The sequence below is a fragment of the Tenrec ecaudatus genome, chromosome 1 (assembly GCF_050624435.1).
Source record: "Tenrec ecaudatus isolate mTenEca1 chromosome 1, mTenEca1.hap1, whole genome shotgun sequence".
Taxonomy (NCBI): domain Eukaryota; kingdom Metazoa; phylum Chordata; class Mammalia; order Afrosoricida; family Tenrecidae; genus Tenrec; species Tenrec ecaudatus.
The window spans coordinates 40,598,617-40,839,720 of NC_134530.1; the positions used below are offsets into that span (position 1 = coordinate 40,598,617).

Genomic DNA, 241,104 nt, shown 5'->3' on the forward strand with positions numbered 1-241,104 from the left:
AACCCCCTCCCTGGGGGATGGACCACAGAAAAGTGGGTGAAGGGAGACATCGGACAGTGGAAGACATGACAAAATAGTAATAATTTATAAATTATCAAGGGTTCGTGAGGGAGGTGGGGTGGGGAGGGAGGGGGGAAATGAGGAGCTAGCTGATACCAAGGCCTCAAATAGCAAGACAATGTTTTGAGTATGATGATGGCAACAAATGTACAAATGTGCTTGACACAATGGGTGGATGGATGGATTGTGATAAGAGTTGTACGAGCCCCCAATAAAATGATTTTTTAAAGCGAATTAACAATGGAAGTGGATGATATGTGAATATTATATCAAGAAAACTACTTAAAAAGAAGAAGAAGGAGAACTTGGACTTGCTCTGTTGTTACCATGGGTGAAGGAGGAAGTGTTTTTGCTTCGGGGGCGTCGAGTTCCCTGTAACGGTGGTGGAACAATTGCGAGAGGGATATCAGTAACGGTTGTACAGCACGCAGAGTATGATCAGAGGCACTGAATCAGACATGCAGGCGTTGTTGAATGGGAGAATGTCTTGTTGTGTCTATTTTTGCCAAAAAAAAATTACACAAATAACAACGAGTACCAGGAGGGAAGACAATGTTCTAATGGTGATGTGGTCGTGATTGTACAACCCTTCTTGAGAGTATCGGGCTCCTGACTTGTTTGCTACGTGGGTGAGGTATCAAGGCAACAATCCGAGGTCTGATTTCAGAACGCATCCTTGAGTGGCCACACCTCGCTGCCCCTCAGCCCTGAGAACGGGCCTCTTCTCAGAACGTCCATCACTGATGATGTTCAGCTAGGCGTGGCCACTCTCTCGGAGGTCAGGTGTCCTTGCAGCCAGGTCAAGGGCATGGGCCTGTGCTCCATGGGTGTATGGGTGTGTCCCTCGGGATACACGGTAGAGGTGCTGGGTGGATAGGTTCTGTGTCATGCCCTGTAGACAGCATGGTGGCTGTGCCGTGGGTGTGGGCCCTGGACACATTTCATGGGTGTGTTCCGTGGTTGGGCTCTGAGCACATGTTCCGGGGATGTGAGCCATGGATACACTGCACTGAGGTGTGTCCTACAGACATGCGTTGTTGACATGCTCCCTGAAGGTGCTGTGTGGGCACCACGTACTAGGTCATGGGCCACAAATGTGTTCTGTTAGGTGTGTGGCGAAGACAGTGGTGTGGGTGTGCTCCAAGGATGTGCTCTGTGCACGCGCTCCGTGTGCGTGGGATCTGCGGACATGCACTACAGACACCACTGTGACGTCCTCCCCGGAGGTGATCCTGGACGTAGCCATGCACGGTTCTGTGAAGGTGGTCCACAACGGGCACCATGGCCCTGCCTTAGGGAATGCCCTGTGGACATGCTCTGTGCTTGCCCTCTGGGCATGCACTGTGAACACCCCCATAGTGTGGCTCTTGGGCAGTCTCTGTGGATGTGCCTGGGACATGCATCTGGAGGTGGTTTTGGCTGGTATACAGATGAACATTTTTCACATTCCAGTTGCTCTATATTTGTTTCAGCGCATATGAGAAATGTGTGTGTGTGTGTGTGTGTGTGTGTGTGTGTAACTAGCCATCAAACCCATGCTTTCTGTAACAATGCAGTTTCCTTTGAAAAACAAGTCACTGGAGTTTAAGCCCCCTGTCGACTGAAAGGTGTCCAGTAATAGTTCAGGTGGCTCGTCAATCTTGGGAACGAAGAGGAGGGAGGCAAGGTCTGGGCAGCATTAGATGGAGAAGACGTCAATGCCCTCTGACGTCTCCCCCAGTTCACGGTTCTCCACTTCGGAGGGGCCACTGCCTTGCATTGTCTAGAAAGATCTAGAAAGATCCACCATGAAGGGAAGTCAGGGAGTGGACAGGGAGGCAGGCTAGGTCCACATGCACACTGACTCATGCAGCTCTGGACTCAGTCCGTGGGAAGTGGGGTGTGTGACCCGCATTGCCTCACACCCAGGGATCATGGGGCTTAAAGAGCTGGACGAGATACCGAAGGAGGATGGGGCTCTCTGGAGGGAACCTGTCCTGTCATCTCTGTTGTCTTCACGTGCTCCAGAAAGCATCGCTCTCTTGCTGGAATCCCGGCTCCTCCTCTGAACTAGCTCCAGATCCAGCTGGGCCAGTGGCTCCGTCTACACTCCTCGGCCAGGGGCCACTGAGACAGGCAGGCCACTCCTTATGTGTTCTCTTCTGGGCTGTTTAAATTACTATCGATACGCCCACCCTTTCCCCAAGAGCACGCCTTTATTACCAAACCTCGTTCAACTGCTGGGGACTTGGGTTGGCTCCCCTGCCTTGCCTCAGAGGGAGGGGAGGAAGGAGGGAGGCAAGTTCCCCTCCCTGGTCACCACCACCCAACCCAACGCCCTGCATCCCAAACTGGTCTGACCAGGTGACTCACAGGGCAGGGGTGAGCCCAGTGACCTTCTGGGAGGCTGAAAAGGGGGAGCTGGTGTGAGAGGACGTGTGTTAGGGAGGCTGGCACACACTCTGGACCGGGTGCCCGGATTCCAGTCCTAGTTTTGCTGCTTGCTGTGCGATCTCAGCCAAGAGGAATTACCTCTCTGTGCCTCACACCGCCCCACCCCCACCCCACCCCCACAGTCCCCAACCCCCGGCCTGTACATGGGAAGGATGGCACTAGAATCTACATGTAACCCCGTTCTGAGGTCTAAGCGAGCTGGTCTTAGGGTGGGGCCTTGTATGCTAGCAAGTGTGATTGGGTCGCTGTGATCAGAATTCTTAAGAGAGCAGCCCCGGAGGCCCAGACCCAAGGCAGAATGTCCTCTCTAACTACTGTCCCCCTGGCCACTTGCTGCAGATCTCTGGACCTCTGCCACCTGACCCCTCTGAGCAGGGCAATTAGGGGGCTTACTTCCTGGGATCCCTATGAGGCGGCAAGGCGTGGAGCCGGCGCCTGGCACAGAAAGACCCTCGGGCAAGAGGAGCTCATGCTCATGCTGGGCATGTGGCCGAGGGATCTGAGTGCCACACAGTGAGTGCAGGGGGACCCTCAGGAGTTCCTGTCTCCCACCACAGAGCTGGGGAGAGGCGACAGAGCAACAGCATGGCAGGCAGACAAGGGCCAGTGTTAGGAGCCAGCAGCACTGAACTTGAAGCACCCAGGCCAAGGGCTACTGAATGACCCTGGGTGAGTAACCCCTTCCCCTCCTGCTGCCACACACTCCCAGCTACGCCAAAGGCACAAAGCAGAGCAGGGACTCATTAGTGGGCTTTCCCAGAGGGGCCCTGGCTCCTCCCGCCCCCTCGGCCTCCCCTTCCCACACCGTCAATGCACCTTCCTTTTCAGCATAATCATCCTCATCAACCACAATTTATGTTGCCTCTTTACCACCTGCTGAGCCCTGTATGAAATGATCTCTTCTGTGGATCAAGCTGTGTCCCCCTTAAATATGCGGCCACTTGGCTAGGTCATGATTCTCAGTGTTATGTGATTACCCTTCATTTTGTCGTTATCCTACGTGTTGTAACAGTCGACCTTTGTATGATGTTAACGAGGCAGGATTAGAGGCAGTTGTGTTAATGAGGCTGGATCCAATCTACAGGATTAGACTGCACATGGGGTTAACCTGTTTCAAGATGTAAAAGAGACTGAACACGATCCATGGATCATCACCACCAAGACCACCAAGAAAGAAAAGTCAGAAGCAGAGGGGTGTGTCCTCTGGATCCAGGGTCCCTGTGCTAAGAACCTCCTAGACCGGGGAGAGATGCCAGGATACACGGAGAGCTTGGAGGAATGCGGAGCCCACAAATGCTGAAAGGAGACAGGACTTCCTTTCAGAGCCAACCGGGAAAGAAAACTTTCTCTACAGCTGGTGCTCTGAGCTTGGACTACCAGCCTCCTGGAGTGTAAGCGGATACATTTCGGTTTGTTTAAGCCACCTGCTCTTGGTATTTCTGTTAGAGGCGCACTAGGAAACTGAGACCAGCTCCATAAGCCCTCACAGACGTCTGGGGTAACAGCGAGGTGAAGCAACCTACTGAAGGTCACACAGCAAGTAAAGTAACCAGCTGAGGGCCTGGGACCTGAGTGACCTGGAGCCTGAGTTTCCTGTCTGGGCTTTAGTTTTTCTGAACGTTTTAGTTTGGATTCCTGGTAGAACCACCGGAAGTTGCAAAGTCAGTGAACCCGCACCCTTCTTCCTGCTTCTCCCAAAGGGGTGCAGCTCACGTCACTGTAGCACAGTGTCAGGACCAGGAACTGGCCCGGGGCCTCAGTGAGCATGCTGCTCTCAGCTACATTATCAGGTGTAGCTTTAGCATAACTGCCGCTGCAATTCAGGTACAGCACTTCCGACACCAGAGAGAGAGAGAGCTCCCTCCTGCTCCTCCCTTCCAAACACAGCACCTCAGCCCACCACCTACGTGCAGGGACTGACCACCTCCTCCAGCGTGCCCACGGAGACCGTTGTAGAAGTCACCCTGCACAGCGTGCCATTTTGAGATTGGCTTTTGTCATACGCAGCCGTAATGCCCTGGGAATGTAGCCTGACTGTGTGTGGTGTGTGTGTATCAAGAATCTGCCCGTTTTTACAGCCAGGTCGTATTCCGCGAAAAGAACTTTGGTTTCACAATGGCTCAGTGCTAGGACGCTAACCGAACGCTTGGCAGCTGAAATCCACCCAAAGACCTGGCAACCTGCTCTCGTGGAGATGACAGCAGAGAAGACCCCACGGAGGGCACTTCCGCTCTGTTACACGGGGCTGCTACGAGCAGGGTTCCACCTGGTGGTCGTACCCGTGACGACCAGGCATCACCATACAGGTGGACCACGGCCTGTTCACCCAGGCTCCTACTGAAGGAAGTTTTGGTTGCTCTCTCATTTGCTGTATTGTTTAGTTCTGCTCTCTAGTGTGTGGCTGTCCTGTGTCAAGGTGCTACAGGCATTTGTACACAGAACTATAACCATGTGCATGGGCGCAACAGGTAACAAGTCACACGGCATATTGTGTCGGCCCATCTGCTGCTGAAGCCTCTTTAAGATGGTAAAAGCCAACACACCACGCCGGGGGCTGAAACGCGCCTGACTCGAGCCACATGGAGTGTTTAGTAGGCTTGTGTGCACCGAGTCAGGACGACCAAGGAAGCATTGGTGCATATGAGTGATGGTCCTGATAAAGGATATTCAATATGCCACCGACGACCAGAAGGAGGAACAATATGTCTTGGAAGATGAAAAGTCAAAATGCTCCTTAGAAGCCAGGATGGAAAGATTCTGCCTTACGTAGTGTAGTGTAGGGAAACTTCTTATCCGTCTCTCCTATCCATATCTCTGTGACTCCCACCAAATGAATGAGCGGGGCTGTGCAAACAGGGCATCTCTACCATGACTACAGGGGATGGCCCAGTTTTTGCATCTCTTCCTTGGCTATAAGGATGAGGCCTCTGGGCAGGGACAGAGTGAAAGATGAAGGCCATCAGAAGCGGAGCACATTCAAGGTCTCTATCTGAAATGGTGGGGGCCGAGACCAGAGGCACCAGAGGCCGAGACAAGGAGACCATGACACAGAGCAGAGGAGCAACGTGGAGACTATGAGACAAAGAGGCTGAATACCAGCAGGCTTTCTGATTCACAGAGGCAGAAGCCAAGGGACCACGTGGCTGAGAGACTGGGGACCAGAGAGACACTTGGCCATGGGCAAGGAGAGGTGCTGCTGTGGACCAGTGACCACATCCTTACTGTTGACTGATTCTGACTTGCGGTAGCCTGCTAACTTCCCTAACAAACCCTCATGATTGTGGGGAGAATTTTTTTTTTGAATTACAAAACTACATTTAATACTTTGGGGTGAGCCCCACAGGAATAAAAAACACTGGGAAGGGGTAACCCCCTCACCCCCCAGGTGTGGCCCAGGGGGCGAGGGACTACCTGAGGGGAAGAAAGCACAACAGGGACCCGCTGCAGACTCTGGGCAACGGGAATGCCATCGGTGCTGGGACCTGTGAGCACTACAGGAGGACCGCGAGCGTGGTGGGACTGGCTCCAGGCACACAGGCGGAGGGAGGGTAAGAGGGGTGGTCACGAAGCCACAGAGCTACCTGGGTTCCTCCTTCTTCTCGTTTGCCTTTTTCTGCTTCTGCTGCATGATCTCCGAGGCCCTCTGCTTGCGGGCAGCAGCAGAAAGCCCGTCATCTCCGCGCTTTCCCTTAACCGAGTCGCTCTGCCTTTTCATATTCTTCTGGCGGGCAAGCTCGCGTTGGTTACCCGGGTCATGGCGACGCAGCGGCTCCGGCCTGCCTAGGTTGCGTCCCCTCGTTCTCTGTAGGGAGAGTATTTTATATACAAGTTTCCTATGCAGACACTCACTTTGCTTTTTCTGAGATAGATGCCTACCAGTGGGATAGCTGGGTTGTATAGTAAGTGTATGTTTAGTTTTTGGGGGTTTTGTGGTATGTTTAGTTTTTAAAAGAAAGCGCTCGACTGTTTTCCAGGGTGACTATGTCATTTTTCATTCTCTCCAGCAATTTAGGAGAGAATTTCTCCCCAGATTCATCATCATTTGGTATTGTCACTATCTTTTTTTTTTTTTAAACTTAAGCTGATCCAAGCTTAACGATGTCTTGATTCACATTTCATTAGTGACTCATGGAGCTCTGTGACATAGTCAGTTATATCTTGGGCTGCTAAATTCAAGGCCACTGGTTTGAAACCACCAGCTGCTCCACAGGAGAAAGACGAGGCTTCCTACTCATGTAAAGATTGGAACCCTTGGAAAACCAAAGGGGTCATTCCACTCTCCTAGAGGCCTGTGTGTTAGGCTGAGTTGACTAGAGGTGCAAAGCCAGCGACACCCATCTAGGTATAAGAAAGAACTTTATATAAAGAAGTAATTATATGGGAGGGTGGAGGGAAGGTGAGGGAGAAAGGGGGAACAGATTACAAGGATCTACATATAACCTCCTCCCTGGGGGACAGACATCAGAGAAGTGGGTGAAGGGAGACATCAGATGGTATAAGATATGACAAAATAATAATAATTTATAAGTTATCAAAGGTTCATGGGGGAGAGGGGAGCTTGGAGGGAGGGGAAAATGAGGAGCTGATAGCAAGGGCTCACATAGAAAGTAAATGTTTTGAGAATGATGACGGCAACATATGTACAAATGTGCTTGATACAATGGATGGATGTATGGATTGTGATGAGAGTTGTACGAGCCCCCAGTAAAATGTTTTTTTTTTTTAAAAAGAAGTAATTATATATCAAGAAAGCATCCCAGCTTAGTCCACCTCAGTCCAGGTCAGTCCCTCACTCTGATACTAGTTCATGAGTTTCTCTTCAGAAGCACGCAGCCACATCCAATGATGCAGAATGCAGGAGGTTACAGGCTGGCTGGTGCCCAGTCGTGTGGATCCAATGGCTGTGGATACATGGCAGGGCACCAGCAGTCTCAGGGTGGCCACCAGAGTCCCAGTAGACAGGAGGAAGGCAGAGTGGTACAGGGGGAAGGAGGTTCCCAGGATCCTCCTTATGCGAAGGCTACTCCGCAAGCAAGCACCATCGGGCTGTGACCTGATGGACAGATTGGGTCCCACCCTACATTTCATACATCTTCAAGTTGACATAAAGTGTCGGCATGGCAGTGAGTGGTGATGAGAATGGAGCATCGCGGTAGATTTCTTTTCTGTTTCTTTACTTTTTTTGGGGGGGGTAGATGTCTTTTCATGTGCCTCCTTGCCACCCACTCTCCTGTGAACTGTCCCCAGAGCTCTTGCTCATTAGAGGTTGCTTTCCTTTGTGTTGTCTGAGAACCCTAGCTCTCCCATATGTGTTTCCCGAAGTTTTGTCGATTCATGTTTTACATTTAAGGCCGTGACTCATTTTTGAGTTGCTTTCTGCAAACGGCATGAGGTTTGGGTCAAGTTTACTTGTTCGGGTCTGTGGCTGTCCGATAGCTTCAGCAGCGTTCGTAGAAAAGACCATCCTTCCGCCATGGACGTGGGCTTTTTTTCCCCCTTTCTTTCTTTTTTAGGGTTAGATATTAATTTTTAGAGTCTTATGAAGGGCGGGGGTGGGGGGGTGCAGATTGAGCAGGTCTCTTTCACTGCCATTGAGCCAATTCTGACTCCAAGTGAGCCGACAGGACATGGTAGAGCGGTCCTTGCATGTTTCTGAGACTGTAACTCTTGATGGGAGTAGAAAGCCCCGTCTTTTTTCAGAGGAGCGGCTGGTGGTTTTGAACCGCTGACCTTGTGGTTCAAAGCCCAATGCTTCACGACTGAAGATGCCACCGGAGAATTCCACGTCCTTCCTCGGCCCTGCGTGCAGGCGGCTGCTATGGGCCGTGGGTTGATGTGGACTCCCAGCTGCCCCTGGGGGTTCTCAGGAGGAGGGCTTACGGAGGAGGACGGCGGGGCTCTGTGGGCACAAGAGCCTGGCCTTCCAACCGCAGCCCTCTGCCGCCTCTCTGCCTTAAGTATGGGTGTTCCCCGTAAGGGCCCCTCTGGAGAGGAAGTTCTGCTAAAATGGCTTGAAAACTGTTGAATGAGCAGCTCCGGGCTTTCCTATGACTCTCAGGTCGCGTCCTGAGGGCCTGGGGGATGCCAGGAAGGGGCTGGGGGGGGGGGGGGGGAAGGAAGGTGTGGGGGTGGCTGGGGCTGGCTGGTCCTTCCGGAATATGAGGCCAGCAAGGATTAAAGGCAGAAACCAAAAGGCAGCGGTTCTCAACCTGTGAGTCGAGACCCCTTTGGGGGATCGAACGACCTTTTCACAGGGGTCGCCCGATTCATCCCAGTAGCAAAATGACAGCGATGAAGTAGCAATGAAGATGATTTTACGGTTGGGGTCCCCACCACATGAGGGTGGCGGCAGGAGGAAGGTGGATCACAAGACGAAAGAAAACATCACTGCCAGAGTCACTGGCGACTCATAGCAACCACAGGACAGCAGAGAACTAACTGCCCCGTTGGGTTCCCGCACCTGTAACTCGATGGAAGCAGGAAGCCCTGCTGTCTTCTACAGAGTCACTGGTGCTTTTGAACAGCAGATCTGGCAGTTGGCAGCCCAACGCTTAACCATTGCACCACCAGAGGCTGAAAGAGGCCCTCAAAAGGGACTCCCATGCTCCAGTCTCAGCCTGAACCAGGCCTTCTCAGGGCCCTACTTCACTCTCCTCCCAGGTGGGGCCTCTCTGCACTGGGGGCAGGGTCCTGTCCCCTGAGGGCAGTAGGCTAGGACTGAGCCCTCCCAGGCCTGGGATGTGCGCCCTGTGGGAAGCAGGTGGCTCCCCTGTGAGGAGTAATTAGAAGAGGGGGCGGAGATCAAGGAGAAGAAGGAGGGGGAGGGCAGAAAGCAGAGAAGCCCTGGGGCACTTGGGAGTGAGCCTTTAAAAAGCGAATTTAAACGCGTGCCTCCGCCCACTGGCTGGCGGTTCTTTGATGCAGAGGGAGAATTTCAGCCTCTGGGGCCCGTGGAGGCTGGGAAGTTGCCCAAGGATAAAGTGACCCCGAACCCACGCCACACAAATCCTCCTGCGAATGCACCTGGGATTCGATCCACCTCATGTTGGAAGCGTCTCTGCATTTCATCATTAATGAATCGCTTCTCCCCTCTGCCCTCCTGCCAACTGCAGGTCCCGGGGGTCACTTTTCAAAATGCCTCTTTGCAGGTGGGAAAAGGCAACTGGAAAGAATACAGGTGGACGGTCCCTGCTCACATGTGTGCGACGCTTCAGGTGTACAGAGCATGTTGGTCCTGTCAGCCAGGCTTCACCAGAGCTGGCTCAGTCATGGGTCCCAGCCGAGCAGGCCTGTTTTACAGGGACAGGAGACAGGCCCTGGGTTGCTCAGTGGTGGGCGTTCAACTACTAACCCTACAGGTTGGCAGTTCAAACCCACCCAGGAGCACCGAGGAAGAAAGGTCTGACAACCAAGGGAACCCTCTGGCATGAGTCAGAGTCTACTCTGTGACTGATGGGGCCATGGTGACCAGAGTCCAAGGGGGCTGGACGACAGCAGGTGTTTTTAAGCAAGGGGGACTGAAGCTCGGAAGGTCGAGTGGCTTGCCTTTCGACAGGGTTCTGTGTCTTTCCACCAGACTCAGAGCACAGGACCGCAGCCGTGGTGCCCAAGACGAGAACTCCAGGTCGCAGAGCAACGAGGAGGAGGACATATCCAAAGAAACCAGGTCCAATTCAACCTACCAGCTGCTTTTGTGCAGTCTGTGGGTTCAGAATGCATTGGGCTGCTAACCTCAAGGTCAGCAGTTCAAAACCAGCAACTGCTCCTCCGGCGATAGAAGAGGCTTTCTACTCCCATCAAGAGTGAGAGCCTCTGACACCTGCAAGGGCAGTTCTACTCTAGCCGACAGTGCTGTTATGGACACAGGTTATCTCTCCCGAAAGAATTTCGCTCTGCTCAGTGTAGGCCCAAGTTTCATTACTGTTTTTGGATTAGAATCTGCTCATGACACAACAGAGCATTTGTGACATTTTGCTTTCTTTCTCGTTTGGTGGAGTGCCGAGGTGATCCTCAGGTTCTTCTCCCTCAGAGTGGGAGTCGCTAGGTGGGTTAGAACCACCAACCTTCCAGGTAGCAGCCCCGCCCTTGACCCTTGTGCTCCCGGCACTCCTGTTACCTTGGCTATTTTATTGGTGAGGGAGTTGACGCTCAGGGGGGTGAGCTAAAATGTCAGAAGTCACACAGCAGTTCAGCGGGAATGGATCCTAGAGCAGGTGCCCTTTCCCGATCCAGGTTTCCCCGGGGAACCTGGAGTTCTTCAGATGCCATGCACCCCCTCCCCCCACCGGAGTGCTCCCACGCCTGGACCCTGGTTTTGCCACCTTCTCGGCATCTGGCTGCCTTCCTCCTGTCTCCTTTAGCCCAGGATGCTCCCCGTGGCACCCGGGGGAACATCATGGGGTAGTCTTTGGGGAGCCACCAAGTTCAAAGCTGCTTTGCCTGGCATGACCCTCAGTGGGGAGGCCCAAGGAGGATCCCCAAAGCGAAAACCATATAGTCCATTTGGACTCCTGGGGACTTTATGGGACAGGGAAGAACTGCCCCTGTGGATGTCAGAGACTGCAACTGTTTACAGGTATGGAAAACCTCAACTGTCTCCCACAGAGCAGCCGGAGATTCAAACTGCTGACCTTGGGGTTAGCAGCCCAGCGCTTCACCCATTACCCAACCAGGGCTTCTCCAAGGAGGCTGCCGCAGGCAGCACCCTGAGGAGAGCCAGGACTTCGCAGGGCTCCCCCAGGTGGTTTGTAAATGAAATATACCAAGGGGTGGGGTCACCAGGAGGTGGGGACACCGGGAACTTCTTCCGGCCAACACTGTACCAATCCAGAGTTGGAACCTCCGTGTCCTGGGGCCGCCCGCCACCCAGACCTGGATCCACCCCTGCGAATCCGCACTCCTGGGGCGGCCGGGCTTCTGTCCAAACCTCTTGCCGTTTCATGCGTGCGTTAGAGACGCCTCGCGAAGCCTCGGAACCACAGAGCCGCTCTGTTGGAAGGGATATTTTTTCAGGCTGGTTTCCCAGAAGTAGACTCTCTGGGGGGAAGGGCTTGCATATTTTTAAGGCTCTTCATGCAAATTGCACATCAAAAGAGGAGAAGTGCCAACCGCCCAGCTAGAAAAAAACGAGCACTATTTACTGGGTTCTCTCCCCCTGGGGGGTTCTTTGTGCCTCACCCCAAACTCCCCTACAGGACCCTCTGAAGCCCCAAGGGGAGGCGGGGGGAGGCGGGGGGGCGGGGTAAATCTGTGACTGCTACAAAATCTGAAGAGACGCTTTTATGAAGCAAATTTATTCAAATGTGAAGCAAGTGTTTTCCTGTCAGTCTACACTGTCAGTGTACCCCATCAGGAGCAGGGCTCCATTTTCCTTTCTATGTTCTAGGAGGGGTGAAGGGCAGGATTCGATGGGGTAAAGCTTCCCAGTCCTTGCTGCCCTGGAGGAGGGAGCAGAGCCCGGTCTCCATGGAAAACAGTGTCAGCTCATCCTTCTCACCAACTGCCGGTTTCCATTTTCTGAAAAGCCCGTTGCCGGTGCCGTCCTTCAGTAACCTCTATCAAAAGGACCCCTCTGGAATCCCCAACATCGCTGCCCTCAGTTTCGGAGCTGACCTGTCTGCCCATGTCCTCAGATGTCACTGCTTGGATCGGGTCTTTTCTCTGAAGGCCCCTGAACAAGATGAAGACGGGGTGTTACTGAGCAGACACGTCTGAACAGGCCCCCCCCCCCCCACACACACACCCTCGCATGAATCACCGGAGCCCTTGCCGGTGTCTGTCGGGTGGCGTTGACTGACTCCTAGCGATTCCTGTGAACACTGAAGAACGTCCCATAGAGCTTTCCTGGCTGCGTCCTCTCTTTTGGAAGCAAATCACCAGGCTTGTCTCCTTAGCTACCTCGGGGGAGGGGGTTCCCACTGACCCCCTTTCGGACTCCTAGTTGAGTCCTGAATCATTCGTGCCACCGGCACGCCTTGGTCAGTGCTCCTGTAAAGGGGGCATTGCTGTCAGTCCGTCTGTAGGTAAAGAAACTTGGGTCCAGATGAGGGGTACCCAGGAAGACCGAGAGTTTAAGGGCAGTCCCAGAGTTGATAGCTGTCTTGGAGTTGGTTGTCATGGTGACCAGACATTTCCCCCCCCCCCCCATGTGAAATTGTGGACTTGACAGTTGTGATCCACAGGGTGTTCATTAGACCAGACACAGATCACCAGGCCTTTCTTCCTAGTCTGTTTTGTCCAGAAGTGCCCCCTCAAACCTGTTCAGCTTGCCAGCAACACACACACCTCCACCGACTGCCCTAGCTGTACCCAAGGTGCATAGCTGGGCATCAAATCGGAGTCTCCGGGTAGAAGTTGAGACTTGTACCACTTCAACACCTTGGTCCCGCAGCTGACACGTAGGATATTCTGATCCATTACTTAGAAAGTCCCTTTGAATCCCTTTGCTTTCTCTACTCTGCCCTCCATCCCGCACCGCTCCCCCCCCCCCAACACCCCAGGCAACCTCTGATCTGTTTCGCCCATTCTAGAACTTCCTTTTTTTTCTTTGAATCATTTTATTGGGGGCTCATACAGCTCTTATCACAATCCACACATCCAACCATTGTGTCAAGCACATTTGTACGTTTATTGCCTTCATCATTTTCAAAACATTTTCTTTCTACTTCAGTCCTTCCTATCAGTTCATTCCCCCCTCTCATAAATCCTTGATCATTTAAAAAGTATTTTTTCGTGTGTCTTACATTGACTGATGTCTTCCTTCACCCACTTTTCTGTTGTCTGTCCCCCAGGGAGGGGGTTATATGTAGATCATTGTAATTGGTTCCCCCTATCTAGCCCACCCTCACCCTCCCCCTTCCCCTCCTGGTATGGCTACTCTCAATATTGGTCCTGAGGGATTTATCTGTCCTGGATTCTCTGTGTTTCTAGCACTATCTACCCACGCACATGCTCTGGTCTAGCCAAATTTATAAGTAGAATTGAGAGCATGATAGTGGGAGGTGGGGGATGGAGAGGAAGTATTAACGAACTAGAGGAAAGTTGTATGTTTCATTGGTGCTATACTGCACCCTGATTGGCTTGTCTCTTTCTTGTGACCCTTCTGTAAGGGGATGTCCAATTGTCTACAGATGGACTTTGGGTCTCCACTCTGCACATTCACATTGATAAGATTTTTTGTTCTGGGTCTTTGATGCCTGATAACTGATTCCCTTGACACCTCATGATCACCCAGGCGGTGTGCTTCTTCCATGTGAACTTTGTTGCTTCTTAGCTAGATGGCTGCTTGTTTGTCTTCAAACCTTTAAGACTCCAAACACTGTATCTTCTGATAGCCGGGCACCATCAGCTTTCTGCATCACATTTGCTATGCACCCATTTTGTCTTCAGCGATTGTGTCCAGAAGGTATCACAGAATGCCAGGTTATTAGAACAAAGTGTTCTTGCGTTGAGGGAGTACTTGAGTAGAGGCCTAATGTCCATCTGCTACCTCGACACTTAACATATAAATATATGTACATAGCTCTATTTCCCTATCATTATATATAAATATATTTATATATGTACATGTCTTTATTTAGACCTCTATAAATGCCCTTTGCCTCCTAGTACTTCCTCTATTTCCTTTTACTTTCCTCTTGTCCCACTATCATGTTCGGCCTACATTAGGGTTTCAGTAATTGCTCTTGGTTACATTGCCCTTGATCAAGCCCTACCAGGCATCCTACGCCCTCCTTGCTGTTGATTTTAAGTCACTTGTTGTTCCCTTGTCCCTGGGTTTGTTAACACCCACTTCCTTTGCCCCCCCACTCACCTTCCCCACTCCCCTTCCCTGGCCCCCCCTCCCCGCCAGCCATTGGTTCCATTGTTTTCTCCCTGGATTGTTTATCTCCACAGATCTTATTTAGAGTGGCACGCAGAGACAATAATAAGCACAAAAACAAGACAGAGCAAAACAAAGGAAACCAAAACAATAATTAAACAATAACGACAGCTTGCCCTCACTCAACATGGCCTCCTTCCACCTTCACCCCCATTGGTGAACCGCTCCTCTCGACTCCCATGATCCTCTTCGCTTCTTCCGCTTGCCCGGAGTAGCCATGGCGGCCATGAGCTTATTACTGCGGTCTTCGGTCACCGCGTTGGGGCTGCTGTCCGGCCGCCGTGTGGGCGCGCAGCTCGGGCCCGGCGGCTTCCTCGCCCGCGGCCTTCCGAAGACTGACGTTTCTGTTCGACACAGTGGAGGCTGTGGGAAAAGGCTGTTCATCATCAAGCCCTCCAGATTCTACGACAAGCGTTTTTTGTCTTTACTGAAATTCTACATTTTATTGACTGGGATACCAGTAGCAACTGGCATAACTCTGATCAATGTATTCATTGGTGGAGCTGAATTAGCAGAGATTCCAGAAGGCTATGTACCTGAAATTTGGGACTATTATAAGCATCCTATATCAAGATGGATTGCGCGTAATTTCTTTGACTCTCCCGAAAAGAATTATGAAAGAACGATGGCTATCCTTGAAATTGAAGCTGAAAAAATGGAATTACGGTTAAAGGAGCTGGAAGTCCAAGCCTTAATGCGGGCGAGAGGTGATGGGCCCTGGTATCAGTATCCGACTATCGATAAAGCACTTATTAATCATTCTCCAAAAGCATCTCCTGACAACTGAGCGGTTTTTCCTCCCAAATACAAAGTGTGTTCTCTTTAGTGAAAATAAATGCATCAATACATTCTGTATGCGTGCTCTCTCTGATGAAAAAAAAAAACGACAAAAAAAGAGAGAAAAAGATAAGCCTATAAATAGTTTCAGGTCTCTTTGCTGACCTTTATGAGTGTTGTCCTGTCTAGTCTGCTGGGGTGCCACGCCCTGACCCCAAAGTATTTTTGGTGTTCCCCAGGGACTTCATTGCTCTGCTCCCCTTGCTGTTCTGTTGCATGCCCTTAGTGTTTCCCCCAGTGTGGTGGGGTCAGATCGGGCTCAATTCCCACACTGCGCCTTCAGTGTTGCCCCTCATAGCAATATGGGTCAGTGAAGGACTTCTTGTCTTGTGGTGAGGCTGGCCCTATGGTCCTCTCTATGCATTGGCTGCTCTGAGCAGGGATATTGTCCTCGGGGCTTGGTGGGCCAGGATATATTCCACTCTCTCTCCTTCCCTCTTGGTTTGCTACTTTGTGCTCTGATCAGACATGCCCTTCTCCCTGAGCTGGGCTTCAGTGCTGTCCTCTGTAGTGCGTTCTTCTGGGAGGGAAGAGGGGGAGTCCACATAGCTGGGATTGCAGCCAGCCTGAAGACCTCTCTATTGGGTCCCTGCTTCATGCCTAGAACATCTTATAAATGCAATGTTACCCCATGCATTCTTGTACTCTTTGTGTTTGGCCTTTTCTGCGCAGCACGTGTTCTTGAAATTCAAGTGTGAGACCTTGCATGTCAGTGATCATCCCTTTTCGTTGCTGATTAAAAACAAACAAAATCTCACTGCCATCAAGTCCGGGCTGACTCATAGTGACTCTATAGGACAGGGTAGACTGCCCCTGTCAGTTTCTGAGACTGTGCCGCTACAGGAGTAGGACGCCCCAGCTGTCAGTTAGCCGCCCAACACATGACTACGAAGCCACCATGCTCCTGGTGTGGCCAAGCAGCCTTCCACCATGCACAGTTTCCCACGGTGACTAGATAGACTGTCATTGTTTCTCCACTATCCATCTGAGGGCCAGTTGGACTCCTCCCAGTTGAGGGTTATTATGAATATAGTCAACATGAACATTCACCTACAAATCTTCAGTTCCCATATTTCTTGCAAATGTCTAGGAATGGGATTGCCAAACCTTATGGTGAATGTATGTTCAGCTTTGTAAGACATTGCCAAGCTGCTTCTTGGAGGGCTTGGCCGTTTTACATCACCGCCAGCAAATTATGAAAGTCGTATGTGCGTTTCATCCTCACCCCCACTTGATATGATAAGTAGTTTTAATAGTTTAAATCCGAGTGGGTGTGCAGTGATTGTGATCTTAATTGGATCGTTGTGAGTTTAATTGGCATCTTTGATGACTAAAGATGCTGAGCATCTTTTCCTGTCCTTACGGTATTCTTGTCTTATTTCACATTGTGAAGTGTTCAGTTAAGTCTTTAGCCTGTGTGTGTGTGTGTGTGTGTGTGTGAGTGTGTGTGTGTGAGTGTGTGTGTGTGAGTGTGTGTGTGTGTGAGTGTGTGTGAGTGTGTGTGTGTGTGTGTGTGTGTGTGTGTTTTGGGGGGGGGGTTAGGTGGGAATTTATCTCTTTTGCTTGTTCTTTACAAATGAAGTTGGGTTCTTAGTATTGAGCCCCGAGAGTTCTTTGGCATTTTCGGAGTCTACGTCTTTTGTCAGGTGGGAGTGTTGTGAACATTTTCTCCCCTTCTTGTGTGTCATTTTGTTTTCCAAACGGTGGGCTTCAAAAAAGGGAGTAAAATTTAATTTTGATGGGGTTCTTTTTATTTTTTTCTATTTTGGCTCATGAATAACGTTTTTATAAACTGACTAAAAGAACCCTAATCATCCCCAGGGTAACGACCAATGACTTTTTCCTTTATTGTCTTTTTAAAATTGTTCCCCCCTATTCTCTTTTAGACATATTATATGACACCTTCCACACTCTGTGCAGGGACAGTGCATGATTTAACATGGCTCTTCCAGTCAAAGTCTCTAACTCCCACCACACCACCTTTCCTGGCATGGGTCTGGTACGAAGGTGGACGAAGATCCTGGTGGAAGTCACCTGTCAATAATTTCGAACAGGATTTCCTGAGCCCTCTGAGAAGTCAGGGAAGGCATCTTGTTACCAGCAAGAGCCAGGAGTGGAGCTCATCCTGTGGACCCGAGATTCCTGCGCAGTGAGCCTCCTGGATCCAGCTGACAGCTACAAGGTCAGAGGAGCAGCGGTGGAACCAGCAGCCGGAGCCTCAAACAGAGGGAGGGACTTCCCAACCCACGGAGCGTGTTAAGGCGGGGGCTTTTGTGCTGGAGCCTGGCTTGCGGAGGGGGGTACCTCTGGGCACTGAATTGGGGGAGTTGGACTTGCTGACGCACGGACTTGGGCTGTGGCTTACTGGTATGGGGTGCTTCTTCCTTCAGGAAGCTGGGTTCCTGATTGAGGCCTACAGGAGAATGGCCTGCCCCTCTGGGCATTTATTAGCAGACCTGAACATTTGTAACATGTCCCGGTAAACGCTCCGAGCCTTTCTCACCAGCGCTCCTCCTCGTTAGCATTTGTCTGTGAGTTTCTGTGTAACCATTGCAATGGAATTAGGCCCCAAAGGAGTATAAAGAGAACATTAGGGCACGCCCTATATCATCCTCACAACTGTTACGGTTGCCCCCATCGTTGGCCACAATTTCAAGCCACCTCCTCAAATCTCATCCAGGATCCCTCCTTCTTGTGGACCTCTCCTGAGCTTGACATCCTTTCCCAGGGGCTGGTTCCTCCTGATAGGAACCCTGGCCGGCAGCGGAGTGGGTTACCACTTAGGTGCTAACCGAAAGGTCGGCAGTTCGAGCCCCGCAGGTGCTCCACCAGAGAAAGACGAGGCTTTCTGCTCCCATAAAAGTGACATCCTTGGAAACCCACAGGGGCAGCTCTACTCTGTCCTTAGGGTTGCCGTGAACGGGAATTGACTGGATGGCAGTGACTTGGCTTTTTATTCTCCTAATAAATGTCCAACGTATTTGAGGGGAATTCACGTCCTCCTTGATTCTAAAGACCATCCCGGCTGTACTTTCTCCAGGACGGATCTTTTGGCAGTCCACGGGGCTTCCGGCATCTTCAGATGCTTCCATTCTTCCTGCTGCTTGTAATCACCCCACGATCCCTGCGATGGCTACAGGCTCCATCGCGATGGCCTCTCTTTGATTCCTGGTATTCGCCATTTGTGCTTGGACCCTTTTAAAAAAATTCTTATTTAATCGATTTTCTTAATCTTTCGTAATCCGTTGGCTTCTGCTCTTTTCATTACTGTTTTCTGTTGCTTAGCTTGATTTAGTTTATAGCTTTTTTCTCGCTTCTTATAACTATTCCTAATAGAATTATCCCTCCCGCCCTCTCCCATCACTCTCCTACAAGTGTTGCTTTGGCAGGATTCCACACATTTTAATGTTTTCATAATATTTTGGTTTGAGATAATTTCCAACCTCTCTGTGATGTCTTCAATCCATGGGTTATTGAAAAAAATATGTAATTTAACTTTCAAATATTCGTCCCATAAGTTTAGCTTTGTGATTTATTGGGGCTCAAACCCACTGCCATCAAGCCAATCCCGACTCATGGTGACCTGATATAAGGTTTCCGAGGCTGTAAATCCCTACAAGAGCAGCGAGCCTCATCTTTCTCCCCTACAGCGACTGGTGGGTTTGAACTGGTGACCTGGTAGTTAGCAGCCCAGTGCTTATCAGACAGCAACACTGGAGCACTGTGGAAAGCAAGCTGTGTCCCAGGCTCCCGTAACAGGGCAAGAATTGATCCACAAACGCTGTCTCCCCTAGAATCCTGGGAGTCTTTCTTCTCTGAGCTTCATTTGAGGCTTTCGAAGAGATGGTGGTGACCCCGTGATGGGCTTCTCACCTTCCACGTGGGAGCCCCCACCCTTCTGCATGCCACGCTGCTGCTCAACAGGTTTCTGAGGAGCTTCCAGATGAACATGGACTAGGAAGAAAGACACGGCGATCTCCTTCCAGAAGGCAGCCAGTGAAAACCCCGGCTCACCACAATCCGACCCCCGGGCAGGGGCCTCTACTAGCTGGGCCCACATGGTCATAATTACAGCTAGAGCAGTGGGGGCTCGCAGGTAGAATGCTCACCTTCCACGCGAGAGACTCAGGTTCGATGCCCATCTGGGAGTGCAGTGCGAGGATGCCGAACAAGTCTCTGCGGTGCTTCCAGACGGAGAGAGCCTGTTACCAACCCAAGCGACGGCAGAGCAGGGAGCATGCAGTTTGGATGAGCCAATTGATGAGCAACTCACCCCAGACGAGGCTTTAGTTAAGGGTGGTGCTTGCTGCTAAAGTGAGATTGTGCTAGTCGCTCCACGCAATGGCCAAGCTCACAGCTGCCACGTGTGGCTGTCTGTCCGTCGGGGCAGGGCCGCCACTCGGAAGCCCCCACCACTGCCACTTCTTCCCTTCCTCTGCTTTTCTCTGCAGTTGCAGCTTGTCAGGTAAAGTCCAGCCTTTACGCAAGGATTCTCCGCAGACACTCCCTCACCCCACCACCAATGTGGCTAACCCCACTGCTGACCCCCACCACCTTCTCTCAGGGCACTGCGTGTGTCTGTGTCCCAAGCAGGGTGGATGCAACCCCGGGGTGCTCTCTGTGTGCTCCCCTCCTCTCTGAGGCTGAAGGCTTGAGCTCACTATGATTCAAGACCTGAGTCGCAAGCCTTAGCTCTGTGGGCTTTGCTTGCTTTTCTGTCTTTTTTTATGGTCGCAGGGCTGCTGCTGGGTCCCAGATACACACATCATCAGGGCTTATCAGTGAGAATCACCTTTCTTGTTATGATTATGTTTCTTGGATTTTTAAAAATACAAAGAACATGGCAGAGGACCTCTGAAGCCAGGTAGCGAAAAGCAGGCAAGGTGTGTGTGTGTGGGGGGGGGGTTAGGGGGTTGGGAGAGGGGGCAGGAAGCAGATTATCCAACAGCCTGTCACTCTGTAAGAAAGAAGTACTGTCATCATTGTACTTTCTGGGAGCCATAATGTCAACTACTGGGTCTCACTGCAAAGGGCTTTACCTAGCTGACCTGGTCAAAGATTGTAACCCAAGCTATTTTACCTCAAAAACCTCCCTGACAAAATGTAGTTAGCCTAAGGTTCTTTACTTAATGCAGTTTCTGCTCAAAAGCTGACAGGTTGGCTGCAGAAGTCACCTGAAAGAGCCAGATCCTGCCAGGAGAGTCTTCACTTAGCAGCCTGACTGTTAGTGATGGAAAGCGGGGGCCTGCTATCTGGCTAGCCAACAAAGAGGTCCTGAGACTGGTCTAAGACCCAACAAACCTTATCCTTCCGTTTGCTTGCTGATGGCCAATGGTTGTTTCCTAGAGTGACCCTGAAGCCCAGGGTCATGCAAAACATCTATACATGACTTCCCAAAGTGCAAATTCCACAGCCAAAGCTGTATTTTTTCTGCGTCTTCTGATTTCAATCAGCACACCCACCGTCCTTTAAAAAAAAAAAAAGCTTCCCTTTCCTCCTCTGACGTGGAGTGGGTCAGTTGGCTGTGAAACTCCCGAGAAAAATACCTGCATTTCAGGTGACAAGGTGACAAACGTGCCAGGGCCTCACACTTGCTGGTCCTCACTGAAGCCACTTCCCAACCAAGGAATGCTGGGACTTGCTTTAACCAAACTTGTAAAGACCTGTGGGCCCACTGGGTCCTCCCCAGGGTGCTGTTTCTGTGTTTCCTTCACTCGGAGGCCCAAGCTGGTTCCTGAGGCCCCCGAGGGACCTCACAATGTTCTGACACTGCCCCCCACGCCCCTTTGTCCAGTCAGCTTGGCAATGTCTTCACTCTGGGGGTCTCTAAACCTAACCACAACCAGGTGACGTTGTGCTATGCACACAGAAGCCGGACCAAGAGAACAGGAACTGCTTTGGATCGACTGGCAGTATTGGGAGGAATGCCGAGTATACCAAGGACCGCCCCAGAAGAACCAACACATCGGTCCTGGGAGAAATACATCCTTAGCAGCAATCATGGCAAGACCTTAGCTCGCTTCCTCCGGGTACCAATCAGGCAGGGCCGGTTGCAATGAAAAGACAGCATGTTTCCATCAAGTACGGGGTCAGTGAGAGGGACTGACCCAGCAGCCAAGCACTGGGCTCCAGCACAGCTCAATGATGCATCGGGATGATGATGCAGGACGGAGCAGCGGGGCTTTCTGTTGCACGTAAGGCCGCCGTGAGTGGGAGCCAATTTGCTAACACCTAACAACAACAAATACAACAACGGCAAGCAGAACCAGCTCACCTTTTGGCCTCAAGGATCCAGGATCTAAGAGGTGGTTGGTAACCTTCCTATCACCACAGCACCGCGCCTGGTCACACAGTTTAGGTCCCATCCTCCAGAAACCTACCTGGAGCACGCAGCCCATCTGAATCCAGAAAGAAAGTGCGTGTACCCAGGTCTGCTCTCTCGAAACACCACGGTCCTTGGAGCTGCGTGTCCTCGTGCTTTTTCCTGGGGCCAGCCGAGCACGTAACACGTACCCTGTATTTTCCCCTGGGGAGGGAGGTGCCAGTGCCTCCCGCGCGCGCGAAGGAAGCGGAGGGGAGAACCTGGTTGGTGCCAGTGGGCTTTGTTGTTGGTGCCCAGGAGTGCACTGACTCAGAGACGCCCTGAGTGTCATCGGCTTCCCAGCCTGCCATCTTTACGGGAGGGGACTGCCCGGGCTTTTTCTCTGTGCAGCACTGGTGGGTGCCAACCACCGACCTTCCAGTTGGCAGCTGGGTTCTGAAGAACGCACCACCAGGATTCTTTTTGATTCAGTGCTAAAGTCAAGATGATGATGATTAATAAAAATAAAGCTAGCATATCCTAAGCACTTACTTGCTGCTGGACAAAGTTTTCACTTACAGATAGATAGAGAGGTAAAGAGATAGATGTAGATACATAGATGTCAATCGCATGTGTATCATTTTACGGGATCGTTGACAGTTGTGTTGCCATATAGTAGCTCACATATCATACCATTCAACAGCTCAGTCATCTCGGGGAGCACCGTGCAGCCATCGCCACCACCAGTCTTGGGATCACGGTATATAGTCGCTGCTGTGGCAGGCACTATTCTTGAATACCATCCTCATCCCACAGAAGATGGAGCGGAGACACTAAGGTTGTGAAGGGGTCTCTCAGAATTTCCCAGCTGGTCTGCATCACCCGCCGAGGCTCGCTCTGCCCCTGACCTTGAACGTCTGAGCGTCGGGCTGGTTTTAAAGTTCTTCCTTTGCTCCAGCCCTCCACACACGGGCACAGGTGGGTGGCCACCGAGTTGACTGTGGCCCACAGTGACTTTGTGTGTCATGGGGCAAGGGTTGCCCAGTCCTGCGCCGTCTTCATGGGCATGGGCGCACTTCATCCCACAGGGCACCCATTCCAACTGGGGCCTGGCTGTTCGCCACTCCCCCCCCCCACCCTATCCGCCCCCCCACGGGACCATTCCCCCAGTATCTGTGTGGTCCATCTGGCTTTCACTGGCCTGGTTTTGGAAGGGCACCAACAGGCGTTTCTTCTAGAAACTGCCGACACCGCCTGTACCAAGGGAGAGAACCTGTTAGGTTTTGAGTGAATTGCTGCCAGTCACAGCAACAGGTCTGCCGCCGCAGATGTGTGTGTGTGTGAGTGTGTGTATGTGCGCGCGCACATGCATGGGGAACACCAGCAATTTCTGTATGTGCCAAGTAGGGGCCTGGACTTCTAAATGATCCCATCTACTCCCACACCAGGAGCTGGAATGGGGGGGGCATCTTGGAAGCCCCATCCATCCCCACGGACTATCCAGAGGCTATCCAGAACATGTCACAAGTGTTAGGAGCTATCACTTTCCACTGGGGTGGCCCCAGGACCTCAGAGAACCCCGGGACTTTGGAGGAGGTTAGCCCCCACACCTGGCCCCTTTGGGAAGGCCTGGAGAGAGACATGTGTGTTTGGGGCTCACAGGTACTTGTAGGTTTGGCAGCAATCTCATCAGCGCTGGGGGAAAGGCAGGCCCGCATATGAGTTACCCGTTGCTCTCTCATTAGCTGCAGCTTTTTCTTTTGGAAACAGCTTTTTCTGGTTCCTTTGGGCTAGCTGTGAGGTTAACCCTTCATGCTCCTCTTTTAAAAATATCTTACTTTTGCTCTTTGGAAGATTTTTGTTATCGAAGTACCACTGATGCCCAGAGATGCGCAGATTGTAAGGCACAGTTTGATCAGTTGTGACAAATTGTGCGTCACCCCGGAGTTCCCGCCTCCCTCTCTCCCATCTTGCTGTGTGGTGTTGTGGTGAGCTGTTGTGGTCAGCTGCCCTTTGGCTGGCCAGGAACAAAATGCTGGTCACGATTGGTCGATTGCTCGCCGAAGTTTGAATTTTGCGACCCACAGTGCTTTCACGGTTGGTTTTCACAGGTAGATCACCAGGCCTTTCTTCTGATCCACCTCACTCCAGACGCTCTGCCGAACTCCTTCCCACTGTAGTAGCACGAGAGGGTGGTGGCTGGGCGTGCAGTGCCTTGGCTGGGAATCAGGCCTCCTGCATAGGAAGCGGGAATTCTCCCAGCGAATTGCCCTAGAAGCGAGGATGGTGAGACATTGTCTCACACACTTTGGACATGTTGTCAGGAAAACCCGGCCCTGCAGAAGGACACACCCTGCTCAGTAAAGTGACAAAGGGGAAGGTCCTGGACCAGAGGGATGGACACAGTGGCTGCAACAATGGGCTGAGACCTGAGAGCCACTATGACCGGGCAGTGCCGCCTTCTATTGGACTTTGGGTTGCTAAGAATTGACACCGGCTCGGCAGCACCTGAGAACACGGATAACGAATGACATCTTCCCGGAGACCACTGACTGCTGGGCGCTTAGCTGAGCGGGTGCTAATGCTCCAGGGTTCCAGGGACACGGGAGGAACATCTAGTTCCAGCCTCACAGGTCCCTTCACTGGGTGGCACGCTTCAGTTAGGGAGAACTGGTGTGAGACACGGAAAGAGCCCGCCCACTAAGCACCCGTCTGGCACGGAGGGAGGAGATGAGGGGAGGGCCAGGGTGTGTGCCAGTGTGTGAGGCCCGGGTGGTCACACGGCTCTGTCCTGAGCTGCTAAACAAAAGAATGGTCGCTCCCATCCACCCAGCGCCTCCCGGAAGAGATTCCTGGTGATGGACTTATGAAAAACCAGCCATGGAGAGTCCTTGGAGCACAGTGCTCTTCTGACCCACTCCAGTCAACAGGAGTCAGAATCAATGTGGGGAAAACTGCCATGAGGGTGTCACCCAATCCCAGGCAGGGGTGCTCCGGGCAGGAGGGAGAGGTGAGGACTCCATTGATTTATTCATGAGACCTCCAGAACGCAAACCCAAACCCTCTGCCATGGCGTGGCTCTGACTCGCAGCCCCTACTGGACAAGGGAGAACTGACCCCGTGGGCTTCGGAGACTGTAAATCTTTACGGGAGTAGAAAGCCTGGGCTTTCCTCCTCGGAGCAGCTGGTGGTTTCAAATCGCTGCCCCTGTTGTTAGTGCCCCAACGCACGACCACTATGCCACCGTGGCTCCATCCAGGGCTCCATGCTGCCCCCAAAGGAGCCCTCGTGGGCGATGAGCCACGAGAACGAGGCGCTTGTCTGCTCCTGTACAGATCACAGCCTCAGGCCTCCGTGGGCACCCCTACCCGGTCCTATAGCGCCGCTGTGGGTTGGAAGCAGTGATGGCAGTGGAATTAATTGCTCAAGGCCCAGATCCTGGAGGCAGATCCCACACTCGCCCCTCTTCCTGGACAGAGAGGGCTGCCCTCATTCGTGAGTCTGACTTTTTGGGTGGGAAGGATTTTGGGGGGAGGCCAAGGAGCCGAGGATGGATGAACATGGACGCTGAGGGAACAGCATCAGAATTTGACCCCGCTTTCCTTCAGACAGGTCCCTGGGCATCGGGCAGTGGCAGGGAGGTGGTCTGAAGGGGAGCCAACAGCCAGACTGGCTGTGGATGTGGACAAAACCCTCTGGGGGCTGTGGTGGTGATTAGCCTGAGGACAGGAAGAAGTGGGTGGTCGCCATCTGTGGAGGTGGGGGAACAGGGGGAGAGGGAGGAGGGAGGCATTGTCTGGAGCTCAGCGGGGACCTGTCCTGTGAGACCCCACTGGCCCTCCAGGTGCAGATGCAAGCAGCAGGTGGCAGTGAGGTCTGGCCTGCAGATAAAGGGGGTTCCCAGGTTCTGCTCATGTGTCACACAACAGTTTCAGCCCTGAGTGGGGAGGTTAATGGCCCCAGGTCACACAGCCGGCTGGTGGTACAGTCAGGCATAAGCCCTAGATTTCCTGGTTGCTAAGGGCAGTGCCCTTTCCCCCACAGTGTTTGGGGTTACTATGTAACCAGCAGTCACCTCACAAGGTCACCCAACATGGTGGTTCCCCTGCCTGCCATCCACCTTGGAGGGGTTTACTTGGGTGTTCTTATTCCTGGTCCAGGGCTCTTTGCACTTCAGCTCCTGTGTGTCAGCTCCTGTGTGTGCAGCCTCCTCCAGGAAGCCAGCGGGAGCATCCGGGACCTCCACCAGTGCGCTGGGCACCTGGCCAGACTCAGGGGGCAGGGCACCTGGGAAGCCTTGTGTGTTGCCACATGCAGCCTTGCAGAGGGGGGTGGGGAGGGTCTGTGGCTGTCTTCCTGGTGGTGGAAGGGCCGGGACCCTAGTGCTTCATCATACTTGTGAACTTCCCTGGGCCCCGAGCCCCCTGCCACACTCACACTGATGACACATCCGCAGCTGATGGGTAAGGGAGGTGACGTCTGGTGGCTGGCTCTGGCAGCAGGGTGAGTTAGCATGTGGGCCAGTCACCAAGGACTGTTGTTGTAGTTCATTGCCATGGTGGCGGCGGCTCTGACTCACGCGGGTCCTCAGTGTGCACCCAGGAGCTGCTCCACAGCAGTTCTCAGGCAGTGACCTTTGGGGAGCAGATGGCCAGCCCTTTCTTCCAAGGCAGCCCTGTGTGGGTGAATCCCACCACCCTGTAGGCTCAAGGTGCAGCCCAGAGCTGCTGCGTGACAGGGGTCCTCTGTGGGTGAAGCCCAGGACACCACCCTTCATTCGGGACATGTGCTCCTGTTGTCTTGGCGCAAGAAGTTTCCTCCCCGTTTGCCCCTGAAACTTCCCATCTTGTCCTGGGTCTGCAACCTGTCATGGGGCTACTGCGGGAATCCTTCGCTGTGGAGCCTCCTGCAGGGGATGGGAGGAGGTTTAGCAGGCCTCAGGTCTCTGCTCACCAGATGCCCCCAGCTCCCCCAGCTCCTCTGGTTGCTCTGAAACTTGCCAGTTGCCCCTCCCCCGCTAGGCAAAATTTGGTGCCCCACCCCCCACTGAGAGTCTGAGTTGAAGGGAAGAATCGTTTCCAGCTGTGGCAGGAGGAGGCCGGGTGGCCGACTGGGGGAAGTGGCCAGAACCAGATGTGGCTTTGATCCTGACATTGAAGCGGCTTTTCAGCCACGTGTTTCCTATCGAGAGGGGGGCCTGGGGTGGGGGTGGGGGTTGACGGGAGATTACCTAGCTCCTTCCAGGACAACGGGAGGTGATGACATGACCTTGATGTCTTGGTTGGTGAAGAAGAAAACCAAAAAACCCCAAACCCACTTCCTTCTCCTGGAATTCAACTCAGAGTGACCTACCTGGTTAGACCTGCCCTGGTGAGTTTCTGAGACCAGCGCTATTCTGGCGCAGAAAGTCCATCTTCCTCCAGTTGGTAGTGAGGGGAGCGCTAATTCTGTGCAGAGCCGGGGAAGGAGCCCGTGTGTGCGTGCGTGCGTGTGTGCGTGCGGTCTGCGTGAGGCCAGCTCGCTATGGCTGTTTGGAAGCGCAGGTGAGTCCCCTAACCTCTTGGGTAGTGAATTGGAAATGGCCCCACGGACAGGCCATGGCAGTTCAGTGGAAGGGTTCTCGCCTTTTTTTACCAAAAAACCCAAAGACCTGTAGGCTGCTGAACATGTTTCAGCAGCACTTCCACACCAAGGGAGACTCAGAAGAAAGGCCTGGAGATCAACCAGCCGACAAAATGGATCCCAAGGGTCCCCCTTGATCCTGGGGGCTGGCCAGCATTCCTTCATTACAGTGTGCCGGCTCAATAGAAGGTAAGAGGAGAGGCGCAGGGGCCCTGAGGCGTGGCTCACTGGCTTCCTGCGTCTCAGCTCCCCTGTTCTTAGAACGTTTGAGGCAAGTGTCTGGGGCAGACGACACACAGAAACACGCACAGTGGATCCTCTGTTTCATTTTAATTTTTAAGAAAAGAGGTGTAGCTATGCACGTTCCTATCTTTCATTTGCAATGCCAGCGCATCACACTGTCTGGTCCCCAAGACATCACAGTGATGGGTGGGGTGGGGAGAGTCCAGCCGGATCTGCAGAGGGCCACGCCCATGCAAAGAGTGGACGAGGCTTTGGTTCAGCTCACTTGGAGCCGTCAAGTCGACTCGCTGCACAGCCTCTGGTTTCCAGGGGGCCGAGGTTTGGAAAGGAGACTGCCAGGCCTTTCTGTGAAGGTCCCTCTGGGCGCTCCATCTCCTTTCTGTTAGCAACGTGCAGGCTGTTCATCACCACCGGACCATCCAGGAACTCCCCAAGAGGAATTAGACTTCTCAGAAGCTGCCTCCTATAGACTCAGAGAGGTGAGCCAGACCCAGGGAATAAGTGGCCATGTGGTCTTCCTCCTGTGGACGGAGCTCTGGTGGTGTAGTGGTTAAGCGCTCAGCTGCTAACCAGAAGGTGGGTGGTTTGAAACCAGCAGCCGCTCTGAGGGAGAGCGACGAGGCTCTGCTTCTGCCAGTCATCACCGCAATCGTTCCCAGAACGTTTTTGCCTGGTCCTCGTGAGTCGCTCCCCATTCCCTCCCCCACCTCCCCTGCCTGCTCCCACCCAGTTACTGTCCCCAGCGACCCACCCATCCTACGTGTCCTATACGGAAAATCATACAAAACACAAAGAGGAGCCAAACACACAGAAAACCGTGAACAATGTCTAGAGAGCAGCCCAGAGAAACCCCAATCAAAAAAAGAAACCAGACAGCACGGACAACTGAAACCAAATGATACCCTAGCTCCATCGGTGGCAGAGTTTGAGTTTGTAACCACAGTCAAGTGCATTCCAAGAACTGTCCCTCTTCCCCAGGAGCTCTAGGAGCTGCTAACCCAGCAAATAACCCTCAAAGAACTGGAACCCCAAGGTCTGTTCTGAGCAGTCACTGTGAATCACTTTCCCAAGTGGGCAATACCGCCCCCTGGGGGCAACTGGCATTTGGGGGGTGGGAGGAGGTGGGCTGCAAATGCAGATCCTGCGCTTCGTGTTGGAGTTTGGGCTGGCGTGCACAGGATTTTCATTGCCAGGGGACGCCGAGGACATTTTTTTTATGAAAAGGGGGTGATGGGACCCTGTACCATCCCTCACACCATTCAGATTCCCCCCAAAGCGAAAGGCTCCGTGCCGGCTAGTTACTGAGAAGTTTCAAAAAAGGACCGGAAGAGACTGGCTCATCTTAACTCGACCTTCGGAACCCAGTCTGCTTCCCAGCCCCCAGCCCCTAGCACGGAGCTCCTCGGAATCCGGCGTCCACCAGGTTCGCTCCACCCACCTGCCACCCAGATACCTTTTGAAATTTAAATGAAGTGAGCAGGTTTTGACCAAGAAAGGAGAGATTAGCGAATTTGGATGAAAAAGCGCCTCTGGCTGGAATGTTTACAGTTAATATTTGGTTTCATGGGTAGGAAAACTCCTGAAAAATCAAAGTCAGACGTCTGTTATTAATTTCTCTCTTCGACAGAATTCTCAGCCTGTGTTCCTTCTCTGGGGCTCCCAGAGTTCTGTGAGGGCATTAGAGAAGGGTGTGTGTGTGTGTGTGTGTGTGTGTGTGTGTGTGTGCGTGCGCGCGCGCGCGCGCGCGCACTAGAGCACCCCTGCCAACAGTCAAGGTTGGCAGTGTGAGCCCGACTCCAGGTGCCTCAGAAGCACGGCCTGATGATCTGCGCCTCAGGAGCGCAGTTCCATTGCAGAACATTCCAGGGTGCCAGGAGTCAGAATGGACATCCGTCTGCCTGATCGGCTTCTCTGAGGGCACAACTGGCGGGGATTGTTTAGGTCGTGGTGTTCGGATGCCAGGAGCAACTGCAGGACTTGGCCTGTTTCTCAGATAAGCTCCCGGGTCATCATGGGTGCTGCCAGGCCTCCTCTTTTTCTGGCTTTGTAAGGTGCAGTGCAGACTCCACTTCCTCCAGGAAGCCCTCCCGGCCTGTCCCGGCTGTGCCAGCTGCCCCTCCTCAACTCCGTCCTCACCCCTCCCAGAAACCTCCTGCTTCTCCTGGGGCATCCTTGTCTCTCTCAGCACCCACCGTGCCTATGCTCAGGGAACAGTTCTCCAGGAAACCCACAAGAGACCCGTCCCGCCGGGCTTCGGTGGGGCCAGCAGAGGGCGCGCCAGCACTGTGGTTCCATCTAGGACAGGAGACCCACCGGCCTGTCCTCCGGAAGCCTGGGGAAAGGCCAGGCTCTCCTGGGGCCACTCTGGCCAGGCCGGGCCACTCGTCCCGGAACCAGGCCTTACTAGCTGTGTGAACTTGGACTTTGTGAGCTTCAGTGTTCTCTTCCCTCCATGCCTCGTACTTCATTGAGGAGCCCTGCCGGCTTAGTGGCTGTGCGCTGGGCCGCTGACTACAAGGTCAGCAGTTTGAAACCACCGGCCGGCCGCTCCTCAGGAGACAGACTTTCTACCCTGGAGTCACAGCGTCAGTTCTACCCTGTCCTATACGATCGTGATGAGCCAGCATGGACTCGATGGCAGCGAGTGAGTTCATCATACCTGGTCAGGGTTAATAAAGTGATCGTGTCATGCGATCCACTCTGAGTCTGGTTCCGGAGCAGCACGTCCACCCCTCAGTAGCTGGGTGACCGTGGGCTAGTGGCTCTGTCTCTCTGTGCCTCGGTTTGCTCACCTGTGAAGTGGGGTCTGTTATCTGCTTCCCAGAAGCGCTGGGAGAGTTAAACGTGTTTCCATAGATCACACCCGAAGAGCAGGCCCTGGCACGCGGTGGCGCTCTCATCATGCCCCTGTGGCTGCAGTCGGCCTTGAAGATCTTGAGCAGACTCTGATTCCCGCCGAGGAGAGGCGATGGAGCGAAGGCTGCACCCCCTCAGAGCCCGGGCTCCCCTGCTAACTTTGGGACAGGGCTGGAGCTGGCGTGTCCTCAGAGGGGTGGTCTAGGCCCTTGGCCCGAGTTGGGGCCCCCCCATGGCATCTGCGTGCGTGGCTCTCTTGACTACTCAGGGCTGGTTGCATCTGTGGGCAGGAGTGAGTGGATGGTCAGGACACCCTTACATTTACCCCACAGAAACAAACCTGCCTTGCGCCCTGGGAGGGGAGGCAGCAGCAAGCCCCCGTGACCAGCCCCACCTTGCAGCCAGCTGTGGGAAGCTTGGCGTGGTCTGCAGCTCTCTCTGTGTGTCTCAGTTCTCCCTCCGTGTGCACAGAAGGGGGGCAGTGTGTCCTGTGTCCTTGAGCCCTTTCAGTGCAGGCGGGAGGAGCAAAGTCCCCACCTGCTGGAGTGAGGTGCAGGGGCAGGGCGGGGGTGGGGGGAGCTCACGATCTGGAGTCAGACACCATCTGGCTTTGGCGTCTCACTCTGTCTCCCACCAGCTGCGTGACATCGGCAAGTGACTGAACCCCTCGGAACCTGGTGCTGGGAGGCTGGGACATGTTACGTAGAAGCGGTACGAGTGACTTTTCTGTTTGTCCCCTTGCTGCTGTTACTAATGTTTCGAACCAAACACACTTCTATGTCATTTTTAAAAAACATTTTATTAGGGGTTCATACAACTCTTATCACAAGCTTCTATGTCATTTTTAAACAGTTTACTCTGACCCGGGGCAGCCCCGGATATGTTGGAGGAGAGGGCTTTCTTGACTGGAAGCAGGTTGCCAGATCTTTCTTCCGTGATGCTGTGGGGGGTAGGGGGTGGGGTGACCGAGTGCAAACCTTGTGCACCCTCCAGGGTCCTGAAAAAACCACACCATGCTGTTCTCCAGAGACAGGCCAGCACCATGAGGCTTGGCCTTGGGACCTGACTCTGAGCCTCCTGGCCTCCGGGCTGGAGCAGAAAGCGTTCCCTGGAGCTCCGACCAAGCATTCCAGAATCCCAAACTCTCTGCCATTGAGTGGACTCCGCTGCACAGGGACCCGGAGGACAGGGCAGACAGTCCTGGTGGGTGTTTCCAAAACTAACTCCCTTAAAAAATCATTTTATTGGGGAGCTCTTACAGATATTATATCACTCCATAATCCAATTAGATCAAGCATAATTGGACAGTTGCTGCCACCATCATTTAAAAGACATTTTTTTTCTTATTGAACTCTTTGATATCAGCTCCCCTTTATCCTCTTCCTTCCCACCCTGTCCCCAGGAACCCTGATTATTATAGATTATATTTTATTATTATTTTGTCATCTTTTTTTCACTTAAAACACTTTATTAAAATCAATTTCTTTAAATTGTAAAATATATTTGGGTGCATATCTGTTAATGACATTGCATAGTTAGCATGTCATTTTTTAAGATACTTTTATTGGGGGCTTTTACATCTCTTATCACAATCCATACATTCATCCATGTGTCAAGCACATTTGCACATATGCCGCCATCATCATTTTCAAAGCATTCTCTTCCCACTTGAGCCCCTGATATCAGCTCCCCATTTCTACCTCCTCTCTCCCCCACCCACCCTCCCTCATGAACTCTTGATAATTATTTTTTCCATATCTTACATCATCCTCTGTTGCCGCTCACCCACTTTTCCGTAATTTGTCCCCCTGAGAAGCAGTTCTAGATTGATCCTTGTGATCCATTTCCCCTCCCTTCTCCTCCCCTTATCCTCCTGGTATCTCTAGTCTTCCTGTTGGCCCTGAGGGAGTTATCTATCCTGGATTCCCTGTGTTGCGGGCTCTTATCTGTAGCAGTGTGCATGTTCTGGTCTAGTCTGATTTGTAAGGTAGAATTGAGGTCATGATGGGGTGAAGGAAGCACCAAAGAACTAGAGGAAAGTTGGGTGTTTCATCGGTGCTATACTGCACCCTGACTGGCTCATTTCTTCCCTGTGACCCCTCTGTGAGGGGATGTTCAATTGTCTACAGATGGACATTGGGTCTCCACTCCATGCCCCCCCCCCAATTCACCTTGGATATGGTTTTATTCTGGGTCATAGATGCCCGATACCCTATCCCATTGACACCTCATTATCACGCAGACTGGTGTGCTTCTTCCATGTCGGCTTTGTTGCTTCTGAGCTAGATGGCCGCTTGTTTATCTTCAAGCCTGTAAGACCCCAGATGTTATATCTTTTGATAGCTGGGCACCATCAGTTTTCTTCACCACATTTGCTTATGTACCCATTTTGTCTCCAGTGATCGTGTCGGGAAGGTGAGCATCACAGAATGACAGATTGTTAGAACAAAGTGTTCAAAGTGTTCTTGTGTTGAGGGAGTACTTGAGTTGAGGTCCAAGGTCCATCTGCAACCTTAATTCTTAACGTATAGATATGAGTACATAGATTTATTTCCCTCTCATTGTATATATATTATATATATTTACATATGTACATGCCTGCTTTTAGGCCTCTATAAATGTCCTTTGCCTCTATTTCCTTTTTACTTCCCTCTTGTCCCACCATCATGTTCAGCTTTCATTCGGGTTTAGTAATTCCTCACTGCTACATTGCCCTTGATTGAACTCCACCAGGCATCCTATGACCTTCCTTCCATTGATTTTAGTTCACTTGTTTCCTTGTCCCTGGGTTGGTTCCCCTCCCTTCCTTTCTCCCACCCCCCCTTCTCCCCTATCCCCTCAGGAACCATTGATTCTATTCTTTTTATTTCCGAATTATTTATCCCATCTATCTCATCTAGATAGACATGCAGATACATTAATAGTGCAAAAAACAGGCAAAGCCAAATAAAACACCAAACGAAGTAAAAACTAACAATCAACAACAGCAGAAAGCAAGAATAAAACAACAAAAAGAAAGTCCCTGACTAAAATGGAAAAGCCTATAAATAGTTCAAGGTCTGTTTGTTGGCCTTTACGAGTGTTTTCCAGTCGAGTCTGATGGGGTGCCACACTGTCTCCACAGTCTATTTTTGGTGTTCCCCGGGGGGTTCATCACTCTGCTCCCCCGGCTGCTCTGCTGCATGCCCTCAGAGCCTCGCCCCCGCATGGTGGGGCAGACCACGCACTCTTCCCGCACTGTGTCGCCAGTGCTGGCCCGCAGCGCCGTGGTTCAGTGAGGGACGCTGTGTCCCGTGGGGTCAGCGCTGTTCCTCCGCGTGTGTTGTCTGCTCTGAGCAGGAACATCGTCCTTGGGGCTTGGAGGTCCAGGATGTCCTCCCCTCCCTCTCCATCCCTTCAACTTTTCCCCGTGTGCTCTAATCAGAAGCTCCCCTCTCCCCAAGGTATAGCCCCAGGTGCTATCCTCTGAAGTGCATTCTTACGGGGGGGCGGGGGTGTCTACATAGTTGAGACTGGGGCCAGCCCCGAAGACCTCTCTATTGGTTCCCTGGTACATGCCGGTATGTTGTGTTCACGTATTGGGATTGAAGCCTGGTCTCTCTCTCCTTCTCCTGTGGAGACATAAACAATAGCCTCCCCTTGGGTGCGTTGGTGACCTGCGCTTTGTTTCCCCCTCATAGTTAGTTGGGTGCCTTATGTATCCCTGGATTGGGTTTGGCCCTGCCTTAGTTGCTGGACCTCACCCCTATGTCCTCCCCCGCCCCTTCTTTTTAAGCTTACCTCCGTGGACTCATGTTGTACGTGTCCTTTTGTGCTTGACTTACTTCACTTAATTTTGCCATCTCTTACATCATCCAGTGTATCCGTTCTCCTGCAATTCTCTTATCCATTCCCCTTGGGGGGGTGGGGGGGTGGGGGTGGGGTTGTACAGTCATCATTGCTCTCGATTCCAAGACTCACTCTTACGGGAGTAGAAAGCCTCATCTTTCTCCCAAGGAGCAACTGATGGCTTAGAACTGCTGACCTTTTGGTCAATAGCCCAACTCCCAGCCATTGCACCTCCAGGAGTGCAGGTGACATGATTTCAGACAGGGCTCCACGGTGAGAAGCAGCATCATGACCCTCATTCAAAGGTCAGGAAATCAGACACTCTGGGGAGGGGGGCAGCTTGCTCCAGATGCACACCGGCAAGACCCAGAGGCCCCAAGGATGCCTCTGGGGAAGAGGAGGGGGCCCGGGCGAACCTGGGCACGGCCATGGTACAGTCTCGCTGTCCTGACAGCTGTGTTCAGTGCAAACACCAGAGGCGTCTCCAGCACTGCCCAGCCCTCTTTTCCATCCCTCCCCTCCCCTGTCCCTCTGAGCCAAGCTGCTGCAGCTGCAGCCACCGAAAAAAACTGGTGAGGATGACCTTGAAGCATGTCATGATGGATTATGCCGATCACCCTCCTCTGGGGGCCAAACTCCCCAGGCCATGGGCGCTGGAGCCCCCACCAACGCCTGCAACGTCTTGAGTGTGGCCCAGCTGGTGGAGCTGTGAATTTAGTTCCCGAGGGCAGCTCTGAGCCTGGCGGAGGACAGATGCACGGGAATCTCACGAATGTGTGCACGGCTGGCCTAATGCATGTAAACAAATTGTGGTTCCGAATCTCTCGCTGGGTAACTTTTCCTCGGTGGGAAGATGCTTAAGAGCCTGAGCTGGAAAAGGAAGGGGTGTGACTGAGGTCTACACCGAATCCAGGCGTATTTGGATGGAGTGAGAGGCAGTATAAGGTAGACAGCGCTCCATACGCCAGAAAAGAACCACTCCCGTGGGCTTCTGAGACGACATCTTTACGGATGTGTGGGTGGCAGGGGTGGGGGTGCCAATGAGTTGGTTCCGACCCATAGTGACCCACGTTCAACAGAAGGAAGCACTGCCTAGTCCTGCGCCCTCCTCACTGTTGTCCCCACGTCTGGGCCACTGTGGCAGCCGCTGAGGCCGTCCATCTGTGTGAGGGCCTTTCTGCTTTTTGCGGCCCCTCCACTTTACCAAACAGGATGTCGCTCGCTCCGGACAACTTGTCCAAAGTATTATGTAGGATGAAGTCGCACCATCCTGGCCTCTGAGGAGCTCTCTGGTCGAACTTCTTCCAAGACAGAGACGCTTGTCCTTGCAGCCGTCAAGATGCTGCTCCAGCACCAAGATTCAAACGCATCGATTCTTCCTGATTCAGTGTCCACCTTTTACATGCATGTGGGGCGGTTGAAAACACCATGGATTGAGTCAGACGCACCTTAGTTCTCAAAGTAACACCCTTGCTTTCCCACACTCCAGCGAACTCTTGTGTACACACCCCTCCTCCCCAGGGGGATGGACAACAGAAACCACAGGGGAAGGGAGACAGCGGTCGGGGTAAGATATGAAAATAATAATTTATAATTTATCAAGGGGCTAGCTACAGGGGAGCAGGGCAGGAGGAGGAAAAAAGAGGAACTGATATCAAGGGCTCAATAGAAAGTAAATGTTTAGAAAGTAATGATGGCAACATATGTACAAATATGCTCGATACAATTGATGTATGGATTGTTATAAGAGCATAAAAGCCCCCCAAAAAGATCTTTTAATAAAAAGTTTACACAAACACTAGCAGCAGTGAAAGCAATAACATGTGCTTGTAGCAAGTGCAGATGGAAGCGTGAACTTGGAAGTATCATGGTATTCGGGGAATAGTGCTAGTTCTTACTGGAGCACATTAGAATGTTCCAAGAGTAAATTAACATAAAGCTTTAATATTTTGGTATATTGATACACATATGCCGGGCTTCCAAAATGTTTTGCTGTTAGAACTAACTGTAGGGATGTTTTAATTAAAAAGTAATAAATTTCTGCTGAAATTTAAAAAGTCAAATAAATAAATAAAATAAAGTCTTGTGCAACAGAGTTATCTAATGACAATGCATCTTTTGATCGATGGGTGCTACGTCCACAAGCATCCTTGTGGTTCCAAGCGAGACAGTCTCCTTGGCAGCTTCAACCTTCTCTCCGTGTATCATGCTGTTTACCTGTCGGTCCAGTTGGGAGGATCTGGGTCTTCGTTCCATTGAGTTGTGATCCACACTGAAGGCTGCAACCCTTGATCTTCCTAAGTGAGGCCCCCTCACTTTCTGCAAGTAAGGGAATAGAAAGCCTCATCTTTCTCCCACAGAGCCACGAGTGGATTTGAACGACTGAACTTTCACTTAGTGGCCCAGCACATGATCCACTGTGCCGCAGACTCCTTAGAGATCACCAAGATAGTCGCCAGTCTTCAGTGCTGTCAGTATATAGCACTGATCTTCCCCGGGCCAAGTCTGGCCTTGCGACTTGTTTTGTCCAAGAGAAGAATATGGCGGAGGTGAGGTGGCTGACATCCAAGCCTGGCCTCAAGAGCTCTTCTTGGACTTCAGTAACCACTGTATGGCCGGAGGCTGGACCTGAGTGCTGAGGACTGAGTTGGCACATGGAGGACCGAGTCCCAGGCCAAGCTATCGAGGACCGGCCTGTCCTCAGCTGACAGTTGTGTCACGAGCAAGCCATAGCCCGCTGAGATCCACAGTCCATCTAGTTCAGCGCAGGCCAGAAGAAGGCAGCCGAGCCCAGGGACGTGTAGACCATGAACTAGGTGGTAGTTACTGCTGTTGGAGGCCATTGAGTTGGTTCCGACCAGTAGCACACGTGTACACAATGGAACGGGACACTGGAGCAGAGCGAAACTGACATGCAGCGAGACGTTGACAGGGGGCCGCCAGAGGTTCAGCCTGGACTCAGCAGAGGACCCTGATCAAGGGATACCATTGCTGAAGTCAGATGAATCCTGGCTGAAAGCAGAGCATACCAGAAAGATGCTTCCTTGTGTTGTATTGGCTGTGAAAGGTTTTGACTGTGCGGATCTAGCCTTGAGAAGAATGGGAATTCCAGAGCCCTTCATGGTGCTCAAGAGGAACCGGTACGTGGATCAAGCGGCAGCTGTGCAAACAGAACAAAGGAACACTGCTTGGTTTAAAATCAGGAAAGGTGTGTGTCAGGGTGTGTCCTCTCACCAAACGCCAAACAAATCCACGCCTGTGACTCCTGAGACCCTCCGCAGCTCTGCTCTGGGGGCTTCTTACCTGCTCTTCTTGGGGGGGGGGCACTGCCAGGATTCTCCCCACAGTGTCACCGGGTGGTTTCACGTCACCAACCATTAGGTGAGTAGCTGAGTTGGTACCATTGGTGCGCACTGCCGGTGCGTCCATTCCAGCCCACAGGACAGACTACAGCCGCCCCACCAAGCTTCTCAGCTTCTAAATCTGTAAGGGGTGTCGACAGACTCATCTTTTCCTGAAAAGTGGCTGGTGGGATCAAGCTGCCAACCTTGTTAGCAGTGCTCCATCCACCAGGGATCCCTGAAAATTCTCTCACTCCTGCTGACCTCACCGTGCCCCTAAGGACAGAGCGGAATTGCCCCTTTGGAGTTCCCGGGCTGTAAATCTTTGTGGGAAGAGTAGCTTGTGCTTTTGTTCAAGCCACTACATACTTGAGCGACACTTGAGTGTACGGAAATAGTTGGTTAGGACGGGCACTTGTTGAATGCACATCTTCAAGTCTCTGACCCTCTCTAAGTCTCCGGCCTGGTGACAGGCTTTGGGCCAGAGGATGGACAGAAGTAAATACAATGCAGAGTAGTGGGCACTGTGCCTGGCCTGGCGAGGGTCAGGGGGAAAACAGTCCCTTAGGCTGCAGTCACAACTTCTGCTTCCTGGGGAGGCAGCAGGTGGCGCGGGCATGGTGGACTTGCCTGCTAAGCGCCAGGTCCCTGGCTCCAACTCACCCTCCACTCCTCAGGAGAGAGCGTGGCTGGCTTCCTATAAAGATCCAAAGCCCAAAGCAAACTCCCTGCTATCCAGTTGATGACCACTCATCGTGACCTTACAGGACAGGCTAGAACTTCCCCTGGGGGTTTCCAAGTCTGTCTTTCTTCCGCTGAGAGGCTGGTGGTTTTGAACTGCTAACCCTGTGCCCAACCACTACCCCGCCAGGGCTCCTCCTGTACAGGCCACAGACTTGGAGACCCTCTGGGCTGCTCTCCTCTGTCCTATACAGTCTCTGGAGTAGGTGTGAGTCCTTGTTCCTGTTGGCACGTCAGTGACTGGAAGCACCAAGGGGCTCCTTGGAGATCCTGCTGTGTGGCCTTGGCACGGTGGCCGGGATCCATGCGTTTGGTCAGGTGGAGCTGGGCTGGTGAGGGTCCCCATCTAGAGAGGTGTTTGCCTGGCCTCCCAGGGTCCTGTCCTGGCATGGGGCAGCTTAGCCCGAAAGTGATGGGCAGAGCTTCTGTGTACAGCTCCTGAGCCAGTGCCAGTCACATGACCCCACCCATCAAATGACCAGGAAGTGCTGTCCGCCTGTCCGCTGGTCCAGAAGGAGAAAGCCCGAAACACTGGTGGGCTGATTTTATGCTTCCTGAAAGCCCTCGGAGGGCCCTGGTGGGGCTGCTCACCATGGACTCAGCAGTTCAAGCCCACCAGTCTCCCTAAGGGGGAAGGGGAGGCTTTCTGCTCCGCAAAGACTCCAGACTTGGAACCCACAAGGATCAGTCTCTCTGTGCTGTCGGGCAGCCGTGAGTCCGAGCTGACCTGATGGCAGGGGGTTGGTTTTGCAGTTCGCATAGGTTGTTGGGGTGACTTGCTCCCAGCAGAGGTGCAGCATTCACAGGTGGTCAAGGTAACTCCGACTTGGTTGAGGATCAGAGACCATTGTGATCAGATTTTGGAAGGAGATCACCTGGCTTGCTTCCTTGTCTGTTTCAGCCTGAAGGCCCCAGGGGGACCTGCTCAGCATCATAGAACTACACGCGCCTTGGCTGACACCGGGGTTTGCCTGGCCGCACACAAGACTCACCCACCGGGAATCAAACCCTGGCCTCCTGCATGCTGGGGCAGAGTCCTGCCCCTGGACCCCTGCAGCCCCGCTTACAGTGTGAACAGCCCAGGAACTGCCTCTTGTTTCCTGCTTCGGCCTCAAGCTCAGAGAGAGCAGCGAAGGAAACCAGGCATAGGAGCAATGCGGTGGTGTGGCCCGGTGGGCCGGCATCTTCGAGATGAACCCTCCCCAGTCTCCAGGATGCAGCTCCTGTTTTCTGCTGGGCAGAGGACAGCATCGCTGAGAGCCGATGGGCCCTGCCTCAGGTCACTAGCTGGAAGCAGAGCTCGGCCTGCGTCCTGGGCTTGGATCTAGGGCTCCAAATTGACTCTTTACAGTAGTAGAAGCCCCCGAAGACTGACCACGGCTTCTGGTGGGGCACGCCAGTGTGAAAGCAGGGCGCTAGCCCAGCCTGTCCTTACCAATGGCCCCCCAACACTGCTCCTGGACTCCTGTGGTTAAAAGTCCATAAATGCTTCTGGGTATTTTTGATTTCGATGTGTGTGTGTGTGTGTGTGTGTGCGTGCGCGCGTGCAAGGGTGAAGGATGATTCTTTTCCATTAAGATTGTAGCCAATCAAGTAGAAAGCAAAGGTTTTGAGAGTGATGATGGCAACAAATGTACAAATGTGCTTGACACAGTGGATGAATGGATGGATTGTGATAAGAGTTGTATGAGCCCCCAATAAAATGATTTTAAAAAAAGACTATAACCAAGAAAACCCCATGGAGTGGGTCTGTAGGTAAGCCAACACTGACCATTAAACCTACCATCTCCACATGCGGACATCCTTACAGTAGTGCAGGGGAAATTGTGTGCCGGCTTGCAGTTGCCCCGCCCCTTTCCCCTCCTTGCATGTTCTTGATACACATATCCTGTGAGGGATCCCGTGTGTGCCCTTGATGTAGCGCACAGCATCTCCCAGCCCGAGTCAGGTGGCACGGAGGGGCTTCTTCACCTTTTGAATCTTTAGGGGAGCAGACTGCAACATCTTTCCCCCTGCCACCCCCCTTCCTCACGATCTCCATGATGTCACCCCACCTGACACCCCAGGGAACAAGTGCATAGGGAGGTTAAAGGCCCTACCCAAAGTCACACAGCAGAGGAGCTGGGCTGGGGCCAGCTGAGTGGGCCTTGGGAGGAGCATATTAGAGGCTGCTGAACTTGTGAACTATTGACTAATACTGACCTTTAAAGGCGTTTAAAGGTGAGGCAGCTTTTCAACCTCCCAGGACTGAGAGTGGCCTGTCTTCTGGAGCATGAGCCTTGCATTGTGTAAGGTGGCAGCCCTGCTGCTGCATGTCTGCTAGGCTTGACCCAGTGCTGCCCTGGTCCACAGGCCTTGCGGTGGACCCTCTGTGCACCAGGGCTGGGCCCCAGGGCACTCTGCCCCTCAATAGGGAAAGCGGCTGGGCCTTCTTGCTTGCCTTCAGGTGGCTGGAGGGCTAGCCAAGACACAGTGCCACCAGCCCCGACACGGAAGGGTGCACTCCAAGGAGGAAAGAGGTGCACCCCAGGGGGCACTTCTACTCTGCCCCGCAGGGTCACTGTGAGCCGAATCCCCTCAAAGACTGTGGGTTTGGTTCGGCCCCACCCAGACCCTGCTTTCCTGGGCCCTCAATTCAAGGCTGTCCAGAGTTGTGACATTCTGAACTCCCAAGAGTTCGTCTCTCCTGGACCACGTCCCGGGGCTGCTTAAGGGCTGATGGGGTCACTGGCCACGAGAACCCGGTCGTCCTCAGGATGTAAATGAGGCTTCAACGTGTTCGGCTGTTCTTCCTGAGGAAGGCCCTCCCTCGTCCTTCTTCCAAGCTGGCTTGAACTTTTCATTCAATGACTGCTCATAAACCCAACTATGTGCCCGGGCGGCTAAGTGGCACTTGACCGCCGCCGACAGGCAGGTGGTTCGAGCCCACCCGGAGGTTCCCTGCTTCTCGAAAGCTACGGGGACGCTCTGCTCTGTGCAGCTGGGGGCCACCTGAGTGACCGCCCACAGCAACAGCCAGGTCCACGTGCCAGGCAGGGTCCTGAGGGGTGCATAAGGCTTGCCCTCAGGGAACCGACAACCGTGGCCGTTGGAACACACCTAGCAGTGCCACGGAAGCTAGGCCTGGCGATCTTTCTCCATTAAGATCACAGCCAAGAAAACCCTGCAGAGCAGTTGCGCTCTTTATGGGGTTGCCGGGGCAGACAGCTCTATGGCAACAGACAACAGCCACAACACCTGGGCCCAGGCTTGGGGCTGGGGCTGCTGAGCATCAGGCAGCTTCCCCGCCCCAATGGGTTTATCACACAGCCAGCAGCTGAGAAAACACCCAGGGGTGTGTTACAACCACCACCAGCGCTTGGAAGGGAATGGATGAATTACATATCAAAACTCAGATGATACAAGGTAAGTAATCCAGCTGAGGTTCTTCTACAACAGTGGTTCTCAACCTGTGGGTCGCGACCCCGTTGGAAGTTGAACCACCCTTTCACAGGGGTCGCCTAAGACCATGGGAAAATACACATTTCCTATGGTCTTAGGAACCGAGACACGGCTCCTCTATCCGTCTCCAGGCGGGTCCCCCCACATGCAGATACGCCCACATACGAATACCCGGTGTGAAGACTGTTAACCCATGCTACACCATGCTTCAAGACCAAATTTCATTTATTTGAAATTAGAAATAAATATTGCACAACACATAATTACATGTTGTTTTTGTGATTCATCACTATGCTTTAATTATGTTCAATTTGTAACAATGGAAATACATCCTGCCTATCAGATATCTACATGATGATTCATAACAATAGCAAAATGACAGTGATGAAGTAGCAACGAGAATAATGTTCTGGTTGGGGGTCCCCACCACATGAGGAACTGTGTGAAAGGGTCGCAGCATGAGGAAGGTGGAGAACCACTGCCCTAGAATGCTGTACTAACGATGATAACCACTCCCCCACCTGCACCCACCCACGCTCTGTATCAAGGAGCCTGTTAGTTCTTTAGGACCGCCTCGCCCGCCCGGATCGCAGTGCTCTGACCCAGTTTTACAGAGGAGCATATGGAGGTCAGGGGCCATCAAGGCCTCACCCTCCACGGTCCCTGGCTGGCTGATGAGGCAGGTTCACACCTGGGATTGTTTGACCCCTCCCACTGTAATGACAGCCCTTATCCGAGGTGCTGTTTGGGAGCCCAGGCTGCAGTGCTGGGAGGTGGGGAAGCCTCTCACCTGGACTGATCTCTGAGGGAGCTGGGAGCTGGGAGCTGGGAGCTGGGAGCTGGGAGCTGGGAGCTGGGAGGGAGAAGCTCAGCTAGGGAGACTGGGGATGAAGTTGTTCCTCTGAGCTGGGAGGGAGGCTGGAGACAGTGAGACCTGGGGGTGACTAAAGTCACAAAGTCACATCCTCCCTCTCCACCCTCCCCACCCCATCCCAGTCATGGCATGTGCTGTTGTGGGAAGTGGGAAGCACAGGAGGCTGATGGCCCAGAAGGGCTCAGCCTTGGCCGTGTTTGTGAAGGTGGATGAGGTTGGGCTGAGGGACTCCACATGACCTGGCCAGGTACTCTGTCCAGGCTATGGGCTAGGAGCTCATGTGGAGGACCTCCAAGCCCAGAATTCCCTGCCCCCTGAGGTCACTGGCAGCCCTGTCCTGCCGTCCCGGGCTGTGAACGCGGATAAGTGTACAGAAGCACTGCCTGATGTGGGGCCACCAGACCGGAGTTTGGAAACGGGGCTTTCTTTTGTGATGCTAATGAGGCCATACAGCAAGGGGTCCAATTCCATCTGAGCTATAGATGGAATAAAATAGATCCGTACATACAGGGCAGACTGACGAGAGCACCTGGCCACAGGACAGGGACACCAAGGACTGTCCTCAGACCCAGAGACCCCGACTCCTCACACTCAGCCTCCAGTCCCTGTTCTCCAGCCCTCCCTCCCCCACCCCCACCCCCTTCCGGCTGTGCCAGGTTTTGCTGTGGCAGCACCTCTGACTCCCCACAGTGTGGACACCTGGCTGCACCAGATAAATCGGTGACTGACCTGTTTTAGTTCCTCACCTGCCCACCCTGACCCGATTGCTGACTGCAGCCAAATCCAGGCAGACTTGTGCGGATGTGCCCAGGCCCTGGAAGTTGAAGGACCTGCATGCACACCCCACTCTCCCTCTTCCTCACCGTGTGACCTTTGGCAAGTTCCTTCACCTCTCTGAGGCGCATCTCTGAGTGGGTTCCGAACTGCCAACCTTACACTTAACCATGCACACCAAACAGGATGCAACCCACAAACTGTCTTTCTCTGATTTTGTTCTAACCACAGGAGTGAGCACTTGACCCTTCATTGTTACCTCCTGGGGGGCGGGGCTCTACTTCATCCACTGCTGTCCCCTGAGCCCTGAGCTCAGAGCCCAGAGTCTGTGCCTTCGGGGAAAGTTGCTTTAGGAAAAAGAATCTTGAACTTGGGTCAGTAGGGAGCCTTGGATGGCGGGTCCGGTTTGCAAAATTAGCCAGAAACCGTTTGGAGCCTAGGCCGGGATTGAGTTACAAGATGATAACAAAGGGGGACATACAGAGGAGGGACAGTGGGAAGGCAGTAGATGCTATTCTACCAGTGGGCCAGGTTTAAGCAGTTTAAAAATTCATTTGTAGAGGGTCTATTATGGGTTAGGAAGGAGTGAGGGGTCTTTGGAGGGCCGATGTTGGGCAGTTTGATACCCTCCTAGCGTCCTGCCTGAAAGGGTTAAGGCAGGGGGTGTGCTGGGGAGATCCAGGCAGGTCTCCTGGAACCCAGAGACAGCTGCCTCACGAGGGCTGACACCGCACCTGGACCAGCACCTGCCTGCCTGGGCTCCCAGGTCTCTCTCTCTGCCTCGCTTCTTGTGTCAGGGCCTGGGTTTCTGGGCCTCTTTGGGCACATGCCCAAGGGTGGTTGCCAGCTTTTGGATTGCCAGTGCTCAGAGTCACCAGTTGAGCCCGAGCTCCAAAACTCTGGGGCAGGGTTCTGGACCTGCAAGTGTGCGTGCCCTTCCGGGAATGCCACATGGATGCCACGTGGCAGCCGGTGCACCCTGGAGCATGGGGAGTGGTGCCCAGGAGAGATGGGGATTGAATAACCATCTTCCCCAATTAGAATCTGAACAGGGACATTTCCACGCTGATCAGCCCCCTGGAACTTGTCTGTCAGAGGGTCGCCTGTGTTACTTCACAGGAGCGTGTTGGCGTCTTTATGACCTGATCTGCGCATGTTTCCCTGGGCCCCGGTCAGGTCATCAGAGCCTGGCTTGAGAGACATGCTGGCCAGGTAGCTGGACGCAGAGGAAAGAACACTGGCCCTGGGACTTCAGAAAGACCCTCCAGGCTTTGTACAAGCAAATGGCTGCCTAGGGGCACCTCCGGCCCAGCAGCATCTCTCTCCGCCCTCCTCCCCCTGAGAGGTCCTTCAGGCTCCCGCGAGAATAACTCATGCTTTACCCAACGTCCGTCGTTGTGTGGACGCGTGCCATTAACGGTTTGCCGTGGGTCCCCGCTCTTGATGTTATCAAGCGTGATGGAGGCTGTGGACTGCTAAGAAGCCTGGCAGTGTCCACTCAGCTTTCAGAAGTGCTGCGACTCAGAGACAGTGGTTCTCAAGCAGGGACAGGTTTGCTTCCTGGGGGCCATGTCTGGACACCTTCTGAGATGATCTCATGGGTGACGGGCACCTGGACGACACCCACAGTGCACCGGGCGGCCCCACGTCGGGGCTTCCATCAGCGAGCACCTCCCATCCTCTTTTCTGAGACCACAGTTTGGGACACCGCGGGGCCGCTCTGCTCTGTCCCCCGTGTCACTCACGAAGAGCCGGCACGGACTTCAGGGCACCCGACAAGATGGACATGGCATCTCAGGTGACAGGGCCGCGGGGTGCTCACCCAAAGGGACTGGTGGGGGAGCGGTGGAGGCTCCCGGCGGCAGCCTTTGGTTAGCCATCTCCAGCTGCTCTCGGCACGGCGCCGGGGCAAGCTTGTCACTCAGTAAGCCTCAGTTTCCCTCTCTGTGAGAAAGCTGGAACGGTGTTGCCAGGTGCTCCTGGAATGATGCTCAGGAGACGTTTCTGAGCCTGTAAGACTTGTGAGAGACGTAGCGTCATCCTCTAAGACAGGTGAGCAACGTTTCTCCATAGCGGGTCAGATGGGGGGGAGTTTGGGTCTGGGGGCCAGCCTCCATGATGACTCAGCCCTGCTCTTCTATCCAAATAAGAATAAGTAAATAAATGAATCTGGCTGTGCTCCAATAAAACTTTATTTATAAAGACAAGCAGTGGTCATTTCTACGTGACCTGGATTTGGCCCACGAGTCGTAATTTGCTGAACACTGACCTAAGCCTTTGAGGCTCAAGCCGGCGTCATAGTTAAAGCAGAGCAGGGCCCAGCCTGGCTCTGCTGTGAAACCCGAGTGAGCGTGAGCTGACCGCTGGCCGTGGGCTCTTTGAGGGGCCAGGCACGGACACGTAGCACTGGTGCAGCCCATGCTGTGAGTGCAGGACTTTTCCCTGGAGCCTTTAATCCGCTCCAGAGATGTTTGCCTAAAACCCAAGGCTGGCGCGTGGGGACAGTAGGAGTGCCAGTTTGGCCAGCTTCCCGAGTGCGTCCGTATTGCCGCCTTCCTGAAGAGGGGCCCTTGTCGGCAGGGACACTGTCTGCTGTCTGTCCCCGACAGGCCAGCGCTGGGAATACGCCCTGCACGAGAAGTCCCTCCAGAGAGGGTCGGTTAGCACTCGGGTTATGGCGGGGGAAATGGAGGCTGGGCAGAGGAGGTCACAACTGTAGGAGGCAGGGATCAGACCTGCATCTTTCCGATTTCAAACCAACGTGCATGGCCATCTTCGCTGGCTTCAGGGGCCCTGGTTCTTGGGCAGCCGGCCAGTCCCATCCCACACTCCTTCCCAGGCCTGGCGGGCAGCTGCCACCATGCAGTCCCTTGAGGGACATGACCGTCCTCAGCTCCTCCCCCCTTCCCTTCCCCTTGCCAACTTCCTGGCTGAGGGGTTGCCCAGCCAGGAGCCTGGCCCAGCCTGACTCACTGCTCTTCCTCCTGGGCTGTAGGGGCCGCCTCCTACCCGCCCGCTAACCCGCCCTCTGCCTGCCTGGCAGGTCTGGCAGGTGCGTGACTCACATACCTCGGTCCTTTGCATGCCCAGCCTGGGAAGTCAGTGCACCAGACCCCTGGGCTCCTGCCTGCCTTGCCAGCTGCCACGTCCTCCGGGAGGGGTCCTTCCCCACCTGCAGGGGCTGCCTGTCTCACTTCACCCCTGCCCCGAGGGCTGGAGGAGAACTGTCCAGAATCCAGGTCAGTCTTGGCTTTTACATATCTCTGTTCTTCACGGAGTTGGGGGAGGACCTTTTGGAGGTCTCTCAGGGGTCAGAAAGGGGAGTGACCCTTGGGCTCCGGGCCCAGGGACACCCAGCCCCTTTCCAGATGGTGGCAGGGCTTGGGGACGCCTTGTGAGCAGTGTGGCAAGGAGAACTCTGCTGGCAGCCTGGGTGGACGTGGCCCTGACCCTCACGGTCACACTGTGGGGTGGGGTCAGGGAGACGTGGGATGTGGGCTGGGGAGTTTAGAAAAATCTCCAGGACTCAAGGGCACAGAGTGGGGACTCTCCCACTCCCTTCTTGGGGCCCCAGGACAGCTCCCGACAACCTCAAGGAACACCGAGTTCAACCTTGTCATTTTACAGATGGGGAAACTGAGGATCAAAGGGAGGAAGTGACACAAGGTCACAGAGCAAGTGAGAGGCAGAGGGGGCGCTGGAAGCCAGAACTTAACTCAGGACCCCCTACCGAGTGCTCCTTCGCTCCTTCACCCCTCCCTGTCTGCTCCTGCCTCTGTCTGCCCACGCCCCCATTTTCCACCTGGTGCTCCCCAGCCCCTGTTTCTTCCTGGCTGAGTTGAGTGGGGAGTGGAGAGCGTGCCATTTCACTGGGAGTGACTTCAGGGGCTCAGGGACGGGAGCCTTTCAAAGGTCACCCAGGCAGTCCTGATCTTGCATCCCTGGCCCGGAGACTGGTTAGACCACCACTCGAATACTTCCAGCGATGGAGAGCTCACTACTGTGAGCAGCCTCTTTTGTGTATGTGGCCCAGTGTTTGCGGGGTGCTAACCTGATGGCCACTGAGCGCTGACTTGGTGTGGAACACTTGGCTGACTAAGGAAATCCTCCCCAAGCCCCAGGTGGGGGGGGGCAGTGGGATCGTGGCCAGCCTTGTTTTGTAGCCAGGGTGGGGTGGGGGGGGAGAAACAGAGAGGTTAAGTAACTTACTCAAGATTTCCCAGTGTGGAGAGCAGAGCTGAGACTTGAACAAGCAGAGTCTGCTCTAGAGTCTGCCTGGGCTCTTACTAGCCTGGCCTTGCTTCAGAGATGCACTGCTGGGTCAGGAGGCCCCTGAGGCTGTGAGGGGACATGGCTGGATGGTGTTGTGTCCTTGCTGGCTAGTCTCCCAGGGACCTGCAGCTCTGTATGCTTTCACCTGTTCCAGGTGTGTGGTCACTCTTAGCCTCAGGTGGCACCATCACCGGTGGCTAGGACAAATGACCAGTGACCCCTGGCTGTTATGGGTTCCGTAGGGAGCGTGCAAAGCTGCTGGACCATGATTTTAACCCCGAACACAGCTGTCAGGGATTTCTGTGGAACCCCCTGGGCGGGGCCAAGGGGGGCAGGAGGTAGAGATGAGGCAGGAGGGAGCAAGAGGGGCCTGGGGTCCTTCGTGCTGCGCCCTCTCTTACCTGGTTACCCAAGAGCCCTTGGTGATGAGCAAAGGCAGGGTCACCTCACTGGAAAGGCAGCACCTGGCAGAGCACGGGGTGGGGGTGGGGGGTGGGAAGGGCTTCCTTCCAACACCGGGCAGAAATGAAATGTCAGGCAGCTGCTCCTGTGCCCTCCCCGAGGGCTGAGTGCTCCTGGTGGGACATGAGCAGTCAGTCCTTGCCGATGGGTCTCTTCTGTAGTCAGTAGGACCTTGGAGCTTGTCCGGAGGGATGAGTCTGGCCGCAGCCCCCAGCATCTCGTCTCCTTTCCTTAGTGTCAGGACCACTTTTCTAGGGAATCATGTGGTGAAAGGGTCCTAAGGTCTTCTCCCTCTTGCCTTTGAATGACAGCCACCTCGGCCATGGCCAGACTGGCAGCCGTCTACTGCCCAGGAGCCCTGATGGCACAATGGTTAATCACTGCCAGCAGACCAGGCTTACCCGTGGCTCTGCGGAAGAAGGCCGGCCGCCTGCTTCTGTGGAATTGCAGCCCAGGCCCCCCTACTGGGATGGTGCTCCTCGGTCCCATGGTGGGACCCCTATGGGGGCTGTTCCACGGGATCCAGGGGGGGTCTGTCTGATTGAAAACCACCCATCAATTTCAGTTGATGAGCACTGACAGGGACATATGCCACGTGCCCTGCACGCACACCTCTTAGCCCCATTTCGCAGATGAGAGGTGAGGCCGCTCCGCCAGGGTCATGCAGCCGGTCACATTACCCAAATCACCCTCCAAACCCCAGCTTGGCCGCCTCCCATGCCAAGCTCTTACCGTCCACCCTTGGGCCAGGCTGGGCCGGGTTGTGGTGTGATGTTCCAGCCATGGTTCTGGTCTTTTTGTTTCTGCCTCAGAGTTCCTCAGGACCCCAGTAAGTTGTGGCTTTCCGGAGGCCTGGGCGGCCTCCCTGGGTGCAGGGCCTGGGCCTGGCCAGGCCCTCATCTGAGTTCATCCTGGAGGTGACCATAGTCCTCCGTGGCTGCCTCGACAAACCACAGCCAGTGTGCAGCAGGGTGGAGAGCAGCCATTTACCCCGTGGCGTCTGGGCCCCGCTGTTCCCGGGAGTCTGACATTTCATCCTCACAGGCTACGCTTTCTGGCTCAAGGTGGGGGAGTAACACTCTCAAGGTCACCGGTGGGGTCAGGGCGAGTGGTGTGGTTCTGACCAGGAGCCAGACGCTCTGCACTTGAGAACGGAAGAGACCGCTTAGGTGCTGTCCCTGCTTCAGGGAGCAGGAAATGAGGGCGCTCCCCTGGCCAGCCTGAGGTCTGCTGAGCAGGTAACCCCGACCCGCTTCCAGTCCAGCCCAACACTGGCCTCAGCTCAATCACTGCAGACAGGCCTGCAGTCCTCACTGGGTGGTAGGCAGGGAGGAAGGGAGGTAGCCACCCCCTCCCCATTTGACCCTCCTCCTCCCCCTCCTCTGAGCACTCTCTAATGAAATTTGATAAGCATCCATGTTGATAAAGGGGGTCCAATGTCATGGTTCAGTGAAATGAGTGCCGGAGGGATCCCAGGTGGGCTCTGAGGCAGGAGGCTGCCTCTGGCACCTACTCAGTTCACCAAGCCTGTGTGACCTTGACCTTGACCAAGTCCTTTGTTCTCTCTGGGCCTCTGTTTCCCCCTGCTCTGTGAAAGGAAGAGATTGGCTTGGACTGGTCCAAAGGGTGCTTCCAGCTCTGGGAGTCTCTGGCTTCCTTGAATGAGAGGCCCAGCACTGCCCTCTGGGCTCCCTGCCCACCCCCTCCTCCTTCCTCCCACAAACCCCAGGGAGCCCAGGAATGCAGGGACCTTCCAGTTTGCTTCTGGAACACCCAGACAGGCAAAGACTGGAGCCAGCTGCATGAGCCTGCTTCTCCTCTGGGAGGTAACCCAGGGCAGCGTGTAAACCTTTCTCCATTTGCTGTCAGGGGCACCTGGTTGAAGTCCTGGGTGGTGCACATGATTAAGGCACTTTGTTGCTAACTTCTAGGTCAGAGGTTTGAGACCACCTGGAAGTGCCTCAGAGGAGAGGCCTGGCCATTCACTGTGGAAAACCATCAGTGTGGCGTACAGGTCGGCCTGGCACAGGGGGTGCCCGGGAGTCAGAATGGACCGATTTGGGTAATGGAAGATACAGTCCATATCCCAGGTCTGCCCCTTCTGAGGGTGGGCGCTTGCCCCCCACCCTGGGTGCTAGTTTATGTCACTGTAAAATGGGAGCCACCCCATCTCATCAAGGTGGTTCCACGGCCACCCCAAGTCCTGCGGGGCAGTGCTGGGCTCACACCCCTGGGGCTCGGGAAGCAGGCTCCTCACCGATCCTGCCCAGAATACGGTGGACTGGCTGCCTGAAGCCTTGGATCCGAATTCACCAGGTCCAAGGCTCTGTGGGTCAGCCTGCGATCTCCTCCGTTAGCTACGGACAAACCCTCCCACGTTTCAGTGTCCACGTGGGCACGCCACAATTCTGAGTTCTTCCTAGAACCCAGGCCATGGATTGGGGATGATTCTCAGTTCCACTCCCAGGGGCAATGCCCCCACAAGGTAGGAGTCACCCGGAGCTGTGACTTGTGGTCCCCCACGGACCTCCACCTGTACCAGACTGCACCTACCCTTAGCGATGTTTAGTGCCAATTTTCATCATAGAATAACACGTGGCACATTAGAGTTGCAGATGGCTTTCAAGTATAACCTTTCTTGGATTCTGGAAGGACGGACAGCACTGCTGTTCTTGCAAAGTCTTATTGCGTGGGAGGACAACCTGATTTAGTTCTTGGGTTTTCTCCCTTCTTTTATTTTGAGGATGACTTCAATCTCAAAAATGTTATTGATGCGCATAAATATGAGTCACCACAATCTCTGAGAGAAAGAGGCGGCCACCTGCTTCCTTGAAGATTTACCGCCTCAGAAACACCGCGGGGAAGCCCTCCTCTCCGATGTGTGGGAATCCGGCGCACAGTAGTGGGCTTGACTTGGCGTCGGCAGCGAAAACACCAGGGGAGGAGACAGAACCGATGACAAAACACCTGCAGCTGCTCCAACCCCAGGGTGTGCTAGGAGCGTGTGCAGACGAGAGCGTGCAATTCCAAGCGTCGGTGTCATTGGGTAATAATGACAGCTCTGATCAGAGCCCATTAGACAGCCCCACAAGGCACACGAGCCTAGTCTGTCCTCACAGGTCAGTGGATAGCTGTCAGCTGCGCTTAGGGTTAGAGTTAAATACTCCCTGCCATCAGGTCGATTCTGACTGGTAGTGACACTCTGGGACAGGGTGGACCTGCCCCTGAGACTGTGACTTTTTATGGGAACAGAGAGCCCCCCATGGTTCTACTGGGCAGCAGCTGGGGCTTTTGAACCACTGACCTGTGGTTAGCAGCCCAAAGCATAACCTATGATGCCACCTTGGTGCTTGAGTTAACTACAGGGATATATATATATATATATATATATATAATATATATAATACATTTCTGCACAAATGTGGCGCCAAAATTTTGCATAGTCACTTTGGTGTCACCCCTCTGCCAGTGTCACCAGTGGGGTCTGCAGCCCTGCCCCCAAGTGACACCCCTGCTACAGAGTCCAGGCATACCCTGTTCTCAGGTTGCACCTTAGGCGCACAGAGCACGGAGCTCAAACACTGGGCGCGGCTGTGGCTGCCCCAGCTCAAAGGAAAATACGATTCAGCATGGAGCAGATTAAATTCCCTGGCAAAGAGGTGGTTTCTGGGAAGAGGAAAAGTGTTTGATGGGCCTCCATGCTGCTGATGCTTTTATTAAGCGATCTCAAAGTTTACCACCCACACGACACTCCCTTTTCCCTGCCCCTAAAAATCAACATCATCCACTCTGCTCTCCCTGAAATCTTTGCCAGGGAATTTTCCAATTATCAGAGGATTGAATCCAGCTTCCTTCCGGCTTCTCTGAGGGGTTGGGGTGGCAGAGAGAGAGAGAGAGAGAGAGAGAGAGAGAGGTTATTGCTCTCAAGCCTTTTGCTCTCCTTTCTCAAATGTCTTTATCCATCCATCTGCCCACCCACCCACCCACCTATCCACCCATCCACCCACCCACCCACCCACCTATCCACCCATCCACCCACCCACCCACCTATCCATCCACCTACCCACCTATCCATCCATCCATCCATCCATCCATCCACCAATCTATCCATCCATCCATCCATCCATCCATCCACCAATCTATCCATCCATCCATCCACCCACCCACCTATCCATTCACCCACACATCCACCCACCCACAATCTATCCACCCACCTAGTGGGGCTGTGATAGAGCTAACACAAGTGGATGACTTTAAAGGATGGACACTTATTTTCCTCGAGTTCAGGAGACTAGAACCCACACCTCTGCTCAGGGGAAGATTCATGTCTCTTTCAGCTCCTGGACCTCTGGCTCTTTGGGGATCCCCATACAACACCTGTCTCCTCCTGTTGGGTGTCTAATCTGGCCTTTTTATAACTTAGAAGTTATGGGGTTTAGGATACACCCTACCCTGACACAGCCTCATTAACCCAACCACGACATCCTATTCCCAAGCAGGGTTCCATAGGGCTAGGGTTCCAGCACTGTCTGAGGGGACACCTCAATCCATGACACCCTTCATGGCTCCCTTTCCTTCCTCCCTCCCCATTCTCCTCCCTTCCTTGTTTCTTCCTCCCAGCTCTCTGCAGTCTACTTACCGAGGTCCTATGCTATGCCACGCCATGTGCTCTGCAGAGCAGATTTTGTGCAAAGCAGATAGGACGATTCTGCCTCCAGGGATTTTATGGCATAGCAGGGGTAACAGACATTCAACACACACTGCGGTACCTTGTTGTCAGAGGAAGGAAGGCCAGAGTGCTCCTTGGAGGCTAAGATGGTGAGACTTTGTCTTACACTTGGGCTATATTGTCCGGAGGGGCCGGTCCCTGGAGAGGACATCCGGCTTGGTAAAGCAGAGGCGCCCGGAGAAGGAGAGGCCCTCAGTGAGTGGATGGACAGCGTGGCTGTCTCCATGGGCTCAGGCACAGGAACAATGGTGAGGATGGCACAGGCCTGGCAGGGCTTCGCTCCATCGTGCAGAGGGTCGGAGCTGACTTGCTATGGTTTTAATCGATTTCATCAATTCCCCATCTGGCGGATGGGTGTCCTGGTGGCACGCTGGGCTCCACGTGGGTTGCTAACTGCAAGGTCAGGAGTTAGATTGGACCTCGCAGCGACCCTGTGGGAGAACGAGGAGTCTCTTGATTTCTGCAGAGTCCCAGCCTCTGAAACCCCCAGGGGCAGCTCTCTCTCCCATAGGGTTGCTCTGGTCCCCATGGGCTCGATGGCAGTGGGTTTAGTGGTTAGCTTGGGATTATTGTGAAGATTGGTGAGATGATACAGGCCAGGCGTTCCGCTCACCCCGTGCACGGCATCTAGTGAAATGATCGGTAAATGCTAGTGATGGTGGTGGAGGTTAAAATCACTTAGCAATTTTTAAGAACCCCCCCACAATAAAATAAACCCCAATTTGTAAGAACTGCTCCCCCCAAATAAAATGATGTATTAGCATGTATTAGCATGGGTTGTTCTGGGAGAGCCTTGCCAGCAATCAAAGGCAACAGGGAAACAGTGACACAGGGTAAGCCCAAGTCAGCTTTTCTGGGTGGAGCCGCTCATGAGCAGGTCACCTCCACAACTGGGCCACGAGTGCTGGCTGTGACAGTTGGGCTAGGCATGTGGGGCCCAGAGCTTCTTCAGGCGGGCGGGCCTGAGCCTACAGCTGCCTTTCTGGTTTGCCCAGTTAGCAGTGGGCTGGAAATGGTCTCTGGGAAGAAACAAGCCATAAGACCAGGTGTTATAGAAAGCTCCCAGAAGCTAAGGGGGACGAGGTAGGGAAGGGCCCTGGGCACAGGAAGGCAGCTGTAGATGGGGCTCTGGTGGAGCAGCCGAATTGGCCAGGGGGTCCCTGGTGGTCCATCATGGAGCCGATGTGGGATGTGTTGAACATGTGGAATGTGCTGAACTCATTTCCCCTGTACTTCCCGCTTTGGGAACAGTACTGGGTACAATCTAGGCATGTGTGCCAGCCTCCATTGAAGTGCCTGGTTTAACTGTCATGCTGGTTCACTTGTAACCAGACACATTTGGGTTCCAATCCTGGTGCCCCACTTACTTGTTCTATGGGACTATGAGGGCAAGGTTCTTCCCCTGTCAGAGCCCCAGTTTTCTCATCTGTAGAAGACAGACCAATAGTGAGGGCTGTTGGGTGGCCAAGAGGTGGTGACAGCATCGGGCACTTAGACTGGACGCGGTAAGGACAGATTGCTATTATCAAGAGGCCTGGTAGCATAGTGGTTACACATTAATATGTGGTCCAAAAGGTCTGCTGATCAAAACCATCAGCCGTTTTGTGGGCAAAAGATGAGCTTTCTACTCCTATAAAGAGTTACAGTCTTGGAAACTTACAGGGGGCAGATCTACCCTGTCCTAAAGGGTCGCTATGAGTCAGCACCAACTTGATGGCAGCAAATTTGAGTTTTTTTGGTTTTTTAAATTATAATTATCCAGCATCTGGGGTGACACCCAATTGTGACCCAGGACTTGGGGACTGCATGGGTTGAGGGGTGGGGCATCTCTGGGACTTCATTTGGAAGTTTTGGGGTAAGCGATGGGTGTTGTCAGACAGAGCTGGACTCTGCTGCCTGCTGCAGGGATTGAGCGGGCGATCCCTATTTACCCCTCTGGGCCTCAGGCCTGGGTGTGAGAAAGCTCCCAATGATGACAATATTCCTGCCAAGAGTCCTCGGGCTCCTGCCTGAGGAGGGGCGGTCATGATCATCGTGGGCCTTCAGAAGAGGGGCAGAGGCAAGGGCTTTGTTAGGGTGAGACCCCGCGAGGCGGGTCCTCTTCTGAGCCAGGCTGTGGAGTTGTTTCTAGGAGATGAGCATTCAGCGAACCTCTTGGGCCCACGGGGGAGGACTTGGGCAAGGTTAGCCGGAGGCCATGTGGTGCAGCCTCTGGGTTCAAGTCCTAGTTCTTCTGCTTTCCCACTGAGCGGCCTTGTCGAGTCACCTCACCTCTCTGCGCTTCAGTTACCAGCATCTGTTGTGGTCGTCAGGGGTCCTCTAGTTGGTTCCAGTCGTGGCGGCCCTACGCGCCACACAAGGACACACTACTCAGCCCTGCGCCAGCCGCACGGCTGCAGTCGCGGCGTCAATTCATCTTGTCAAGGGTCTTCTCTTTCCCCTGGCCCTGGGCTTTCTACTCCCATAAAGCGTTACACTCTCAGAAACTCACACGGGCACATCCACCCTGTCCCAGGGGTCGCTACGAGTCAGTATGGACTCAATGGCGGTGTGTCTGTTTGTTAGTTTTTCACTTTGAATGCTTTATTAAGAGGAGCCCTGGTGGCCCAGTGGTTATGTATTGGGCTGCTAGCCACAAGGCCAGCAGTTCAAAACCACCAGCCGACCCTCGGTAGAAAGATGACGGTTTCTAGTCTTGGAAACCCCCAGAGGCAGTTCTACCCCCGTTGTATAGGCTCTCAGTGAATTGGCATCTACTTGACTGCAGGGAGCTTGGTTTGGGGTTGTGGCATGCTAGCAAGCATGACGTCCTTCTCCAGGGACGTGACCTCGCATGTAGCAAACTGGTTGTGATGCTGACTCACGGCCGTCCCAGGTGTGCCGCGGCAGCATGACACACAGGGTGTTCAAGGCTGGGACCCTTGGAGGAGATCGCCAGACCTGTCTTTCGAGGCACTCTGGGTTGGTTCCAGCTGTCACCTTTTTGATGGATGGGCCAGCGCTTAACCGTTCGTGCCACCACGGGACTCTGAGACCGTCGTCGGTGCTGCTGTGCTGTCAAGTCAGTTCTGACTCACGCGAGGCCCGGCACTGAGTCTCACCGCCAGCTTTCCCAGGCGGGAGTCTTCCTGCTCACCTTTGTCCTTTCTGAGTTTTAACTGCCGGCCTGCTGGTTAGCAGTGGAGTGCTTAGCCGCTGTGCCACCAGGGCTCCTGGTTCTGAGTAAGTCAAACCAAACGCACCGCCACCGAGTTGGTTCTGACTCATAACTTAGCCCTTCAGGGTTTCCAGGACTGTACATCTTTCCCGGAGCAGATAGGCTCATCGGTTCCCCACATTGTAGCTGATGGATTTGAACCTCTGACCTTGCCAACGCCCAACTCCAGGTGTTAGCACCTAGTAGGCCTTGGCAAGTACAACGACGCTAGTTTGCCGCCTCCCCGGAGGGCCCTGGAGTAGAAGCTAATGAGCTCTGGGCTAGGTCCAGAAAGCCAGAGTCTATAAACTCCTGCCCCAGCTTCTGCTGTGTTGCTAATGGGAGTGTATATGAAGGACACAGACAGAGAAGGGCCCATTGTTTGCCTGTGGGGAGTTTTATGACTCTGAGAAAGCGCCTTTCATCTGGTACCCAGGGAGCTTGTAAAGACTCCCAACCCAACCCAGCCGGGAAGCAGCACTGGGTAAAGGCTCCTGGGGCTGGGCCAGGCCCTCCTGCCACAGCTGGCCAGTGGGGACCGAGGTCCCCATTGCACTGCAGTTCTGGGCTGGCAGCTGCAGTGTCTCCCTCCCCCGAGGCCCAGGCCCGGGCCCTTCTCTGCGGAGCCCTTCTGTTGGGTCCCAGTGACAGCCTGGCCTGCTTGCTCGGCTCAAAGCTCACCATCTCCTGGGCTCCGCCTCTGTTCCTCTTCTCTGTAGCCGGGGCCACCTTTGTTTTGAGCGTCGAGAACAGGCTCCATACCCGGATCCTCCCCCTGGCACTCTGAGCCCTGGACCGGAGCAGTAATTTGATTCCAAGAAGCAAAGACCTTGTCTCCTGGTTGCTCCTGGCTTTTTGCCTGGCCGGCCGGCAGAGAAATCTAACCTCCCCTTGGTTCCGTGGGCAGCGCCAGGCCCTAACCTGCGGGTTCCTGATGGCTGCATGAGGCGGCGTCCAGTGCTGGGTTGTCAGGTGTCTTCAGGCTGGCAGTGTTCTCCAGGCTTTCCTGACCCCTTATCCCTTTGGCCCCATTTGGAGAAGAGCCCTTCTGCCTGAGTTAATTTGGTGTTGTCTTATCATGCTGTGGTGCACCACCGTGGGCAGGGATGTCACGCTGTGATATCGTGTCCTTCTCAAGCATTCGATCAGCAGAGACACGGTGGGTGGACGTCCCCACGCCGGTCAGGTTAACACCGACCACTTGGCCAGGTGGTGTCTGGTGCACTTCTCAACTATAAAGTTCTTTTTCATTCAGATGAGAACCAGGGACTATAGAGAAACCTGTTGTTCTAACCAGGGAACCGAGGAACCCCGGCAGGATGGTGATTACAAGTTGGGTTGCTAACTGCAAGGTCTGCTGATCAAAACCACTAGCCGTTCTGTGGGAGAAACATGAGGCTGTCTACTCCCATAAAGAGTTAGAATCTGGGAATCTCCAAGGAGCAGTTCTTCCCTGTCCCATAGGGTTGCTATGAATTGAAATCTGACTCTACGACAGTGAGATTTTCATTTGTTCTTGTAACCAAGGAACTATTATTTTTAAAATAAATGCTATTAGGAAAGGAGCCCTGATGGTATAGTGGGTAGAGTGCTGGGCTGCTAACCACAATGTTGCCAGTTCAAACCTACCAGCTGCACTTTGGAAGAAAGAGGAGGCTGTCTGCTCCTGTAAAGATTTACAGTCCTGGAAACCCCAAGAAGCAGTCCTACTTGGTCCTACAGGGTCTCTGTGAATCGGAACTGACTCAATGACAGGAAGTTTGAACCTCCAATGCAAGGCTCCTTAACAACCTGCGAGATGCAGGTGACACAAGCCGGCTTGCTGCAGGCGAAGACAACTGGAAACACTAACTGATGTCTGTGGGTCTAGTTGTGAGGATTTTGTTTTCTCTACTTTGAAGTGGAACCCGTACTGAAGACCACATTCTTTGATCTTGTTCTTCATCCATTAATGCGTCCTGTTTGCTTCACCTCCACCCGAGCCTCAGGGCCACCTCCACCTGTGGCTGTGATTTTGACCTCAGCAAGGTGAGCAGTTCAAAACCACTAGCTGCCCCGCTGGAGAAAGATGAGGTTTTCTGGTCCTATAAAGAGTTACAGGCCTGGAAGCCCACAGGGGAGTGGCTATGAGTCAGTATCAAATCCATGGCAGTGAGCCGGGGGCTGGAGCTGTCTTCTCATGGATGCAGAAACCTGGAAGGCTGGAGGAGGGCTCAGTGCAGCCCAGCCGCCCTCCACACGCCCGTCCTCCTGACTAGCAGCAGCTGTGTTACGGGAAGAGGCTTCCTGAGAGATGGAGTCAAATAGACTCTATCATTCTCACTTGTAGTAAAAATGTGACCGTATCTCCCTTAGATAACAGCATGTTTACGACCGATTAGATAAGCATAAGAACTGGTTGCTTCCTGTGAGCTCGGTGCTCAGACTGCCTGAGTGAAGGAGGTCTCTGGGCTTGGGCAGTAGGTCCACTTCCCCCTCTACCTACTTCCAGTTCAAGCTAGCATTGGGACTGTGGCGGTCCACGTGGTCTACACCTCCACGTAAAGAAAGCAAGCTCCTCACAACTGGACCGATAGGTTTCATCACGATAAACGGAGAAACGATTAAGCTTGTCTAGGATTTTGTTTCCCCGTGTGTCCATGATCAACTCCCACGGAAGCCGCAGGCAAGGACTCAGATGCTGCGCTGCATCGGGTCAGTGTGTTGCACAGGCCTCTTGAGGGTGTTACAGAGCAGAGGTCATCGCCTGGAGGGCTGAGGTGCACCTGACCCAAAGCTCTGGCCTTTGCAACCGCCTCATGTGCACGTGAGAGATGGGACAGACAGAAGGACGACCTGAGAAGAATTGGCGAAGAGTCTTGAATATGCCATGATTGCCCACGGAACAAACACATCTGTTTTGGAAGAAGGACAGAATGATCTGGCCTGGTCTCATCCACCTTGGCCGTGTGATCAAGAAGGACCAGCCCCGGGGTTAGAACGTCTTGCTTGCTAACGTAGGTCAGGAACAAAGAAGACCCTTGATGAGATGGCTGGACACCGTCGCTGCGACAGTGGGTTCAAGCACGACAATGGTGAGGCTGGAGCAGGGCTTAGACTGACACCGGGAGGCAGTACGTGGGGTCTCTCTGAGTAGGGACCGGCTTGATGGCGCTTAACAATCACCACAACGTGCAGCTGGATGGGAAGGAAAGGGGCCAGCTGGGAAGGTGGAGGCGCAGAGCTGGACTCAAGTCTCGGCTTATTGTGCAACCTTGGGAAAATCTGCTTTCCTCTCTGGAGCATGGAAACTGCCACCCGAACTCCTTCTCCCTACCTCATTCCCTGGTCAGCGATGGGGACAGGGACACAGATGCCCGGTTCCCAGCCAGCTGTAATGTGTTATTAATTAATATGCTTACACAATAAATCCTGCACTTGCCAGAATCCTCGGTGAGCGGGTGATTCTGGTTAATGGAAGGTTCGGGGACATGGAAATGTTCCCAGACACCCTCTTTTGTTCCTTTGTGGCTGTTGAATCCCAGTCATTCATCTGTTCACTCAACATGTGTCTCGTGCCTGTGCTATCCCCGGCTGGAACCAGGTGCTGGGGGTTCTGCTGTGACTGAGTCTGCACAGTTCACAGTCTGGGGCCAGACAAGGGGCAAGCAGCTCGGCACAAACAGCATGGTAGGCTGGCTCACAGAAGGGGGAGCACGGGACACAACGGAAGCCCGAGTGCCCAGTCCTGGGGACAGAGATGAATTCCCCGAGAAGGTGATTGCTTAGGTTTGTCCCCCAAAGACTTGTGCACCAGTGTTGGTTGCAGCCTTATTTACACTGACCCACAGTGACGCCGCCGGTGTCCATCAGCAGGTAACGGGACAAGCAGAATATGGAGACTCAGGTCAGCCCAGATTCCGTGCTGCAGAGCCAATACCCACTCGCAGCAGGCCTGTAGGCCAGGGTAGAAGTGCCCCTGTGAGTGGCCAAGACGGTAACTCCTTACAGGGGTAGAAGGTTTCATCTTTCTCTATACACATTTGCATATACGTATATGTACATATATGTGTGTGTATCCATCTATGTGTGTATGTGCATGAGTCTGTGTATGTGTGTATATATACACACATACACATATACATACAAGAGGAATGAATTTCTTTTAACTACTGCGGCACGGATGAACCTTGGAAATGTTTTGCCGAGTGAAATAAGCCAGACACAAAAGGACAAACACTATCATCCCACTTCTATGAGGCGTCTAGAATTTAAAAAAAAAAGCATAGTCAGAAGTGGATTAGTGGTGACCTGGGCCGGGGAGTGGGGAGCACCAAGGAGCTCACTGCTTACAAGGTGCCCGGGCAGATTCTGTTTTAGGCAATGACACATTTTTGGAAATGGTGAGCGGTGACGGGTCACAACCTGAAACGTACCATCGAAGTCATTGACTTTCACGCATTGCCATGGTCACTATGGCCCGGTGTTTGTTCTGTAGATTTTGGTGCGGTTGAGATGATCCGACTCCCGTCTGCGCAGGGTCCAGCTTCCCAGAAGGTTTCAAGTCTGGGACTCTTTCAGAAGCACCTGGCGAGGCCTGTCCTCTGAGGAGCCTCAGCCTCAGCCTTTCAACCAGTAGCTGGGTGCTCAATCATTTGAGTCACCAAGGACACACACACACACACACACACACACACACACACACACACACACACACACGGTTAGCCATACTGTGAAGGGCGGAGTAAAGGGTACTCCAGGCAGAGGGAACAGCATGGCCAAGGCCAGAGAGAAGAAATGAGCGCCGGGCACATTTATGCTGTGGTGCTCAGGAGGTGACACTGGGAGGCACGAGAGGTGGAGCTGTGCTGTGGACGGAGCCAGATGTCAGCGAGAGGACGGTGGGGGGAGTAGGAGACCTGGGCAGGGGCCTGCCTTGGAAGGTGAGGGCTGCAGGTGTATGTCTCTGAGTCTCCGGCTCCTGCTGGGCCCCTTTCTCGTAAAGCAGAGTTTAGGGGGGAAACTGAAATGAAAACACCGATTCGCAGCAGAGGGTGGCACAGGCCTGGGCGGGATGGTGACGCACAGAGAAACCAGCTGTGTCTGAGGGGCCATGCCTCCTTGGGACCTGCAGAGTGTGTGACCCTCAGAAACCTGGTCCAGTATTACCGAGTCTTCAGATTCAGGAAGAGAAGCCCCAAACAGGGCCTTTTGTGAGAAGTCTTATGATTCCTAAATGCTGGCAACTAATTAACAACAAGAACGAGAAAACCAGCGTGGGCAAACACCAGGCTTCTGTGGGTTAGATTTACTCTACGAACCTGCTTTTTGCAACATCGCACCAGAGGGCTTTGCTGACCATGGTTCCCTGCTGTCCACTTGGACTCCTTGGTGATCTTGAACGTGGAGTGGGCTCAGGAGAACAGGGCTGGGGGCTGGGGCACAGCCAGGTCATAGCTGTCCTCGGGCTGCCGGCTGCTCCAATCACTACTCACCCAAAGCCAACCTGAAGCAAAAGCACCCATTCTGTGGAGCTTCAAGGAGAGGTTGTCCAGGAAGTGGGGCCATGTGAGGAGGATGCCAGGTGCTTTTGGCCCTGTGCTAGTTCTGGGACTGGAGGGGCACTGTCCCAGGCTGGAGGACTAAGGGTTCAGGTCAAGGAGGGCTGGCGTGGTGCTGAGTGGCATTGCTCCTTGGTGGTCCGAGCCCCGGGGTCACTTGGGAACGTCAGAAAATGATGCTCTCCCTCCTTGGCTAGCATTCCAGAAGCGTCCCCTCTGCTCGCACGGTCACCGGTTACTTGCTCCGGGAATGGAAGCTTCACCAGGCCAGGGGCTGTCCTGGTCACACATGGCTCCCACCGGCTCCGAACAATGCCTGGCACAGAGCAAGCACTCAGCACCATTTGTGGGCCGGGTACTGTGGACCCAGTGTTGACCTAGGCCTGCGTGATGCAAGCCCTCTGGAACTTATGTTCTTGGGTGGAGATGGACAATGGACAAGCAAGCCACTTGTAATAATGGCATGATTTCAGAGGGCAGGGTCTGCTTGCTGCTGGTTCTGTAGGGCCCTGTCTCTCCTAGCCTATGGGAGCTGCGTGGGCGGGGCTGGGTTCTGCCTGCTTCCTAGTTCCATTCCTGATTCCTAAGGGTGAGAGGGCCTGAGTTGAAAATGAACACAGACAGAATACGATTTCAACTCACCCCTGAACTCTTTGGAAGTTGCAGAAGGGCATTCTTATCAGCGCAGGAGTAATTACTGATAAGGTTGAGTGCACATTTCCCTGCAAATAGAGAGGTAGAAGGAGTGTTTAATAACAACAGAGATAATCTTAATTAATGACTTGATAGCAGCAATTCATTACATCATATCTGGAGGCTCTCTCTGGAATTGAGGGAGGGAACAATGAGTGCTTGGCAGTTCTCCGGAAGAGAAGGCCGGGTGCTGCGTGATCCTTGGCAAGCTATGCCGAGCCTCAGTTTCCTCATCAAAAAAGATTGAGGAGGTTGTGCCCCGGGTGGGGTGGGGTGGGGGTTTGTGAGCCATCACTGAGCGGATCTCAAACGCCCAGCGCCCGCTGCCGCCCCGGGCATTCTTGTGACCGTGGTTATTGTCAGTTCAAGTACGCTGGTGCGGGAGCTCGCCTCTGCGGGCACATTTCGCGTCGGGAGCTCGCCTCTGCGGGCACATTTCGCGTCCCGGTTTTCCCTGGTGTGGACCCAGCCACTGCTGCCTTTCCGGGATAGCTCGTCCCTGCAGGGAACTTCCCAGGGACCTGCTAGAAGGGAGGGAGGAGGAGTCAACAGTGAGGGCCCTTTGGGGGTGGGGGGCTAGTGGGGAAGAAGTGAGGACATAAGAGGCTGTGCCTTCTATGCCAGTGGAGAAATGGGAGCCCCAGAGGGGGCGGTGTGACCTGGGGCAAGCCCCCACCCTCTCTGAGCCTCAGTGTCCCCACCAGAACGGGGAGAGGTTGGGTCTTTCCGAGGCCCCCTATCTTTGGCCCAAGCCCCCTGCCCCCGGGCGTGGGTCCTCTTTGGCCCCGGCGAGGGGCGCGGCGGCTGCGGCCCGGGCCGCAAGGGGTTAAGCGGTGACTTCAGCCCGCGACCCGGGCCCGGCGGTGGCGGCCCAGGCGGGGCGGCGCCGCGTCGCCGTGCGCGGCCGCTGGCCCAGGCCGCTCGGAGCAGCGGCGGCGGCGGCGGCGGCGGGCGCACTCCCGGCCGGGCCGCGACCTCGGGCGGGCGACGCGGCCATTGGCTCGGCGGCGGGGCGGCGGGCCGGCCCTGGGGCGCGGGCGGGGGGCGCCGGCCGGCCATGGACGCCCGCGGCGCGGCGGGGGGCGGCCAGCGGAGCCCTGGGCGCGGAGCCGGCGGCCCGGCGCCTTTGTGAGCGGCGCGGACAACAAAGCGCGGCGCCCGAGCGGCCGCAGCCGGTGAGTACGGCCCGCGCTCGCGGGGCCCAGCCGGGCGCGGGGTCCTGGGCGTCGCTCCGCCGGGCCCCGGCGAGGGAGCGGGCGTGGGGGCGCTCCGGGGCCGCCCCAAGGCTCAGGGAGCGCTTGTGCCGTTCTCCTGGGCGGGGAGTCGTTTGTCCTGCTGTCCCTGTGCCTGTGTCGCCCGTCTCCGTCGCTCTGCGTGTCACTGCTTCTGCGGGATCATTGTGCGCCTTGGAGATTCTCCGGGTGTGCATCTCCGGAGTGTGGGGGAGTCTTTCTTCCCTGTGCCCCCGTGGACAAATGCCCGTGGAGATAGATAGATAGAGAGAGAGAGAGAGAGAGAGAGAGAGAGAGAGAGAGAGAGAGAGAGAGAGAGAGAGAGAGAGAGAGAGAGAGAGAGAGAGAGACAGACAGACATAGAATTCTCAGGACCCCCTTCGTCCCTTCCAGTGTGTGTCTCTGAGTGCCAGTCCTAGATGGTGACACTGCTGTGAAGTGTGTCCTCCCTCCCCGAGCAGGGCCTCTGAGCCCCTGGGAGCCCACACAGCCTCCGTGTGTCTCCTCGTGGCCTTTGTGCACCTGTGTGTGAAACCCGGGCAGCAGAGGGGGACCTGGTAAGGGGATTTGGGATGTCCTGTCCCCCCCTGCATTTCACTTCTCTAAGGCTTTGCTGCCCACTTCCCCTACTCTGACCTTGGGATTCCTGAGACTGCTGAAGTCAGGGAATCTGCCTATTACTTCTCTGTGGGGTCAGCCTCTCCCACCCTGGACCCCTGCCCAGAGGTGTGACTGGGTCGACCCACAGAGTCGGGGGCATAGGAGGAGAGGTCGCCAGGGTCACTGGTCAAGCCTGGGCACTCCATAGATTGGGATGGAGGTGCCCAGCGTGAGCTCCAGTGGGACTCCGTGTGGAGGTAGGAGAGATGGGGCCACTTCTTCCCTCTGGGGAGTACCACACAGAGGTGGCCACCCTCAGGGAGGTGGGCGGGCGAGGGGCAGAGGGGCCGGAATCTGCCTTCTTTGGGCCCTTGTCTCAGCCCTCAGCCAGGAGGTGGTGGGGTAGGCTTCACCTCAAGATGTCTTGAGAGCACCCTGGGGACTCCAGCAGGGGATGCAAAGCCCACCAGCCCCCTGCCACCCCCCCACCCCCCCAACCTATCTGATCCTCCACAGGTGTTGGGGAGAGGGGCACCAGCGTGCAGGGCACATGGCTCTCCTCCACAGGTCCTGCTGAGTGGCTGCGAGTGCAGCTTCCATCTGTCCATCTGCCTGCTCGCCCCCCCCCCCCAGTGTCTGTGTCCTTGAGGGGCAGCCCAGCAGCAGAGAAGGAGGGCATTGCCCAGGCCTCCTGGAAAGGTGTGTGTGTGTGGGGGGCGGGAAGGGCTGCTCCTGCCACTCCTCACCTCTCGGGGCCAAGCACAGTCCCCTCATGACTTACAAGGCTTGGTGTCTGACACGCACACCCACCTTCTTGAGGCCCCACCCCCCGACTGACTCCCTCCTACCAGCCAAGCCGCCTTTGCCCTGGGTGCCCCCTTGGTGCAGAACTCTGGCCCCTCTGTCAGCACTTTCAGTCTTCACTCAGGTTCCGTTCTCTCCAGTCTTCCCGGTTCCAGAAGCCTGGCTGGTGACGCTCCGACAGCTTCTGTTAGGGCCCTTACCTGGGTGGGGGTGGACTTACCAGACATCAAAGACGGGCCAGGTGCGTCCTCATCACCAGTTTACACCCTGGGCGCCAGGAACTCAGCCTGAGTGCTGAGCAAGTAGCTGACGCCTCAAGTTCTGCTCTTTCAGGTTTTAGGGAGTCCTGGTGTCGGGATGACCTATTGGACTGCGATCCACAAGGTCAGCAGTTTGAGACCAGCTGCCACTCTTCGGGAGAAAGATGGGCCTTTCTCCTCCCATAAAGAGCCAGGGTCTCTGAAACCACAGGGCCAGTTCCACCCTGTCCTGTGGGGCTGCGTGATGAGGCGGCCTCCGCTCGACGGCTGTGGGTGGTTTTGTTGTGGTTGATGTTTTCACTTTTGGGAGCTCCTAGGCTCCTTGGAGCTCAGATCCAAGGTTAGATTGAGGAGGGGCTCGGGTGAGCGAGATGGATGGGAAACAGAACAGTCGAAATGTGCCGTCGCTTATTACCTGCCTTTCAGTTGACCCCCCAATTCATGGGACCCCATGGACAATGAAATGCTGTCGGTCCTGCGTGCCCCCAGGATGATCTCTTGTGAGTCGGACCCTTGTGATCATGGGGTGTTCCGCTTGGGAAGCAGATCTTCAGACTTCCTTCCGAGTCTGTCTCACCCTGGAAGTCCCACGGAGACACGTTCAACTTTGGAGTAGCTACCCTCGCGTCTCCACTGGCGGACGGGTGTTGGCTTCCCATGGGTGCACTGGAGGGCCTTGTGCTGGGCCAGGTGGTTCACAGGTGTGGCCTTTGAGCCATGTGTACAGAAGAGAACTGTCCTGACCTTCAGGGATCTAACTGCCAGGCCAGGTGTCAGACTCAAAGGACAGAGTGTGTCTAAGGGCTCTTTACAGGGCACCTTTCTGCCTGAGTCCCCTCCAGCACCTTCCCAGCCAGCGGTCCCTGTAGAGCTTCCCAGAGCCCCTCCTTTCAGGTTCCTGATCTGAGAGCGGTCCTGGGAGAGACCGGCTGGCCCTGGCAGAGCCTGTGTGGGAGCCTGGACAGTGGTGGGCTGGGGCCAGCTGGTACTGATATTCTAGAGTCCATTGCTAACTTTGAGCAGTTCTGTGAGCTGATCATTTAAATATAGCCTTTATTTATTTTTTAAAAAGTATACACATCTATAATTAAATTATATGAAAAACAAAAATATGCCACTTCCTAATCATTTTGCCAATGTATTACTATTACCTATGCAAAGGACAAACCAAGCTGTCTTGGAAGAAGTACAGCCAGAGTGCTCTTGAGAGGCAAGGATGGCAAGACGTTGTCTTACGTACTTTGGGCATGTTATCAGTCCCTGGAGAAAGAAGGCCGTCATGCGTGGTAAAGTGGAGGGGCAGTGATGGAGAGGAAGGGCTGACACAGTGGCTGCATTGGGCAGGACCGGTCATTATAGGTGAGACCCTACACGCTGGCATCTCGCCACAACCTCACAAGCATTTGAAGTTGTTTGTATCTCTCGTATATGTCTCCCCAAAGAACAACCTACCTGAGTCCATTCCGACTCCTGGTGTGCCCGTGCAGAGTTTCTGAGGCTGCACATCTTTACCAGAGCGATGGCCTCAGCTTTCTCCTGAGGCGCAACAGACAGGTCTGAACTGCCAATGTTGGGGTTAGTCGTCGAAGGCTTACCCAACAGTGCCGTCAGGCTCACAATGTAGTGCTACGCCACAGCTGTCCCCAACTCGGTTCGGCGATGTCACAGCATGGGGAGTTTGAAGTCAGCCACAGTAAGAGCATGCACACCACAACTATTGGCTGACAGACTAACCAGTGCCTTCCTTCCCAGAGCCTGTTAACCATTGACCTGCACAGCCTTAGCCGGGACCCAGCAGTTAGCACCAGTGCCGGGCCCTCTTGGAGCTTAGGTTCTAGTGTGCAACCGTCTGAGGGTCCCCCGAGCTGCAGCACAGGGAGCTGCAGGGCCGGCCTCCATGGAGCTCTCTCAGGAGGCACCATTGCCCCAATCCCAGGGGAGGGGACACAGGATGAGAAGGCGAGTCTGTTCTCGGGGGCTGCTCTGCTGTCCATGCGTCCCCACGCTCTGGGAAGTGCCTGAGAATGAAGCGGGCTGTCAAACAACCCAGGGCTCGTGGAGGTGTGATGCCCAGGACGGGTGGCTGGGGTATCCGGGTAACCTGACCCATCCATACGAGAGTGGAACAGCGGAGGAGAGTAGGGTCAGCCTGCAGGGTGGACAGGACGCTGTGCAGTCTCTGGCTTCGGGACACATGCCCAGGTGCACCCAGTGGAGGGCAGCAGGAAGATGGGGTTGGGGTCATGGGTGACATGCGCCAAGGCTCAGAAGCATGAGTGCTTGGGCTTTGAGTTTGGTGCAGGTGCCAGGGAAGCTTGCAGGGCACAGGGCAGAGCAGGGACGTATCGAAGCTTCCTCAGGTCAGAGGGCACCTTACTACCTGGGCACAGCCCAGGAATGCTGTCAGGCTCACCTGTCTGTCAGGCTCACCTGTCAGGAGCATCCAGGAGCCCGTGGGAAAGGGCAGCCAGTTCTCATTCCCCTCCCCCCTCACCTCTTTACGGCTTCCTTTCTCTCCCCACCCAATGTGCTGGTGCTCCAGCCCCTGCATCTGTCGCTGGTGGGTTCTCACGAGGGATGCCCATTGTATGATCGGGCCAAACAAAGCAGGCGGCAAGATGGGGTTGCCGCTCTGATCTCTTCCCTGACCGTTCCAGAAAGCCAAGGTCAAAGCTTGCTATTCAGGCTATCCAGTTTGCGTTACCCCTGCTCTGCCCCCCCACCCTCATCTAGAGAGACGAAGCAACCACAACTCACATTTATTCTCAGAGTGTATGTGCCAGGCATCATCTTTTATGCAAATATGTCATCTGCATGGCAACAATGCAGGGAGATGCTATCACGCTGTCATACATACGAGGACACGGAGTCTCAGGTTGAGTGACCTACCCAAGGCCCAGCAGCCTGTAAGTGGCAGGATTCCAACACAGGCAGCGCCCACGATCCTGAGCAACTTCTCCCTGTGATTCCCGCAGAGGCGCGGAGAAGGGTGGCTGCACGTCTGAACTCTCAGTGAGCTTTTCCTTCTTCGTGTGAAGTTAAACTCTTTTTCCTCCCAGTGTTCCCGAGGCTGCCTCCCATGGCTGGGTTCATCCACCCTGGGGCTCAAGGCCAAGGCTGGGACTAGCACCCCAGTGTTCACAGGGGCCCCCAGGCTGGAGTTAGGCGAGAGCTGACTATATGGTTCATTTATCACAGAGTTATCACAGAGTGACAGACATCCTGAGAAGCCCTCAGTTGCCCAGAGGGAGATGTCCCAGCACGCCTCCATTTTGCCTGCCCTCACCTGAGGCCGGGCCAGGTTGTTTCTCAACCTGTTCTGCTCGTCCAGACCCCAGCTCTTGGCGCCCTGGGCCTGGCTGGGCCGTGGCAACCCTGGACAGCGGTGCCCATCTGCTATTATTGGGGCAGATGCTAGAACTGGTGCCGAGCTCTCTGCCCTGGGTCACCACCCCCCACAGCCCCCTTCCCCGGCTTGTGAACCAGGTCCTCCCTCATTGCCCTTGCAGGGGCATCCCCAGGTGTCTTGGGGTGGCTCTGGCCTGTGATGGCCATCAAGATGGCGTGGCTGTGTGTGGACCACATCTTCCAGAGGCCCTTTGAAGGCCCTGTCCCCAGCCAGAGGCTGCCTGCTTGGTATGCGTCCCCGGGTGCCAGTGTAACGACAGGGCGGGCATGGGCCCTCCTCACCGCCCTCTCTTCATTGTTTTAAGTGGGCAGACAGGGAGAGAGCTTTAAAAATGTGGGCTTTTTATTCAATTTCCCTAGAAAAACAATGGTTTAAATTAAGTAGGAGGATAATGGTCTCTGGAAATTGAAGGAAAATATTCCTGAACCTAGACATTCCCCAGAACCTCGGGATGTATTTGCAATCAAGTTTATTTGATTTGAAATTATATATGTACTACACAACCATTGAGGACAACTTGGAGAATACTCAGGAGGAAGTGCAAATCATCCTTGATTCCACTGCTAAAAGATAGCCTCGCACAGTGCTCTGCATTCATTCCTTTGTTTAGTTGAGTGCCCTGGGGGGCAGAGGGGGGGGGCGGGGGACAGCCACTCCCTGCCCCCTTGCTGGGCCATCTGGCCAACTTTCCTGACTCCTCTGTACCTCTGTCTTCACATCTGTAAAGTGAGGACAGGGCCCTGGGTATTACAAAAGGTCTGCAATCGGCTGCTTACCCAAAGGCTGGCCACTCAGACCACCAGTGGCTCCCTGGCAGCACCACGGAGGAAAGGCCTGGCGATCCGTTTCTGTAACCCTCAGGATGGTTCTCTCCGCCTCCCTTGGGTCCTCATGCATTCTGATCGACTGGACTGTGTTAAAAACGACCATCAAAGCTCAGGAAAAGCATACAATGTTTATGCTAGTGGTTATCTGTGCAAACACACACACGTGCCTCAATGCATGTGGGCACACACGAGGTGCTCACTGCAGGCTCATGAAAACCAAACTTTTCGTTCCAAGGGGAGGCAACGCTACTAACGACCCTTTGCAGAAGGCCACGGATGACACTGAATCCATGTGCCCAGAATCCATGTGCAGAGTTTCCCCCTCCCCCACAGGAAGCCTCCACTGAACTCCCTCGGGTCACCGACCAGCGAGGTGAACGGGCTTGCCCTCAGAGTGTGTTGGGAAGTGGATTGTTGCAGATACCTTGTGGTTTGGTGCCCCAGGGTCAGTGTCGACCCGTAGTGACCCATGAGCCCAGAAGGAAACACCGCCTGCTCCTGCTCCTGTGGGTGAGCCCATTGTTACAGCCACTGTGTCAGTCCATCCTGGCAAGGGCCCTCCTCTTCATGGCTGCCCCTCTGCTTACCAACCAAGGCGTCCTTCTCCAGGGACCGGGCCTTCCTGGTAACTTGCCCAACGTATGTGAGACGGAGTCTCACTGTCCCGGCCTCCAAGTAGCATTCTGGCTGTACTTCTTCCAAGGCCGATCGGTTTGCCCTTCTGGCCGTCCACGGCGCCTTCAGTGTTCTTCTCCGGCACCGCAGTTCAAGTGCATCAGCTCTTCTTTGGTCTTCCTTGTTCCACGTCCTACTTTCTTTCTTTTGTTTAAATCATTTTATTGGGGCCTCTTATCACAACCCACACATCCATCCATTGTGTCAAGCACATGTGTACATTTGTTGCCGTCATCATTCTCAAAACATTTGCTTTCTGCTTGAGCCCTTGGTATCAGCTCCTCATTTTCCCCCTCCCTCCCCACTCCCCCTCCCCTCTGAACCCTCGATAATTTATAAATTATTATTATTTTGTCATATCTTATACCATCCGAGGTCTCCCTTCATCTACTTCTCTGCTGTCTGTCCCCAGGGAGGAGGTTATATGTAGATCCTGTAATCAGTTCCTCCTTTCCACTCACCTTCCCTCCACCCTCCCGGTATCGCCACTCTCAGCACTTGTCCTGAGGGGTTCATCTGTCCTGGATTCCCTGTGTTTACTTTCATACGTCTCACCTGTGAGGCAATTGACAATCCCATGGTTTGGTTCGGGCCCACCTCAGTCCTCAAAGAACATCCTTGCTTTTCAACCCTCTGAAGAGGTCTTGGGCAACAGAGTGACCCAGCACGAGGCGATGTCTGCCGCTGCTTCAATGACCCGATTGTGGATCCAAACAAGACGAGATCCTTAACATCGTCTTCGTTTTCTCTGTTTATCATGATGCTTGTTGCCTATTGGTCTAGTGATGAGGATTTTGGTTTTCTTTGTGTGTGTGTGTTGGTTTGAAATCAACTTGCATGTCACAGAAGAATCCAAGTCTGTTTCAGTTTTACTTTGCCTCCTTTTATAGCCGCTCAGACCAGTTTTTAGATCAGACTGATAGGAATCTGGAGGCTTTCTAAGGCTCCAACTCTTCTCTCTCTTAAAATTCAAAAACAACAACAAAAAAACCTCTTTCTCTCTTTCTCTCTCTCTCTCTCTTTCTTTCTTTCTTTCTTTCTTTCTTTCTTTCTTTCTTTCTTTCTTTCTTTCTTTCTTTCTTTCTTTTCTTTTCTTTCAGGGCTGTTGGGCTTCTTTCCATGGAGGTGTCATCCACACTGAAGGCTGCAATCCTTGATCTTCATCAGCAAGGGCTTCCCGTCCCCCATCCTTTTAATTAGGCAAAAAAGTTTGTGTCCACTTAAAATGTGTTTTCATTCCCAGTGTTACACATTGGGCTACACTAGGCAAGTCCAGTGGGTTGAAGCCACCAGCCTCCCAGCAGGGGAAAGACGGGCTTTCTGCTCCGACAGAGTGCACCCACAGGGACACAGGGACACTATGAACTGGCATCAACTCGATGGCAGTGAGTTTGGAGTTATGTTTTGTTTTTTTTTCTCTTGGGTTGAGGTTTTTTCTGACTTTTATTTTGTTGTTCTTGGGATTTTCTGGATATGATTTTCTTTATAGGAAGTCTGGGTCTGTGGGTCCATAGAGACAGTAACTAGATGCATCCTTTCTTGGGGTTGCGGCAGGGGAGGCTGTGGGGGAATGGGGAGGTGATAATTGTGGGCATGACAATGAAGAAAATGCTGTAAATATGATTGTGGCACAACTCTTTAAAAAAAGAGTTAAACTGTTAATTGTGCGTGGTAAGTGCATTCCAAGATAAAAAACCCCACAAACTATCTCACTGCAATGGAGCCCATTCTGACCTACTGTTAAACAAGAACAAAACCCCAGAATGAGCCCCTGGCGGGTCCTCCCACAACCGATGGGACCCCGCCCCTTCCCCAGATCAGCTGGCCTTTCCACATCGTTCCTTTGCGCAGCTTCTTGGGTGTTGTCAGGCAGTTACACAATGGCCAAAGCAGGGCTGTCTCTCAGGAGGCGAGGGGAAGTGGCCCGCTGCCGGAGCCTTCACCCTGAGCAAAGATAAACCCCGAGCTGGTTAACCATTGACCGCGATCACCAGACTCAATGGCGGTCAGTGGGGCTCAGCCTCAGCAAACACTCCTGTGCTCTCAGAGGGACCTAGCTTCTCCTGTCCCAAGTGTCCACTCTTGAAGATGGGCGGTAGGCGCTCTCTCTCTCTCTCTCTCTCTCTCTCTCTCTCTCAGGAGGTGGTTGAGGATTGGAGGAGCACTCTCCAGACAGGGCCCAGCCTCGCAGGAGCAGCGCTGTGCTGGCCATGGTCTGGGCAGGGCGCAGGGAGGAGCCCTTGTGAGGTTGTGAGATGGCAGAGGGGAGGAGCAGCAAGCAGCTGAAACCCACCCACAGGTCTGTGAAGGAGAGCCTCATGGTGGCAGCCTCTGGGCAGGGTTTGGTGATGACAGATTTGTCAGTAGGGGGAGCTGGGGAGGCCGCTGTGAGAAGGGACATTTACCCCCAGACCTGAAGGGCAGCCTCCCAGGGCAAGGGCTGAGGAGGGAGAGTGTCCCAGGCCGGGAGGGCCTGTGGCAGGAATGAGGGTGGACTGTGACAGCTACAGCAATCCTGGTGCCTGCAGCGGGCAGGGGTGCCAGGGTGCGGGGAGCTCATGTGGACGATGCTGACCCAGGCCAGCACTTGGGGTTGTTATTTTAGACCAGCGGTTTTCAACCTGTGGGTCGCCACCCCTTTGGAGGTCGAATGACCCTTTCACGGGGGCTGCCCGATTCATAACAGTAGCAAAATGACAGTTATGAGGTGGCAACGAAAATAGAGCATGGGCTCCCAATCGGATTTGGCCCAATACCAATACCCCTTTCGGGGGGAAAACAGGGCCTGGTGCCGCCCCCTGGCAAGGAAAATCTTGTTCTCTCACTTCGAATCTAAGATGAAGCATAAGCGTCTGCTCCTGCAACCCGCGCATCGTTCCTGTCCCCCCCCCCCCCACCCCCGTGTCATAGGCCCGCTTTGAGAAACACTGGCCCAGATGCAGTGTGTTTACTGTTGGCTTTTTATTTTCACACAATTAGTGTAATTTAGTAAATGAGCGGCTCACTCTCAGAGTCCAACCAATAACAAGCTCCACCGAGAATTTTACCGTTTTCCAAAGGAATTCACGAAAAATAACGTCGTACGGTGTGCCTTCTATGTGAGCACTCTCAGCTAGGTCTTGTGGGGGTGGGGGATGGATATGAAGCTGTGTAACATGAGGCCATCCCCCTAAATAACCCCCAGTCCAAGGGAGACGCCTGCCCATCAGCCAGATTTAGAAAAATAGGAAGAGCTAGCATTTATTTGGCGTCCCTGGGTGGTGCCAACAGTCCAACTTTCAACTGCTGACCCCAAAGCCCACCCCAGGCACATTGGGAGGAAGGGCTGCCCAGCGACTTCTGGGAAGGCAGGTGTTAGCCCCTGTGGGGCACACTCACCTGTCTGCCGGGCCTGGGATCTCCCGGGCTCCCCCTGCTGCAGTGTTCTCAGGGCAGCGTCCCCGGAGGGCTGCAGGCTGGAGAGCCACAGGGCGAGCCATCTTTGTGAGGACCTGCCTCTCTTTCTGACCACTGGGGGGGTCCTTGGGATTCAGGCTGTGCCGGTGGAGTTGGAAGGAAAAGGAAGCAGTTGGAGTCCCGAGACTTAGAGGTAAAAATCCAAGCAGGAGAGGGTGGGGGGTGGACGGGAGGGAAGGAGCCAGTGTGCCTTGCCGGCTCTTCATCTGAACATCTGGGTCTGTAGCAAGCAGTGTCATGAGGAGAGTTGATTGCAAAGATTAAAACCCAAATCAGAAGGACAGAGTGGTCCCAGAGCTTAAACTGTGAGCGTCTGGTTTGCAGCAGGCTGTGGATGACGACGGGAGCCCCACATCCCTTTGCAGGTCGCCACATGGATTCAGTCTCCAGTGACTCCCCGCCAACCCTGGTGGAGGGGTGTGGACAGCCTTGCTGTCCTACAGAGAGCATTGAAAATCGATCATGGCAGATGTAATTAGGTTAGAATGTAATGCCCTACCCGCTTTCTGACCGAGACCGCCGATTGAGGTTTCTCTGTGTTTTCTCGAGTCATTGATGCTATTTTTGTTTATTGCTTTGCTTTGTCTGATTCCCTGTATGTGAAGTCCGGGACAGGTGGGTCTATAGCGGCAGTCACTGGCCAGGGGCATGGCAGGGGAGGTTGGGTGAGGGTAACGGGGAGCTAACAAGTGGACAAGAATGAAGGAAATGTCCTGAAACGGATAGTGGTGATGATGGCACAGATCTTAAAATGACTGAATGGTTACATTGTATCATCTATAGAAAACTATGTTTTTAAAGAAGACTGCTGGTTCAAGTGGAGGTGGGTGGGGCCCTGGTTTCTGAGAAAGTCAAGCCTTCAGCTCTGGACAGGTGCATGTTGGGGGGATGGTGAGAAGCCCAGGGGGCTACTAGGAGTCTAGAGCCCCCGGGTGCGAACATTGGGACCACCCAGGAGAAAGTGTGGAGGTGAGGGCTAAGACTCCCTAGCCTGGAGAGGAACTGGGCTGGGCAGTCCAGGAGGTGGGCGTCAGGGCAGGGGTGTCTCAGAAGCCAGCTCCAGCTCGGGTTTGGAAGAGGCCTGGTCAACGTGGCCGCAAGCTGCGGAGAGACAGTGAAGTACAGCGGGGAGCACCCCAGGGCTTGTCAACACAGGCAGTTTGGGTGGCGCAGGGGGGAAGGGGCTGAGACCTGACATTGGAGAGGGCTGGTGGGTGTGGGTGTGGGTGGGTAGAATCAGAGACAGTGTGTGATTACCTCCCCGAAGCCGGAGACAGGGGACGGGGAATCGGCGTTGTAGGTGGGGGTTGTCACAGAACTGAGACTGCTTTGAGGGAGGACCAGCCTGGTGGGCAAGGGAGAAAATAGTACCCAGCTGGGCGATGTGGGGCAGCAGGCTGGGAGGCTGACCCTGCAGGGTTTAGTGATGAGTGATGGTAGGGTGAGAACACCCATAGCTGGTGGTCTGAGGTTTCTCCCAGCAAGCCCCTGCACCAGGGGACACTCCCACCAAGACTGCCCTGGAGAGAGGCCAGTGTGCTCAGTAAAATACAGGCCTGTCTGCTCGGCCCCAAACCACCCACAGGGCTGGCCTGTTCCCAGCACAGCGACAGCAGAGGCAGGGGCTCCCTGCCAGCCTGCCTTTCAGGTGGGAAATGGGGGCGGAAAGGTTAAAGGGCTGCCTGAGGTCCCACAGGTCGCCTTCTGGCCTCCGAGTTCTCCAGGACACCAGACTGTTGGTGTGTGGGGCTGTGGCTGGTCTGGTGGAAGGGTGGTTCCGGAGCCGTTGCCCCTGGCTCAGCGCTGGGCTGACCTCTCACAAGCCTTTCCCAGAGGCCTGGTACCAGTAGCTCACCTGTGTGTGCAGGGCACCAGCCTGACCCCTTTGAGAGGGTTAGGTGCTGGTGGGGTTATTCTAAAGAAGAGCGGCTGGGGTCACAGGGCAGCGGGCATGTAAGCATAGTATGAGGTGGGAATCTAGGCCACACTGGGGGCAGGTTTCAGGGGAGCTCCCAGGACGAAGGCAGCGTGGGAGAATGGCCCAGTGATCTACATCTCAAAGTTAGCCAGTGCGAACCTGATGGGTCACAGTTAGGAAAGTGTACAGGGAGGCTCCTGACCCCGGCAGCTGACCCCTTCTCCAGTGACCTTTCTGGCTTATGGAGGGGTCTCCTCCATCCTGGCTGAGTGGGATCCCTAGCCAGCCTCGCACCCATCGCTGGCCAGCACGCCTTGACAGCGCACCTCTGTCTGTCGGGCGTGGCTCAGGCCTGGAGGTTCCGAGATGAGCAAGATGTGGCCCTTGCCTCCTGTGGCCTCCGTGGGATGGAGGGAGCCCCCTCTGCCCCAGGAAGTGGGGGTTGCCAGAGCCAGGTGGAAAGAGCAGCTCAGAGAGAGCGCCCCAGAGGAGGCAGCGTGGTTCGATCCTGTGCAGTGCTGGGCCCAGGAGAGGGAGGCTAGGGAGGGCGCACAGTGGGACCCTCCGTGTGGGGAGACCCTGGTGTCCACACACCAGCCTGGAAGCTCTATCACCACGCTCAGACCTTTTGATCTGGGAAGTCCCCACTCAGAACGTTGTGTCCTGGATGTGGCTGGGCTGGAAGAGATGGGGGACGACAGGGACAGCTGTTTTTTCAGGCCATTACAGGCTGGTGATGTAGTAGTGGTTAAAACACTGCTGTCTCTCTTCCCTGCTCCCACCCCTGCAAAGGTCAGGGTTTGAACCCACCAGCAGCATTCTTTGGGAGAAAGATGAGGCAGTCTGCTCCCATGGAGATGACACCCTTGGGAACCCTGTGGGGCAGCTCTGCTCTGTCCTGTGGAGCCACCGTGGGCCAGAATCTAAGCAGCGGCGGCGGCAGTGGGCTCGGTTCTGGCAAGTTGGCATAGGTGCTGCCAATCCTGCTGCTTTCCTGTGTTTGCCAAGCCTGCCCTTTTCTCCTTCCCCACGACGACCTGTGACTTAGAGAGGCTAAGCTCAGCGTTCCTGGGACTGGCCCCCGAGGGACGCAGTCAGTCTCAGGGTGGACGGAGGGGTGCAGGTGGCGAGTGGTGGCCTGGAGGCAGCTTCACCCTCTGCAGCCCCCTGCTGATTTTCCGCAGGCCCCTTGGCAGCTTTTGAGAAGGGCGGGGCCTCTGTGGGGTGGGGCTGGGACTGGGGAGCTGGGAGTGGAACCAACTCAGAGCTGTTTGCTGTTCAAACAGTTTCCGGGCAGCTGCTCCTGCCCTAGTGAGCGATGGAATGGGAAACTGGGAAACAGGTCACAGAAAGCCGCTGGTGTGTGTGTGTGAGGTGGGGGCGGGGGGCTCCTTCCAGGCCCAGGCCTCATGCTCTCCAGCCATGAGACGGAGCGGTTCTCGGAGCCTGGCCTGCTCTCAGCATCCTTACTTTTCGCGGGGCAGACATTGTTTACTGAGGGTCTGGAGGAGCCCTGGCGGAGTGGTGGTTACACGTTAGGCTGCTCACCGCAAGGTCATCCGTTCCAAACCACCAGCTTTTCTGAGGGAGAAAGATGAGACTTTCTGTTCCTGTAAGGACTTCCAGTCTCGGAGACCCACAGGCCAGCCCTCCCCTGTCCTGTAGGGTCGCCGTGAAGTGGCACTGCTGAGAGGGCTGAGTGTGTCAGGGTGAGAGAGCATTACTTCATTTTGTTGGTTGTGACATACTGACTGGCTTCCTTTTACAGAGGAGGCATCTAAGGCACAGAGAGGGTAAATGATTTGCCTAAAGTCACACAGCTAGGAAGCAGGGGAGCTTGAGCCCTGGCCCAGCTGACGAGCCACCCTAGAGACCCCTCTGATCCCTGTCAAGTGTCTCAACTCAGCATGCCTCTCTGCTGAGAGCACCCTGTGGGCTCAAGCATTCTGTCCTCCCTGATTTGGGGTCCCACCTCAGCTCTCTCCTCAGTGACTGTGACGCCCTGGGACTGCAGGGGATCTAAACCCCTTGCTCAGCCCCTCATAGGCACCTAGCCGACCCACAGCGAGCATCCCAGTGTCCAGATCCCCGGTTGTCTGTCCCCTTCTCTCTGAGCCTGGGCCTCAGACGGGGTACTGTGTGGGAGCAGGAGCCCAAGCTCTGTCCCACCCCCTCTTTGAACCAGGCAGCAGAGCTTGGGCAGCGTTCCATCCTGCCCCTGATACCAACCCACGCCTCAGCTTTCTCCCCTATAAAACGAGCAGATCCCTTCCAACCTAATAACCCCGAGAGTAAGGTCGCAGGATTATAGGATGCGTCTACACAGGCCGCCTTTCCACTTCTCAAGCCTGTCTCCTGCGGGTGGTGGTGGCGTGGCTGCTGCTGTAGGTGCCACCAAGTGGGCTCCTAGCTGCAGGGACCCTGTGCCCAGCAGAATGAAGCATTGCCCGACCCTGTGCTGCCCTCCCAGTGGCTCCTGTACCTGTGCCCGATGATGCAGCCGCCGTGTCTGTCCACTTCGAGGGCCTTTCCCTCCTGCGCTGCCCTCCACTTTGCTGAGCACGGTGTCCTTCTCTGGGAACAGGCCCCTCCTGACCACACGTCCAAAGTATGGGAGACGGGGGTACCACCTCCTGGGGGTGGAGGCGTCAAACAGCTCAGGGTCTGAGGGCAAACTAGCAGCCTTGGGTGATGACTATTGATGGAGTACCACTGGGTGGGGCCCGGGGGTGCAGCAGTGTAAAGACTGGGCTGCTCCCCCAAAGATGGATGGTTTCAGCGCCGTGGCTGTGTTGGGGGGAAAGATGGGGCTTTCCATGCCCATGAAGTTGTACACACAGCCCGAGAAGACCACAGGGCGGCCCACTCCGTCCCGTGGAGGCACTGTGTGGCGAAATCCGATGGCAGTGGATATCACAGGACCACAGAGCCCCCAAACCCCAAATCCACTGCCCAACAGTCGATGTGAGCCTCGTGGCGTTCTGAAGCTGCGGATCTCACATTCTCGGCTTCTTCCCGTGGAAGGAAGGGCCGCTTACCCGCACGAGACCAGAGCCTGCGGGCTGAGGGCTGTGTGTGGATAGAGGCCCACAATGCACGTCTGTAAGGAAGGCTTTTCTGCCTCTATCGCCTCCGGGCATGCTGGTTCTTCAGGGCTCCAGCTCAGTCCCCTCCGCCCGCCCCCAGGTTCGGTGACAAAGGTCGGGGATAGAGATCCTGAGGGGATGAGTCATGGTAAGGGCAGTGAGGGGGATGGCAGTGAGGGGGATGGCAGTGAGGGGGACGGCGGGCCAGAGACAGAACAACTCGTCCTGCCTTCAGCTGGCCAGTCCAGGGGCACAGGCCTGTGCTGTTGGCCCGGCTGGTGACAGAGGAGCTCAGGGCAGGATGATGAGGTCAGGCACAGGTTTAGAGCCCCAAGGGCATTTTGGGATTTCCTAGTTCTCATATTCCTGAGGGACATCCTCGTTCCCTAAGCCACCTGCTTGACGGTGGTGCAGACCCTGGGAACAGTGGAGGACCCCGGTCCTCAGCCTCACCTCCTGCCCGGGCCCTGCTGAGGCCCACCTTCCCTCCCTCCCTCCCTCCCATCAGAAGAACAAGAGCTGCAGCAACAGTAGTAAAAGCTCGAAAGGAATGGTGCCCACTCGTTTGCCAGTTCAGAGTCTGCAGCAGGCCGTCTGCTAGCCAGCCCCAGCTCCCCACCTCCTCCGCCCTTGCTCCTCTTAGCCGGCCTCCAGTCCCCTTCTCCCATGGAACCAATGACATAGCTGCCTTGGAAACCGCAGGCCTCCTCCAGGTCTCTAAGGGGCTGACTTTTGTTCAGTCTTCCGAAAAGGGAATGTCCCCTGCCGCCGACATCACCAGTCTCTGACTGTCGACAACGCATGGCTCCCTTGTGTGTGCCACTCATCTGTGTACTCAGGGCTGAGTGTCCCCGTGCTGACGGCGGACAAGCACTGGTATCAGGGAGATGTCCCTTCACTGCCGTGATGTTCCACCCTCTCCCCCGTTTCACCCTGGAGTCAGGAGAACAGCAGGCCACCCCACCCCCCCGTCTGTGGGTGCTGCCTGCGTTCTGCGGGGCTCTCCCCGCTGGGGTGCGAGCACCTTTTCACTGTCCATGGGCAGGGCGGACCATGCTGCGAGGGAGACGAAGCTCGGGCAGTTGCCATCCCGGCTCTGTCCCCGGGCAGCAAGGCTGGATTAGCTGTCTGGGACCGGGGGGTAGGTGGCAGCAGCGATCTCTCATGAAGGCTCACCTGGAAGCAGATTTGGAGTCAAGGGGGGGATGGAGAAGGAAGAAGTGGCCTGACAGCTTGTTGAAAACACAGGTTCTTTGAGTTTACCACCTGAACCCGCCCAGGCTCATGGCAAGCCCTATCTAGGGACTCCGAGGCTGTAAGTCTGTGTGGGAGCAGGCTAGCTTCATTGCCCTCCAGGGCTGGGGCTGATGGGTTTGAACTGCTGACCTTGCTGTGGTCAGCCACCCAACACTTAAACCTGACAGTGCTGCTATCGAAGGCTCTAATCCTGTAGATTGAAACGGGGACCTTAGAATCTGCATCTAAGCCCCTCACGGTCTTCATCAATGTGTTTGATTATGGTGCTGGAGAAGAACATCGAAAGTACCGTGGACTGTTGAAAGAACAAGCCAATCGGTCTTGGAAGAAGGATGGCTAGAGAGCTCCCTGGAGACAAGGGTGGCGAGACTTCATCTTACATACTTTGCCCTTGATCTTAGCCCAGAGCCCAAGAGGCGATAGCTTACATTCTTTGGACGTGTTGTCAGGAGAGGCCAGTCCCTGGAGAAGGCCGTTGTGCTTGGTAAAGCAGAGGGACAGCAGGGAAGAGGAAGGGCCTTCAGGAGACATCAGTGGGCTCAACAGAAGACTGGCTGGGAGGATGGCGCAGGACTGGGAGTGGTTTTGTCCTGTTGTGCACAGGGTCCCTACGGGTCGGAACCGACTAGATGGCACTTGACCACAACTACCATCTTCACCCCAAGCAGGTGGTTCTGAAGAGGTCATTCAAGGAGCAGGCTTTGAAAGAGGCTGGTAACTCTTTGGGCAGAGGGGTGGGGCTGGGGCTCTGCTCAGCTGGCCCCATTGCCCTGCCTGGGCCCTGGGCCACAGTCTGGAGGCTTCTTCCCTATAAGCCAGGATTTTCCGTACCCAGCGGATCTCCAGAATGGCCAGGGAACTTTTGGACAAAATACAAATTCTTGAGCCTTACCCCTAGAGATGCCAAACCAGCGGATCTTGGCAGGACCCCAACAATCTCCATGTTTAAACCCTCCCACCCTCCCCCGGCTCTTCTGTTTGGGTGTCTGCCATTCATCCAGCAAGTTCTGATTGAAGCCCACAAAGGCCTAGCCCCTGGAGAAGGCGCCCGAGAAAGCCATTGTAAAGCCAGGCACCGCTCAGCCTTTTTGTCACCTATTCTCAATGGTGCCTTTGGAGAAGGACGTTGTGCTTGGCAGAGGGTCAGTGAACAAGAAGGAGACCCTCCAGGAGGGGGATTGACACAGTAGCTGCAAAAGTGGGCTTGGAGCGCTCTGTGTGTGTGTGTGTGTGTGTGTGTGCAGGATCGCACCCCACTGTGTGCTGCTGCGCATGGGCTACTTTCCTCATAGGCGACTGCAGGGCACCTAACAGCAACTGCTCCCTTCGGTTCCCCACAAGCGTGGGGCCCTGCTGGGAATGGAGTTGGTCCCCGCACCTGCTGGCTGCAGCATGAGTCCCTGAAGGGCCAGGCCAGGGACCAGGTATTTATTAGTCTCAGTGCCAGAAGACCGGTTCAAATCCTGCTTCTGCCTCTGCCTCTGACTAATTGGCACTACCCCAGCAGGCTCTCTGAGCTCAGGTTTCTCACCTGTGAAGTAGGGGGTCACCGCCCAAAGGTCTGCTGGGAGCACCCATCGCATCTGGCGGTGCATTCTCCGTGTGGGGCTTATTGATGCGGAATAATGCTAGAGTGCAGGCACGCAGAGCAAAGCCTTTGGGGAGTGGCGTGCACGGCCACCCCCACAGCCGCACGAGCTGCCTCTCTTGGCCCCGGCCTTCTCCCTCAGACACTCTCGTTTTTTTGAGGTCCCGTGGCATGGGAATCTCAGGAGAATGGCCCTTAGGAGCCTGACGGTAGAGATGGAGGGTCAGGCTGGTGACATTTTGTCTGTGGGGCACGGGGCTGTACCTGTGTGCCCCGAGGCTCAGGCCTTGGCATGCCTGCCCCTCCCACCTCCTGCTCTGCTTGATTTCAGTTCTCGGGGCCAGGTGGCCCAGGCAGGCCTGATTCCCTGCAAGATGTGGGTCACGGCAGGTAAATATGAACTCGACAAGCCCAGTTCATGAGGCAAACCAATGGGGTCAGCTGTCCAGGTGACACTGCCAGGTTCTGGGCCCCTGTGCACCTGATAACCAGGCGCCCTCCGGAGGCAGAATAGGCCCATGCTCTGGTGGCACAGACAGTGAGGGGGGCAGCCCAGGCTTCTCCCAGCAGACAATCCCTGCTGCACTTGACCCCAGCAGTCTCCACGCTTGTTCTTCCATCGCCCCCGCCTGGGTGCTCTGGCTTTCTTTTCCTGGGCCTGAGAGCTCCACTTTTCCAAATAGAGGACAGGCTGACTTGGGGGCCTGGCAGCAGGGTACCACCCCTGGGGCCCTGAGAACAGTGAGCCTGTGACCTGTTCGTGGTGTTCGATGCTCCTAGAGTCTGGGCTGGGTTGGGGGACAGCCTGGCTAGGGTACCAGGCACTGTGGGCACTCGGGGCCGAGTCGCAGCTCCTGTTCTCATGGGGAGCAGGCACAGGAGCAAGAATGGAGGCCGGGGGGCTTGCAGGCCTGGTTTGAATCCTGGTTCTGACTAAGTGTGTGATTTGGGGCTGGGAGTGTCCCCGTGCTCAGCCTCAGTGGGGGTGGGTGGGAGGCGAACTCTGACAGTGGGGAAGGGCAGCCTTCCTTCATAGGACTGGGGTGAGTGAGTTGGTATTTGCAAAGCTTGGAGTACATTCTGGGGGGTTCAGTAACACAATGTCCCCCACCTGGGCCCACCATCCACAGCCTTCTGAAGAGGTGGAAAGTGGCTGGTGGGCTGAAGAATGAGGTGAGCTATTTCCCAGCGATGCAGATGGCCTGGGAGCTCGAGAGCTGGAGGTCGGGCTGATGGGTGGGAGGGAAGGACATTTCAGATCTCACTCTGACCTGCCCTCCCGCTGTCCTCTTGGAGGCAGCCCGATGGGGCCCTGTGTAGTTGTCACTAACATGTGGCCCATGAGAAGCTCTGGGGTGGGGCGGGGGATTTGCCCAGAGCTGGAGCCTGATCCAGACTCAGTGCTGGCCTCCTGCGGGCCGGGGTAGGTCCCTGGGGGCATCCAGGCGGCTTGGCTGCAGCCAACTATGAGTGGAATATTCCAGGGTTCATGACTCACAGGCTGACCCTTCTGCCAGGGCATTTTTTTCCCTGTTCTGTAACTTTTCCCTAATAAGGCCCGTGTGTCTCACACCTCTCCTTTCCTGGGGCTTGCAGGGTTCCCCAGTGCTGCCTGCCCAGTGAAGCCTGCCCTGGGCTCTTAGATGGCCCTTAGAGGCAGAGCGATGGCCTCAGGGCTGGACCCACGGGGCGAGGGTTCAAGTCCTGGTCAACCCACTCCTAGCCAGTCAGATTGCCTCTGCACCACTGTTTTCTTAACCCTGGAGGAGCCCCAGTGTTGCAGTGGACAGAGCACTGGGCTGCTAACCATAAGGTTGGCGGTTCAAATCCATCAGCCGCTCTGTAGAAGAAAGATGATGCTGTCTGCTCCCGTAAACATTTAAGGGCTCAGAAACCCTCTGGAGCAGTTCCCACTCTGCCCTGCGTGGGTGCTGTGAGTCAGAATAGAGGTTGCAGCAATGGGTGGGGTCAGGTTGTTGGCAGCACTGAGGACGGACCTTAGGTGCCAGTGTCTTGAAGAGATGCCTAGGGCTTTCAGCCGCGACCTCCTCCGAAGTGGGTCGCCCGAGCCCTTCTCTGTTGTCTGTTCTTAAGCTGGAACCTCCGCTGAGAGCTGTTCACTTGGGGTGACCCTGCTGGCAGTTGAAATACCAGTGACACAGCTTCCAACATCACTGCAACACAGCCACCACAGCGCGACAGACTGACAGACAAGTCCCTGGAGAAGCGCGGCACGCTTGGTAGAGTAGGAGGGGAAGGCTGTGTACACGATGGACTGCCACAGGGGTGGCGACAAAGGGCTCAAAGGGAAGAAGCATCCTGAGGCCCGCGCAGGGCCGGGCAGTGTGTCCTGTGGTGCATGGGCGGGGCTCCTAGCTGCCTCCATGGCACCTCACAATGTCATCACCATGAGGCGCCAAAGGAGACCCGGCGGAGTGGTTGTGCACTGAGCTGCTAATCTCAAGGTTGGCGGTTCAAAACCAAAGTGCTTCACAACTAGGGGAACTCACTGTCTCATCTCGGGGTCCTCTCCCTGCCTGACTGTGACCCTCTTTCCTGGAATCTTGACTACCAGGGGGCCAGCTTGCATCGCTGTTTTAATCTCAGGCCTTCATCGCCAGCCTGCCCGTCTCAGGCCCTGCTGGTGGTGGTCTACCCTTCCCACAGCTGAGGCATGGCGCGGTCACACTGTGCCAGAGAAGTGGGCCCCATTTAACCTTGATTCTATTGTCCCCAGAGGGCACGGCCAGCAGTGATGGGGAGGGCTCTAGGCTGCTACCTAACTGTCTCTTGCAGGCCAGTGGTGCTGGCCAGCTGGGAGGAAGTGGTCAATTATTCATTCAACAGATGTTTACTGAGCTCTTACTGTGTTCCAAAGCTGTCTTGGCAGAAGTATGGTCAGAGTGCTCCTTTTTTCCCTCCAAAAGTAACATGTTTTTTTTTTTAAACTAAAAGATCATTTTATTGGGGACTCATAACTCTTTTTTTTTGTTTTAAACGTTTTATTAGGGGCTCATACAACTCTTATCACAGTCCATACATATACATACATCAATTGTATAAAGCACATCTGTACATTCTTTGCCCTAATCATTTTCTTTTCTTTTTTTTACATTTTATTAGGGGCTCATACAACTCTTATCACAATCCATACATATAAATACATCGATTGTATAAAGCACATCCATACATTCCCCGCCCCAATCATTCTCAAGGCATTTTCTCTCCACTTAAGCCCCTTGCATCAGGTCCTCTTTTTTTCCCCCTCCCTCCCCTCTCCCCCTTCCTCATGTGCCCTTTGTAATTTATATATCGTTATTTTGTCATATCTTGTTCTATCCGGAGTCTCCCTTCCCCCCCTTCTCTGCCGTCCCGCTCCCAGGGAGGAGGTCACATGTGGATCCCTGTAATCAGTTCCCCCTTTCCAACCCACTCACCCTATACTCTTCCAGCATCGCCCCTCACACCCTTGGTCCTGAAGGTATCATCCACCCTGGATTCCCTGTGCCTCCAGCCCTCATATGTACCAGTGTACAACCTCTGCCCTATCCAGCCCTGCAAGGTAGAATTCGGATGATGGTAATTGGGGGGAGGAAGCATCCAGGATCTGGGGGAAAGCTGTGCTCTTCGTCAGTACTACCTCGCACCCTGACTGACCCATCTCCTCTCCTAAACCCCTCTATGAGGGGATCTCCAGTGGCCGACACTTGGACCTTGGGTCTCCACTCTGCACTTCCCCCTTCATTCAAAGTGGTATATATACATATGTATATATATATACACACACACACACACACATATTCTTTTTTTTTTTTTTGCTTGATGCCTTATACCTGGTCCCTTGGGCACCTCGTGATCGCACTGGCTGGTGTGCTTCTTCCATGTGGGCTTTTTTGCTTCTGAGCTAGATGGCTGCTTGTTTATCTTCAAGCCTTTAAGACCCCAGACACTATCTCTTTTGAGAGCCGGGCACCATCAGCTTTCTTCGCCACATTTGCTTATGCACCCATTTGTCTTCAGCGATCCTATCATGGAGGTGTGCAGCCAATGATATGATGATTTTTTGTTCTTTGATGCCTGATAACGGATCCCTTTGGGATCACTCGCTCACACAGGCTGGTGTGTTCTTCCATGTGGGCTTTGTTGCTTCTGAGCTAGATGACCGCTTGTTTATCTTCAAGCCTTTAAGACCCCAGTCACTATCTCTTTTGGTAGCCGGGCACCATCAGCTTTCTTCACCACATTTACTTGTTCACCCACTTTGGCTTCAGCAGTTGTGTCGGGAGAGTGAGCATCATAGAGTTCCAATTTAATAAAAGAAAGTATTCATGCATTGAGGGAGTGCTTGAGTAGTGGCCCAAGGCCCTTCCGCCACCTTAATATTAAACCTATAAATGTAGACGCTTAGATCTATTTCCCCATCCTCATATATATGTTTGCATGTACACGTCTTTGTCTAGACCTCCATAAATGCCCCTTGACTCCCAGCTCCTTCCTCCCTCTCCCTTGACTTTCCTCCTGCCCCACCACCATGCTCCGTCCCCACCTGGGCTACAGCTATACCTCTTCTCTACGCAACCTTACCTTTCATCGTTCCCCATCAGACCTGCCACTCCCCCCTCACTACCATTTTGGGTCCCATGTTGTTCCCTTGTCCCTGTGTTTATTAACACCACTTCCTTACCCTCCTCCCCCCCCCCATCTGGAACTGTCTGTTCCCCCGGAACTGTCTGTCCTATTGTTTTTCCTCCAGATAGTTCATCCAGCCTGTCGTATTCAGACAGACCTGTGGAGACACTAACATGCACGAAAACAAGACAGAGGAAAACAAAGCAACAGTATACAACCAGACAATAAAACAACAAAAACAAACCACTGACAAAGAACAAAACACTTCACAAAAGAAAGGCTTGTAGTTCGTTCAAGGATCATTTGCTGGCCCTTAGGAGTGTTTTCCAGTCCAGTCTGTTGGGGCACCACGCCCTGGCCCCAAAGTCCACTTTCAGCATTCCCTGGGGACCTTGCCACTCCATTCCCTTGCTGTTCCGCTGCACTCCCCCAGTGCTTTGCCTCGGTGTGGTGGGATCAGGTCAGGTGCAATTCCCACACTGTGTCCCCGGTGAAGTCCCCTGTATCGCCCTTAGTCACTGAGGGGCATCATGTCTCATAGTAGGGCCAGCCATGTTGTTCTCTCTGTGGACTGGCTGCTCTACTCAGGAACATCATCATCCCGGCCTGGTGGGCCAGGCTGTGCTCCACTCTCTCCTCCTGCCCCTTCATCTTCTCCCGTGTGCTCTGATCAGATATGTCCATCTCCCGGAGCTGCAGAATCAATGTCGTCCTTTGGAACAAATTCTTTTTGGGGGAGGGGCAGGATTCCACTTAATTTTTGGTGCTGGGGCCAGCCTCCCAGACCTCTCCACTTGTTCCCTACTCCCCGCCGGGATATTGCATTCACACCTTGCGGCACTGGGTTGAAGTCTGGTCCCACTTTCCCTGTGGAGATATAAACAATACCCTCCCCTTGGGTGGATTAATGCCCCATGCCCCCGCTCCCCTTTTCTTCCTTGTATTCATCCTTATATTTTCCTTTCCCCACCTCCTCCACCGTTGTCTACCATGTACATCCCTGGTTTTGGTCTGGTCTCTGCCATACTACACCATCTTCACCCCTAAAATGTTTGTATAGGGGACTCATAACTCTTATAGCAATCCATATATCAGTTGTATCAAGTATATTTGCACATATGTTGCCATCATTCTTTTGTAGGTTTTTACTTTCTATTGAGCCCTTCTTTTTTGTTTAAAATCATTTTATTAGGGGCTCATACAACTCTTTTCAAAATCCGCACATACATCCTTTGTGTCCAGCACATTTGTGCATATGTTGCCATTATCATCCTCAAAACACCTGCTTTGTACTTGAGCCCTTGGTATCAGCTCTTCATTTTCCCCCTCCCTCCCTGTTCCCCCCTCCCCCTTGATGATTTAGAAATTATTATTATGTTATCATATCTTGCACCACGTCTCCCTCACCCACTTCTCCGTTGTCCGTCCCCCAGGGAGGAGGTTACATGTAGACCTTGTCATCTGTTCCCCCTTTCTCCCTCACCTTCCCTCCACTCTCCCGATACCGCCACTCTCACCACTGATCCCGAGGGATTCATCTGTCCTGGATTCCCTGTATTTCCAGTTCCTATCTGTGCCAGTGTACATCTTCCAGCCCAGACAGATATGTAAGGTAGAATGTGGATCATGATAGTGGGAGGGAGAAAGCATTCAAGAACTAGAGGAAAATTGTATATTTCATAGTTGCTACATTGCGCTCTGACTGGCTTGTCTCCTCTCCACAGCCCTTCTGCAAGGGGATGTCCAATTTCCCCCAGATGGGCCCTGGGTCCCCACTCTGCACTCCCCCTCTGCTATGGTTTGTTTTATTTTTTTGTCTTTGATGCCTGATACCTGATCCCTTCGATGCTTTGTCATCTCACAGGCTGGTGTGGTTCTTCCATGTGGGCTTTGTTGTTTCTCAGTTAGATGGCCCCTTGTTTATCTTCCAGCCTATGGGACCCCCAGATTCTATATATTTTGACAGCTGGGCACCATCAGCTTTCTTCACCGCATTTGCCTATGCACCCGTTTTGTCATCAGTGTTCGTGTCGGGGTAGGCTGGTGTGCTTCTTCCGTGTGGGCTTTGTTGTTTCTTAGCTAGATGGCTGCCTGATTGTCTTCAAGCCTTTAAGACCCCAACACGCTATATCATTTGATAGCCAGGCACCATTAGCTTTCTTCACCACTTTTGCTTATGCACCCACTTTGTCCTCAGCGATCGAGTCGGGACAGGCTGGTGTGGTTTTCCATGTGGGTTTTGTTGTCTCTCAGCTAGATGGCTGCTTGTTTATCTTCAGGTCTTTAAGACTTCAGGTGCTATATCTTTTGGTAGCTGGGCACCATCAGCTTTCTTCACCACATTTGCCTGCCCACCCATTGTCATCAGCGATTGTACCAGGCAGGTGAGCATCTCAGACTGTCGAATTATTAGAACAAAGTGTTCTTGTGTTGAGGGAGTATTTGTGCAGGGGCCCCGTCCATCTGTTTTCTTAATACTCAACCTCTAAATATATGTACAAAAATCTATTTCCCCCTCGCTGTATATATATTTACATCTTTATATGCCTGTATTTAAATCTCTATGACTATCCTTTTCCTCCTAGTTCTTTCCTCTGTTTCTTTGTACCTTCCTCTTGTCCCACTATCATGTTCTGCCTTCATTTGGGTTTTAGGGATTCCTCTCGGTTACATTGCCCTTGATCCAGCCCTGCCAGACCTCCCACACCTTCCTTGACACTGATTTTGGATCACTTGTTGTTCCCTTGTCCCTGGGCTTGTTAACACCCTCTTCCTTTCCCCCGCCTCGCTTTCCCCCCTGTCATCCCGTTGTTCCCTCTTCTGGCTTGTTTATTCAGCCTATCCCTTCCAGGTAGACATGCTATGTACCATCACAAGACTGAGTACAACGAAGCAACAGCATAAAGTGAAACAATAGCTACAACAACAACAACACACACACACGCATACACACATAAACATATGAATAGTTCAGGGTCTGTTTGTTTTCCTTCACGGGTGCTTTCCAGTCAAGTCTGATGGGGTGCCATGTCCTGGCACCGCCTCTATCCCTGGGGGCTTCACTGCTCTGCTTCCCCCGCTGCTCTGCTGCATGCCCCCAGAGGCTGGCTTCGGCGTGGTGAACTCATGGCAGGCACAATTCCCGCGTGTGTCTCTAGTGTTGTCCCCAATGGTGCTGTGGGTCAATGAGGAATGCTGTGTCCAGTGGTGGGGCCGGCCCTGTGGTCATCTCTGGGCATTGCTGTTCTGAGCAGGAACATTGTCCTCAGGGCTTGGTGATCCTGGATGTGCTTCACTCTTTTTTTCCCCCCTATGCCCCCTCGTTGGCTCCCGTGTGCTCTGACCAGACCAGTCCCTCTTCCCCTCTCCTTGAGCTGTAGCATCAGTGCTGTCCTCTGAAGTGAATTCTTCTTGGGGGGAGGGTGGTGCTGTCCACTTAGTTGGTAATGGGGCTGGCCCCTCGGTAACATGTTTTTTTAATGTGTATAGTTCCTAGAAAAATCTTTTCATGTAGTTGTTGTTATCATTAGTTGTCAGCAAGTTGATGTCGATTCATGACATGTGTTAAGAGAACTGTGCTTCCACAGAGTTTTTTTTCCCCTAAGATTGTTTATTGAATTCCTTATTTCAGTTGCAATTAGTTTTTTTTGTTTTCTTTCCGCGCCCCCGCCCCCCAGTTCTTTTTTTAAAAAAATCATTTTATTAGGGGCTCATACAACTCTTATCACAATCCATACACATCCATTGTGCACAGCGCCCTTTTGAGGCGAGTCTGGTAAGACTTTATATTACACACTTTGGGCATGTTTTGAGGACAGACCAATCCCTGCTTGGCAAAGCAGAGGGACCGCGTAAAAGAAGAAGGCACCAGCGAGATGGCTGGACACAGTGGCTGAAACAAGCACTCAGACACGGGAACAACTGTGAGGGTGGTGAGGGACCTCGCAGTGATTCCCTTCCCTTGTGCCTGGCTCGCTGGGGACTCATGGCTCAAGGCACCGGACTACAACACGAACAGCAACAAGGTGCTCCCAGCTCTCACTCAGACATGCAAATCATTACCTCACCTGCCCTGGTGGTGTAGTGGTTACACGTTGGGCTGCCAATGGCGAGGTTACCAGTTCGAAACCAGCTGCCGCTCCTTGGGAGAAAGACGAGGCTTTCTACTCCTGTAAGGAGCTGCAGTCTCACAAACCCAATCAGGCAGCCCGACCCTGTCCTCCAGGGCTGGAAGAGTTTGGTTTTGGAATCCTTACTCGGTGGGAATTCTTATACAGAAGCAGCAACCAAGGGTCAGAACTGCAGGGACAGCTTTGTGTGGGAGAAGGGCGCTCGCCCAGGACCCGAGACTGCTGCGCAGAGCAGGGGCCACCAAGTAGCCACAGCTCTGGAGGATGGGACTGGGGGTGGGCTGCAGCTCAGCATCCAGTGGGGCTTCAGTGCCAAGGGCTGAGTGATACCCAGAGGGAGTTTGGGGTTGCTTTGTGGTGCCCGGATGAATGTAGCATCTGAGTTACCTGGTCCTCACTAGACCCACTCTGAGGTCAGGGAGCATCCATTGTGGAAGACGGGAGGAGGGGTAGATGGTCCACATCATGACTCTGGGCCTGTCTCCATCCAGGACAGGCAGGACAAGGGCTCAGCCATTGCCTTGGGGCCTCCCTCCCCCTGTCTAAATCTCGGTGCCCTGCCCACAGCCCCAGGGGCATCTTCACAGATGTGGGAAGTGGATCACTGGGGACTTGGGCTGCAGGGTGCAGCCTGGGACAGCAGCCAGGCCTTAGATGGTAATTGTGGACCTGTCAGCCTCTGATGTGCTTCTTCATTGTGGGCAACTCCCCGTCTTTCCTCATCACCGCCCCCTTCTCGGGAGGTGCACAAGTTTGTGCTCCAGTGCCCGCCAAGGCTGGTTACTCAAACCCACCGGGGCCGGTGGTAGGAAGGCTGGGCAGCCTGCTTCATAAAGGTGGCAGCTCAAAGGGATTGGTTTTTAAGATGGTTCTGCGCCCCCCTTCCCCTGTCCCCAACCCGGACAGCTCCACCCCTCACAGGTGGTCCCAGCCTTCACCAACTGCCCCAAACCTGCCCCCCAGGTGGCATCAGGATTAGCTTTACCCCAGGCCTGGTGTAGTCCTCACCCGTCCCCCAGGAGGGGTGTGAGGACACTGGGGTCACATGCAGCCTCCATTTGGGGGAAGAGCAGCACATGATCACAAAGGGAGTGGTTTGAGTTTCCCATGCTGCCTGCTTTTGCTCTCCGGGGTCCAGCCAGCGCCACGGGCTGGGCCATGTGGCCCAGAGCTCTGTCCCCCAGGGGTCCTATGCCGGGGACCTCAGGGACTGTGTGGCCAGCTCACTCGGCCTTGGGTGGGTGTCCTGAGCGGTTTTCAGTTCCGAGGTTTATAAAGTTATTTCTTTCCTGCCCAGAGCTCCTTGTGGGGCAGAGTGGTGGCTGGGCCTGAAGGAGGTAAGGACCAGACTGGGCCCGTGGGCTGTGAGAGAGCCCCTCCCCCTCCCCGAGCCCCGCTGCCCCTTCCCTGGGAAGCCCAGCGTGGCGAAGGCCAGGGTGTAGGCTTCTGACGACCGGGAGCTTTGGAGGGTGCAGTGCTGGGCGCTGGGATCCCATCCCTCTCTCCCGGCCGGCCACATGCTTCTGACTCAGCAGAGGAAGAATACGGTCTCTTTCGGACTCAGTTTTTAAAAATAGTCCAATTCCTGCCCCGCGCCCTGCCTCACCCCTCGCCTTTGGATCCCTCCCTGGCCTTGGCCCCGGGCGTCTTCCCACACTGTGTTTGGGAAACCGCCTTCCGAAGCTTGGCAGCAAGCTGGGACGCCCTCCTGGGAGGAGCTGGTCTAGTCATAGCCCAGTTTCAGACTGGAGGGGCCGCCTCTGCCCCGCCTCCGAGGGTGCCGGAAAGACTGACCAAGAAGCCAACTTAGACTCAACCACAGTGAAGGATGAGTGGCTGTTTCCTTCATGCTTGTACCAGGAGCTTCTTGAGGCCAGCTAAGGGCCAGGAGCCCGCGGAGGCTACAGATAGATGGTTTAGGCCCTTGGCTGGTAACAAAGATCAGTGGTTCAAAGTTCACCCAGAGGTGCCTCAGAAGAAAGACCTGGCAGCCGGCTTCCAAACACCCAGCCATGGAAAACCTTATGGATCACAGGACCATCTGACACACCCAGGGTTGCCATGAGTCAGACCACGGAGGAGAATGCCCTTGCCTTTGTGAGGCTCGAGAAACAGGTGCCCAAACCCAACCCATCCCAGCGGGCACCGTGGAATAGGTTCTGGCTCACAGGGGTCCAGTAGGACGGAGCGGCGCTGCCCTTCTGGGTGTCTAAGGGTGCTAACTACAGAATCAGGGAGGCCCATCTTCCTCCTGCTGCATGCACTGTCACCTGAGCACATTAGCTAAGCTGCCACCAGGCACGACAGGACTGTGACGACAAGGGGCCTGGGCCGGGGTGGCGTCCGCTCCATCAAAGGGGGGCTAGGAGAGCCCCTCTCTAAGAAGGTGGCATTGAGCTGAGCCCTGCAGGAGGAGGGCTGTCGGGGGAGAGACCATTCAGGCAGAGGGAACTGCAGGTGCAAAGGCCCTGAGGTGGGCACATGCTCAGGATGGCTGTTGTGCCCAGAAGGGTGGGATGTGGCGTCTGGTGGGGCCCAGGGCGCTCAGAGATGCGGTCTGTGGCCTCCTGTCCGGGGGGGGGGGGCTGCCCTTGAGAGCTTGAAACCGAGGAGAAGCCTGGCTGCCACGTGCAGAAGGAAGCGTGTGGTGGGAGCGGGGAGCCGTCGGGAGGCTGTCTATGAGCTTTGTTGCTGTGGTTGAGGAGGGACGATGCAGCAGAAGCCTGCGTGGCCTGTCCCTGCGTGTGCAGCCAGGTCAGGGACGCCCGTGCCGGTCTCTGCTTGTGAGACCATTCCTGCCCTCCTTTCCGAGGTGTCCCTTCTACCCCCTCAGGTTCCTGCCTCACCTCTGATCCCATATAAAACCAAACCAAACGCCCTGCCATCGAGTCGATGCTGACTCAAAGAGACCCTATAGGACAGGATCAAACTTCCTCCGTGAGTTTCTGAGCCTGTAACTGTTCACGGGAGTAGAAAGTCTGTCTTTCTCCCTGACCCCATAGAGACAGATCTTAGAAAGGCAGGGTGCTCCAGGGAGGTGCTCTCTGCTGTGTGATGTAAGAAGGCTTCAGGGGCATCTTGGGCTTAAGGTTCAAACATGATCCCAGGGCAGTGGTCTCAGTGGCACATTCAGTCTCTTGGGCTCAGGAGGCAGTTTTCACTGTCCAGGTAAGGGGTGATGGCAGCTTGGACCAGGGCGATGGCCCGAGGTGGCCAATAGAGGCTGCTGGTGGCTTGGACGAGGGCATGAGTCACACCAAGGTCTGGGCCTAAGTGCTGCCAGGATGGAGTTGCGAGGGGAAGCCTGGCAGGAGGAAGGCTTTTGGAAGGGGCTGGTGGTCAGGAAGGACCCAACTGACTCAGGTGGGCAGTCCACACCCTCCCAGAGGTGGCCCAGAAGAAAGGGCTGGGCAGATCACAGGCCAGAAAACCCCAGTGGCACACTTTTGCCTGGTTGCAACTCAGGTCGGCAGAACCGACTCCCTTCGGCAGACTTGGCCTGGTGATCAGAAACTTGGACGGGGATCTGTGAAGTTCAACATGCGCAGTAGACCACCAGGTGGAGATGCTGAGCAGACGGTTCCAGGGCAGCTCAGGCACCCACGCAATTAAGCAACACAGCACGTTAGCTGCTGCCTCATGTCAATTCCGGCCGACGGGCCCTTGGGTATGCGAGCAGAACTGCTTCACAGGGCTTTCCTTCAGAGGCGGGTCGGCTCTGGCAGGTGGTGGGGCGGGCTCCGACTCCAGAGCCCCTGCACCTGCTGCTCACGTAGACCGAATGATGCTGTAGGCCAAACCTCCACTCCTTTCCCTCCCACCTGGTTTGCTGTGGGTGCTGCTGAGCCCCCACCTGCCTGCCTGTCGGAAATCCAGGCTCACGTCTACCTGTTGGCTTCCTCTCACCTACTGCCGGAGCACAGGAGCCTGGGACTCTTCTGTGTCCTGGTCGCTAGCGCTGAGCACAGGGCCTGGCTGGGGTTGCCTAGTGAGATGCTGCTGAAAGATGGAGAGGAAGGGCTTCTGAGAGCTGGTGGCCAGCTTGATTTGCTGGAAGGAGGGAGGGCGACTCTTGGCTGGGCTGGGACTCAGCCGAGACACCAGCCTGTGAGTTTCCAAACTACTTGGCCTGCTCCCACTGTGCCCGGGGCCACTCACCCCCGTGCTTCTGGGCCAGTAGCAGTGCTACTGGGGCTGATGTACCAGTGCTTCTGTCTTCTCTCCTGGGTCATCCCTTGGTAAGCTCACTGTGACCTGTGAGGATGGGGTAGGATACACCTGCTCCCTAACCCTCACTGTTACTTCCAGGCTTACCTGGTCCACTGTGTCCTCTGGGGGCAGGCACCCCACCTCCCCCGGCAGCCCTGCTTGACCGACCCTTCCCCGGAAACCCTCCCTGCAGCCTACATCCCTACATACCGATTGGGTTTAAGGACTCAGAGACACCCAGGTTCAAGTCCTGGTTCTACCTCATCCTCCCACTGAAGTTCAAGCTCCACTGTTTTGTTTCCCCACCTGCCAGGAGGGGCCCTAGGTGGAAGTGCTAGACGGTGCGGGTATGAGGGCAGCATGGACCCACTTTACAGATGGGGAAGCTGAGATGCAGAGATGGTCCAAGTGTCCTGTTACCTCTGGGTGTGTGACTGTGGGTCCCTGTCATACGGGCCACCTAGGACGTGGCCGGGGACCCTGGAGGCGAGATAGGACTGTCCAGTCCAGGCAGAAGGCAGCTCTCCTGGGCGCTTCAGCTTCGGGACTCCCTTTCTCTTCCCCCCCTGGGCTGGATGGACAGGGACAGAGGAGTTAATTTTGTCTGAGCTGTGAGGAAGAGGAGGGGCTAGGGACGTCATCTGGTGGCAGCTTCCCTCCCCCAGCATCCAGGGTCCAGCTGTTTCTTTGGGCAGGCTCCGGTTTCCCAGGCAACAGCACCCAGGCATCCCCCAGGGGTTGAGGGAGCATGGGGAGGCTGCTTCTCGCTCATTCAGCCTGACCCGAGGGCCATTAGGCGGAAGCCCAGGAAGTGAACTGGGCAGGGGCAGGAGGGGGAATGCCCATTCTGGGCCCAGGACAAAGCCTCCATTGTCTGAGCTTCGGCCATTGACCAGGGCCCAGCTCCCTCACAGCTCAGAGGAGCCTCCCTTCACAGGCCTCACCCCCTCAAAGACCCAAGACCCTGGGAAAGGAAGACCACCCCCGCCCCCTTCCAGAAGTCCGTGGGTCCTAGCCTGGTGGGTGAGGGGTGGATCTGGGCCCTGTTGTGTCGCAGGCATTCTGAGCCCTGTCCCCCAGGGGCCTCCAACCTTGGCTGAGGATGATCTAGGGGGCACTGCCCACACTCCAGGCACCCCCCACTCCCACGGCTTGGCTCCTGAGCACCTGTTCCAAGCCCAAGGGTCCAACTTACCCTCAGCGGCACCACCACAGTGACTGTGGTCCCGGGAGCCACCACTCAGGTCTGGAGGCTTCGCCCTCACCCGCTCTGGGGAGTGGATACGACAGACACCGGCCTGTGTGCCTGCCCAGGAGACACAGCCACTGTCATCCTGAGGAGGAGATGACGTCACCTGGAGCCTGTGCTCCGTGCAGGTGCCCAGCCTGCACAGTGGGACCGTCTGTCTGGAGATTTGACGAGGCGTGGGCGTGGGTAGCCAGAAGACCAGTGACGCCTGCTCCCCGGCTGCTCCATGCGCGAGATGAGCCTGTCTGCTCCCGTCCTGAGCTGGGGTCGGCATCCACTCAAGGACAGCGGGTGGTCTGGTTCTGGGTTAGGGCCGTCAGAACTTCCCTGTGTGGTACAAACAGCTCTCTCGTCTCTGTCTCTTTTCTCTCTCTCTCTTGATTCTGATTCAGGGAGACTATAGGACAGGGTAGAACCGCTCCTGTGGCTTTCCAAGACTAACTCTTTATGGGAGTAGAAAGCCGTCTTTCTCCTGTGCAAAACAGGTAGCAACTGTCCACAGGAAGGTCTGAGTGCCCCAGAGGCACTGAGGAAGAAAGGCCTGGAGAGATCTGCCTACTCTGAACCACGCAGGCCACCAGGGGTTGGAACCGACGGCATGACCGCTGGTCTATTACCTTTTCAGACCCGTCCAAGGTCACCTTCTACATCCCCATTCACAGACCAGCACGGGAGGCACAGAGAGGCTGGGCCCATGGCGAGAGAGCAGCTGGGTCAGCACCTGAGCCATTCTTCGGCTCTCCCCTCTCCCTGCGGTGCCCCTCTCCTCTCATGTCCTGCGTTCTCAGACAGACAGACCTTCAGGGAACTATTCCTTCAATGGAAACTCCAGTGGGTGCCTTCCGCCTTCAGGCCCCCCAGACGGAAATTGTGGGCATCCTGTACCTTCACCCCACCACTCCCTGCTCACCCCGTCTTCTCACTCGGAGCATGCCTTCTCTGGGCCTCCCGGTCCACGTTGCGTTGCCCACTCTTCCTCCTGCAAACGTTGCCTGCGCAGATCAGAACACACCTGGAGGGGGATGGCCTGGGTGGGGTAGGGGGGCATCCAAGCCCTCCCCTCCTCGCTCTGTGTCTGGTTCTGCAGTGAATCCATGGAGCAGGGAAGTGCCCAGGCTCAGCTGGCCTCAGCCCCAGGGCGTAAGTGGACTCCTTTAAGCTGCTCTGATCTGAGAGCCAGACACCATGCCAGTGTTCCGATGCTGAGATCAAAGGGCACGGACTAGTGGGGGAGACAGACCTTACCTCAGTGTGGTGAGGACCACAGTTGGGGGGGTGTCCCCAGCCCTCGATGTCTCCAGCATCACGGAGCCTGTGGGGCCCTGTGGGCGTGGGCCTGTTCGGGCCTGTTTTAAGAAGCACCACAACCAGGTCTGGGAACCACCTCACCAATCAGAAACTGGATCTGGGTTTTGAAGGATGAGCAGGGGTTTACTTTCTGGGTGGTGAGCAAGAAAAGGCCTTTTGTCCCCAGGGAACCGGCAGCCTGAGCCGAGGCCCCGGAAGGTCGGGCTGGCGGCCGCTGGGGAGGGCTGGGCCAAGGCCCGTGCCAGCAGGGCCCAGAGAGGCTGGGAGCAGAGCGGTCAGTGGGTGAAGCGCCCGGGGCTTCAAATCAGAGGTGGTGATGGCAGTGGGTGACGCGGCCAGTTCTTTTTGTTGGGATGGTGACAGTGGTGGTGGAGTGGGTGGGCCCGCCTAGGGCACCTCCTGTGTCTGGAAAGTGAAAGCCACAGTGGCTTCTTGGAGCCTTGGTCCCACCCCCACCTCCCCTGCCTCGTCTGGAGACCTGCCTGGTCCCGGAGAGAGGAATGTCCACTCTCACCCTGCACCAGGCCCAGCACTGCGGATGTCCAGTGCCTGCTTTTGCCGCTGTGCTGGGCCCTGGGTGATGTGCTCTGCAGGCCTCACTGATGCCCGGTCCGTCAGCACAGGATCTCTGCGAGGCAGGCCTGTCTTAGCCCCACTGTGTGGGACAGCCGGCGACTTGAACTCAGCTCTTCCTGGCAACGATGAGGCCTTCGAATCCCACAAAGAGTCACAGCTTCGGAACACACAGGGGCTGTCCTACTCAACCTTGTGGGATCGCCATGAGTCGGAATCGACTCGATACCAGTGGGCTGGGCTTTGGCCTTTTGAAAAGTGAGACTGGTGATTTCCTTATTATGCCCTGATGATGCTGTCTGGTTTGGGGCTGCTTACCCCGCCAGGTCTGCAGTTCAACCCCACCAGCCACTTCTCTGGAGAAAGACGGGTCTGGCTGCCCCGTAAAGACTTACAGCCTCCCTGTTGACCCACCTGAAATGGTTCTCGGTTTAAGCATTGCTTGCTTGCTCCATGACAAAAAGTTTATTTTTAGTTAGTTTTTTTTAAAGTTGGGATTTGATATTCTCTGGCTTTTAAATAACTTTTTTACCCATTATTTATGCTTTTATCTTTGTGTTATTATTACTTTATCCTTACTGCTTTATTTCATTCCTGTTGGTTTCTCAGTGCGGGAGCACAGAGCAGTGGAGGAACAGAGATACTAACCAATACCAGGGTTTCTGGTGGGGTGGTGGGAGATGGGGAGGGTGAGGGTGGCAGGGGAGCAAGCCAGGTATGCGGGAGGGGGCAGTGCTAGAACTGATTGTGATGACCCACTCATCTGAAAAGTGGCTTCACCATTAAAAAAGAGAAGAGAGACGAAACGTTCTAAAATTAATTGGGATAATGATTGTGCATTTCTTGATATGACTCAAATATTGACTTTTTTGATATATGGATTATATGTGCCAATACAACTGTTAAAAGGATTGACAGCCTGGGAGCCCTGAATAGATGGGGTCATCCTGGATCGGAGCCGACCCGCCTCGGGTCGGTTTAGTCCTTAGGGTTCTCCTCATATGCCTCCCTTTTGCTGCCCGTGAAATGGCTCTAACCCTCCCTGTTCCCTGCTCCTCTCCTGCCTGCCAGGGTGCCGGAGCTCCCAGACCTCCTGGGTGCTAGCGAGCCCCCAGAAAAAGCACCCTGCCAGCAGCTGTTTGATCTTTATCTTGCAAAGGGCTTTGCAGATGTTTTTAAAGGTAAAAACTTATTTCTGATGATCCCCAGTGCCGACGAAGAGGCACAGAGCTGCGCTTTCAGGGAAGAGTAATTTGCAGCAACAGTCGGAGGAAAAACGCAGCTGGTTCTTTGATCCAGGGACCCGGGCTAGGAATCTGCGCTAGGAGTTCGCTCGTGCTTTTGCTCGGAGGATGCTTGTTGCCCCACGGTTGATCACGGGATAAGACCGGAAACCCCAGGATCCGTTGATAGCGGGGCTGGCTAAGCAGACTAAGCCGCATCAGAGACGGATAGAAAACGAAACAGAACCAGGCTCTTAAAATGCGAGGACACTTGCCGGCACCACTCTGGAGATGCTGCTGCACAAAGAGCAGCGGCCGTGGGGAGGCCGTGCTTCCTTCTGCACCAAACACGGGGCAGGAACAGACCCGCCCGCAGAGACCTGTGCGGGTAGCAGGGTCCCTAAGAAACCGGTAACGGTGGGTGCTTCTGGGGAACTCAGGAGGGGCGTCGGAAGGAGACTTCTCACTGCACACCTGCTTGAGTGTTGAGAGGAACTGGACATGGTGGAGACTTAGGAGCCTAGACTGTTGACGCCCGTGACCCAGGTTCCAACCTTGGTTCTGACCCCACCGAGCTGTGTGGTCTTGGTCCAGACACTGCAGCCCCACTGGAGCCGAACTCTCGTCTCAGTTTGGATCAGCCTACGGAGAAGCGCCGAGAGAGGTGAAGTCTGAGCCGTGAATGCTCGGCATGGGAGCGGTTCGGTAGGGGAAGTCCCACCTTCCATGCAGGGGGTCCCGGTTCAGTGCCCGGCCAGTGCACTTCCTGGGCATCGAGAGCCCCGGTGGCCAAGCGGTTACCCGGTGGGCTGCCAACCACAAGACCAGTCATTCGAAACCTCCGGCTGCTCCCCGGAGAAAGACTGGGCTGTCTAGTCCCATAAAGAGGTTCCGGAAATTCATGGGCAGTTCTACCTTGTCCTGTCAGGTCCCAGGAGTCAGACCTGACGTGATGGCAGGATTTTGTTAGTTTGGTTGCACACGTCATGGGGAGTCACCACCCCTCTGTCGAGGGAAGCTGGTGCGTTTCTCTGATGCTGACCAGGTCTCTGCAGAGCTTCCTGACCAGCACAGACAAGGAGGCTGGCCTGGTAGCCTGCTTCTGACGACCAGCCTGTGAGAGACTGCGGCTCCCAGAGGCCCGATCTGTAACCGCTCACGGGGCTGGCACAGGACTGGGGCACAGGTCCTTGTGTTGTGCGTAGGGTCGGCATGAGTCAGGGGTTGGGGTGGTTGGCTGGTTCGTATGGCAGCTACCAACCGATGGCGATGGGCGCTGTTGTGATGTCTCTGTGTGTGTTTCCATCTATTGCAATCGGCTCTCATAAGCCCAGCAATGAAAGGAGAGACTTCAGGAGCAGAAAGCAAAGAGCCAGCTGGCGGCAGGGCGGATTCCACTCAGGGAAGGGTAGGCACAGAGGTTGTGATGGCCCAGGATCTGGTGGCGGGAGGGAGTGGGGAGAGCTTCGCTCATTGCTTGCTGGGGAGATGTCTGGTCAGGAAGCCCGCTGGAGTCCCAGGGCTCTTAGCTTCAGGCTCCCCTCTGGACCAGGATCAACTCTGCTCTTGGCTCTGAGCACTTGGGCGTAGGCCCCATCTCATCCCTGCCACTGTGCCCTCGGCCCTGTGCTTCCCTGCACCCATGTGCTGCATCCAGGTTCTTCCTGGGAGCACCATAAGCAGAGTGGACTTGGCAGCTGTCCAGCTCCGGGGATGGGCCAAGGAGCCACAGAGACAGCGGCCCTCAGTGGGCCAAAGGGGGCCCAGGGAGCTTGGAGGAGGGGGTGTCTGGAATGAGGGGCCTGAGTGTGACCCAGGAAAGCCAGAGAGAGGGGTATCTAGCTGGGTGCTCCAGGCCCAGAGGGGTGCTTGGCACCGGGCGAAGGGAGGCCTGTGCCCATAGCACACAGCTTTTCCGGGATCCCGGGTTAATGACTGCCAGGGCACTGGGGTTGTCCTGCTCCGGAGCTGCTGGGGACGGGCATGCAGGTGCCCACGGCCAGCGGGCATAGGCTCTCAACCGAGACCTCTCTCTGTTGCTGAAACTTTAGCCTTGAACTCTATCTAATTGCGTTTCTGGCCTTCTTTTAGCAGGAGCGCGGCTGGGACAGTGCTGGTCAGAGCTGGGCCTTGTCTGATGGCTTCCGCCAACTCTCCACCACAAGCTGCCACAGGTACTGTATCCCTGGCCTTCCTGCTGGCCTGTCTGTCTTCAGAAGCCGGGCATGCGGGCTGGTGAGGTGGGGTGAAGACCGCAGTGGTTGGAGCCAGGCTGGCTCCAGCTGTGAATTCCAGCTCTGCTGGGTGCCCGTGGCATGGTGAGTGGCCTCACCCCGCTGTGCTCTTGTCTGTACACTGGAAACAATTAGTCTCTGCCTTGCAGACTGGGCTCTGGACGAGGCCCCTGTGGGTGGGCAGAGCTAGGATGGCGGTAGAGAGACCTCTGGGGATGGGGAGGGATCCCAGGGCTGAGGGTAGGGGGTTCAGGGCCAGTCACCTCCTCCCTAGTAATACCAGGCCATCTAGCAGTGGTAAGGCTGTCAGATTTAGCAGGGGGCAGGGGGGTGGAAGAAAAAGAAAATGCCTACTTCTATTACAACCCTATTTACTGCCGATCTGAAATGCAATTTGAACTTGGTGCCCTGTGTTTGCTCTGGCAGCCCCAGCAGTGGGGCCTGCGAGGCACCATGAGTGGAAAGTTCAGGCCCCTCCCTGGCAGTGGACACCAGCCAGGGCCTCGGCTGCCTGTCCTTTGGCCTACCTTCTGGGGAGGCGGATCGCCGAGTGGTGGCATCCCACCCGGCTGCTTACACTGTGATCCTGGTGGATCAGCGTGGCTTCTCTGTGGCGGGTCTAATCATCCTCAAAGTGGGGATGATGTTAACTCCTCCCCTGTGCTGCTGATGCTGGGAGGTGTCAGCATCAGAGAGGACCCCAGTGGGTGTCCTGGGGCCGTGTTGGCTGGCCAGGCCACCTGTGCTGTGCTGCCTCTTGCTGGACCTGAATGGGGAGGCTGGAGTCCTGCAGGTGGGGTCAGCACCGTGGGCCCCACCATTTTGTGGCTTGGAACATGGGCTCCCCATCTGCTGGGCTCAGGTGGGTTGGTTCTCCCTTAAGGACTGGGTGCACCCCGTAACCTCATGAGCTGCCTGCTCCGCCTGGGCCCCCCGGGGCAGAGGATGGGGAAGGGCTCAGTGCAGCTCTGTTCTCCAGGGAGGAGCCTCTCCAGACTTGCTTCTGCTGAGGAGCAGTGTCTGATTGCCTGGGTCCCCGGATCCTGGCAGGGGAATTTGGGGGATGAGGTGTTTCCAGACCTGTAGCTGTGACTTTGGTCCCTGCTCTGTGGGCACACTTTGCCCTCCCCACCAGGAGGGCCAAACACAGGAAGTGGGAAAAACAGACAAACCGAATCAGTGCATTCCACCCCACTCGGGCTGTAAACAGAGCATGTATGTCCTGGCTCTGTCTAATGTCACTGGCGGGCTTCATCGAGTGGAACCAGTGGAACCAGGCAGGCTGCCATGTTCTGGCTCTCTGAGCGCTTCCCCATTGGCTGACCAAAAGAAAATCCACTTCCTTCCTGGGGCGGGGAGGGGGGGCGCGTGGGGTGGGGGTTTCCCTGAAGCACCATAGGGCCCCTTCATCTGGCTTTCGCCCTCAGTCCGCCTGGGCCTGTGGTCATTCTGTGCATCTGGAATACTTTCCCCATCATGAACACTCACTGGACCTCCAAGTCTCCATGCCAGGATGGCCTCCTGCGTGTCCGGCAGTGATACTCCCTCTCCTGCCAGCAGGTCCAGGTGTCCTCAGACCAAGGGCATTAAGGGCAAGGCAGACCCCCATCCATCAGGATGGGTCTGGGTCTGGTACCCTCTCCCCTAGCCGCCCTACTTGCTCGCAAAGCCGGCAGGAACTTAAGAGTCATTCATGCAGTATTTTCACACTCTTATAACCACGACTGACAATGAAGCTTGTGTGTGTGTGTATTCAAGGAGCACTCAGGCCGGGCCTACTCTGGCCCTGATCAGGAAGCTGGGGAACAGCAGTGCGTGACACACAGATACGGCCATGTGCAACTTCTATTCCAGTGGAGGAGACAGACAAGTGAGCTGTGTCACATGTCACATGACAATAGGTGCCCCAGAGAAAAATACAAGAGACAAGACCATGGGGCATTTCAGGGAGTCCCTATGTGCAGTGCAGGCCATGCAGCCCCACTGAGCTGCGAAGGAGGTGGGAGCATGAGAAGGGACCTGGGGGAAGAGCATTCTGGGCCTGAGGACTGAGGCAGGAGCACACCTGCACACTGGCGTGTGCAGCCAGCAAGGAGACCTGCGTGCCCAGAGTAGAGGGAGCCAGGGAGAGCACAGAGGATCGCACACGTGCACACACGCGCACACACGCTCTGCGAGAGGACCTCAAAAAGGTCCTGGAAACACCCCATTATCTTGTCATTGCATGTTCCCGTGAACTGTGGGATGCGCCTTTGGACATACACACCCCTTCTCACGGATCAAAGACGAGGTGATTGTCTGGAAATCAGTGTTGTCGGAAGACGATCGCATTGTTACATAACCATCAAATCACATCGCTATAGCACTGCCAAACCAATGGGAATCCTGGCCCAGCCAAGTTGATGTAGAACCTTCACCGTCCCTGCCAGTCCCCGGCGTTCACTCCCGCCAGGTCTGTCTCATCAGTGCACGGAGTAGTTGATAACAGACTGTTTGCCTGTGTCCTTAATGTGAAATGTCAGCTAATGAGTCAATACGTGAGGAGCGCCAGAAAGGACCCCCAAACTCACTGCCTTGGAGTCAGCTCTCATGCGGTGTGATTGTGTGCGTGTTTATGCGTGTGTAAAGCCCAATCAGAAGTGGAAAAAGCAAAGTACTATTAAACGTGATTTTATTAACTGTCTAATGTTAAAAAATTCTCACCCAAGGAATTAGCAAAACAATCTACAATGTGATCGGGAATCTCCTTCCTAATTGGCTCTGTGACCCACTCGGGGTTGAGAACTCTTCATTTGGAAGCCGCTGACCTAATTCAGGAAATCCTGTACTTCCTTTGATCATCTGCCCTCACAGGGCAGTGTCCAAGGGCTCCGGCCTCTTCCAGGAAGAGCGTGAAGGGTGGACTCAGGTCCAGCTCTCCCACGTGTTTACTGCCTGCCTGTGGGATCGCACCTTCCCTCCCTGTCTCTGTGGCCTCTTGTATGAAAGGGAGGGGGCATGACGTGGAGGCGTTCATAAGAAGCTACATTTTGGCTCTTTCTCCACAGGGGACCCCACCAGCAGATGTTGGCCCATGGGGGTCCCTAGAGCTCCCTCCTGGGAGGAGAGCTGGGTCCTGGCCACAGTGGACCCTGTGGTCAGCACCCATTAGGTGAAGTTGGGGACGCCCACCCCAGGGTGGGCTGAGCTGAGTTTCGGCTGCAGTCTAGCAGCCGAGGAAGCAGCCTCTTGGTTCAATAGGTTTGTTCCTGAAATGGATTCTGGGAATCCCCAGGCACAATGGAAGAGGATTGGGGTTTCCTGGCTGACGAGACTGGAATCGATGTGTCCAGCTGCCTGCCTGCTGGTCCATCTGTCCATCCCCTCCTTTCAGCTGTCTTCCCTCCCACGCACCCCTCCGTCTCCCTAACATTGATCGAGCGCCTGATAGATGCCAGGTGCTGAGCTGAGCTGGGGTGGGCTATGCAGACTCACAGACTGGGCACTGACAGTGCTGTCCTCAGGCTGTGAGGGAACAGGTACTAGCCACCCCTCAGGTGTCCCTCTCCTGATTTCATGTCCCAGGACCCTCCAAGAACACCACCGATTGTCCCCGGGGCCACCCCCTCCCGAGGGCAATGTCTGGTGGGCAGAGGCCAGGGATGCTGCTCACCATGCTACAGTGCCCGGAACCTGGTCACCCCCATCCACGGCTGCCGACTCAGAGTGACCCCATCGGACAGAGCAGAGCTGCCCCACAGGGTTTCCCAGGCTGTGTGTCTTTCCAGGGCAGACGGCCCCTTCTCTTTCTGGGCAGCTGAGCACTTCACCACTGCACCACCAGGGCTCCTTGGCAGCACCCAGGACAGCCTCATGTAGCGGAGAACTACGTGCCCAGGAAGGTCAGCTGTGCCAGGGTGGCCCGAGGCCCCTCGAGGAGGTGGCAGGCCAGCCCTGCAGACTCTGGGAGCCAGACCAGACTGCCCTGGATTCTGGAGTGGATTCCTACTTGGTTGGACACAGACCGGCAAGGCGACTGGGGCCTCGGTGGGTGACCTGGATGGATAGGGGAGGGCTGAAGCAAGGCTCTTCAGGGCAGAGAGCTTGGTCCTTCACGCATTTAAGGACAGCTCTGAGCGCCCACCTCGGGCCAGGCCAGCCCTCTCTCGGAACGGAGACGCTGGGTCAGGAGGACAGTTAGGGGAAAGAAGTCCAAAGGAAAGAGCCACCCTGGAGTCAGCAGCCCCACCCCTCGGTCTGCACCCCACAGAGCTGCGAGCAGGTGTTCACATGCAAGTTGGTGCCGGGATGTTCCTGGCAAACCTTGGCCACTGTAGCTAGAAAGGGGTGACCACCCATAGGCCCATCAACTGGTGATGGGCACATAAAAGGGGGCATCCCCTGATGCTGATGGTGTCAGCCACTCTCCTCCCAGTGCCCGACTTCCAGCACCAGACCACCGCTGCCCCTGTGTCTACAATGGAACACCAGGGAGCTTCAGGAAGTTCATGGGAAAAACAGAATTAGAAGATAATGGGTTTTTCCCCATCAGCTGTTGAAGCCCCCTCGAACCATCAGCCGTAAGAGGAACCATGCGATGCCACGGACTGGAGCAGGGTATGACTGCCAAGTGAGAGAAGCTAGGTACAACAGGCCGCTTGGGAGATGATGCTGTGTCCCTGAAAGGCCCAGTGCAGACAAGTGCACAGAGACAGCTGTGCAGTGGTTTCCAGGGTCTGCGGGGAGCGGTGGGGAAAGACTGTTGATGGGGGGGTTCCTAAAATCCCGAAAGCAACCCAGCTTCACGAGTTGGCACGGGGACTGAAGGAACCCACCCGGGGCTCAGACCTAGATGGGAAAAGTTCCTACCTTAGGCCCCAACTGCTTGAGTGGAGCCTCGATGGAACAGGAGAAGGCTGGAGCCCTGGAGTGGAGGCCCTGTGGGAAAAAGGCAGGGATAGGGCCACAGAGGAGACAGCGTGCTGGATCTGGTCCTGGGCCCTGCCCTCGCCAGCCTGTGTCCTGGCCCCGACAGCAGGCTCATGTCAAGCTCCACACTTTCTGGATGACTGAGCTTTCTGCGACCGTGCATCCCAGGTGACGTGTACCCTGTAGACCGTGCTCCGGCGTGTTCATTCACACATATGCAAGACACAAGGACATGAAGGCCTGTTAAGTGCTGTCGAGTCACCTGGCTCATAGCAACCTCCATGGGCCCTGGAGGAACCAGAACAAAACACTGAGGAGAACAAAACAGCACAGAACAAAACCCTGCCTGGGCCTAACCTTCCTCACAATTGGTGATATGTCTGAGCCCATTGTTGCAGCCACTGTGTCCGTCCACCTCCTTACGCATTTTCTTCCTCCTCAACAACCCTTCACCAAGCCTGACGCCCTTTCCCCAGGGACCGGTCTCTCCAGATGGCATGTCCAGTGTGCGTGAGACGGTTAGATTCCTCGGGTGGGAAATGCCTCGGTTCTTGGCTTCCCACGAGAAAGACATTCACGTCGAAGTCTGGTTTGTGATCCAAGTGGGGTTTTTTTTGTTTGTTTTTGATTTTCATAAAGGATAGAAGACATTTCAGGTCTTACAGTCACCGAACATGGGACTGCACCCCCACACGTGGCGACCTGAGGCCCAAGAGAGACCTAGCTCGCCCAAGAGGAAGGCCCAAGAGGCCAGTGGTCTCCAGTTTCCAGCTTTTAGGAATTTCCAATGGGAGGTGTGGTCAATGGTACTGGTTGACCCCATTGGCCGAATGAAGCCCATTTGGCCTAGATTGGGCGAATCCAGGTGTACTGCCCACCTAGGTGTACTGCCCTGGCCTGACTCGGGGCCTGTATTGGTGCATGCCCAGTGACACCCCTGGTCCCTGTCCTGTTACCTAACAAGACCACGTCTCACTATCCTTTCCTCTAAGGAACGTTCTAATTACTTTTCCTAAGACATTTCTTCGTTCTCCTAGAACTTTCCCAGTGTGTTTAATATTCTTCACCAACAGCCCATTGCTCTTCGGTCTCCCTCACTGTCCAACTTTCTTACCTGCCTATGAGGTGGCTGAAAAGGCCACGGCGTGGGTCAAGCACACCTGAGTCCCCTAACGGTCATCTTTGCTCTCTGACACAGTAAGGAAGCATTTCGTGGCAGATTTGGTTTCTGGATCGCTGCTCCCGTGGGTGCTGCCTGTAGATCCAAGGACAATGAGTCCCCAAGAGGCCAACCTCTTCTGTGCCTCACAGCATGGCCCGTGGTCCAGTTATGAAGATTTCTGTTTCCTTTACGGCAGCGGTTCTCAACCTTCCTCAAGCTGCGACCCTTTCATGCAGTTCCTCATGTGGTGGTGACCCCTCAACCATAACATTATTTTCGTTGCTACTTCATCACTGTCATTTTGCTACTGTTATGAATCATAATGTAAATATCTGATATGCAGGATGTATTTTCATTGTTACAAATTGAACATCATTAAAGCATAGTGATGCATCACCAAACAATATGTCATTCTATATTGTGAAATATTTATTTCTAATTACAAATAAATGAACTTTTGTCTTGAAGCATGGTGTAGCACGGGTAACAGTCTTCACTCCGGGTACTCGTAGGTGGGCGTATCTGCATGTGGGCGGACCCGCTTGGAGATGGATAGAGGAGCGGTGTCTCGGTTCCTAAGACCATCGGAAATGTGTGTTTTCCGATGGTCTTAGGCACCCCTGTGAAAAGGTCATTTGACCCCCCAAAGGGGTCGCGACCCACAGACTGAGAACCGCTGCTTTCCGTCAAGGTGTAATCAATACTGAAGGCTGTGGTCTTGGCTCTTCATCAGTAAGTCCTTCTTCCCTTTCAGCAAGCAAGGCAGTGGACCAGCGTGCGCACAGGCATGTGCCTTGATGCATTATGCATTCGAGCTACTCCGCGCCCCCACCACACACATACATACAAGAAAATGGAGAACAAGAAGGCATCTCCTCTGATGGAGGTGTCCTCACTCTCCTGTGGAAGCGTGCTCCGCCCTGTCACTTGCTTAGAAAGCGAAGCCAGTGGCAGAGGCTCAGGCTAGCTGGTCGGAGCAGAGTGCAGCTTAGACCCTCCCTGAGGTCCCCAGCTATTCCCTTGCTTCTAGCCCTTGCTGACCTCAGCCTGTTGCCCCTCCCGCCCCCACCCCTCCCTGGCACCTTTACAACAAGTTACTATCCAGTGGCCCCGGGATAGGAGAATCACAGCAAGCCCCTGGGCTATGGCCTCAGTAACTGGCTGCCAGGACTTTCTTTGGCGGTGCCTCCACCAACCTTTTGGCTGGCAGACAAGTGTGTTGACCATGTGCACGACCTGGGCCTCCCTGACTTTGCTCTGCCTGCGGGCTGATCCCAGGACCCACAGCCTTCCTGATGGTGCCCCTCTCTGTCCTCACGCCTCCCCAGGAGATCAACTGGTGTCCAGCACTCCAGACCCGCCCTCCCCAGTGGAAGGAGACGACCCCGGAGAGGCCTTTGAGTTTGATGACAGTGATGAAGAGGAGGACACCAGCCGGGGCTTGGCCATCCCCACCGTTGCTGCCACCAAGGAGGCAGATCCCCCACTGACCGGCTCCAGCTCCAGCTCCCACTCTGCCCCCGTCTCCGGTGAGGATTCTGGGAACCTCCCACTCCCCATTTCCGGGGCCTTTGAGCCCAGAGAGCTCAGAGTACGTGGGGGGGGGTGGCCCTCCCCTGGCCCCCAGAAGTGGGAAGGGAATAGCCATTGGGAGGAAGTTGCATTCCCAGTCTCTCCTGGGGATTGGGGGTTCCTGGCATTCCTGCAACATCTGGCCCCCTGGCAGTCCAGACAGTCGCTGGGCAGGGCTGTGTTCCTTTGCCCCTCCCCCAGCAACGGTTCCCATTGAACGCGTCCTCCCTGCGGCCCCCCCCCCATCCAGTCTGTCCTATGAGAGCCAGTGGGGAGGGAAGTCTGGGGGTGGGGTGGGGGGGAAGCCTGAGATAAGGCTGGTGTTAAATGGCAGCTTCTGGGCTTTTAGATTCTGTCATGGGAGAGACTCTGGGGACCGGATTAGCAGGAACTTCCTGCAGGCTTGGGGACAACGTGCTCCTTGAGGACCTGTGGGTGGAGCAGGCCCATAGCAGGCTGCATGGCTGGTTCTGCTTGGAGTTGGGATGTGGGTGACATGGGGGGGGGATGGGAGGTGGGACAGGTAGGGGAGCTTAATAACTGTGCTTGGTATTCTCTCCAGGGATGGGGGCAGGAGGTGGGGCCTAGCAGGGACCCAGGCCAGCCTAGTTCCAGCTCCATTCCCCAGGGAGGCTGGGTAAGGGGGCGGGAATCGGCTGAGCCCATTGGACCAGCCTCCAGCCTGACTGTCTCTGCTCTTCTCCTGCAGCCTCGGGCCCAGCGGCTGCACCGCCCCAGACACAGTAAGTGAGCCTGGTCCTGGCTTGGGGGCTCGGCCAAGAGGAAAGAGGTGGCAGGGGTGTGGGGAGGCTGGAGTGGAGGTCAAAGGCTCCGGGCGGGCAGCTCTTTGGCTGAGGAGGCAGGCATTTCCATGGGCTCCCTGGCTTGCAGGGAGAGGTCCCATCCTGCACCTCTCCTGACTGTCTCTGCTGTGCCGGGAGCCTGTGAAACAGCAGAAAGCAGATCTGGCTCCCTTGGTAGCTGAGTGACCCTGGGGGGGGGGGGGTCACATTCACTTTCCTCGGCCCCTGCACCCCCCTCGGCTCCGTGGCGGTGGATGTGTCCTGTGGTGTGTGTTCAGTACAGCCCCTGGGCCACTGGAGCGGAGGCCATTTCCATCCCTGACCTCAGGACCGTGACGGCTGCCCGTCTACACCAGGAGCCCAGCAGAGGGAGGGCAGGCTGCATGATGCTTAAGAATCTGGGCTCTGAGATCTTTGCCATGGTTCCCTCTTGCCACCCCCACCCCCAACCCCCACCCTGGTGTAAGGCAAAGGCCCCTCAGGCTTGGGGTTTTCGCCTGTGAAATGGGCCCATGGGGGCCCCTCCTTTGCAGACCTCCTGAGTAAGAAGCCAGCATCCGGGCGGGTGGCTTGTCGCTGTCCATGCGGTCTTCTGCTTGGGGCGCCTCTCTGGGTGGGTTGTGCATTCAGGAACCCAGACTCTGAACTCCTGACTCAGAGCGACCCTCCAGGACAGAGGAGAGCTGCCCGGGGGTGGGGGTGGGGGGGAGGGAGTGTCTGAGGCTGTACATCCGCAGGGTAGGGGCCAGAAACATCGAAGCTTCTGGACACTCTGCTCCCTGCTCTGTCCTGCCTGGCCCTCCTGCACACGTGGGTGTTCTGAGCGAGGTGCAAAAGTGGTGGCTTTGGGTGCCTTTCAGGCCCTGGCTGCCTTGGGGGTGGGGGTGGTGTGGGGCAGCTATGGTGTCTGCAGATCCCTTTGTCTTCCAGGGCAGAGACTCACACCTTCCCAGACTGCCCATCTCAGAGACAAAGATCTCCGCCCAGGGGACCACAGAGGGACGGGGAGGGGGGATCATGGGTTCCATCTGTGCTCCTAGCTGGCTGTGATGGGTGGGCCCTCCGAGGGTGTCTATAATTAGGGCCAGAATTAGGGACCCGCCTTCCCTCAGATAGAGACCTGAGGTAGATCAGTCACGTGTGCCCCCTGCACTTGGGCCTGGCGCCTGCCTGCCTCCACCATGTCTGCAGTGTCCCAGGGGTCGAAGCCCTCCAGGGGTGTCTGGCCCTGTGCTGGGCTGGGGCTGCAGAGAAACTTGGTCAGTGGGTGAGGGTGGGGTAGGGGGTGTGCAGGTTGTGAGGGGTCACTGGCTGGAAGGTGGGGGTCAGGCAAGGCTCTGGAGCAGGTCTTGGGCAGAATTGGTGAGCCAGAGGGAGGGGCACATAGCAGAGGAAGCCACTGGACAGAGACATGGCGGGGTGGGGTGGGGTGGGTGGGACTGGGTGGGTGCTGGGTTGTCAGCAAGCGAACTCCTCTCTGGGTCTGGCAATCTTGGTTCCCTCAGCCACCTGCTAGAGATCCCTGGCCTACACCCCAGCCCTGGTGTGAGCAGCAGGGAGCATGGTGCCCTCTCTTCCCGCCCCTGCTCTTGGAGTCTGCGCACAGATCCTCTGCCGCAGGAGGCCTGTCTCCTGAGCTCAGCCTGTTGGCTCTGCAGCCAGATCTTGGTTGAGCTGGGGCCCGGCGCCCTGCTGAGTGACCCCCTGGGAGGGCAGTGGTTTCTTTCTCTGCTCCCCTTTAACCCTCTGCCTACTACCCTGCTGCTCTGCCCCCTGTCCCACAGGTGCCCAGGCTTACCCCAGCTCTGGAGCCCCAGAGATTCAAATCCCCACCCAGACTCTCACCAGCCAGGTGCTTGGGATGGCCATGGGCCTCTCAGCCTCAGCTTCCTCATCCAGCAGATGGCAATAAGATTGTCACCTCGGGGTGTTGAGAGGAGTAAGCGGGTCCATCTGAAGAAGCCACAGCCTGTCCTTGACCCCCCCACGATGCTCATTTCTGTCCCTGCCTCCTGTCCCATGGGGCCTGGAAGAGTCTGCGCAGCCAGTGCTTGCCTTGGACCCCAGGAGTGTACCTGGATTGCTGGGGTTGGACATCTCACCAACAACCAAAGTCCACAACTGTTGAGTTGATTCCAACTCAGCGACCCTGGTGGCTTAGCAGGTCAAGCATTGAGTGCCAACTTCTAATGTCAGTGATGTGAACTCAGCAATCGTTCGAGGTAGAAAGAGGAGGCTGTCTGCTCCCGTACAGATGCACAGCCTCAGAAACCAAAGGGGCAGTTCCTCCTGCCCCATAGGGTCGCGATGAGTCACTGGCCGTAATCCTCAGGTTGTGACATCAATGGGTGGGTCATTGGTCAATCATCGTGTGCCCACTGCCCAGTCCTAAGAGTATCCTGTTGCAGTTCCTTCATCAGGGGCACAACTGCAGAGTCCTGGTGCAAACCTGCCTCGACCCCACACTGTCCAGGGCTCTCTCGCCATCCCTCTACATTCCCCACATCCCTGGTCTCCCTCCGCTTACCTAAGTCCCAGCTGCTTCCCGGTGGGGATTTTCCACTCCACTCTGGAGGCTTCGGGGAGGAATAATCTGTGCAGATCACGTTCTTCTTCCTTGTTATTCAAGAGAAAGAATAAATAAAGTTTGATTTTCTTTTTAAAGTATCCCCCAAGGTGGTCACTATACAAATACCAAACACATCTCAGCCTGGAGGGTGCTGGGTCTCCTCTTACTCCGCGGCCCTGCCTCTCCAAGTGCCCGCACCCCCATCACGCCACGGCTAGCGAGGGAGGGTGGCAGGGCCAGTCCGAATGCCCACCTGCCCCCGGGCTTTGAGTCAGGGCTGAGTCCAGGGCTGTGAGGAGCTGGGCGCCCATCTTGGCTGGGCTGCTCCGGGCCTGCCCTGAGCCATGGGGATGAGGAACACTTGCCCTGCAAGACTCTGCAAGGGGTAAGTGAGCTCCAGAGGCACTTGGCTTACTCCTGGGCCTGCCTGTGCCGCCCGCCTTGCCCACGCTGTCTGCTGCTTTTCTGAGTCTGGCGGGTTCGAGAGGGGTCAAGCTTGGCCCTTAAAGCGGGGTCCAGAGGAGCTGATAAAAGCTCAGCTGCTAACCAGAAGGTTGGCGGGGGGGGCAGGGGGCATCAGCGGCTGTGCGGGAGGCAGGGTGGCCTCAGCTCCCATGAGGCTCACCACCTTGGAGAAACTGTGAGGCCGCTCTACTCTGTCCTGTGGGTCCTTTGGAGTTGGAGTGACTATGGGTTTGTTTTTGTTTCAGCTGGCCATCGGTCATTCAGTGACCTCTTGCCTTCTAGATGGGGGTCCTGGCTTTGGTTCCAGCCAGGGCGCCTCATTCACCCGTCTGTCCTAGAGGCCCCCCGCTGCTGTGCTGCAGAGCTCCCAGGAAGAAAGGCCCGGTGTTGACCTTCTGCAAATCAGCCCCTGAAAAGCCCAGGGGTCACAATAGCCCGGGCCTGCCCCCCATGGGATTGCCCTGAGTGGGGCTGACGCAGCAGAAGCTAACAATGAGGACAACAGTCAGACTGTGTCCCTGGGAGGCAGACGCAGTTGGGGTTTATCAGCTTCTCTCACTTATCAGCCGTGTGGCTCAGGCCAGCTCCCCCGCCCTCCAAACCTGTTTTCCTGGTCTGCAGATACTCACACCTGCTAGGTAGGTGGCTCCTGGGTGATCCAGGTGGATCGGCAGTCTCGGTGACCTTGGCTGGCACTTGGGAAGCTGTATTGGTGAAGGGGTGGGTCAGTGGCTCCTCTCTGGCTTTGAGGCCTATGGGCTATTCTGTCCAGGGCCACGCTTGGTTGTGTAAACAGGAGGAGGCTTCCAGGCTGGGCCAAACAGAGCTGCCGATCAGTTGTAGGGAGATTAAGGTGGATCATCACAACCCTCCTTGGTCGCAGCCCGGATCCAGTGTAAGGGGACTTTCCCTGTGATGTGGTGTGGATCAATTCTTATTGATCAAAGGTGGGGGGGATAAGGTGAGCAGAGGTGTGGGACCTGCCTACCACCATGAAAGGAGAAGTGGGGTCCCTAAGCTGAGAACCTCTGAGACCCAGAGGAAGGCCGATGCCAAGGCACGTGGAGCTCTCCAAGGAACACTGAGCCCAAAAATGTTCGAAGACCAGGACCCTCCCTTAGAGCCCACGGAGAGGGAAAGCCTTTCCATGGAGCTGGCCCCCTGAATTTGGACTTCCATCCTCCTACCCACCACTCCTTAAGCTAGTGAGGAAGAAATAGAAGCATTCTACCAACTTCTTTCAATCTGAACTTGACCAAATGTAGTTGGAATGCGAACATGGGAAACAAAGGGAAAGGAACAATGGGTGTAAAATACAGCCTTGGTGAGCTTGAAATGCAGCTGAAGCTGCCTGACAGGATTCTGTAAGACCAGTGCTTCTTCATCGTACACCTTCCACAACGTCACGGCGACTGTGCATACGGACTGCATCAGACGGAAGATACGGGAATCAGGTGAGTCAGGATCGACTAGTTGGCAGGGAGTGTGGTTTTCGGTGGGAAGAGACGGTGGAGAAACTCAGTATCAGCAGCCAAAATCAGGCCTGCGACTGACTGCGGAGCAGACCATCAATTGCTCAACTGTACGTGAAGGTTGAAGTTGTAGAAAACTTAAACAAGTTCATGAAAGCCACATAGGACCTTAAGTCTATCTCACCTGCATTTTGAGAACATCTGAAGAACAGCTCTGACTCATGGAACACTAATGACACCTGTTGAGTGGTGGGAGGACAACGGGTGCGTCACCCATGGAGAAAGCAAAGGGTCCTTAAAGACGAGAGTCAAGGAGAATGTGAGGAGAGACTCTGACACTCGTTTGTGGAGTAGCTAAAGCAAATGGAAGAAATGATGACGTGAAAGAGCTCAACAAAATTTCAAAGGGCAGCTTGTTAAGGCAAAGTAAAGCATTGTAATGAAACGTGCTTCTGTGTTAGGCCCGGTTGACTAGAGATACGCAAGAAAGGCCTTTATATCAAAGAGTGATTGGATATCAAGACAACAGTCCAGTCCAGATCAAGTCCATAAGTCTTATTTTAGCCCGTATGTCAGGTACTAGTCTATATAAATTCCTCTTCAGACTCATGCAACACATGCAATGATGCCGAATGCAGGAAGATCACAGGCTGGTGGGTGGAAAGGTTTGTGGATCCAGTGACAGTGGAAGCATCTCAGTGCTGGCACGTGTCTCTACATAGCTCCTCAAAAGGAAAGTGAAGCAGAGAGAGAGTGTGGCCCTCCTCCAGGAGAAAGAGAGGAAATTCCCAGAATCCTCATGAGAAGTCCACACCCACAGGGAGACATCATCAGGCTGTGACCTGATTGACAGGTCTTCACTCAATATGCTCAAGTTGATATGAAATTCTGTAACTGCCACAGCTTCCATGAGCATTGATTGTGGCTCCAAAAAAGATGAACTCTTCAGTAATTTCAACCTTTTCTCCATTGATTTTGATGTTACCTCTTGAGCCCAATCGTGAGGATTTTGATCTTCTTCCATTGAGTCATAATCCACACTGAAGGCGGCAATCCTTGATCTTCATCAGCAAGTACTTCAAGTTCTCCTCACTTTCAGGAAGCAAGGTTGTGTCATCTGCATATTGCAGGTTGTTAATAAACCTTCCTCCGATCCTGGTGCCACGTTCTTCATCTGATCCAGCTTCCAGGATGATTTGCTCAGCATGTAGATTGACCAGGTGTGATGAGAGGCACACCTTTCCTGATCGCAAACCGTGCAGTATTCCCTTGTTCCGTTCTCAAAACTGCCTCTTGATCCATGTACACATTCTGCAGGAGCCAAAACAATCACGTATTCTGGAATTCCCGTTCGCCTCAGTGCTGTCCAGTCTGTTATAATCCACACCGCCGGGGGCCTTGGCACAGCCCATAAGACACAAGGAAACATCTGTCTGGTGTTCTCTGCTTTCAGCCAAGACCCATCTAATGTCAGTGATGACACCCCTTGTTCTGCCTGAGTGATATTTCCCCGGATGAGGGACGCGGCCTCCTAGGAGACGCGGGAACAATTCAGGGGACTCTAAAAGCAGATACTTACATTTGTTCTGGATTAGTGGCTTATAGCCCCCAGATTTTGATTACTAGAGGGATGTTGAGTAATTTTTTTTTCTGAAAAGGGGATGGTAGGCCAAATAATTCTGGGAATATATAGTTTAAAATCGGAACCGTGTGCATCAGAGTTGCACCACATTGTTCAGCACGCCATCGGAGAGGTGGCCTACACAGGGAAGAACGCAGCATCAGGGGCGGACGAAGGCTTATTAACAAACGGCCCATGATAAGCAGATGACACAACCGTGCTTGCCGAAAGGGAGGACTCGAAGCACTTGCCGATGAAGCTCAAGGATTTCATCCTGCAGGGTGGACTGCATCCCAGTGTACGGAAAGGAGAAATCGCAGCGTGACATGGAGAAACGGTGGAAGTTGTCGAGATTTCATCTTGCTTGAACCCACAATCGGTGCTCATGAAAGCAGCGGCCAGGAGATCATGTGACACACTGCACTGGGTGACTCTGGTATAAGACCTGCTGTAAGTGTGGAAGAGCAAGGATGTCACTTGAGGACCAAGGTGCCCCTGAGTCACATCATTTTCAGTTGCCTCACATGCGTGTGAGTGTTGGGCAATGAACCAAGGAAGCCAGAGGAGAATGGATATGTGTTTGTACTGGTGCAGAATATCAGAAGTACCGGGACTCCAGACAGACAAACAACTGCCTTGGAAGAAGTGCAGCTGGGACGCTTCTTAGAAGAGAGGTCGGCGAGACTGAAGGTGCTAATTGGTGGCACATTCCCGTTCTGCCCCAGAGGGTTTCCCGGGACGCAATCTTTACGGAAGATGTCCGATGACCTCATCTCTATTCCGCAGACAGGCTGGTGGGTTTGAACTGCCAATATTTCAGTTAGCAGCTGAGCACTGTACCCCCGTGTCATCAGGGCACCTTCCATCTGTTAGCCGAACTAGAAACCACAATGATGTTGGGGACCATGTTTACTGCATATCGGAATCCAGGCAAAATGCTCCTGCTCTCCCTCCTCACATCCCTCGGAAGGAGCTGCAGTGGTCACCACGGGAATGGGGAAAAGTCAAGGATCAGGGACGTCAGGTGGTTTTCCCACGGTCACATACCCCAGACATACCAAACTCACTGCCATCGAGTCGATGCTGACACCACCACCTTCTAGGGCAGGGTGGGACTGCCCCCATGCCCCGTGCGTTTCCATGACTGTGTACCTCTTTAGGGCAGTGGACAGGCCTGTCTTTCTCCCACCCAGGTCACAAAGAGCTAGTCAAAGTGGAACAGAGACTGCACCCTGGGCTCGTCTGGAGTGCGTGTGGGCTCTCAGTAGGTGGGTGGGGTCAACTGTTTGGATGGTCATATTTGGGTACACTGCTGTGAGTTCTCATGGTATCCATTCCGCCTCAGGCTTAGCAGTTCAAATGCACACCTGGCCCGTCCCCAGCCCTGGCTTCCGGCCACCCGTTCCCTCCTGCCCTTGCGTGTTGAGAACCAGTGTTCCAAGGCTGTGACCTCAGGGCAGCAGATGGGCAGGCCTGTGTTCCCAGCAGCCTCTGGGTGGGTTGGAACCACTGTACGTGGAACAAGGATTCTACCCACTGAGTGGTGATGGCTCTGTTCTCGGCGATGGTTGCCGTGGCGCCAGGGGAGAAGGTAGACCTCCCCAGGGCACCACTGAGGCGGGCAGCTAGGCCTGGGACCTTCCAGGCCTTGGCATTGGCCCATGTGATTGTAGGTAAGGCACCTGCCCTGGAAGTGGGGGCAGAATCAAGGAGCCCCTCCCTTCTCACCCTGCACCCCGAGGGGCCTGAGGATGGGTGGGCAGATACTGAATCTCCATGTGGATGTGGCAGTGCCACGAGGACAGGGATTTGTCTTTTGCCTGCCGGGGAGCATTTTGTCACCTGTAATCTCCAGGTGTAGCTGGCTCGGGAGAGTGCTGCAGGCAGCCCTGCTGAGTGCATGGTGGCTAGAAGGTGGCTAGTCATCAGAGAGGGGACTTCCAGTGTCGGGATGAACACCGGGGACAAAGCACCGTTGGGGACATTCAGTCCTGAACCTGGCCCTGCCTGAACAAACCCTTCCTGCCAGTCCTGAAACAAAACACAGGCCAAGCTCAGAGTTCTGACTTACTGTGACCCTGGGTGCCCCCTCGGGGCTGCTGGCCTTTGACCGTTATGGAAGCCAGCTGCCAGGCCTTTCTTCCGTGGTGACAATGGGTGGGCTCGCACCACCAGCCTCTGTGTTAGTGCCACTTTGGTTAACCAGGATGTAGTCGACCCTAACTCACTGCGACCCTGGGTGCCACAGGGCAGACCTGCTTCCTCAGGGCTTGTGGGCCTTTCTGCCGCAGTGCTGCCGGGTGGGGTCAAATCATAGCCCTCCTGGTTGGTAGTTGAGTGCAAACCTCTGGAGCTACCCAGGGACCTTCTGTGGCAAGACTGTTCTGTGTTTTCCTTTGCATTTGGTCCCCCACCCTAGCTTACAGGGCTTCTCAATTTCCATGGCAGTGTTGTACTGGTCTTTCCATCACAGACCCTTTGGGGATCCATTGTAAAAGCCATGCAGCCTCTCCTCCCCCAAATGGCCCCGTGCCTCCCTTGATTGCTTAGTGCCTCTTTAAGGAGTCTGCCCCTCGCCCCCTCCTGAGAGGGGAATGCAGAAGGCTGACTCCTGTTTGCCTGTGGAAGCACAGCACTAGCCTTGACAGTCTGTGTAGCCCTTTCATTTGCATTCACCCAATTCTGGTAGGTAGACCAGTGCCCATCCCCCAAAGATTTCCACATCCTAATCCCGAGAACCTGGGACCAGGTGACTGGCTTGCCGGCCAACGTCCCACCTGCATGGACAAGGAGGAAAGGCCTGGTGAGCGGCGTCTGAAGATCACCCTCTGCCGCCCAGTCCATTCCCACCCCTGCTGACCTCGCAGGACAGGGTGGAGCTGCCTCAGGGCCTTCCCAGGGCTGCCATCTTGATGGAAGCAGACGGCCTCCCAAGAAGCCAGTCTTTCTCTCAAGGAGCGGCTGGTGGTTTCAAGCCGACAACACACTGATTGGCAGTGGAGCACTTAACCACTGCGCCACCAGGGAGCCTTCTGGAAAAGAGCCACCCCAAACCCCACGGGTCACAGCCGTGCCTCCACCGATGGAGCTAACAACAAAAGGACTAGACAGCTCCTTATCTCTGTGCCCGCCCCTCCGGGGTGTGGGAGTCTGCCCAGGGCAGTGCTAAGGTGGCTCCGACCCCATACTGGCTGACCCGTAGCTTCACCCAGTCTTGGAGTTTATTCTGTTTAGTAGAAGTAGGGAAATCAGAATGTGCAGGTTGTCCCTCAGTGGTCGGCACTGGCAGGAAATCTGGCAGCAGGCTTAATCAGAGCCACATGGCTCGGCCTGGCATTTGTGTCTTGGGTTTGCGTACTGTGGGCATGGGTGAGAATGGGGGGCCTTGGGGAAATACTCTGCAGGAGGTCCCACTGAGTGATGAATGACTTGGGGCAAATTCGACTTTCTGAGCCTCAGCTTTCTCCATCTGTAGAGCGAACAGAAAGCTGGACTTCAGATGGTGCTTACGGAGGTAGATGCACAAACTTGCAAAACCGAACAAGCAGCGCCCACTGGGACCTGGTCAAGAGCTACCCATCACCCCGGCACTGCACCACAGCAGAGGCCAGCTCCTGTGAGCTCCCACCCTGAGCAGTGGGGTGCAGACCCTGCAGGGGCAGCTGTGTTGAGGAGCTGGCGGAGAGCCCTAGCCAGGCAGTGGGTCTCCTGTTGGGCCGCTGCCGCTGCCTGCCCCTCGGGAGAAAGAGGAGGCTGTGATGAGTGGCAGGCTGTTGAGTTTGGGTTTCGCCGGGCGGGCAGCGAGGGGCACAGCTCTTAACACTGGGCACTCTCCGGTGGCTTCCTTTAGGACAGCCCTGCCCCACTCTGGGCCTCTGGACCCAGTCCCCTCCCCAGGGTGACTCTGCTGACTCCTAGCGGCCAAGTGGGAGCAGAGACTCCCTTCTGTGATCATGCAGTGGCTCAGACCTGCCTCTCCAGGACACGGCCACCAGCTGCATGTGGCTGCTTACAGTGGAGCTCGTGGGAGTGAAGCAGTTAGAGACCAGCTCCCTCTGTGGTGCTAGCGGCACTCCATGTGCAGAGTAGCCATGCGGACCCTGCACACAGCGCTGCCTTCCATCAACACACACCACGCCCCCTGCCCCCGATGCCCTGGGAGGTGTGTGGGGCACGGGAGAGCCCAGACTCAGTGAGCTGGGCCCCTGGTCTGGCTTTGTCACTTCCTGACAGCATGACCTTGGGTGGGCTCCTCGCCTCACCCGCAAAGGTGCAAAGGGAGGATACCTGGGTCTGCATCTTGCTGTCACCCAGAAGGTGAGACAAAGGGCCGTGCCCATGTGAGGTGCTTACAGTGTACATGTGTCCTCACCCGCCTTCCCCCCTGCACTGCTCTGCACCTCACCCTTCCCTTTCTGCTAAGGGCCTGGGGGCCGGGAAGGTCCAGTCAATGCCTTGGCAGCGGGAGCTGCTGTCAGCCAATTGATGCCCTCTACCCTCCAGATTAGCAAAAGCCTGGGCTTTTTCCTTAAATACACTCTCACCTTGGAATCACTTTAGGTTTACAGAAAAATCCTACAGATAGTAGACGGAGTTGTATATACCCACCACTGGTTTCCCTGTCACTGTTCATCTCATGGCCTAGGCATCACATGTTGGACTGTGATCTGCAAGGCCAGCAGTTCAAAACCACCAGCCTCTCCGAGGGAGAAAGCTGGGGCTTTCTACTCCTGTAAAGAGCTACAGTCTCAGAAGCCCACAGGGACAGTTCTCCCTGTCTTGTAGTGTCTCTTCGAGTCTGAGTGGACCCTGTGACCATGTGCATTTGTGCTAGGACACTGGCACACTTGTCTAGCCTCAGTCTTTACTAAGACACGAACACCAGGCTTTATTCAGGACCCACGCTGTATTGAGCTGCCACATCACCTTGGTCCTCAGACCTGTGGCTGGCTCTCACCCTTTCCTGGGATTCTGTGGCCCTGAGAGGCTGGGGTGCACCAGCCAGGAATTTTGTAGACTGTCACCCAATCCTAGGATGTCTGTAGTCTCTCATGTCTGGACAGGTGCAACTGGTTTTTAGCAAGTGTGCCACAGAGGTGAAGTGCCGCTTGCCACATCCTAGCAGGAGAGACCATGGCACTCAGTGGCCTCAATGGTGTATGCACCTTGGTACCTGACCTGGGTGGTGACTTTGGGGTTTCGTGTTCCAAATTTCCCTTCTGGGAGACAGGCACCAAGTCCAGCTCACCCTCAAGCAGGAGGGAGAATTGAGTTGCACTCCCATACGTGGCCACCAGAAGCGGTGCCAGGCCTGGTTCTCCGAGAGTCAGGATCGTCAGCCCTTGGCATCCCTCTCCATCTGGAAGGAAGGAGGGACAGGAGACTGGGGGCACCCACTGGGTCTCTGCTGCCGGGAGAAGACAGGCCCCTGCCCCGGGTTCTGGGACAGCAGCGGGTCTGGCCCTGTGGTGCCTTCTAAAGAGGAGCGTGCTGAGAGGGTACTCGGGAGACTTGGCCACCTGGGGCATCCTGGCCTCCAGCCTTGCCCAGGGTGTGCCCTGCTGACTCGGTGAGGAGCTGCAGAGGCGTCATGGAATCCACTGTCCACTCTGCGGGCTCAGAGTCTGTTTCTCGCCCTGCAGGGTGCCGGCTGTGGTGAGCAATGGGGATGCTGGGGACTCGGCTTTCTCCGGGGTCCGACGCTCCAGCTGGAGGCGGAAGAGCTCCCGTCGCAGTAAGTCCCTGCCTGCCATTCCAGGTCTCACAGACTCAGGAGGCTGGTCCCAGCGTCACCCCCTCCAGAGCCGGTATCCCTCGGGAGGGCTGCTGTGGGCTTGGTGACTGTCCCAAAGGGGACACTGGAGTGCTTGAAGTGGCCCTCTGGCCTCCTGAGCCCTATCCTGGAGGAAGTGCCGTCTATTCATCTGCACCCCCAGAAGGCCCGGTGGTGGTGGTGGTGGTGCTGGGGGCGGGGGGCTCACGGAGAGGGGCATGAGGTCCTGCTGGCAGGGAGGAAGCAGGAGATGGGTTAGGATTTCAGGCACAGGGATTGGCTAGGAGGTACAAGGGAAGGAGAGGAGGAGTGTGGTGAGGAAGGGCTGGTCTGGAGGGGGAGGCCCAGCCTCTGCTGAGGGGTTGCCCAGGCAGGAGCTCATGACTCCTCCAGGGCCCTGGAGTCATGCATTAGTGCTTACATCTTAGTCCAAAGGCCACAGGACACAATGAAAGGTGGGTGATGGGGTCTGGATTGGGGCTCAAGCATCCTAGGACCAAGGGGCACATCACAGAACTGTCAGAGTCAGCGGGGGTGGGGGGTGAGGGGGGGCAGGCACAGCAAGAACAGACCCTGGTCAGGGACCACTCCTTCACCCACAAAGACGGCAGAGATTGGGCACATGGTTTTTTTGGGGGGGGGGGCTGGGGCACAGCTCCTGGAATTTTCCATTTGGGAAAGTACCTGTCACCCAAAGCCGGATCATAGCATGTGCCCTCTGCCTGCCCAGTGGGGGACTGGGGTGAGGGATGTGCTCACATGGATGCTGCCACTAGTCAGGACCCTGCTGGCTGAGTTTTGGGGGACTCTCTTTGAACCCCCACTCCCCCACCACTTACTCACTGGAGCTACTGTGCCTGCTCAGGGTTATCAGCGGCAGGTGGGGCTCACCCTGGGGTCCAGGTGGCAATGCCTGCTTTATGTTCCCTGCGGGTCTTGGGCAGACAGACAGGTCTGCGGCGGTCAGGAGGATGCTGTGGACAGAGGCAGCATGAGCCGCCCGAGATGCTGGGCGGGAGCACTGTCTGCGGCTCCGGCTCCGCCCACCGGCTCCCAGCTGCAGCTGCATCTCTCTGCTTGCAGGCGGCCGCTTCACTTTCCCCGCCCTGGAGGAAGATGTGATTTATGACGACGTCCCCTGCGAAAATCTGGATGCCCATCAGGCCGGTATGGCCCCTCTCAGTTCTCTGTGGATCCCGGGGTGGGGGATGGGGTCTTCCCCTTCCATTTCCTTCCTTGGCCCCACCCCATCCAGTGCCCCTCCTTCTGGCTGGTGTAAACTGCTGCATGGGCAGCAGGTATGGTTGGCTCCATGGCAGGGGATTGGGGCCTCCTGGCTGCGGGTCCCCTCACCAGCATCTCATCTCTCCAAGTCTTGGCTCTTGTTCCAGGGAACGGGGGGGAGTGGGGTGCGCTTGTCTCTTTCCCAGGGCCGTGGGGGGAGGTGAACGGATGGTTGAGCCAGACCGTGCAGTAGCTAGAACTCCGGGGTGGCAGTGTGGGGCAGTGAGCAGGCAGACCCTCTCTGGCTGGACATGAGTTAGGCAGCTGGGTCCGCATCAGGGAATCTGTTCAAACACTCCGTGTCCCCATGTAACAAAGAAACTGGGATTCGAACCTGGGTCCCCACCGTAAGTGGACTTGGCTGGCGTTTTGAGAAGCCTGGGTGTTCCCTCTGCCCCACCAGCCCTGTGAGGTCAGCAGGGAGGGCCATGGCACATTAGAGATGCAGCATGTGCGCGCATGCGTGTGTGTGTGTGCGCGCGCGTCCCAGCATGCAGGCAGGATTTGAACCTCTGTGGCGTCTCCTCTTGGGGCCGCCCCGTGGCACTCTGAGTGTGCCCTTTCTTCTGTGTTGAAAAACCTTTTTGACCAGCACTCCCACTGCGGGGCCACACAGGCCACGGCAAGGCCCCAGGTCCCCAGAGCCCTAGGCAGAACTCACCCGCTGGGTGTTTCCCTACTGAGGTTCCAGAGTTGGGGTGGGGGAGGAGGAGGCATGTTGGGGGGGGGCGGGAAGACAGCGGGTGTGAGAGCTGGGAGGGCTGCGTAGCTGAGAGCACAGGGAATTTGACTTAGCCTGCTGCCAGTGGGTTTTCTCATGAGTCATTTAAGTGACCGGCGGCTACTTAGTTCTGAGTCTTCACTTCACCTGGGGTCTGGGAGGACAGGGCATGTCCTTGCTACCCTCGGGCTTTACAGTGAGGCCCTGGTGAGCAGGGGTCCCAGGATTCAGGCAGCCTGAGTCCTCGTCCCTGTACCGCCAACAGACACCACTCTAGGGTGGTGGGAGGGAGGAGCGGGTCTCCCCTGGGGATAGCCCAGGCCTGCTGGCACGGAAGGGTGATGGTGCCAATTGTGGGGCTGGCCCAGGAAGGCCAGACGGCATGTATCGGGAGCACTGGCCTAGAAGCCTGCAGCCTTGCATCCACTCCCTCTCTGGACTGCCTCACATCGGCTTCTTGGGCCCCTGTTTTCTCACCTGCCTAATGGGAGCAATGAGGATTTGCTTCCTTCTGACACAGAGGCTCCAGGGAGAAGTCCTGTGGGTATGCATATGCATGGGCAGGCTGGGGGCCATCCCAGGTGCACCCCTCCATCCCCAGGCAGTAATGGACCATCAGCCCAACCTTTAAAGGCCAAGCCTGCTTCCAGCTGCCCCACTCCCCAGGGCCATTAGTCACTGCTTTCTGCTGCTTAAAAATAACCACCCATTCACTGCCTCCTCACTTGGACATGTCTCTCCAGCGAGGCCTCTGGGCTGGACCTGGGCTGTTCCTTGGCTGGCAACCTTCCTGCCCCATCCTCTCTCCCCTAAGCCCTGAGCTTGTAGGCAGTCCACTCAGAGTGCCCTCACACACTGCCCCCCCAACCCCACTCCTGGTGAGTTATTATCAGCAGCTATGAGGGGCACACCTATTCCTGGGCAGTCGATCCCTGGGGCAGACCCATCCCTGGGCAGTCCATTCCTGGGCAGCCCATCCCTGGGGAAGTCCATCCCTGGGGAGTCCATCCCTGGGGCAGTCCATCTATGGGGCAGTCCATTCCTGGGCAAACCATCCCTGGGGAAGTCCACCCCTGGGCAGTCCATCTATGGTGCAGTTCATCCCTGGGCAGACCATCCCTGGGGCAGTCCATCCCTGGGCAGTCCATTCCTGGGCAGTCCATCCCTGGGAAGACCATCCCGGGGCAGTCCATCCCTGGGCAGCCCATCCCTGGGAAGCCCATCCCTGGGCAGTCTATCCCTGGGCAGACCATCCCTGGGCAGTCCATCTATGAGGCATTCTATTCCTGGGGAAGTCCATCCCCATGCAGTCCATCCCTGGGCAGTCCATCCTTGGGGCAGTCCATCCCTGGGCAGCCCATTCCTGGGGAAGTCCATCCCTGGGCCGTCAATCCCTGGGGCAGTCCATCCCTGGGCAGACCATCCCTGGGCAGGCCGTTTATGGGGCTGCCCATCCCTGAGCAGTCTATCCCTGGGAAGTCCATCTAAGGGGCAGTCCATTCCTGGGGCAGCCCATCCCTGGGCAGACCATCGCTGGGTAGTCCATTGCTGGGCAGTCCATCCCTGGGGAAGTCCATCCCTGGGCAGTTCATCCCTGGGCAGTCCATCCCTGGGCAGTCTATCCTGGGGCAGTCCATCTATGGGGCAGTCCATCCCTGGGAAGTCCATCTAAGGGGCAGACCATCCCTGGGCAGTCCATCCCTGGGCAGTCCATGCCTGGGGTAGACCATCCCTGGGCAGACCATCCCTGGGCAGTCCATCCCTGGGGCAGTCCATCCCTGGGCAGACCATCCCTGGGCAGTCCATTCCTGGGGCTCAGCAGCAGCTCAACTCTGCATTGCAAGAAGCTGTTCTGATACCAGGGCTGGGCATGGCCCTCTGCACAGACAAGGTGTTTGCATCCGCCCTGCCTTCTGCGAGGCCTGCAGGACATCTCCAGGTCCTTGATGAGGACCCAGAAGCCCAGGGCCCTAGAGAACCTGCTGGGGCCTCCAAGCCATTCAGTGGACCCAGCGCTGGGCCTGGGTGACTGCTTTCCCACCTCAACTTGAAAGGGCCCTTACACCCCAACGGGACAAGAACCCCAAGAGGCAGTCCTTCGGCCTTTGTGGGACTTGTCTTCCAGACCAGTGGAGGGTCCCACCCAAGTCTTGATCCACAGTTTCTGTTTTCTAAGCCATTTCTTGTAGGGCTTTTGGAGAAGCAGGGAGGCCCTTGGATTCTGGGCCAGGTGCACCCCCTGCTGGACCCCGGCTCTGTGTCCCCTCTCCTGCTCCTCACACTTCCCCTCTAGTTTGCCTGGAATGCCCAGAGGGGGAGCTCAGGACCAGAGCAGGACTTGACCTAGGGCAGTGGTTCTCAACCTTCCTCATGCCGCGACCCTTTCATACAGTGCCTCATATGGTGGTGACCCGCAACCACACAATTATTTATTTTTAAAATTCACAAATTTGCGTGTCATCCTTGCACAGGGGCCATGCCAATCTTCTCTGTATCGTTCCAATTTTAGCACATGTGTTGCCGAAGCAAACACCACACAATTATTTTTGTGGCTACTTCATAACTGTCATTTTGCTACTGTTACGAATCATCATGTAAATATCTGACATGCAGGATGTATTTTCATTGTTACAAATTGAACATCATTGAAGCATAGTGATCACAAAAACAATATGTAATTCTAGATTGTGCAGTATTTATTTCTAATGACAACTAAATGAAATCGTGTCTTGAAGCATGGTGTAGGCTGGGTAACAATCTTCATGTGGGGGCACTCATAAGTGGGCAAATCTGCATGTGGGCAGACGTCACGGTTCCTACGACCATCGGAAAGATGTGTTTTCCGATGGTCTTAGGCGACCCCCAAAGGGGTTGCGTCCCACAGGTTGAGAACCACTGACCGAGGTCCTCCAGCGTCCCCTCTGAGAAGAGGAGGGAGGCCCTGCCTGCCTGGCACCGGCCTCCACTGCTCTCAGTGTTGTCTCTGCGCAGTGGACATTGCTCCGTCCCTCTGCTGCCGGGCTCCCACTGGGCCTGGGCCTGCACTCACAGTGCTGTCCCTTGGCTGGCAGGGGCCGAGAGGAAGCTGTATGAGGGCACGCCCCGGGACGGGGCGCCTCGGGAAGCGGATGACCTAGGCTGGAGCTCCAGCGAGTTTGAGAGCTACAGCGAGGACTCCGGGGAAGAGGTGAAGCCGGAGGCCGAGCCCGCCAAGCACCGGGTGTCCTTCCAGCCCAAGGTAAGCGGCTGGGGCATCTCCCTCGGAGACCATGGGGCTGGGCGAGGGCAGTGAGGGCCAGGCCACCGACGGGCATCCAGACGTCAGTCACTTCCGGTGATCTGCAGTGATCAGTAGCAGACTCCATGGACCGCACAACGTCCTTCCCGTTGGGATCGGAGCTGGCCCAGAGCTCTTCCCAACATCAGACCAGGTGTCCTGACCCGGCGATCCGAGTTGGCACAGGGAACAAGTCCGTTAGGTGTCCCTTCCCCAAAGGATGCCCTCTCAGGTGAACCCTCAGGCCCAACCCTGCCTCTGTGCCCGGGCAAGGGGAGACAGAGCCACTTCAGATGTGTCTGCTTGACGGACAGAGCTCCGTAGCCCAAAAGGTCGGAGAGTCCGGTTCCTCCTCCTCCGAGGCATCCTTGCTTGTGCCTCCCCGTTCGCTGTTCTAGAGAAGCCATCAGCAGGCAGTCTGTCCACGCTGAGATCAGCAGCTTCTGCCTGCCCTGCCTGACCAGAGGTGGCTGGGTCCCTCTTAGGCTCCTTTCAGCAGACACAGGACAGCTTTGCCCGTGGCCAGCCCTGCTGAAGACAGGGCGGCCCTGCCTGGGGCTGGGGCTGGGGTAGCGGCCGTCTCTGGTCTTATGAGGGAAGCCTCCATGGTCGATCTGGAGCTTCCTGCCCAGAGGTTGGGCAGATCCTCGCTGGCAGCAGGATGCTGACGTGCAGCGCCCATTCCTGGAGTTTTAATCAGCTTTTCTTCTGACCAGGATGGCTCCCCAAGTCCCCGGGCGGCCTCTGGGTCTGAGCCTCCCAGGTCTGGGCCTCATGGTGCACCTGCTCTGGGCCCTGTCCTGTCTTCAGACTGGGCATGGCCACACAGCAGTAGGAAGACTCAGTGCAGACCCACCAGAGCTTCTAGGTCTAGAAAGAGGTCTCTGCTGTGAACAGTTGGTGAGAAAGAGCAGTGTTCGTCTGTAGGCAGGAGCCCATGGAGAGCCGGCTGTGTCTGGAGCCTGGCTGGGATTAAGCAGAGAAGGCTCTGCTGCTTGGGCCTATATCTGAGATGGGTCCAGGCTTGGGGCCCTGAGGAGGAGGCAGGAGGAGAAGAGGCAGGTGCTCCGGGAAGAGCCCATGTCTGCTTCGTACACTCTGACCCCCAGGCCTCTCTTGACATGTGGACAGGACTCATGCCTCCAGTTCCACTCTGGACTGTGGGACCACGTGGCCTCTAGGCTCCTTCCCCAGGCCCTTGGCTCTCCTGTAGTCCCTTTCCCAGCAGAGGGTACTGGGCAGAGGCCCCGCAGCCTGCTTGTTAGCCAACACTCGGCCCACAGCGGACACTCTGGGGACTTCAGGGATGGAGCTCACCTGTGGCCTGGCCCTGGGGCAGCAGGGTCTTTGGTGGGGGCCTGTGAGCTCATGTCCCTCCGTCCTTGAGCTGGGGGTTTTGGACCCTTCCTCAGCAGACAGACAACGTGGCAGAGGTCTGGGGAGTGCTAGCATGAGGCCTCTGGCCATGGGGGCGCTAATCCCATCCGCCCCCTCAGCAAACGGACTCCTCTGGAGAGGGGGTTGCCTGACGGCCTTTTCTCTGGCATCTCCTGTACGGAAGCCTGCAGGGCTGTGCCTCCTGAGCTGCTTGGGGTGCACCTGGTCCTCTGCTTGGCATTGCAGCGGTCGCTGTGTCGGGCTCCCTCTGCTTGGCTCTGTGCTGTGTGTGCTGTGGGGCAGGAAGTCGCAAGGTCCGGGGAGATGTTGTGTCCTGTCCATGTCTGACTATGGGCCCAGCCTGCTTCCCAATGACCAGAGAACTGGCGACGTCCTGAGAGGCCAGTCCTGGCTGCAGACCCTTGTCCTAGACAGAGACCCAGGGGTCGGCAGAGAGACATCCTGACCTGGAAACACCTGGTCCAGGTGAAAGCAGTCCTCTCGTCCCGTTAGGTTAACAGGGGTCCTGCTGGTCGCCATGCGTCAGCGGTGGGGATATTCTCCAGAGGGGACAGTCTGCCTCGAATGCTTCAACTTTCTGATTGTCACCCCTTCATGGGGACAGAGCCCGTGGGCTGGCCCAGAAATGCCAGCCCCACCTCTGCCTCTCACTCCCTGCTCTCAGCCGGCCAGCTCAGCAAGCAGCTTCTGAGGCTGAGGCATTCTAGTGCCGCTGCCCCCCGAGAAGGCTGGGCTCTGGCTGTTTCACTGTGCTCATCTTGTTTACAGGTGAAACAAACCCCCACAGTTCCCAGGGGTCTGGGCACCTCTCAGGGGTATCCTGTCCCCTGGTGGTACAGTTCACAGCATGGTTTCATGCCATTTCCTTAATGCCCCAGAGGGGTGGGCACTACGGTGGCCATTAGAGTCATTCTGGTGCTGAGAGAACTCACAGGACACCCCCGGAGGGGTGACGTGATGTGCTCCTTCTACTCTTCCGTCCCCCACCCACCCTCTCATCCATTCATCCATCTCCCCACCCACCCACTTACCCATCTATCCATCCGTACATCCATGCATTCATAGACCAACATCAATATCAAGCACTTACGATCAGAAAGCTACAACACCAATGCCTTCCATGGTAGACCGCCTGCCATGTCCTGGCTTGCTGTGTACTTTTCATTACGTGCTAATTTTCTCAACAACCCTGTGGTGTAGGCACTGCCCCAGCCACTTACTGCTGAGGAGCGGCGACTCGGCAAGGTGGAGGAGCTGGTGAAGCAGGCAGCGATGGTTTGGTTTGAAGGTAGACCTGCCTGCCTCCAGAGCTCCTGCTCTGAATCGCGTTGTCTACGATTTTAGAAGGTGTACTCTTTACTAACGACACTGTTCTTTAAAGATTCTTACACTTAAATGTTTATCTGTTCATCTTCTATCCATCCATCCATCTATCCATCCATCCATCTTCCCAGAAGTCTTGCCTACCCCCCCGCCCCCCATCTGTCTATCGGCCATCCATCGACCCACTCTTCCGTCTACCCTTCACTCCAGTGGTGAACCGGAGCCAGCTTGCACTAGTTCTCTTTCCACCTCTGTTCAGTGAAACCACCTGGGTAGCTTGACGTTGACCATGGTGGGAGGATTCACATGAGGGCCCTTGAAAAGGTTTATGGAAAAATTCCATTATCGCTTCCATTCCATTGTCCTGTGAATGAACTTCTTGATGCATTCTTTGGCTTTCCATTCCATTGTCCCAGAAACTCTTGATCCATGCAGGGCTCTTCTTCAGGAGAAAGCTGTCAAATAGTCACCAGCACAGCATGGCCTCCATCCCTCCATCCTTTCTCTCCCTCACTCATCTGCCCAGCCAGTCATCCATTCACCCACCCTCCCACCCATCTGCTTCTGCCTCTACACATCCGTCTGTTCACCCACTCTGCGTGTCCAGCCATTTGTCTGCCCAGATAGCCAGTCACACATTTACCTTTCTGTACATTTTCCCACTCATCCGTTTGTCCCCTTGCCCACCCATCCCATGCCATCCATCCCATGCCATGCCATGCCATGCCATCCCATCCCATCCCATCCCATCCCATCCCATTCCCTCCCTCCCTCCCTCCCTCCTTTGTACTTCGTGAGCACTTCCTGTGTTTCAGGCTCTGTGCTGGGCCCTGGGGTTGGGGCGGTCACCCACACATAGTCCTGGTTCTCAGAGCCTGGTTCTCCTCCACTGAGGGAGGGAGGCTGGGCCTCTGCCCCCTCTCCTCTCTTCCCCAGCAGCTAGGATTCCCTGCTGCAAAGACTCAGCCCCCAGCTGCCTGGCAGGCTGGAGCTGGACGCTGCTGGAGCAGATACCGGGCAGGAACCTGGATGCTCGGCTGCTTGGGCCCTGGCCATCCCTGGCTCCACATCCCGCCTGCCCCCAGTTGTCCATTCGCCACTTTACCAAAGTCTCCTTTTTCCTCTGTTGTGTGTGTTTTGTCTCCTCCCTGTCCCGCCTGCTCCTCTCACCTGCTCTCCCTCTGCCTGGCCGCTTGGGGGCTCCAGCTTTCTCCAGACCTGACTAGGCTCAAGGAGAGATACGCGAGGACTAAGAGAGACCTCTTGGCTTTAAGAGTTGGGGGGAGAGACATGCAGGAGCTGAAGCACAAGTACGATTGTAAGGTATTGTCTGTGCGTCCCTCCCAAGTCATCGGTGGGGGCCACTCTGAGCTGCAGCTACCCCCAGGAGGCCTTTCCTACTGCTCCGGGCTGTGGTGGGCTGGCCTGAGCCCTGTCGCCTGCCCCTGAGTCCCCATGCTGCCCCTGGCACCTGGGATCCAGCCGCATTTCGCATCTGTGTGGGAACCGGCCAGTGCCTTTGCCAGCTTGTCCCACCCCGTGTTCCAGCTTCTCTCCCCGACTCCCCTACCTTCAAGGACGCCCCTAGCTGTGCATGGGCTCTCCTAGGTGGACTTTCAAACCTCAGGGCCTGCAGAGGCACCTGGGAGGCTGTGGGAGGAAGCTTCCCAGCTCCACCCCCAGAGATGTTGGCTCAGTCAGGTCCAGGAATCTGCATATGTAAGCATACCCAGGGATACTTTGGAAAACCCAACACTGGTGACAAAGGCAGCTCCTCCCCCTCCAAGCTGTCCAGCAATCCATCCTTAATGAGGAAGTCGCTGCGGTGAGAAGACAGCCCCTTTTTCTGATGGGCCAGTCTAATGATGGCTGTAACCACGGGAGCATCGGGCACCTACTGTGGCCACTGTGTCCTGGTCCCACCACTTCCTCTCTGTGTGACGCCTGGCCTGCTTGGATTCCTCGTCTGTGGCCAGGGGTGGGGTGAGGGGGCCGTTTTGGGGATTCTGAAGATGAGATGAAGCCCCGCCCATGTGTGAGCGGTGGATTTTCAGCAGACGGTGGCTGGTCTGTCCTTTATCCACCGTCCATGAACCCCCGTGCCAAACCCCAGGAGCCAGCTGTCATCCCTCCCTCTTGATGCCAGGAGGCCAGTGAGCCAAGCGGCCTGCCAGTGCTCATACAGCCCTGCGTGGCAGAGCTGAAGTTCAGACCAACCCACCCAACGCCAAGGTCAAGGGACCCGCATTCGACAGCACTGCCCAGTCAGCAGCCCCTAGCCGCCAAGTGGGAAGGAGGGAGCCTCTGCCCTACAGGTGCCTCCCAGGGCTGAGGCCTGGGGCACCTCTGGGAGAGGCTAACACTAGGTACTTCTGCCCCCAGGGCCCAGCGGGAGTCCCTGCCTGGCCCATGTGTCAACACTGTGGGCGCCACCGGGAGTGCAGGGTCCCTGTCCTGGGGATTTGCCTACACACCAGTTTGGGAGGCTCATAGGACAGCCCCATAAATGGCTTCTTTCCATTAGCGAGGCTGGGTCCTAGGACAGAGGTGCCCGTCAGAGTGTGACCCCCCAGAAGAGATGAGCTCCTGGGTGCAGTTTCTGGGGAGATGTTCCCCCTGAGCATGCATCCCCCGAAGGCTCAGCACCACTGCTGCAGAGTGTGTCAGAGATGGAGGCGGCGCTGGGTCCTGCCCTTTCTGCCTGCTGCTCCTTCCAGAGAGCAGAGAACTGGCCTTGTCCCCAAAGGGCCATCAGCCACCATCCCAGCCAGGCCCCTGAGGGTCCCCAGTAAACTGCCTTGCCCCTGCTTAAGCCAGGAGCTGAGGGGCTGCTTGGAGCCACAGTCAGAGCAGAGGGTGCCCCAGGTGAGTGCTCCCCAACCTCAGTAGAATTTGGACACAGGGTTTTCCTGGAACCACCCGCATGGCTGGTGTATTTCCCCGAGTGGAGGGGAAAGGGCCTTAGGCACTTGGCTCCTCAGTTGCATGGGCTGCATTTCAAGGGTGGTGGCCCAGCTCCAGGACATCCCTGTCCTCAGGCATCCCCTTGTAGTCCTGAATGTAGAGGGGCCAGGCATGCCTTCCGGGGGCAGCAGCTCACTCCCCAGGCTGGAGCCCCCCACCGGTGACCCAGGGTGCTTGTCCCCCTCGGGGGTGCCACGTGCTGTGCTTGGCTTGCTGCTCGCCGGGACCCACAGCCCCCCACCCCGCCCCCACTCCACGGAGGGAGCGGCACGTTGCTCTGTGGATCTCCAGGCTTCGCATCCTTTCCTGCGTGGGACGCAGTCGCAGAGCTGCGTGGGGCTCAGGGAGCGGGCTCACCTCTGAACCCGACAACCGTGGGACTGTGTGTGGGCATGTGCTGCTGTGGACCAGCCTGTCCCAGCCCCTCGACTCAGAGGTGCTTTTCCTTAGTTTGGCCCAAGGGAACAAAGACTGAGTGAGGTTCCAGGCCTCTGGGGAGCTGGCATGAGCCAAGGCCTTGAGCCCTTGTTCCTAGTGCCACCCCAGGTGCCATGTCCTGGTGCCATTCACAGTCACAACCCAGAGCCATGCTTAGTGCCATCGTCCAGTGCTCCCCCGGTGCCACACCCCTCACCCCCATGTGACCCCCGAGTGGCACATTCGGTGCCACGCTCCCAGGTGACCCCAGTGCCATGCCATCGGTGACACGCCCACGGTGACTGGCCATCCCCTCAGCCTGATGTCTGCCCCGAAGGGGAGAACTGGGTTGGGTCCTCTTTCTCGCCTGGCATCCTTGGGGGCACCTGCTTCAGGCCATTTCTCAGGGCGCCCTCTTGGCCTCCCCGGGAGGGAGTGGGCCTAGGTGGTGTCCTCTGCTGCAGCTGGGCCGGGTGGCCCCGGTGGCAGGTGCCCTGGGCCCTCCTGGAGCTCCCTGATGAGCCCTCTGCCTCCACTCAGATGACCCAGTTCATGAAGGCCGCCAAGAGCGGGACCAAGGATGGGCTGGAGAAGACCCGGATGGCCGTCCTGCGCAAGGTGTCCTTTCTGCACAGGAAGGACGTCCTCGGTGAGCCACTGCCTGGGTGGGGGCCAGGGTCAAGCCGACAGGGTGGCCACAGAGGGACGGACGGACGTGTGGACAGGCCTCCTGGCTGAGAACTCCCTGTCGTTTCCCCCTCCCCCGCCCACTGGCCAGCGTCTGGCAGCAGGCCCTCCCACCCCGCCCAGTAACCCCAGCCTTGCCTAAAGTGACCTCCCACCAGAGGCGTTATTAATAGCTGCCTGCGGCAGGGCTCAGATTGCTGGCCAAGAATGCTGCCCAGCGGCTCATGGGGGAAGAGGAAGCCACGCAGCCGAAGGCTGGGGTGGGTGCGGAGTGGTGCCCGGGGCACCATGTGGGCCGGGCTGGAGGGCCTCCACCACCCGCACCCTCACACTGTCGTCCGCTGCCCCTCCTCCTCCTCCTCCTCTGTCTCCTGCTCAGGTAAGGCCCATGCGCTGTCCCTGCTCCCGGGGCCTCTGGAGTGGAGTTGCTAGCACTTCTTCTTCCTCTTTGTCTCTGCGGCCCCCACTTCCTGCTGCCCATGGCCACCGCTGGCTGGCCCTTCTGAGCAGCTGGGAGGCGGGGGGCGGGGCAAGCCCTCTGGGCACAGACCCCTGCACTCCACCGGTCTCCCCCTGAGCCTTGCCCGGCTCTGCCTGTGCTCCCCCTCACCCTGCCCACACTCTCAGATAGCCCTGGTGTCCTCCCCCTTTGGAATGCCTCTACCCTTAACCATGACAGCATTCTTCTCCTGCTAGATCCCCTCTTTCTTCCAGGGGCTGGGGTGGGGGAAAGTATTTTTAGGTTCTATTGATGGGGATTGGGGGGGAGGAATTGTTGAGACTGAGAGCCTTGGCCTCCAGCCTTCCACTTCTCATTCCCTTCCTGGCCATCCACTCATTCGTCCACGGACCCCCTCCCGCCCCCTCACCTTCTCCTTCTGCCTTCCCTACTCTGCTGGCTTATTCTCCTTCACCCACCCATCCACTCTCTCACTCACTCACTCACTCACTCACTCACTCACTCACTCACCCACTCACTCACTCATCCACTCACTCACCCACTCATCCACTCACCCACTCACTCACCTACTCTCTCACTCACTCACCCACTCACTCACTTACTCACCTACTCTCTCACTCACTCACTCACTCACTCACTCACTCACTCACTCAGTCACCCACTCACTCACTCATCCACTCACTCACCCACTCATTCACTCACTCACCCACTCACTCACCTACTCACCCACTCACCCACTCACCCACTTACACACCCACTCACTCACCCACCCACTCACTCACTCACCCACTCACCCACTCACTCACCCACTTACCCACCCACTCACACACCCACTCACTCACCCACCCAACCACTCACTCATTCACTCATCCACTCACCCACTCACTCACTCACTCACTCACTCACTTACCTACTCTCTCACTCATTCACCCACCCACTCACACACCCACTTACTCACCCACCCACCCACTCACTCAACACCCACCCACTCACTCACTCACCCACTCACTCACCCACTCACTCACTCACCCACTCACTCACTCACCCACTCACTCACTCACTCACTTACTCACCTACTCTCTCACTCACTCACCCACTCACTCACTCACTCACTCACTCACTCACTCAGTCACCCACTCACTCACTCATCCACTCACTCACCCACTCATTCACTCACTCACCCACTCACTCACCTACTCACCCACTCACCCACTCACCCACTTACACACCCACTCACTCACCCACCCACTCACTCACTCACCCACTCACCCACTCACTCACCCACTTACCCACCCACTCACACACCCACTCACTCACCCACCCAACCACTCACTCATTCACTCATCCACTCACCCACTCACTCACTCACTCACTCACTTACCTACTCTCTCTCATTCACCCACCCACTCACACACCCACTTACTCACCCACCCACTCACTCAACACCCACCCACTCACTCACTCACCCACTCACTCACCCACTCATCCACTCACCCACTCACTCACTCACTCACTTACTCACCTACTCTCACTCACTCACCCACTCACCCACTCACTCACTCACTCACTTACTCACCTACTCTCTCACTCACTCACCCACTCACTCACTTACTCACCTACTCTCTCACTCACTCACCCACTCACTCACTCACTCACTCACCCACTCACTCACTCACTCACTCACTGACTCAGTCACCCACTCACTCACTCATCCACTCACTCACCCACTCATCCACTCACTCACTCAGTCACTCACTCACCCACTCACTCACCTACTCACCCACTCACCCACTCACCCACTTACACACCCACTCACTCACCCACCCACTCACTCACTCACCCACTCACTCACTCACTCAGCCACCCATTCACTCACTCATCCACTCATCCACTCACTCACCCACTCACCCACCCACTCACACACCCACTCACTCACCCACCCAACCACTCACTCACCCACTCATCCACTCACCCACTCACTCACTCACTCACTCACTTACTCACCTACTCTCTCACTCATTCACCCACCCACTCACACACCCACTTACTCACCCACCCACCCACTCACTCAACACCCACCCACTCACTCACTCACCCACTCACTCACCCACTCACTCACCCACTCACTCACTCACCCACTCACTCACTCACTCACTCACTCACTCACCCACTCACTCACTCATCCACTCACTCACCCACTCATCCACTCACCCACTCACTCACTCACTCACTCACTCACCCACTCACTCACTCACTCACTCACCCACTCACTCACTTACCCACTTACTCCTTCCCTCCTCCCCAGCTCACTGTTCTTGCTGCTCCACTCGTCACTCCCTTCTGTTCCCTGGTCCACTCCCTGACTGGCTCTGCTGGGCTTGTCCCTGCCTCTCCCTGCTCACAGCCTGTGTCCTCACTCTCTGTCTCCCTCCTTTCCTCTTCCCTCCCTCCCTCACTCATTCACACACTCACTCCCCCATGCTCGCACACGCTCCGTCACACATGTTCCCCATGGACAAGGCAAGGCTCGGGCTCAGCAGCGGACCCCTGGACAGACCAGGCAGCCACTTCTGGTGTCCCCATGGCCCCATGAACCGCTCAGCCCTCCTCAGGACCTGACCCCCGTAAGGGGGACGGGCATGTCCCTAGCCTGGCCTCCTCTGCCTTTGCAGGTGACTCGGAGGAGGAGGACATGGGGCTCCTGGAGGTCAGCGTTTCGGACATCAAGCCCCCAGCCCCTGAGCTGGGCCCCATGCCCGAAGGCCTGAGCCCTCAGCAGGTGTGTGGGACTAGTGGTGGCTCTGTAGCAGGGACGGTAGGGGTCCTGGCTTATTACCTGGGCTCACACTGGTCTTAGTCTTGAACTCAGGGGCTTCCTGACCAGCCACTTTCCCAATTAGACCCTGCTGGTCCCCTGCCAGAGATCTGCAGCAGGAGGAGTTGGGCAGGGCCGTGGCCAGTGGCAGGTGCTGGGGGCATCTGCTCTCCCCGCCAAGCAAACCGTTTTCAAACAAAGCACCATCTGCAGAGAGGGCCGCAGTTTGGGTAGTTGGTGGCTGGACAGCTGCGAGGTGCTTGCTGTAGGTGCCGGTGCCCAGCCCACCCTAGGCCAACCTGCCCCAGCAACAGGCCTCCCCAGGATCCAGGGCTCTTTGAGTAATACTCTTTTCCCAGAGTGACCCAGGACCCGCACCCTGGCCGAGTCACGCTCTCTCCTGCCCAAGCCGTGACTGATGGTGACAAGCCTGGAGAGCGTCCACAGCCTCTGCCCATGAGGATGGGCATGAGATGGGGTGTGGGGGGCAGCAGCCCACAGGGAGCTTGCGGATTGTTAGCTGGTGGGAATCCTGGCTTTGGTGCCTTTGACGGTGAGGGCCATGGGTTGTGCTGGCTGGGCTGCTGAGCTGAGGTGCTGGTAGCCCCCACCCCCATCTCCCACTGCTTTCTTCACTGAGCTGCCAGCCCTGTCAGCAGCTGGGACAGAGGCACAAGCTGCCAGCCCTGTCAGCAGCTGGGACAGAGGCACACTCAGCTCCCACCCCTGCCAACACACACACACACACACACACACACACACACACACACACACACGAGACCACAGCCTTTCCCCATCAGAGCTAGACAGACCCCAGGCGCCAGCTCCCATCCGGGGTCTCTGTGGGTTTCCCGGATCAGGAGGTTTTAGTTCCTTGAGGCCATTGGATCTCCACTGACTGTGAGGCTGACCCCAGGGCGCTATCAGTGCTCTCAGATGGAGGGGGAGTCCCCTTGTATCCACCACCCCCTGTTGTCGTGTCCCCAGAAGACCCATCACAAGCAAGCAGCCCCTCCCACCCCCGCCACCATCCTGGGAGCCAGATCATTGATGATGTGTGACTTTGGGCCGGCCTTGCCACTCCTGGTCTCCAGGCAGGGCAATGGGAAGCAGTGGTTAGAGCATTCCAAAGGCAGGGGGACAGGCCAGTCAGGGGACACCAGTATTGATGTTCCCAGGACAGCTGGGCCAGTGCCATGGGTCAGCCACCCCTCCTGCCCAGACCTTCCTAGCCGTGCACCAGGGCAGACAGGTTTCCCCGTCTCACACCTTACACCTGTTCTGGATTGAGACGCTGCCACCGATGCCATCGGATTCACCACAACCTTCCACTTAGCAGCCGGAACGCTTAACCTGCTGTGCCCCTTGGGGCTTCTGGACCCTTCTTGGTTTGTTAGTCTAGCTCATGAAAGAACTATCGGGAAGCTTTTAACACCCTGATTTCCAGCCAGGAAGTCAGACCCCAGGAGTAGGATCCAGCTCAGAGTTCTCCAGCTCCCCATGATGCATTTCCGTGTGGGCAGCTCAGTGGGGGCCCCTTGCTCTGCCACACCCAGGGGAGAGGGCTGTGAGGACACACCATGCATGACCATGCTGGCCAGGCTACCCCCGAGGGTGCCGGTGCCCCCCACTGGCTGAGCTTTTGGAAGCTGAGGTGTCTGGGGTGCTCACTGGAAGGTCTGTCCTTTGGAACCACCAGCCGCTCTGAGGAAGGAAGTTGAAGGTTACAGGCTGGGCACCCACAGGAGTGGATCTACCCTGTCCTATAGGGTCGCTGTCCCATGGCAGGGAGGTTGGTTTGGGTTTGATAGAGCCAAGTCTGGTGGGGTGGGGTGGGGTTAAGAAAGGGGCAGGAGCGCTTTGCCCTGACCCAGCGCAGGGGTTAGAGCCACAGCTGTGACTTCAGGTTAAGAAAGACTGCCCACCAGCATGAGGCTGGGTGGGTGCCCGCTCACTGGTGCCCTCCCTCCCCCACTCAGGCTCTGGCCAGCTCCTCAGGGGGCTGGCTGCTGGGGCTCTGCACAGCGGGGGGCTCGCTCTGATTGTCCTTGTCGGTCCGGACAGGTGGTCCGGAGACACATCCTGGGCTCCATCGTCCAGAGCGAGGGCAGCTACGTGGAGTCTCTGAAGCGGATACTCCAGGTAGGACCCGGGGCTCCCAAGGGCACTGACCAAGGAGGACTGTGGGGAGTTGCCGGCGGGGGAAGGGCTGTCGCTGGCACTACATAAGGGACATAGCAGCGTGTCCAAGCGGGGGCGCTGGGAACTCCGGAGGCGCTGGCGTTTGCGGTAGTGACCATTTCCTAAACAAATCTGGATGCAGTGAAACGAGGCCGGTCCTGCAGAACTGAGAGCACCTGGTCACCATTGTGGCTGGAGGGGCCCAGGCCGTCCTCACTGCCCTAGCGGCCCCTCTCCGTCTCCCAGCACCAGAACCTGAGTGAGGAGTTCCAGCTGCCTGATGTTTGGGGGCTGGGGGCTGTTGGAGTCAGGCCATCAGGGTCAGAGGGCACTACAGATCCCCTCCCCGTCTGCTCAGTTTGGATCCAGAGAGAGGAGCCTCGCCCTCTTTCTGACTGGAGAGCTTGGCACTAGGCCTGGAGCCGGGTGAGCATATCCCACACACCTGCTGGACCCAATGGCCTTTCCCAGTTTCCCAGTTGGTGTGGAGGAGATGCCGACTCGTGGCGGCCCTGGTTGTTCAGTGGCTGGCTGGTCAGACATAGATTGCCAGCCCTTCCTTCTGACTTGCTCTTGGGTAGACTTGCATCTGCAGCCAAAACGGTTCACTGCACCACCGGGGATGGCTCAGTCCTGGGCAGAACCCTGTCGGACCAGCCCCACCCTCGGGGACATGCCCCCATGGACGCAGGGTTCAGTTAGACCAAAGGTTCTCAATCTGGGGGGTCGCGACACCTTTGGGGGGTCGAACGACCCTTTCACAGAGGTTGCCTGATTCATAACAGTAACAATATGACAGCGATGCAGTAGCAATGAAAATGCTATGGTTGGGGGTCACCACCACATAAGGAACTGCATTAAAGGGAAGAGAGAGGTCAGTGTGCCACATTCATGGGGAACCTTCTAGCAGCAAACAGGGTAAGGGGGAGCTCTCCCGGCAGCTGGAAGGCCCCGTCTGGCCCCGCAAGTTGTGATGACCAGGAAGAGGGCAGGCGGGTGGGAGGGGCCTGGCCTGCCCCCTGAGTGCCCCGCTCCCACCCTGCAGGATTACCGCAACCCCCTGATGGAGATGGAGCCCAAGGTGCTGAGCGTCCGCAAGTGCCAGGCGGTGTTTTTCCGCGTGAAGGAGATCCTGCACTGCCACTCCATGTTCCAGATCGCCCTGTCCTCCCGCGTGGCCGAGTGGGACGCCACTGAGAAGATCGGGGACCTCTTCGTGGCCTCGGTGGGTGTCTTTGCTGTACCGAATTCGTGCACAGGCCACGGTCCTCGGCCACAGCTCGTGCCGACGGGGTCTGGGGAGCACTCTCTCTGATTTGGGAGACCTGGTTCTGGTCTCAGCCCCGGTTTTAAGAAAATACTATTGTGCCGCAGTTTGAAATCACTGGGCCCTCCTTGGGAGGAAGGCGGGGCTTTCTCCTCCCGGGACGAGTTCATCTCAGAAACCCACAGGAGCAGAGCTGCTCTGTCCTCTCGGGCCACCACGAGTCTCAGTTAGCTCGGTGGCAGGGAGTCAACATTGGGCGCACACTGTCCCTTTGCGGCGTCCCAAGGTGACAGCATTCTCTTCATTTCTCTTCGGTTTCCTCTGTTTCCACTGATCTGGTTTCCCAGCCCCTCCTGGCCCGCCCACCTTTGCTTTTGGGGCAGCATCGCCCATTGGGGAGCATGAGACTCAGACAAGATTATTTATTCTGTAAGACAACCTGTTAGTTAGGGGAAAGACGACCTTCAGAAATCGCTTCTTTGAGGGCACTTAGTCCCAGGCGTCCCTCTGGCCTCTACTGGGGCAGTAGGTCTGGCCTCTCTTTTAGGATCTTAAGTTTTGCTCTATGCTTTTCTTCTGTCCTATCCCGGGCCCTCTATTGAGCCCCTGGTGAAAACTTTTGGGCCCCATCCAGTTCTGGTTTCGGGTGAGAGGCTGTGGTTCGTGTGGGCTCGTGGCCCCCGTGGGGTAGTTTCTCCTTTGATCATTGATTTTCTTCTTTCTCTCTGGCTCCAGATAAGTAGAGGCTAATAGCTGTATCTTAGATGGCTGCCTGCTTACACGCTTTTAAGGCCCCAGATTCACCTCCCCAAGCTAGGATGTACAGCATTATCTTTGTGAAGAATTTTATGCCAATGGACAGAGCTGCGCCCCATGACCCTGGTCTCAAGCCTTTTAATCCATAAACCAATTCCGTGAGCTGTTTGGCTCTGCCAGGAGGCTGTGTGGTTGGCTATCCAGGTGGCTATATAGGCAGCACACTCAATGTCCCATGTCCAACCAAATAAGGAAGACCGTGTGAGGATCGGCCACAGATTGCTGAAGGACAAACTCATCTGTCTTGGAAGAAGTAAGGCCAGAGTGCTCCTGGGGGCAAGACTTCGTCTCACGTACTTTGAACATACTGTCAGGAGAGACCAGTTCCTGGAGGACAGCATGTTTGGTAAAGTGGAGGGGTGGCAATAAAGAGGAAGGCCCTCGAGGAGAGGGACTGGCATGGTGGCTGCACCCATGGGCTCAGGCAGAGGGACAACTGCGAGGACGGCGCAGGCCCGGGCAGGGTTTCCTTCTGTTGTGCACGGAGCCGACTCGATGGCACCTGACAACAACGACCTATGCAGCACAGACACATGTGTGCCCGCAGATACACCTGCACTTGTAGGTGCCCACAGATATACCTGCACATGTAGGTGCCCGCAGATACACCTGTACATGTAGGTGTGTACAGATACACCTGCACATGTAGGTGCCCACAGATACACCTGTACATGTAGGTGTGTACAGATACACCTGCACATGTAGGTGCCCACAGATACACCTGCACATGTAGGTGCCCGCAGATACACCTGTACATGTAGGTGCCCGCAGATACCCCTGCACGTGTAGGCGCATCTACTGGCATGTGTCTTTCTGCACACATACATGCCTCCTTATGTACCTGAGTGACCACACTTACCTGCTCTGTGGCTGTTGTTACTGTTGGCTCAGTGTTCTAGCACTTACCGATCTGTCCTCTTTCTCGTGCATGCCTCATCTTCCGTAATTGCCGGGCCGGGCTGTGCTGACATCCTCCCTATTTGGCCTTGCCTTTCCCATCCCCCAAGTGTCTACTCTCTTGAGCAGGGTGTCCCAAGGGAGCCATATGCCCTGGGAGGGGCCTGGGAACCATCCAGGGGGCTGAAAAGCAGATACCTACACGTTGTTCTCGAGATTCCGAGCCAAACGCTTTCAGTTGCCAGGATGGCGCTGAGTACGTGTGTGTGCGTGTGTGTGTGTGTGTGTGTGTGTGTGTAAAGGAGTCGGAGCCCCGAACAGCGTGGCCACTCATGCTCTAGAAAGGCACTTGCCCCTCTCTCCCTGCCGTCGGTGGTAGCCATCAAGGAGCTGTGCTTCCTGTGTGGACAGCCCATAATAGTAGGACCGTAGCCTATCTGTGTTTTACGATTTGACTTATTTCCCTGAGCCTGGCGTCTGCGTTGTGAGATGTTTTTCCCACGCAGGCCTCATTGTTCTTTGTGGTTGGGTAGTGAGTGCCCCGTGGCACGTATGTGTGGGCCTCCACTGATCAGTCCACTCGCCTGTCGCGGCACCCAGCCTGTCTCCATCGTTGGGCTTTTGCAAGAATACCTCAGCGAACAGAGATGCGCTTATGTACTTGTACAAATCCTCCTGTAAGTGAGCAGTTGTAAGTCTCTTGTAAGAATACCTTGTAAGTAGGCAGATTCTTACTTCTCCGGGATCTCTACTCGGGAGGGGGGGGGATGGCTGGATCTTGGGGTACTTCTAGTTCCAGCTTTCTGAGGACGTGCCATCCTGTTTTCCCCCTGGTGGCTGTACCCTTTTATAATCCCACCCGCAGGCCAGGAGAGGTCCAATCCCCACACAACCTGCCCCGTGTTTGCTGTTTCCTGTGAGTTATTTTTCAAAACATCATTGCTGTCTTTGCAGGGCCCGAGATGCGGCCCCGCTGCAGTTTTGATCCGCATCTCTCTGGTGGCTAATGATCGATCACAAGCCTCTTTCATGTCCTTGTTGGCCACTTGGGTGTCCTGTGTGAAGTGTCTGTCCATCTCTTCATGCCCTTTGCCCGTTTTTTGATTGGCTTGTTTATCTTTCTCTTGGTAAAGTTTTTTAAAAAATAAAAAACATTAGTATTCAATTCTTGCATTTTTAGGTTTGTTTGATAGGACGAAAATCATGCTGCTGGGATTAGCCCTGTGTCTGACCGTCCAGGAATTGCATTGTTTCCGCTTTAACAGTTGGCTTTTGGAGTTCTTTTTTTAATGGAATGGAGTGAGGTGCGGATTCTGATTAAATTTCCTGAATGTGGATGCACAGTTGTTTGTTTTAACAGTGCCATTGCCCTCCACCGACTTATTTCATTGTGACTCGGTGAAGGTTTGCAGAGCAGTCTCCAATTTGATCACCAAGCCTCTCCGCGGGTTGGCTCTGTTCCCGGCATTTTGTGCCCTCCTTCCTCTGGCTGGGCCTGGCTTCTCCGTCACCCGAGTTAACGCCTATCCACGCTAGCTGTGACTTCTCTGTGCAGCACACACCAAGAGTGTTGGCTGTTGGTTTGGCTCAAATGCCGAAGTCTGTTTCTTTTCGTGCGAAGATCTTTTCTCTACTCTTCGTCATAAGGTTTCCTATATGATTTGCCCTTTTCTCGCTTGGCTAATTCCACGCAGTGTGAAGTCCAGTTTTGGCAGTGCCATTTGTTAAAGAGATGCTTTCCTCCCTGCTGAATGGACTTTGGCCCCTTGCCCAAGATGAGCTGCCCATAGGTGGACGTCTTCACTTCCAGGTTCTCCATTCTGTCCCAGGGGCCTGCGTGCCTGCCCGCTGTGCCCGTCTGTTCTGGTGACTATGGCTGCGGAGTAGGTTCTGAGATTGGGAAGCGGGAGGCCTCCCGCTTTGCTTCTCTCCCTCCACGCTCGCTGGAAATTAGACTTCCAGCTATTGGATAAGAGAGTGCTGTTGGGATTGGAGCACACCTATCGATTGCTTTTGGTGATATTGCCAGTTCCACAATGTGTGAAGTCTTCCAATCCATGAGCACAGCACCCCTTTTAGCTTCTTGAAGTAGTGTTTCATAGTTTCCCTTGTCTGAGTCTTTACGTTGCTTCTTAGTTGTTGTTTTATCCTCGGGGCTATTGTAAGTGGTACGTGCTCTCAATTCCTTTCCAGAGCCCTCCGTGTTAGTGTAGCAGAACCCCACTGATGATGTGTGTGTTGACCTTATACCTTGCCCCTTTGTTGACTCTTCCTGTTCGTCCAGCATCTCTCTGTGGATCTTGCGATTTTTAATGTATAGGGTCATGTCACATGTGAACAAAAATAGTTTTACTTCTTCTTTTCCAATTTGGATTCCTTCTGTTTCCCTTTCTTGCCTAATTGCTCTCGCCAGGACTTCCAATAGAATGTTGGGTGAGAGTGGTGATCTAGGACATCCTGGCCTCCTTCCCATCTGTTTTCGTTGAGAAGAGTGTCAGCTGTCGGTCCGGCTCATATGCCTTGAATTAGTCTCTCCTACTCCTCTGTCGTGGAAAGTGTTTGGTGTTAGATTTTAGCGAGTGCTTTTTCTACATCGATTGAGATGACCACATGATGCACTTCCTTTGTTTATGTGATGAATTACAGTAATTGATTTTCTAATGTTGAACCATCATTGCATCCTGATACGAATCCCACTTGATTGTGCACTCTTATTTTCTTTGATTCTGTTGGCTAGAATTTTTGTGTCTATATTCATGAGGGAGAGTGGCCTGTAATTTCCAGTCTCAGTCCTGTCTTCGCCTGGCTTTGATGTTAGCTTATTCTGCCTTCATAGAATGAATTAGGGAGCATTCCTTCCTTTTCTGTGTTCTAGAATACTGTGAGTTGAAATAGTATCAATTCTTCTCTAAATGTTTCCAGGATTCTCTAGTGGTACTGTCTAAGCCTGGGCTTGGGGAAGCATGCGGTGGGGGTGGAGGGAAAGGCATTTTTCTTTCCAATGACCTTGGCCTCTTCAGTTTCTTTTTGTCGTTATTATGCATCTGTTCAAATGTCTTACATCGATTTGTGTGACTTCAGGTAAGTAATGCGTTTCTAGAAATTTGCTCCTTTATTCCAAGTTTTCAAATCTGTTGGTGTACATGTTGTTTTCATGTAATATTCTGTTTATGATTTTTCAAAAACCCCCGTTGGTTCTGCTGCAATGTAACACATCTCCTTTATTATTTTGGCTGTTTGCATCCTCTCAGTTTTTACTTTGTCAGCTTGGTCGACGGATGTCAATTTTATTGATTATTTCAAAGAACCAGCCTTCCCAGTCCTTCCTCATGATTGCCTGTCTTGCTCTCCGTTTCTGTCTGCCCTGATTGTAAGGACGTCATTCTGTCTGGCGGCTGCAGCCCTCCTTTGCTGTTCCTTTATCTGTGGGTTCGAGGTGTGGGGCTTAGCTACAGAATACGACTCTTCTTTCCTCCTCTCCGGCCACTGCTTTTGCTGTGTCCCAAAGGTTATGGTATGCCATGCTTTCATTCTTATTTAATTCGAGGAATTTCAACATTTTAACTTCTTCTCTTATTAAGTAGTGCGTACACGAGGTAGTTAGTTTACTGTGACAACCTGGCTGATAAACACACGTGGGATTAATTGAAGGGCGGAGGGATAAATGGCTCAGTGAGCCTCGCCTTTCTAGTTCTTGGGTCTCTTGCTTTGTGATGGTCGCACCAGGGTGCAGCTGCCTTAGCCAGTTCCCTGCTTCAGCTTGCAAGGCTCACTTCCTGCAAGACATCCCGGAGGAGAAGCCACGTGGACCACATGGATCGGTTAATTCTCTACCCTCAGGAACCACTCTCAGAAACTTTGGCACTGATTCCCCCAGTTTCCCCCCTCCCACCCCTCTCTAATCCTGCATGACCTAGTCCTTTAGGAGCTCTGCTCTCAGCAGAGGACTTGCCGGCCACCTTCTGTCACAACCATGCTATCTGACCTTTCAAGTTCATTCTAGTATGATTTCTGTGCATGCCTTGGGGTGCCACACCATTTGTACTCCATGACCTAAACAGGTCGAGGGGTAGGGGTCTTGGTTCCAAACAGTCATCACAAGATCTGAAGTGAGCATATCAGCCATCTCCATCAGAGTCAATGCAGGATGGGTCCCAGCCCATGAACTCCTGTGCCCAGAGTGGGATGAGTAGAATACGCACATCCAGTCATACTTCCTTCCCCCCAAAGGCACTGCACTTGTTACACCTTGTACTTGGGATAGTGCAGCGTGCAGAGACCCCTGCCAGCGCTGAGATGCTTACACATTCACTAACTCGGCTTTCCTCCTGCAGTCAGCGTCATTGCGTCTGTTTTGTGAGATGGAGGAGGATTTTGTGGATTGGTGTCGGACATATGGGTTAATGTTGGACTTGTGGGCTTGGGCAGCACTGGGTTGGGATGTTTTCTTGATGTGCACTTAACCTTTATATAAAACTCTCTCTTATACACGAGTTTCTGTGGATGTGTTTCTCTAAAGCACCCAGACTAACACAGTATGCTGTTCAGTTTCCATGCATTTACTTGTGTGGGTTTTTTGTTGTTTGCTTTTTTTCTATTGAGTTCTAGTTTTATAGCGTGGTAAGAGCATGTTTTTGGATGAACTGAGGTTTGCCCTGTGGCCTCAGGTGTGGCCCGTTCTTGCAAACGAGCCATGAGCTCTGGAGAAGAGCGTCGTCTGTCTGCGGGCGGTGAGCTCGTGTCCGGCTGCGCGGGCAGGCCGCCTGGCTGTGTTCCTTAGCTCCTCTGCATCTTTGCTGGACTTCCTTCCAGTTGGCCGCCCACCATGGAAAGGGGCAGGTTGATGTCTCCTACGATTATCGTCGCATTGTCTGCTTCTCTTTTCAGTCCTGTTAGAGGTTGTTAAGGTGTCTATTTTGGAACTCTGTCATCAGGTTGGGTGTATAAGTATTTGCTGAGGTTATGTCCACGTGGTGGATTCGTTTGTTACATTGGGTAGCTCCTGACTCTTCTAGGGGCTTGGCTTCCCCCCATTTGAGGAATAAGGGGTACACTGGACCCATGGCGTTCAAATTTCTGGGCCCCAAAGACATACGGGCCCAAGAAAGGTCAAGTGGGTGGAACCCCACCTTTACCTGTTTTCGGTCATAGGGATTCTGTGGCTGAAAAGAAGCAAAAGCAACTGGTGTGGAAGCCACACCAGTCTCTTATAACCCAAGCCAAACTCGCTTCCTTCAAGTCAGTTCTGACTCATGGCGCCCTAGTGGGTCAGAGTAGAAACCCCCTGTGGGTTTCTGAAACCGTGACTCTTTAAGGGAGTAGCACGACCCGTCTTTCTCCCACAGCCACCCACAGACCCATTGCACAGCCCTGATGGCCTGGGTGTGGCCTCTGAGGGACTCAGAGAGAGTGGTTGCTGCCACCCAGGGCAACGCCACCGGATGTAGCTCCAGGAACAGGTGCAGCCAGCCTCCTGCCTCGTTTGTTGACTGGGGGCTCTGGCTCAGCCCAGACACAGAGGAGAGGCCCCTGCTGTCCCCTGGCTTCATCCCTTCTCCCTGAGACTGCCCATTAGTCCCTGCAGCTCTCTGAGCCCTGGGGGGGATGAAGGGCCTCCGGTTGCCGTGGCAAAGCACCACACACTGAGTGCCTTCAGACCCAGAAATGTGGTGCCCCCTTGTTCTGGAGGCCAGAAATCTGAAAGCAGTATCCGTGGGCCTGGTCTCTGCGGCTCCTGGGCCTCGCCGGCACTCCTTGGCTTGTCGCCGCATCACTCCAACCTCGGCCTTCGTCATCACGTGGCCACCCGTCTGTCTTCCCTGCCTGTTTCTGTGTCTCCTATACAGTCCCCAAATCCCAGTCTATTCCTAGGTGATTGGGTCTTCAAAGACCCTGTTTGCAGAACCAAGCTCTGGCTTACTGGGCTTGGGATTTCAGCGTCTCTATAACGTTTTTTATCTTCAGCATCAGGGAGCGACACACGCTAAAACCCGTGACACCCGCCTGCCTCCCCTTTAGGGGGGATGATGCTCTTACCCACCTCGCACCCTCCCCTCCCGGTGGGGCTCGCTGAGTGGCGCTCACCTAGAACCCCCGCATTCCCGTTCAGTTCTCCAAGTCCATGGTGCTGGATGTGTACAGCGACTACGTGAACAACTTCACCGGCGCCATGTCCGTCATCAAGAAGGCCTGCCTCACCAAGCCCGCCTTCCTCGAATTCCTCAAGGTGGGGCCTGAGGAGGGTTGGGGGCGCACAGGGCAGGGGACAAGGGGAAGGCTTCTTAGGAGGGAGCGCTCTAGTCCCAGCATCAGGGGGGCCACATTGTTGCTTTGGAGAGCCGAAGGGTCAGCAAGGAGCTGGGGATCCTTGGTCTTCTGCAGAGGGACCAGGGAGGCCGAGGGGTCTTGCTGATCCCTGGGTTAGTCCAGTAGGTTGTGTTTCCCGGAGAACTGGGTGCCAGCCAAACAGAGGCAGCAGATGTGGGTCTTCTGTCCTCTGGGACCCCTTGCCTCCTGTCGAAGAGCCGCAGCCTTGGGAGGGGTGTCTGTCACCTGACATGGGCCTGGAGGGGTGAGATTGTAAACGGTGGGACAGAGGAGAGGGTAGCCCAAGGTCATGGTGGAGCAGGGCAGGTCTGGTTAGATTCAAGAGCCTGGGGGCTTCTGGGAGTTCAGTTTGGAGGCTGCTGGATCTGTAGGCCCTGGGAATCCAGGCTTTGCATTGGGGTGGTGGGTGGTGGAGGCCTCTGGGCCGCAGGGGCAGAGGTGGGTGCAGGCATGTGGGTGCGTGGTGGGAGCAGATGGGAAGCAATAGGACACTGGGAAACCCCCGGTGTCCCAGCCCCCACTCTGCTTTTCCGTTAGGTGCAGGAAATGGTTGGTTTGGCTACTTCTAGAAGTTGACCTTCTGAGTAAATTGCTGAATTTCCTAGTTAGGCCTTGAGGTCAGAGACCTTAAAACAGTGGTTCTCAACCTTCCTAATACTGTAACCCTTTAATACAGTCCTCATGTTGTGGTGACCCCCAACCATAACATTACTTTTGTTGCTACTTCATCACTGTCATTTTGCTACTGTTATGAATCGGGCGACCCCTGTGAAAGGGTCATTCGATCCCCAAAGGGTTTAAGCCCCACAGGTTGAGAACCACAGCCTTAAAAGGACTGTCCTGGCCTCCAAGGGTGGGAAGGCCCTGAGGGGGACGTGGTGGTGGGAGGGACTGCCTGGCAGCAGACTCAGGGACCTTTGTCAGCTCTAGGGGCTGGGAGCCCTTGGGGGTGATCCTTCCTGGACCCCTGACCTCTGGCCCTGCCTGTGGAGGGTTAGAGAGACATGAGACCTTGACCCCGGCAAAGAGCCCCGGTGGTGCAGAGGTGGGAGGCTCACGCCCACACGGAGGTACCTTGGGAGGCAGGCCTGGGGTCCTTCGTAAAGACCACCGCCTGGAGAAGCCAGGGCGTCAGCGGTAGAGCAGCCCCATGCCTGGCTTTTTGTGCCCCACAGAGGCGGCAGATTTGCAGCCCGGACCGCGTCACCCTCTACGGGCTGATGGTGAAGCCCATCCAGAGGTTCCCGCAGTTCATCCTCCTGCTCCAGGTGCCACCCAGCCGCCCCTCGGGGGGTGGGGGGAACCTCCACCCCTGCTTAGTGGGCTGCTGGGAGTGGGGAGGCAGGCCCCGCCTCTGCAGTGCATCACCTCCCCTGGCCGGCCCTCTGGGGGACTGTTTCACCCAACAGCCTCCTTACCCCTCCCTGCACCCAGGAGCCAGGTGAGGGACTCTGGCCCAGTGCTGGTTCTCACCTTGGCCTGTTCTGGATTTCTGGGGCCGTGAGCTGGGGTCACCTCAGGGCCCTCCTGAGGAATCCCCTCTCCCCTCAGAGCTGCCCAGCTGCTGGCAGCCTCCAATCCCAGCACCCAGTGCTCTGTTGGTTCCCCAGGGGGTAACTGCCTCGGTCTCATTTACCTTCACTGATGTGCTGCCTGGGAGTGGGACCCTCCTTGGACCGGGTCTGCCCAGGGGCCCAAGGATGGGTCTGCTGGGGTTTCTGAGCCTGGCTCTCTCTGGGCCCTGGCAGGACATGCTGAAGAACACCCCCAGGGGACACCCCGACAGGCTGTCCCTGCAGCTGGCCCTCACGGAGCTGGAGACGCTGGCGGAGAAGCTGAATGAGCAGAAGCGGCTGGCCGACCAGGTGGCCGAGATCCAGCAGCTGACCAGGAGTGTCAGCGACCGCAGCAGCCTCAACAAGGTGTGTGTCTGCGGGCCCCCCTCCCCTGCTCTGCAGCCGGCTCACCTGTCACCCAGTGGCCCGCTTCTCGACCACCACTAGGTGGCAGTGCCCTCTGGGCCCAGGGGTCCTTGCTTTCCTGTGTCCACAGGTTCCCCTCCCACCACCCTCAGAGTGGTTCTAGATGGGGCTCACCCCTCAAACCTGGGTCCTCTCCTTTGTCTCTGGTCGGGTTGTTTTAGCTAAAAAGCTGATTCCGTGGGTTAGTGTAACAGTTAGTAAGGACGACTGGAATGACAGCCTGGTACAGCGGTGGAAAAAGGGGTTAGACCCAGAGTTTGCCCCCAAATCCAGATTTGCCACTACTCTTTTGCTGTGGCCTCAGGAAAACCGCCCAACCCCACTGAGCCCCGTGGGTTGGAACAGTGTCTGACGCCCGGGCTGCGGCGAGGCACACAGGGCCCCAGAACGCTGCAGACTGACACCGTGGGTTACTTTTTCAGAAAGGGGAAGGCGAGATCCCCCCACGGCTGGGGGGTTGCCACATAGGAGCATTGCAGTCAGAAAAAAAAAGTACCCCCAACGCATGTGTGGAGCACCTGCCTTTAAAACTCGAGGTCCCCGCCTGGTGCACAAGGTGGCTGAGGCACAAGGCTCAGACAGGAACACAGGAAACAGTCCCTTCTAGAACCAGCTCACTACCCCACTGCCGCCCCGTCCCACCCTTCACCCCGGGTTTGGGTGGTCTCCACTTGGGTGGGCTCCACCTGCCTGGTGGGCAGAGGCAGCCAGGATGGCTCAGGGTGGGGTGGTCACGCCACTCTGGAGGGAACAGGAGCTGTTCTTCGGAGAAGTGACCAGGACCTTTGGAGTGTCGTAGGGATGTGTTCTGACCCCTGGGGGACATGAACAGGAGCCTCAGAGTGGTCCACAAATGGGAGACAAGGCCGGTCAGAGCCTGGGAGAGAGGGAGGGCTCCATTCTCAAAGAACAGCCCTTTCCGCAGGCCCTGCGCCTCACAGTGTGCACCACGCCCTAACCCACGTCCTCGCGGCAGTCTGCCAAGCGGGTGGGGGCACGAGGGCCTTCGGGGCTCCCTGCCCCACCACAGCTCGGGGCCGGCCCCTGGCATGGGTGTGTGTTTGGCCCACAGGGTGTGCGTAAGGCTGCACTTAACGTTTGAGTGATGCCCATAGGGCTCAGGTGCCTGGTTCTTCTCGAAGGCTGGGCAGATGGAGCTGCTCCGCTGAGCAAGGCCTCTTCACTGTACCTCTGGTCCCCTGCCCTGGGTGGACAGCGCTGGCAGGACGAGCCTCCCCCTCCAGTCACAGAGTCCCTCTCAGAGTGCCGGTGTGTGCCATGGCCTTTGCTCTGGGGAGGCTGCTGCTTCGGCCCCGCCCCTTCTCCGGCCTCGGCAGCAGGAGCCAGTGGAGTTACGACTTGTCCCCGTGGGGACCCGGGTCCTGGGCACTGCAGCTGCCATTAGCTCATGCCAGCACGTCCTGAGTGCTGACGATGGCTGTCTGGTGGTGGGCGAGGGGCTCAGCTCTCCGAGCCTCAGTTTCTCAATCCATGAAATGGGGATGTGTCGGCTACCATTTCAGCTGGTGGCTGCAGCCTCCGCCTCACCCCCTGGCCGTCTCTGCATGCCCTTGGCCACCCCCCCCCCCCGGGAGAAGCGGATATGAAAGTGGGTGTCGGCGGAAATGGAACCACTGTGATGCCTATTGCAGAACGTGCCCCCTCCGGACCCTCCTAAGGGCTGTTTGTGAAATTGTGGGCTTTTTTTCTGCTGAAACTCTGGAGGGATGGGGGTGAGTGCCAGGGGCCCAGGAACCTCTTTGTCCTCCTTGTGGGCTGTGCACAGGCGGCACTTCCTGGGGCCTGCTGTGCTCCCCATCCAGCTTCGTCTCAGGAGCTGGCTCAGCAGGCCCCCATGGGCCCGGAGCCCAGGGTCCTCTCCTGGCCCAGCCACACCCAGCCAGAGGCTGCATGGAGGGCCTCTGCGGCATTGCGCACCCTGTCCGGGATGGCCTCGGTTTTCTCTGGGGAAGTGTGAACAGCCAGCCTCCCTCCAGGGTGGTGGGGGGTGTGTGTGTGGGGGTGGCGAGCGCACAGACGCAGCCAGTGTGCCAAGCTCCAGCCTGGACATGAGGCTCTGGGCTGTGCATTGGCTTGAGATATGGGGCTCCTCCGAGGGGTGACCTGTCCTTTTCTTGGTGTGTGTGTGTGTGTGTGTGTGTGTGTGTGTCAAGGGTGGTGGTGGTGGTGGTGGTGGAATTGATGGTGAGGAAAGTGACCGTTGTCATCAGAGTCACAGGTTCAGGGCTGGTTTCTCCTGAATTCCGCCTGAAAATCACCCCTGAGGGGAAGGAAGCTGTCTCCCAGGGGCCCTGGCCTGATGGCCGAGCCCAGTGCTCCGAAGGGGTCCCCAGAGGCCAGGCTTAGAAGACAAATGCCTGCTGAGGTACATGAGGCTTGGAGGCTTCTGGCCTCCTCAGAGCTGCCTGGCTGACCAGTGGGTCTGTCTGCAGGGCAGGACAGTCCTAGCTACCCAGCGGGTCAGGGCGCAGGACCAGAACCTTCTTCCATGCCAGGGTCTCCCACTTTAGATCCCTCCCCTCATGGACAGTGCCACCCCGAGAGTTGACCTCACAGCTCCGCAAGATGCCTAGTTGGTGCCCTTCGGACCCCGATAAGCTGTGAACAAGGCACCCTGCATTTTATTCCACATACTGCATGCACCCTGGTCACACGCTACCTTGTGTGGTCTGAGACGTGGGGGAAACTCAGGCACGCAGCAGGGAAGGGATTGCTTCAGGACTTCGCAGCCGGCTCGTGGAGGAGCAGGGCCTGAGCTCAGCCTGCCAGGCCTGTGACTGGCACACCTGGGGTGGAGTGCCGCTGTCGTGGGGCTGACTCGAGATGGCGGGGGTCAGACACAGCAGAGCAGGGAACCCAGTACACCCTGTCACCCCAGGATGCATGGAGTGGCTCGCTGACCCTTGCCCTGCTTGACCAACCACCCCCCAACTGCATGGTGGGAGGATTGTGGGTCTCTGGTTAGCTAGGGAACAGCCTGGGCCACAGTGCTGGTGTTGACCTTGCTGTGCTTCCCCCTTCCTCCCTCCCCCCAGCTGTTGACCTCTGGCCAGCGGCAGCTGCTGCTGTGTGAGACACTGACGGAAACCGTGTATGGCGACCGTGGGCAGCTGATCAAGTCCAAGGAGCGCAGGGTGTTCCTGCTCAACGACATGCTGGTCTGCGCCAACATCAACTTCAAGTAAGCAGCCCGGCCAGCCCCGGTCACCTCTTTCCTGTCCAGTCCCCCCACTGGCCTCCCTGCGGCCAGCCCAGCAGAGCACCCTTTAGCAGGCCAGTCCATCCCGACTCAGAGTGATACGAGTGTCCTTCTGTAGGCTTTCAATGGAGATGGCCTGGCCTTTCTTCTGAGGCACACCTGGTGGACCCCACTTCCAGTGAGCCCAGGAAAGGGGCTCCAGCTCGGTTTCTGCCTCTGGTATCCCAGTCTCCTCTCTCGTCCCTCCTAGCCTGCTCTGTCCCTGGTCCCCAGACCCCACCTGCTCTGAGGCTTTGCACTCGGTAACTGAGCAGCCTGGGCGCTGTGCCCACTTTGAAAATACACAAGTCCTGCTATGTCCATTCCAAACTCCTGCTTTACTTCACGCCCACTCCCCCCTGGCCAGGTCTCAGCAGTCCAGCACATCTTCTGCCCACAGGAGCCAGGCTCCCCGGCTGTAGCTCCGAGGTGGAGACATGACAGGCCAGGGGCCAGGCTGTGCCTGAGTTTGAATCTGGAGGCGGGGTGAAGGTCAGGTGGGGAGGAAGGCGAGAGTTAGTGTGATTCTTTGGACCAGAGTCTGCAAACTGGTGCCTATAGGGTTGCACCTCTCCCCCCCAGTCAAAACCAAAACCAGCCAAACAGCACCTAAGAGATCCACGCCCATCGCTCTGTGCTCTGTTTCGATTTGTGGTGAGCTCAGTTTTAGAGTAGAGCAGCCCCAGAGGGCCTTCTTGGCCTTCCTTCATGGTGCCCCCCCACCCACCCCCCACCCCCGGTGGGCTTGAACCTCCCACCTGTTGGTTTGGAAATGAGAGCAAGCACGTGGCTCAGGCCAGCGGGAGTCTGTGCTTGCCTCCCACTCAGAATTCACACACAGGCTGAGAGAGTCAACTTCCTTTCACAATTGGGGGCCCCCCAACCAAGGTCGGCAGTTGGAGCCCACCAGCGGTTCTGCAGGAGGAGGGCCTGGGGATTGATCTACCCTATAAATATTACCCCCAAACCCCAAACTCACTGCCACTGAGTTGACTCTGCCACTCGTAGTGACCCCGCAGGGCAGGGTAGACCTGTCCCATGGCTTTCCGAGACTGTAACTCTTGGCCTCAGTAGAAAACCTCATCTTTCTTCCGAGGAGTCAGTGGCGGTTTTGAACTCATGACCTTGCAGTTGGCAGCCCAACACGTAACCACTCTGCCACCAGGGCTCCTTCCCACAAGGATGACAGCGTAGAAACTCCCAAGAGGGCATTCTACTTGGGGGCGCACCAAGATGGCACCTGACACCACCACCAGCAAGCCGGCCACCTTTCAGGGGCCACGGGCACCTGGGGCGGAGGAGCGAGCGAGGACCTCTTAGCAGCGCTGTTCCCACCTGGTGCAGATCACTCGCTGCCATCCTGCCTCGGCCAGGGCCAGGAAGCATCAGACATTGCCACTCACTGCCAGCTCCCGAGGACTCCAGCTGTGACCTTCTCAGTCAGCTGTGACCTTCACAGTCAAGGCTCTTGTTTCCTCCAGTGGGGGAGGATGTCTGCTCTCAATATTTGACAACATGTAAAAATATCACGCAAACAACAATGTAGCAACAATAGCTAGATCGTCTATCCTCCTACTGCTCCAGCCGGCCTCTCCTTCCTCCCAGGAGGAGCAGTAGCAAGAGGCATCTCTGCCGGGTCTGTCTCTGCTGGTCTCAGTCTTGGGGTCTGGGAACACACACTCCCTGGCCTACCACCTACCACCTCTCATCTGCTCATCCACCCCGTGTTGGTTAACACTGTACCATGTGCCAACTCCAAACAAGAGCTAGCCCTGTGTCGGCGACCAGCATGAGGGCTTTGCAGGGCAACCTGTGTCACCGATCCTGGTGAGCAGTGCCTCTGGCCGGCTGACCAACGGGTCCACGGGTTGCTATGACCAGGCACTGTGCAGGACAAGGACATGGCCAACAGCCTCTCTGCCCCCATGTCACTCAGGATCTGCTGGGGCAAACGGTGGGATGGGATGGCAGTAACCCAGCTTGGGGATGCGGTTTGGGTGACGGGACAAGGCAGGTGTCCTAACAGGCTGCTGGGAGAAGCATGGCCTACCTCGGGGAGAAGACCCTCCTATGGGCTTCTCTGTCCCCACCTGGCCATGACTCCTTCCATCCAGTGCTGGCCCCAGGGGTCTCTGTCCTCTTGAGAGCACATAGTCCCAGAAATGACCTCCCTTCCCTCTTGTCTTTCCCCTCAGGCCTGCCAACCACAGGTAGGTGGTGCGGGGGGCTCGGGGCTCAGTGGGGCATGGGGTTCGGGATTGGGGCTGAGCCTGGTGCCCCGGGGCTTCTGCCTCCACAAGAGCTCCCGCCCTGCCTGCCTGGATGTTGGCTCTGCCTTATGCTTGGGCTGCACGTGCCTGGCTGGGTTGGTGTGCTGAGGCCGTGCCGGGCTGGCTCTGTGTGGGCAAGGTGTGGGCGCTCCAGGGCCTTGTTGTCTCTGTCCCTGACAGGGGTCAGCTGGAGATCAGTAGCCTGGTGCCCCTGGGGCCCAGGTACGTGGTGAAGTGGAACACGGCGCTGCCTCAGGTGCAGGTGGTGGAGGTGGGCCAGGAGGGCAGTGGCTACGACAAGGACAACGTGCTCATCCAGCACGCCGGTGCCAAGAAAACCCCTGCCGCGAGCCAGGCTCAGAGTGAGTGCCCCGTCCCCCCGGGGGTCCCAGGCTGACCCCAGCGCAGCTTGGCAGAGGGGCTCTGGGCTTTGCCGCCCCATCGTGCAGAGGTGGGCACGTTCACCCGGCCAGCACGCTGTCTCACACGATGATCACCACTTTCCACCCTCACAGTCGCCAGTGCACACCCGTGGTCGTGCACACACAAACACACACACCCCTCTGCTCACAGGCTGAGCACGACCCTGTGCAGACACACCCACACATGCTCACACACATGCACACAAACACACCCTTCTGCCTACACACTGAGCACCCCCATCCGCACTCGTGCGCACGTGCGTGTACACACACAGAGACACACACTCACATACACCTCTGGCTACATGCTGTGCACCCTCACTTTTATGCAGACACCTGCACGCATGCACGCACTTATTTGCACACACACACACACACCTCTGCTCACACACTGAGCACTACCCTAGGCTGACACACACACATACACACACATGCACACTCACACACACCTCTGCCCACACTTGAAGTACTCCCCCCAGATACCTGTACACATGCTCACACACATGTTCACACGTCTGCTCACCCACTGAGCACCCCCCACCTTCACATGGACACTCGGCCTCACACTCAGGCCCAGGGTCTCTGAGCCAGTGTGTGCTCCAGCACCTGCCCATCGGCGGCCTCCCTGTGGGCCACCTCTCCAAACCTCAGTTCCCTCCTGCCCCTGTCCTGACTATTCCCCACACTCTGGACATGAGAACCCTGGCTACTCCAGGTGGCGCCTGGCAGCTCCTCCTGGAAGGCCTCCACACTTCTTCCTGGCCCAGGAGGCTCCTCCATGCCCCTCCTGCTGCTCCTCCCGCTGTCTCAGCTTCCTGTTTCCTCTGCTCCCTCAGCGTTGTCCCCTCGTGCTGGTCCACCGCCCGCCCAGAGCACATCAGATCTGCATGTGACCCCCACAGCCCCCAAGTCTGACTGTGGTGCCCATGACCCTGAGGGTGAAGCCCTAGCCTCATTCTGGGCCTTGCAGGCTCCCAGCCCCACAGGCCTGACCGAGAGGGGCCTGGTACCCAGGGCGCCACCAGACATCTGCTGGGCGAAGGATGGGTGCTGAGCACGGGAATAACTGAACGTGGGGTCTGACAGCACCTTCCACAGACTGGGGACACTTGGTTTCAGTTCCCCTTCCACCGGCCTGACCCCGGGGTGCCCCACGGGGCTCCCGCCCGCAGTTCTGGAAAATCTGAGGCCACGATTGCACCATCAACTCCGGTCGGGGTTGGAGGGGGGCAGGGGGAGCATGCAGCTGTGCCCACAGCCAGGAAGCACGCCTCTCTCCCAGCTCTATGGGCAGGGAGAGCTGGTCTGCAGATCCGTTCTTCACAGGAGCCTCCCTGGGAAGTGTCCCTCTTGCCCCTGGGCTCATTCCTCAGAGCCACCTTCTGCCTCTGCTCTCACGCCTGCCCCTCGAGGGCCGCTGCTCCAGGCGCCTTTCCCGCACATGCTGCCGCTGCTGTGCCGTCTGCCGTCTGTCTGTAGCGTGTTCTCCCTCCCCATACAGGGGCGGAAGCGGCTTGTGGAAGCCCCGCAGGGCTCCTGCAGTTCTCACCGGGTCGGTGTTCAGATATGTGGAATTTAGAGTTGGGTATAGTGCACTTGGTTTATACCCCACTGGAACAACCACAGAGTCGAGATAAAATGCACAAACTGAATAAAAATGGAAAAGCCACCAAACTGTAAAGTCCAGGCAGACGACATCCCTCTGCGGTGGTGACTGGTGCTCAGTGTGAGGACCCTTGGCCCTGCCAGCACCGTGGGCGCCTTCCCGAGTATGGACAGAGCCCAGCCTGTCATTCACCGGGGTGTGCACGTGCTTCCACCGCAAGCACTGCCTCTGTTCTTTGACCCCACCCTGGTGACCATGGAAGCGCCTGCTAGGTGCTGACCCTGCAGATGTTTGGCCCCTCACACCAGGCGGCCCAGAGTGCCTGCACAGCCTTCTGCTGCCGGTGACTCAGCGTGTGCACCCAGCATCTGGAAATACCAGGCTCCCTGATGGTGGGTCAGCACTTGGGTTGCCGACTAACCTCAGGGTCAGCGGTTTGAAACCACCAGCTGCTCCGAGGAAGAACGATGAAGCATTTTATTCCCAGAAAGAGTTGGAGTCCCAGAAAACCCAGGGGCAGTTCCACCACGTCCTGTAGGGTTGTCAGGAGCCAGAATGGACTCAGAATAGCCACGGCACGGGGATTCCTGAAGAGCTCAGCTTGAGAAACCCTGGTTTCTAAGAACCACTCCCCCGCCCCCGGGCCTGTCCTGATGGTCCTGCCTGTTCTCTCTTGCTGGCCCCTTCGTGCCATGCCTAAGTTTGGATGTCCCCCATCACCGTCCCACTGCCCCAGCATCTTCTGCTGCCGGGTCTTCAGCACCTGGCATAGAGCCTGGGTCCCCTCTGAACACCTTGCCCTCCAGTCTTTCGGAGGCCGCTGGGCCTTTGCATGAACCAGCTCCCCCCTTGGCAGTGCCCATCCGACTCCCGACCCCAAGGAGGCCCCTCAGCTCTCCTAGCCCTTGGGTTCTTAAGTCTTCTGGTTTCCCATGATCCTTGGAGGGCGTGCCCTGTGACTGCCTCTGTTCTCCCAGCCAGGCTGGGAGCTCCCTCAGGGCTTGGCCTGAGCAACGTTTTCTTCCAAATCTCTAGTGCCAAGTCGTCCAGGCGACAGCTCTGGTTTTGGGTCAGCCCCCTCCCCATTCTTAGCCTGAGCCGGTCTCTTATCTGCCCAGACAAGGTGTACCTGGGCCCCCCGCGCCTCTTCCAGGAGCTGCAGGACCTGCAGAAGGACTTGGCCGTGGTGGAGCAGATAACACTTCTCATCAGCACGCTGCACGGCACCTACCAGGTATGTGGTACTCTACCCGCTGCGGCGGGGCCGCCCGCACCCCTTCCTCCTCAAAGACCCCCCTGGAGGTCCGGTGTATGGCCCTGGGTCTGGGCTCGGCCTGCATGTCCTGCAACTCGAGACAGGCTGAGAGGAAGGCTGGAGCATGGGGAGTGGGCTTCCTGCCCGCGTCTGAGGAAGAGGCCCAGTCTGAGGCGCCACAGCCCCCTGCCCCTGTTCTTCTCCCCTTGGGGTGGCCACGTGGCTGCTGGGCCATAGGTGACTTCACTGCCTTCCCCCCCAGAACCTGAACATGACCGTGGCTCAGGACTGGTGCCTGGCCCTGCAGAGGCTGATGCGGGTGAAGGAGGAGGAGATCCACTCGGCTAACAAGTGCCGCCTCCGGCTCCTGCTGCCAGGGAAACCCGACAAGTGAGAGAGGGGCTGCTCCTGGACTGGGCCCCCAGGGAGGCGGGATTGCCCTGAAGGGAGCCACTGTGGGCACCTAGTAGGTACTTATGGACAGATGGCTGGATGGAAGGATGGATGGATGAACGAGTGAACGAGTGATCAGCCTGGTCCTTGCTGGTGCTGCCCAAGCCTGGCTGAGCTGGGAGGACCCCCTTCAAAGGCCGCTCTGGGCAGAGGGAGCCCAGAGCCATTGCTTGGCACAGGACTCTGGTTGTCATGCAATGGAGGTGCTCCACGGCGGGGGTGGGGGTGGGCATGTAGTCTTGGGGCCAGCCATGCGACGGCCCAAGGGGAGGCAGGCCCCGGCACCAGGTACTCAGGCTCCCACCGCCCTTCTCCCCACAGGTCAGGCCGCCCCATCAGCTTCATGGTGGTCTTCATCACCCCCAACCCCCTCAGCAAGATCTCCTGGGTGAACCGGCTGCACCTGGCCAAGATCGGGCTCCGTGAGTAAATACATTCCGGGGTGCAGAGAAGTGAGGCCTGGGGAAGGTGCGTGTGTGGGCGTCGGGGACAGGGGGCTCAGGGGGGCTGTGGGCTGCAGGGAGGTGGCATTCTGAGTTCCAAGGGCCCCGATCTGCTTCATGTGGCCTTGGGTCACCACTTCTCTGTCTGCGCCTCGGTTTCCCCATCCGGAAATGGATGAGGCGACTGGAAGTCCGTCAGTGGCTGCCAGGGGCCGGGGCGTGGAGAATGATGAGTGGCTGCTGAGGGGCCTGGGTTGGCTTTCTGCTGGAGGGGCCTAATGAGGCCTTTCTAAGAGCAGACGGTGGCGTGGCAGCCCCCACAGACCACGCGGAGACCAGGGAAGGGCCAGCCTTGAAAGGCTGGAGTCTTGGTGGATGCGTTAGATCTAAATAAACACCTCACCCTCCCATTCCCCAATGCTCAATCAAGAGTTTTGGAATTGTGACCCTCCCCACCCCCCCACCCCCAGGACAGCGCAGTCCTGGTGAGCATTTCTATTTACACCATCTTTAGTGCTTCGAGGCAAGTCTGTTGTGAACATTCAAGGCCCAGAGAGGTGCAGGACTTACCTCCAGTCACACAGCAGGAAGGTGCAGAGCTGGGGCTCAGAGGCTGGGCAGCCAGCCTCCTCCAATGTCACTAGATTCCCAACTGGACAGGTCCAGCCAGTCGTAGGATCATTGTTTGATTTTGGTTGTGTCTTTGGTACAATCTTTTTATACAATCGTATGTTTCTAAGCATCGCTTCCATATTTTTTGGAATTCAGCAGGGCCCTTCATCCCAGGCTCCCGTGAATGCAATCTGTATTGGAGTCTGTAGTAATGCTGGCATGGGATGTAGCAATGGTAAGAGCAGGCGCCCTGGCCCTGAGGAGCGCACAGTTCAGAGAGCAGGCTGTCACCGGGTCAGGAGCAGATGTGGGGAGAGCTGGTGGCGTGGTCACCGTGAAGCTTGCGGGCAGATGGAACTGCCACAAATGTGGGGGTCGGGAGTGGGTGTCAGAGAAGGCATCTGGGAGGGGACAGGGAAATGGCGATCTGAAACTGCACGGCCACCTGGGGCAAAGTCCTGCAGGTGTGGGGAACAAACAGCACGTGCCAAGGGCCTGGGGTGAGGACATGGAGACCAACGTGGCCAGAGCTTGTAGCAGGGAAGCTATGGGAGTGGGTTTTCCGGGAAGCTAGGGTGTGCTGTGTGGGATTTATTCTGGGCTCAATGGAGAGCTCCTCACTGTAGTATTTCAAGCTGACTCAAGTCTGGATCCTCTTACCCTTTCAGGAGACCCTTATGGCTGCTGTGTGTATAGGTGGTGGTGGTGTTGGATGTGGGGAGGGGGGGTAGGAGTGGAGGCTAGGCAGTGCAGGAGGAGGAGGCTGGGATCTGAGGAACGAGGCCCAGGGGCAGACCCTCTTCAACCTGATGCTGGTGTCCTTCGTCTGCTCCGATGCTTCTGGGTGCCCGTGTCCTCAGAGGATGGGGATAGCCACTCAGGGGCTGAGGCGGAGGCTGCCCAGACCTGCAGAGGACTATGGGAATTCCACCTTCAGGATGGCCAGACCCCAACCTCACAGTGCCCCTCCTCACTGTGTGGACCCAGGGCCCTGTGTGAATGTCTGCTTTCAGAACCAGAGCCACTTGGCCCAGAGGGGCTTGGGGCGGGATGCACGCTCACTGCAGGACACATTCTAAGGGAAGGGGAGTCCTTTAGAATCTTGATTGATTGCCTAGGGTCCCCTGGGGCTTGAATAATTTGTTCCTTTTATTTTTCAAGGTTTTTTAAAAAAAATCTGCAGTGTCTGGTTATGGGGTTGGGGGTGTTAATATAAGTCTGTTAGAAATACGTTAAGAACATTTATTCACAAAGGATGCTCTTCCTTTAACTGCTCCCCCCTTGTCTCGTTGTGACTACTCATTCACTTCTGTGGGTGGAGATCTTCATTCTAGGTGGGGCAGGGAGCCTAGGACTGGGCTGTGTGGAACAGCTCTGCCCTGTGGCAGGGTGGGGATCCTGGGGAGTGTGGGGACCACCGCCGTGCACGGTCCCAGAATCCCTGTTTTCCCTCCTGTTGGTGAAAGGGGTGGGCTGACACCCACAGTGCTGTCTGGGCTTGGACTTTGTGATCTCGGGACCCCCAGGGTAATGGAGCCATGCTCCTGGGCTCAGCTCTCGCCCTGCCCCGTCCCTGCTCTGTGGCCACGACTGCAGGATTCAACCTCTAGATGTTGTGGAGGCCTAGTCTGTGGTCAACTGTGGACCTGAGGGTTGGCGGTGCACTCACCCAGTCGACTGTGCCGCAGAAGAAAGCCCTGGTACGATGTGTGCATCCTGAGCACTGCTGAGGAAGGCCGGCTCGGGGGGCCGGCATCACCATGAGTTGGCAGCGACTGGGTGGTAGTGGGTTTGGCTTTAGATACCAGCTTCAATGCTTAATCTGAGAATGGGGACAAGGAGGGGCTCCTTGGTCCAGCCTGGGGTGGTGGTGGGCACAGAAGGTGCCAGGAGAGCCAGCCCCTGCTGCCTGCTTGGCTGTGAGGGAAGTTCTGGGACAGATGTGTGTGAAGCCACCCGCAAGCCCCCCCTCACAGCTGCTCAGCACAGGGACCTGCTGGCCAAAGCCCCAGAGTGTGAGTGGGCATGACGGGCCTTGGAGGCGGCTCAGGGAGGAAGGGACGAGCCCTGGGCTGTCCACCTCGGAAAGGACTGGCTGGGGACACAGCACAGCCAGAGGAGGGCTTGGCCAGGTGCTGCTGGGGGGCCCACGGGCAGTAGTCCTTGGTAATGGACTAGTGGGGTCCCCTCTTGTCACCGCCCACAGGGCACCAAGTTCACTCTGAGCAGGACGGCACCCCACGGGGTTGTCAGTGCAGGCAGCTTACCAAGACTTTCTTCCTGTGCCCCTCTGCGTGGACTCAGAACTCCAGTCTTCTGGTTGGCATATGGGCATACCAATCTCTGCCCTGCCCCAGCACGTGGGCACATCATTAACAGCAATTCCCTTTGCTGCTGCAGTGGAGAACATACTCAGCTGAACACACACCCCTTCAGCCATTCCTGCATGTCCGCCTCAGGGACCCTTCTCTCCCCACTCCTCCCCACAGACACATAACAACCCCCTTCCCCTCCCCCTCCTAGCCAGGAAACAAACTCCCAGCTGCGGAGTCGATGCTGACTCACGGCGACCCTGGAGGACGGGGTCGAACTGCCCCTGTGGGTTTCTGAGATGGTGACTCTTCATGGGAGTAGAGAGCCTCGTCTTTCTCCCTGGGAGCGGCTGGCGGTTTAGAACTACTGACCTCGGGGTTAGCCGCTCCATGTGTGACTGGGGCTTCCCACACATTCACTCACGGCCTCCCAGCCTCCCATGCGATCTTTCTAAGGAGTTGCTGCCCGTTTGGCCCCAGATGGCGAGATCTTAAAGGCAGACGTTCTTGTCTACTTCAGCCAAATGACTGTTTGGTGGTCAGAAGGTTTTGGCTCATGGATGACCTCGGTGCCCGTTTGTATGCTGGGCACTAGGCTTGCCCCTTCCGTGCCTCACAACTGCTTCAAAGGGTGGGGACGACTCTCCTGGCTTTGCAGACCTGGCAGCAGGCTCAGAGAGGCACGTCTCCTGCTCAGCCTTGCACAGCGGGCCTGAGGCCGACGTGGGATTTGCCTGTTCTCCTTAGCAGTCAGCCCCACTGGCGGGAGGGCTTGGGGGAGCCACGGGGCCCCCTCGGCCCTGGTGTGTCAGTTTCTGTGCAGAGGGCATGGGAGAACATCTCAGGGTGCTAAATAAGCCCCCGTTTAATGTTCGTGAGGAATCTCTGTCATCCCATTGTCGGCGCCAGCTCTTAATGTCGCTGATCCCAGGCGGGCTTTCACTTTTCAGTGGAAACAGCCTTCTAATTTGGTCTCAGCCGCTCGGGTTTTGTGGCGGGAACAATGGCCGTGGCAGATGGGGAGCAGCAACTCCATTTCCTTTTAACGTCCCCAATTGCAGGCAGCGAAGGCACCATCTGGATGGAGAAGCTCGGATCATTACAATGTATATATAATAATCAATTGCCAGCACTTGATGGGCTCTGGGTGTGAGGGGGTGGAGGGGAGCAGCACCTGAAATGAGCTGGGGCGGGTGGGTGCCGCGGTGCAGGGCAGGGCAGGGGAGTCAGGCTGCACTCTGAGCCCAGGCGAGGAACCGCAGGGTGAGTGTGCTTCAGGGGGGCTCCGTCTGGCTGAGGCAGTTCCTAGAGAGCACCCCTCAGGGAGGGAGGGGCTCTTGCGCGTGTGCAGGGCCTTGTCTACGGGGCTGCTCGTGGGTCCTGATGGCTGGCCCCATCCACAGGGCGCATCCCCGCTGCCACGGCCACAGAGTTGCAGGCCCTGCCACAGGGCGCCCCACAGGACCTGTCTTGAGCCTCTGCTTCCCAGCTGTGCTATGGGGCTGGCCTCCCTGTGGTGCCTGTGGAGGATCCCTGGTGGCATTGTCCGGAAAGGCCGGCAGTTCAAACCCACCAGCCGCTCTGCAGGAGAATGTTGAAGCTGTCTGCCCTGTCCAGATTATAACTGTGGGCACCCTGCTGAGGGCCACCATGAGTTGGGATCAACTCAGTGTCTGGGGAGCTCCTGGGTGGTGTCCATGACTGCTAGCAGAAGGGTGGATGTTGGGGCTCACCCAGAGGTAGTGCGGAAGAAAGGCCTGGCTTTCCACTCGTGCATAGTCAGCCCCCGAAAGCCCCGGGGAGCAACTGTCCTGCTCTGACAGAGTGCACAAATCACTAGGAGTCTGACCTGGCTCTGACAGCTGGGCTGGAGGTGCGTCCAGTTGTGCAGGTGGAAGGAGGCAGCGTGCGGGACAGGCTATGTGCCCTGTCGAGCTGTGCACACAGGGCCAGTCAGTTGCAGTGATGCCCACGGTGCAGTGCTGGGCTGGCCTTGGCCTGCTGGTCTCCCCACATTGACTCCTTCACAGTGGTGGCAGGGCCTAGCTTGTCTGGGTCTCCCCCGCTGGTCTCCAGGGTGCGGAGAGCCTGACCCCCAGCCTGACCCTGCGCAGCAGGGGTGGTTGTTAGTAGGGAAGACCCGTCCAGAGGCCCCAAGTGGCCGGTGGGCACTCAGTGGATTGAGCTGACCCTCGCTCAGGCAGGCCGTGTGAGGTGGCCGGGAAGGCGGTTGTCCCCTTGGCAGAGCTCTAGGTCCCGGGCCACATGGCACTGCGTCAGTGGTCACTCTCACCCCTTGTGTTCCGCTCTGTCCAGAAACCCTGGCCTCCCAGCCCAGCTACCTCCTCCCGGTCATTCAGGTGACCTGGCCTGTGTCCTTGGACCTTCTGACGGAGCAGGCCCCCTGGAAGAACGTGAAGAGTGCTACTTTGGGAGTCCGGCCGAGCTGCCTCCAAAGCAGACCAGGCGACCTAGCCAAGTCCCCCTTTCCCTCTGAACTGTCTCCATTCGGTCACTGTGGCCATCCATAGCCAAACATCGCCCCTCCAGCTCTTCCAGAGTCCAGTGCCGTGACAGGGGTCACAGCCTTCAAGGCGGATGGCCCTGTTCACCCTCCTCTCCCGAGTTGTCCCTCTTCCGTTAGCCTGAGCTCACCATCCCCCAAGGTTCCCATCTAATCTGTGGGATTACTATCGCCAGTTTGGTCCCATATAGATGGTCCTTCGGGAGCCATGGTGGGGCTGTGGGTTCCGTTTGGGCTGCTGACCGCCAGTTCGACTGTTCAAACCCACCAGCTGCTCCTTCAAGTAAAGACTTGAAGTCTCAGAAGCCGACATTGGGAAGCCAGGGGTCGGAATTGAATCAGGGACAGCGGGTTAGCTATCTTTATGAGCACAGTGCTCAGGGCCACCTTCTTACTAGTTAGTGAAGTGGCCTGAGCCCTGGACTGCCGTCCACAGGCTGCCCAGTGAAGCTCCCCCGCCGCGGCTCCGCGGGAGAAAGATGGAACCCCATGGAGACGCTGTTACTGTGGGTTGGAATGGCCTTGGCCGCAGTGGCTCAGGCTAAACTCCTGTTGGCCGTTAAGGAATAGTCTTGGCCTAAGGTTTAAAGAAACTGTGAAGTCGTTTCAGGGGCGCATCCATCCTCCTGGGCTTCAGACAGGATGGAGTCTATGAGCATTTTAAATTCTGCTCTGCATTCCCTCCCTTTGACCAGGGCTCTTTGTGGAACCCTTGGTCTGCAGGCGCAGTCAGGATGGTGGGGCACCGTCCGGTTCCCGGGATTTCTTGGCAGAGGACGCAGTTATCCGTGGCGGCAATTAGCTGCACATTCTGTTTCCTGACTTCTCCTCTCCTTTTCCCTCCGCTGCTGCGGCTGCATAAGGACCAGTGGTTGAGCCTTGGGCGGCTGCTTGCAGGATTTTACGTCCCCGGGCGATACGCAACACACTGTGAGGTAGACCAGAAACACTAATCGTGTGATGAGGTCAACTGATGGGTGTGTCCCATGGATTTGCCACCTTCAGCCTCCAAGCCAGGGAACCCCATCCCAGGAGTTACTTGGTTGCACATAAACGGCGTCAGCCGCTCGCTCCTCTTTGGTTCTGTTTTCTGGTGGTGGTGGGGCCTCATTACTGCAAATGTATCTATCACACACCTTTTTAAAACTACTGTGAATCAAGTGAAGTTTATCACACAAGGTTTGCCAATGCAACTCTTTTATAGGTGTTCAACTCATTGGTGGCAATTACAGCACGCCTGCCCTCACCTCCCCTTGCTACCTGACCTTTCCCGTGACATCCCTTAGTCAGTCATCTACTACCTAACACGCTGTCGTACCTGTTAACCGCTGTGACGTAGCTTCCGGATGGGGTTCCTGACTGGTGGACCCTGTGTGCGCTGAGTACTGCACTGCCTGGAAGCAGAGGGCCACAGTGGTCTCCGCCAGGTGCCAGGTGCCAGGTGGTGTGGAGCGGGGATTGGAGTGAGGTCGACGCACAAGATGCTGTTGAAAGTCTCTGCACAGCCCGTGAGCAATACGACTTTCCCATTACCGTTACCTCCCCGCTTTCTCCCTTTGCCTCTCCCACCAACAAACTCCGGGCTCCACCATCTTTTATACATGTATAAGTATCAGTAAGGTCATACACTATCTGGTTTCTGATTGGTTTATTCCGCTCAGCATAATTTTTTCAGACTGTTCATAGCACAGTAGGAATTCATTTCCCATTCTGCCGTACGGATGGGCTCATTTTATTCATCCCTTTGACTGTCGATGGGCATTTGGGTTCCTCCCCTTTTGGGTGATTGTGACCAGGGCTGTGGTGAGTGCTGGTGTAGGAGCCACTGCCTCTCTGCTTCTGGCGCCCGGGTACAGCGGGTATAGACCGAGACGGGAGTTGCTGGGTCAGGTGGCAGGTAGCTCTGTTCAGTTTGCTGAGCCAAGGCCACTCTGTTACTTGCAGTCCCACAGGCAGTGGGACTCCCGTCTTCCCACACCCCGAGCTGCATCTGCGTCTTTAACTCTTGGCGGCCAAGTTTCACGTGTCACCCGTTACTCGGTTCTTGGTGGCTCTACGGCCGCTGAAGACATTGCTCCCAGCTGATGGCTTGACTCGTCACTCCCCCCACCCCCGTTCAAGTCTTTTGATGCACAAAACGTTACGGTGTATATGCAGTCCCATCGATTTCTTTTGTGTTTTGGTTATGGTGTTTCATTATTGCAAACGTGGCCTGGCAGCATTGCCCCTGCTGGTCCTTTGAAGAAGTGTATGGTTTTAGTGGTACCTTTAGGTCTTTGATCCATTTTGAATTCATTTTTAGGTTTGGTACGAGGCAAGGATCCCAACTCTTTTTTTCTGCATGTAGAAATCCAATTTCCTGGCATCATTTATTTAAAAGGCTTCTTTCCCCAGTGAGGGGGCTCAGTCTCCACGTTAACAATCAGTTGACCATAGATGCATGGGTTCCTTCTTAGGCACTTTAATGCACATGCTGCGCACCTCCCTGGGGACTTGTGGTCGGCGCAAGGTGGTTACGGCTGGCCGGCTAACTGCACAGTCAGCAGTTTGAAAACGACATATGCCCGGCAGGAGAGAGACCAGGCTTCCCACACCCCATCAAGAGTTGCAGTCTCAGAAACTCTTGGGGGGCAGCTCTAGCCTGTCTTCCAGGGTTGCTGTGAGTCAGGGTTCGCTGTATGGGAGTGAGTTTGGAGTTTGGCTGGACTTGGGACTTGGGAGAACCTCTGAGTCAGATGGCTCCCTAGATTTGAGGGTTACCTCAGGGGACTCGAGGTCACCGCCGAGGACAGGGCCCTGTCAGCGGAGGTGTGCTCAGTGTCGTCGTCCGTGTCTGGAACCAGTCTCCCATCCATGGTTTCACTTGATCCCCACCACGGCTGGAGGAGGAGGCAGGGGTCTGTCTGCGTCTTGTAGAGCTGGCCCCTGGATGATGCCGGACTAGCAGAAAGGTCGCTCGTTTGAGAGCATCCACTGGTGGTGCAGCACGAAGTCCTGGCCCCTTCGCCCAGGAAATCGTCCCCTGGAAAGCCCCGTGGAGCACGGGCCTGCCGTGATACACACAGCTTTCCCCGGGAGGTGGACTGGACTCAGCAGCACCCCAACTGGTTTCCCCAGGTTGCATGCTGCTGTCGTGACTCCCGGCCTGTCTGGAAGGAGTCTGGGCGTCATCGAGTCCGGGTCACCGTGCATGCCTGGAGGGATACTCCCTGCCTGTCAGGAAGGCCGTCCCCTGACTGGCCGCACGCCCCCTCCCTCTTGCTGTAGGGGAGGAGAACCAGCCGGGCTGGCTGTGCCCCGAGGAGGACAAGAAGAGCAAAGCCCCCTTCTGGTGCCCCATCCTGGCCTGCTGTGTCCCCGCCTTCTCCTCCCGGGCCCTCAACCTGCAGGTGAGTGGAGTGGGTCTCCTCCTTGCCTGGAGAGCCCTCTGTTGGAGAGAGCCAGGCTCAGGTCTGGCTCTGTGACTCCCGGCGGATGGAGCTGATGGAGCCTTTGTGCGTGGCCAGGTGCCAGCTCTGCCACCGAGCAGCAGGGCTATGGGGCCTCACTAGATGGCAGCGACCTGAAGGGTTGAGGGCAGGACTCCAGCGCAGAGGATGCCAGAGGGGCCGGGCCCAGCCATGCAGGCTGGACCACAGCACTGGGCAGGAGCCCCTCACGTGCACCGCCCCAGCCCCAGCCGTCATCGCCGTCCCAGCTTCGCGGGGCGGGGCCAGGTTCTCTTGTCGCCGTAGGGCAGACGTCCTCTTGCACGGGGAGGGAAGCCAGGCTCAGACAGGTGGCACGATTTTGCACAAATGACATGGCTGGGAAGGGGAGGGCCGAGGCAGGGAACCCGGTCTTAACCACGTGATGGCCAGTCCTGGCCCAGCTCAACCCTCCATCCAGGGTAGCCATCTGCCCCCGGCCTCTCCAAGCAGATTAGCTCGCTCAGCTCCTGTGGGGAGAGCAGGTGTGGTGACTGTTGCCATTGGCAGTGGCCTTGTCTGGTGTGACCTCTTGGCCACCACGTGCACAGCAACATGAGGTGCTGCCTGGCCTTGTCCTCCCTCCCTGCCCCTCCTCCCACTGTCAGCCTCTTGGAGCCCGTTGTCTCCCTGAGGGCTTCCCTCACCTTTGATGTCCCCCCTCCCAGCCCCCAGCTCACCAGACATGGTGGCCCCTCCAGTGACCGGTCTGTCCTGTCCCGCTGACCTCAGGGTCCTGAGAGAGTGAGTCCCAATCTGTGCTCTGTAGGGTAGTCCCAAAGCACATCTCCAGGCCTTTCTTCCAAGTCTCTTTCAGTCTGGAAGCTGTGCACTGTGGGCGACCCTACTGGTATTTGAAGTGCCTGTGACATGCCAGCCATCACAGTGTGACACACTGACAGATGGGCTGGGCCAGATAAGCCCCTCAGGGACATGCTGACTGCCCGGGGCTCCAACCCGCTGGAAGGACAGACTCCTGAGATGGGGGTTCCCAAGGCCCAACCGAACCGTGGGTCACCTTGGGCTGGGCTGTCACTCTAGCCACAGGCTGACTCGGGGGCTCCGTGTCGGATTCTTGGCATTGAGCCTGGCTTATGGCCAGTGTTCTGCCAACAGCCATCATAATAAATAACAACAACAGCAATACTAATAACCACCATCAGGACAGGAGCAGGAACAGCGATGCTCTTGGTAGTGGCAGCAAGCCCTTCTGAGAGGTGCCGGGGACCAGTCTCTCCTCTGGCTGGACCATGCTGCTCTCAGAGGCTGGTGGGCAGGAGCCCCCCACCCAAGCTGAGCAAGGCTATCAGAGCCGGGGTCGTCCTCGCCCAAGGTTACCCTGAAGCAGCCCTGCCCCTCCTCCTGCACCCGCCTTGTCCTCCTCCCAGGGGCTTGGCTGGGGTGTGCCCACACCATGGCCCATCCCAGCTATCTCCGGGCAGCAGTGCAGACCCTGCCCTCTTCTGCACGTCTCAGGGTGTCGGGCCTTTGCAGGGCCAGGACTGCTTTGTGACTGGGGGACGCCTGCTGAGTGCCTGTTGAACACGGACCAGCCACGGCGGCTCCCCATGGCCCTCGGGGGAAGCCAGAGCCCATTCAGCAGGGGTGGTGCCTGGCCGGAGTGCCCCCTAAGAGAAGGCTACCCCAGGAGACGTCTGGTGGGGAGTGGGTGTTCCCTGGCCATGGGCTGCCTAGGGAAACAGGGTGCAGGCTGAGTCTGGACAAGCCAGGTCCAGGCAAGCACGACCCCAGGGCTTCCAGAAGGAAAGTGCTACTCAAATGGGGTGCTGTCGCCCACCTGGCACTCTGGGGACAGGGCCCTTTAGTCTCCTCCTGTGGAGATCTCTGGGCCAGAGCCATGCAGGCTGGCTGCCCCCTCAGTCCTCTGGGCCCTATGCCTAGCGTCTCTCTCCACAAGGGGCCCGTGGGACCCCTGGGATGCCTCGCAGTAAGCACGTCCCAGCTGACTCGTCCTAAGACACCCTCATCTCTTTCCTTCCGCCTGTGCCTGCTTCCTGCCCCGGAGAGGGAGAGAGGTGTCCCTCAGCCCTGCGCTGGCAGCATGTCAGCCAGGACCCTCGGGGGCCCAAGGCCTGGCCTCATTGCCCCGGGGACCGCCAGGCTCCCCAGGGTGAGTGAGAGCCCACCGACCAGCACCTCTCCCAGTGTGTTTGCATTCCTGTCCACTCAGGAGGAGGGGTGCCGGGCTCACTCCTCAGTGACAACAAGACCAGGGGCTGAAGGAAATGGTGCTTCTCTCCCTGGGGCTGCTGGTATCCGGCCTCGGGCCTGTTCTGTCCACGCCAGCCACACCAGGCCTCCAAGCCTGGGGGAGAAGCTTCGAAGTAGCAGCACTGGCTGGGGTCTGAGTCTGGCTTGGCCACGTCTGAACCATGCGATTGGGGGGGTGGGGTGGGGGTGTCTGTCTCGGCGACTCCGCTGTGCCTTCAGTGTGCAAGGCACGGTGACCCCAGCGGCTCCCTCCCACCATGTCTATGCTCCTCCTATTGTGTCGAGCCCACCCAGGTCAAGAATGCCAACCCTGCTGCCCCCCAGCCGAGTCTGCTGCCCGGTGACCCCGTGTATCAGAGGACAGCCAGGAACACCCGCTCGGAGCCTCCACCTTGCCAAGTTCCAAACGAGGTGGCTGGCCGAGGCGACCTCCTTGGCCATCTCCCCGAGGACTTGGGAGGCCAGTGTGGGTGATCCAGGCTCGGCCCCACATGGTGCCGTAGAGGGATCTACATCGGGCTGCCTCACTCCCAGCTGCCCTCGGGAGGACGACGAGGCCATCTGCCCCACAGTCTCGGAAACCCACAGGGCCAGTTCTGCTGTCTTCTAGCGTGGGTTTGGCTTTAGGCCCTGAATAGGCTTCCCTTTGGCTCCAGCAGAGGGCAGCATCTGCCTGGCAGAGGGGCCCTCCCTCCCCAGGTGCGCCCTCCAGCTGGTCCCGGCCTTCTGGAAGGCCAAGGAAAGATTCAGGCCCTGCCACAGACAGACAGATTGGCCGGGCAGGTGTAGCCCAGGGAAGCCACACAGCTTGGTGTGGGGGCAGCTGGTGGCCCTCAGACATGTGGCCAGTGTCTTCCACACCCCGGTCACAGACAGAGTCCCTGAACCTCCTTGCCCGGCCCACACCACCGCCTGCTCTCTGGTCTTGGCAGGCTCCCTGCTGGGGTCTGGTTTTAGCAACTCCTGCTCCTGAAGCCAAGGGCGCTCGGAGTGCTGGGTACAGGCCAGCTGTCCCTCATGGACGAGGGCCGCCAGGTGCCTCTCTGGGCCTCGCCTTCCCCGTCTGCATAACAAGAGCTTGTGTGTCAGTGGCTTTCAACGCCTCTGACCTTGAAGTCTCCCACTTACAAAACCCCTAGGAGACCCATGCAGGCGTCTTCACGCTGGGAGTTTCACAGAGGGTGATAGTCCAGGGACCCAGGCACCACGGTGACTTCCCAGACCCACTCCCCCACACACCCTGAGATTCTTATTCTGTACCTAAACCAAGTTCAAGAATAGACAGGGGTCGGGGGACAGCAAGGGGGTGTCAAAGGTTGGCTTCTCAGATGCTTCAGCAGGTAACCTCCCGTGTGCTGTCTTGTCTGTCCTCGCAGCTGGGCGCCCTGGTCCACAGTCCTGTCAACTGTCCCTTGTTGGGCTTCTCAGCAGTCAGCACCTCTCTTCCACAGGGCTACCTCTGGGTGAGTCACCCCTGTGCCCAGCCAGGGATTCTGGCCCTGAGGAGAGGAGCTGGGAAGGGCGCTGGGGAAGGCCACCTGCCTGCTGTTCTTACCTCCACTCTGCCCTTAATCGTGCCCCCACCTCCAGCAAGGTCTTCTTGGGACCTCGGTGGGTGCCAGGCATTGTGTTTGGAGTTGGGGATGAGGAGGGAGGGAGAAGCAGCAGCCAGGGAACCAAGCGGTGCCCGCAGAGCCATGAGGACATGGGTCATCACGGAGGTTGCCGGGGCAGGAAGGAGGGCTCAGCACCGCTCTCAGGTGGAGGGTCCAGTTCACTTAATGGCTTTTGGGTGCCCAGCAAAGCCTTTCTCAAGTCAGGTGGACGCCCCTGCCACACCTGCGGGGCTCAGGCTGTGCCCTTCTCCCAGAGGAGTCTGCCTCACCCCTGCTCTGGCCACCTCCAACCCCTGCTTATTCCTGACTCCGGGCACACAGGCAGAACTCCAGTGTGTAGCCTGTGTCCCTTCTGAGGGTGACTTGTTTCTCTCTGTGTCCTTAATGTCGCCTATATTATTTGTTTCATCTGCCCATCCATCCACCCATCCATCTACCTGTCCATCCGTCCATCCATCCATCATCTGTCTGACCATCCATCCACCTACCCACATCCCCATATATCCATCCTCCATCCATCCACTCATCTATTCATTCATAGATCCATCCATACATTTATCTATCCACCCATCTGTCCTTTAATCCACCCACCCACCCATCCATTTGTCCACGCATCCATCCATTACTTATTTACCCATCTTTCCTTTTTTGCTTTTCCAGTCTTCATCCCTTCCTTTCTCCCATCCATCCATCCATCCATCCATCCACCCACTTATCTTTCTATTCACCCTTGCCTCCTTCATCTACTCCTTCATCCACCCTTCTTTGCTTTCCCCCCACTTTCTCCTCCTTTGTGTCCACACATCTGTCCATCCGTCCACCTATCCCTCCATTCAGCAACTCTATACTCAGTGACTGTCATGTTTTAGATACTGGATGGACAGTGAACAGGACAGATCAGGACCCTGTGAGGTAGCAGTGCAGAGGGTCACTCCTTATTGGTTGCACTGTGCCCCGAGACCAGGAAATGGAAGCCCCTGCTGCTTTCCTGTGGGTCTGAAGCTGACTTGTTGCCATGGCAGCGGGAGACTGAAGGTGGGGGTGAGAGATGCGGGCAGGCAGGAGAGAGACCATACCTAATACCGAACCCCAGAAGCAGGCAGACACATTTGGGGTAGAGTCCCCCCGGGGTCCTGTCTGCTCTGACCTCTCTGGGCCTCTACTCCCAGGTTGGCGGCGGGCAGGAGGGCGCAGGGGGCCAGGTGGAGATCTTCTCCCTGAACCGGCCCTCGCCCCGCACCGTGAAGTCCTTCCCCCTGGCCGCCCCTGTGCTCTGCATGGAGTACATTCCGGAACCAGAGGAGGAGGAGGCGGCGGGCGAGAGCAGAGACCAGAGCCCGCCGGCAGCTGACCCCTCGGCCACAGTGCACCCAACCATCTGCCTCGGGCTCCAGGATGGCAGGTGAGGGCTCAGAGGAGGGGCCGTGAGGGCCACGTCCAGGGTAGTGCTTGGGGCGGAGGTGGTGGTCTCTCTAGCTTCCCTGACTCCTTGTCTCCTACCCGCATTCCTTGCTGTGGTTGCTGTCACAGCAAGATGGGGCTGGAGGGGCCCAGGGTGTGACCCAGAGTCCCAGGAAGTGCAGCCCGAGGCTCCTTCCCTGAGCTGCGAGTGTGGAGGGGAGTCACCGCCTTGGTATCCGTTGTGCCTGGGTTGGAATCACAACTCTGACCTGACTGCCTGGATACTGGCAGATTCCAGCCCCTGGAGCCTCCGGGTTCCACCTGGGAGAGTCACCAGCACCCTGGCCGAGCAGTACTTCCCCGTGGGGGCTGGGGACCCCTTTCTGGCCCAGGGAGGTGCTGCTGGTGTGAGGTGGGGGTGGGGCTGGGGGGAGGGTGGTTCTCCCCACCATGAAACACCTGGAGCTGGCGAGTCAGCAGAAAGACTAGCGAGGGGGCCTGCCAGTGCTGGAGCCTGCCCGGATCAATAGCTGTCCGCGTGGATGAATATTCATCCCCGGCTAATTTGGGCGGCGAAGATGATGATTGATGAAGACCTTGGACCTGGACACTCTGCAGAGCATGTGGGCTCTCGAGTTACACTTCCCTGCAAGTTACACCTCTCCCCCCACCCCCACCCCCACCGGAGAGGGAGCACAGCCGGGGGCAGAAGCACAGGATGCTTCCACAGGGAAGGGGCAGCTGCCCCGTTGTCCACACCAGGGGCCTGAGGCCAGAGCAAAAAGCTCACCTGACGCCCTGCCCCGCCCGTGCAGCTGGGACCGGGAGGAGCCTGGTGAAGGCTTTGGAAAGGTTGCCCTAACATTCGGGACACGATTCCCCACACTAGCAGTTTCTCAGGTGTGACTCAGGCTTCCAGTACATTCCCAGTGCTGGGCCACCACCAGCACCCTGGATTCTAGAAGATTCTATCATCCAACAAAGAAAGCCGGTGCCCATCAGCGGTCCCTCCCCAGGCTACACCCCAGCCCCCTTCTGCCTCCTGAGGTTTGCCTGCTCCTGTTGACGTTGCCTGTCAGACCCCAGGGCCATCCTGGCTCCCTTTGCCCAGCCTCTGTCATAGCCATGGGACCTGCTGTGTGGCAATGCCCCGGTGCCTGCAGCCCCCCTTCTGCACATGGACAGCTGGGCACTTCCACTTCTGGGCTACTGGGTGCTGGTCCAGGGTGCCGGCCGATGCCAGACTCCAGCCCCGGGAGGTGGGCACTGCTGCCCCCAGCCTGTCAGCAGTCTGCTAGAAGGGGTGCACCCTCATGGAAACTCCAGAGAACAGCTCTCTCCCATACTGTCCCCGAGCGCCTCTGACACCCGCCGGACCCCTGCCAGAGCCCACCACAGATGGCCGAGCTCCCCGCAGGCAACGATGGCAGGTCATCCTGTAAGGAGGCCTGGCTGAGTTGGGGGTGCTCCCCCTGCCACCAGAAAGGCGTATGGGGAGCGAGCAGGTGCTCAGAGTGAGCCATGGTCTCCTTGGGCCTCTCTCCACAGCATCCTGGTGTACGGCAGTGTGGACACAGGGACCCAGTGCCTGGCGACCTGCCGGAGCCCAGGCCTGCAACCCGTGCTCTGTCTGCGGCACAGCCCCTTCCACCTGTTTGCTGGCCTGCAGGACGGGACCCTCGCCGCCTACCCTCGGAGCAGCGGTGAGGACGGGGCTGGGTGCGGGGAGAGGGACTAGAGGAGGCCACCAAGCCCCCTTGAGTCCCACGCATTACCTCTATAGCGAATTACTGCCACTCAGGCCATTCCCAGGAGACCAGGGTCAGAGATCCCGGCCAGGCTGGTGCCCTGATGCATGGCTTCCTTCAGTGCCTCCATCGCCCCCTTGGCAGACTGGGAATGATGGTAGCATCCTCCACCATGAGCTCTGGCAGGCCAAGCTCCAGCGACAGCCCTGCCCAGGCCTGGAAGGCAGTGAGCCTCGGCGGAGGCAGCATTTTGACAAGCTATGGTGTCAGAGCCCTGGTAACATAGTGGCTGGGCCGCTCACCGTAAGGTCAGCACTTTGAACCCACCAGCCACGCTTAGAGAGAAAGTTGCACTTTCTACTCCTTCAGTCAGTCAGTCTCGGAAACCCACAGGGCCAGTTCTACTCTGTCCTACAGGGTCACTTGAGAGTCTGCAGTGAGTTGGAGATGGTGTCTGAGGGTCAGGCTGCGGCCCCTCCCAGGGCAGGGTGGAGGGCTCACTGTGTGTGCCTTGCCGACTTCAGTTCTCACCACACCCCTGGGCTGCCTGCACTTCATAGGCCTGGAGGCTGGGCCACAGCTGCATGAAGTACCTGGGTCCTCTGTCCCCTTGGCAGAGCGGCCTCTCAGGTGGCAGGGCTGAGCCCATCCAGAGGAGAGGCAGCCCCAGCCCACTGCTGCCAGGCAGGGCCTTGGCGTAAGGGCTGCCATGTCTCCCCAGGTGCCTCCCCTCTCCCCTCCGCCGCGGCTCTAATTGCTGTGTCATCACTGCCTATTGCCGGGTTATAAACGGATATTTCCACTGAGCTATTTTTTTTGCCACTTGGCACTGTGTTGGTATTTTTAATTAGCTTTTGATAAGGCATTTATAGTTTTTAATTAAAGGGGGAAGAGGGAGGGAAATAAAACCCCCTCGCACCGGCAGACCGAGTGTGCGTGTGACTGAATGCCAGCTCAGGTCTGTGGGGGTTGAACTGGGCCTGCAGGGGCCTCCTTCCTGCTGAACCCCGCTCCTCTACCAGGGCCCCAGGCCCCCGCTTTGGACCGCTGCTGGCCTCTTCCCTCTTGGTTCTGGTCCTGTCCATTTAGGCCTCTGAGTTAGGAGGAGGGAAGGGGCTTGGGCCTGCCTCTTGGCTTGCAGCCTGTGGGGTTGGACAGGGAGGAGAGGGCTCTGCTAGCTTGAACCTGAGGTGTTACTGGACACCTTTGGAGCTGGCGCCCCCATTTTCGGATGGGAAGGGGCTGCCCCAAGTTCCATGGGTGAGCCGAGGCTTGTGGCCAGCCATGTGCCCTGCCTCCAGGGCTGGAGTCCTCTGAGAACCTGGGGCAGTGCTGAGTGCCCCTCCTGAGAACCTACTGTGTGCCGTGGGGGGCAGCGGTGAACAAGGCAGGCGGGCCCTTCTAACGGGAGCAGACAGCCTCATCTTTCTCCAGGTGGTTTTGAACTGCCAGTCTTGCAGTAAGCAGTCACTGCTCGATCACCCAGCAGCAGCACTGGAGCTCCGTAGAGTCGGCACAGGGAGATGGGACTTGTCATGTGAAGTGGAACAGTGGGTCCCCAGGAGAGCTTGCCCTGTCTGGGCCTGGAGCCAGGTGTCCCCAAAGGTCTTGGAGGGGTCAGGAAAGTGGAGTCGTGGGGGAATGGTGCTCTCAGCAGAGGGAACAGTGCCCAAGAAAGCCGGTGGGGGGGGGGGCGGCAGGAGAGGAGGTGCTATGCTGGACAGGAGTGGAGAGAGCAGGGTAGGAGCAGGTGGGCTGGACACTGGGGCATTGGGAGAGCTCCACGTGTGGGGGGTCCATCCCATCAACTTGCACTGGATCACTCACGGAGACTTTGGGGACCCCATCAGGCACCCTTCCTACAGTCCCCGCAGAGCGTTGCTCAGAGCTGCTCTTGGGGTAAACAGCCTGGTACCCAGCGGATCCTGACGCGGCTCTGATGCCCCTGGGGGAGGGACTGGTGGTGGTAGCTGCTGTGGAGTAGGTTCGACCCCCAGGGACAGCCTGTGCAGGGCAGAGCTGCTCCATAGGACTTCAGGCTGCAGCCAGGCCCATCTGCCAAGGTTGCCCTCACCAACCTCACTGCCAGCGAGTTGAGTGGCAGCAAGTCACAGGGACCCCATGGGCCAGGGTAGAGCTAACCCCCTCCCCACCGCCGTGGGCTTCCGAGATGGTGACTCTTGACGGGAGCAGGTGGGCTCAAGCCAACGGCCTGCTGGCTAGTAGGAGTGCTCCCTCAACTCGGAACGCCTCGCAGGGCATCTCCCACGGGTGATCTGGAAACATTGACTCTGCCAGCGCACCTCCCTGTCTGGGTTTGGCCGAGGCTGAGACCTGAAGAAACGGGTCTCCCTGGCTTGTACATTATCCTGGTTGCCTTAGTCCTGGAGGGCCCTTGGGACAGCAGCTGAGGGGACCTGTGCAGTCAGGCCCCATATGCTCCCGCTCCTGCAGACAGATGGGGAGACGGAAGCCCAGGGCAGCACCCGGCATGGCAGTCCTTGCTCCCAGGAGCCTCCATTGACTTCTTTCATTCGTCCATTCATTGGGCAAATGGTTCCAGCAACCCTGACGTGCCCTAGAAAGGGGCCAGGCAGCCACTGTCCTGGCGCCAGCGGGCTACGGAGTCACTTGTCTAAACAGCTGCCTGAGATCCTGACACCCCTTCGAAGGCACAGGGTCACGCCGGGCTTCAGGTGGGATGTGGGAGGGACGAGATGGATGATGGAGGCCCAGCCGTGAGAGCTTAGGTCCGTTACTTCAGTTTCAGACCCTCATCGTCCTCACCTGTCAAAGGAGGTGAAGCCGGTGCACAGGTGCCGGAGAGAGAGGTATCCGGACACAGCTCAGAGTGGCGACTTACCAGGCGGGGGTCAGTCTCTGGGCCTCCTCTCAGGCAGGGTGACTTCGCCCAGGACCTGGCTCCAGAGGGAACCAGTTGAGCCCCTCACCTGGGCGCTGGGCTCTCTCGCAGTGGGCGGTGTGGGGCAAGGTGAGCTGTAAGAAGATGCTGCCGCCAGCAGGAGGGGCCGATGCCAGCCCCGCCCCAACCCACAGTGACCGTCTGGAAATCCTTAACGTCATAGCACGTGGGGATTGGGAAGAGCTTAGGGGACCAAGTTCTGTCCCCTCCTGGTGAAGTGGGGAAGCTGAGGCCCAGCAAGTGGAAGCCGGAGATTCCTCTTTTTCTAGGGGCCCAGTGGACCCCCTCATCAGTAGCCTCTGATTCTTACTCTGTTGGGCGGCTCTCTGTCGGTATCCGTTGGATCAGCGTCCTGTCCCCTGCTGTAGTCAGCACTCCGGAGAGGATTTTGTGAGACTCTCTGCAAATAGAGGAGGAGGGGTTGCTGCCCTTAGGGGTTGCCCAGAGTCTGGAAGCTATCAGGACTGTGCCCACAGGTTCAGGGGCATGGACTAAGCCCTTAGCCCTTTTCTGATCCTGGAAGGAGCAGCAGCCCCAGGAGCGCCAGCTTCCGGCCACCAAGCACTACTTGTCGCTGGCCACCGGGGGGCGCGCAAAGCCTTGGTTTCCTTGGCTGTGGTGTCTCCATGGGGTCAGCGTCCCTCCCAGAGGCCAGGACACCCTGGCCACTTGCCCTTCTCTACCGTCCCTCACCCTGGGCCCAGAGCCCTTTGGAGACCTAGAAGCTGATTGGGTAGCGGGGCTGGGGAAGAGGCCGGTCCCAAAGTCGGCGGAGCTGAGTGTGAGTCCAAGCCTGGCCTGTTTGCACTAGTTGTCAGCTCCCTGGGTCTGTTACATTAGTCAAGTGGAGTTAGCACCTGCTTCCACAGCCTGGTGCAGTGAATGATACCAAACAATGTGAGCTAATGAGCCCCTGCGACTTCGCAGCCTTGTGATCTGGGACTCCTTGTTGAAGGTCTCTGTGTCTCCCTTTGCCTGCTGATAATGCCACGGACCTGCATGGGCCTGGGGATAGTTTGGCGCCCACCGTGTAGAATGCTCTGTCCCAGTAGCTCCCACCTCTGGCCACCGGGTGTCAGCACTGGGCTCAGAGCCCCTCCATACGTTTCCTTCATTCCTGCGAGGCACATGTATGTCTGCTTTATAGAGGAGACACGGAGGCCCAGAGAGGGGCAGTCCCAAGTCCAAGTGTATGTGGCCCAGAAGCCACGGTTGGGGTTCGGGCCCAGCCTGCTCCCTCCTTGCCCGTGCTCATGGGTTGGAATGAGCAGGCTGGTGTTTCTGGACTCGGAGGGCGGATATGGGCGCTGTTTCTATCTCCTGACTCTTAGCTGCTCTGGGAGCCTGAATCTCCAGGGGCAGAAGCGCAAGAGGGGACGCTGTTGTACAGGCCAAGGAGGCTGGGGAGACCCGGAGTTCAGGGACCATGCCTGGGGTAGGGACAGGGTGGGATAGGTCTGCCCAGCCTCCAGAGAGCAGCTTCCGTATCATCAGTAGCTCCCCCCGCCCGAGCAACTGGCTCTGTGTTGCCCTCCCTCCCAGACAAGACACAGTGGGGAGCTTGGGTAGGGGCAGTTGCCCCTCCCTCTTTGGGGAGTGCTTCAGGCCAGCCCAAGCCCCCTCCCCAGACCCCCACTCCGTCAGACGCCCTGGCAAGGCGAGGTGGGGCACTTGGTGTGAGATCTACTGAGTCCACTGGTCAGCTCAGGGCTGGGGCGTAAGTGGGTGGAGAACGTTCTGGTGGGCACATCTCCCAGAGTCCTGCCCACCCTGACCCAGGAGTGCCCCCGTGAAGTCAGTGCAGGTACCTGAAACACTCCCGGGGGAATTCCGCTATCTTTCCACTTCGTTTTCCACGGCCTCTGTGAAGCCCCTCCCTCGTGGGTGAGAAGACATAAAGGAAAGCAACAAAGCTTGTTAGCCCCCTGCCCCCATTTTACAGATGGGGGAGCTGAACTCTGAAGGAGGAGGGAGGTCCTTAGTGAGTTGGTAGCAGAACCCCGGCCAAACCCCAACTCTCTGAGTCTGAGCCCAAGGCCTTTTGGCCGGCCCTAATGTGGGTGTTGCCTCTCCCGAGAAGCCCCGTCACTCCAGTTTCCCCTTGCGTGGCAGCAGTCCCACGTGCCCCATGGGCATACCTGGCATTTGCACTCTGGCACAACGTATGGGCACTGCAGAGTAAGTGCCTGGCTTCTCTGACTAGTGGGGGTTTCCATGAGGGTGGGGCGGCATCTGATTCATTTGTGTCTTCCCAGCATGCAGTGGGCCTGACAAGGAGTAGGCGTGTGGAATGAATGAATAAAAGTGGGGGCAAGCGAGATGAGGAGGAGAGGGCTGGGGCAGAAGGAAGTCCTGGGGTGCAGGGTCAGTGGGCATAAATGGTGAGAGTCGAGGCGGACTGGAATGCCGCCATCCAGCTGGAAGGAGGGAGGGTCCACAGGAAGGGTGAGAGCCCCTCCCAGTCCTGACTGCTCCCCACTCTCCCCTAGGAGGCATTCCGTGGGACCTGGAGAGCCCTCCTGTGTGCCTGACCGTGGGGCCGGGGCCCGTGCGCACTCTGCTGAGCCTGGAGGATGCAGTGTGGGCCAGCTGTGGGCCCCGGGTCACCGTCCTGGAAGCCACCACCCTGCAGACTCAGGTATTGGTCCTCCCTGTGGACTCCTGGCCCATGGGCCACTTGCCCGCCGAGCCTTCTCTTGCCCCTGGCACCTTCTGAGTACCCCGTGGTGTCTCTGAGTGATCTGACCCGAGTCAGTCAGAAGCACTGCCCACAGGCTCGCCTCATTGACTGCCCCAGGCCCCAGCAGGCAGCCCAGGGCTGCTGGACCCAGGGTAATCTCAGCCAAAGGGTCTTGCCGGCACGGATCTGGGATCCAGGGTCTAGTTTGTGTGTGTGTTGTCACCTGTACAGCCTGGGGTCCCTGTTCTCTGACATGTACCCAGGACCAGGACCTGTGGAGGGGATGGCCAAAATGAGAACAACCACATGGGGTCCCTAAACCCGTGAAGATGAAGCCACCTGGGTTCTACCCACAACTCCCACCCTGGAGGAGGGCCTGGGTCACCCCCAGGGCCATCGGCACTGGCCACAAGTGGGCGTGGCTCCTTGCTGGCGTTGGTGTGACCTTTGCTGTCACATCCTTTGTGTGCATTAGCTACCACCAGGCCCGAGGGAAAGACCCTGGTGGTGTAGTGGTTACATTGTGGACTGCTACCCAAGAGATCAGCAGTTCAATCCTACCAGCCCCTCCTGGAGAGAAAGACGAGGCTGTCTGCTCCTATAAAGATTACTGCAGCCTCAGAAACCTGAAGGGGCAGTTCCACCCGGTCCTCCAGACTGGTCATGAGTCAGAATTGACTTGATGTCAGTGGGTTTGGGTTGAAGGCCCAGAGAAGGTATCCTAGGACAGAGGCTTTGCTTTCCATTACTGGCCTGAGACCCAGGGGTTCCACAGAAGCAAGGCCTGGCAATCTGTCCTAAAGGAAACCCAATGGAGCAGCTGCACGCTGGCACACATGCACATGCCAAGTTGTGCGATTCTGGACAAGTCACCTAACCTCTCTGGGCCTCATACCTGTGCAATGCGCTGACAGCAGTGCTAGGTGGCACTGCTAGGAGGACGGACGGACGGACAGATGGAGAGGTCTCTGCATAAGGACTGCCCCGCAGAGTAGGCGGTCGACAGCCTGGCCATTAGTGCAGCCTGGTGTCTGATGACCATCCGTGCTGCTGTTTGCGTCCCACCGGACAACCAAGCAGCCTTCAAGCCAGGAGTCTCTGGCAAGAGTCTCTGGGTGGTCCTGTGTCACCCTGCCTCAAGGGAAGAAGAACTTCCTCTTGCTGACAGCCTTTCTTGGAGTGTGAGAGGCAGAGGGACAAAAGGAAAGATGGGTGGGGGCACCCGCCCCTGCCCGCCTACCCCATGGCACCCTGCTTTGGCCCCTCACAGCTGCAGCACTGCCCTGCCTGGCCATCCAGCTCGGCCACCAGGCACCAGTGCAATGCAACGCTGTAAGCTTAGTTCTGGCCCAGCTGCGCCAAAAATGGGGATCAATATGGCCTGTCACTGCGGAGGGTGGCAGGAGGCCGTGGCTGGAAGCAGGCTTTCTGTGCGCAGCCCGCCAGTGTGGCATGGGCGGCGACTGGCCTTGTACGCACACAGTAACAAGGTGGTCACTGTGTGTGTGTGTGTGTGTGTGTGTGTGTGTGTGGTATTCTATCACCATGCATATTTAATGCCGGCCTAGATGCTGGCCGGCAGTGCCGGACTCTGCTAATGACTGCAGAGCTGATCCGTCCTCTTGGCCGGCCAAATGGGTGCCCAATGCCTGGGCTCGATCACATCAGGGCCTCTCAGGGAAGGGGCCTATGACTACAGGCCGGATGCCTTGTTCTAACGGAAGGGCAGGTATGGTTGGCAGCTGGGGTAGGTCTCTACCCCCCAAGGTGGTACTTGAGTGAGAAGCCTGAGAGACTATTGGCTGAGTGTGTGGCTACCGTGGGCCTGGCCCAATGGCAAAGCCTGGCTGGTCTGATTCTGCCAGCTCCAGGTGGGATAGTGGGTGACACGTGGTACTAAACCACAGGGTCACACTGTGTGGCCACGACTGAGTAACTGCCTGGTTTCTTGGACCAAGGGGGGTTTCCATGAGGTGAGGGAGCCACCTGATCTCCCAGGTGTTGGTTGCTGCAGGTCTGAGATGACTATAGCCCAGTTCCGGTCCCTGAGCTCAGAGTTGGTGTGGCAGATAGACCTACGTCTGCCAGATCCACCCCCCTGTGATGTGCCATGGCAGGGTGGGGTTGCGAGGGGGCCTGCCCAGTGGGGACTGATGGGAGGTGGACAGGAAACAGGAGCAGGACTGACCCAGGAGGGGTTTCTGGGGAACAAGATTCCTGAGCAGAAGCTGGGCAGGTGAGTCACAGAGAGAAAGAAAGCACCGGGTCTGAGCTAGAGAACACAGTATGTACCAGACACAGCACATGCTATAGGGTGGTGGTGGTGGTGGTGGAGGGGGCTGGGTGGGTTGGGGGTGGGAGTCACTGAGTAGGGCTCACAGCTTCTTAGGTACATCTCTGACCTGGGCTCACCCTCAGCTATCTCTGGGGGCCCCCTGGGTCTTGGCTTCCCCTGCTCAGCTGTCCCCGGCTCTGCTGCCCTAACCCAAGCAGAGACTCTAATCTTCCCCCGCAGAGCCGTGCCCACTGCCGCACCAGTGCCCAAGGTCAGTTTCTGGGTTTTGTGTTGCCCCCCAACTGCTTGTTCAGCTCCTTGATCCCAGCGGAGGCAGCAGCGAGGCCCGTTAAATAATAATGTCGCTCACCAGGGCCTGTGTCAACACTGCATCCTCCTGTTCATTATCTCGATCGCCACCTTCAAAGTCTAATCCAGTCGTCTGGAGTTCATTTTAACCGATCGCTGGAGGGGGGAGCCGGCTGCAGGATGATTGTTGCATCTTAATTTAAGAAAAACTTACTGGGGACGGGCTGACAGGAGGCCTGGGCGGTGCCTGCCGGCTGCGCTTTGCCGAGTCCTGGTGCTGGGGCGCCCAGGCAGGCTCTCCGCCTGATGTAGCACACGGGCCAGCGCCCCAGTCACCCCAGCTGTCGGAGGGCGGCTATAGGGACAGGGAGAGGTGGTGGGCGGAGACCAGGCCTAGCTGTGAAGGTGCGTGAGGCTCTTGGGGCCTCACCGCAGATGGGTGAGTAGACCAGAAGCCAGGCCTTGGGCTTGCAGTCTGTGGCCACTGCCCTTCAGCCAGGCTGGCTCTGTCCGTCTCCATTCTGCAGGGAACACCGTTCCCAACAAGCCTGGCGGGAGTTTGTGGCATGCACGTGTGAGAGCCCCTGTCCCTTCAGCAGTGGTTCTCAACCTGTGGGTCACGACCCCTTTGGGGATCGAAGGACCCTTTCACAGGGCTCGCCCGCTTAATCACAGTAGCAAAATGACAGTGATGAAGTAGCAACAAAAATAATGTTATGGTTGGGGGGGGGTCGCCCCCACAGGAGGAACTGCATGAAAGGGTCGTGACACGAGGAAGGTTAGGCACGCAGAGCGGGCTGCAGTGGGCGGGGCTGTAGTGGGAGCTGAGGGAGGGCTAGGGAAGGCTTGGGGCAGCTGGGACCAGGTGAGGAATTTCCAAGGGGAGATTGGCAGCCACACAGCTGTGCGAGGGATAGATGGATGTGGATGGGGCAGCTGGGCCACATGGGGGAACCAGGTCCCTGTCCTGCCCCTGCCACACTGAGGTGTTTCCATAGCAACCCCATCATCCCCAGAGTGAGTGGGGCAGATGCTGGGCCTCCCTGGGGAAGCTGCAGGGCTACAGTATGGGGCTCCCAGCCCTGCCTGGGGGTGCTGAGCACCAGCCTGGCTCCTCCTAGGGGCAACTGCTGTGAGACTGGGCAGCACCCTAATTATAGGGTCCTCGGGGATCTGTATGAGCACTCCCTTTCCCACAGAGGCACCCCCCAGCACGTGGACGGTTTGGCACTGTGGTCAGATGACCACACGAACCAGGACCCCATCATCAGGTGGGTTTGGGGGCCAAGGGGGTGTTCAGTAAGGGGGCTATGGGGGACAGGGTAGCCTAGGAAAGGGCTGTTGGGGCGCTTTCTGCTGTGTGGAGATGTGGGCGGGCGAACAACTGACCACGGGCTTGATTTTGTGCGCCCCGGAGGCAGCCGATGCCAGGTGCTTACCCAGGCCCACCGTTAATAATTCCGCCCTCCACTCCCGCTCCCCGCCCCGCCGCACTCCCACGCTGGCCTCTGACACCGCGCTAATGCTTTTTGTCAACGTGCTTGGCGGCGGAAGGGAAACATCTCTGGGCTCCTGGACTCCGGGTTTCCTTGCGCCGCCTTCCCCACCCTTAATTTCCACGTTTAGTGCCCAAACTTAGTTTGCATGTATTAGCTGTTGTAAATCTATCATAACAGTGTGACACGCCATGAATAATGCATCGCTGGGCTGTATTAGTTTTCTGTCTCCTATCTTATTTATGACACGAAACGGGTGGGAATTTGCAAAAGCGGATTCCGGACCCAGGGCTTCTTGGGTAATGCTATGCAAATCAGCACGAGGGTGGGGCAGAAAAGATGCACCAGGCTCTTCAGTCTGAAGAGGAGCTGCTCCGGGGCAGGCCCCCCCACCTCCTGCGCGGGCGTTGGAGGTGTGGAATTCGGGGTTTGGGGATCACGGCTGCAGCTCCATGGACACGGCCTTGCTCAGCAATTTGGTTTTCATGATTTTTCACGTGTGTCACTGTTTTCATTTTGTGTGTGTGTGTGTGTGTGTGTGTGTGTGGTGTTTTATTAAACGTTGGCAGGTGAAACAGGAGAAATTGATTTTTCTAAAGATTGTGCAGATTTCCCAGAAGGCTCTGAAAGGAACACGTTCAAAAGGGACTGGAGCGGTTTCCAGCAGCAGGAAGGATTGAGGGCAGATGTTGAGAGGAACTTCCTTTGGGGAAGCTGGTGCAGGACAGGAGATGGGCTGGTCGGGCGTCCTGTGCAGTGTCCTCCCCTGGGGATCGCCAAAGAGAAGCCCCTTAGAAGTGGCTTCCAGGTTGCGGGAGCTTTTGAGGAGGTTTCTCCAGGTTCTGAGTGATGGCTGAAGGCTGGGAATCACCCCTAGCCCCCCCTTCACTTCTCATCGCAAGTGGAAGAGCTCAGACCTGCCCCGTGTCCAATGTTCAGTCTCTCCTTGATAAAAGGACATCGTAGTTTTAACAAAATAACCCTGGAAGCTGCTGGCACAGAGCAGGGCAGGAACTCGGGGTGAGGAGCAGACCAGAGCTCCCTGTTGGTCACACCCTGCCAGGCCCTGGGGACCCCCACGGGGTGGGGGCAGAGATGCTCTGACTCAGGCGTGACAGAGCAGGGAGTCAGTGGAAGCATGGAGCAGGGGCAGTCAGAGCCCCAGTGGCTTGGCTGGCAGTGACCTGGCTTCTCTTCACGTGTTCCCCCCACACCTCTCCTTCCTGACCTCTCCTCACGCCCCTGAGCCCTACAGCAGGAGAGAGGGCAGGCAGACATCAGAAGGGCAGCTGTGGATCCTTCTGGAACCTGTTGAGGAGCAAATAGAGCTCTGGGGAGAGATTCATTGAGAGCCAGGAGGCAAGGTCCTGGGATGGATGACTATGGGGGGTCCCGGGTCCCTCCCAGGGGGACGTTCTGGAGGAGGGAATGTGCTTGGGTACCAGAGGGCTCAGACCAACACCTAGTGCCCCTTGGGTGGTGGGTGGGCATCTGTACTGATGGTCAGATAGGATTGTGGCTGTGGGGAGGGGTCTGCAGGACAAAAACTACTGTCCCCGCAGGCTTTGTCTGGGAGCCCGAGGGCTCTGGAGTGGGGAAGGCGAGCTATAGACCCTGGTGCACTACCTCAGTGTCCCCACCTGTCACTACTAACTGAAAGCATGGTGGTCCCACTCACCAGCCAGCCGTTCCTTGGGAGAAGGAGGTGACAGTTTGCTCTCCTAAGGGATTACAGCCTTGGAAGCCCCATGGGGCAGTTCTATGTGGGGGCTTCAAAAACTCCCTGGGGAAAATTAATGAAAAGATAGCGGAATTTTCCCACAGACTTTTCGAAAGCCCATGGGCACTCTGTCTCCAAGGCCTGCAGTGCGTTGGAATCAATTCAGCAGCAGCAGCTGTGGGTTTCTGACCACAGAGCTGGTCAGCTTGATGTCTTGGGTGTGTGGTCAGGGTGAAGGGGTTGGTGCATTGCCTGTGGTGTCGGGGTTTATGCAGGATGGTTGTGATCCCTAGCAGGGGTGGGGCTAGCATGGTGGTGCTTCCGCCAACAAAGTCCCAGCACTCTGTGGCTGCAGTCCACTGTGGATGCTGAGCTGACCTCCAGATGTTTGTCCCTCTCCTCCTTTCCCTGCCCTGAACCAGAAAGGCTGGGTGGAAAGTTCAGAGCAGTTGCAGTAGATGCCCCTCCTGGCAGAGAGCAGGTGCCCTGGACAAGGGCCTTGCCCAATGGGGACAGCGCCTGCCAGCCCCACATGTGTGCTCACACCCTTCCACCAGGTCCAGGGTCCCATGAGAGAGGCCAGAGGGTGACTGGATGGTGGGTGGGGCTTTGTGGAGCAGGCATGCCCGGGTGAGTAGTTTGGGAGAGTAGGCCAGAGGACGGGCTGTATGTGTGTGCACATACACGCAGGTATGCATATGTGCATGGGAGAGAGGGAGGGAGATTGCCCGGGGCAGCATTAATGCCCTGTAGTACCTGGCACTGGGCTTCAGTCCTTTTGACAGTGCCCACTGGGACGGGGTTCTGCAGGAAGCCTGCCTCCCCAGGCCCTCGCCCTTCCAGAACAGCCTCAAACTCCCTGCCTGCTGTCAAGGACTGGGTCCCCTCGGGCCTTCACCCAGCAGCCCTGCTATGGGCTTGTGGGTGGAGACTGGGGAGTGACCTGGACTACTGGCATCCCCCCTGAGCTTGTCCTAAGCCCGCTCCCCCGTGAGCTCCCCCTGTGCTCTGTGGTTGTGGTGGCAGTCACTTTCTGATGCAGCTGGTGCTAAGCAGCTGTGTGAGGGTGTGGGGCTGGGCTGGGGTAACTGGGGAGTCGTCACTCCCCCTCACTCCCCTGCAGGTGTTACCCTGCTTTGTCCCCCATAGCAGTGCAGCAAGGCTAGCAGCCACGGGGTGATTTTGAACATTTCCGGAGATTCATGGATGCAGAAGTCCAGTCTTTCCAGGACCAAGTTATCACACCCGACCCTACTTCACAAGTGCCCAGGCTGCTGTGGCCCAGAGTCAACACCTGCTGAGTCTGGAGTTGGGCTCTCTTCCCGTGGAGCTCCCTGCCTCTCCTCCCCGACCCCCAGGTGGTCCGGGTTCCTGCAGGCCCTGTCTCACCACTGCCAGGCGGCTGAGCCTTCGCTCTCGTGATTCCTTTGCCTGGCACCCCCTTCCCAGTCCTGCTGCTGGGCAGAACCTGGCTGAGTGGTCAGACTTCCTTCCCACCCTTTGCCCTGGGTTCCAGGCTCCACCACTCTTATAGCATGGGGTCAGAGCAGGGGTCTCAGGGGTCCCCACCCCCACGGTGTCCGCGGGGCCTGGCAGGCAGCAGGGCTCCACGAGGGTTTGACGAATGAACATGTGGTCCACAGGCTTCACCTCTCTCGCAGTAAGGCAAGGCCATTTCAGCAGCAGCAAGGGCTGGCACCTGCTCCTGTCTGGCCTGCACTTCCCCTGGTACATGCTTTCCCTGTCTGTCAGCTCCTGGGGGCTGGGAGTGTCCCAAGCGCTTGCTCTTAGTGACCAGAAACCCACAGGTATGGGGAGATCAGCACCTGCTCTCTCTGGCCGGGGCAGCAGGAGGCACCAGGCGGCCCCCTCTACTAGGTCAGCCCTGATTCCTGCTTGTGGCCCCAGGTGGCCGGGGAACACGGTGGGCCCTCCCTCAGTAGGTGTTGATGTGGGAGAGGAAATGCTAGGCTCTCATTAAGAAAACAAAAGGAAATTAGACGGGTTAATGAGGAGAATAGGGAGCCCTGGCGGTTCAGTGGTTACTCGTTGGCTTGCGATCTGCACGGTCGGCAGTTTGAAACCACCAGCGCTCCCCCAGAGGAAACCTGGCCTTTCTACGTCCGTAAACAGATCCAGTCTCAGAAACCCGCGGGGGTCTTGAGCCCACGTGGACTTGATGGCTGTGAGTGAGAATGAGGGGATAGCAGCGCTCACGCTTGGAGGGTCTCTTCTCGTCTCCCCAGAGTGCCCAGAAATACCGACAGGCTTTGATTTCGTCCCACTGGTAAAGGCAAAAGGAGCCCTCGTGGCACAGTGATTACACTTTGGGCTGTTAGCTTCAAGGACAGCAGTTCGAAACCATCAGCCTCTCCATGGGAGCGCGATGAGGCTTTCTACACCCGCTGAGTTAGTCTCAGAAGCCCACAGGGTCAGTTCTCCCCCATCCTGGTTTTTTATAGAGGCGGAAAGTCACCGGTATGGTCATGGCATGCCTCCCACCCCACATCCCCAGCTGTGCCTCTGTGCGTGGTTGGCCTGGTGGGGGCCGGCTGTGTCTGTGCCCCCTGCTCACTGCTTACAGCTGAGGAGCTAAGGACGGGGAGCTAACTATTCAGGGCGGATACAGATGCTTTTAACATGTTGGCAGATGCCGCTGGCCATCTTTCTCACAGAGGTCACCGGAGACGTCAGTGTTTGGACAAAACGAACTCTAAGTGGATGGCGGGCCATGTGTTGTAGAGATGGCAGGGATATCCCTCTACCCGTCTCCCTGTCCCTCTCAGCTCACACAATGGCCCTGAGCTGGGGGGCCCAGCCCCTGTGGATGTTTCTCCTTAGGCGGGACTGACCAAAGCTCCACTTTGCAGGTGAATAAACTGAGGCCCAGAGACACAAGAAGATGTGCTGGGGAGAAGTCGATGTCCATTTTCTCAGCATTGGGGTTGCAGGAGCAGGTCTCCCGAGACACGGGGCTGCCCCTGGTGCCCACCAGGCCAGACCTAGAAGGCAGGAGTGTCACAGTAGCAGAGACAGATGTGGGTTGTGGAGTTGCATGAGGGTGACCAGCCACCCCAGTGTGCCCAGGACTGAGGGGTTTCCCTGGGGGGCAGGGCTTCAGTGCCCAAACCAGGCTCTTATCAGTGCCATCAAGGCGGTTCCAACTCAGTGCCACCCTGTGTAGGGTTGCTGAAGCTGTACATCTTTATTGGAGCAGACAACCTCATCTTTCACTCACGGAGTGGTTGCTGGGTTTGAACTGCTGACTTTGCAGTTAGCAGCCCAATGCCTACAGCCCACAGCACCACCAGGGCTCCTCAAAACCAAGACAGTCCTAAGCAAATGAAGCAAGTTGGTCGCCTGAGATTGGAATTGCGGCTCCTCCCACTTTGTGAGCAGGGAGACCTAACCTCTCATTCATTCTGTGCCGTGGAGCGCGGTAACAGAGCCAGGGAAGGGAGATGCTGTGGTCGTTGCTCTGAAGAGCCTGCCTCTCCACTGGCCCGTGCAGTGGCTTAGAGCTTGAGCCCTGTCCCAGCCCTTCCCTGTGCTGGCCAACGGAGCCCTGCCACTCACCAAAGCTGGTCCTGCCTATCAGATGAGGCTGGCTGGGTGTCCAGGGACCCCCTTGGGGGTGCAGATGCTTAGTGTTGAGCTACTCACGGGAAGGTTGGCGCCTGTAAACCACCACAGGTGCCTTGGAAGAAAGGCCTGGCACCCTGCTTCTCAGATCAGCCACTGAACAGTATGCTGCACAGCACCCCCTGACACACACTGGGTCCCCAGGGAGCAGAACTGACTGGTCTGGTTCAGCCAGTGCTTTTGTCATGTGGAGGGGTGGGGAACTCTACACCCTCACACAGTTTGGTGCTGTGGGGTGGGAGGCTACATTCAGAGACTTGAACCTGGAGTCTGCAGGCGAGGCTCTGCTCCTGCCTAGCTGGCTTGCCCTGGGTGCCCAGCTCCACACCGCCAAGCCCAGCGCATAGTAGGTGCCAAGGACTCCGAGCTCTGCCACCTTCCTGCCTCTCCTCTCTCCTGGAGGGCCCGCCGCCCAGACCCTCCCTCAGCGCCATCTCAGTGCTAATGACTTTGAGCGCTGAGCTGTTCGCCCTGGGAATTTATGGAAACCGCGCAGAGAAGCGTCACCTAGAGGCTTATAAATATTGTAGGACTGGAGGCTGGGCTGTGTCAGCACTATTTGGGGCAGGATCACTCACCTGGAACCTTCTGGGCAGGAGCTGGCAGCAGGGCTGCGAGAGGCTGTGGGGAGAGGCTGGGACCCCTGGGTGTCACGCCAGCTGCTCTGGACTACTCCCAGAGGTGGCCAGCACGTCCTGAGCACTCCGTGTGTGGGCACTGCCCGCTGAAGCCTCATACCCCAGAAAGCGGGGACTCCACCCCCGCTTCAAGGCCGAGTCCCTGGCAGAGTCACCCAGAGGGGAGATGGTGGAGTGGGGCCAGGCCTAACCCTTGGCTCCGACTACCAGCATCTTAAAAAACAAACAAACAAACAAACAAACAAAATACTTTACCACCCTTGAAAATGTCATTTTGAAAAAAAGTAAAGTCACGGGTAAGCTGGTAGACCGTCATGTTGGACGTCAACGTGAGGGCCTTCCGCTGTCATGCGCCAGCCTAGCCCAGGCCTGCGTCTAGTGCGGTGCCTTCCAACTGCGGGTCTCGCTCTCCTTCACGGTGTCAGACTGCGTCCCTCGGCTACCTGTCTGGAGGTAGATCCCCAGAACTTCCATGTGTGTCCTGGGCTGGAAGCTGTCGAAACCTGTTCATCATGGGGACCCCGTTGTCCCCCAAGGTGTAGCTTTCAGCTTCACAGCAACAAGAGAGCCACCACGGCGGAACGAACGCACTGACAGGCGGGTGACGGGATTGCAAATTACGGCTGTCTGATCCTGTCATCCTGTCCACATTTATTAGTTGTCATTCTGTGGGAAGAAGCCCCACCCCCTCCGTTCTCCCCACTTTTTCACTATCACTCCACGCTCGCAGTTCTGGGTGATCTCAAGACGTGCCTGCGGGGGCAGGCGGGAAGGCTCTGTGCAGACCCCAGGCTCCTCAGGACTCCTCCTAGCTGCACGCCCCCCCCCAGCAGACTCCCTGACACCTCCCCCCCCCCCCAGCCATTTCTCCTGGTGGCCTCCGTGAGCAGGGAATGCCTTCTGGTGAGGGAGATCCGGGCGTGCCCACTGCCACCAGGTACCACTGCTTCCAGTGCTGTGAGAGCACGAAGCCAAGGAGCACACCTGAAGGGCCTGCCGATGCTGGCTGCCCCCGCCCTTCCCCACAACACTTGCCCCTTCGCTCCCGTGGAAACCTGGCTCTCCGTGTCAGGAACACTCGCCAGTCACAACAAAGCCTTCCAGAGTCACCGGCCCTCCTAGGTAGCGTTCAGGGCTTAGCCACAGGCCACTCAGCCCTTCCACACAGACCACCACGGCTGTGCAGCCCAAGTGTCGGGCTCCCTGGGTGGGTGCTTCCTCTGTGGGTGGGACTGTGTCTTAGTAACACTAGGTCGGTGGGCTGGGTTTGACCTTTACTTTGGGCCCAGCCCAGGACCGAGGGAGGGGGCATGACCTTGGAGGTGGGCAAGGGGATAAGGGGCATGGAGACCTCTTTTGAAGCAAGGCAGTCCCACCTCTGGGCGCTCATGACCAGCCTGGGGTTGGCATGGTTCCAGGTGAGGTCTGGGAGGCAGACCTGGCAGAGGAGTGTGAGCCAGCGGGACAGGAGCTTTGATGAGTTGGCAGTCTCCTCTTTAGGCTAGTGGGTACAGCCTCAGCGCGCCGGCTCCTTTGAGCGTCTCTGTGCTCAGGTCTGGAGCCCAGCGGTCCCTCCAGCCCGAGGAGCTCAGGCAGACTCTGGGCAGGTGCTGCTGCCCTTCACTCCAGCCCTTTCCCCACCACCCCACCCACCGGGCGTCCCCCAAGGCTGGCACTCGCTGCCTACGGTAAGCCCCTCTGGGCCCGGAGACGGGCTTGCCAGGCCCCTGGAGAAATGAGCCTGGGTTTCTGTTGCCGACTTCTCTCTTAATTGGATTCTGGCAGCAGCGGGGCTGAGCAGGACGGCAGGTTCAGGTACAGTGCGCTCCCTCCTCAGGCTTCTCTGTTTCCACCTGGTTTGGTTTTTCAGCGGCGGGAGTTAGGAGGCTCACTGTGTGCGGGAGCCCGCGCGTGCCTCCCTGCCACTGCGTGCTTGCGCGCTCACTCGCGTGTTGGACCCCTGACTTTCTGTCTCTGGGCTCTGCGTTGTTTTTGTTGTTGGCTGCCTGTGGGCCAGCCCCCGACTTTCGGTGACGCCCCCCGCCCCCATCATGTGCTAGCCTTGTGATTGGTTGTGGATCGACCAGGCTGGTGTGGTCTTCGGTTTTCTGTTGATTGACTTCTAGGAGTAGTTTGCCAGGCCTTTCCCCCTCGTCTCTTAGTCTGGAAGCTCTGTGGGAAACCGGCTCAGAGTCCTAGCAGCACGTCCTCCTCCACTGACAGACACGCAGTGCAGTTGGCCGGGCCTCCCATGTGGACCCACGGCAGGCTTCAGTGTCCATTTCTGCCTCGGGGTTGCTGCCTCCCTGGTGGGCACCGTCCCAGCCAGAGACCAGGGCAGCCCTGAGATGCCCACTGCCCAAATCCTGAAGGCTCTCTGCCTCAGCCCCCTGGGAACTGATCCCCGTGGGGGTGGGGTGGGGTGGGGGTGCGGAGGAAAGAAAACAGAGCTCCTGTCAGAGGAGACCCTCTCCCTGCCGGGGGGCCTGGTTTGAAGAGGATTGACGTCTTGCCATGGAGAATTTGTCTGAGGGGGAGCGGTCGCTTCTGCTGTTGGGGGTCCTTCCCCTACAAGGAGTGGACCGCTTGGTGGAACCCAGCCTTCCCCGAGTGGCCTGTCCTCAGGGCTGGGAAACTGGAAAGCGGTGGCTCCACCCCCACCCCTCCTCTGCTGAGGTGGGGGGAGGCCCACACCTCTTCCCTCAGCCTAGCCCCCTCCTTGGACCACACCCTCCACACGGCCACACCCTTCAGTGGCCCCGTTTGGTCACACAGCTGGGTCATCCGCCACTGGATCAGGGAACTTGCTGTTCTCTGGGACCTCCAATCATGCAGGGAACGGGGGAGGAGTGCAGTGGAGGTGGAGATGCCCCAGTCTCCGCCTGCCTTAGCTCCGTGGAAATGCTCGCAGGTTGAGGCAAGATTGAGGGGACCCAGGCCGGGGCTGCAGAATCACCTTTCAAGTGTCTGGGGGCCCGAAATGGAATCTTGTTACTAGGGCATCTCCCTGTGAGCCCACCCTAGGCCCTCTGGGCCTTACCAGGAACTGAGCCACCTGCTACGTGGCCTCCATCAGCTCAACCCCGCCAGCACGAGAAGAAAATGGAACTCTTCTTCATCTGCTCCGACCCTGCATCGGCTCTAGTGGGTGCAGCTCGTGCCTGCTCCAGGGTCTTCTCACTTGCTGTGCCCCTCCTGGGAATGCACCCAGTCCGCACCCCAGGTCTGGTGCCTTCTGTCACTCACCTCTTAGCCCTTTCCTCTCTGTGTGCAACGGCAGCCCCGATTTCCCTGGGTGGCTGTCCCTGCGGGAGTAAGTGGAGCAGGTCCCTGGTGAACCCCTTCTGCGTTGTGCCCTAGGGCTTCTGTGGCAAGAGCTGCACCTCCCTACCTTGCTCCCCACATTCCTGGCCACCCACTCAGGAGCAGGGAAACGGGCCTAGGCCTGCGGTGTGTGGGGCACATGAGATTTCACCGCTGCTCTGATTCCAAACACCCACTCTAGCCAACCCCTTCTTGTGGTCTCAGGCACACACCACTCAGACATACAGCTCATATGAAGCACAATCCTGGGAAGGAAGAGACTTGCCAGGCCTGCCCTGCGACAGTCCTCAGGACAAAGGCCCCTGCCCAGCCCTGCTCCTCCTCCTGCTCTTCATCTGGGCATGACTGCTCAGCTTTTGTTTTTGCTTGCTGGTTTGTTTTCAGTACTTACACCCCCATTTCCCTGTGTCCGTCTACAATCCTGCAAACATGGTCACTATTTTATGTTAATCTCAATTACAGTGACAATGTGCACACAATCTTCACCAATATAGCCATCTCCACGCGTTTAATTCACGATACCGATCCCATTCTTCTTGTCACAACCTTTGACACCACCCCTTACTTAATGACTGTTGATCAACTCGGTGACTCAGAGGGAAACCCACTGCCCCTCGCCCCCTCCTTCCTACTCTTGGTGACACCAATGCCCTTTGGCTTCTCCGTTTGCTACTGGGTATAAGTGAGTGCTTGGGTTGCCTGTCCTTTCGCGCCAGACTTGTTTCACGCAGCATGATGCTCAAGGGGGCATGCCTGTGATGGTGTGTCTCAGGACTGCCGTTCTCCCCGTGACTGTGGGACAGGCCCTCGTGAGACAACCTGGTGCCTGTTGGGAGGGGTGTGGTATGTACTGTGGCACAATGCTAGACAGTTTGGCATGGCTGTGGGCAGGCCATCAGTGGGTACCAGGGTGACCCGACAGTCCTTGGGGCTGGGCATGGAGGTGTGTGGGTCGCCTGTGTTTGTGTTGTGATGGCTGACTGTCATTGGTGGGATCCATGTGCCCAGGATGGAATCCTTGTCCAGGTTTTACTGTGTGCTATACTGAGCAGAGGGGTGACTGGAGGTCTAAGGCTCCAGCCCCATCCTTGGAGGCCAGAGTCTAGTACAGAAGGCTAAAGTGCAGCAGGAAGCATAATGAGGTAGATGCCGCTGGGCGAGACTGTCGAGGCTTGCAGGCAAGTCCAAGTTGAAGAGGGACATTTCCTTGAGCCGGAATCTGCAGAGACTGGGGACAGTGGTGGCAAAGGGTATGGGCAGAGGTCACCAAGAGGGCAGGGCAGGGCCACAGGGTCTGAAGCATCAACCCAGGCCCACGCTTTGGATGGCATGGAGCGGAGGCAGGAGTTGGGACAGAACTGGGCCTGGGATGCTGGGTTCAAGAACGTGGGCTCTCTCCTGGCCACGTACACCCTCTCGTCTTAAGAAACAAGAGTCTATTTGCTTGATATTTTTTATCTTGCTGCTGTTTTCTGTAAGGTCAGAGTGATATGTTGTTGTTGGTGATTTCCATAGGGTTTTCTGGGCTGTCATCTGTATGGGAGCAGGTTGCCAGGCCTTTCTTCCGGGTGCCACTGTGTAGGTTCAAACCACCGACCTTCAGGTCGGCAGCCTAACACTTAACCATTGCACCACCACGTCTTCTTCAATTGCAAGGGGGCTTGAGAAAGTTTGTGGGGACATGGAACGAAACGGTAATAGAATCTTCCTAGCCACGAGCGTTTTGAAGCTACACAGATCGGGGTAGTCCCAGAGGCCCTCATCCCTCCGACTCCTCTCTGGAAGAAGGTGCTTCCCACCAACCTCATTTGTAATCTGCCTGGCACTGCTCACGGCTCAGTTTGTCGGGACGTTGTCGGCCGCCTCCCCTCCAGAGAGAGACAAGGCTTTGGCTGACACTGCCCAAAGGGATTTGGGCCCTATCTTTCCCCATACAGGTGTCGCCCTGCCCCTCCCTGTTCACTGATGTCACTTCGTTGTTATTAGCTGCCGTGGAGGGGACCCCTGCCTTCCTAGTGACCCCACGCACCATGTGACAGCGCGTGGCCTATCCCTGTGTCGTCGCCACGATGGCTTGGGGCCTGCACTGGTGTGACCCAGAGGTTTTCATCTCCTGACTGCAGAGACCAAGGGCAAGCCCTCTCTTCCTGGCCCGTCCTGGTCTGAAAGGCCTGCCCAGCAGCCTAGTGATACACAGGCGGCCAGTCGCTGCTCTTGAGGTGCACGGGCCGGGAGGGAACTGAGCCTGAGTCCCAAGCCCGGCCGGCGAGAGTTCCTCTACTGAACCATCAGTGCCCCTGTCGGACATCCTCGTGGTAGCATAACATTGGCTTTTAGGACAAGGGACGTTTACACTGTGGAAACCGGCAGATACTACAAACCAGGAATTCCTTTGCCCTACCCCCACTCCCTTGAGAGCCTGCTTCTTAAGTATTTCCCAACACACTCCCACCTAATTCCTCCCTAGTCAGGATCCAGGCCCACACCCAGTTAGCAATGCTCTGGAAGAACCTGGAACCAACCCTTCCCTGGGGGAGGAGGGGCTTGTCCAGAGTGGGCTCTGCCAGCAGGCCTGGCCTTGCACTGAAGCCCCCACCCCCACCTCCCTTGCTACAGCAAAGCTTTGAGGCGCACCAAGACGAGGCAGTCAGTGTGACCCACATGGTGAAGGCGGGCAGCGGAGTCTGGATGGCATTCTCTTCCGGCTCCTCCATCCGTCTCTTCCACACGGAGACCCTGGAGCACCTTCAGGAAATCAACATCGCCACCAGGACCACCTTCCTCCTGCCAGGTGAGGCTGCAGCTGTGAGGACCAACACGTGGTGGTGGTGGTGGTGGTGGTGGTGGTGGTGGGACGGGGGAGCCACACCTGCCTTGGCCAGGTGAGGCTGCTGAGGGTCAGAGGTGGAGGGAGGGGCTTCCACTGTGGGGCCCCTGCTCCGGTCCAGTGGGCTGTCTCATGGCCTTCAGCCAGTAGGAGAAGTGAGTTTTGGGGGTGGGGTGGGCCCAGGCTTGTTCATATGGAACGCCTTGCCCCCTCTCTCACCTCACAGTAGACTGGGCTTCCAGAAGTGAGGCCCCAAGTTAGGCCCACCCTGGTCTTCATTTTGAGCACCCTCCAGCTCTGCTTCCACTCGGCTACAGAATGGGTGCTGGAGGGTGGGCAGGCCAGCCTGGGGCCCTGTCTTTAGAGCACTTTCTAAGAAAGGCCAGGTGGCAGGTGATGGGGCAGGTTGAGGGTCAGGGTGGCCTCCCTTGGGCCTGTGCTGTCCCCTGATGAGCTGCTTGGGAGGAGAGGTAGATGCGACTGATGACCAAGGGTTAAGACGTGCTCACTGATCACTGCTACTGTCAGAGACACCCCCCCCCCATACCATCTGTTGCCCCAGACATTGCCCTGTGGGCTCTGCCAGGAGGTATAGGCAAACACCCCAACCCACAGGGTCCAGCAGGCCTCAGCTTACCTTCCCCTAGGATGCCCCCTCGCTCCAAGAGACTGAGGAAGGGGGCTCTGTCCCATCCTGACCCTGCTTTCAGTGCTGGGACTGCAGCTGGGAGAGCCACGGCCTGGGGCAAGGGCATTTGAGTGTGAGCAGCAGGCTTCAGGCCCCAAACTGACACTTACATGGACCCTGCAGATGGGCTGAGGTGGAGGTGGGATGAAGGCATATGCCGAGCTGGGCCTGAGCCTGGTGTATTCCTGGGCTGGGGCCACTTGCAGGCACATGCGCTAGCCAGCGCCTCGGGGCTCAGCTCAAGACCTGATCCCTCTGACTAACTGTGCGACTGGGTGGTTGCCCTGGGTACCCACCCTGCTGGACTTGAAAGCTTTCCTTCTAGTCCTGAATGCAGGCCGCAGCCTGAGTGTCCCCGAGTCTGGACAAGTGACCACAGGGGGTGATGAGTTCCAACCAACCTTACAGCATATGTGACCATAGTCATGATGCCAACCCTTCTTCTGAGTCCTTCTGAGTCCCAGCACCCCACCCCACCCCCCTGAAGCCCATGAGGCAGGGGCAATCCCCATTTTAGAGGTGCCCAACTGAGCTTTGCTGGGCAGGGTGGCATGGCTTGTCCAGCGCAGGCAGTGGACCCAGGATCACATCAGGTGGGTCTTAGTTTGGAGTCCCGGCTGGTGGGCATGGTCTCAGGTGAGTCTCTTCACCTCTGCGAGGCGGGGTGTGGGGTAGGAGGCTGTGTTGAGGAGAGGCGGTCAGGTGTGGGGACAGGTGGATGCCGGAAACAGCCTGGAGCACAGAAGGTGCAGGCTGAGAGTAGAACACTCATATGGAGGGGGCAGACTCGGGGGGGGGGCGCTTTTCCTCTTCTAAGCCTCAATTGCAGTGTATTTTTTAGTATTTAGCCATTATGCAAGTTAAATCCATTTCCACTATAATAAAAATCTCCTCTCTATCACAAACTTATTTTCACATTTATGCTGATAGCTAAATTATTTCAACTTAGAGGAACAACAACAACAACAAAAGAATAATCTTACGGGCCTTTTTAACCCCCCATTGTGAGGGCCGAGGCTAGCGAAGCAGCAGTGAGCTTGTGATTAATAAGCGGTAGGCTTGGGGGGCCCTGTCCACCCCCCAGCCAGGGCAGAACAAGAAAAGGCAGCCTGCCTGCGGGCCCTGACTGTGCTGTGTTGAAGCAACTTTTTCATGTCCATGACCTGCCTTGTTCTTGGCAGTGACCCTTTGATACCAGGACGGTCCTGTTAGAGGCCCAGAGAAGTCGTCAAATGAGTGGCCTAAGCCACCCTGCTGAAAGCCAGATTCAGAGCCAGGACTTGAGCCAGAGGTTGTAACACAGGTCTCCTTCCGACATGCTGCCCAGCTGTGGGCTGTTACACCACCTGCCTGGGCCTTAGTTTCAAACAAACCCTCGTACGTGTGGCTCAGAATGAAATGCACCTCCTGACAGCGACCCCAATGCTGCAGAGTAGACTTGCATTGGGGGGCTTTCGTGGTGGTCCTCTGTAGGGACGCAGGTTCCCAGGCCTGTCTTCCACTGCACCCACGGGTGCTTTTTGAACCGGTTCACCTTGAGTGGTGGTAGAGCATACCCCATTCTGTCCACCCAGGGACCGGTCTAAACAGTGAGAGGCCTAGAGCTGAGTCAGAGCCCATTCACACCACATAGGCTGGCCCAGTGCCCTGGAGTCAGACTGACCCTGCTAGTGCCTCAGCTCTGCCACCTTCTATCCCCAAGTGTCCCCACCCTGCAGTCCATGCCAGGACAGTGCACAGGTCTCAGGCTCAATCTGTGATGGAGCCACAGAACCAGCCTCTTCTTCAGGGCATCCCACCTCTCAGCACAGCTCGTCTGTGTTGGTTGACCCATATGTGGGGTCTTCCTAGGGGACAGCTACAGCAGAGCCCATGGAAGCAGCCTCTACCCTGGTCAGGACACCCAGGGACTGGGTCTTGCACAGGGCAGGCGGGGTCTGGCTGAGGGGGTGGGTGTGTGTGTGTGTGTGTGGTGGGTTTTCTGAAGGTCCAAGAATTTGCCCCCCCAAGGTTTGACCTTCTTAATCCACAACACCCGTTCCTCTCTGCGCCCCGCCCTGAACCTGAGCTAAGCTGGAGGGGTGGGGGGTTTCTGGAGTGAGCTGGGTGGCCTCCAAGCCATCTCCATCCTGTCTTCACGGAAGACAACAAAGCAGGCTCCTTAAATTCTTTATTAGAGATATTTTTTTAAAACGCTTTTAAGTATTTTTTTTTCTCTCCCCACACCAGCAAATGAAGTAATTGCATGATTAGTAATAAATTTGTTCCTCCTGTAAGTGTAGGTTTTCTTTCTTTCTTTTTTTTTAGAGTGTGTTAAAGATTTATCACTTTTCCTTCCCCTGACCCCTTTTTCCACTGGAGTTCCCAACTGGTATTAATGCATTTTTTAACCCAAACTCCCTCCCCCTCTTAACTAGACAGGTCATTAATAAAATGTTCTCTGGGAGCCTGAGCTTTTTAGAGTTGTGTATCTCCAGATAGATGGCCTGGGTGAGTTGAACACTGCTGCATTAAGTCTCTGTGATAAAATATTTATCCACCATTAGAATTTTTTCCCCCCTCCATCATCTTCCCTCGGACTGTGTGTGAATTCTTGCTCTTTTTCCTCAGGGGGGAGGGGGAGGGAGCAGGGCCTGAGTGAAGGCTGCAGATGAAGTCATTTCTCACGTCCGAAACTCTCACCCCGTGCCTGGCTCGCCCTCCTTCCACCTGCCGGGCTCTGGCTCTCTGTTGGCATTGAGAGGCTGCAGGGGCTCCGGGAGAGAGTCTCCCTCCCGTCTCAGGGCTCCTGGGGCCTTGGACCAGGAGGCAGGGCTCAGGAGAGGAACCATCCACTCTGCCCCGTCTTCCTGCTGTGTTGTTGGTGTGGGCGTATGAAGGAATGGGCCCTGACACAGTGGACCCCCAAGGACTTCTTGTCATCAGAGCCCTGGTCCCCATGGCCTGTTTGTTGATGGCACACTGTGGAGGTGAGCTGTGCCTGGCAGACGCCCCAATAGGTGCTGCCGGTATAAGCACGTGCATATGTAAGTCCAACCACCAGAAACCGAGCAAGGTAGGCTTGTCCTGCCTTGTACGACACATGGGCAGTGAAAGGGACTTCTCCGCAGTCACCCAGCTGCCAGGTGACGTCAACACCAAGTCCTTTTCCATTTCTCTTCCCTCGCTTGCTTGCTCGCTCGCTCACTGACAAGTAGGTTTTCCCAAGTTTGTTCTTTATTCCAGCAATGAGATACCTCTTCAGATAGGCGTCGGATGTACACAAGGAGCCCTGGTAGCACACACAGTTCAATACTTACCCGTTAGCAGGAAGGCCGGTAGTTCAAGTCCGCCCAGAGGTGCCCCGGTAGACAGGCCTGGGGAACCTCCCTCCAGAAGGGCTCAGCTGTGAGCCCCCAGCAGCTCTTCTCACCATGTGCACGGAGGCTGTCGCAGGCTCCATCACGCACCATTCATGTTGCCACTGCAGCCATCTTCCAGCGCGACTCCAGTCTCACCTCACCGTTTGCCCCCATAACGCTTTCATCGCCCCGACAGAGCAGTGCCCCTCCCCCTTTCTTTCCCCGCCCACTGCAACAGCCTGGCTCCACCAACTGTCCAACCCCCAAGCTGCTGCCCTCCACCACCCGCCCAGCTGCCCAGATACGACGGCACGCAGCCGTCCCCAGTTCCTCCCTACACAGTGGTTGGTCCCCAAGCCTGCAGGCTCTGCTTTGGAGCATCCTTCAAACGAGAGGCTCCTCCTCTCTGACTGTCCTGGGCACCTGGGGGCCACCTTCCTAGTCCCCTGCAGCCCCTTCCCCCAGCAGCCCCTCAGGCCTCCCTCACACTGCTGTCCACACTTCAGATTGCGTCAGCCCTCTGCGTAGACTCGGACGGAAAAGACACACCTTCCATTGGCCTACTGAGCTCCCCGTCCAACCTCTCCCTCAGACCCCCGCTGGTCATCTCACTCCGTCTGCTGCCCCATGGACGCTCACTGTCATCACAGGGCCCTCACATGCGCTGTCCCCTAGGGCGGGCCTCAGGTCTGTGTGTCCAGCTGCCCCTGGTCACACGGCGTTCCCATCCTCAAGACAGTCCCCTCTGTCCTTTGGGGCAGCAGAGGGAGGATGTAACTCAGGGACCTGTCCACCCTCCAGGTCCTGTGCGCCTTTGTGTATGTCATTGGCCTCTATGGTGCCTCTCTTGGGGTGCCTGGCTCCATCCCGGAGCTGCGGTTTAGTTGTTTAACTAATGGGAATGAAAACCAGAGTTCATCAGCCTCGTTGGCCACAGTTCAAGCCCCCAGTAGCCGCATATGACCCCCACTACCAAATTGGTGCAGAATCTTTCTGCCATTACTGGCACACCATGGGCACTTGGCCTGGCACACTGCAGTGGGTACTGCCGAGGGCACCCCAGGGTGGTAGCCAGCCACTGCAGCCTCCGGAGACTGTTAGCTTGGTGGGGGAAGCACACACCCTGGTGTTAGGTGCCGTGGAGTCGGGTAGCTCCAGCTCTGCTCATCTGCATACGCCAGCATGACGGACGGCCCACACCTGTGCACACAGAGTTCAAGCCACCAGGTCAAGGGCAGTGGGGGGCCCCACTGCCTAGCCCTTCCAGTGACCGGGGCCCAGATGCACACCCCAGCTTGGGGCCCACTGCCCAAAGCCCCACTTGCGACGGATTGTGGCATTGCTCTTGCTGTGCTATGTGGAATAAATAGGAATCTCCTTTCTGGGAGAATAGACACCCCCCCCCCCCCACACACACACACCTGCAAAGCAGGGCAAACGGGTTGAGACAGGAGCTGAAGGGGGCCCTTTGGAGAGGCTGGAGGTCCCTGCAGCCTGTGGGACACGGCAGGGCTGCTCACTGCCCATCGGTGGTCCATACCCCCCAGCTCTTCCGGGGGAGAAAGAGGAGGCTGTCTGCCTCTGTAAAGATTTGCCATCTTGAAAACCCTACGAGGGATCGCTGTGAGTGGTAATCGACCGGATGGTAGTGGGTTTATGGAAATCACGTTTCCCACGGGCTGCTGACAGACCGCCAACTCCGGCAGCTCCCAGGCCTCACTGCCTTTCAGACTCGTTCCCCCACCTTCACACTTGGCTTGGGGGCTTGTGTTGGTCTCTGCGTTAGCTCCGACAGTAAGACCCTAGGCAAGCATTGGTTCCCTGCCAGCCAGTGTCCCCCAGGTAGCTCCACAGGCCCAAGACCTTTGCCAGAGGAACCAGCCAGCTTCCTACTGCCCCATGGCCACCCTCCGATGGGCAGGGCTGCTCACACTGACCTCTCTCCCTACAGGCCAGAAGCACTTGTGTGTCACCAGCCTCCTGATCTGCCAGGGCCTGCTCTGGGTGGGCACTGACCAGGGCGCCATTGTCCTGCTGCCCGTGCCCCGACTGGAAGGCATCCCCAAGATCACAGGTGAGTCTCAGCCCTTGGGCCCCGAGGCGCTCACCTTTTCTCCCGACTCCAGGAGGGGACAGTCTGCAGTGCATTCCATCATGGCAGGTGGCCGGGCCATCCCAGTCCCGCTGCCCCTCGCCTTCTGGTGTCTCCTGCCCTCTACTCTGGCAAACAGGGTCAGTGGTGCCTGCTGCCACGTGGTCTGGGATTGAACAAGAAACCCAAACAGTGCAGCCCCTTTGTGCTCCCCCTTCCACGGATCTAAACATGCCCAGGGCCCAAGAATGGAGCCAGCAGGGGGACAGAGCTGCCCCTAATTGGGGCTCCTGTGTAGTTTTGTCTGCTTTGATTACAGGAAGGGCTGTCGAGGCCAGGAGAGCCAGGCCTTTGAATCTGGAGACCCAGAACCAGAGGGTAGGGTGAGAGGTGGGCAGCTAAGGACATCCCTGGGCCTCTCTGGCCAGTGTGGGCAGCAAGGGCCCCGCCCTCTGGAGTCCACGTGGACCTCAGTCACCGCAGGTGCTCCCCCTGCCTCCGGAAGGGATCCTGGGTCAACTCGGATGATACGGCCTAGGGATTAAAGAGAGAAACCTCTGGGGAGGGGGACACCTTTTGAGACCCCAGCTCACAGCCCTCTGCTCACCGTTTCAAAGGGTGTAGGGTCAGAGGAGACCAAGCAGCCTGAAGGCAGACCAGTGATTTGCTCCCCGGGCAGTTTCCCCTCCAGGGAACCCCGGGCAGCCCCTGGAAACCGTTTTGGAAATCAGTTTGAGCAAGGGTTTCCAACGATGTCCAGTGGGTGGAAGCCAGGGATACTGCAACACACAGGGCAGACCCCACCCCAACACAGAATTCTCCGGGACCCAATGCCGGTCAGCCGAAAAGCCCTGAGACTAGACCAGCCCCAGCCAGAGTGGGAGCCCCTCTACCAGAGGGAGACGCTTCAGGCCTACATCCCAAGCTACCCTGTTTTCTTTAACCCGGCATTTGGTGGTCACGCAGGTAGGGAGCTGACAGGCTAGCTGGGGTCTCTGCGGTCCCTGCTGTGGTGAGGGCTGTCCCTGAGGCTAAGGGGCACGGAGACAGGGCCTACCTGCTGGCTAGCATGTATCCCACAGGGACTTGCTGTGGGGGAGCTTTGGCTGGGCTCTGAGCCCACAGCATCCCGTGGAAGTAGAGGCATTCTGGGAGGAGGTAGGACTCTGGGAAAGGCAGAGGGGCTGAAGGTGGTGCAGGCAGGGGGCTGCCGGAGCTTCCCACCGAGAGTCACCCCAAGTGCTGTCAGAAGGAAGCCCTGCCTCGGTTCATGTGCTGGGCTGCTAACAGAAAGATTGGAGGTTCAAGTCTACCCAGGGACACCTCAGGGGACAAGGCTGGAGATCTATTTCCGTAAAAGCCAGCCGCTGGCAGTCCCGTGGAGCACAGGTCTACTGTGACAGCCATGGTACTGCTGTGAGTTAGGGTCAAGTGGAGGGTATCATGTTTGGGGCGGTTCCCTGGAGCAAGGCCTCGGGAAGGGCACCCACCTAGGCAGCAGTTACCAGAGAAGCTGCCGGAAGCCCTCTGAGGTGATGGTGGCATTGGAGGCCAATCCTTGATGTCCTGGGCCTCCCGGGGCCCATTTCCTACAGGCAAAGGCATGGTCTCCCTCAACGGTCACTGTGGGCCCGTGGCCTTCCTGGCCGTGGCTACCAGCATCCTGGCCCCCGACATCCTGCGGAGCGACCAGGAGGAGGCTGAGGGTCCCAGGGCCAAGGAGGACCAGGCAGATGGGCAGCCCCCCGAGCCAGGGCCCGCGCCCGAGGGCCACATGGGCTGCGAGCTGACCCGCAAGAAGGGCGTCCTGCTGCAGTACCGCCTGCGCTCCACAGCCCACCTGCCTGGCCCCCTGCTGTCCGTGCGGGAGCCTGTGTCCAGCGACGGCGCAGCCCTGGAACATAGCGAGGAGGACGGTTCCATCTATGAGATGGCCGATGACCCCGACGTCTGGGTGCGCAGCAGGCCCTGTGCTCGCGATGCCCACCGCAAGGAGATCTGCTCCGTGGCCATCATCTCGGGTGGCCAGGGCTACCGAAACTTTAGTGGTGCCCCTGGCCTTGGCGGAAGGCCGGTCCCCTGTGGGGAGACGGACAGCACCCTCCTCATCTGGCAGGTGCCCTTGACACTATAGCCACCCCGTCCCTCCCCAGGGACACCATGCAGTCCGGCCACAGCCGGGCCAGGCTCCCAGCCTACCATCGGGGGTCCCTCCTTACCGAAGGCCCCTTTCAGGGAGAGAGGGACGGAATCCCCTCTTGAGACCCACACAGAGCCAGACACGGAGACCTGGATTCGCGACCTGGCAGAGCGGAAGAGAGCCTCAGCTGTCTTTCCAAGTGTCCCGGGGCAGCGTCTGAGGATCTGGGAGAGGAACGGCACTTCCGAAGGAGATGGCTTCTCTTTAAAAACAAAACACGAAACCTCACAGCCGCCTGGGTCAGCCAAGCCCACCCCCAGCCTGCCCAGCACCCAAGCAGGGTGCACGTGTGCGTGGCCGAGCCTGTGAGGGCTGGCGTGTGAATAGCTATAAATACGTATATATGGTGTATATTATATGTGTATAAATAACGTCTGTACATACCGGAGCTTTGGAAGATGCTGGAATAAAAGGCAAGAATAGCATCTGTACTCAGATGGAGGTTTTTGGGGAGAGAGGGAGCTCAGGGAGAGAGGGGCTGAGCAACTGTTGCTGGGCCCAGCACGCTCACACCAGCAGGAAGGGGGTGGGGCCCAGAGAACCCTGCTTGAGGGACAGCTTCTACCAGGGCGCTGCCCCGCACAGTCACCGCTGGCCACAGGTGGCTATTTACTTTTAAACTCAGTAAAATTAAATAGACTTCAACACCAGCGCCTCGGTTGCATTTGCTGCATTTCAGACTCGACTTGGATGGCCCCCGGGGTGAGTGGCAGCCTCGGGGTTGTATGTTGATGTGCAGGGTTCTCTTCTTCCTGAGAAGGGGCTCTTGGGAGGGTCCTTTCTCAATACGGCTTTGATCTAAAAGAAGGGATGGCCATCCTCACTGGATGGGTCCAGAGGCTGCGGGTTAGTGTTAAATTCAACCCCACCACAAGGAAGGCCGCTGGAGCCAGGGCTGGGGTGCAGGTCCTGGGGGACCTTGCTACTTTGGGTAGGAGCTGTCCTTGGGTCTGAAGGAGGCTTGTGTGGGTCCCAGATGGGGCCCCTTGGCAGTGGTGCCAGACCCTGCCCTTCCCCTCTCTAGCTCAGCCCATCCCCATGTTTCTAGAACCTCCTGCAGGGATATCCAAACCCCTCAAATAACCGGGCAGAGGCTCCTCCATCTCCCCTGACCCGTCTGCCAGCCCTTCTGTCCAGTCACCTGCCCACCGTGAGGGAGCAGCCGCACTGGGGTGCAGAGAGAACTGAAGCGGAGAGCTGGAGAAGCAGGGCTGAGGGCGGGGGAGCCTGGTCACATGAGGCGGACCGGGCAGCAGTGAGCCTTCCGTAGACTCCCAGTGTGAACGGAGGCCCAGAGAGCGACCACTTCTTGTATGGAGGAAGAGCCACCCAGACGGGGACATTGCACCTGGGTGAAGACTGGAGAAGTCACTCATTCATTCGTTCATTTTATTTATTCACTCATCACCCTCCCCTTGTGTTCCTCCTCCATGCTAAGCGGCATGAGACAACTGCGGTGCAGCCCACAGGTGGCCCACAGTCTGGAGGGGAGGCAGGCATGAATGCCCGTGGGTGAGGGAGGGCTGCAGAGAAGGGGGAAGGAACCTAGTGTGAGGAGGCAGAAGGTGCAGGGTGGACAGAGCTTGGCTTGTTCCCAGAGGATGAGGGGTCCATGTGGGTCCCTGGGGCTGGGAGGTGCAGGAAGAGGCAAGGTCCCGGAGCAAGGGAGCAGGCGGCCACCTCCCATTCCAGATAGTCCCTGGGCCTCACTCCCTCTCCAAATCAAGAGATGTCACTGCCCCACTTCGCTCTTAGGTTAGAAGAATCCTTTCTCGCTCCAGAGGGGACCAAACACTGTGCGGACTGTCTACTGCTCAGATTAATGACGGAGGCCTCGGGACAGTGGGAATCCCACTGAATATGATCATCCCAATAACCAGACTCCACTGCAGACTTCCCCTGGGATGGTGACTGGGAGCAGAGGTTACCTGGGAGAGGGAGGACAGGTTAGCTGGGACAGGTAGCCAGCCTGAGCTGGAGGACATGGCCTAGCTCCTCTGTACACGGCCGGGGTCTCCAGCATCCCTTCAGCCCAGGGGTCCTCATGCCTCTTGTGAGGAATACTCCATGCACAGTGGAGCCCTGGTGCCTCAATGGCAGAACTCCCGCCTTCAAAGCAGGAGACCCAGGAGCAGTCGCTAGCAGCTATAACCCGTCTGCCCCTAGAGGCTTGCAGGGGCCTCTGATGCTGAGCAGATGAGAGCGAAGCTTCCAGATGGAGACGGATCATGCAGAAAGTTCTGGTCATCGACTTCCAAAAGCCAGCCACTGAACACCCTATTGATTCCTGCCATCCGGTGGTCGTGGGGAAGGAGCAGACCCGGGCGGGAGCAGACCCTCTGTTGGGCGTGTGGTTGCTGCCAGCGAGCAGCGGCGCAGACCTCGCAGAACTCCTGAGGATGGCAGGAGCACGAGGGAAGCTCCGGATGGGTCTCACATGATGGGCACTGCCTTGTTCCAAATGTCATCCCCACCCCCTTTGTGCTGGTGTTGGGTTCGGAGAGCCTTGTGGGTCGCTCAGCGGAAGGGATGGGGGGGCTGGAGATCTGATGGGGCCCGTGGAACCCCGTCACCGAGAACATGACTGAACGTCGCTCAAGTAAAGTCCTCATATCAGGCAGCAGCTCAGCTCCCGAGTCTCTGACAACCGAGCGAGGGGGTAGGCGGGGGCTTCGGAAGCGGCTCCTGAGGCTGGGGCCCGTGCCTTGACTCCAAACGGAGGCCGGCGTTAGGTACTAGAGCATTCACACAGTTCCTCCCCACAGGCGCTCTGAGTGGCTGCCTGGCGTTGCCTCGCTTTGCAGGGGAGAGCTCTGAGGTCCAGGGGAGTTAGGGACCTCACCCAGGAAAATTCAGGGCCTAGAAGACCCCAGGCTGCCTGATGTAACCATTAGACAACCCTGCCTCCAAGGGCAAGACAGTGGAGCCACACTGACCTGAGTATGAACAGACTTGAACCTGCTTCCCCAATGGCCAGCTATGTGACCTCAAGCAAGTGCTTTAACCTCTCTGTATTTCAGAAACTAGCCACCCTGACACGAGGGCTGTTAGAAGGGGAAGCTGCCCAGCCTGTCTGTATTGAAAGCCCACCCCGGGCGGGGCTGGTTGCAGTGGACACCGCATCAGTAGTGATAAGCAAGACCTCTGGAGACACTCCCAAACTCAAATCCAAACCCACCACCATCGAGACCATCCCAACTCGTAGCAACCCTATAGGACAGGGTGAACTGCCCCTGTGGGTTTCTGAGACTAACTCTCTCTTTTTAATTTTTTTTTTGAGACTGGGAGTGGAAAGCCTCATTTTTCTCCCAAGGAGTGGCTGGTGGATTCAAACTGTGGACCTCCCTGTGCTGGGGACTAATAATTCAGAGAAGAGAGATAGTGAGTGCTAGGGAGGGGCCTGAGGCAGTAAGTAGGGCGGCCTGAGAGGAAAAGCCTGAAAGGGCATGGAGAGCCCAGCAGGGCAGTCTAGAGACCTTGAAGTTATTCCTCAGAGGGCAGGGGTGGGGGTGCGGCTGCACGGTCAGATCTTTTCCTGTCACTCAGAGATGTGGGCAGACACTGGGGGAGGGGGCCTTGGAGCAGAAGACTGACACCATCCATCTGATGCTCTAAAACAATTCATTTTCTGTTCTGAATGGAGACTAACTTGTGGGGAGCGGGAAGTAGGAGAGGCCCGGGCGCTTGGGGACCATCGAGGTCATGGTTACTGTTCATCCAGGCAAGACCCGGGAACAGGACAGAAGTGAGCGAGTGGCCAAGTTCTGGAAGTGTGATGGTGGAGCCCACTGGCTTTGCTGATGGAATGGAGGAGAGAGAGAACGGGGGTCAGGGAGGACTCCCGGGGCTAACCTGAGCCCCTGGAAACCGAAGACAAAGCTGCCCCCAGCCCAGGCAGGTTTCCCGAGACAATGGAGAGTTAGGTTTGGGTCCCAAGAGGAGACCTAGAGACAATTATATTTTGTGTGTGTTTTTATATAGATATAAAAATATAGTTGTAGGTTTCGTATACAGAGAGTTGGAGGTTTCAAAAGGTCTGTGGAAAATGGAATTCAGGCATAATGGAATGATCCTGTTTGCCCATGAACTCGTGGAGGGCCCTCCCAGGCCTCCGTTTCTCTCGGTGCTCCTTCTGCATGTGGAGGCATCACCTGGGATCTCAGGCAAATGTGGATTCTGATCCAGTCCATCATGGGTGGAGACAAACATACATTCTCAGCAGGGGTTCACCAGAACCCACACCCTCTCCTTTACCGCTGGGGAGCAGCAGAGACTGAGACAAGGCTAGGTCTCCTGGAGGCCGGTGCCAGCCCAGCAAGTTTCCAGGTAGAATTTGGTGTGGTTGCCTCACCTGACCTGTGGCCACCATCCTCCTGTTGCCCACTGGCCACCCATGTTCCCTCTCTGTGCTCAGGCTGGGGCTCCCAAGCCCCTACTTTCCCCTCCAGGAGGTGGTTCCAGGCCCCTCTCATCGCAGGCCACGCACTGCAGGGTGGCAGCAAGGCTGAGGTCATTCCGTCTTGCATCCTGCTAGCCTTCATGCTTGGGACCTTCCAGAAGGAGGGCTGTGCTAGTCGTGGGGTGAAAATTTGGCAGTCACAGCCAGGGGTGGACAGCCCAATAAGCAAGGTAAGCATGAACTGACTTGTGCATGGTTACTAATCTACAATGAACAGTTTTACTTGCTGGTCTGACGGTCCTAAGGTGTACGCTGGCGCCATCTCAGCCCACTCTGATCTTGAGACCTCTCCCACTCTGGTCCCTCCCTCGGCCTGGCAATCCTCTTAAGCCTCCCCACTCCCTGCCCCACCGAAGCTCAGAGCAGCACACCCCGACCCTTATGCCCATGTTCTCCCACTCTTCTTCCTTATGGGTGCATCAGGCCACAGACCCCTGCCCCTGTGTGCTCAGGCTCCCTTCAGCCAGCCTGGCCCTCTCCTGGCCCCATAATGCTCACTCAGCATCCAGACAGGGTGTGCTGCACTTCCCTCCCTGGGAGCTCAGTTGTGCCCAGCCTCAGTCCTGTACCCAGTTCTGGCCCTTCCTGTTTCCAGCTTGCCGCTGGGAATGTAGCCCTCTTCTGGGAAGAGCTGCTCCCCCTGCCGGGAATCTGCTCTGGAAGCCCAGCTTCCCTCCTGTCAGGAAAGAGAAATGATACGGTCTGGGTCTCCCCCACAAGCAGATGCTCAGGGGAGGATTTTGACTCGGGTAGTTATGCCTGGAAACGTTGAGGGGCAGGCGGGGTGGGAGAGGGGCGGAGCCCCGTCCAGGCCTGAGTGATGGATCTAGAACTCGGCTGCAGAAGCTCAGTGTCTGACCTGCTGGCCTGTGCTACAGATTGCAGACCTGCCGGCGCCGTTGGCTGCGTGAACTACTTTCTTAAAATCTCTGCCTCCCTCTCCTCCTCCCACCTCCCAGCCATCCATTAACCCTTCCATACAGCCACTCATCCACCTGCTAATCCATCCACTTAACTCTTCATCCATATTCCCGTCCATCAATCCATCCATCCACCCACCCACCCATCCAATTATATTGCTAAGTCCTATTGGTTCTGTTTCTCTGGAGAATCTAACTGATATAGGGTGTGTTATCCTGCAGATCACCAGTTGGGCAACCAGGACTCAGTGCACTGGAGAGCTCGGGGACAATGTAGAGCATGTCTCTGAGTGATCTCAGCTGTGGATTAGGAGCTGGGGTGTTTACCCTCCAACTCCCGCCTATCCTGCCCATCATGAACTTGGCTGGGGCTGCTCCCAGAGGCACTGACTCTTCTTGTTGACCCGGGGAGGGGGAGACTCTGGCTGCAGGTAAGTACTTATTTGCCATCTACCACCTCAAGGAGTTCTAGGTCGCTTAGTATGGCTTTTAGGACTTTAAAATCCCCTTCTCCCCCAACAAAGCCTGGAATACTCCCTGTGGTCTCCAGCTAAGGAGTGAGTGTTGATGGGAGGTTAGCTTGTTATGATTTTGGGGGCAGAGAATAGCCCTCGAACAAATTGTCACCACGACAGAACTCAGTATTCCCGGTGCCTGGCATTAGGCTCCAGTCACTGGAGATAGAAGACCATCCCTGACCTCTTGAGATGTAGAGACCACCAGGGGCTGAGTGGTTAAACTAGGATAGGGCCTGACCTTCTGCCCTCAGAGTGATGGAGAAGCCGCTACAGTGATAGGAGAGACATGGCCCGTTACTAGTTGCCGTTGAGTCAGTTATGACTCCTTTCAACTCCCGCCCAACCAAAAATGAAACAAGCCCACTGCCATCAAGTCAATGCCAACGCACAGTAACCCTACAGGACAGGGTAGAACGGCTCCTGCGAGTTTCTGGGACGGTGACCCTTTACCGGCATAGAAAGGCCCCTCCCGCCACAGACAACAAAACGCAGCCTTGTTTGGCCCTGCTGCAGCCTCACAGCCATTGCTGTGTTTGAGCCCCTCGCTGCCCCTCTGTGGACATCTCACGGGGGCGCTTCCTCTTTTTCCTGCACCTCTTCCTTAGCAAGCACCATCTTCTTCGCCAGGGACTGGGCTCTCCCGATAACATGTCCAAAGTATCGGGACGAGGTCTCTCCGTCCTCATGTCTAAGGAGCATTCTGGCCGCCCTTCTTCTGGGACAGATGGCTGCTCTTTGGCAGTCCACGGCATTCTCAGTACTCTTCTCCAAAAGCGCAATTCCGAGGCACCACTTCTTTAAGCTTCCTGATTCATTGTCCACTTTTTACATGCACGGGAGGTGCTTGGCAACACCATGGCAGACGCCCCTTCGTCCTCCAAGGAATGCCATCTTTGCGTACACTGCCAAATCTGATGGGGGTGGGGGGAGGCAGCTCAACTCCCAAGGTCCTTCAGTCTAATGGAGAAGATAAAGTTGTGGCTCTCAAGGGGACCTTACCCTGGCGGGGGGAATATGCCTGTCCTCATAGGCATGCGAAAGCAGGCCATTGCGTAAGCAAGACCAAAGAAGAACCGACGTTTGCATCATCGTGCTCATGAATGACATTGATGGTACCCTGGACTGCCTAAAGAACAAACACATCTTGTCCTGGACGAAGTCCAGCCAGAATGCTCTAGGAGAGGATGGTGAGATTTCATCTCACATGTTTGGGGCGTGTTGTCAGGAGAGGCCATCGTGGTAAAGGAGAGGGGCAGGAGAAAAGGGGAAGCCCTGGGCAACATGGATGGGCACAGTGGCTGCCACCCTGGCTCGACGTAAGAACCACTGTGAGGAGGGTGCAGGACCGGGCCGGGCAGTTGTAGGTGAGGTCATTAGAAGTCGGCACCGACCCGACGGTCCCTAACAACAGCCACAGGAACAGGCGTTCTGTCCTCAGAGGATTCTTCCAGCTGACAGGTTGATCTCCCCTGGGCCGAGGTGGGAAACAAATCCCCGCCTGTGATAAGCTCCCCATCTGAGGGGGAGACAGGACCCTCAGCGGTGAAAGAGACCCAATCATAAGACTGCAACAGAGACTTTTGAACATTCCCGACCTAATTACAGTGCCCAGAACTCCTCTAAATTCCTCATTCACACTTTCCTGGGGAAATGGCAAGTAGCGAGAACGTGTAAATTGAGGAAAATTAATATAATTATGGAGCTATTTCTTGTCATCCTTTCCCTTCACCAGCAGCCACAAAGTGTCTGCTGAGACATGTGGTCACCTGGGCTCTTCCCCGAGGCAGACGGCAGCCCCTCCTCTGCAGAGGCAGCGTGCCCAGGTGCCCCTCGGCCCCGTCCCAGGAGGCCCTGCCGGCCTGGGTTGGGTGCCTGGCGCTGTCACCAGTGTTTATGATCCACCTGTGGCGAGTCCCAGCCAATGCTAGCCCAAAGGGGCGGAGCTCTGGTTTAGCTCCAGGCTCTGTGTTCCGTGCATGACATCCTTAGTTGGGGTTTTTATTGAGAGTCTACACAGCAGGACAGACGCCAGCTCTGAAGTCCCTGCGTGTACGATTTAGTGACACTGAATCTTCACGTTGTGCAGTTGTTCTCAGGAGCCCCCCCCCCCCCGCCCTGCCCTGAGCTTCCCATCTGATCTTGTCAATGGCTGTTATCAACTCTATTCCCTATAGAGCGTTCTGGAAGGAGCATGGTGCTCTAAGCAACCATTCCATGAGTTCAGCTGGGCCAGCGTGCACATGGACCGCGGAGCAGGCATTCGGACAGAACAAGGGAACGCTGCCTGGTTGAAAATCCGGAAAAGTGTACATCAGGTGGTACCCTCTCACCGTACTCACTCGATATGTGGAGCAAGTAACACAAGAAGCTGGACTATGTGCACGTCGGAAGAAGGCTTATTAACAATTCTCACCGTGCAGGTGACATGACCGTGCAGATCAAACACTGCAGCCTTCAGGGCGGATTACAACTCAGGGCAAAGAAGACCCCAGTCCTCACGACGGAACCAAGAGGCGACATGGGGATACCGGAGGCAAAGGCGGAAGGGGCGAGATCCGTCGTGCCGGATCCACCATCAGTGCGTGGGAGCAGCGGTCTGAGATCACATGATGCCTGGCACTGGGTGAATCTGTGGCATGCGACCTATTCAAAACGTCGGTGTCGCTTTGAGGACCAAGGTGCGCCTGACACCACCTTCTTCTCAATCAGCGCGTGCGCATGTGAAAGGCGGCCCTTGGAGGAAGATGGACAAGGAGTCAGTGCATTTGAATGATGGCCGAGAAGAGTGAAAGGACCGCGGAGCGTGGGCCGCGGACAGACAGAAGAACAGCAAAGGGGACAAGACTTGGTCTCAAGGACTTTGGGCATGTTGTCAGGAGAGACCAGTCCCTGGAGAAAGGCGTCGTGTTTGGTAAAGTAGAGGGACAGCGGAAAAGAGTCAGGCCCTCCATGAGATGGATTTGGCGCAGTGGCTGTAACCCAAGGCTGAACCATGACAAGTGCTGAGCGGCTGGCACGGGGCAGGCGGTGCTTTGTGCTGTTGTGATTGGAGTCGCTAAGAGTCCGACCCAACTGGACGGCACGAGCAACAGCAGCCTGGTTTGGTTTGAAGACGAGCTTCAGGCGATATTTTCTTTCCAGTTTGAAGAGATTATTCCAGGGGTTGATCAAGTGCACTCTACCCTTAAGGGCGATGGACTTTCATAACCACCTCCTAGAGAGACGTTCTACTGTCGTTCCCGTTTGACAGATGACAAAAATGAGGTGTGTGTGTGTGTGTGTGTGTGTCGCTTGCCTGGGGTCACCCGGCACTGAAGAGCACAGAAGTGTCCACTCCTGCTGAAAACCGCAGAATGCTCGCCAAAGCCGCAGCCTCAGTTCCCTGCTCTTGAAAATGGGGAGGCTCATGGCCTGGGAATGTAATGGCCCATTCCAGAGATAAGCTGGATTCCTTGCTGCCTAGTGCTCAGAGGTGCTCCTGGCCTGTAGTGAGCCCCTCTTCTCAGACGGGCCCCCTTCCAGGGGCTGTGCTCAGAGGCGCTCCTCTTTAGCGCACCAGCTGCCCACCCTGCTGCGAAGTCCTAAGTCCCCTCCTTAGAATGGCACCTTCCCTTCTGCTGGCTAAGAGAGCCCAGGGGCTGGTATAGAATCTCCATCAGTTTGCCTGCCTGGGACCACGGCCCCAGGGACCCTCTCGATACATTAAGGGAAACTACGTGCAAAAGGCTGGGAACGCCAGACTGTGGTACAGGTGCCACACTGCAGATTGGTCAACAGGCCCAGAGAGCAGGTGGCAGGTGCCCAATGGTTAACTGTGTTTGAGGGTGCAGCCAGGGTTACAGGCCCCGTTCACTCAGTACATCTAGCAGGTCAAGAGAACAGACAGATCTGTCTCAGAAGAAGTACAGCCCCTGAGAAGCAGGGATGTGGAGACTGTGTCTCACATACTTTGAACATGTTGTCAGGGGAGACCTTTCCCGGAGAAGGACATCATCCTTGGTGGAGTGGAGGGACAGTGAAAAAGTGGAAGGCCCTGGACCAGATGGACACGGTGGCTGCAACACTGGGCGCCAGGGTAAGAACAGTGGTGAGGATGATGTAGGACCAGGCGGGGATTTACTCAGTCATAGGGACAACAGCAAATCAGGTCCTGGGCACCTGGGGGCGCAGGTTTATAAAGAGATCACCCGCTCTTGAAAGCTTTTGATGCAGGAAGAGATTAGTAACGGGTTCATACAAGAGTAGAGTCTCCTTCTTGGCCTCTCTCTGGCCTAGAATTCTCCACTTCGAGGGTGATCAGAGTAGTTCATCAGGTGCTTCAAGGCTGAACCCAGATGGCATTGTTCAGCACTGGGCGCGGACAGTCGTAACAATGCACCTAGCTCCTGGTGAGCCCCCTGAGTTGGAAGCACCACTTTCTCCAGAGAGCCCCTCTAGGACAGAAGGGAGGTTCCAGGGTGCAGCCACAGGGGTCTGGGCACTGTGGTGGGTGGGGGTGGGGGTGGCTGTTGACCAGCCCAGAGCTGGTTGCTCTTGGTTTTTGGGTGGCCCCATCTCTCGACTGCATTCCGGAAAGTCTCCTGGGTTCTTCCCAGCCTCCACCTCACTCTGTGGGGCAGACACCAGCTCCTTCCCAGGCTATTTCTGCTCAATTAGGTGACCAGCCCTTTTCCCTCCGCAAATCCTGGGACATGCATTTGCATGATGTTTTGCATAAATCAGGACTTCATTTGCATTCATTTGCATGCTTCTCTGAATGTGAGGTTCAAGAGACCCAAACTCCACTTGTGAAAAACTGAAATAAGTGGGTCGAGCCAACCCCTCTGCACTAGCTCTGACCCCGTAGCAGATTGGAAGACCCTCAGAGGGATAAGGGTCTCTGAGACCATGGGAGCACTCTGCGGCCAGCTCTGCTCAGAGTTGCTGGGATGGAGGGGGAAGGGTGGGCTTTGGATGCAGAGGCTGAGGGGCACAGAACCTGGAGTAGGTGCAGGCAGTGGGACGCAGCCGTCCAGGACCCTTCTAACCACCCTGATGACGCGCTGCTCTCTCCTGGGCTCCCTCCCCTGCAGGCCAGCCCCTTTTCTCCTTAGAGCTGCTGAGCCAAGTGACCTGTCTGAGGCCAAACAGGGGCCGCTTAGGCTCCAGTCTCTACCATCCGCAGTGAGGACGAGTGAGAACCCAGCCTTGGGGGAGCTGCTGCCGGAGCTGCCCAGGACAGCCATCTCCAGATGGCCCCCAGGTCTCCTGGTAACAGCCCTCTCTTCTTTCCCCATGGTGGACTGGATTGCCCAGCTCAAGGGAAAAGAGCTGCCACCTGCGTTTCCAGAATGACCTGGTTTCTATGGCAACGGATCACACAGCCCAGGCTGCGGTTGCAGGTGGGCCCTAGGAAAAAGCGCAAGGGTGCTCGCTCCTTATGAGGGTGAAGATGGGAGCCTGTGAGGGACGGAACTGCAGCCGAGCCCCAAGGCCCACGTGACTTGGTACCCTGCAAGTGCTTCTGGAGTGGATGCATAGGTTCAGGGGCCTCAGGGTCACAGCTCCCTTTGCCCAGCCCTCCTGGGGTGGTGGAAACTCACAAACCCAAACTCACTGCCGTTAAGTCGACTCGAGTCCTTGTGACCCTATGGGGCAGCGTAGACCACCCCTTCTGTGTACGGAGGCCGCAAATGCCCATGGGCGCAGAAAGCCTCCTCTTCCTCTTGTGGAGCAGCTGATGGGTTCAAACTTCTGACCTTGTGGTTATAAGGTCAACGCTTTACCCACTGCACTACCAGAGTAGGCGAAAGAAGGCCTCAGATGACTTGTCACTTCCTCTACCAAACTTAGTGGGAAACCTACCTCCTTTCCTCTTGAACCTGAGCTAGCCCCATGTCTGCTTTAACAGGGGGATGAAACGAGGCTGGGCTAATTCTGGGCCTAAACCTAAGAAGACCCGGCAGCTTCTTCTCTTACTTCTTTGGGAACCTTGGGTTGCCATGTGGCAGAGTGGTTGGTCCGTAATCCACAAAGTCCGCAGTTCCAAACCATCAGCCACTCCTAGGGAGAAAGACAGGACTTTCGACTCCTGCAAAGAGTTACAGTCTCAGAAACCCACAGGGGCAGTTCACCGGTGTCCTGTAGGGTCGTTATGAGTTGGCATCAATGGGGTGGCAGTGAGCTTAACTTTGAATATTTTTTTTTTAGTTACCAGGTACTTAGTCCAGCTAGCCTCATGGAGGACCATGCAGAGGTACCCAGGAGAGAGAGGGAGAGGGAGAGGGAGGGAGGGAGAGAGAGAGAGAGAGAGAGAGAGAGAGAGAGAGAGAGAGAGAGAGAGAGAGAGAGAGAGAGAGAGAGACCCTGATCCCCAGCTGTCCCCTCCAGACCTGTCACAAATATGAAGGCACTTCCTTGAAGTGAAGCCCTGGTGAAGCCCCCAGGTGACTGCAGACCCAGTTGAAAGCAGGGGGGATAGAGAATCATGATCTATCATAACACAGGTTGTTTTCATCTAGTAAGTTTGGGGTTTTTGTTTGTGATAATCCCATGTCTCCCGTTTGAGAGTGAAAACATCGTTTTGCCTTCCCTCCTCACCTGGTAGGAGTTGCCAACCACAATACCTCTCCATCCCCACCCTCCCCAGTCACAGGTTAGCCCTGAGAAGAATGGAAAGTCCAGACCACTCACTGGGCTCATACAGAACCTGGACATGGACCAAGAGGCAGTTGAGCGAACAGAACAAGGGAAGACTGCGTGGTTTGAAATCAGGAAAGATGTGCCCCAGGGTTGTATCCTCTCACCATACTTATTCAAGTGCATGCTGAGCGAAGCATCAGAGAAGCTAGAGTCTGTGAAGAAAGACATGGCATCAGGATTGGAGGAAGGCTTATTAACAACCCGACCTATGCAGATGACACACCTTGTTTGCTGAAAATGAGGAGGCCTTGAAGCCCTTGCTGATGAAGATCAGGGATTATAGCTTTCATTATGGATTATAATTCAACGTAAAGAAAGCCCAAACCCTCACAACTCGACCGACAGGTAGCATCCTGATAACTGGCGAGAAGATGAAGTTGCCAAGGCTCTTGTCTTGCTTGGATCCAAGCAGTAATCGGTGCTCAGGGAAGCAGCAGTCAAGAGCTCCAAGGACGCTTTACACTGGGCAACTCCGCTGCACAAGACCTCCCAGATGCTGAAGAGCGGAGCGTGACTTGGAGGACTGAGGTGTGCCTGACCCATGGGATTCTCAGTTGCCTCACACGCACGTGAAAGCTGAGCGCTGGATAAGGAAGCCTGGAGAAGAATCTGGGTGTTTGAATTACGGTGCTGGCGAAGAACGCTGAAAGCACCGCCAACCGCCGCCAAAAGCTCAAACAAATCTTCCTTGGAAGAAGCACAGCAGGATGCTCCTGAGAGGCATGAGGCCAGGAGAGACCAGTGCCTGCAGAAGGACATCCTGCTGGGTAAAGCAGAGGGCCGGTGAAGGAGAGGAAGACCCTGGACAAGATGGACTGACACGGTGGCTGCGACAATGGGTTTGCTATGGGTTGGAATCACTTGCTGGCACGTAACAACCGCAGTCACAGGGAATCTGTGAATCTGGTTCTGGGCGTGCCTAATACAATGTCTCACTGACTGGTCCAGACAGGGACATGTATGATCCAAATAAGCAGATCAGGGCCCTCCTTGGAGGGTTCTGTACTGCCACGGGAGAGGCGGCTGTTCCTCTGGGACTGGGAAATTGGGCTGAGGTAAACTCAGCTGCTGTCTGTGGCCAGGTTCCCCCACTCCCAGCTCAGCGGGGAGCAATCCTGGCCACCGTGGGAGAAAAGGCAGTCCCCACAGAAAAGAGGTTGTAGTGGCACCTTGGGATTCTTGGCATCACTGTGCCACCTCTCAACTATGGGCTTACCACCTCCGAGAGCCAATAAATGTTTTGTTTTTCCCTTTGAGCCCGTTTGAGTTGGTTTTTGTCATTTCAACTGGTGGCTTTCATTGCCATTCATGGCTGTGGAATTGGTTCTGACTCAGGGAGACCCCATGTATGGCAGAGTGGGACTCTGTAGAGTCCTCAATGGAGAATTTGGGGGGAAGTAGATAGCCAGGCCTTTTCCCCAAGGCTCTTCTGGGTGGGCCCAAGCACCCCGCCTTCCAGAGTGCAGCCAGAGCTGAGGCGCTCACGTTCTGGCTGGGTATATGCAGGGTGAGCTCAGCGGGTCACCAGGTGATGCAGACCGGGGGCACTGACTTTCTACTGAGCTCACTGCTTTGCCCTGCCCAGTGACAAAGAGCACGGGCTGTTCTGTTTCTGGCCCAGAGCCAGCTCTCACCAGAAACAGGCGCATGCACGCTCACATTCTCTGGGCTCTCACACTGCCTTCCAGGTCGGTAGCTGGTGACCATTTGTAGGCTGGCTGGACCTGAGGCCTGGGGGTTTCTCTGTGCATGCGACAGAGCAGGCAGAATCTGAGCAGAGGAGGAGGAGGAGGAGGAGGTGTCAAGGGATTCCCATTAATTTCTCTAGCCCTAAATCAATTTAACGGGAGCCTCCAATGACTCTGATTTGATTTTTCATTTTCAGTATTACAATTATCAGCCCGATATGACTGGCAGCTCAGGCCTGAAATGGGATGGCACGGTGGAGGCTGTCAAAAAGGGAATAGGACCAAATTATGCCAATTATCTAATATTCTGCTAATTAGACACCCAATGCATCTCTCTCGTTTACAGCAAGCGGGGGAAGTGCTCAGCACGGGCGCTGTTAGTCTTTGCTGATTGCGGTTTGTCAAGTACTCCTGCCGGTGACTTGCCTTTGGGGTAGGGGTCCCTGTGAACACATCCCCTGTGGCATGGCACCGTGGTGTGTGATGGGAAAATTCGAGGGGATTTCAAACTGGAATCCAAGTGTCTCAGAGGATCCTGAGAACAGATCAGGTTGCAGAAGCATCTAGAGTCCAGAGATGGGGACAGCGAGGCTCAGAGAAGGTGCCCTTGAGCACAGACAGGAGAGGGAGAGCTATGCCTGGACGCTAGAGCTGCCAGCCCTCAGTCTAACAGCCTTTCCGCTGACTTTGGGGGCTGGGGGGCAGTGTGAACTCCAAGCTGTGTGCACCTGCCCTTCGGCTGGCCATGCTGAGGGCTGAGTGGCTTGCAGGGAGCCCCATGGCGCTGTGTCTTCGGGCACTGGTACAGTCCATCTTCCAGCTGCAGCATGCCCTCCCTGAGCACTCGGAGTGGTGCAAAGGCCCATGCTTCAGGGTGGGCAGAACTGGGTTCAAATCCTACATCTACCACCTGCCAGCTGTGTGACCGTGGCCGGATTCTGCAGCCCTCTGAACCCCAGAGGGAGCCGAGGACCTGTGAACAGAGCAAGGCTGAGGACCAGGGAAAAGGGTAACACACAAGAACCACATGTCAACGGAGGCCTGGGTGCAGGAGGGACTGTGCCATCTCTGTGCATTTCTTCAAAGGCTTCTGCTGCTGTTGGCTGTCATCTGTGGGTGACACCATGCGTGCAGAGGAGAGCTGCTCCATGGGGTTTTACGGGAAAGCGGGTGGCCAGGCCTGTCTTGTGAGGCACCTGCATGGGTTTGAGCTGCCAGTACTTTGGCTAGGGGTCAAGTGCTTAACCGTTTGCTCCACCAGCAGCCCCATACTAAACATGGCTTGCTTCCGCTCCGATTTGAGGGCCTGCCCTATACACTAGACGTGCTCAGCATGTCTATCCCATGGACTCCCTTTCTGGAGACCCTGTTTGATGCCCACCCAAGGCACCTCGTACAACGCCCTACCCATTGGTCCCACCGTGGTGGCTCACGTGTTGCTAGGCAGTGCAGTTTAGCAGTCGATCAGCCGCTTACCTAAAGCATGGTGGTCCGAACCCATCCAGGACTCAGCAGAAGACCTGGTAGCCTTCTTCCATAAAGAGCACAGCACGGAAATCCTGGGGAGCACGTCTGCTCTGTGACCTGGGGTGGTGGTGGCCATGAGCAGAGTGGACGACAGCAGCAGGGTGTTGAACAGGTCTCAGGGGAGCGTCCAGACTAAGGTGGGCTAGGAAGAAAGGCCTGGCAATCTACTTCTGACCACAGCCAGGGTCAAACACTCAGTGGATCACAATGATCTAATTGGCAATCCAGTCTGGGATGGAGGAGGACTAGGCGGCACTTGCTTCCATTGTGCGTGGGCTCTGACTCAATGACATCTATCAGCTGGGAAAACCCAGGCTCTCAGGGGCCAGGTAATTTGACACAAACCCAGCTGTTTCCTGAAGAAACTATAGAGCAAGATGAGCTTGGTCCGTGGGCCTCTCCAGCTTCTGGCAGGCCCGAGGAGGTAGTGTGCAGCAGCAAGGGGTGGCCAGCATGGCCCTGGAGGCCCTGCCCACAAGCTCCTCCACCCAGCAGCTGACCCCCAGAGCTCACGCTGCAAGGCCACTGCGCTCGGAAACAAGGCTGGCTCCGCTCTGCTGGTCTTCATTATCTTTATCAAATTAATTGACTCGGGCCAGTGTGGCCAGCCAGCTAATTATGACGGCTCCCAGGGCCCTCAGGCAGCTGCTTAATCAGGCAGGAGTGGCTGGGCGCAGGTCCAGTGTCCTGGGTGAGGAAGCGAGCAGAGGTATCTTAACTGGGCCATGACTGCTGTGGGGGCCCTCTCTGCCATGGTCCAGGTCTAGGAGTGACCAGCCCCCTACCGTGATCTGTGCCTGGCCAGTGTCCAGGCGGCCCTCCAGAACACTGTGGGACGGAGAGGCCCAGTGCCTGGATGGACCTGGTTCAGTGTGACAGAAATCCCTTAGCAAGAAACTCCTTAGCGTTCATTTTGGGAGCTAGATAAACCTTTCCTTTGTACCTGCTTAGCCCTGAGGCAGGATGCAGCCAACGTGCTTAAATGTCTTTTCTCTCTGTAAATGAGGGTTTTAAGACAGGCGGCCAGGTAGGAGGCCGTGACCACATTGCAGGTAAGTGAGGGGGGTGGCGTCTGTATAGGTGGACAGGGGACGAGTCAGGGGGGAGTGCCAAGGGAGCAACTTTAGGAGCAGCGGGGAGTGGGGAGAAGACAGGGATGGTCCCCTCTGATTGGGAAGAAACCAGATGGTCAGCCTGTGTCTTAACCCTCTGTACCACCCCAAGACCCCCAGGAGGTAGACCTCTGTACCACCCCAATGTCCCCTTCACAGCTCTGGGAACAGGCTCGGGGAGCAGCTTGTGCAGGGGTCACACAGCAAGGAAACGGCAGAGCTGGGCATTGAAAGGGGGCTGTGACTGCAGAGTCTAACCAAAGGCCATGGCGTGGGGCAGCGGGCCGACTGTCAGTGAGTAGTTTCCATGAAGGTCTGATCTGCAATGCGCGTTATTGGGGTGTCACCTTACCGCATTGACACCCCCCCCCAAGTCCTAGCTTGTCGCCTGGATCTGATCCTTCTCTAAAAGTGGGGCAATTTCCTCTGCTGCTCCTGCTGCTGTTGCTTGCTGCCAGGCCAGCTCCAGTTCCCAGCGACCCCTCTACAGCAGGACACCTCACTCCCCACCAGCGCCATCCACGGTTGCTGGTCCAGCGTGGTCTTCTGAACAGCGGGCTCATTTTCCAGTCTGTATCAGACACGATTCTGTGGTCCACAGGGACTGATATTTTTTGGATTAAAGAAACTAGAACCGCAGGCCTTCCTTCCTAGTCTGTCCTAGTCCAGAAGCTCAGATGAAACCTGTCGACCTGCTTGTAATTGAAATAACTTTCAGCACTACAGCCACGTGCAAGCCACCGTAGTGACCCCCCAACCATAACATTATTTTTGTTGCTACTTCATCACTGTCATTTTGCTACTGTTATGAATCAGGCGACCCCTGTGAAAGGGTCGTTGGACCTCAAAGGGGTCGCGGCCCACAGGTTGAGAATCGCTGCTCTAGCACATAAGCTCCTGGAGGGCAGGACCGCACCTGATTCAGGGCTATCGCCCCAACACCTGGCCCAGGACTTGGCCATGGTGGGACTACAGTCCTGACTCTTTCGGAAGGCACTTGCCAAGCCCCTCAGAGCGATGGTGGGCCTGTGTCTAGTCACCCCCTCCAGCACAGAACGCGCAAACCCTGGCAGCCATGAGCGGAGCCACTTCTCCCCTGCTGTCTTCTTTGAGCTTCTTCCTGGTCCTGAGCCGTAAGTCCCTCCTCAGCTATGACATCCCCGTGACTGTCCCCGGGGTCCCTGCTGACTAGCCTCTAACAGTTTCCAACCTTGTTTACGCTGCTCAAGACCCACTAAAGACCTCAAGCTCCACTGCACTTTGATGGCTGCAGATGGTTCCTGGGCGGGGGGGGGGGGTCAGGGGGCGTCCCTGGGGAGACCCTGGGACTTTCAGCCTAGGCTTTGCCCTGTTGCACAGCGTGCTCACCCTGGCGCTGAGGGCTTCCACATCTGGACACAGTGCCGGGAGTGGGTTGGATCACATGTGCCCTTTGCCACTGTCTGAGATGCAAGTGTCCAGAAGCAGAGTCCTGCCCGTGCTCCCTGGACAGACCAGCGGAGCGAGGGCTGCAGATTACCAGGATGCGTGAAGCCAAGCCAGAGGTGTCTGCCGGCAAAGTCCAGTGAGCAGCCTCAGGTGGCTCTGGGGAGGAGTGGTGCCTTTGAACTGGTACACATGGGTGACCTGCCAGTTCTGGCCAAGGGCCAGCCTGGGACTGTCATATCCAGGCATAATCAGCTGCCCACAGATGTGAGCAGTGGCACAGGGCGGGCTTCTATGGAAGAGACCTGGGTCTAGCCATTGGGAAAGGATGCGGGCTGACATCAGGGAAGAGGCTCTCAGACACAGAGGGGACCTGGGGAAGACACCCGAAAACCTTCACTTCAGCTTAACTGTTTCTAGAGAACCAACTATGAGGGGGCTTCAATAAGTCTGTGGAAATGGAATGAAAGGGTCATGGAATTTTCCCACAAACATGGTGAAACCCTCACAAGTAGGTTGTGTAGCTGAAAAGTCAGCGGGTCCAGCCCATGGGGCGACTAAGAGAGAAGAGACTTGGCGACTTGCTGCTGGAGGTATTACGGCTCCGAAAACGCTCGGGGCGGTTCTGTTGCCACGTGAGGTTGTTACAAGGGAGGGTCAATGTGAGGGCACATGGCAACATCTGCCTGTCCATCTTTCTCCACCACCTGTCCCTCTGTCGTGCTGGGGAGGCTTGTGCGGTGCTGGGATGCCAACAGCTCGATCACCGGTATTTCACACACCAGCAGGGTCACCCAAAGAGAGCAGGTTTCTTGTCTGAGAACAAGGCATAGGCTGTCCACTTCGGAGGAATTGTTGGATGACGCTTCAGCAAAATGTTACAGATAGTACCGAAGCCTCACGGACAGCATCGGAGCATTGTCACTTACTGAAAGCCTCGTGAGTGGAAGCAGAACACCATCAGGGATCGTGCCAGAAGATGGACTCCGCAGGTCGGAAGGCACTCGAAATATGGCTGAGGGAGAGCTGCCTTCTCAAAGCAGTGTCGCTCACAATGGACTTGGATGGAGTGAAGCCTGCAGGATGGGAGCCTTCAGGTCCTTCATTTGCTCATGGGGCACGACTCAAAATGAGAAGAACCACTTGCAAACTTCTATTAAGAACTGGAACTTGGAATGAGCGAAGTATGAATCTAGGAAAATTGAAGCCATCAGAAATGACATGGAACTCTTAAAGATCCATATCCTATGTATTAGTGAACTGAAACAGACTCATATTGGACCTTCTGAATCATATAATCAGATGGTTTACTATGCCCGGAATGACAGATTCAGAAGGAATAACATCCCGCTCATTATCATAAAAGGCAGTTCAAGATCTACCTCGAAGTACGATGCTGTCTATGAGAAGGTAATGGCCAACCGCAGGCAAGGACAGCCACTTTATACAACTATAATTCAAATTTTAATAGCAAGCTCTAAAGCTAGTGATGCAAAATTGAAGAATTCTACCAAGGCCTTTGGTCTGGAATTGGTCAAATGTTCAATCAAGGTGCATGGGTAATTATTGGCGATTGGAATGCAAGATTTGGAAACAAAGAGGAAAGAGCAGTAGCTGGAAATCTGTCCTTGGTGATGGAAACAAAGCTGGAGATCCCCTGGCAGAATTTTGCAAGACCAAGCACTTTATTGCAAGCACCCTGTTTTGAAGACCACAAAGCAAGCTTCATTTGCAAGCCTGGAAGATTTTGTGGGTGCAATCCTGAGGGGTTCAGGAAGCATCACAAGGAGGCGCAGAGTCACTGTACCAAAAAGAATGAGTCAGCTCTCAACCATTTCAAGAGCCATGTGACCATTTCGGCATTCAACCATATGACCAAGAACTGATGACACTGAAGGAAGAGTTCCAAGCTGCACTGAAAGTTTAGCTACAAAGAAGACTCCGGGAATTGATGGAATAGCATTTGAAATGTTTCAATAGGGGAATGAGGCACTGGAAGCACTCATTTATCCCATGAAATCTGGAAGACAGCTACTTGCCCAACTGCCTGGAAAGGATCCATCCTTACACCTATTCTGAAGAAAGGTGACCAAACACAATCCTGAAGTTATAGAACAATGTCATTGATATCACAGGCAAATAAAATTTTGCTGAAGAGTCATCCAACAATGATTGTAACAGTGCCTTGACAGGGAGCTACCAGAGGTTCAGGCTGAATTCAGAAGATGTGGAACATGGGATATCACTGCTGATGTCAGATGGATCTTGGCTCAAAGCACAGAATACCAGAAAGATGTTTGCTTCTTTTTTTCCCAAACATTTTTAAAATTACTAGATGACATTTAAATACAATGAAATATTTAGGTCTTAAGTGCATAGTTTGTGAGATTTAAAAAACATAATTTTCTTGGGGGCCCTTACAGCTCTTATCACAATCCATCCACTGTGTCAAGCACATTTGTACATATGTTGCCATCATTTTCAAAACATTTTCTTTCTACTTGAGCTCTTGGTATCAGCTCCTCATTTTAAAAAAAGATATTTACTTCTGTTTTATTGACTATGCCAAGGGTTTCACTATGTGGATCATAATAAGCTATGGAGAGTCTTGAAGAATAGGAATCCCAGAACCTGTCAAGGGACATGTACATGGATCAGGGAATCCCATTGTGCTCAGGCAGAACCTCTACGTGGATCAAGAGACAGTTCTCATGAGGACAAGGGAATATGCATAGTTTAAAATCAAGAAAGGTGTGAGTCAAGGTTGTATCCTTTCACCATATGATTCCATCTGTGTGCTGAGCAAACCACCAGAGAAGCAGAATTGTTTGAAGAGAAATGTGGCTTCATGCTTGGAGGAAAGCTTATTAACAGCCTCTGATATCCAGGTGGCACAACCTTGCTTGTTAAAAGCTAGGAGGACTTGAAGCACTGGCCGATGAAGATCAGGGTTTGCAGCCTTCACTATGGATTACGAGTCAACGTAAATAAAACCAAAATCTTCACAACTGCACCGATAGGGAACATCATGATAAACTGAGAAAAGGTTGAAGTTGTCCAAGATTTTGTCCTGCTTGGAACTGCAATCAGTGTGCATGGAAGCAGTGAAGAGATCCAATGATGCAGCGCATTGGGGAACTCTGATGCACAAGACCTCTTTCACGTGCTGAAAGGCGAGGGTGCTACTTTGAGGACTAAGGTGCCTCGGCTCCAAGCCATGGTATTTTCAGTCACCTCCTACGTAGTGAAAGTTAGACATCGAATAAGGAAGACTGAAGAAGAATCGATGCGTTTGAATCACGGGACTGGCGGAGAATATTGAAAGTGCATGGACTGCCAAAAGAACAGACATGTCTGTCTTGGAGGAAGCAGAGCCAGCGTGCTCCTTAGAGGCCAGGATGGCAAGACTTTGTCTAACTGACTTTGGACGTGTTATCAAGAGAGACCGGGTCCTGGGAAAAGACATGATGCTTGGCTGAGGGGCGGAAAAAGAGGAAGGCCTTCAACAAAATGGACTGACACCGTGGCTGCGACAGTGGGCTCACAAGTGTGCGGGCGGTGCAGGACTGAACGGCATGTCCTTCTGTTGCTCATAAGTTCACTGTGAGTTGCAACCAATTCGACGGCACATACCAATAATTCATATCTATCTGCCCATCTTAGAGATTTATCTCAAGGGATTAGCTCACAAGATTGAAGGTGGCTGTCAAGTCCTAAATCCGGAGGTAACGCAACAGGTTGGAGCCTCTGGAAGTCTTGGTCCCACGACCAGAGGACAGCTGATGGGAAGCGTATACAGAGCTGAGAAAGCCACTGACTGCCGCCCAAGTACCTATTTATAACCTGGGGTCAGAAAACACAGATTGCATGACTTTAGTTTGCATTGCGGAAGGGGATTACATTATCTTACATTAGATTAACTTGTGGACCAGCAAGGAGTTTAGTGTTTGGCCGAAGCACTGGGAGCCATGGCTTAGCCAAGCTGACATTAAGATCAGCGTTACAGGTGTGGACGCGTTCACAGGCAGGTGGAAAAAGACAGCAGAAGGAGGCCTTGCTGGCTGATACCTCCTACTGCTCTGCCTTTCTGAGCCCTGCTCATCAGTGTTGAGTGCTCAGGATAGGCCCGGCACTGTGGCGTTTGCTGTTCAAGTCTCATGACAACCCCCCCCCCCAATTCTGCATGCATTAGCAACTCACTATTGTGAGCGGTCATGTCAGGTGACCAAACACCCAGCTACCCAGTGCAGAGCTGCACTTTATAGCTACTGCCAGCTCCGGGCATCAGGGTCCCTGAACTTTGAGCACAAGCTGGGCCCTGCCCTAGGCTCCAAGAGAACAACAGGAGCAAGGCTTGGAGAAAAGAATTCCTGAGGACACTTGGACCCTGGCACTGCTGACTCTGGGTCCTGGGAGAGCACGGCCGCAGAGTACAGCCAGAGTCTCCCTGGATTACTTCATGACATGGCCGGCAGTGGGGGCGGGGGGTGGGGTGGCAGCTCCCAGGCCAGTCTGGTGTGGGCGTCTGAGCTTAGGAGGCTGCTTCTCAGGAAGGCAGCCAGCATCGCTGAGCACCGTGGAGTGCTCTTGGTGCGGTTAGATGCTGTGAAGCTGGTTCCAACCCATAGTGACCCCGTGTTCAACAGAGCGAAGCACTGCCCGGTCCTGTGCCATCCTCCAAGTTGTGCTTGTGCCAGAGCCCATGGCTGCAGCCCCTGTGTCACTCCATCTCGCCAAGGGTCTTTCCTTGTCGGCTGACCCTCTACTGAGCACGATGTCTGTCTCCAGGGACCAAGCGTGACTGAGAGCTTCTCAGGGAGATGGGGGTTCAGAGAAGAGTGGGTGCCGCGCAGGGCAGCACCGTTGTGTGGACGGCTGGGTGAGGTGGGGGTAGGGGGCAGGGAGGCTGTGGTGGATCAATACGCAGAGCTAAGAGCAACGGAAAGAAAATAAAATCAAAGTGCTTTGAGGTGCCGAAGGCCTGCAGAGCTGATGTCTCCACGGTCCCAAGATGCTTGTAGCGGCCACCTCTGCCTCCGGGCTGCGGAGAAGCACTGAGGATGTCTGCTCTCCGGCTCAGGGTTTCCACTTCCTGAGAGAGGCTGCTGAGGCCAGCTCTGCTCCTCCCACTGGGTCAGGCCCCGGGAAGCTGTCCTTCGCCTGGCCGTGGAGTGTCAGGATGTGTGGGGAGTGGGTGGGTTGTCTGGGGAAGGGGGATAGCAGATCTAGGTTGTGGTGGCGGGGAGGTAGACATGAATTCTAACATGGAAGCTGCCTCCCCCTGGCTGGGCGATCTGGACTGAGGCATGGCTCTCTCCAAACTTAGTTCCCTAAAAAAGACCACTCGTTCAGGTAGGACATTGTGTTTGGTCAAGTGCAGGAGCTGTGAACATTGGAGAGCCCTGTGTTGATGAACCACAGATGTCACCAGACCAAGAGCGGCCCTGCAGGTGGCACAGGAGGGGCAGCCGCGGGGACGCCAGCCGACCATGTGCCTAGCAGAGCAGGTGGAAGACTAGATGGCCTGTCCCAGGCTGTGGACGCATCTATGGCGCATGGCTGTGCGGGAAAGGAGGGGGCTCCTGTGTCCTCTGGTCCTGGCAGGGCCCCTGGGAGGGGGCTTACGCTGCCTGAAGGAACACCAGCTCCAGGGCTCGCAGGTCTCCAAGGCCGGCCCCAGACCTTCCCCACGACACTCGGCCTCTGAGCCCTTTTCTTCAGTGTCTGTGTGTGAGCTGAGGTGAGCTCAATTTCCTGTGTCCTAGCCAGCTCCAGAACCTTCCAGACCCTTCTGGAATGTGTTTCTCAGGCCCTTAGGCCCTGTCTCCTCTGCACACTCGTAACCTTGGGCCAGGGGGGAGTCGGGAATCAGGAGCCCTCTCACTGGGTGCAGACGGGCAGTGGGGTCAGAGGCACGAGCTCCTCAGAGACCCAGCCCTGCAGAACGGGACCTCGGCTCCTTCAGGCCCCCTCTCTTGTCGGCTGGAGCCCCTCCCACCTGTCACCTGGCCACGCCCTCTTTTGCATGCTTTCCTCCCAGCCATCGCGATGGAAGTCTGTCATCGTCAAGCGCCCTGGAGCCGGCTCTGACCCCCAGAGGCTGCGCACCCGGCAGGGCACACTGCTCGGCCCCGCGCCAGCCCCACACTTGTTGTGAGGGGCCGTGGTTGCAGCCACGGTGTCAGTCCTCCTCACCGAGGCTCTACCGTTCTTCATTGGCCTTCTATTTTATCTCCTTTTCCAGGCACTGGTCCCAAAGCATGTGAGATGATTTGTTGATTCTATATCATCATTATCATTACTATTACTTTTAGTGATACTAGATTTCAGTTTTTTGGTTTTGTTTTTTTAAACTGAAGACTCAAAAACTCAAAGCGGAACTCACTGCCATTGAACGGATTTGGACTCACAGTGAGCCCCCTGCCCGACAGGGTGGAGCTGGCCCAGGGGCTTTCCCGGACTGTGGCTCTTTCTGGGAGTACAGAGCCTCGACTCTTGCCTATGTGACACTGGTGGTTTAAACTGCTGAGTCACCCACGACACCACAGGGGCTGGTATCACGAAGAAAGAATAACAATGACAATAAAGTACCAATAAAGCAAAGATGCTGTTTGTCCTGAAACCCACCACCCAGTTTGTTCAGGGGCCGCCTTCCTGGGTTTGTCTGGGTTGACTAGCGAATCAAATCCGGAAGCACTCATACGTGTGTAAGAGAGGACTTTATATCTCTCTGTCTTTATAGATTGACACATAAGAAGTAATTATATATTAATAAAACATCTCAGCCCAGTCCCGATCAAGTCCATGAATTCGATATTAGCCCACGAATTCCTCTTCAGACTCACGCAGCACATGCAATGATGCCAGATGCAGGAAGATCACAGGCTGGTTGGTGGAACGTCCTGTGGATCCAATGGTGGTGGACGCATCTTTCAGGGTTCTGGCTGCCACCAGTTTGCTCCAGTTTGCTTGTCAACAGGAATATGAAGCAGAGAGAGTGTCCCACCTCCAGGGAAGAAGAGAGGACGTTCCCACAATCCTAGTGGGAAGGCCACACCCACAAGGAGACCTCATTCAGGCTGTGACCTGATTGACAGGCTAGACTCCACCCCTTCACTCTCTGTATCAAGTTGATATAAGATTATGTAATTATCAAACTTCCCTTCTGTTGTCGAGAGCTATACAGCACCCTGTGCTTCCTCCCTACACTGAGGTTGGCTCTGGACCCCAAGCCAGGTGGGCCCAGGTGACCATGGGGCCTTTGACCTTCCTTTCACCATGCTAGGACTCAGTTCCCTATCTGTCCTTATGGGGGCCTGCCTTGTGGGGCTGTTGATTCTTAGACACAATGGGTCCTCTGGTTCATGTATGTACCACTGACCCCATGGCTACTCCCCCCTACACACCCCTCGTAGAGCACAGAGCCCGGCCCCACCCCAGGTCTCAGGGAGCTCCCTACCAGGCTCAAGGCAGCAAGAAACAGCAAACCACGATGGCTGCAGTGGACGGGAGGGAGGGAGGGAGGCAGGAAACCATGATAATTACTGAAACAATGCCCGTAGTCAGAAATAACCACCATTCCTTGAGTGCTTATTGTGGGCTGGGAACTGCAGGGTGCTTTCATGGGTGACCTTTGAAGGAACCCTGAGAAAGCAGATATCATTATAATCATATTATTGCCCGAGAGATCAGCAAGCTGAGGCCCAGAGGTGAAGCTATGTGGCGTAGGGTCACCCAGCAGAGCACAGAGGAGTGGAAGTCTGTCTGATGTGCAAGCCCGTGTTCTCACGTGGACTGCTCTGTTGCTCTGCGCACAAGCATGGGTGGCTTCTGTGTCAGCCCAGCCACTACCCCTGCAGTAACATCCAAACCTCACTTCTCCCATTTTGGCTGCAGGTCACCTAAAATCCAACTCAAACGGGTAATATAGGGCATCCATTGGCTACATAAGTTAAAAGAAAAAGAAAGAGGTATACCTGCTTCAGGCAAGGGTTGACCCAGCTGCTTTGCTTAGCTTGGGTCCAAAGCCTTGTCTCCTTCTCCATTGTTGGGCGGGGCCACTCTTGCTTCCAGAGTGGTCCCCCTCAGCTCCCTCATGCATCTCTGAGTGAAAGAGCATCCAGCTCACGCAGTAATAGCTCAAATCCCAGTCTCAGAATTTGTCCTGCGGTTGGCCAGATTTGAGGCACGTGCCATTCCTGAACCCATCACTGGAGGACACTGGCTAAGCGAAGCCACTCAAGCTCTCCCATGTCTAGGCCACACGGCTGGGGAAGTTGGGACAAGGTGGGCCAGAAGGGACAGGGCGCCGTGGAGGCAGCACCAAGGAGCTGTCCACTGCACACCCCAGAAAGCTTAGCAAGGCAGAGGGCACCCTCCCCTCTAACAGCTGAGACAGAGGAGGGCCGGAAGCAGCAGCGGAGGGAGGGACTGGCTGGGCTCTCTGGGGGTGAGGAGGGTGTGTTCCCAAGAGAGGAGAGCTAATTGTCTTCCAGAGCCATTTACACACGCCTGTCCACAAGCACATGCTGAGCAAGGTCCTGGGCAGGCATCACGCGGCTACCTTTTCCAATCACATCTCACTCTGGCAGTCCAGCCCTTGGGGTTGACTTTTCCAGTGCCATCCCGGATCCCCAACACCCTCTCAGGCCGGTCTCTACCCGCCCTGGCCAGGTGGGGCCCGATGACAGATGATGTTTCCCCAGAGGCAGCCGCTGGCCGTTGGGAAGACTGTCCAGGAGGAGCTGGAGAGATGGGTGACTATGGGAAGGTCAGCCTGGGTGGGGGCTGGGTCCAGCCTCTATGCTGCCGCCCACTACCCTAGCCTCTCCCTTGGTGCCCACCTACCCCACCCCACCCCCTTCCAGGAGGACCTTCAAGCCCCAGCCAGTCTAGGCTTTCAACAGATTCCTTTAAAGTAGAGGTGCCCTTTGTGGCAATGAGACCCTACAAGGCATCTCTCAGCACATCAGATAAGCAGCGGGGGGCAGGGCCAGGAGGACACTTTCCCTTCCGCCTTCCCTGTGCTCCGAAGGCACCCTGGGGAGCACCCTTCGAAACCTCCTGATGCAGTCTGTGCCTGCCCTTGAGTGACAGGGACAAGGAGACCCAGCAATGTCACCCTTAGGGGAGGGGGCCAGGGGTAGGGAGCACATCCCGTGACCTTGTCCCCAGTGCCTTCCACGTTGCCGAGGGCTGGTGGACACTCCCTGCACGATGCTGAGCCTGCCCTGACGCAGTGCGCGCTCACAGCCTGGAGGCTGGTGCTCCCAGGCCCTTATCTGCAAAGGGGGATCATAATTCCGTCTCCCCATCTGCTCTCCAGCCTGAGATAAGGGGCCTTATCTGCCTTGGAGACTGGAGCTCTGTGAGGGCGGACATAATGAATGGTGTCTGCCCACCAGCACTGCCTTTGAGGACTCTCCTTGAAGAAAAGGCAAAAGAGCTGGAGCAAGACCCGACTCCCCAGAGACACCCGGACAGGCCCTGTGAGCACGTGGCAGGCCTCTTGCTCGGGGTGAGTCCTTGGGGGACGCCAATGGGGACCAGCCACGAGTCTGTATCATCTTGAGGCAGGAGTAGTAACCAGGTGTAATCAGCTTCCATCAGACTGCGGTGCTGTGGCTAAGTCTGAGCCTCAGTTTCCCCATCTGGGCCATTGGTCATGGGCCTGGACCATCTCTGGTGCTTCTGATACCCAATAGCCTTTGTCTTCTAAGCACCCTGCTGCCATGGGGCCTTGCTGGTGGGTGATTGTCTTTTAAAAATTTTATTAGAAGCTCTTACAGATATTATTACAATCCATAGTTCCATTCGATCAAGCATGATTGTACAATTGCTGCCCTCATAGTTTTCAATACATTTTCTTTCCTTCTTGTACTCTTTGATACCACCTCCCATTTATCCCCTCCTTCCCCACTCTATGACCCCCTGAACCCTCAGCATATTATATATTCATATTATTATTTTATTGATTAATTTATTCTTGCCTTAACTTACTGTGTTAATCTCGGTGGACTAGAGAAACAAATCCATGGACACACATATGTGTATAAGAAAGAGATTTATATATAAGAGCAATTGAGCATTGAGGAAACATCCCAACCAAGTCCAGATCAAGCCCATAAGTCTGATATTAGCCATATGTCTGATATCAATCTATAAATTCCTCTTCAGACTCATGAGACACACTCAATGACACCGTATGTGGAAGATCACAGGCCAATGGGTGGGACATCTGTGGATCCAGTGGTATTGGAAACATCTTAGCACTGGTAGGGGTCTCTGCATGGCTTCTCCAGCACCCAGGGCTGCATCAGGGTGGGTCCATGTGTCTTGTCAGCTGCTATGTCTCCCAGGGTGTGAGCAGAGAGTCTCCCACCTCAAAGGAGGAAAATTCAGCAATTCCTGGAATCCTTAAGGGAAGGGCTTGGCCACACAGAGATCTCATTGGCTATATCCTGATTAACAGCCTAGACTCGACCCTACATTCTGAATCGTCAAATTGACACTAGATTCTGTAACTACCACACTTACACCACCCCATGTATCCATTGTCCTTCAATGCTGATGTTCGTTCCCTTTGAGTGGGGTTGTAAAGTCATCACAGCTGTCACCCTCCCCCAATCGCGTCTTGTATGCTCAGGAAGCTATTGTGTCCCTTACTCTTTCTCAGGAGATGCTCTCTCTTGAATTTCATGCCTCCAAAGATCTTGGTTGTACCCAGGTACATACGCAGGACTAGCAAGATTGGTGAGGTAAAACTGGGGCCATAGCAGTGGGAGGAGGGAATTTTAAAGAACTAGAGGATAGTCGTGTGTTTCATCAGTGCTATACTGCACATTGAGTTTTTCATCCCTTCCACATGGCCCTTCTGTGAGGGACTGTCCAATTGTCTTACAGGTGGGCTTTGGGGCTCCACCTTGCCTATACTCCGTTACATCAGTTTGGTTGCTTGTTTTTGAACTTCTGATACCTTTTCCTGTTTATACCTCATGATCCCACAGGCTGGCCTGCTTCTTCCATGGGGCTTTATTACTTCCTTGCTAGATGGCTGCTTGTTTGACTTTAAGCCTTTAAGACCCCAGACGCTATATCTTTTAATAGCTGGGCACCATCAGCTTTCTTCACCACATTTGCTTATGCACCCACTGCTTTGCCTTCAGCAATCTTTTTGGGAAGATGAGTATCCTATACTGCCACATTATTAGAACAAACCCTTCTTGTACTGAGTTAGGATTTAAGTAGAGACCCAAAGTCCGTCCTGGCAGGGGATGTTTGTGGGCTCCCCACCCCAATCTGCAAGTCATTGAAGCTCTGGCTTTGTCCACCATTGTGGCTCCCACCTTCTTCCCTCCCGGAGGAAGTGCTGGAAAGGAAGGCTGCCCTTTGTTAGCAGGGCTATCGCTCAGGGCAAAGGGGCTTCGGTCTCACGAGCAGACCATCCCACCCCATCAGCAAAAACTTCTGGCTGGAGAAGAGAATGGCTTGGGCCTCGGTGGGAACCTTTGGAGAGGCCATCCTCCTGTCTGTGGAATGTCAGTGCCAGACGCAGCCTCGCTGCCTGTCACTAATGCCCACAAGAAGCTGCTGGCTGGGGCAGGGGGTAGCTCAGCGGATACAAATGAGAGCCAAGGCACCTGGCTGTGTGACTTCATCTCTATAAGCCTCAATTTCTTCAACTGTGGAATGGGGGCTAGTCATAGTACAAAGGAGGCCTGGTAGCATAGTGGCTACATATGGGGCTGCGACCCACAAGGTCTGAAGTTCAAAAGCCTCTCTGAGGGAGACAAGCAAGGCCTTCGACTCTCGTGAACAGTTAGGATCTCAGAAATGCACAGAGGCAGTTCTACCCTGTCCAGAAGGGTTGCCAGGAGTCGGCATCCACCCCCTGGCAGCGAGTGAGACGAATGCATAGCTACCTTACAGATCCTCAAGGTACAACGTCATGCCAGTCAGGAAATGGCTGTGATACCAAGTATGAAACCTACAACACTCCCCCTCCTGACTCATGGGGCTCTCCGGGAGATGGCCAGGCCTTTCTTCCGAGGCACCTCTAGGTGCGCTCAAATTGCTAACCCTTTGAATAGCAACCAACAGCATTAACTGTTTGTGAGTCCCAGGGACTGCACCACAGAGGATGACTAATGTGAGACCATGATGACATCGCTGGCCCGGTTTTCTAGCATTTTCTGTACCCACCCACTTGGCAGCTACTCTCCCTCAGCATGCAGAACCTGGGCCTCCCTGCCTGACATCTGCTCTGTCCTTAGAGCAGGCTCTGGTACTAGAATGTGGTGCAAGTGATGACGCCAGGGCCTTGCACGTTTCCACTTGCCTGGCTCCTTCATCTCAGCCCTTGCCAGGAGGACATGCCCAGGCAAGCCTGCTGGAGGACTGGGGACATATGGAGAAGGGCTGAGTTGCCCTGGCTGCCCCAAGTGAAGCTGGCCTCCATTAGCCAACAGCCAGCTGCCTCCTAGACACACAGACAAGCCAGCCCAAACTGGATCCATGGATTGAAATCAATGCTTGTTGCTCTAAGTCACTGACTTGGGGGTATGGTTTTCTACAAAGCATTATATCAAAATCACAAACAAAAACCCAAACCGATGTGTCTGGGAAGAACAGCCAGAATGTTCCTTAGAGGCGAGGATGGCAAAAACGTGGTCTCATGTATTTTAGACATGTCATCAGGAGAGACCAGTCCCTACAGAAGGACATCATGCTTGATAAAGTGAAGGGGCAGTGAGAAAGAGAGGCCCTGAACAAGATGGACCGACACAGTGGCTACCACAATGGGTTCAAACATAAGAACAATTGTGAGGATGGAGCAGCACAGGGTGGTGTTTTGCTCTGTTGACCATACGGTCCCTGTGTACAATGTTGTTGTTAGGTACCATGGGGTCGGCTCTGACCCACAGTGACACTGTGCACAACAGTGCACAACAGAACAAAACACTGCGTGGTCCCGTGCCGTCCACCACCAGGGTCTGGTCTCTCCTGACAATATTTACAAGAGCGGACTGGACTACAGCATCGGAACCAACTCAGTGGGACCGAGCATCATCACCTGCGTGAGGTTGGATACACAGTGAGTATTCTTTCACGAAGAGGCTGCCGGATTTTATATCAGCGCTGTAAATGGAAAAAACAAACGGTGGCTTTGACCATCAATAGAAGGGAATCTAAAGAGGCCACCAAAGCTGATGGGTGGGAGCGGTCTCCGTCACGGACCCCGAGATCGGCGCTTCTACAGAAGTGGGCGATCAGCAGGGGTCAAGAGTGGGCTGGACAGCTGAGGGTGGGGCCCGCGATAGTCACATCACGAGGCTGGGGGTCCAAGTTCCCCAGAACGTCCGCTCTGGCACATGTGGGGTGTCATGGGTCACAATCTCCCAGACGACAAGGGTCCTTTGGGGGTGGGGGTGCGGGGTTTGCACCACCACGAGACTCGGCTATTTTGTGACTCAGTCATTGGCTGAGAATTGTAAAGCACCCCCTGAGCCCAGGTAGGGCACCTTTTGTGGCAAAAAGGATTTGGCCAAATAAACAAACACTAGACTCACTGCCATCGAGTTGATTCCGACTCTGACTGTAACCCTGTAGGACAGAGTAGAACTTCCCCTGTGGGTCTCCAAGACTGTAGCTCTTTATGGGAGTAGAAAGCCCCGTCTTCCTCCCAAGGAGAAGCTGGTGTTTGCAGTGGCGGAAACGTGGTTAGCAGCCCGGTGCGTAACCACTACACCACCCCGGCTCCTTACACAGCACTAGGCAACGATGCAGCTCTTTAGATTACTAGACTGAGACTAACAGAGGTACCCATCCCTGTGCGCTATCTTGCCTTGTGGGATGTGGAAGTCACAGCTTCTGAACTGTGGATTTCTCTCGGGCAAGTGGCGGTAGTAACACTCAGGGTTTTGTGGTAGCCACTGGGGGTGGGGTGGGGAGGAGGAGTTGAGCCTGTATGGTGGGGCTAGACTAGGGTTTGAACCCTAGCCAAAGACTGCTTGACTGCCTGACCTTGAAGTACGCTCCACCCACCTGCACCTGAGTACCTTTGCATGTTCAGTGGTAATAGGAACAGCTGGTAAAACGCGCATGGATTGGGATATTGGGGGCTCCTTTCTGCACTTTGCACATGTTAGGGACTTGCTTCAGCGGTCCATTGCCGCGTACCTTAGCGACCACCATTTATGATTTCTCCTGACTCTGCTTTCCTATTGTCAGTAGGATAACCTGCTTGCCTGGGACATAGTAGGGTGATTCCCGGGAAGTGGGCTTTTGAGTGACAATGTTGGGAAAGTCCCAAGCAGATAGGGACGAATTGGGGTCACTCATGCAGATGAGATGAGACCAGTGGCCCCGCTCACACTTTGCCAGTTGGTGCCGGCTATTGGCCGGGTTCTCCGCTGGGCTCCTGCAGCGTTGTCCGGGGGCTAATCTGGGCTTCCTTACAGCCTGGCAGTCTCTAGGCAGCGTCCCAAGGGGGAGTGCCCCAAGGAAAGATGTCCCAACACACCCCCACCTACTGAGGCCCCATGTGCCTCATGCTTGCTGCTGTCCCACTGGTCAAAGCAAGCCACATGGCTGAGGCCAGAGTCACTGCAGGAGGGTCCCCAAGGACATGGGGGCCGCCGGTGGCTCCCAGGGTGTTTGGTTTGTGGTCATGCTCAGTATTGGCGCAGCGAGAGGCCTGGATGGATGATGGCCAGGGTTCTGTGACTCGGGAGGATGAATGACTCTCCCAGGGCCACACAGGGTGGTGGGGGTAGGAAGGATAAATCACGGGACTCACAGAAGCAGCCCCATCGATAAAGCAATCAGTAACCCCCAAACGGCTGGAACATGAAGCATTATACACCTGAGCATTTGTTAGGGGTCTGAAATGTGGCAGGGCCCTCCCAGGGGCAAGCCTCCTGAGCATTCCTTCATTATTGACAGGCAGCCAGCCCGCCCAGGGCTGGGGAAAGAGCCTGCCAGCTCTGGGACAAGGTAGGGGGTGGTGGCAACAAGGAAACCCTACTGGGAGGCCATGCTTTCAAATCAGGCATGAGGGTGTGTTTCCTAACTGCAGCTCACAGAAGTCAAATTACCTGCCTCAGGCCACGGCCAGGACCAGCCAGAGCTGGGTTTGGAAACAGGCCTGCTCTGTCTTCTCCTGGCCGTGTGACTTTGGGCAATGGGTCTAGCCTCTCTGGGCCTCAGTTTCCCCAGATAGCTATGCGGGCGACATGAGAGCATGCACAGCAAGCGTTCGCTCCTTGTTGGGTTTGCAGAAGCCCCAGGCAAATGCCCGCTGGCGGACTCCACTGAAGCACGATGACCTTGGTGGCAGTGACAGAAAGGACAAGGTGACAGGCCTCTTTTAGAAGGGAATCTCCCCCTCCACTCCCTGAGAGCCCAGGGTCAGGGAGCAGCTCTGTCTGCACCCTGCAGAGCTGAGGAAAAACACGAGAGCCAACGCGTGGGATGGGCACTGGGGCCGGTTGTTGCTTTGTGTCTGGGAAGGGCCCCGCGTCCTACCGGTGTTGATGCGTTCCCAAGCCGCGCGTGGGGAGGCAGCGCCTCCCTTGCCCCTTTAAAGAAACCACTGTTAAGTTTCAAAGACCCTCCTTACTGCGAGAGGAGTGTCTGGGAGCAGTTCCTCTGGGAGGGATAGTCCATCAAACACAGCGTGATAAATGGGGTCAGCGCCGAAGCAGACGCTGGCTCCGGAGCTGGCTCTGTGCGGTGCGCGCACTTCACTCGCTGGGATGAAAGGAGATCACATGCAAACAGAATCCCTGAACAAACAGCCCCGCCAGCCAGCATGCTTTTCCCCTGCAGCCCCACCTCCCTCTCACCGGGACCCTGTCCTTGGCTGTAGCTGCAACCCCCCCCCCCTTCTTCCAGGCCCCGCCTGAGTGGGACTTTGTTTGGGCTCCCCAGTGGGACAGCGCCTTGGGTGCCCAGGTTGAGTGAGGTCCGTAGAAAAGCTACGCACTGCAGTGCTGTCCCCTCCTGCCAAAGCCTGCGAGGCCCAGAGACCTGCCCAGGTCACACAGATGTGTCAGCAAGGAACTACAACTCATTAAAAAATATCATTTTCTTGGGGGTTCATACAACTCTTATCACAATCCATACATCCATCCGTTGTGTCAAGCACAGTTGTACATTTGTTGCCATCATTCTCAAAACATTTGCTTTCTACTTGAGACTTTGGTATCATCTTCTCATTTTTTCCCTCCCTCCCCCACCTTCCCTCCCTCATGAACCCTTGATAATTTATGAATTATTATTAGTTTTTCATGTCTTACATGGACCGATGCCTCCCTTTACCCACTTTTCTGTTGTCCATCCCCCTGGGAGGAGGTTACAGATAGATCATTGTGATCAGTTCCCCTTATCTCCCCCTACCTTCCCTTTCCCCTCCTCGTATGGCTGCTCTCAATATTGGTCCTGAGGGGTTTATCTGTCCTGGGTTCCCTGTGTTTCCAGCTCCTATCTGTACTTATGTGCATGTTCTGGTCTAGTCGGATTTGTAAGGTAGAATTGGGCTCATGATAGGGTGGGGGAGGAAACATTAAAGAACTAGAGGAAAGTTGTACATTTCATCGGTGATATACTGTATCCTGACTGGCTCACCTCTTCCTGTCACCCCTCTGTAAGGGGATGCTTAAATGTCTACAGATAGGCTTTGGGTCTCCACCCTGCCTTCCCCCTCATTCACATAGATATGTTTTTTTTCCCCCTGGGTCTTTGATGCCTGATCCCATCGATACCTCGTGATCACACAGGCTGGTATGGTTCTTCCATGTGGGCTTTGTTGCTTCTCAGCTAGATGGCTGCTTGTTTATCTTTAAGCCTTTAAGGCCCCAGACGCTATATCGTTTGATAGCCTAGCACCATCAGCTTTCTTCACCACATTTACTTATTCACCTGCTTTGTTTTCAGTCATCATGTCGGGAAGGTGAGCATCATGGAATGCCAGGTTAATAGAACAAGGTGTCCTTGCATTGAGGGAGTACTTGAGTAGAGGACCAATGTCCATCTGCTACCTTAATAC

The 241,104-nt window shown here is 56.1% G+C and overlaps 2 protein-coding genes, 1 non-coding gene and 1 pseudogene across 5 annotated transcripts; 2 read left to right on the forward strand and 2 right to left on the reverse strand.

Moving 5' to 3' along the window:
• Nucleotides 1-6,070: 6,070 nt before the first annotated feature.
• Nucleotides 6,071-6,235, reverse strand: LOC142433436 (small EDRK-rich factor 2-like). The gene has a single exon (XM_075538380.1). The coding sequence runs from the start codon at nt 6,206-6,208 to the stop codon at nt 6,071-6,073; it is 138 nt and encodes a 45-aa protein (XP_075394495.1). The 5' UTR covers nt 6,209-6,235.
• An 8,271-nt stretch (nt 6,236-14,506) lies between these two features.
• LOC142433447 (NADH dehydrogenase [ubiquinone] 1 beta subcomplex subunit 5, mitochondrial pseudogene) lies at nt 14,507-15,161 on the forward strand (annotated as a pseudogene).
• Nucleotides 15,162-63,148: 47,987 nt separating this feature from the next.
• Nucleotides 63,149-206,382, forward strand: ARHGEF10L (Rho guanine nucleotide exchange factor 10 like). Of its 3 annotated transcripts, none has more exons than XM_075551217.1 (28): nt 63,149-63,299; nt 100,649-100,731; nt 108,190-108,390; nt 109,143-109,176; nt 121,006-121,097; nt 122,220-122,303; nt 126,213-126,379; nt 133,061-133,169; nt 136,340-136,446; nt 138,547-138,624; nt 139,709-139,888; nt 147,753-147,869; nt 149,146-149,238; nt 149,719-149,892; nt 153,009-153,154; nt 155,407-155,421; nt 155,662-155,843; nt 158,628-158,743; nt 159,027-159,154; nt 159,539-159,639; nt 168,376-168,497; nt 172,184-172,270; nt 173,593-173,825; nt 175,373-175,527; nt 180,985-181,133; nt 197,196-197,370; nt 203,387-203,509; nt 205,123-206,382. In XM_075551217.1, the coding sequence occupies exons 2-28, from the start codon at nt 100,695-100,697 to the stop codon at nt 205,659-205,661; spliced, it is 3,744 nt and encodes a 1,247-aa protein (XP_075407332.1). In that variant the 5' UTR covers nt 63,149-63,299; nt 100,649-100,694; the 3' UTR covers nt 205,662-206,382. The 3 variants fall into 3 exon arrangements, with proteins under 3 accessions (XP_075407332.1, XP_075407349.1, XP_075407341.1); XM_075551226.1 differs by having other exon boundaries at nt 63,159-63,299; nt 100,652-100,731; XM_075551234.1 differs by lacking the exon at nt 155,407-155,421.
• On the reverse strand, nt 125,568-125,674 carry LOC142438213 (U6 spliceosomal RNA). The gene has a single exon (XR_012782636.1). It is a non-coding gene; the product is annotated as a U6 spliceosomal RNA (small nuclear RNA).
• Nucleotides 206,383-241,104: the final 34,722 nt, after the last annotated feature.

What these genes read in the sequence shown, in the direction of transcription:
- ARHGEF10L (XM_075551217.1), top strand. Translation starts at nt 100,695, where the DNA reads ATGGCTTCCGCCAACTCTCCACCACAAGCTGCCACAG. An exon ending in TCTGGATGCCCATCAGGCCG is followed by an intron (nt 122,304 to 126,212) that starts GTATGGCCCCTC and finishes CTTGGCTGGCAG; the next exon opens with GGGCCGAGAGGAAGCTGTAT. An exon ending in GCACAGGAAGGACGTCCTCG is followed by an intron (nt 133,170 to 136,339) that starts GTGAGCCACTGC and finishes CTGCCTTTGCAG; the next exon opens with GTGACTCGGAGGAGGAGGAC.
- LOC142433436 (XM_075538380.1), bottom strand. Translation starts at nt 6,208, where the DNA reads ATGAAAAGGCAGAGCGACTCGGTTAAGGGAAAGCGCGGAGATGACGGG.